This window comes from Heloderma suspectum, chromosome 6 (genome assembly GCF_057233095.1).
Source record: "Heloderma suspectum isolate Gila_16-S chromosome 6, 16-S_ref, whole genome shotgun sequence".
NCBI classification, from domain to species: domain Eukaryota; kingdom Metazoa; phylum Chordata; class Lepidosauria; order Squamata; family Helodermatidae; genus Heloderma; species Heloderma suspectum.
In genome coordinates, this window is record NC_139463.1 from 21,538,587 (window position 1) to 21,751,013 (window position 212,427).

The 212,427-nt window shown below is 45.0% G+C and overlaps 1 protein-coding gene and 3 long non-coding RNA genes across 34 annotated transcripts in view; 3 read left to right on the top strand and 1 right to left on the bottom strand.

Moving 5' to 3' along the window:
• Window positions 1-16,141: 16,141 nt before the first annotated feature.
• ST3GAL4 (ST3 beta-galactoside alpha-2,3-sialyltransferase 4) lies at window positions 16,142-197,737 on the bottom strand. Of its 31 annotated transcripts, XM_084803710.1 has the most exons (16): window positions 140,103-140,152; window positions 123,003-123,126; window positions 115,359-115,424; window positions 113,764-113,890; window positions 110,375-110,448; window positions 101,395-101,490; window positions 49,831-49,909; window positions 42,854-42,935; window positions 39,471-39,551; window positions 39,162-39,259; window positions 31,027-31,087; window positions 27,803-27,898; window positions 23,906-24,095; window positions 22,824-22,967; window positions 19,947-20,090; window positions 16,142-17,121 (listed from the first exon to the last, which is right to left on the bottom strand). In XM_084803710.1, exons 6-16 carry the CDS (start codon window positions 101,428-101,430, stop codon window positions 17,035-17,037), a joined length of 1,098 nt encoding a protein of 365 aa, XP_084659836.1. In that variant the 5' UTR covers window positions 101,431-101,490; window positions 110,375-110,448; window positions 113,764-113,890; window positions 115,359-115,424; window positions 123,003-123,126; window positions 140,103-140,152; the 3' UTR covers window positions 16,142-17,034. The 31 variants fall into 31 exon arrangements, with proteins under 31 accessions (XP_084659836.1, XP_084659843.1, XP_084659834.1 ...); XM_084803717.1 differs by lacking the exons at window positions 115,359-115,424; window positions 123,003-123,126; window positions 140,103-140,152 and adding exons at window positions 162,095-162,186; window positions 197,258-197,710 and having other exon boundaries at window positions 42,866-42,935; XM_084803708.1 differs by lacking the exons at window positions 115,359-115,424; window positions 123,003-123,126; window positions 140,103-140,152 and adding exons at window positions 162,095-162,186; window positions 197,258-197,710.
• On the top strand, window positions 76,875-95,075 carry LOC146340517 (uncharacterized). Its single transcript, XR_014783718.1, has 4 exons — window positions 76,875-77,164; window positions 79,854-79,981; window positions 84,958-85,084; window positions 93,942-95,075. It is a non-coding gene; the product is annotated as an uncharacterized LOC146340517 (long non-coding RNA).
• Window positions 135,783-155,806, top strand: LOC146340518 (uncharacterized). Its single transcript, XR_014783720.1, has 4 exons — window positions 135,783-135,913; window positions 150,196-150,306; window positions 153,958-154,060; window positions 154,913-155,806. It is a non-coding gene; the product is annotated as an uncharacterized LOC146340518 (long non-coding RNA).
• Window positions 197,738-209,468: 11,731 nt separating the features above from the next.
• Window positions 209,469-212,427, top strand: part of LOC146340519 (uncharacterized) — a 5,520-nt gene continuing 2,561 nt past the window's right edge. The window contains exons 1-2 of the long non-coding RNA XR_014783719.1: window positions 209,469-209,552; window positions 212,078-212,145. This is a non-coding gene — a long non-coding RNA (uncharacterized LOC146340519). The remainder of the gene's footprint in view (window positions 209,553-212,077; window positions 212,146-212,427) is intronic.

Consider the following 212,427-nt stretch of genomic DNA (forward strand, 5'->3'; position numbering starts at 1 on the left):
CCATTTTCATTTCATTTATTACATTTCTATACCTCCCAATAGCCAATGGTCTCTGGGTATTTTACAAAGATTAAACACCATTAAAAATACATTATGCAGAGTATTAAAAAACATTTACATACAAACATATAAACAGACAGCACAGAGACACATTCCATGCTGCAAACTCCTACTTGTGGTCTGAACTGGTACAGCCCCACCCCCACCCCCACCCCCAACACACACGTTATCAGTATCACCTTCGGGAGAACTAGGCCTATTATTATCTTCTTGCTTTGGTCATCATGGAGTCTGGTCCATACAGTGTAGATGAGAACACAAGATAAACTTCTACAGAAGAACCAGTCATCTGCTGAAATCATGCTGGGTAGTAAGGTGGGAAGTCGCATATTCTAGTGAGGTTTCTAACGTAGCTTGTGATGTATGCAGGACTCAGTGTGGTTTTGTTTTATTTCATCTCCTACTGTGCTCTTACTAAAAATGCAGAAGAATATTTCATTCATTCATTCATTCATTCATTATATTTCTATGCTGACCCATAGCTGAAGCTCTCTGGGCGGTTCACAAAAATTAAAAACCATTAAAATACATTAGATAAAATATAAAACCATTCACGTAATAACATAGAACAAATAACTCACACAGCAACAACTTATATCCAAAATGAAAACAATCGGCCAGAGACAATCAAGAGACTCATTATACACTGCCAAATGCCTGAGAGAAGAGGGCAGTTTTTACCTTGCGCTGAAAAGATGACAATGTTGCCTCCAGGTGAGCCTCGTCAGGGAGATTATTCCAAAAACAGGGGGCCACCGCTGAGAAGGCCCTCTCCCTTGTTGCCGCCTTCTGAGCCTCCCTTGGAGGAGGCTCCCGGAGGAGGGCCTTAGATGCATAGCATAGTGTGCGGGTTGGTTCATGCCAGGAGAGGCATTCCACCAGGTACTGTGGTCCCAAGCCAAGAACAGACTTGGGGGCAGGGTTTGCAGGCATGCCCTCATCCCCTCCTCACTTTAAGCCGGAGGTGTTGAACCTCTTTCAGCCCAAGGGCTGGATTCTGTTTCAAAGAAGCTCTTGGGGGCCACATTCAGTGCTGGCCCAAGACATTTTGGTGCCTGAGGTGAAAAACAAGATGGTGCCCCTTCCCATTCCATGTATGTGAGCTGACTGGACTGGCAGATGAGTCTGTCTTCCACACTACTGATGGGACAATGTTCTCCACTTGAACCTGAAGGCAGCAGGCTAACTTGGGGGGTGCAGGGTAGGCTGCCTGGTACACAGTTATCTCCTTGAACACCTTGCTGCTGCCTCCCAGCATCTGCCGCCTGAGGTGGCTGCTTCACACTGCCTAATGGTAGAGGTGGCCCTGGCTGCATTCAAGTGGTGGGTGGGGCAGAAGGCAAAAGGATCAGGGCCCAAACACCAAACACACCAGCCTATTGGAGCTGCAAACTCTTCCTGTCAGTAAGTAAGCCTCAGGAGAGGCATTTCAACTTTTGAGAATGGGGGGGGGAAAATGACACAAAAGCCAGGAAACCTCCAAACACTCTGTGGCCAGGGGAAAGGGGCGTAGCCATCTGGAGAGGCCCAGAGCACCAGATTGGGACCTTAGGATGGCAGTATCTGGCCCTCGGCCCTGAGGTTCTGCGCCCCTGCATTAAGCCCTCGCATATTCACTTGAACACCGGCATAGAGCTAATATCTCTGTTTGCAACGTGCCACCAGAACCGTACACAGTGTGGTGGCACCACTGGTGTAATATAATGGCTTGTTCCACATCTGGCTCCCAGGCTTCAAGTCTGCTGATGAGGGTCGGCTTTCCCCTGTTCAAGCTCATGCAGTGACATTTCCAACTTCCCGAAAACTGGAAAAGTGCAGGAAAGCAGCCGTCCTCTCCTCCACTGGCCTGCTCCAAATTGGTATTCTGGTCATCATTAAATATCAAATGTACATAGCCTTCTGTGTGTGAGAGAGAGAAGGAAGGAAGGAAGGAAGGAAGGAAGGAAGGAAGGAAGGAAGGCACCCAAAATTGCTATTGCCTTTATTTAAGAGGTGAGCATTTATTAGGGCTGTGCACTGCTTCAGTCCGAAGCCTGAATAACGAATCAAAGTGGGCTGCTTTGGAGGTGCCTCCACATGAGACAAGGCAGAGCAGAATGTCAACAAGGCACCCCGAAGCGAAGTGGCTTGCATACGAAGTGACTTATCTGACTCAGTGATTCGTTCTGAGCAGCCCAGACAGCCTGGCGCCAAAAGTATCAACTTGAGAAAATTCAGCGAGGGGTGGAGGAGGAGGAGGAGGAGGAGGAGGGAGGAGCTTTGCTAAATAGAAACTCTAGTTGCCAAATCAGGGCTGAATGAAACCAGCAATCTCCAATTAGTGACAGTGGTGGAGGAGGGGGCAAGACTGAATAACTGGAGAAAAATGGCAGCGTTTCAGAGACAGAGATCATTCTGGTGGTGATAACCCACCCCACTCACATCACATTTTGGATGTGAGAACCCACCCCTGTCTGGGTTCCCCAGATGCCCACACCCCCCAGCCCCTGCTCCTCTCACTCATCCCTCTGCCTCTGCCACGGTCGCCATGTTTTTTTTTAAAAAAACATAGTGATTGGAAGTCTATGTGCACTTAGACTTATACTCAAAAATTGCCGTAAATCTTGAGTATATGGGCAATTCACAGCACTTTTTGTGTATATCTTGAGTATATGGGCAATTCACAGCACTTTTTGTGCAAAAAGCGCTGTAAATCACCCAGGCAGGAGGAGGAAGCATGGCACACACCCCAGCTACTGGCTAGGACAGCCGACAGCTGACCAGCAAGGACAGCCAACCAGCAGCACAGCACACACACACACACCGCCCCCCACTGCTAGCTAGCCAGTAGCCAACTCCTTGCGAGCAGAAGACAGCTAGTGGTGGTAGAGGGGTGCCACGTCTCCTCCTCCTACCTGGTCAGCTGTCAAGGACAGCCTACCAGCAGCACGGCACATGCCCCAGCCACTAGCTAGCCATCTCCTTCTCACAAGCAGGAGATGGCTAGCAGTCCTTGACAGCTGAACAGGCAGGAGAAGGCGTGGGGCTGAGAGATATAGCTCTTTGCTTTGAGAGCTTTTGTGGGGGGGGGGGAATCCAATTTCAGCTGCACCTAGCACAAAAAATACTAGGCCAGACTATCTGAAATTTGGCAGGCGGGATTCCCTCCATGGGGCCAGAGAGGATCCCAGGTTTCATGTATTTATCACGAAAACTGGAAAAGTTATTGCCATTCCTGTTTTCCCATGAAAGTCAATTGGAAAACGCCCAAACCGAGTGATCTGGATATCTGAATCTCGCTTCAGATCTGGATCTGAGTCAAAGCGAAGGGGGGTCTGAATCAGTCTGAGTCAAAACAGTGCTGATTCGGAATGTCCAAAGTGGCATCCGAAGCAAAGCAGGGGGTCCATGCACAGCCCTAATATTTATTAACAATAGGCACTGACTTTGCAGATTCCTGACCCTCACCTGATCCAGCACAGGAACATAGAAAGAACATAGGAAGGAGCAATCCTGTGCAAGTTTAGACAGAAAGAAGTCCTGAGGGACCAATCCTATGCATGTTTAGACAAAAAGAATGTGTACAATTCCCAGGATACCCCAGCCAGCATGGCTGGCTGGGGAATCCTGGGAACTGTAGGACTTTTGTAGGACTTTTTTTTCTGTCTAAACATGTATAGGATTGCACCTTTCTACTGAGTGGAACCATCAGTCCGCCTAGTGCCATGTTGTCTGCATCAGCCTCCCCCAACCTGGAGCCCTCCAGCTGAACTATAACTCCCATCATTTTCATAAACATGGCCAATGACTGTGCTGGCAGAGGGACGATGAGGGTTGTAGTCCAAAACATCCAGAAGCAGGGACGGTCCAAGACATTTTGCTGCTTGAGGCAAAAGACAAGATGGTGCCCCCTCCCATTCCATGTACAGAAGCTGACTGGCCTGGCCGTTGAATCTTTCTATAATGCTGATTATAGCACAACGGCCACCTTCACCATACCTGAAGGCAGCAGGCTAGCTTAAGGGGCACGGGACTGGCCAGTCGGCACACAACTCCCTCGTCTAACACCTTGCTGCCGCCTCCCAGCATCTACCACCTGAAGCAACCACCTCGCTCTGCCTATTGGGAGGGCTGGCCCTGTCTGGCGGACTCCAGGTTGGGGAATGTTGGTCTGCACTGACTGGCAGCAGCTCTACAGGGTTTCAGTCTTTCCTAGCCTTACCTGGAGATGCCAGAGATGGAAACTGGGACCTTTGGCACCCAAGGTATGCAAAATCCGATGTGCTTTTTCAACTCTACAGCCCTTCCCCTGACAAGGGACACCACCCTGGTAGGTTTTTGTAAAAAAAAAGTGTGTGCGTGTGCTTTCTAGATTAAATTCTAAGAATTTTGAGGCAGTTAGACTATGTCTGAGCCATTTGCATTGTCAGAGGTGAAAGGGCCACCCTCCACAGACCAGGGCCAAGAGAGGTCGTTCTCAATACAGACAACTAACTGCTCATTAAGCAGTCCATCAATGGAAGAATTTCCCATTTCACAAAGCTTGTGAGCCAGGCATCAGCTGCACAGCTGCTTTCCTGTTTGTAACCAGGAACTGGGTAAGCTATTTAGATCGATGTGACTGGAAATACCTGGATAACAGACTCCATTCTTAACAATTTGCCTTGCCAGCTTGGCTTCTTATTTTGCAGACTGAACATGGAAACGAGGCGAGTCCTCCTTGGCAAAAACTGATAGCTGCTTACACTGTCTGTTTGCACCAGCCAGACATTATTAGTCTTGGATTCAACTATAGAGGGCATGAGAATTATCCGTATTATTATTTTTGTAAAAAGTAAGAGGAAGAAAAAGTGGTCTAGTCTTTGCTCTTTGGGAAAACACATGCTTTTGCTGCCACCTACTGGTCATGCGCTAGAATCACTACTCCTAACTCCCCACCTTGATCTCTGGAGCCCCCTAAGCAGAGAGCATGGTGGAAGATGCTCACTATTCTGCCTCACACATAATTCATGAAGCTTGATTAATATGCACATACTTGGCAGCTGATCACCCCTCGCAAGCAGTTAATGATTTGTTCAGAGACCCAGCTGCCTGCCAGTATATGTCTCTTTTTTTAGTTTACTTTCTATGGCAGGGGCTTCTTCAACCATCTGTTCATTAATATGTAACAAGCAACAGTGATAAGCAATTAAACTGGCTGCAAATTAACCAATTTGCTTGGGGAGCAGCCTTTTGAGCGCTTGTTTGTTTCATTAAACCTTAAATTCGTCAGGAATCTGGAGAAGCGCAATGTTGTGCGTCAAATTCAGAGCCCGGCTGCCATTGCTTTTTCAGGAGGCGGAGGAGGAGGAGACCACGCCAATACAGTAAGAAAAAATGCGAACCAAGTGTTCGCATGAGATCCATACAGTTGGGCACTGTGTTCTTCCCATCCTGAGCAACAGGGCATTTAGCATGTCTATTACAGGCCCAAATTGCCTTCGGATGAAAAGGTAATAGATACCGTTTGCTGGCTGAACATTCTAGCTGAACGAGTATTAATAAGGTTACAGCAGCAAGCACACAGGCCATGCAAATCCCACTGCGATGTCCATTCAGCCAGGAGATACAAGGGAGACGTGGGAGGTGTTGCCTTTCTTTCTAGCATTTACACCAAATGGCCGGAGGTTGCACGAGGCCAGTGACAGAGCCAGCGTGGTGTAGTGGTGAGAGTGTTGGACTGGGAGTCAGGAGATCTGGGTTCTAGTCCCCACTCAGCCATGGAAGCTCACTGGATGGCTTTGGGCCAGCCAGACTCTCAGCCCAACCTACCTCACAGGGTTGTTGTTGTGAGGATAAAATGGAGAGGAGGATAATGTAAGCTGCCTTGGGTTCCTTGCAAGAAGAAAAAAGGCGGGATATAAATGCAATAAATAAATAGGCTAGCCACCTACTTGTCCACAGGAGACACCTCCATCCAGGTCTTGCATGCCTGACCTTGGCTGCCAGTCCCAACTGTGGCAGGAAAGAAGCCACCCCAAAGGTGCACTCCTGCAAGCTTTCTGCCCATCTGCCACGCGGTTCTTGGCCTGGGGGGTGATGCATCTACCTCTGGCACCTGACTACAAAGTGGGACCCATCCAGGGCGACGGCAGCAGCATAGTTGTGTTCAGGATACTATCAAGCCATTTCCCCGCTTTTCTGAGTCTAGTAACCCCCCTCATTCTGTTTTTTCTCTCACCTGCAAGGACCCAACTCTGCCTATCCAGGGAGCAGACATTTCTGATTAGTCACCGTCATGTTGTTCCTTTAAGGAGCTTCAGGTGACATAAACAGAATTATCCCATTTTTGTCCCCGTCACAACACTGTAAAGTTTGGTTGGTTCTTTGAATGCCCATGTGAAACACCCTGGCATGGACGCATGGCCGTTCCGGGAAGTGCCTGCCAGGCTGAAATGCTCTCTCTAAATACAGCCACATTGCACAAGCACAAAAGGGGCTTTTCTAAGATGCAACATCTTATCCAGGTTTTAGTAGAGCAAACCCCCAATTGTTTCCCCCTCAAACTCTTGGCTACTGATGTGGGTTTTACCCTCTTCTGGAAGGCAAATGCACCCACCCTGAAAGTGGCAGTAATTCAGTTGCAACATCTGTGTCCCAGTCAGCTCACCATCCAAGTATGTTGTGTTGAACCTGAGAGCACATGCTTTGCATGCAAAAGTCCCAGGTTTGATCCCTGGTGTCTCTAGGCAGGGCTGGGAAAGACCCTCCATGAAGCCCTGGAGAACCGCTGCCAGTCAATCTTGACAATACTGGGCTAGATGCACCAATAGTCTGACTCGGTATAAGGCAACTTTGTGTGTTTCTATGTGATTATCTCCAGCAGGCCTGGAACGAAAAGCAAATTCTCCATTTTGATAGGTGGCTACAATAAAGGCCACTTCATGTACATCCATTCCATGAAGAACAGGAAGCAGAGAGTAGAAATAAATGGAAGGATATAAACAATGAAGTCCCACAAGGATCTGTATTAGGGTCACTGCTTTTATAACTGGTTCATAAATTGAGTTAGGGGTGAGCAACAAGGTGGGAAGTTTGGTGAAGACACCAACGTGTTTAGGATGGTTAAAACAAAACAGGATAGTGAAGAGAACCTTCTAACTGGGGGGATGAGCATCAAATGGCTCAATCTAAGCAAGTATAGTGATGCTCACTGGGGCAAAAAGATTCCTAACTTCATGTTTACACTGATGGAATCTTAGGAATCAGGTGACTGGCCTGGAAAGAAATGCTGTGGTTGCAGTGAGTAGCTTGATGAAAACATCAGCCAAATGCTGTGGTTGATGCAGATGCTGTGAAAAAGGCAAATTCCATGTTGGGGATTGTTAGGAAAAGTATCTGCCAATATCATAATGCCTTTATACAAATCTATGGTAGAACCACATTTTGAAATACTGTGTATAGTTCTACTAGTCACCACACCTCAAAAAGGTTGTTTTAGAACTGGAGAAGGGCAGAAAAGAGCAACAAAAGTGATCAAGGGGCTGAAGCAACTCCCCCGTGAGGAAAGGCTGTTTGGGGCTTCTTAGCTTACAAAAAGGGTAAGTTGGGGCATGACAGAAGTGTATAAGACTATTAAGGATGTGCAAATCAACAAAACATGAGCTCACCGAAGTTCCATCTCAATGCTTGTTCCGACCTGAGTCCCTATCAGATTGCTTTGTTTTTGGCATGAAAATCCATGCATATTTTTTCCAAATGTACACATCAGTTGTGTGCATCTTTGAAATGTACACATCATTCTCCCATTGATCAAAGTGCATTTTCCAAAAGTACTCATTTTTTATGTGTATTTTTCAAAGGTATGTATGCTTTCAAAAACATTGTTTTCGTCTGTGAATCACATTGCAAGCTCAAAAATGTACAGATTTCGACCGCAGGTTGTGTCCGAATCCATGTTTGGTCCGGAAGGTGCGAATTGGTTTGAAACTGATTGAAAACAAACTGAAACAAATGTCTCATACATCCCTAAAAATTAGGCATGGTGTGGAGAAAGTGGATAGGAAGAGCTTCTCCCTTTCTCATTATACTAGAACCTGGCTCATCGAATGAAGCTGAGATTCAGGACAGTCAAAAGGCAGTACTACTTCACACAGCACATCAGTAAGCTGTGTAATTCACTACCACAAGATGTAGTAATGGCCACTAGTCTTAAAAAATGGATTAGCTAAATACATGGAGGATAAGACTATCAATGGCTACTAGTCATGATAGCTATATATTACCTCCAGTATATATACCAGTTGCTGGGAAATATGAGCAGGAAGGTGGTATTGCATCCATGTCCTGTTGTGAACTTCCTACAGGCATTCGGATGGCTACTGTGTGAACAGAATACTGGACTAGAAAGGCCTTTGATCTGATCCAGCACGTTTTTATGTTCTTCGGGTGCGATCCTATGTGTGCTTAGACAGAAAAAAAAGTCATGCTGGCTGGGGAATGCTGAGTGTTGTAGGACTTTTTTCTGTGTAAACATGAACAGGATTGCACCTTTAGTGTGAACAAGAGTGTAGCCACAAGTGAGCCTGTGGTAAACTGTCCCCATAAAGGCTATGAAAGACCCCTCCCTATATGTTCAGCTTTGAACAACAACAAAAAATGTGCTGCCAGTATTCAACCAAATTGCTCACTAAGTACTAATACAATTACATATCCTTAAACATATTGCATTACTTGTACTGGCTCTTCCACAATGATTTCCTGACCTCTTAGTGCCACACACACACACACACACACATTTCTGAGTATGTGCCTGAGGGCTAATACTTCAAAAATGCATGTTTGCCAGGCCAACCTTAATGAGGGTCACCACACATTACATGGCAATAAATTCAAGTCTGCCATTGAATGTACACTCCATGGAGAGCTAAAGTCAATCCTGGTTCTGAAATGAGTGTACCAGAGAACGATGGACATTTCTCTGGCCAAACTGAGCTGTGATTAGGTATTAGAGAACTTTCCTCCTAGGATTTACATTTACTTGCCTCCTAAACATTTTTTGGTTGTTCAGAACCCAGTATAATCAACTGAACACAGAGTGATTGGCATGAAACTTGGCATGCATGGTCAGGATATAATTCTACATTCCAAGGTCAAAAATGGGCCCTAATCCCACCTCATTTTTAAGGGGAAAGAAAAGATGTAAGACATATTCATTGTAATCAGCCCAACAATCATTCCTGCTTCTAGAAAACACTATTTAGCCACTCTGTCATTTACTAGCTATATGGAGTTGTTGTTTTTCAGTTCACACACTAAGGGCACAATCCTATGCATGTTTAGACAGAGAAAAGGCCTACAACGGCTGGGGAATGCTGGGAGTTGTAGGCCTTTTCTTTGTCTAAACATGCATAGGATTGCACCCAAAGATGCAGCTATTAGATGCTTGCTAGCCCCATTATGGCAGTTGTTACTCCAATTTCGCATGTAGCCAGCCACAGGGTGGCATTTCTCAGGATTTATTTCCTTCATGTGTCATGTGTATGTGTGAGAAAGAAGGGTAAGTTCGCCATCATGGTGGGATGACAGGAATAAATCACACATCCATTTTTGGAAAAAAATTCTGCTGCGAGTCACAAGACAGGTAGACAGGTTGGTTTTATTAGAATTAAATCCAAATGGGAATTTTGCCACCAAATTCCACAGAACCCAGGCCCACAAAAGATGAACATGTTATGGACACAAAATGTTCCTTCTCAAACAATGATAAGCTTACAGAAACTCTGAATAACAAAAAGATTTTTTTGCATCCCCTCCAGAGAGTAATCTGAACATATTTTAGCACCTCTTCTGGAAAATGGGAGAGCCAGTGAGGCATTAGTGATCAGGGTGTCAGATTAGGGCTGGGGAGACCCAAGTTCAAATCTTTGCTCAGCCAAGAAGCTCACTGGGTAACCTTGGACCCAACGTACCTCAAAGGGTTGTTGTGATGATAAATGGTGGGGATGGGGAAAAACTTCCTGACTGTTAGAACAATACGAAAATGGAACCAATTACCTAGGGAGCTAGTGGGCTCTCCCACACTGGAGGCATTCGAGATGAAGCTGGATAGCCACTTGTCAGGGATGCTCTGACTTGGATTCCTGTATTGAGCAGGGGGTTGGACTCGATGGTCTTATAGGCCTCTTCCAACCCTACTATTCTATGATTCTATGTGTGAGCTCTTTGGAGGATGGGTGGGATAAAAAAATAATGAAAAATAATAATAGCCCCTTCTTTGTTTAGTTGGTATCTTTTTGTTTCACATGGCTTACAAGAAATTTTACACGTATTAGCTCCGCTCTCTGATTTAAGATTGTTTTTCTCCTGCTCATTATGTTTGTGTGTGTGATGTTTTGAAGGGTTTACATAGTTTTAAATTTTTAATCGCCTTGGGGGGTGGGCTTTGGGGGCCAAAGGACAACTCAGAAATACATTTATAAATAAAATAAATAAAAATACATACAACTGCCTTTAGATGTGAATAGTGCCTACGGTATTGCCTCTCACCTGTCTGGGCCCCATGCGAAGTGAAGACTTTTAGTGCCTCTGGGAAACAGGCACCTTTCTCCCCTGCAGTAGCAGTGGCTCTCCCTCTACCCCTCTAAGACCACAATCCTATGCACGCTTAAACATGCTGACTGGGGGACGTGGAGAGTTGTAGGACTTTGTTCTGTGTAAGCATACACAGGATGGTGCCCTAAGAGGTGTAGGGTCACCTGGGGCAGCTCCTGCCTCACCATTCGAAGGCCACCTCACTCTTTACGTGGCATTTTTGTTTGCTAATGGCTGCCCTGGTGTTTGCTGGTGTTTCTTTAGCACTCATGTGCTAGAGGGAGATCCGCTCATATGAGTTAAGATCCAGACAACCACAATCCGTGTAAACATGTTCACATCAGAACATTTCTTAGCACTTATTGATTCATCGTATTTCTATACAATTCTATTTATATAGTGCTTTGAGCAGGGATGGTGAGCATAGACAAACTGGAAAGCATCCACCATAGATCCACAAAGAGACAACGCATCTCAAGTTGCTGGAAAAGATTATTGGTAGTATTTTCCAGCATCTTGAGATGTGTTTTCTCTTCATGGATCTTAAGTCGGGATGGGCAGCCTGTTTCAGTCCAGGGGTTGTCCTTCCACGACCTGCTCATTGTGAAGGGGTGGGGTTGCCTGAAGCCCCTCCCCTTCCCTCCCATGATGTTATCTGCCCCTGCCCCACCCACTTTTTTCACTGTGCGGGAAGAGCTCCATGCCTCTCTCTGCATGGGGAAAAGGGATGTGGCAGCTGCTTGGGATGCAACTGGCACGCAAAGCAAAGGGACTTGGCAGCCTCTTCCAGGAGCGGTGCCTGCAAGCAGCTGCTGGGAATGCCCTGTTTTGTCTCTGATTTGTGGGATTCCTGGGGGGGGCACAAAGGGTGGCCAATCCTCCGCAGACCACTCGGGAACCTCTGGAGGCCAGATTAGGCATGCGGACTGGAGGTTCTCTGCCTCCGCTTTAGAGCTGGAAGTGACACACACACTTCTGCTCAGTGGTCATTTACAACAAACCTGTAAGGTAGGCCAGGACTGGTTATCTCTATATTGCAGAAGGCGGGAGAGGTGGCTGAGTGAAAGTCTCTTGCAGTAGGGCCACCTGATAAGGTGGTCAGCACAGATGCAAGATCTGACCCGCTTTTGACTTGGCAGATCAGCCTCTTAGCCACGACCAGGGCTTATCATTGTGGCTTCAGAAGAAACAAAACTGGCATGCTAAACAATACCACTGAGAAAGAACAGTTTTGGTTGTATTATGGGATAGACTGCTTTCTTTTAAGTAGGTCTGCTTTATTTATTAGCTAGCATAAAGCAGAGAGGTCTTTAATTAGGGAATGTAGCCTCATCATTGTCCTATAAAAGAGCTAACTGGAATGTTCTTTTGGGTTTTTTTTAATAGGGCAGCAATATCATAAAAGGAATTAGAATACTTGCCACATCTGCCTAGCTCCAATAAAGACCCACTTTTCAGCTTAATTGAATCACTCTCAGTTTACGATGAGAGGAAACGCAGCAGAGAAAAGCTGGTGCTCACATTTTAACACCACCTATAACCCCTTTAAAGGGGTGACGGTAGGTTTAAGTCCCGCACCTCCTCGGGCTTAAGGTTTTGTTTCCAGTGTTTAGCTCCTGAAATGCCATCTACAGTGGTTCCCTTGGCTTTCATCCGTTTCCTTTTTTTATGGGCTTAGCTTGAGCTTACTCAAAATGGAGAAAGTAGATCCCTTAAGAGAGAGTAAGAGTGGGTGTAGAAGGCTAGGTGCAAGTTACAAGGATGAGGGGAAAACTGATCAGCTAGGAACTGCCTTTCTAAAAGACCTTTCTGAAATGATGTCGACAATACAGTACGAACATAACAAGGACAGGAGATAATCTTGCTTCTGTGGGCCAGAAGTAGCAATGAAATGAAATTTTATACCAGTATCAAAAGATTCAACAGATCTGATGTATTTGAAGGCATTGTGCGTACACGGATTTGAAATACAGTGAATTTTAATATAGCAGCTCAAAGGTTTATAAATGCAAAATTAAGGTTGGACAACCAAAACAAAAGCCCCCTGGGTTCTAAGGACTTGACAATCAACTAGTCTGTGAGAGTTTGAAATCATCAGTGCATCGGCTATGTAATTACCTATTTGCAGAAGCCGTCACTCCGATTTGTGTATGGTCTTATATGCCTGCTTGAGAGGAAGGCTAGAAACGTTACAGTGTTTGGGACCCAATCCAATTCCACAAGTCTCCAGATTAATGGATTGGTCAGGCATGAGAGGACAAGAAACAGTGATTTGATCAAATATTTGTGAGACGGATCTAGTAAATCAAGGCGAAACAGATTCGTGAAATGTTTCTCATACTCTGCTTTGCTGATTCTTCAGTACGCTTATTTGGCAGCAGGTCTCATTGAACTTAGTGCGGCTTGCTTCTGATTAGACATGCACAGGATCACACTGTTGTAATTCCCCCCTCCCCCCCCCAAAGGCATGGAACTCCTTATAAACCTTTGTTTTTGCTTCTGAATAAAGCAAAATCAGGTTTTTGCAAGGTATTTTATTTTGCTGTTTGGCTGAAAAACTAGGGAACTCAGCAATCCATTTCGATGTGACTGAAATGGCTTTGAAATGACCTTTGTCATGAGACTTAAGCCCTATTTAGGCATCCATCCAGAACGTATGAAGGACTTTTTTCTATGTATACATAGAATTATGGATAGGACTTTTTAGGGATAGTCTTTTTTGGATAGGACTTTTTATGGATAGGGCTTTTTTCTATGTCTTCATAGAATTGTGCCCTAAGAGATATAGTATAACCTGGGGCTGTTCCTGCCTCGCCATTTGAGGGCCACTTCACTCTTTACATGGCATTTGTGTTTGCTAATGGCTGCCCTGGTGTTTGCTGGTATGGAGTGGCCTGGGGTGCCCACCCTGGTGCAGCTCCCAAATTCCCTGTGTGAGTCAGCTCCACCCCTCCATCTAGCGGCAATCACCTGAAGGTGCTTAGACTCGTCCTTCAGTTTATCACGCTGAACGCACAAACACTGGGGGGGGGGGGGCAGAGCTGGAACACACGGAGACACTGAGGCAGAGGTGGCACATTTGTCCCCAGTCCCCTACGCACTTACACATTCATGCTCAAAGCTTGTATAGAGCTTTTCACAAGGAACTGGCAAACTTCCCCAACGCTGATTCGCCAATCGTGCATGCCAGACAGATTTGACACGTATCTCAAATCACAGCCCTTGGGTTCCAGTACTAAAACCTAGACTGATAAACTTCCTCAGGGGCATGCAACAGACATGCTCCAAGGAGTCCGTGTTTCTTAGCATTTGGAGATGTGTGTGGTTCCCCTTTATGCGTTATGACTTCCAGTGCTGAAAAGCTTTGAGGTTGTAATATGGGAGGTGACAGTGTTGACTATTTTAATGGGCCCTCTATAAGAGGAGCGCTCATCGGCCAGTTGTAAGACATACAGCCTGAGGCCTATACAGTTGAGTTTTGCCTGAACAACAGAGAAGTCATTCTTTGTGCTGATCCCTGGGTTCCCTTCAAGTGGTGTTCTGGCCGTCTCTCTACTTTCTTTCTACTCATTCCCAACCAATCCCAACAGCACCGATTGTGCCAACATTGTAAAGATGTGTGCCTTCTTCCGCCATTTTCTCCCTGCTTCTCTATGGATGTGGCATGGGAAAATGCATCACCGTTTCCACCCTGTACGGGTCTGGGAACCAGCTGAAGGTGCACCATCCGCTCCCCACTCCAAAAGATGGCCCCACTTCACCACCACGCTGAACAAAATTGCCCTAACCCTCAAGACAAAGTTCACTGGAAATAACCACTGACCTTGTTTTGCAAAATATATATTTATGCTTTGTAAAGGGTAGCTTTAAATTAAATTTATTAAATTACTTAACACTGAACTGCAGTATCACTTCGTCAGGAAAGACGCTTCCAACATTCCCTGAGGGATTCAAACCGCTTTGGAATCATAACCTTTAGGTAGAATAGTTTCTCTCCCCCACCCCCACCCCACCCGCAAGGAACAGTCTGGATTTCTGTGACAAACCTGCTCCCAAGGTCATGTTCCCTGGGCATCCTCATGGGCCATGCCACAGGCAACCCAACCTAGGCAACCACCTTCTAGACAATGAAGGCGATGGCCCAGGCCATTGGAGGTTGTATTCCCAGCAGAGCCCTGAAAGTTGAGCACTTGCAATCATGGCTAAGGCACATTGGCTGTGCATACATGGTGTGGTGGCGGCATATGGGGAACTTATCCTGTCATCTATCTCCCTTTGTATTCTGCCCCTGATGGATGAAACGGAAGGCTCCAGATTCAGCAGCAGCCCATTTGGACCCCTTAATCAGAAATAAGTACACTTCGCTGATGGGATCGAAACACACTTTGATCGCAACAGTGAGATTAAAAGAACTGGGAGTGGGGAATTAAGATATTGATTCCTGCACAAAAACATATAATATTGATTCCTAGACACACACGCACGCACACACACACACACACACACACACACACTGGAGTGTAGTGGCAGCATTCTAGTTTCAGAGTGAAACTGAGCATGTTCAACATAACTTCGCCAGCACATAGGCTGTCAGTGGGACAGGGAAACCTCGATACATTTTTTTAAAAGCTATTTGGAATTTCACCAAGCCCATGAAAGGCACACCTCTTCAACAAGCCTGAATAAATTCTATTGGTAGTTTTCCCCAGAATCTGAAAGAAATATATATGACTACCTGCAGCTGCACTTGTGACAATTTGTAACAGATTGGTTTGAAATTTTGCACAGTTGTAGAACACACCCAGTAGATAATGAAAGCCAAATTTCAGGCTATTAGATATATGGGTGTCATTTTTATAAGCAGTAGAACTTTGAAGCTTGTAATGGCGGAACATTTCTTTTGTGACGCGCCTTAACTAAAAGGACACTCCCGTGTCCCGTTAAACTCTGTATCTCTATCTATCTATCTATCTATCTATCTATCTATCTATCTATCTATCCTGGTTTTGTGCAGGAATCAATATTTTAATTCCCCCTGCGCAACTCTTTTAATCTCAGTATTGGGATCTTCTGAGCACTGATCTTATGTCCCATATCTGACCGGGGGCACATTTCTGAAATGTCTGGACCACCTCCCTTCCCTTGCCTTTGTGAAGAGGCAGCTTACTTCAACATTCCCCCAACTTTCGGTCCCCTGAGAAAGGCCTTCATTCTGAATGACAAAACACCCATCTTCCTAATAATAGTGGAAAAGACAGGCAAAGGTGCTGTACAGTTTCAGTTCTGCTCTTATAGAGAGAAGGAACAGCGTTTGTCCCTTCTCTATATAAATGGACACACACTTGCTCACTATTCCATCTTCTCCTCCTTCTTTCAAGACTCTACTTTGGCCAGGAGAGTTCGTTTGTATTGTAGCGCTATTCCTGGTGGGAAGTAACTCCCACAAACTGGAAGAAAGAAGCCTACAGCTTATATTTAAGAACAGGCTTGGGATACTGGACCTGGGGCAGACACACACACGCACACACCCTTCACAGAAGGAGGATTTACTTTCAACCAAGTGTCCAGAAAGCCCAAATGTTCAGTTCAACTCCACTGTTTTTAGTATAAAAACTATTAACAAATACTGTAGGTTATTCTCCCCTTATGCCACAGTTTTCCCCACAATTACAACTGGATAAGTGATAAACATTATCATCAACTCCCTGCCTCCCTAACTGTTCTCCTGGGCATCCTAAACTCTTTCACTGGACAGGGGGATTTGAACCGGTATACTTTGTCTCATCTTCATTTGAACAGAAATAAAAGATGGCAAACAGCTAACAATCCTTCATTCAATTGCCTCCTGCTCTGTCTGGTGTCACCTGAGCCACTCATAACTTAAAACAGAAAAGTAAACAGCCACCACTGTCTCTCCCCGAGTGGAAAGGCAAAAGCGATTAATGTAGCATCATGCCATCGAGGGGGATTGCTTGAGCCTGTGGGAACGTTTGTGGGGCAGTCAGCACTGGCTTTGCCCCCCACCCTCGAAGTGTGCCTCTCAGCTGCCACTGGTGGTGATTTCAAGAGCCGCAGCTTCGAAAAGTCTCCGTTTGAAGCCAAGGAACTCCTGCAACTGTCCAAATGAAGAGGGCTTTGTAAAGGGCAGTATCCACCAAGGCCACCTGCTTCCAACGGCACCCGCCGTCGTCCAACCTCCTCCCAGGACCAGCTCCGTCCTTCGCTGTCGATACCTCGAAGAAGCACACGCTTCCACCCCGGCCTGCATGTCATTTGAGCAAAGTTGCAGGGTCTCAGCCCCAGTCAGTGTCGGGGGGAAGGGACAGCTATGCGGGAGACGTTACCAGCCGCAGCACGTGCCGGTTGGTCCAGCAGCCAGCTCAAAGGGTGTGTGGGAGTGGGGGGACTGCAGTCTATATTCCATCAGAAGTAAGTGAGGTTCTTGATGAGTCCCAGTTCAAGCATCTTTTTTATTGCTGATGCCTCTTGTGAGACATTGTGCCCCGAAGACTGTAAAAGAAGACAACAGGAAACCCATTAGGCCAAACAGCATACATAAACAAACAGACCCTGGAAAAGATGGAGCTGTCAAAGGGCCATAGTATCATAGAATGGGAAGAGAACTTGGAGGCCACCTAGTCTAACCTTCTAGTCTATGCAAGGCCTACATTGCAGGATGAAACTTCAGCATGTCAGATGGCTATCCAGCCCCTGCTTAATGACCTCCAATGAAGAAGAGCCTCCCCCCACCCCCCAAGCCAGTCTGTTCCACTGCCAAACAGCTCCTAATCTGCAGAAGGCAGCAGCTAGGGTGCTCACTGGGACACCCAGCTATGTTCACATAACGCCCTGTGATAAAATAACTAATTAAATGGTATAGAAGTATTACAAATAAAATAAATAAATATCCAGCTCAGCTGGATTTTCTTCTCTTTAACTTCTACTCATTGACTGCTGCAGAGAGACATCAGAAAGCCTCCCATGCGATTGGATAATGGTGTTGCATCTCTGCAGAAAGAACTGATTGAATAATCCAACCATACCATTGTTATTGACTGAATAATCCAATCTGCAGAGACAGCAGAATGATCAGAAAGAGACATGGCCAGAACAGTCTCATACAGAGATGCAGTGGACACACGTCTCTGTGCGTGTGTATTTTGGGCTTACTGTAGCTTTTAATTTAAAGAATGTGTCGCTTGTGGCACACTAGCATTTTTCTCGCAGCACACTGGTGTGCCTTGGCTCTCAGGTTGTAGGGCCGGGAAAGTCCTCTGCCTATGACATTGGAGAACTTCTGTATCGCCCCGGCCGTGAGCTTCAACCTCTTAATTTCGAGGTGCCAAGATAGTGATAAATCAGACCCAGGTTTACTGATAAAGGAGTACTTTATTGAGTAACTTACAGCACACAGGCATACCCAATGGTTGGATCAGACGGCTTCTCTAAACCCAGAGCCGTGGGGTACAATGGGTTTTATACCATACATGTTAGCAATCAGGCAGCATAACAGCAGCAAGCGCCCCTAGCATTCATTCCCAGCATAGACTAGAAGTGTTTGGCTCTCAGCACAGCCACCTGCAGCTTTAAGACAAACGTCACTTCGCTTCCCAGGCACATCCTGATTAGATACTGTATTCATTAGCATGGAATGTGCTAGGCCGTGCTACTGGCCCTTTGACTCATCTTCACATGCTCAGAGGCTTACTAGCAAGGGAATTGCACCCATGATGAACTTAAGCAAGGCATTATGGATCTCTAGGCCCCTCTAACACTACAGGTGGCTTGGTTATGCTCCTGGGGCCAATATAGCTACTAACAGCCAAAGCATACGGTACTGGGCTAGATGGACCAGGGGTCGGACTCTATCACCACATATGTTGATCATATGTTGGCTTAATAAGCTGAGATATAAATAAGCCTGTTGTCTGTGGACACAGCCCTCTCACTACTCCCTTTGTGCGAGCCAGCAAACAAACCAGGATGGCTTTGATTAACTATAGATTCCCAGCTCATCCAAACAAAGAAGCTATAATTAACAGCCTCGGAACAAGCCAGAATATTTAACCATGGTTTGAACTTTGTTATTATCTTGGCTTGTTTATTTATTTGCTTCATTTTTATTCCACTTTTCAGACCATCATTGTTTCCTGAAGTGGCTCACATCAATAAAAAAGAGAGAGAGACAGGCTGTCAGGATTCCCCTTATGACCTGGACCCACTGAGCAACTCCTTAAGTATCTCTTGCCTCCTCAAGAGTCCCACCTTCCTTCTTTTAAACTTTCCCTTCCCAATAATGCTGTAGACATGGGGTGATTGACACTCTAGACACAGGGTTTAACAAAAACAGTTTACTGGTAAATTAAAGCAAGCAAATCACAACTGAGGGCGCAATCCCATGGCCACAAGAAAGCAGCTAGATGGCCATAGGATTGGTCGTTTCCTGGAGAACCGCCTCCTCACCCCCTCCCCTGCCACCTCGTAGGCAGTGTGGATCATCCCTGGGCTCTGGGCTTGTAAGAGCTGTGTGGAGTGGGTCAAAAGGGGGAGTTTCTGAGGGTGGAGTGGGGAGTGCGGAAACGACACTTCCTATGTGTCGTCTGGCCTCCCAGCCGAAATTGGCCATCTAGCCAAGGATGCAGGGTGGCTGGAGCACAGAGGAGAAGATCCCCTCCGAGTTTGGAGGCGGCTGCATATCCGCATCGGATTGCTCCCTAAAGGAATTTACACAATATAGCTGAGTGATACAACATGGCATTAAGAGAAAATAAAAGTTGTAAAATGCAAGTTCCTTTACCCTAGTTGTACTTAGACTTTTCCAGGCTGCTTCTTCATGCTCCCTCTTCAGGCTCCGGTCTCCCCAACTCTGCTCTTACTGGCTCTCTTGATCTCTTTATAAACCTTCCTCCCTCAAAACCAAAACTACTGTTTCTACCCTGAAGAAATGAAACTTAAATGGGGAAATGAAACTGATGACTACTTCTCAGGGATTCTCCCTCCCAACAAAAAACCGAGGCCTCTAAGCCTGACCTTTGTTCCCTTTGCCGCTGTAGGCCTCAAACCTTCACAGAGGCCCTGTCATCAGGCTTACAAACTAAAATGACAAGGCTCCCAATGGAAAGCTTGTTCTGAAACTGTTAAGCATAGTTCCTCTGTTTGGATGAAATGGAAAACTATAGTTAACTGAAGACTCCCTGACTTCTTTGAAGGGGTATGTGCCCAAGCAAAAGGCTCATTCATAACTTGGCTTATTAAGCCAAGATATGATCTTCCAAACTGTCCCTCTATGAGCAGCTTCTCATATTCTTCTGACCAGAGAGGAGGTGGTTACTCACAGCCATCGACTTCACTGTGATTTGCTCGTAGTAGTGAATGGTCTGCTTCTTGTTGGCAGAATCAGGGTATCCAAAGCCTGCAATGTGTACCACATCACAAAAGTGCAATGCTAACGTGATGGCTACTAATCCCGTGGTTGGTTTCTAGAGGAAAACAGACCAGTGTGACAGATGAGGCTTTCCCTATATGGAACTCCTGCTTTATCCAGCCGTTAGAGAGAATAATAGCAATTGTAACAATAACAGTGACAGTAATAGTAATAATAGTAATAATAATAATACAAATTTATATTGCACTCTATACCAGAGTGCGTTCCAGTTAACCCCAAAACATACAACACAATAATATAAACAAAGTCAATAATTACACATTAAAAAAACCTGCTAATCAAAAGTTTAACTACTTACATCCAAACAATTAAAACAACCAACCAAGACCAATTGTTCCTCACTCTGTACACCTCACTCTGCCTATGGCTCTGACTCAAACAAATACGTTTTCAAGCCTCGTCTAAATTTGTCCAACTCTGGTTTCATACGGAGGTATAAAGGGAGAGAGTTCCACAACTGTGAGGCAAGACGAGAAAAACCTTTATCTTTTGCTAAGATATTTTTGCCAGTTTGGGGGCCTCTTGCATCATACTTTATTTATTTATTTATCTATTTATTTATTTATTTCATTTATACTCTGCCTTTTGTCCTCTTGCAATTACGGATGGCGGAGAAATCCACCACGGACTCTAATGAGGCCGGATTCTTTGGAATCCAGCCCCACGGAGTCCGTGGCGGAATGGACTACCCCCCCCCCGAAATCCCCCGGGCCAGAACCTACCTGGCGGCAGCTGGTCCAGGTCACCATCTTCATTCCGCAGCCATTCGCTGCCGGGCTGCGGAACAAAATGGCGTCTGGCGTAAGGGACGCCATTTGCGTCCCTGCTGTTGGCCGTGATTGGCTACGTAAATATTTACGTAGCCTATCACAGCCAACAGCAGGGATGCAAATGGCATCCCCTATGCCATTTGCGTCCCTGCTCTTTGCCGTGATAGGCTATGTAAATATTTACGTAGCCAATAACGGCCAATGGCAGGGACTCAAATGGTGTCCCCTATGCCAGATGCCATTTGCATCCGCAGACCGGCCGCACCTGGAAGTCCGGCAGCGGCCGGCAGCTTTGCAGACTCCCCACGGAGCGGAGCCAGCCAGGGAGGATTCCGGGGGGAGGACCAGATCGCCTCACCCTGCCTGCGGACCCCCCCACAGACACCAGGTAAGGGGATCCGTACATCCCTACTTGCAAGGAACCCAAGGCGGCTGACGTGATCACCCTCCTCTCCCATTTTATCCTCACAACAACCCTGCAAAGTAGGTTGGGCTGAGAGTCTGTGACTGGCCCAAAGTCACCCAGTGAGCTTCCATGGCCGAGTGGGGACTAGAACCCAGATCTCCCGGCTCCCAGTCCAACACTCTAACCACTACTTTCTTTTTGAAAGAACAAGGAATTTCTTATTTCAACCATGTCCTTTCTTAAGTTTTTAAGGCTGCCCCTGGCCAGTGTTTCTGAACTAGCTTTTGGGGGACAGAGGCCTGAGCATCTTGACCCAGTTTTCCTCTATTATTTTATTTTACTCACTGGTGAGGCTCAGACTTTACCACCCTTTTCATGTTAAAACATTCTCTCTATCTGGACTTTGCTGAGTCTTACACTGTGACAGGTCTCTTTTAATCTTCTTCTGGGTCCAGAAAAGCCAGTTCTCCAGATGTGTGCTTGGGATAGATAGCTATACATTCCTTTTAATTCCCTTTCCTTCCTTTTCTCTAAAGGTTTAGATTATACTGCTATGTAGCTGAAAGCTTCAAATATTGCATTTAACTAGTTTGGACTGGTAGAAGTTTAAGTGGAGCCAAGTAATAATTCAAACTGCTGCTAGTTGGGCCTGCTATAACTTTTGTATGTCACAGTTATTCCATTTGATGCTGATACCCTAATACAGTTCTCCTAATATTGTTTTCTAATAGGCCTTAACAAGAGTTAAACTGTAGTTTACTTTGCATAGTATAATCTTAACATATAACCTGCATGGTTCATGGGTATAAGTGTATTTTTCCTGTAATCAATGCATGTTTCAGATTTTACTCCTGCATGTAATGTTCTTTTGCATTTACTTTTCTCTATAAACTGTCCATATCTTAAGACTGCCTGTGTAACATGTTTTCATTTATTTAACAAGGTGCAAAGGTATTTTATTTATTTATGTATTTATTTAAAAACATTTCTTGTCCACCTTTCAGGGCAGAAGCCCTCCCAAGGCAGCTTACAGCAATAAAATACATAAAAATAGTTAAAATATTAGACATAAAGACAATAAAATAGCAATAAAAGCAACAATAAAATTCAACAATAAAACCAGCACCACCAGCTGCAGCAGTAGTAATATTGAGACAAGGCCACAGTAAAAGAATATATTTCCAAAGTCTTCTTAAAAGCCTCCAATGATGGAGCATGGTGGACCTCCAAGGTACTCACTATTTTCCTGCTTGGGTTTTAAAACATATTTTAAAACATATAAAAACTTTTAAATAGCCTTAAGTTAGCCCTGGTTACACTCTCTTGCCCATTAGGGCAAAGTCAGAACCTCATTTTCACCTGGAGATCCAAATCACAGATTGCCCATGTCACATGTACTTTGACCCAAGATATTCAGGTGACTGATTAGGGGAAAGGTTACAATTCCATGGCCCAGAGAAGACCAGGCCTAACCCCATTTTGAAAACTGAAAGAGATTGTTTTTTCTCCCTCCAGGAACAAGCCTCAGATCTCATATCCAAACAATTGCCCCTTCCTTGCTCTCGCTCATTCATACACTTGCCCCTCTTACCTGTTTTAACCTCCCCAGCTGCTTCACTGGAAGGTGAAGCAATTTAGCAGCGGTGATTTCCATAAAATATGGGTTCAGAATCCGCACTTGCTCCGGTTTTGCATCCCAAATTAAGGGAGGCTGTTTCCAGAAGCCTTTCCTAATCTGGAAAGAGGACAAAAACAGGGAGGTCACTCATGCACTCTTTACTCTCAAGAGGAGCATTGAAGTGTGAGGGCTGAGCGGCATTAAAATAGGGGAAAGTGAGTCAGAAAAAGCCAAATCAATTTCAGCAGGAGCTTGGTGGTGCTGCATTCTGGAACCTAATCTCCCATGCTTTAACTGCTGCTCTCTCTCTCTCTCTCTCTCTCTCTCTCTCTCTCATTTTCTCTCTGTCTCTCTCTTTGCATGGTCCCTGAGTAAGTGCAGAACATTCTTCTTTCCCACAAAACACTTCAACTGTCATTGTTATCATATTCACACACACAACCACCCTGCAAGGTAGGTCATTATTATCACTTAAATGAGGGCAAAACAAGAAACGTGAGTCAGAAAAAGCCAAATCAATCTCAGCAGGAGTTTTATGGCGCTGCATTCTAGAACCTAATCTCCCATGCTTTAACTAGGTCTCTCTCTCTCTCTCTCTCTCTCTTTGCATGACCCCCGAGTAAGTGCAGAACATTCTTCCTCCCCCCAAAACACTTCAACTGCTGTTGTTATCATATTGACCCACACAACCACCCTGCAAGGTAGGTCATTATTATTCTCATTTCAGAGGTGGGCAAATCAGCTGGAGAGAGTATTTATTTATTATTACATTTCTACACCGCCGAATAGCCAAAGCTCTCTGGGCACTTATATTGTGACCATGGCGCAAAGGGGACTCCAAGAGTTGTCTCCCAGATCCAAGCCCAGCACACTATCTGCAGGACCACACGAGCACTCACAACACACTGCCACGTTTCTGAGGTTAGAAGAAAGAGCTTGTAGGTTGGAGGACTTGGTTTTCTGATGCACCTGAGTCCCGGACCTCTTCTTTTCACAAACTAAGCACTGGGCATTACCAGGTGTGCTGTTCCTGACACCCCATCTCAATAACTTACTCTCTTCTTGTCATGGAGAATCGTCTCTACCCATTGGAAATCCATGGGTTTGAATGCCACCAATACCAGCAGCGTGTTTGGGTCATTTTCAGTTTTGGGGTTGAAGTGTGCTGACTCTGGGTAGAAGAGACGCATAGTGGTCTTAGAGCCCACATCTTTCTCGTAACCATGGACTGGTGCATTGTTCAACCTGGCAGGGAGGAAGAGAGCATATAGTAAAGCAGGAGGCATATGGACTAGATGCCTCATCATTTTATGGCAACAACACCTGGCATCAGAGTTTTCTCCAAGGATAGCTGCCACCTGCCCAAATGTTACACTAGAGTAGGGGAGGGCAACCTGGTGCCCTCCAGATGTTTTACACAACTCCCATAATCCCCTGCCATTGGCCATACTGACTGGGGTTAAGGGAAGCTGTAGTCCAAAACATCTGGATGTCACGAGGTTCCCTGGCCCTGCACTAGAGGATGGTTCCTGCTAGCCTTGTTATTTATTTTTTATTTTTTATTATTAAATTTATTCATCGCCCATCTGGCTGGTCACCCAGCCACTCTGGGCGATGTACAACACACCATAAAACAATTTAAAACAATAAAATTCTACCATAATTTTTTTTAAAAATACCCTAACCCACCCCAAACGCATCTGAACAACCATGTTTTTAATGCACGACGGAAGCTCATTAAAGAGGGGGCATGACGGAGTTCCCTAGGGAGGGAGTTCCACAGAGTGAAGGCCACCACAGAAAAGGCCCTCTCCCTCGTCTCCACCAGTCTAGCTGTCCTGGCTGATGGGACAGAGAGAAGGCCATCCGAGGCTGATCTTGTTAAGCGGCCTGTCTGGTGTTGCTGGAGGCGCTCCTTAAGATAGGCTGGGCCGGAACCATATAGGGTTTTAAAGGTCAAAACCAACACCTTGAATTTGGCCCGGAAAACAACTGGTAACCAGTGCAACTCCTTCAGCACTGGAGTGATGTGATCTTGTTAGTGAGTTATCTCCAGCCACTCTTTGGATGGAATCTTAGAACAACCTAGAGCCAAACTGAGCTCTACACGAGGCATTTACTGTGTTCTCGTGATTCCTTACTCACGGTTGTTTATGGGTTCTTTAGACAGCGTCGTGATCCTCCCATTTTGCTCCTGTTTTTTCAGAGCACTGAGTTTCCCGGGGGGCGGGGGGGAGAGAACAGGGAAAATGGGGTATTATTTCTGAAATGCTGTTTCTACTTGGGTATTTGTGCTGTTCCACTATAGCATAGCTCCACCTAGAGGTTATGTAGCGGAAGAGCAGAAAAGGAAAAGCTCTTTGTGTAGAGCTCGGATCTCAATTCTGTGGCAAAACCGAAAGTACATACAGTGATCAACAGCCTCGTGTAGAAAAGTTCTGTATCAGTTAGTTCTTCAAGCAAGAGGAAAACCATAAGCTCAGAGTTCCCGGGCCTTTCCCTAGGAACTGTTATTTGTTACATAAAACACCGGGATGCTATTAAAAACAGCACCCTGGCATCAAATTATCTCCACTCTATAGCATAATAGGAAGCTGCCTTATACTGAGCCAGACCATTGGTCCATCTAGCCAAGTACTGTTGACGCAGACGGGCAGCAGCTCTCCAGGGTTTCAGGCAGGGGTCTTTCCCAACTCTCCCTGGAGATGCCTGGGATTGCACTTGGGACCTTCTGCATGCAAAGCAGGCGCTCTTACCACTAAACTATGGTCCTTCCCTTGAGCTATGCTCCTTCCCTTTCTCATATATATATATATATATATATATATACACACATACATATATACATATACACATATACATATACATACACATAAAAAAGGTAAAGGTAAAGGTGTCCCCAACCAGTCGTGTCCGACTCTAGGGTGCGGTGCTCATCCCCGTTTCTAAGCCGAAGAGCCAGCGCTGTCCGAGGACGCTTCCGTGGTCATGTGGCCGGCATGACTGAACACCGAGGTGCACGGAGCGCTGTTACCTTTCCCGCCGAGGCGGTACCTATTTATCTACTTGCAATTTCTTGCTTTCGAACTGCTAGGTTGGCAGGAGCTGGGACTGAAGATGGGAGCTCACTCCGTCACGCGGCACTCGGGTCTCAAACTGCTGTCCTGCCGACCTTCCGGTCTGCAGTTCAGCGTCTTAACCACTAAGCCACCGCGGCCCCTTATACATACACATACACAAGTCAAAAATTGTGTGTGGCTTTGTGTGTTTGTGGCTGGCTGCAGGGCCGTCTGTAACGCAGGGAATAAGGGGAAGCTGTCCTGGGTGTAATCACACTGTAGGGGCCCACTGAGCCTGTCATTTGGGCCCTACAGTTGCTGCCCCTTTTACTTCACATTCTCACTTGCCAGAGTGTATGACAGAAGTCACTGGGTTACGTTATTACTTTGTTTATACTTTCCCTTACTAACAAGTACACCCTCTCAATCGTGGTGCAGGCCAGGTTTCTGATTTCAGCTACCAGTCAGCCTATTGGCCATCTTTCATTCTGTTGGTCTCTCTCCCATTCACTCTGACTTCCTTCACCTTGGATCGGCTGGCCGCCGTTCGTTCCCTCCCCTTTACTTATGGTTTCTTTTCTGACTGTGCAGAGCATTTAGTTTCTCTCCCCTCTTCCTGCAATATCCAGCGAGCGAGCAAGTTAGTGTTAAATGTCTTTACCCCTTTCAATGCCAGATGTATCCGTTAGTGGTGTGTGACTAACACTAATGTGAAATGTGGTCCGGTGTGTGCTCGCCTGTCTGAAGGGCTGGGATGACACAGTGGAGTGGAGACTTAGGGCTTTATTCATAAAAGAGTGAACTGGGGGGAACTGAGAAGGCAATTGCAAAATGAAGGGCAAAATAGCTGAGTTTTACGTGTAGCTGAATTGAAGATTTTGGGTCTGTGTGTTTGTGGCTGGCTGCAGGGTGGTCTGTAAGACAGGGCATAAGGGGGAGCTGCCCTGGGCCTAGTCACACTGCAGGGGCCACTGAGCCTGCCATTTGGGCCCTAGAGTTCCTGCCGCTTTTAGTTCACATTCTCACTTGCCGGAGTGTATAACAGCAGTCGCTGGGTTACGTTATTACTTTGTTTATACTTTCCCTTACTAACAAGTACACCCTCTCAATCGTGGTACAGTCCAGGTTTCTGATTTCAGCTACCAGTCATCCTATTGGCCATCTTTCATTCTATTGGCCTCTCTCCCATTCACTCTGACTTCCTGCACCTTGGATTGGCTGGCTGCCATTTGTTCCCTCCCTTTTACTCATGGTTTCTTTTCTGACTGTGGACAGTGTTTAGTTTCTCTCCCCTGTTCCTGCAATATCCAGCAGGGAAGCCTCTGTTGAACATTTTAATAGTGGTATGAGATTCAGTGTGGATTATATTGTAGTAGTGCTTACAGATTCCGTCTCTTGCATTTTTAGTAGTGTTTTTTATTCAATCTGCTCATTATAATTGTTGTGCTTTTTTAATCAAGTCTGGTAGATTCAACTTTTCACCTTTCTTATGGGGCCTTTCTGAGAAGCGTAAACCTACCTTAATGTGTTTCTAAGAAATAGTGCCTATGACAAAATTACATCCCAGGCAATGCTGGGTATATCAGCTAGTAAATAATAAAACACTTGCCCTGTATCCTAACATTATCCCATTGTGCATTTCCCTCTCCCCCATTCCATATCATTTACTGCCGCTGGTGGGGGCAAGAAGGGAAAAATGCACAGTGTGATGAAGACACAAGGTAAGCACATTGTATGGAGGTGAAAGATGTGATGCGAGGATTGCCGGCAGCCCCATATTTCTCATAACGTGTAGCTTGATGTGGCAAAACTGCCAAGTCCAAAGAAATTTGCTTTGTACAAGGGAATTGATTCCTCTGCAAGTTAAAACCGCAAACTTCTGCATCCCAGTACCTGATCACAATATCATATTTGTTAATAGTTCGACCCATTGAACTGTTTCTGAGCCGGTGTCCATTCCCTACTACTGCACATCTCCGGCATTTCAACCTGCAAAAGACAAAAGGAAGACTCAATCAGACACACACAAAAAACAATCTCAGAAGGGTGGAACAATCAGATGACCCGTTTAAAGTTTCCCATCTGGCAATGCTAGCCAGGGCCAGCCCTATTATTAGGCAGAGTGAGGCGGCTGCATCAGGCAGCAGAATTTGGGTGTCTTGAAAGTGCAGCAAAGTATAAGTTATTTAATTTGTGATTATTGTATTTTTACTGCCAGGGAAGGGGTGAGAAGTTCCTGTGGCACAAATGCTAAAATAACATACATAGGCAAAGGGCTGGATGTGCCTGATCTCTAAAGCTAAGCAGGGTCAGCCCTGGTTGGTACTTGGATGGGAGACTGCCTGGGAATCAGGCCTCCTGCACTGAGCAGGGGGTTGGACTTGATGGTCTTGTAGGACCCTTCCAACCCTATGATTCTATCAGATCTATGAGATCTATGGCTGTCTTTGGATACTACGCATCTTGATGTGGGTGGGTGGGGGCGTCTTTTGTTGCTCTGCCTCAGGTAACAAAGTGTGTAGGGCCAGACCCGATGCTAGCTACCCGGAGAGCTAGTCGTTTGCTCCAGATAAGCCCTGCCCGGGGTGGGGTTGGCTGGCTATACCTTTGGGAAGGGACCACAACTCAGTGGCAGAACACGTACTTTGCATGCAGAAGGTCTCAGGTTCCATCTTATTTATTTATTTATTTATTTATTTTATATCTCGCTTTATTTCCTCCTTAAGGAACCCAAGGTGGCGTACATAACCCTCCTCCTCCTCCATTTTATCCTCACAACAACAACCCTGTGAGGTGGGTTGAGCTGAGAGTCTGTGACGGGCCCAAAGTCACCCAGTGAGCTTCCATGGCCGAGTGGGGACTAGAACCTGGATCTCCTGGCTCCCAGTCCAGCACTCTCGCCACTACACCACACTGGCTCTCTTCAGCATCTTCAGCATCTCCTGTTAAAAGGGTCAGGCAGACAGGGATGTGAAAGACCTTCCTCTATCTCAGACTTTGGAAATCTGCATTCAGTGGGAGTAGACAATACCAGACTAGCTGGATCTGGCACCTGAATGGGAATTTAACCCTGATCTACCAGACCGCTAGTTCGCAGATTAAGCCTCAAGCCTGCACCCTCCCAACTGAAATGTTTAATCCAAGCCACGGCTGACTGACAGTTCAGTTCCTCCTGCCTGTGCCAAAACCAACACTTGCTTTATTTGTGTTGTAGATCTTTAAAATCTCCTCTTCCTCTTCAAGTGCCATAGCCAACTTCCAGAGAACTGACTTCATTTTCACACAAACAGACTTCTGGCTGCGTCTCAGTGCCGTGATGTCACGTCCCGAAGCAAGCCAGGTCTGGGGCTGTGTGTCAGACCCTTGATCAGGAGCAGCAGCCATGGATTTTACCAAATGCCAATGAATCAGGATGGCTCATGGCAGGAGTTCCTGCGCAGTTCCATCCAACCAAGACTCCTGCAGGAAATCTGTGCACTGCGGGAAGCTGTCCAATGAATGAGCAAAAATCACCATGGGACAGGCAGAAGTGGTCAAAGAACCAAAGCAGACCAGGGAACTAGGCCAGAACTGGAAGGGAATGGACACTGGCAGGCTGAAATTGAGGGGCACTCTCAGGGGGTATGAATGCAGGTTAAAAGCTCCTATCTCTTTAAAGCTTGAAACAGACATGTAGGGATGGACAAACAAGTCAGGATTCTCCAAACATCATCTGGCCGCTCATCTCCTGCCTGATTCCCGTTTGTGATCGCTGTGTGCTATGCTTGAACCAGAAACTTGCACAAATCGACCAGCGATCAAATGGGAGATTTGCTCAAATCTCCTCAAATTTACGCAAATTCCCTCCACAGACTAAAGCAGGGCTGATTCCGTCCACTGAGGAAATTTGCGCAAGTTAGGAAATTTGGCCAAATCAAACTGGGAATTGGGAACGAGCCAAACACAAGCATGTGTTTCTGTTGGGGGGGGGGGCAGGGGATTCTCCCTTTAGGACTTTGAAGATTTTGTACTTCTGAAAACCCTGGGATTTCCTCAAGGCTGCAAATATCTTCCTCTTGTGTGTGGGTGGTGCTGTTTTGATTACATAAGTGACAGCACTCAGTGCCTGAACATTGGAAATAGAAGGGATGATGAATGAAGCCATAGAGCCATATAGCTTAGCACTGTCTCCTCAGTGTTAATGACAGCCATCAAGAGTCACCTGTGGCCTGTTTAATTGGAGATACTGGGGATTAAACTTAGGACCTTCTGCGTTCAAACCAAGAGCAATACCACAAAGCTATTGCCCATATCCCATAAGAAGAGCCATTCTGGATCAGACCAAGAGTCCATCTAGTCCAGCATTCTGTTCAAACAGTGGCTAACCAGCTGTCCACAGGAATCCCACAAAAATGAGCACAACAGAACCTTCCCACCCATGTTCCCCAGCAACTGCAGTACATAGGCTCACTGCTTCTGGTTCTAGAGGTAGCACATAGCCATGAAGCCTAATAGCCACCGGTAGCCTTTTCCTCCAGGAATTTGTCTAACCCCTTTTTAAAGTCATCCAAATTGGTGGCCATCACTACATCCCATGGCAGTGAATTCCATAGTTTAACTCTGCGCAGTGTGAAAAAGTCCTTCCTTTTATCTGTCCTGACTCTCCCAGCAATCAGCTTCATGGGATGACCCTGGGTTCTAGTATTTTGAGAGAGGGAGAAAAATGTCTCCCTATCCACTTTCTCCACACCATGCATAATTTTGTACACCTCTATCGTATCTCCCTTCACCCTCCTTTTTTTTCCAAGGTAAACATAGAACACCTTTGCTGTGTCCAGGCACTCTGACTGCTAGTAGTCTGGTTCTCTGAATGCTTTTGTTGCTGAATTTAGCTTACATCTATCTTTTTTTATATATTCCTGTGGTTATCAAGTGTGTATCACCTGTGCATGAACTCACCCTGAGTAACCATGGTAGGAAAAATGATACTCCATGCTCTGTAGCTACCAGTTCCATAAGGGGGCGAGAATCAGGCTGAACCCATCACCTTGCGAAAGTCCCTATGCTGAAAGCGACACAGGTGACGTCTACAAATCTTACATCTTAAAGAGGAGAGGTGCGGATGAACCTGGTATTACCTTTGTAAACTCTCAGGCAGAGGGTAACTGGTGATTGCCAGAACTCGCAGGAGAATGTCCTCTGCAAAGGAACAAAGGCAGGCAGTTAAGGAAGCTGGTCTCCTGGGTTCAGACATTTTCAAACACTAAGAATGTTAAGAAGAGTCCTACTGGATCAGGCCAAAGGTCCATCTAGTCCAGAATCCAGCTTTCCGTTGTGGCCAGTCAGGTGCCTCAAGGAAGCCCACAACTCGGGCTTGAGCAACAGCAAGAGAAGGCCACTGTCTTCCGCAACAAGTGGCATCCCGCCTCTGAACATACTGCTTCATGGCACAGCAGAGCTGTGTAAGCAAAAACTATCAAGAACAGTTGACTGCGCTTCTTCAAATGGATATGAAGAGCACGTCCACAAAGCAGCTTCCTGGGCTGCCCATTTTAGCCATATGTATGGCCGTCAGACTGAGAACATGCCCAAACAGGCATCCAATGAGTTTCTTGAAAGAAAGATTTTAGCAGGCAGAGATCTATGCCATCCGATATCTTCTCTCCCATTTGTGAGAGGCCCTAGTGCCCACAGAAGGAAGGGACCACAAAAAATTATAAAATCCCCTCCAGATGTTTTGGACTACAACTCCTACCATTCCTGACCACTGGCCATGCTGGCTGGGGCTGGCAGAAGTCCAAAACATCTGGAGGGCACCATGTTAGGGAAGGCTACAGTAATAGCAGAGTCTACCGAACAATGAATAGAGAGAATGAACGTAGAATATAGCGCCAACATTGCCTTGATTGCACATGATTTAATGGCTTAGGAGTTACAATCTCTTGGGCTAGTGAGATGTGCCAGGCAATAAACAATGTGCAAATTTAGAACATGTAAATGTGATTCTGAACATTCTGTTTTGAATAGAAATTATAGACACACAAATATGTATGGCAGGGCCTTCTCTGCTGTGGCACCTCATTATGGAATGGGTTTTGCAGAGAGACTTGGCTGGCCTGTTTTACTGCTGGGTGTTCACAAATTTGATAGCCAGCCTAAAAGCAGCCTTCCTCATGCAAGAAGCTCTGTGAGTTACAAAACTGGTTGGGCAAACTGAGGCAGGTGGCTATAAAGACAGGAATGCCTTTTCAGTCGTGGCATTCCGGTTGTGGTATGCCCTACCCAGCAAGGCTCATCTGATGCTTACATTGTGGTCTTTTCAGTGCCAGGTGAAGACCTTTATATTCTGCCAGGCATTGTAAGTAAGTAAGTAAGTAAGTAAGTAAGTAAGTAAGTAAAAAAGAAAGAATTTATTATGGTCACAAGACCAGCAAAAGCCAGGCATTTTAGTCCTTCCGTTTTTGTTGTTTTTAAATCTGTTCCTGTATTTTTAAATCTTTACACTGTTGCTGCTTTTTACTTTGGTTTTATTCTGTAGTTTTAAACTTTTAAAAGTTGTATATTATATTTTATCATGTTGTATTTTATGTATTTATTAGGGATGTACGAAAGTCACTTACCTTTCCGCGGATTATGTTGATGGTGGGGGGGGGAGGCGTTCCGTCCCTCCCCCCGGAATCCTCGACAGGGGGGGAGGCGATCCGTTCCTCCCCCCTGGAATCCCCCACGGCCGGCTGTGCTCCGCAGCAGCTCCGCGGAGTAGCCGGCCAGGCCCAGGCCAGAGCCGTCCACAGCCGTATTTCCGGCTGCGGAGGGCTCTGGGTAAAAAACAAAACAAAAACCCGCGTATGCAAATGGCGGCGGCTATGGCCACTGCCATTTGCATTCCTTATTTTTGGCCGTCTTAATCTACGTAAACATTTACGTAGACTATGACGGCGAAAATAAAGGGGAACGCAAATAGCGTAGCGGGTACTATTTGCGTCCCTTTTTGATTCACCGTTTTAGCCTACGTAAATATTTATGTAGGCTAAAACAGCGAATCAAAAAGGGACACAAATAGCGCCCGTTACGCTATTTGCATTCCCCTTTATTTTCGACATCATAGTCTACGTAAATATTTACGTAAACTAAGACGGCCAAAAATAAGGAACGCAAATGGCGGCGGCCGTAGCCGCCGCCATTTGCGTACATGGTTTGTTTTTGTTTTGTTTTTTTACCCAGCCATGATAGACTACGTAAATCTTTATGTAGCCTATCACGTCTTGTGGAAAAAAAACAAAAACGACAAGACTGCAAATGGCGGCAGCGGCAGCCGTTCGGAAGACCAGCCGCCGCCAGAGCCGTCACCGCCCGGAACATCCACCCCAGGTAAGTCTTGTCCCGGGGGGGATCCGCGGGGGGGCAGGCCATTCTGCCACGGAATTCGGGGGGCCGAACGCGCTGGCATTTGGCCTCACCGAGATCTGTGGCAGAATTCTCTGACATCCCTAGTATTTATGTATTTTAATTGCTGTGAACTGCCCAGACAGCTTTACTGATTGGATGGTATAGAAATATAATAACTAAAGAGTTTTTAACTGCATGCAGACATACATCTTAGACATATAGCCTCAGTTTTAATGGCACTCTGTTTTTTAAAAATAATCTTAATATCATGTTTCTTCTTTTTATCTTTTGTTCATTTTATCTCTTGTTCACCACTCCAGAATCTGTTTGATATGGAGCAGTATACAAATGTTGTAAATAAATAATAACACTACGTATATATATCAGGACCTTTTATATGTGTCTTCTCTTGCCATTCAAACCTTATTTCTCTCCACCTTCACAAACCATTTGACAGACATCCTGGTCAAAGACCCGAACGCTGAACAATCTTGCCTGTCCCACCAAGTTTCAAGAAAGCTGTCCATTTTTCTTTTAATTTTCAAAGCACTGTATGTACAGTCTAGCATAAAATGGAATCAATATGTCAAAAATTGCTCTAGTGAGGAACTGGGAAGAGCCAATAAGCACATCAGGTTCTCCTACAAATGAAAAGAGCAGAGCTTGGCAGAGCTCTACCCTAAAAAGGCAATATACACACTGTGGAATGAACAAACAAGGACACGTTTCTGCTGAACTCTATATGGGGGAGAAGACTGAATTTCTGATGTAGTGAGTGTCATATTAAGTCCAAAAGTTAGTCAGTAACTGGGATCTAGCTTACACCAATAGGGGAAGAGGTGCTAAAAGTATTCCTGGATATTTGTTGTTTCATAGATTCGTAGAACTGGAAAGGACCTCAAACATCATCTACTACAAGGGCGCTCACAAAGGGGTCCTCAACATGGCACCCGTGAACACTCGCAAAGTTTTTTTTGAATCCCTTTTTTAAAGGGATATATACATGGATTTGTATATATCCATAGCAATCAATACATATGAAATACCTATATGAAAATACAACTTTCTAGCAATTATACATAGGCTTGCTCTTTCTCTCCACTCAATCCCTTTCCTTGTTATTTTTATTCCTTCCTGGTCACTAGCCTTCTTCTTTACCTCTCTCTTCATAACCTCTAGCCTTGCTCTTTCTCTCCTACTCACCCCCTTATCATGTTTTCTCTCAACTCCCAGCCTCTAGCCCTGCTTTCCCCCCCTTTACCTCGTTGTTTATCCCTCCTCCTAGCCTCGCTCTAGCCCTTTGCCGTGCTATTTCTCCCTCCCTCCCAGCCCCTAGCTTCACTATTTCTCTCCCCCCACCTCTTCTGACTAGCCAGCCCCCTCCCCCAGCACCCATTACGTGACTAGCCACATCATTCATGGCAGCCATTTTGTAGTGGTGCCCACAGCAGTTTCTCAAATTCCCAAATGTGCCCACGGGCCCAAAAAGGTTGGGGACCCCTGATGTAGGAAATCCCCCTCCCTATGCAGGAAATCCACTACATGGATAGGTGACCATCCAGTCTGTGTTTAAACGCCTCTAATAAAGAAAGAAGAATCCACCACCTCCTTAGGCAGTCTGTCCCACTGCAGAACAGCTCCTACTATCAGGAAGTTCTTCTTAATGTTTAGTCTAAATCCTTTTTTCCCTGTAATTTGAACCCATTGGTTCAGGGTCCTACCCTCTGGAGCAACAGAAAACAAATCTGCTCCATGATCAATGTGGCAGTCCTTCAGACATTAGAAGATGGCCACCATATTGCCGCTTAATAGTTTCTTCTCTAGGCTAAATATACCCAATTCCTTCAATCTTTCCTTAGAGGACTTTGTCTCCAGGCTCACCATCTTCGTTGACCCCATCTACACACATTCCAGTGTGTCAATATCCTTCTTAAACTGTGGTGCCTAAACCTGGACACAGTAGTCCAGGTGAGGTCATACCAAAGCAGAACAGAGCAATCCCATTACTTGTCACCATCTGGAAGCCATAGTTGTATTGATGCAATCTAGAATTGCAGTAGCCTTGTGAGCTGCCACATCACACTGCTAATTCAGTTTTAGCTTGCAGTCTACTAAAATCCCTACATCATTTTCACATGTACTATTGCCAAGAACTTTCACCCATCCTGTATTTGTACATCTGATACTTCCTGCCTAAATGCAGACTTGACACTTAACTTGTTTGGCATTAATTTTGTTAGCTTTGGCCCAATTCTCCATTCTGGAGATAATCTTGAATCCTATTTCAATAATCTAAGGTATTACTACCTCACCCACACCTAGTTTGGTGTCACTTGCAAACTGGATGAGAATGACATCTGCAATTTACTTTAATACCCTAGTACGCAATTCATCTGGCCCTGAAGACCTGAATTCGTTTAGAGTGGCTAGGTGCTCCCATACCACCTCTTTACCTATCTTGAATGGCGACTCCTTCCTTTCATCATTTGATCTAGTTTTGCCAGGTTGAGCATAGTTTCCCCATGGAAGAAGACTGAGGCAAAGTAGGAGTTGAGTGGTTCCACCTTCTCTCTGTCACCCACTAACATTTCTCCATCTTCTCTACACCACTTACTTGTTCTTGCTCTGAACATAGCAAAAAAATAATAATTATATGTTAACATCTTTCCCAAGCCTAAACTCATTCTGAGTTTCAGCTGTCCTGACACTCTCCCTAAAGCTGTGGCTATTAGTGTGTACTTGCCCCTTGGTGGTTTGCCCCTCCTTCCATTTCCTATGAATGTCTTTTTTCAATCTGAGCTCATCAAAACGCTCCTTATGCAGCTGCCCCAGTTTCTATAGATGCTCCCTATTTTCCTTGCTCACTGGAATGGTTTGCAATTGTTCCTTCAAGATCTTGCTTTTAAGAAATTCCCATCCAACTTAATCTCCCTTCTTCTTGAGTATTTCTACCCATGGGACCACACCCAGTATTTCTTTAAGCTTGAGTTTTCCTGAAGTCCAGGGTGCTTTCCCTTTTCTCAGTTGTCGTGAATCCCAAGATGACATGGTCACTTCCATCCAAAGTCCCCTCTGCTTTCACCTCATCAACCAGTTCTTGCCTGTTGGTGAGATCAGATCTAAGATAGCTAATACCCGTATTTCTTCTTCCATCTTCTGGAAGATGAAATTGTCAGTGAGGCAAGTCTGCTGCAGCTGCGCTACCTAATGTGAGAGTAGCAGCCACACACAAGAGGACCTTTTCCTTTGCCGCCGCTCAGCTGTGGAATGACCTGCTGGTTGAAATGCGCCTGCTGACCTCTTTGAAGGGTTTTAAGCAGGAATTAAAGACTACTATTCCAGCAGGTCTTCCCTTTTTAGAACTCTTGTTCTTCTTTGTTGACGTTTACCTACTGTTTTTATGCTGTGTTGTTTATATTATTGGATTTTTTGTTAAATTGTTTTTAATTTTGTATGCCGCCTAGAGTATTTGTATATAGGCAGGCTATAAACTGAACAAACAAATGAATGAATGAATGAATAAATAAATAAATAAAGTCAGGAATGTATTACAACTTTCATTCTTAGCAGTCTTAGATTTAACGAATTTAAAAAGGGGACCGAGAATATTCTACTCTGCTAATAATGTATTAAACTATTAAAAGTTCTGCCATAATGTAAGCAACAAAACACCCATAGTGTAAATTGTCTTTCATCCTTTCATGTTCTAGAGGGTTAGAAAATTAAGAGAAATGTCAGATCAATCCATAGAGGTATGCAGATAAGACTTCATTAGTTAATAAGCAGAACCCAACGTATTTTGCAATACAATGGGCCCTTCATTGAGCAAACTTTGAATACAATGACGGTTCTGTCTCAAACAAGGAAAAAAGCAAGGATACATGTACTGTTCCACCTTTGTATTGAAAGTCCTTAAATTGTATTTATATTGGCAGTATTTCCCTTGTTGAATTCCCCAGGAAAATAAGAAGCATTGATCAGGATCTGACTGACTGGTGTAGCCAATCACTCACAGTGGAGATGGGAGATAGAATTTGTGTTATTAAAATTGGTTAACTTCTAACCAAGAGCAATGATTATGAGAGATCCATTAGTATGAGGCTGAACACATGCCCAGCAGATATGTGTCAATTTATATTTCTGCCTACTGGAGCAAACATAATCAGGTCAACATTATGTCAAGGTTAATTGATACAAATAGCTGAAACAATTAATCAGTATGATGACATCCTTATGGAACAACTTGGCTATTTGCCTGCTTAAATCATAAGTAAAAAATCATTAATCATTGGCCTCTGACATTAAGAATCTTGAACATTTGATCTCTAGGAATGATCTGTTTGCCACCTAGAATGCCGGTGTATTTTGCGAATTTTGCTGTTAAACGAAATCCTTGTGGGGGGAGTTGATGCCGTCTCAAGTTTCAGTTATAATCTCATGAATGCTTCATGTAGTAAAATGGCACTGCCAAATGCTTTAAAAATAACAACTATATCCCCGTTTTATGATAGTTTTCTTTGATGAGTTAAGGTGCAATTCTATGCATGTTTAAACAAGCAAAAGGCCTACAACTCCCAACGTTGAGAGTTGTAGGCCTTCTGTCTGTCTAAACATGCATAGGATTGCACCTTTAACTACTGTAGTAGTGGTGGTGTGTTTACAGATGATTTTTAAAAGTCAATTGTTAAATTCAACTTAATTGGACATATGGCAACTGAGGAAAAAGTGGCATAAAGTGGGGGAAGCAATCATGTACGTTGATTAAATTTTTAAAAAGTATCCATCAAAACAGCTCCATAAACTGATGAAGGGCCAGATCAAATCAGTACAATAAAAAGGAACATATAAATGTGTACACCATTTCAGACTCCCATGAGGGCTAGATCTTTGAGCTCTTTAAAACACACATACACATCCCAAATACAACCAGAAAAAAGGAAGGTGTCACTGGCTACAACTATGTTGAGCTGTTTTGCTCTTTGTATAGAAATGCCCGTGAAGGGTTAATTACCCCTTTATTACTGTCCTATCCAGGGCTCCCGGCTGATTATTATGTGAACTTCCTTCTTGAGGACTGTGATAGGTTGGTTACAGCAAAAATGGCAAAAAAAATAGCGATTGCTTTTAAAGTGAAGGCAGCAAAAGCATCCTGAGTTTTAAATTGCATAATGCTAGTTTTAACTGTATTTAATGTTTTTATTTGTTTGGTAAATCTTTGGCAGATTTTTATGGACACTGGACAGTATTACTGTTTGTTTTATGTTTGATTATGTATACCTGTATGAATATTGTTACAAGTTGCAATGGCTGTTGGCTTGATGCATATAAAATTTGATTTGATTTGATTCATTGTGTTAGTTTTTTGCCTGTTCCCACTATTACCACTTCTTTATACTGTGATAGATGCTAAGAAATCCACAGTTTCCCTCCCTTGGCCCTTGGCCACCATGACTCTCTGAACAAATGTGGTTAGAGTAAGCAGTGTGGATAGGTAGTCTGCACTAAGTGATTTGGTGAATGTCTTCTCAAATAACTGAGCCCACCGTGAGAAAAGGAAACAGGGAAAGGTATAGGATGCAGTTCTAATGTGGAAGCTATGCAATTTTGGCCCTGTATGCTGTGGCCACCTGGAAACTATGTACAAGACTCTCAGAGCTCCTCGGAGGAGTGAAGTATAATCAAAAACAAACTGCACACCAGGCTCACATTTGTATGACAAATGAGATTTATTATGTTACAAAATAATCCAAAGGATAGTTAATAAACCAGAGTGAAAATTCTCCAACAAAGCCAAAACCAAGAAAAAGGAGAAGGAAAGGGTAGAAAATATGAACAAAGACAGAAGCTGTGTGCTAAAAGAGAAGAGACAGCTGGATTTGCTTACCGGTTCCCTTAGTACCATATGGCAGCTCATAGACTGAGGGTGTCTTTACCCAGAAGTAATCCTTGAGCTGTAAAAATAGTGGATGATCCCTTGTGTAACTGTAATGAAGGCAGAGAAGATAGTGTAAATCGGGCATTTTATATATTCAAAGATAGCAGCCAGCCCCTAGATCTATCCTTCTTTTCCCACCAGTATTACCAATCCCTTTTTGATCCCACCCCATTCCCACTGTCCCAAGCCCAGGAAAAGTGAGTAGAAGAAATTCACAGAGCCCTCACTCCCACAGCATAAGATAGCCCAGTTACTTACTTTGCTATGAGCTGTGCAGCTTTCCTTTCCACCTCTCCCAGAGGACAAGTCATCTTGTCATTTTGAAAATGGAAATCAAAACTGTAAGACAAATGGCAAAGTAGGGGGAAAGTGTTGTTGTTTTCGCTTCCTAACCCAAGCTGCTCCAGTCTTAGAGCTCCAGCGTACAATGAAAAAGTGGCTGCTTGTTTTTCAAGTGGAGCATAGTGCAATCCAAGCCCCTAAGGACTTGCAACACAGAGGTTTGGTCTGGGATGCCATTTGCTAGCCACAAGTGAAAAAAGCCCTCACAAACTACCCTTGGTGTGGATCAGCACTGCTGTGCAAAATGGGCAGTTGGTCTTAAGAACTGCCTTCTTAGATATAAGGCCCATCAAGTCCAGTGTTCCACTGGCAGGAGTGGCCAAACAAATGCCTCTGGAAGCTCACAAGTAGGGCATGAATGTTTGGCAGGAACTCAGAGGAAGGAGTGTCTTGAGCATTTCAGAAGGGGTGCTTGCTTCCTTTTAATGTTTTCAAGCAGGATCGGGGAGAGCAAAGGCCTGTTTTATTTTTTGGTACTTTGCATGCAGTCATACCACTGGTCAATCTAGCTTAGTATTGTTGACACTGATTGGCAGCGGCTCTCCTGGGTTTCAGACAGGAGTTTTTCCTACTCTACCTGGAGATGCTGGGGATTGAATCCGGGACCTTCTGCATGAAAAGCACTGGGTCTACCGTCTCCCCTAAAGGGGACAATCATATGGGTTGCACCCTTGTGAGATGGAAGCCTCCAAATTTGGAGGCTGTCATGTATCCGGTGCCCTGCCATGCTGAGGATGGCATTGTAGGAGGAGGAGCAGGGGAGATCTTCACCTCCCTGTCCTCTGACCGCTGCATTTTTCACTGGATGGGCTTTTTTCCCACTTAGTGACTGTGCTTCAGAGGGGGAGGGGAAAAGGAGGCTGGAGGAGTTTCAGGAAAACGTGTAACCTAGCCTCTCCGGTCTCCTCCCTTCCTTGCCCACCAGAACACCCCCTTTCTCCCCTCTTCAGGGTTGATTGTCCGACCTTGGAGACCAGCCGGCACGGTTCTTTCCACATCAGCTGCAAGAGGGAGAGAAGGGGGGTTGGATCTCTGACCCCTGCTTCCGAGGTTGGAGAGCTGTCTCCGACTCCTGAGAGGGGAATCCCCACTAACCTATGGCCCCCCAGACAATGTTGGGGAGGGCACAGGATTGCTCCCTAAATCACTTTTAGTTACATTTTCTTTATTTCTTTATTATTTATTGTTGTAGAATGTCCTGGAAATGGTCGTTGGAAGAGGTATCGCAAGAACTGCATGAATTAAATCCACCTAACTTTGGGTGACAAGGAGGTCTAATATTAGTGTGGGGTGGGTGGGGGACTGATCTCTCATGATGGAAAAACCATATGACCTACACAACGATAGGAGGGGCAAAAGCCTGTGAATCAGCCCCCAGTCATCCTTACAAACCCCTTCTGTGGTTCACTATTATTGATAGGTATATTGAATTTGGGAAATGCTGTCCCAAGACATGCAAAGCTCCATGTCTTGGGATACCTATCAATACCTGCTTCAAGTGAAAGGGCCAAAATACATATTATGTTATTCACACTTTTTAGACAGTTGGCCACAGTTGGCCACTTTTATTCTGAAGGAAAAGCAGCCACGCAGGACCCCGATCCAAAATGTGCTCCCAATCTGGATTGGGCCCCTGCACTACTTACGGTGCTATCGAAGGTGGTGGGAATCTGGTAGATGGCCCCGATTCCAGTTAGGAACATGCTCTGGATCAAGGCCTCACACGACTGCTTTTTCTTCCAAACAGAAATGGTCAGCTTGAGCAACTTTTTTTTTTTAAGTGTGAATAACATTAACATGTGGCCCAAAGCGCACAGTGGCTGCTGGTTGAGTCACCGAGGTGCATGTGTGTGTGTGTGTGGAAATGGACCGAGAAGGAGTTTGATAAAAAGTGTTCTCCCCAGTGATACATGTTTGAAAGCATTTTGCTAGCAATGGAGGGCCAACTCATGTGGCTGCCAGTTTTCTGGGCCAGCCTAAGCTGCCAATGGCTGATAAGCGGGTGGTTCGAGACCCAGGTTGCATGCAAATGAAAAACTTCCAAAAGAGAGCTGTTGGCTCTTCCAGCTGACACACGCAGCCCATTTGCCACAAACCACCTGCAATCTGGATTTCCCTTGGAACACAACTTCTGATTTCTGGTCTCAAATTGTGCCAAGGCTGCACCTCTGAGCAGGTGCAGAGTGCATATCTCGTACCACTGCGTAACTGCAGAGTGTCCCCACCCACTGAAGATTAGGAGAAAAGATTTGTAGATCAAGGAGTAATATTGACAGACAGTCTTCTTAAACCCTAAACTCTCTTTCGATTTATTTTATTCATAAAACATCTAGGCAGCCTTCAATATACATATTTTTAGAGTAGCTTACACAAGAAAAACATGGTTTTTTAAAAAAGCATAAAACAGTGGATATCAAAGAACTGGCAGGGGTAAGATCATCACCGTTGAACCACTAAAAGCCTAGGAAAACAAAGAGGTTTTTGCCTGGCACGGAATAGGCAGCAAAGCAGGCACCAGGCAAGTCTCTCTGTGGAGAGAATGGGGCACCCCTACTGAGAAGATCTTACCCCCAGTCATTGACTGGGTTCTGACAATCACGGGGGTAAAAGAAGCCATCATTGCTCCCCCCCCGCCCCTGTGCATGCTGCGTGCACAACTGTAATTTGCATAATTACCCACGATGCAGCGTGGGTTGCCATGTTGTCTGAACACGGGGCAGTGTGCGGTGGAGGTGGCTTCTTACCCACGCCACAACCCGTGGCTTGTAGTAAGGGTTGTGGCATGGGTAAGAAGCCACCCCCAACCACACACCACGCCGCGTTCGGACAACATGGCAACCTGCGTGGCATCGCAGGTAATTATGCGAATTGCAGCTGCACACACAGCACACGCGGGGGCGAGGGGAGAAGGCACAGTGGCTCCTTTTACCCCTGTGATTGTCCGAACATCCCCGCTGGCTGCCTCGCTTCTGATGGCAGAGGCGTCTCCATCACCTCCTGATTCTTATGCGGCATCCGAAGTTCCTAGGTCCCGAGCCATTCGAGGCATTAAAGGTTAAGCAGCAGCACTTAGAACTGTGCTTGGAAGGTGTTTCAGAAGCAAGGGAGAGACGTTCCCACCAATCAGTCCAGGCCAAGAGTCTTGGAGATGTGTTTTGAGCTAACGGAAGTTTCTAAACGGTGGCTATTAATCAAGCGCTGTCTGATTCTGATAATAAATCTCCCTGAGAAGGGGGTAGGGGCAAAAATCAACAACCCTCCTGTGCCCACTTAATTTTCTTTTAAAGAAATACACTCACAGCTGTATGTACCTTTCTTCCCGGGATACTGTATACCACACCATCACCAAAAATATAGCCAGTAGTCCAAGAATCTTCCATCCTGGAGAAAGAGAAGATAGCACGTTGTTAACACTGAGCAATTCAACTGAAACTGCAAAAGAAGACGTATGCTGTAATGCAAGGGAGTGGTTTAAGATGAGCCAGGAGGGTAAGGGGAGACATGATAGAGGTGTACAAACTTATGCATGGGGTGGGGAATGCGCATAGGGAGACATTTTTCTCCCTCTCGCAAAATACTAGAACCTGATATCATCCCATGAAGCTGATTGGTGGGAGATTCAGGACAGATAAATGGAAGGACTTCTTCATACAGCACATAGTTAAACTATGGAATTCGCTGCCACAGGATGTAGCGATGGCCACCAATTTGGATGGCTTTAAAAGGGGTTTGGACACATTCCTGGAGGAGAAGGCTATCAATGGCTACTAGTCCTGATGGCTATATGCTACCTCCATTATCAGAGGCTATATGCTAACTCCAGTATGTCTGTGTATACCAGCTGCTGGGGAACATGGGCAGGAGGGCGCTGTTGCACTTGTGTCCTGCTTTTGGGTTTCTGGTCGACAACTGGTTGGCTACTGTGTGAATGGAATGCTGGACTGGATGGACCCTTGGTCTGATCCAGCAGGGCTCTTCTTATGTTCTTATGTACTAGAGCTCAGCTCTGGGGCCTATTTTTAATGCCAAGGTTCATTCCTTAGAACATATGAAGTAATAACAAGAAGACTACTCTGAGTGACTGGGTACTGAATGGAGTTCCCCCAGCACCATGTAACCCAGCAAGCCTTACAAAATATGGGAATAGGTTGGGAGGTTGACATGGCTTTATTTTTTTAATGGCTTTTATAATGCGAAACAAATACATCAAATCTAAATCTACTTGCTGATAGGAATGGCTTTTAAGCAGGCGTGTGGCCCAGCATTAAAAAGACAGAAAAGAAATTAGCCACTAGAAAACAGATACATCATGGCCACATCTGCACATCACACTAAACCATGGTTTAGTGCAAAGTGCGCAAGCTGCAGTGAGCCTAGGCCTCCTGCTCTCCTCCTGCTGCACGGCTGGGAGGAGGAGTTTGGAAGCTTTTGCTTCCACTTTAGTTAACCACAGCTTGCTGTGTCATGTGCACCAGGAATGGTGGTTAACATTAGATACAGTTAATTTAAACAAGGCAGCTTCAGAAGCCACAGTTTGAAGTTGGCTTGTTTTAAATTAACCATAATTGATGTTAACTATGGTTTGTTGGTCCCCTTCATGGATCACTGCCTTGTTGTGGTGAAGGGGCTTGCGTAACTCGGTGAAGCCATAAGCTATGCTGTGCAGGGCCACCCAAGACGGACAGGTCATGGCAGAGAGTTCTGACAAAATGTGGTCCACTGGAGAAGGAAATGGCAACCCACTCCAGTATTCTTGCCAAGAAAACCCCATGGAACGTATCACAAGGCTAAAAGAGATGACGCTGGAAGATGAGCCCCTCAGGTCGGAAGGTGTCCAATATGCTACTGGGGAAGAGCAGAGGGTATTTCCAAGTAGTGCCAGAAAGAGTGAAGCGGCTGGGCCAAACCCGAAAGGACACTCAGCTGTGGATGTGTCTGGTGGTGAAAAGAAAATCCGATGCTGTAAAGAACAATATTGTTTAGGAACCTGGAATGTCAGATCAATGAATCAAGGTAAGCTGGAGGTGGTCAAACATGAGATGGCAAGATTGAACAAGGCAAAAGGAGAAGGGGACGGCAGAGGATGAGATGGCTAGATAGCATCACGGATGCAATGAATATGAACTTGAGCACGCTCCGGGAGAGAGCGCAGGACAGGAAGGCCTGGCGTGCTATGGTCCATGGGGTCACGAAGAGTCGGACACAACTGAACGACTGAACAACAACAATGGTTTGTTGGTCCAGAAAACACAACCAGTGGTTAACTAAAAGTAGAAGATTTCAAACTCATCCTTCCATGAGCACAGGAGAAGGGAGGGGAACAGAGGAGTGTAAAAGTCCAAGGCTTGATGCGGGTCATTCCTGTTCATGCAGTTTAGCATGATGTGCACAGGCAGCCGATGTCTTAGCAGTACACAAAGAACAGCAATGTTCAGGATTTCATTTGATGCTTCAGGGAATCTAAATGCATGAGCAGGTGCTGAGCTACTCCTCCAGCGGTACCTTCAGCACCAACACTGATATAAAAGGAGAGCATTCATAAAGTGGAGGGAAGTTTCTTGAATTAATTTGCAAGCTCATCTTGCTCTCCCTCCTTGAGTTCAGTACTGTCGACACTGACTGGCAGCAGCTCTCCAAGATTTCAGGTAAAAGGTTTTTCCTAGCTCTACCTGAAGATGTCAGGGATCGAACCTGGGACCTTCTGCATGCAAAGCAGGGGCTCTACCACTGAGCTTTAGTCCCTTCCCTATAGCTAGGGAAGAGTAGGGGCAGAGGCCAAATGATTTAGTATCTCTTTCTGATGATTTTTGTTGTTGTTCAGTCGTTCAGTCGTGTCCAACTCTTCGTGACCCCATGGACCATAGCACGCCAGGCCTTCCTGTCCTGCGCACTCTCCCGGAGCGTGCTCAAGTCCATATTCATTGCATCGGTGATGCTATCTAGCCATCTCATCCTCTGCCGTCCCCTTCTCCTTTTGAATTAATTCACTTTGCTGAGATTGCAGCCTATTTCCTCCATGGGAGACTGAATAAGATCCACTATGAGGACAGTTTATGAGTTTGCAATTGTGGAGATCTGGAAAATTTAGTTGATTACATTTTGTTTTTGTTTGCCTTAATTAAACAATGTTTACATGAAAATTCTGTCTAAGCAACTTTGTCTTTTTAAAATTATTATTAAAATACGAGCAAAAACGTGTTACAAAAGTTGTCGGAACGTTATACAAGTCAGACGTTTACTACTTGTATACATAATCATCTTTATTATGTAAGAAGAGCCATCCTGGATCAAAGGCCTGTTTAGTAAACAGTATCCTGTTTTCCCACTCTGGCCAACCAGATGGTGCTGGGAAGCCCACAAGCAGGACATGAGAGCAAAAGCCTTCTCTTGCTGTTGTGTCCACCATCCTGTCTCTGATCTTGGGGGCAGGATATAGCCATCATGACTAATAGGCAGTGATAAGCTTATCCTCCAAGAATGAGGATATAACATAAGAACATTAAGAAGAGCCCTGCTGGATCAGACCAAGGGTCCATCTAATCCAGCATTCTGTTCACACAGTGGCCAACCAGCTGCCCACAGGAAACCCACAAGCAGGACATGAATGCAACACCACCCTCCCACCCATGTTCCCCAGCAACTGGTATATACAGACATACTGGAGTTAGCATATAGCCTCTGATAATGGAGGTAGCATATAGCCATCAGGACTAGTAGCCATTGATAGCCTTCTCCTCCAGGAATGTGTCCAAACCCCTTTTAAAGCTATCCAAATTGGTGGCCATCATAACACCTTGTGGTAGCAAATTGCATACTTTTAACTATGTGCAGGAGTATTTCCTTTTTACCTGTCCTGAATCTCCCACCAATCATCTTCATGAGATGACCCCGGGTTTTACTATTATGAGAGAGGGAGAAAAATGTCTCCTTATCCACTTTCTCCACAACATACATAATTTTGTACACCTCTCTCATGTCTCTCCTTACCCTCCTTTTTTCCCCAAGGTAAACAATCTCAGCTGTTGTAACCTTCTCTTATAGGGGAGATGCCCCAGCCCCTTGATAATTTTAGTTGCGCTTTTCTGCCCTTTTTCCAGCTCTGCAATGTCCTTTTTTACATCCGGTAACCAGAACTGTACACAGTATTCTGAGTGTGGTCGCACCATAGATGTGTATAAGGGAAGTAGGATCTTGGTAATTTTATTTTCAATTCCTTTCCTAATTATACCTAAGATGGAGTTTGCCTTTTTCACAGCAGCCACGCGCAGAGTCTTTTCTCTTATTTGAAATGTGAGTAGAATGTATATTTTTGATTCTTTCATGTTTTGTTGTTCAATCGCCAGTAAAGCAACCATACATATTACTTGAAGTTAAGAAGAAGCAAAAGCAAAGATCTGAAAAAGGAAAATACACCCACAATGGTGAACATACCCAGGACGACAAGCCCCATTACCCATCTTGGGAAAGGTGTGCAAAATGTAAATCAAAGATGGTCACTCAAATTACTGTTTTTCTGTCAGTATTTCCACTAGGAGCAGCTTCCAACTAGAAACAAAAAGATAGCTGCCACTGATTACTCCAAAATCAGAATGGATCAAAATAGATATTTTTTTAAAAAAAATCAGATTCTTTTTTTAAAGTTTTAAATATTGTTAAGTTTCTCTTTCTTAAAAATAGTCTAGCTGAAATGAAATCTGAATACAAATACGTTAAGCAAAAACATTTAATTTCTTAAAACTGAATCAATGGCCCTCTAACACACTGAAGTTAATGCAAGATGGCTTTCTCGTCCCTTCTCATCTCCAGCAATCCTCTTCACGCGCGCGCGCGCGCACACACACAGAGCCCCTCTATGGGATATTCTGGAATAGCATGGGATGGTGAATGGAGAGCTGCTATGGGAAGGAAGAATTGCTCCAAATCGGGAAGAGTCTCCTCGCATGAGATCTACTCCATTCATGGAAGGTGGCTCTGTCCAATTTAGAGCAATCCCTCCTCCCTCAGCAGCTTCAAGCATGCCCTATCCAACACTGTTCAAGAGGGTCCCTTCTCTCCAGAGAGGTGTTCTGGGAAGCAGAGGGCTGAAAGGGGGAAAGTCCCTTTTGTGCACGTTGGCTTCTGTTCATCTTAGTATCCAAGCCACTGAGTTAAAGATTAATTTCCTACACAAACAAAGACCTATGGGAATCTTTTTTTTACATTAAGCACATGGATGTGACATTGTTATAGGTTTTATAGTGGGGGACAAGAACTGGCAAATTATCAGATTATCACCCTTAGCTCATGAGACACTGTCCTGTATATTGCTAGGGGGATCATCCATTGTACCAACCTGGGTGATTCTGTATACTTCTAGTTTTATGCTCTTTAACTTCTTGAACTCAGCAAACTGCTCAGTTATTATTATTATAGTGATTAACATGCAGGGCCTGGATGCACCCGATCTCGGAACCTAAGCAGGGTCAGCCCTGGTTAGTACTTGGATGGGAGACTGCCTGGGAATCAGCCTTCCTCTGTTGAGCAGGAGGTTGGACTCTTTTGTAAAGGGTGCTTGACATTTGCAATTTTTTAAAGTACTTTTATGATACTTGGAACTGCCTTGCAGAACACCTGATGTAAAATTACCTCCCTTCCTTCTTTCAAATCCCATTTTTCCTGGGTGGTCTTTGGCAAATCCCCTTAGTTCCCATGCCCTGTTGCATCTCAGCCTGTTACTAAGCCCAAGCACATGTAACGGAAGCAACCGCATATTCTTTCCTTGTTTACCCCTTCTTCTAGTACCCTCCCCTTCCTCTGTCACTTCCCCTGTGTCAAATTTTATATTGTAATCTCCTTAGGGCAGGGGCCCATCCTCTTGAACTCTGTAAACATTCATGTACACGATGGTGCTATATAAATAATGCTTCCCCCCCCCAAAAAGGTTGTATCCAATGATTATGCAAGTAGAAGGCAGCTTGCACAGCCCGTATTTCCCTCCTCCTCCACGCTCCTGTACGCGCTGAAATGCCTCTCCAGAAGGTCAAGGACCCTCCTGAACACTGTAAGCTGTGTGTGGAAGACCGCAGCGGAAAGGGAGAACTGCCTAAAATCACATACAGAGATGGTGCGCCAGTGGAGCTCCACTCCATACATGTCTCCTCTGCCCTAGTTTGGGCAGGCATTTACTTACTTACTTACTTACTTACTTATCGATCGATCGGCACATTTACATCGCATTACAATAAAAACATAGAGCATAATAAATATAAAATATAGACAGGAATATTACAAACGTATGTCTAGGTTACAGATATAGTTTTTTGCTTCAGTTGTCACAGCCAGGAAATCAGCAAAGTCTCCATTGTAGGCTCGGTTTTGACACTCTGTCACTATATGTTGGATAGTTTGTTTTTCAGCCCCACAATCACAATTTGATGATGTTGTTTTGCCCCATTTATAAAGGGCATCTGCACATCTACCATGACCCGTGCGAATTCGGTTCAAGGTTGTCCATATCGCATGAGGCTGGTCAAATCCAGGTGGTTTTTCCAAGATGCAGGGCAAGCTAAGGCATTGTGGAGGGCAATTTCCTAGCCAATGTTGTTTCCACATGTTGTGGATATTGAAATCATCTTCTAGAAGGGCTTTAGCAGTAGAAATGGCTGGATGTCTCGATCTTAACCAGTTTCACTCCAAGTAGGTTACGTTATTTAATACCGGTAGCTGGAGATTGTCAAGTAATAGTTTGGGCAATTCCCCTCTCACACTGCAGTTCTGTCCAACTCACCCCACAAGGGCCACTTGATCCTCTGCAGAGGATTTTCGGGTATTACGGGGAAGGGAACAATTAATTGCACGAGCTGCCTTCTGCTTGCCACAACCATTGAGTACAACCCAACAACGCTCATTTTAAAAGATCAAAGCCACTGCACAGTGAATTGGGGGCACCTTTTTAGTTGATCAAAATGGTTTTGAACGATTAGTCAAACTGACAAGTTGGCTAAACACTGCAGCCCCAATTAATATGCATCAGAAAATATATGAGAAACTTTTTTTTTTTAATCAGTTTTTTTTCCTTGGGAACTTAAAATCCATCACCCTTCCCAAAATGAAGCACCACCCACACACAGACTTACAATGCAACCCTATGCATAAACCCTATGCATAACTCATTGATAAGTGTGTTAGCCTTACTCTTTCATGTCTTCTCCTCCATGCAACACACAAGTGTACTGGTTTTCAAATAATTAGGATGTGTGCAGCACGGAAGGAGAAGTAGAGCAGTGCTTGGACTTACGAGATTTGTGGATCATTTTTATCAGCAGGTGAAGACTCGTCCGGTGGCTTTTGCTCTCATGGCGACTGCTATTGGTCACCTAGAAAAGAAAGAAGGTGGTATGTTAAGAATCTCATATTGCAGGAGGAAGCCCGAGGAGCTGCAACTATGACTGCATTTTCCCTTCCCACAGGTACCTCTCTTGAACAAGGGAAAAATTAGCAGCAGCAGCTATTACAAATTCCAAGAAAAATTTCTGATTGTATAAAATGCACTATCTTCAAAGGGCCATCTTTTAAAGGTTGAATCCAAACAGAAACAGTGTTACTAACAACAAGAAAAAAGCAAGCAAAATTAAAGTAATTGTTTCCTAGGATTTCATAGGTTCTTCGTATTTTTATCCTACACCAATATTTCAAATGGGATAGACTCTTCTTGTTTCTGCTTGTAACACCAAATTAAAAACAGCACATTTCAATATTTAAAAAACTGAGTAAAGCACTTTGATTTCAATGAGTCCTGAATGTGTTTAGCTTTTTCTGAATTGTGTCTTAGTTAAAAATAAAAATAAGTATGCATAATCATCAGCATTCATGTAAAATCTAATAGACGTTAATTCAGGTTCATTTCAATTCATGTCGACTGAACTCAGAATGTAACTTATCAAAAGGTATGTAATCAAATAAGACATCCAGGTTTAATAAACATAGTTAAGTCATATTTTAAAAGCATTATTCATTCTGGTTCTGTTTTATATTTATAAATTACTTACTTACATAAGCATATATTTTGGAAATCTTATAACGTTCATATATCTCCTATGTTTGTGTGTATCACTGGTAGGCAAGCAGATTACATAGCACAGTTTAGCTCTATCCTTTTCCAAACTATAAAACATAAATGTGTGATAAGGAGGAACATCTGCATAGTCATTCGTCCACCAGTATTTTTCATATTCGAAAGCCCAAAGATTTAAGACGACCATCCTAGCCCCTATAGCCACAGTAGGCACCAGGTACAGTTTGCAGCCACTAAACACATAAAAAAGCATCCATCACAAAGAAGCAGGTATGAAAGGCAATGATCAACATACTTGGAAAGAATCCAATTCCCTGAAATCTGTCACCTGGCTCAGAAGATGGAATCCAATCTCTGAAGGTGTCTCAGGATTAATTTTTGCCACCTCCTTCCCTTAATGGATGCACTGGGTCTGCTCAACTCTCCCAATCTAATGCCTCGGAGCAAAAATAAAACTTGCCTCTTTGCTTTCTCAGCAAGCATTTCAACACTCCAGTACCAAGAGGCTTAGAAAACATAAAAAGAAATTTCCCTGCCTACATTCAGTGTTTACTCTCAAACACACCTGTGGTAACGTGGTTTGACATCTTAAGCCCAAACCACACATTACACATAAATTCATGCAGTAGGAGACCAGAGTTTTGTTTAGATAAGGCAACAAAATGCTTTGGATTAGTGATAGGCAAAGCTCCCCCACAACTCAAGCCCAGATTGGTTTAGAATTAGACAGGCTACTTTAAAAAAAAACAGACCGAGTTGCCCAAATTTGGATCCATTCCACCCTAAACCCATCCTCAATGAAGGCACCCATCTTCATGGTCATCCACTGGTCCCTCCAAACTCGTTACCCCTTAACAAGTTGCTCGGAGAGCAAGGTGGGAGATGGAAAGAGGGACACCTCTCCCATGACATCCCCTTCCAGGCACCTGGCATTTAAAATCCCAGCCAGAGAAGAATTCAGCTGTCAGAATGTGAGCATTATGAACCTCAGAAAGCCATAGTTACAAGCCCAGAAATACAAGAGGTAGCAGGAAGCAGGCATAAGAACGTAAGAACAGCCATGTTGGATCAGACCAAGGTTCATATAGAACAGTGTGCTGTTCACACAGTGGCCAACCAGCTGCCAGTGGGAAACTGACAAGTAGGACATAATTGCAACAGCACCCTCCCACTCATGTTCCCCAGCATACTGCCTCTGATACTGGAGGTAGCATACAGCCATCAAGCACTTAACCCTTTCCCTGTCTACCATTTCCCCTTTTCAAATCAGCCCCTCCTCGGACTTTTAATGCAGCAAAACATTTATTTTAAACCCCACAGGGGGTAGAGGGGGAAAAATAGCAGCTCGGAAGAGGTGTGATTTGGAGAACGGAAACAGTACGCACGAAAGGGTGAATATTTATTTTTATTAATTAATTAATTAAATTTATTACATGCCCCATAAAGTAAGTTTCTCTAGGTGTTTTACAATTTAAAATGTAATAATAATAATAATAATAATAATAATAATAATAATAATACAAATAACACTGCAATAAAATCTACAATATAAAAATAAGTGCAGTCCTCTCCCCACCTCTCTGCTCTGCACAGCCCCTACCAAAAGCAGCTTTTCTTCATCCAAAACAGGCCACAGAGCTCCATGTAAATGTGTAGTTTGGGCCTCAGTGTTTATGCACATGCATTTTAAGTGCACGAGCACGGAGTCAAGAGCTATGAGGGTTCCTGTCCAGCTGTGATCTTCCCTAAAAAGCCTCCTTTCCTTATTTCGAGACCAGAGGCTTCCCTGCAGCAGCAAGTCAATTGCCTTTGCAAATTGAAAACCACAACGTTGTATTCCCTCCCCTCCTTCCAGGCTGTTAATGAGCGACATCACTGACAAACAAAATGGAACTGTATACATCCCATCAGATTCACAAGCAATTAAGATTTAATCCTTCCCCAAATGAACTCTAGATATCTGGTCTATGCTTTAAGTCCTAACATTTAAGACGACAGCTCAGCTCAGCAGATATTTTCATTTTTAAATGTATATTCTGGTCTATCACATAGACACAGGACAGGTGATCTCTCCCCCTCCCTCCCTCTCTCTCAGCATTTAACACATTTCCCAGATACAGTCATATAGAACAACAATATGTTAAAAATTAACAACAATTAAATAGTATTTGGCTTGGGGGCATACTTTCAAACCTGTGAAAAGTGACTTCCGCACTGGGAAGTTATGAAGGTTCAGATACTCGGAAAAAACAAAACCTTGGAGCTTTATCTCCCATAATGACTGGCCAGTGCATAAGCCCAGTTTGCCAAGCTTCATAGTTTGTGTTTAGGGAAATCATTATTTCACATTGTCTAGAATCTAGACTCCAGATCGAGTTACTCTCAAATAATCCCTATGCACTTACATGCAAGATAAAACACACAAACCTCACATCACCTCGCAGGGTCAGCCCTAGTTTATACTTGGATGGGAGGCCGCCTGGGAATCAGGCTTCCTGCTCTGAGCAGGGGGTTCGACTTGATGGTCTTGTACGCCCCTTCCACCCTTATGATTCTATGAGTCTATGAGATATTTGTACTACCATTAATTTCCTGTAAGTAAGAAAATTAATCCAGGATGCCTAAACAAAGAATGTCTCAGGAGCATTTCAGATGAGTAAAGTTTAAGAAAGGAGAAGACTGGAACTCGGAGAAGACACTGATCATATGAGACAGTTCAATGGGACAAAGTATGTCTCTAGGTATGTGTGATTTCCAGAGGGGTAGCAGTGTTAGTCTGCTGCAGTAAAAACAACAACAGTCTTGTGGCACCTTAAATAACTAATTTATTCTCAATTCTGAAGCTCTGGCAGCATGGAAGGGCATCTTACCATGACCCCTATATAAAGGGACTTTGCTCAAATATTGCCCTACCCAAGAAGCACAAAGTAATTCTATTCCAATAGTGGTAATTATCTTACCGACACTTGCATATGAAACAAGGACGCTATCCAATTTTCTTCAATCCGAGTTATTTTTCCTTCCTGATCTGATTGTATTGTTTGCACTTTTGTAAAACATAAGCGTTAACACAAACAATCTAGTACATTGCTCACAAATAACTTGCTAAGGAATGCCTAGCTCAATCGTATCTGACCATGATCACCAACACCCACCCACCCACCAGTGTAAATATAACAAGCAGGAAGTAAGATAGCCAATCATCACAGAGCGCAGATACACAAATACTACAAATACATTATACTGCAAGGATCATATAATATGATATAATATGATATATAATATGCTTTGCAATTTTTAATTCTTTAGTTTGTGCATAGGCTCAAAAGGCATTCAGGAAAGATAGACAGGCATTCTGGCCTACACCAACCAGTTAAAATTTTATCTGCCCACACAATAAAAATCATGAATATCTGTGGCTTGTGAGTTCGGAGTATTCTGTGTTACCTGTTACGAGTATTGTGAAGGTTTTATATCCTAGAGAACCCCACCCTTTTCTTTTACCAGTTTATAGATTTATTTATGCAATTCCACAATTAAAAAAGCATTTTAAACCTTCAAAACGATACTTTAAAAAGTCACACAATAAAAAGCTTAACATTTTCACAAAACAGTCAATTTACTTTAAAGCAGCAATGTTTCAAAAAGCCAAACATATTCCCATAAAACCTGTGCTGTCCCCATGCTTATGTGCCCTGTGTATAGACACTTTTCAGCCAGTTTAGCTCAAGCCTGTCTTTAAATCCAACAAACAGTGCTTTATTGAACAATTTCTTTTAATGGAACAAAAAGAAATAACAACTCACAGTCCACAGGAAATAAGGAGGTTGTCACAAATGAGGGTTAGGTACAGTGGGAAATTATTGGTGGATGCGGGATAAAAAGGGGTGAGGCCTGGTAAAAACAGCGTATTCTCTACCAGGTCTTCTCGGCCTCGTGCATCTTTGCTGGCTAGGCCAAAAGTAAAGAAAGACTCCCATCCAAAGGAAGGTCTCTACTAGTCCATCTCAGACTGCTAGGATCCAGCTGTAGCACGCCCAGCTAGCAGACCCTTGATCTCTCCACCCACCTTATAAACATATACATTTCATATACTTTAATACGATACAGAGCTAGGGGCGGAACAAAACCCAAACCATTTACAGTGGGTCTTGTTATCCCAATGTCTTATTTCCTTCATCATTCTTTCTCTTGGGACTGTGGGTGATCAAAGGTCTAGCTCTATTGGGATCCCACCAGAAATGGCAGTAACGCTCAGGGTTTTTTTTTTCTGAGCCTTATCAAACCATCATCAATGAACAAGAAATGCCCATCATCCAAGCCTACCTTGCTGCTGCACGCTGGGTAATCCACAGGGGATGGAGTATTGTCTTTCCTAAGATCAGTGGTACAATTAGAGCTGGATCTCAGAGCTGACATCCAGGAACCCCCAGCCTAGGGCAGCCCAAATAGGCTCAGTGTCAGCATGTCAGCTGGCAGGATATGTTGGGACCCCCACCAGGGCTGATGCTGGCTGATGCAGCTTCCTTTTATCCTTATTTTTTTAAAATATAGTCAGGGCATTGGCAGCCAGGCACACGGTTACAGGTACTCATTTTATTATTTTTACTTTAAATATATATTATTTGCACCCAATCTGGTGCACTCCAGATGTGCTGTGACTCCAACTCCCATCACCCCATCAGCTTGACCACTGGGAATTGTGGTCCAACACATCTGGAAGGCACCAGGTTGGCGAAGGTTGTTTAAGAGTACAATCCTCCAACCTTGGAGGCCAGCCGGCATGGTTCTTTCTGCACCGGCTACCAAGGCTCAGGGGAGAGGGGTGGATCTCCGACTCCCCCTTCCGAGGTCGGAGCACTGCCTCCGACCTCGGAAAGGGGGATCCAAACAACCCTATAGTCCCTGGGATGCTCGCCCAGGGACCAACGGATTGCTTTTTCCATACGTTGCAACCACCTTGGCAACAATTTGATTGAAAGGCAGTGTTTGTGACACACACACACACACAGAGAGAGAGAGAGAGAGAGAGAGAGAGGAAGGATATGCAATTATCGGTATTCCTCAATATTCCCCTGCAAGACTAATTGCTATATATCCTTAGAATATGGTCTCTGAACTTTACTTCTGCCTTTATTAGTCAATTTTACTTTCAAAACATCTCCTCGTTTTTGAAACAAACCATTAAACAACACCTTACCAGATGCATGATTTATAATAAAGACCTCCCCCTCTGTCAGGGTTTTTAACATCTGCCTTAAACTGGAGCCTGCCTTATGTGCACAACAGGAACCCCACCTTTCCTAGAAAAGGGGAATGAATTAGAGGTGCCACAAACAAACACAGTGCTCACCCCTGTCACTTGCAGAAATCAGCTACCATGAGTTCCAGTCTCTCTTATATGCCAGAGGCACCATCCTTCTGGCACAGAGGCATGAACCAAGAGAAAATCACAAAATCTCTACATCGCTAGCATAAACTCTCTGCCCTGGATGTGCCACTCACTCACCACCACAGAGTCTCAATTTTCAGCAGAAAGGCTGGAAATGAGACATTTTCAGGTGCTCCACTCCAGGTCAGCAACTGGTTGTTTTTGCCTGGAGGTAAGTCTGCTGTCCTCTGTAAGGGAGCTCTGGCCTCCCTGTATGACAGAAACCCCCAAAAGGACAGTTTGGCCGTGGCACCTCCAAAATTCTCCTGCCGAACCAAATTCTCCTGCCAAAGGCAGAGTGGCAGACTAAAGAACAGCATGCCTCAAGTTATTCTCAATAGCTCACTTAAATATCCATTACATATAACTTCTTCAGGCATGTTTAGAGGAAGATTATGGATTCCAAGTCTGACACAGATTTCTGCTTGAAACACATATGGCACTTAGTGTGTGTGTGTGTGTGTTCGGGGTGGAATTATTTAGAATTCCATTTGGCGTTCTTTGCTGCTGCTGGGATAGCTATTCAGAGGGACAGGAATTTGCCCCACAGCCTGGAACAAGGCAGGGCAATGCTGGCCCAAGACATTTTGCTTCCTTAAGCGAAGCAAAAATGGTTCCTCAATGGGCCAACACTTTAAAAAAAATCTTGCTGCACTATTCAGACTGTAATTCCTCCATCCACCCACCCCCACCCACTGCAGTACCACCTAAAAGAAGTTGCTTCACTCTCCAGTTGTACTGGAAACATGAGACATTTTCCCATTACAAAAAAAAGTGGGGGCATTCCTCTGAAATTACTATGTGGGTCTTATGATCTCACTTGCCGTTCCTTTAGCATTTAAGCAGGATGACCCTTTGCTCCCTTTCACATAAGAGAACGGAGCAGATGACTCATAGGGGCAAACACATCAGCAGTTGTTTCACCTGCACCTTGTCCTCTAATAAAAGGAGCTGTCACAACACCCTATGTGTTTAATTTCTCCATCTGCAATCTTTCTTTTGCTTTGCCGACTTCCTGATGAAAGGAGAAAAGCAAACAAATTATTCACCTCAGTGGCAAGAAGTGCACAGAAGAACCTCTTGAAGAATCCGGAAGATAGGTACTGGTGTCTGACTTAAACGCCAAGTTTCAGGGGCTGAGAAGCTTTCTTTTACCATTTTTATCCCGTTCTGTCCTTGCAGCCTCTCCGGGGGCTTGTGCTTCCTGAAAAGACCCATACGGGACTAAACCAGGACTTTCTCCCTTGGGGCTTTCCAGTACTGCTGCCTGCCAAGGACCTGAAGGCTGAGGAAGGAACTCCTCACTGTTGAGAAATTACGCAATCATAGTAGACAGTAGCTGGCTAAATGGACTGTAAGTCCAGTAGGGGAGTGCGGCAGAAAAGTTTGTTTGCGAAGATATAATTCATCTTGGCATAACCACAACAGGGTAACAATGTGTGAATCTTGATTGCATAAACCTGTGGCCCTTCAGATGTTATTGGATTCCAATCTCCATCAACTCCTCTATGGGAGGGCTACAGGTTCCTGGTGCAAACACATACTTAAATTCAGGTGTGTGCTCTTCAAGGTTCTCGAAGGTGTTGCCTGGGAGCAATCTGAATGTATCAAGCATTCTGACAGGACAGGTGAATGATTTGCCATAGCTGAGATCATGCTGTACCTCTGTAGCTGGCTTCCTCTGCTGAGCATAGTGGTGTCCAAAGTGAATGGCCCCAGAATGCTCATGGGAAGCTTTCTCACATTTCTATACCGCCCAATAGCTCTCTGGGCGGTTCACAAAAATTAAAACCACTACTACAACATAAAAACAATATAAAATGTAAAAGCATTAAAACTACAGTATACAAAGCACAACCACCATAAAACTAGCAGCAATACAGGACAGGAAGGCCTGGCGTGCTATGGTCCATGGGGTCACGAAGAGTCGGACACGACTGAACAACAACAACAACAACAAATTAAAAACAGCAGAGCTAAAAGACTAGAAGGCTAAAATGTTAAAATTCCGGAGGGGGGGGAGTCTTCACCTGGTGCCGGAAAGAGTATAACGTAGATGCCAGGTGAACCTCACTAGGGAGCTCATTCCACAACCAGGGTGCCACAGCAGAAAAGCCCTCTTCCTGGTAGCCACACATTGAGGCCCAGCATATCTATCCTATGTTAGGGCCAGTTAGTTGCTCTGACAGAGATAGAGAGAGAACAAGGTCTTATTCCATCCCTTTTAAAGGAATGCAGCCACTGTTCTAGGATCATGTTGCGGTTGCAGAAGCAAAAGTCACCTCTCATGCCCTTGCACCTTCAAATTTGAAAAAGACCCTTGTCTGAAACACTGGAGAGCCAGCGCCAGACAGTGTAGACTAGCGCTGCGCTGAATTTTTTGATCTACTTATTTTCAATTTGGTTGGGGAGTGGGGCAAAAAGAAACCACACCCTAAAATTGTGAGAAGGGGTGAGAATTTTGGAGAAATTTCTCAGGGTGCATGGCTTTAGTGTTTCCCTTCTGTAAGGGGTTCACATATGCTCTTTATTTTACCATTTTTAGGCCCTTTTTGGTTTGGTTTTGTAGCTGTTGAAAGTCCTTTTAACAACAACAACAGCAGCAGCAGCAGCAGCAACAACAACAACAGTAGCAGCATCTCCTTTCTCAGCTTTCAGGCACCCAGCAGGCAGTAGGGAAGCCCCAAGGGAGGAAGTCCTGGTTAAGTCCTTCAGGGCGGGCGGGGGGGGGGGGGTGTTCAGAAAGCTCAAGCACCACAGAAGCTGCAAGGACAGAACAGGATAAAAATGGTAAAATAAAGCATACACACCACTCAGCCACCTCTTTACTGTAAGGCAAGGAGCCCTGAACCCTGAGATATTTCTCCAGAATTCTGATATCTGTGAGAGAGGCAGAAAAATGACTGCCTCTTTCGAAGGGAAATGAAGAGGTTGCAAAAGGGCAAGTGGGGTTTCAGCACAGCACTAATGTAGACCCACCTCCCTCAACCTGGAACCTCCACTGCAATTCCCATAATTCGCAGTCCAACACATTTGGAGGGCACCATATTGGGGAAGGCTGGTGTAGACGTCAGTTAGATGGGCCAACAGACTGGCTCAGTGTAAGTCAACTTCCCTGCGTTCCTAACCAATAGGCTGTGGCGCTATGCTGGGAATTGGCGGGATATACAACTGTTCCTGCAACTTTGAGTGGCTCACTGCAAGGAATAGCAGAACACAAACCAAGAGACTCCAGGTTCTAATCCCAATCACTCCTGACACCAATCAGAATGTGATTTTTCTAACATGAAAGATGGGATGATCAATAGGCCTGGGTTCTGAACTTGGCTTCCCAGGAAGCATGCCATTTTCTTCATCCAAGATAGCTCCTTTAGAGTTCTGACTGAAACTCAGAGCGGATTCACTGCCCCACTGAAATAGGAGCCACCAGCCTCCACTGGTCCTCTCTTCTCAGCATGCACTTGGAATCACAGACAAACGGTGAAAGATGAGGCGATGCCCTCTAATTCTTAAGCAAATTGGTTGCAATGTTGTGGGGGGGGGCTCATTGATAAAAGCCTCACTGATGTTTCAGTGCATAAATATACTTGTCTTATAAACCTTAATGTTAAAATACCACCACTGTAAGATTTTATCATCTCTCCCACCATCTCCCTCTCCAAGCCTTAAACACAGTGTAAAAGAATTTTATGCACTAAAATATGTAATTATTCCCATATCTTTGAGACAGACTTCCTAAGCTCTGGAAAGTGATGAATATATAAACAGCAAGTGTCATCTGGATGCAATCAAAAAGCTCCTAAACTAAAAAAGCTGAAACTACCAGGAGTGATTCAAAAGTCTGTGGCATCCAGGAGATGAAAGTAGCAGTTAAATTTAAGAAGAGCTGCTCATGGATCTCTGTCTCAAATTATAAGGTCTCCTTTACATGCAATTCCTTAGTGATACCTCCTCTGTGACACCAGAGCAGCTGAGCCAATGACAGACGAAGGGCCAATGACACTATAATATCAAATAAAATCACCCAGTGGGCAAAGAGCTAAGGGGTTAGGAAGTTTGCAAGTGAAGAAAAGTGAGGAGGGGAATAATGTGACCTTTGGGAGAGGGTCTACTTGCTGCCAGATGACACTTGCAACCCATAGGTTACAAATATGCATAAATAAAAAGACTTTAAAAAATTTAAATAACTCACTTTTCCTTTTCATGGTCACCAAACCAACACTTTACCTGTGCCATTTTATTAGCACTTCTCCCCTGTTGAAGTTAAAGAGAGACTAAGGGGAATAACTATATCAGGGATTTATTTTATAATTCCTTTCTTCCTTAAAACTGGTTTTAGTAATTACTTTCTTTCTTAAAACTTTCATACTTATTTCTCCACTGACTTGCATCAGAAATCGAAATAGATGGAGTTGAGGAAAATCCTATCCCCCACAAAGGACCTTGGGGTAAAAGGGTCCTTGCGGGGGGAGGGTTCCCCCACATCAGCTGATTTGGGGGCTGCAGCCTTTCCCTTTCCCCCTCCAATGCATTTCGACGGAGACCCCATCTCCAATGAAATCATTTGTTGTTGTAGTTTATTCGGTCAGTCGCTTCCGACTCTTCGTGACTTCATGGACCAGCCCACGCCAGAGCTTCCTGTCGGCCGTCGCCACCCCGAGCTCCCCCAAGCTTGAGTCCGTCACCTCCAGAATATCATCCATCCATCTTGCCCTTGGTCAGCCCCTCTTCCTTTTGCCTCCCACTTTCCCTAGCATCAGCATCTTCTCCAGGGTATCCTGTCTTCTCATGATGTGGCCAAAGTACTTCAGTTTGCCTTTCCTCAAGTGAGCAGTCTGGCTTTATTTCCTGGAATATGGACTGGTTTGATCTTCTTGCAGTCCAAGGCACTCTCAGAATTTTCCTGCAGCACCACAGTTCAAAAGCATCATTCTTCCTTCGCTCAGCCTTCCTTATGGTCCAGCTCTCGCAGCCATAGGTTACTACGGGGAATACCATTGCTTGAACTATGCGGACCTTTGTTGTCAGTGTGATGTCTCTGCTCTTCACTATTTTATCAAGATTTGTCATTGCTGTCCTCCCAAGAAGTAAACGTCTTCTGATTTCCTGGCTGCAGTCAGCATCTGCAGTAATCTTTGCGCCTAGAAAGACAAAGTCTGTCACTGCCTCCACGTTTTCTCCCTCTATTTGCCAGTTCTCAATCAAGCTGGTTGCCATAATCTTGGTTTTTTTGAGGTTTAACTGCAACCCAGCTTTTGCACTTTCTTCTTTCACCTTCGTCATGAGGTTCCTCAGCTCCTCCTCGCTTTCAGCCATCAAAGTGGTATCATCTGCATATCGGAGATTGTTAATGTTTCATCCAGCGATTTTAACGCCTGCCTTGGCTTCATCAAGCCCAGCGTGTCAGGTTGAATAGGTAGGGTGAGATACAACCCTGCCGTACTCCTTTCCCAATCTTAAACCAGTCCGTTTTTCCATGGTCTGTTCTCACCATTGCTACTTGGTCATTATACAGATTCCTCAGGAGGCAGACAAGATGACTTGGTATCCCCATCCCACCAAGAACTTGCCACAATTTCTTATGATCCACACAGTCAAAGGCTTTAGAATAGTCAATAAAACAGAAATAGATGTTTTTCTGAAACTCCCTGGCTTTCTCCATTATCCAGCGAATATTGGCAATTTGGTCTCTAGTTCCTCTGCCTTTTCAAAAGCCAGCTTGTACATCTGGCAATTCTTGTTCCATGAATTGCTGGAGTCTACCTTGCAAGATCTTGAGCATTACCTTACTGGCATGTGAAATAAGTGCCACTGTTCGATAGTTTGAATATTCTTTGGTGCTTCCCTTTTTTGGTATGGAGATATAAGTTGATTTTTTCCAATCTGTTGGCCATTCTTGTGTTTTCCAAATTTGCTGGCATATGGCATGCATTACCTTGACAGCATCATCTTGCAAGATTTTAAACAGTTCAGCTGGGATACCGTCATCTCCTGCTGCCTTGTTATTAGCAATGCTTCTAAAGGCCCATTCAAACTCACTCTTCAGGATGTCTGGCTCTAGCTCACTGACCACACCGTCAAATCTATCCGCGATATTATGATCCTTCCTATACAGATCTTCCGTATATTCTTGCCACCTTTTCTTGATCTCTTCTGCTTCTGTTAGGTCCTTGCCATCTTTGTTTTTGATCATACCCATTTTTGCCTGGAATTTACCTCCGATGTTTCTAATTTTCTGGAAGAGGTCTCTTGTCCTTCCTATTCTATTATCTTCTTCCGCTTCCGCGCATTGCTTGTTTAAAAATAATTCCTTCTCTCTTCTGGCTAACCTCTGGAATTTTGCATTGAATTGGGCATATCTTATAGGCCCCTTCCAACCCTACTATTCTATGATTCTATGAATACCAAACAAAGATGGCATGGTCCAACAGACAGAGGGATGCACTGGGAAACCCTGCCCCCCCCCGCCCTTTATTGCACCATTTTCCACTTCCCTATGAAAGCTAGGAGGTTGAAGATGCTCCGTTAGCTTGTATAGGGCAGCAGGGGGCAGAGACTCTACAGGGGTTAAGCTGGCAAATTGTCTGCAGTTCAAATTTCAATCCAAGTGGAGACCAAAAAAATCCCTTGAAGACTTTTGAAGTGGGCTTTAATGAGCACCTGAAATTCTTCTCCAAGCTTGACTTGGAATGAGTACACCAGCATCTCCATTTGCAAAGCTTTCCTTTGAGATGGCAGTGTATAGCTCCACACCAGAGACCTCTTTAAGAATTAGGAGATTTCAGCAGAGTTTTGTAGCCATCAGGTCTGCACCAGGATTCAGAGACTCAGTTGAGCATTGCTTCTGCTTGGAGTACCTTGGCGTGCTCTCAGATCTTGCCTCTTAACCAGCTACCAGTATCTTGCTACCTGACCCCTTGGCATTTGCTTTCAGCTTTGCCAGACATACTCCATACAGGCTTCATTCAGAAGCACCCCATGGTCCTGCCATCCAGCTGGAATACTACTAGCAATTCTTATGTTGTTAAACCATCTCAAGCTGGGAACTTCTGTCTGCGGTGGAAGGAAGTGACTTCTGCACCATTCGCAACAAGTTGCCACGAATTGAAAAGAAACCTGCGTGGACATGGTGGTCATTTCGAACTGCCCCTGGGAGTTTGTTCCCCCCCCCTAAAAGCTTTTTATGACCTCTGTTTCCCATGCGCTCCAGCCTTTCCACACAAAAGCAGATGTGGGGTGAGAAGCTGGCTTGATTGCCGATTTCCTCAGCATCTGCTCAGTCTCTGATATCTTGCAAACTGGAAGAGTCCACATCACCATCTCTTGTCTGCTTTATGTTAAAGCGTAAGCCTTTGGGAACTGAAGTAATTATGGGCAAACCAACTATCGGAACTAGAAGGCGACTGAACTTAAGCGGGGTATGGAACAGGCTCAAAACCTTCCCAGATGTCATGTCAATTAACGTAGCTCAGAATATGATGCCTGATTTAAGTTGGGGAGGATATAACTGTGAAAGACTTCCAGATTGCTCAGTCCATTTCATTTACAGAATCTAACATAGTGGGGCTGTTCACACAACACACTAACTCACATTCAGTTAGCATGTTGTCTGAACCCAGGACATTTTCTGCAGAGTGGCTTGTTAGCCACCCTGAACAACCCAACAACAAACCATGGCTTCTCAAGGTGGCTTGTTCAAGAAATATAAGCCACTTTGCATGGTTAAGAAGCCACCCTGCAGAAAATGTCCTGGGTTTAAGACAACACATTAACACATGGTTAAAAAAAAGCCCACGGTTTAGCCACAACCCACACTCAACCACTGGGGCTAGGTTAAGACATAACACTAAGCCATGGTGGGTAAGCAGCCTGAACTGCCCATGATGGGCTCTTGTGTCATAGGAGGGGGGTGCTTTTCCCACCAATGATGGGTTAATTCCTCCGATTAAGTCACACTCAGAACCCACGCTCTGCGGTAAGGGTTATTTCACTTATGGTGGATTAATGTGTCAACTGTCATGCCAGCATGGGTTACAGAGATCACCTATGGAGCTGCTCAGCAAGAGCAGCCAAAAAAGCTGCCACCGCTCTGCTCCTCTCAAGCAATCTCTACTCCTGCCACAAAGGAAGCTGGGACACCTACAGTACCTGGCTGGGTGGGAGGACTACAGGAGGAGGAAGGGGTGAAATAAACTAGTCTGCGTAGCTTGGTTGCCTGATTGACTGATGGGAGCACAGTAAGTTGTTTGCATAACCACCTACCCAGCATAGCTTGCCACCCACCATAGGTTAGCGTGACCCTGAGTATAGGTTAGCATGTTGTGAGAACCCAGTCACCATTTCACTACCAACGCCATAAAAATATAGAACTATTATGCTTGTTGTTTCAAAGAATACTTAACATTAGGTCTGATTTTCACTTTATTTGTTTTTTTACATGAATGGCTACCAAATATGTGGTCTAGGGGCCTTTGGGGTTTCCACTGTAGAAGGAAGAGTGGGGGGCAAAAATCAAGAGGTCACTGATCGCTTGGGGTTATCAAGGAATAGAAAATGCCTTAAGAACAGTTTTGCCTTGAAGAAGAGCGTATGCTTGAAAGATGTTGGTGGTTGGGTTGCTCCTGGCATGTTCCTGTGGACAAATACGCTTTTCAGCACATTTTTCACCTCTTCTTCCTTTTTTTGTCCCCAGCATAGCCCATGGCATCCCACTACACAAATGTCCAAGGCACCTAAGAAGGCCTTAATAGAATAAAGGGTATAACCGACCCAAAGGCTGGCACCTCGCCCCTCAATAGCAACCTCTCCCTCCTTCTCTTTAAATGAGCAGTCCCGGTATCAAAGCACATAAAGTATGGAATTAGGAACTGGCTGGCAACAGAAGCAGGTGGATAAAGGGATGATAGCAAAAGGTGAAGGATGGATTTTTTAAATATTTCCTTTTTTTTGTCCTGTTAGGGGAATTTGGAAGGCAAGCAAGTTTGGAACTGGGTCTGCTAAAAAAAAAAAGTCTAAATAAAGAATAAAACATGGCACAGATGGGTTCAAGGTACAATCCTACTACCGCTGTTGGTAAATGGAAGATCACATTTTACTGTACCATGCTGTTGTCCTACCATAGCAGTTGGATACCGGTTACCATTTACTATTTGAGCCATTCATATTGCAACAGAGACTTCACAAACAATAAATAGATGGATATTCAGGGATCGGGGCAGAAGAAGACATGGACCAAGTTTGCGCCCATAGAGGAGTCTACTACACACAAACATAGAAGCTATGCATTTGCAACTCAGGCGGGTTATGAACACAAAGAGCATCTCTACACCAGCCTAAAACCCTGTGTTTAAAATGTGGCTTTCTGCTTCCGTTTCAAATGCAGGATCACAACAGACTCCCTTGACAGGTGCTTCCTTTCCCCCCTCCCCTTTCCCCCTCCTTCTCCCCCTTATCTGAGTCTTCCATATGTTTCATGGATCTCACTCCTCTGATTGTGGCTTTTGCTTTTTCACAGAGGAAACTCAAGCGGGGTAATTTAACAGCTCATTATCTCTGATCTTTTTAACAGTGGAATAAAGGTCACTGAGTGCAGGAGACACCCGGGAGGTTAACGACCTCATCTAAAGGGCCCACAAACTTCCGTGCGTGAGCCATTTCAAGAGCAGGAGAAAAGCACCGTGTGAAGAAGCCCTAACTCTCTCTTAAGCAAAGAAGTGTGTGTTAGTTTTGCTGCAGTTAGGGCCCTTCCTGCTCACAGTTTCCACTTGGCTGACTTGCATGTTCCACCTTACTTGAGTGTTCCGTCAGCTATGCCGCTGGTTTGCCAAAGTGGTGATATAACTTTCCATGAGTCTTAAAGGAAGTGTGCACCTTGATTGACATATCTCAATGAATCCTGTTGTATCATTTCAAATAATAACATTTATGTAGACAAAAGCCATTCCCACTGAGGATGTTACGCAAATTCATAAGGCCGCTTCTTTCCATCTCAAATCATTATGTTTGGATGCAGCTGGCAATCATTCATTGTATAAAGGGTGAAATCCACCTACAAAATGGCAAAATCTCACACTACTTGGAAATGTGTTAGAGTACAAGAAGGTAAAACAGGAAGAAAAGACTATGGGAGCAGGGAGGTGTCTGGCTTTCCCGGCAAACTTGCCAGAAAGTGAATAGATTGGATAGATAGGCAGGTCTTACATGTTCCTTCTTCTTCTTCTTTTGGTCTTGTGAATAAGGTTAATTTGGTGTATAATGCGGTAAACATTGTAATTTGAATAGGGATGTTAGAGAATTCCGCCACGGATCCCAGGGAGGCCGAATTCCAGTGAAATTGGCCCCCCGGAATCCACGGCAGAACGGAGCAACCCGTCCCACCACCCGCGAAAGCCCTGCGAAACGGAGCCTACCTGGCTGCGGTGGCGGTGGCAATGGCAGCAGCTCCAGCTGCTGCAGCCGCCATTTGCATCCCTACGCCGGCCCGTGATAGGCTACGTATATATTTACGTAGCCTATCACGGCTGAAGTGGGAACGCAAATGGCATAGGGGACACCATTTGCGTCCGCAGCAGCTCGGCAGCAGCTGGAAGCCCCGCTGCGGGTTGGCCCGTCCGGCAGCTCCGCAGACTGGCCGCGGAGTGGAGCCGGCCGGGCAGGATTCCGGGAGGGAGGAACGGATCGCCTCCCCCCCGTTGAGGATTCTGGGGGGAGGAACGGATCGCCTCCCCACACCTGCGGACCCCAGCAGAGCCAGGTAAGCGGGGTTTCGTATACCCCTAAATTTGAATGGTAGTTCCTAGGAACTTGTAAAATACATTCCAGGAAATCTCCTTGTATTATTGCCAAACCTTCTCAGTCATTGTTTTTAATTTCTTTCTATTTAGAACGTCTATATCACACCTTACAAAAAACCTTTAAAGCCAACTTTAAAAACAACAACAGCAGGAGCCTATAAATTAAAGCAACATTTAGCAACAACAGCATTTATCAACATCAGGAGGAACTAGAATGCAACCTAAAAACCATTATAAGGTTGGGAAAAAAGAGTGTTTTAACCCAGTGCCTAAGAGATGTCACATTTGCTGCTAGGAGAGCTGATAAGGGGAGTGAGTTCCATAGCCAAGGGGTCACCACCACAAAGGCTGTCTCTCTGATGGACACCCACTACACTATTAGGTGGGGACGCTTGTAGTCAGGTATTGAATACTGACCTTAATAACTAGGCAGATTCATGTGGGAGAAAGTAGATAGGGAGACATTTTTTCTCCCTCTCTCATCATACTAGAACCCAGGGTGATCCTATGAAGCAGATTGTTGGGAGATTCAGGACAAATAAAAGGAAATACTTCTTCACACAGTGCATAAGTAAACGATAGACTTCATTTCCACAAGATGTAGTGAAGGCCACCAATTTGGATGGCTTTAAACAGGGACTGGACACATTCCTGGACCAGAAGGCTATCAGTAGCTACTAGTCCTGACGGCTATATGCTACCTCCAGTATCAGAGGCAGTATGCCTGTGTACACCGGTTGCTGGTGGAACATGGGCAGAAGGGTGCTGTTATACTCATGTCCTGCTTGTGGGTTTCCCATGTGCTGCTAGTTGGCCACCATGAGAACAGAATACTGGACTAGATGGACCCTTGAGTTGATCCAGCATGGCTTTTCATATATTCTTATCAGTAGGGTGTCCTATGCATCGAAGGTCCTCAAATGGAAGCCCAGTTACTACACTAGAATCTCCCTCCTAGCCTGGCTGAAGGCTTAGACCAGGAGCTCAGGTTGGACCTCTTCCCTGGGCCAAGTTGTTTTCACAGAGGAAATCACCCTTTTCACATCCTTTATCCAAGCTTGCTCTTTGACTGCACTCGAAGCTGACCACATGGTGCTTTCCAGAAAGCTGAACAAATGGCTAGATCACATGAGGCACATGTAGATCACTTTGTTCGCACAAAGCATTCCTTTTAAATGTGAGTGATATGGACACCATCCTGTTCTGCTAAATAGATCAAGGCAGGGTACTGACTCCAACATTAGAAAAATGTCAGAGCTGATATTTCAAAAAGTGAAAAAACATTTTGCTTGTTCAAATGTTAATGCAGTCTGGTGAGGTGTTGATCACACAGGCACAGGAAATACAAGAACTGAAGAAGACTTGTTAAGTACCTCTTTTGAAAGTAGCCCTAGAGAGGGGACGAGAGAGACCTGAGCTGGTCTCAGCTGGTTGAGGAAAATACATCATAGGACAAAATGGTAGGGTTCCATCCCCATGGGAAAACTGGCCATATGCAGAGACTGAACCTCAGGAGGAAGAATGACTAAAAAAAACCCAATCACATTAAGTAACTCTAGATTTAGAGGATAGTAACCAACAGGGTTTTGGAAACATGGGCACAACTGACGTATCATGGATCAAAGTCCCCAAACCCAAACAATCATTTATGTACAAATTGTTCAAACGTGTATACTATACACAAAGAACATGCAAACTCTGCATATAGTAATCGCCTGTGCACTCTAACTGGAATTCAGTAAACACCAACATGTTGATCAGCTTAATGAGCAGCACCTGTGGACATGGATAAATGTGTTAGCAAGCATGATTTGGCATATTTATTTTTTCCATTGCATCAGACTTGATAGTTAAAATTCAAAAACACCAGGTGATAACAATCCAGTCCCTCTACCTGCCCTTAAAGTACTAATCCATGCATACTTGGATTCTTCTGCATCTCAAAAATCTTACAATTTTGTATCAGTGGAGCAGGACATCCTACATGAGCAATCACAACCCCAGAAGCCCCATTTATCGACCATTTGATAATGGTCCATAAAACCAGGTCCCCCCCTGGTTTTGAAGCAAGCACTTTCATTTCAATTATTTCTTCAGCACCAGGGCCTGCGGATTCTGTTGGTTATTGCTTACCCAGCACTGGCTCACACAAAGGCTGGGTTCACACAACATGCTAATCCACATTCAGTGGTTGAGTGTGGATTGTTGTTGAACTGTGCGTGTGGTAGTGTGCTGTCTGAACCCAGGACATTTTCCGCAGGGTGGCTTGTTAACCACAAGCTTGTGGGTTATTTTTATTGAACAAGCCACCTTGATAACCCATGGTTTGTTGTTGGGTTATTCAGGGTGGTTAACAAGCCACACTGCTTGGTTAACAAGCCACCCTGTGGAAAATGTCCTGGGATCGAGAAACACGCTAACCCACGGTTCAACAACAACCCACACTCAACCACTGAGTGTGGGTTAGCATGTTGTGTATACCCAGCCATTGTATACCACCCTAGCTTTTGACCTGTTCTTTTACCACTGCCAAATGAGAAGTGAGTCCTGAGTTTAGGCAGCAATGGGTTATCTCCTACTAAACAGGCTGTTCTTCAGGTTGATCATTTTGGTTTGTTCGCACCCACTCTGGTAGCAAGGTTTTGGACCGCCATCCCCTTGTTTTTAATTTTTATTAATCTCACAGCAAAACATACAATGATGCACTCCTATCTCCCCACAGATGTGAGTTTGCACAAACTCATGCTGCCAGTTGTGAAATTGATTTGGCATACGTGCACCAAAATTGGTTCATGTGAGTGTGGGATGAACCAAGGAGAACAGTGAAAAGCAACATGAGGAAAGGCAAGATACTTTTTATGTGTACTGTGGTGGCCTATGGCTCCAAGCAATAAAGTTAACTTCACTTGAGAGGCAAGAGATGTCAGAAGGGCAGACCAACTAGACCCAAACTCAATCACCAAGAGGACCAAATTATGACATTAATTGGGGAGTTTGGTTATGCATTAACAGGATCACTTTCCCCTTTTCAAAGTGTAGAGACCTGAAACAGGAACAACGGCAGGGTTTAATGCCACACTGCAAGTTGGTGGTTGGCTAAATCAGAGCTGATACACACGGCTCTTGAATGGTTTTCCAGTTGCTTATTTTACACCTGCGATGCATGGTGTATTCGAATGCCATGCCACAAGCACAAACTGTGATCTAGCAAGCCACTTAATGGTTGCTTGTGATGACATGCTGAATCATAGTCTTTACCTGTAATGGAATGCTCAGGTGACCCCCTGCCATGGGAGCACCAGTCGAACCAGATACAAAGGAAGCAGCTGGCCAGCCTCCCAAGGATAATGCCAGCCAGCTATCTCCCATGGCAGATCCATATGGTAAACAAGCCCTTATTTATCCACACTTGCTGGGAATCTTTTGGCAAGTAATTGTCTCTCCATCTGACTTCCTTTGCATCTGAACTTTCTTGGAGAAAAGGAGGAATACCAGAGTAACAAAGGATAATAATGGTAACATGGTAGCTTAAACTATGTGGCATAAGAACATAGAACATAAGAAAAGTCATGCTGGATCAGACCAAGGGTCCATCTAGTCCAGCATTCTGTTCACACAGTGGCCAACCAGGTACCAAGCATGACACAAGTGCAACAGCACCCTCCTGCCCATGTTCCCCAGCAACTGCTGTGCAGAGGAGTACTGCCTCTGATACTGGACATATCACATAGCTATCAGGACTAGTAGCCATTGATAGCCTTCTCCTCCAGGAATTTATCTAACCCCCTTTTAAAACCATCCAAATTGTTGGCCATCACTACATGTTGTGGTAGCAAATCCCATAGTTTAACTATGCGCTGTGTGAAGAAGTCCTTCCTTTTATCTGTCCTGAATCTTCCACCAATCAGCTTCCTGGGACGAACTCTGGTTCTAGTATTATGAGAGAGGGAGAAAAAATGTCTCCCTATCCACTTTCTTCACACCATGCCTAATTGTGTACACCTCTATCATGTCTCCCCTTACCCACCTATTTTGCAAGCTAAACAATCCCAGCTGTTATAATCTTCCCTCATAGGGGAGTTGCTCTAAGCTAACATATAGCTTATCCCTGCTTAAGCACTACATTAGACCAGTACAGACTAAGGCAATGATTGTCCCAAGGTTACCTAGTGAGTTTCACTGCAAGGCAGAGCTTTAAATAAGTCTCCATTAAGCTCCCTCACAGGAGAGGGGCTCCAACCCCTTGATCATTTTAGTTGCCCTTTTCTGCACATTTTCCAGTTCTGCATTAGTTTTGTTTCTTTCCTTTTTAAAACATTACTGTTATTAGGCAGTGAAGAGACTGGGGCTGTGCCGAAATGGAGAGGGTGTGCCTTTCACAAAATAGTTCACCAAAACACACACACACACACACACACACACACCCCATTTTGGTGTTTTTGTGATGGCTGCTAACAGGAGCAAGGTAAATTTGCCTCACTCAATCCCCATGTGCAATACAATGCACCATCTCTCTGAGCAAGAAAGGAGATAGATCACACTCCATATCTCACATTGTGGATTACTTCCCTTAAAGTTGATTCTGCACCCAGTGCTTAGTTAAACTATGGAATTTGGATTAAACCGAATTAAACTGGATTCTGCACCCGGTGCAATGTTGAACATTTGTTACCACAAGATGCACTGAAGACCATCTTGCTAAACAACCCAGGAACATCTCTATTCCTGGGTAGTTCTCTGTGACATCCAAACAAGGAACTCTAGGTTGTTGAGGAAGAAACAACCCTGAGTTTTAACCCATGGTCTGTTCTTGGATGTCTCCTGCATATACCCTTAATTTTTATACTGATGCCTTGTAGAGGTGGAGTGGAGGTGGGGTGGGGGGGTTCTTTGCCATATATTCTTACGTTCTGATATTTTTTCTTTGTTGCTTTTAGTTTTGTAATTGTGTCTAGACTGGCTTTTTAAAAAAATATATATTTATATTTTATGCTTTACCTGTTTACCTGAGCCACCTTGGAAGATCTTTGCCTGGAAAGGTGGCATATATATATTGGGGGGAAATAGCTTTTTAATCTGTTTAACTGCAACAATTTTTATTATTTTTGTTTTCTATTCCCTGCTTTGGGTATCCCTTTTGAAGATGGAGAAGCAGTATAAAAATGCTAAAAACTTTTTAAAACCTCTTATTTTGGAAAGTGTTTATTTCTTTGAAAAGTGTCTATTTAATTCTTCTAAAACTAGATATTATTCACACCATTCACATCCTCTTTTCTTCTCTTTTTTTAAACCAAACTAAATATTGGGTTTAATTTTAATAAGCAGAGTAAGATTTTTTTTTAAATATAGCAATATAGGGAGGAAATGGCAGGGACCTAGGTGAGAGATATCCTCCCTGACGAAAACTACTTAGCTCATGATCCAAAGAAAATCCAGATTAGATGCTGTATTATCACAAAGGGCTATGGAAGATGTATCCAGGATTTCATTACAATCACAAATGAACGTCCAAGTATAAAAATGTGGCAACTGAAGTAATCAACTCATACCCCTGTGCCAAATTTCAGAATTGACAGTTGTGTCAATTATGAAGGGGAGGCAAAGGGAATTCCACATTTTATGCATCAAGGATTGCTTTGTGTTTTCCAGCATGTCTTGCAGCAATCTTTGTAAGTGTGCACGACAGATTTGTATCTTTAGACATTACAGGTGCCTAGGAATCCAAATGGACTGGAACTCTTCGACACAAGTTGTTAAATGGCACTGGTATACTCACCACCCTTTACATGTTTGCTGCAGGAAACATTACCCATAGTAGTGATGCTATGTCTGTCCTGGCAAGTGTGGTGATATTTCCATCTGAATGTAAAGTTGCTGAAACTGTTGCAGCTGAGATACCAGTCTTATACCTGTACGAATTTAAGCATGCAGGTATGTGCAAGCATCACAGCTGACTTTGTATTTGAAAACTGGGAGTGTGCAAGAAAAAAATTAATTGTGCATTTTCCATTCACTTTTGTTGTAAAAGACAAAACCTAATTCATTCTGTTTTCCATTTCCGTGAACTTATTCATCTTGGTTTTTCCCCACTGATTTCAAAGGTGGTTTGACCCCACCTAGTCTTCTGCTGCCTGTAACTTTCACATTTTCCATCCAAATGGCATGACATCTTCAAGCTTCCTATATCTTCCCATCCCCCTCCTGGCCAGCAAACACACCTGCCAAATGTCAAATAGATTAAAATGGGGAAACCTGTTGTTCATAGACCACATTTCATATCTGTCAGTTTCATTGCATTCTCTCTTCCTTCCCAGCCTCCCTGCAACCTTAGTCTGACCTGTACAGGCTGTTTTAATGAAAAATAAAATCAAACAAAGGAAAGAAACAAATTTTCATCCAGAACTCATTTGTTTCATTTCCATTTTGTTTTCCATTAGTTTTATAAACAAATGTTCACCCCTATTGCCAACTTTGCCTCCAAATGAAAATCAACCCCTCCTTTTTCTACCCTCCCACCAGCTCCTATGCTCTATACTCCATTAAACATGGAACATCTGAAAATGGGAAACCTTTCTCGTTTCCTCTCTAACTGAAGACCTTTTTTTGAGCAATTCGAAAAGCCTTGTAGCTCTAGTCACCATGTAAAGAGCACTCCACCCTTCCCACTTAAATTGAAGCTCATTGCCTACAGGATCTCAGATTCCAGATGCATAAAGGCCAGCTGTCACTCTTAATCATGAAGATTTACTGCTCCAGGGTGGACCTCGCAAAAAGAAGGTGGGTAAGATACCAGGCAGCAAGCTTTTCTGGAAATGCAGAAAGCATTTTGGCCTCCAGTTGCCAGAGGCATTCCATATTGTCCTTTAAAGCCATCTTGGAATTAGTAGTGATTAGTTAATGTTTTGCTAAGAGCTTCTCTTCACAAGAGCAAGATGTGAAAGTCAATGCTTCTTTAAAAAAAAAAAAAAACCACCTGGCAGTTTGTTAATTCTGGAATACCAATAATAAGAAACTCTGATCAAAGTACTTTACATACTTCACACTTCAGTAATTCTTACAAAAATCTTATAAAGGTAGGTCAGTATTATTATGCTCCATGTTGCAGATGGAGGGTTGCGGCTAAAAGATAATGGCCTGGTTCACATGATCACCGCAGCTGGACGTGGCTTATTTGTCAGCCATGCCAACAATCCACCCTCACTCCGTTCAGGTGCCACGATAACCCATGGCAACTGACTGCCATGGCTTGAACATTAAAAATGGCTGCCAGCATGTGCTGCAACACACTGTGGCCTCTGTGGCTTGAGGATTCAAATAACCCATGGTGAGTTGCAGCACAGCTGGTGGCCATTTTGAAGATTCAAGCCACGACCATCAGTTGCCATGCGTCATCCTGACATCCGAACCCAGAGAAGGCGGATCGCTGACATGGTTAATAAACCACCCACAACCCTAGAACAGCCATAGGGTTCTGGGAGGCTTGTCAACCATGCCAAAAACCCATCTGCCTGCTTCCATCAAAAGGATGAAGAGAAATATTCCTGCTGGTTGCCTCCCAGCTAGGGAACTCCCTTCACCTGGAGATTCAGCAAAACTCAAACCTGAGCACCTTCCAGAAGCAACATAAGTATTCCTTGGCCTGACTTTTTGACAGCCCGTATTAAGCTACACCATGGGTGAGTGAGGTCAGGAGGCCTGGGAGCCATCCCCTACCCTTTGGGCTGCAGTCTGCCAGGAAATTCAAAAATGAATTTTAAACAAAAATACAAATAACATGATGTCTAAAGCACCAAAAAAAAAGGTCAAATAACCCTTTCAGGTCTCTGTAGCAGCTATGGAGCCCTAAAAGGAGCAGATGTAGCTTGCTCTGGATGACATTTCATTGTTGTTGTAAAACACACACACACACACAAAAGAACACTGTTTGGGGGTGTGGGGGGCTGCATGTTGCCTTCATGTTGTCCACTGTAAGCTACAGGTAAAGCTTTCAGCCTATGTAAAGTAATTAAAAATTAAAATATTCAGATAACATCCAGCCAAAACGTTACATACATTTAAGACTCCACTGACCAACCTGCACTGACTCACTGAAGCAGAGGAATCAACACTGCACCCCACTCCCCAAAAACACTGCATGCATGTTTACGTAGAGATTTCATATTCACTTCCATATGGAGATTTCATATTCACTTCCATGTAGGCATTATGAGAGCCAGTGTGGTGTAGAAGACTAGAAGGTTGAACTGGGAGTCGGGAGTTCCGGGTTCTAGTCCCCACTCGGCCATGCTCACTAGGTGACTTTGGGCCAGTCACAGACTCTCAGCCCAACCTACCTCACGGGGTTGTTGTTGTGAAGATAAAATGGAGAGGAGGAGGATAATGTACACCACCTTGGGTTCCTTAAGGAGGAGAAAAGGCGGGATATAAATGTAATAAATAAATGTAATCAATAAATAAAGTAACATGAAGTACATGAAGAACATGAAGCTTTTGGCAAGCCACTAGTACTCAGCCACCGTTCTCCAGTCCCTAAATCAGGTATGATTGTGGCTTGCCTTCCAATGCTTCAGAGACATCTGATCTGGCCACGGTCACACATGCCTTAACTACATCCCGTTTGGGCTACTGTAACACACCCTGTGTGGGGTTACCTTCGAAAACTGTTCAGAAACTTCAACTGGTCCAGGATGCTGCGGCCAGGCTGTTGAGCAGGAACCATGTCACTCCCCTGTTAGACCAGCTTCACTGGCTACCAGTCTGTTTCCAGGCAGAATGCTGGTTATGACCTATACATCCCTATAGGACTTAGGACCAGGCCACCTGAAAGACCGCCTTCTCTCATACGAGCCTTCCCAGGCCTTAAGATCTTTGGGAGAGGCCCTTCTTTCAGGACCGCCACCTTCATAGGTGTGTTTGGTTTCGCAATGCGGAAGGGGGCCTTCTCGGGGCTGCTCCTGGCTGAGAAACTTCCCTGCCAAGGGAGGGAGGCTCGCTCCCTCTCTGGTGTCCTTCCGCCTGCTGGCAAAGACCTTTTTATTCAAGCAGGCCTTTGGCAGGTGTAGCAACTGCAGTAATTTCGAGCATTTCCTTACAAGAAAGATAGGGATGGGAATTTGGAGATGACCCCATAAGAATGGGGTGAAGGGTGGAGCCGAACTGGCTGAAGCAGTTCCAATTGAGAACTATTTGTTGCTCTAACCCTATTTAATAAAGCCACCATGTTATCTTCCTAAGATATGGACCCAAACCTATTACATGGTCTCAGAAGTGGAGGTCACATGAGTGTAGCAGGCAGTGTAGCTTTCTTTTGCCTTGGGCCAGCAGAGTACTTTGGGCAACAAGGGCCCTACCCAAAGGCCTGTGGCCTGGCCTCAATTTGGCAGCAGAACCTCCAGCTTCTACAGCACAAAGGTAAGTATGGAGCTGTTACAACCTCCATCCAGCCTGCAAAAGTCTGGGAATGTTGCAGAAAACTGGAGAAAATTCAAGCAAAGATTTGAACTCTATCTGGCAGCCACAGGGGCTGAAGGGAAACCTGATAAAAGTAAAATCATCAATACTGCTGCATGTGGTGGGGGAGGAAGCATTAGAGATTTACAGTCACTTTCAGTTCGCAGAAGGAGAAAACATGAAGTTCAGTGCAGTACTGTTAAAATTTGAGGAGTATTGTATACCCCCCCCCCCAAAGTAAGACCTTTGAAAGGCATAATTGTTTACATGCATGCAAAAAATGCATGAAAGCATAGAGCAATAGGCTACGGAGCTAAAAACCCTTAGCAAGTCCTGTTCCTTTGCGAACCTAACAGACCCTCTGATCAGAGACAGGATTATTTGTGGCATTAGGGAAAATGCGAGAAAGGCTGTCGCACGAAGAAGATCGCACACTAGGAAAAACTCTCAAGATACGTAGGGCAGTAGAGAATGTGGGGGCCCAAGCAAAAGAACTGAGGCCAGCTGAAGAAACTGTCCATGCATTAAGTAAAGCAACACCAGGGACCACAGAAGCTAAATGATAAGAGTGCAGCAGCTACCTAACAAAGCTCATGGGAAACGGAGGGTCGACTCAAGCTTGCAGAAGCTGTGGCATACAGCATGGGCAAAAGCTTTTGCTGCATTTGGGGAGGTCTGTTATAACTGGCAAGCACAACCACTTTGCAAAATATTGCAGGTCGCAAGTACTGAAGGCACAAGTACATGATGCTGAACATGAGAAGCAGTTTTTTGTGGATGTGATAGAATCAGGCAGAGAGAATGGGAAGGACTGGAATCTGCCAGCGGATGCCCAAAGAAGATTATGAAAGACTCCAAGGCAGGCTGAAAATACATCCTACAGGTATTCAACTAACTGGGTATTCTGGAGTAAAGATATAAGTAAAGGGGACCTGTATTTCTAGCATCAGATACAAAGACACTATCCATAACTTGGCATTTATTATAGTTGCTAAACAGGTGACTCCAATTCTAGGTTTGGCGGCATGTGGGAAGCTGAACCTGGTTAAATGGGTCCTGGCCATACAAACTAATGGGGAATAAGAACATGGGTCACTGCTTTTGCATTATCAAGATATATTTGACGGACTTGGTTGTTTGCCAGGTGAACATGCCATCCAAATAAATAAATCCATTTCCCCAGTGATCCATCCATGCAGAAGAACCTTATGCACTTTGTGACAAACTCAGAGAGGAGCTGGTTGAATCCTGTTTTTATGCTGTTGTTGTGTGTTTTTAATTGTGTTTCAATGTATTTGATTTAATTGTGTTTCAATGCATTTGTTTTATTATTTTAATCAAGTTTTATTTGTGATTGTAAGCTGCCTTGAGTGCCATTTTTCTTGGTAGGAAGGTAGAGTACAAATACGGTCAATCAATCAATAAAGCAGGGGTGTACAACCTTTTCAGCCTCAAGGGTCGGGGACTACACACACACAACATATACAAACACACCCTAATGATCCTGATACAGATCACTCTTTGTTCAACACTAGCAGTGACAGGGAAAGCATGATCTGTATGAGGATCACTGGGAGAGGGACTGGAGAGTACAGGCCGTGGAGAAATTGGCTGGGGGGGTGTTGGGGGGGTCAGGGCACCATTGGGGGCTGTAGAAAATCGCTGGGGGGGGGATGCATGCAGCCCCTGGGCTGCAGGGTGTACTCCTGTTGTATATAATTCAGACTGTATTAAAAGTACTGTGTAAATAATGGGTTACTAATTAAGATATTTTCAGATACCCCTAAAGAAGGGGTGTGTGAAAATAATCATGCAAAGTATTAATTAATTTATTTATTATAAGATTTATATCACACCTTTTTTCCTCCTTTCAAGGAACTCAAGGCAGCTTACATGGTCCTCCTTTCCATTTTATCCCAGTGAGCTTTGTGGCTGAGCGAGGACTAGAGCTGGGATCTCATAAGCCCCAGTCCAAGACTCTAACCATTACACCATGCTGGTTGAAGAAAAGTTCCCAGATCATACAAACATTGGGGAAGGGGGTCGGGGAGAAAGAAATCAAGTTAATAGAAACATTATATGCCGTCTGTTTTGGCTGAAACCAGGCTCATCTGGTGGAATTCACAGAGCAATTCAGAACACATTCACCGTTAAGGAAACAATTATGCTGTTGTATGCATCTTGAGTAAATTGATTTAGTGTAAATCATTTTCTTTTACGGTTCTTTCTTCGTTCAGGATTCACAAAGCTCAGTCTCCCACATGCTGAGACAGTTTGATTCAAGGCTGAAGGTAGAGCAATGCACTATCAGCCTTTGGGGGCTACTGCCTCCCCCAATTCTGAGTCTGTGCAGAAATGTTACCGATGCCCGTAGATTTCTCTCATATTAAGTAAACTACAAAATTATATATACCAGTATATACCGTTGTGGCAAGAGGAAGAAAAGTTAGAGGGGAAACTGAGCTGAGAAGGAGCAGCCAATTTACACATAGTGCGGACTGATGAAACTGAGTAACGTGGCATTCTGTTTCTGGACCATAGCACTTCAGACAATAGATGGGGAATTGGGTTTTTGAATGCACTGCTGAGCAACACACACACCCCCGGCCCCCACATGTTGTAAACTAGCACATCCCGGATAGAAGTTTAGAGAAGTTTAGCACAGCCTCTCCTATATTTACTCATCTACCTCATAGAGCCTAGGTCTCATGGTGGCCCCACTATGCTCCCCGCCTCTCCTGATGTTTTTTCTTAAGCTATTATTATTTTGGGGAAGTGGGGGGGGGGATTTACTGGGAGGCTGGCATGCTGCAAAGCGAAGAGCTGACTTCCAGTGCCATCTTTATTTATGTTTGTCAGGAATGAATCTGAGTGTGTGGAGATGTCTAGCAGCTCAGATTCAGAATGGGAACAGCCAGAACAGGGGGAGGCTCCCTCCCTAGTGAGCTCAGATGTGGCAAGGCCTTCTTCCCAAGACCTTGGCTCACAGATGGCTCAGCCTGAACGGCCACCCCCACCCCCTTTCCTCTTCCATGAAAACCCAGGTTTTGGGGGAGGAGGAGAGTGAGGGGTGTGACTTGAGGGATGCTAGGGACCGTCACAGAGCGTAGCAGGAAAAGTTAGAAGTGGAGCTCAGACGCTTCACCAGGTTGGCTACATGTGAAAGCCTCCGTAGGAGGGAGCCACTGTTGGGGAGGGGCATCCCTCCGGAGCTAGTCTGGCAGAGAAGTTCTTGTTCAGACTGCTGGCAACTTCTCTAACTTCCACTTCGGCTCCTCTATTGTTATTTGTAATTGTATGGAGTAGCTGTTTTCATTGTAGTCTGAGAGTTCCCTAGAATTTGCATTTGTAAGTAAGATAAAAAGGTAAAGATGTCCCCAACCAGTCGTGTCCGACTCTAGGGTGTGGTGCTCATCTCCATTTCTAGGCCGAAGAGCCAGCGCTGTCCGAAGATGCTTCCGTGGTCATGTGGCTGGCATGACTGAACACCGAGGTGCACGGAACGCTGTTACCTTTCCCGCCGAAGCGGTACCTATTTATCTACTAGCAATTTCTTGCTTTCGAACTGCTAGGTTGGCAGAAGCTGGGACTGAAGACGGGAGCTCATTCCGTCACGCAGCACTCGGGTCTCGAACTGCTGTCCTGCTGACCTTCCAGTCTGCAATTCAGCATCTTAACCACTAAGCCACCACGGCCCCCTGTAAGTAAGATAGTCGTTAACTAATAAAGTAGTGAGCCTGAAGCCTAGTATCCTGGAGTGTGTGGATTGCAAGGGGGAGGACGAAGGAAGGAAAAGATTGAGCACCCATCACTGAGGTAGTGTTTTACAGAGAGAAGCATCACAATCACACACATCTGCAGTTTGAAGTGGTACTAACCTCCATTCTACAACCTCACTATGAGAGATGTGTAGATGGGCTTTGACCAGAAATATTGAATGTGCTTCACCACAGTAAATGCGATGAGAAGAACATCAAGCTGATGTTCAGAAATTCTGGGCAAATGCAAACATCGCTTATTCATTCAAGACAGAAACACAAGAAACCCATAAAGATATAACATCTACACCTACCAGTTGACATACATTTCTGGCCAGTTGTATCCTAAAGACTCAAGAGGGCTAATAAAATACAGGAATAAAAGAAAATCCCAGTGAAATCCTATGAATGTTCACTAAGACGGTCAGTTTCAAATGGTGCTGTGTCAAAGCCTGCCCCCTATTTTCAGGAACTTTTTCTCTCTCTGCAACAGAGGAATTTTTTTTCTGCCTCTGTTGCAGGGAGGGGGAGAATTTCAGAAAAAAAATTTCCTTGGGGAGGGGGACAGGGTATCCACATACCCTTTTTAAGCATGGGCAATTCTTGAGGGATCTTCTTTCTATTTTTTATTTTTTAAAAAAACACCCCCTCACTTGCAGGAACCCAGGATTCTTCTCCAGCCAGGAGTTCTTCCCGAATGGCTATTAGAGAGGGTGAAGTCACATGGAGAAGAGTCCTGGGCTGCTGCAAGTGCTGGGGATGTTTTTAAAAAATAAAAAATAGAAAGAAGGCCCCTCAAGAATTGCCTATGCTTAAAAAGGTATGTGGAAACCCTGTCCCCCTCCCCATGGAGAAAATTCTCAGAAATTTTCACCTCTCCCAGCCTCTTTCTCCAGAGTTTTCATTTTCTCTCCCACCGACCCCCCAAATGCCAAAAATGGAAGAACTGAAATTTCTGGCACAGCACTAGTCTCAAATCAGTAACACAGAGAAACATAGGAACTGTGGAAGCACCACGGTTGCCTTTAGCCATCTTTTAACTAGAGCTAACTGGACACAAAAAAAGATAACGCAAAGAAAGGAAACAAGCTGCATAGGCTTATGATTTAGTGAGGCATGAAGTGCCTGAAAAAAGTTAGCCAGATAAGATGACCTCTTCATCTTCAAGACTCATTCCGTCTTGATCTCTCCATAAACAAGCAAACCATCTTTGTCATACCTGGCAGCCAGTTCCTTCACTGAAGAATCGCCTAAAAGCCACCATCCTTCGTGGAAGTTATCTTCTGAATGCTTCTAGAATTGCAGCAATTCTTCCATCATGTGGAAGTCTTATTTATGTACCCAGAAAGGTGCATGACCAGAAGAGGTGCATCTGAGTGTCAGAGCTAGGGAGGAGTGTGGTTTTAATTTTTGAAGATCAAACTGTCTACTTGGATTGTTAGGACAATGTCCGCTTTTTCAAGCAATCTACAGAGGGTGTGGAGTAGGTAATGCTGCCTGGTGAACTGTGGTTTATGTGTGTGGCTAAAATGTACAGTTCTGTAGCCACACCCAGCCCTTGGGTCTTCTTGCTAGGATGAATGTCAGCGTTAGAGAATAGGCACAGAAATCTACCAGCCTGAACATGTGATGGAAGCAAGATCTGTTGCTGGCTCTGTTCCCACTGACTTTCTAGTGACATTCCTCTTGAAAGGAGGCACCCATAATGTTTTCTGCAGAAGTAATCCAAAAGTAGTCACTTGAGGCAATATAAAAAACCTCATTTTTAGGGGTAAAAACAGTAAAGCAGCATTCAATTTGTATGCATTCTCAAGAACCTTTTTTTAAACAATCTGAAGACTGCTTGTTTGCATTTGAACCAAATGGTCTTCCTCCAAGACCGTTCTCAGAATGGTTTCAAAAGTGTCAACTGGGGTGAGAGAGCCTTTTCAGTGGTGGTTCCCCATCTGTGAAACTCTCTTCCTAGAGAGGTCCACCTGGTCTCTGCTCTGGTAATTCTAAGATGCCAGCACAATATCGCTTTTTATTTGCCAAAAATTTTTTTTCAATGAACAGTGATTTTGATTTTATCTGCTGTGCTGCTTGCTGTTTTATCCAGTGCTTTATTCTTTTTTTCAACGCTGTCATTGCTTTAAAATTTTGCTTCAGCACACTAGATTTTTGTTTGATACTTGAAGCATATTTTATGCATATTTCTTTGGGAATGTTGAATTAAAATAGAAAAAGTGAGCTATAAATTTCTGAAAAAGAAGCTGGATGATGATGATGGTGATGGTGATGATGAAGAAGAAGACACAACTCAGCATTTCCTACAGCAAACTCAGAGACATATGCTAAATAATTATTGATTTTGCTTTATAATAGCTGCCTGATCACCACTTCCATATTTACTGCAGGAATATTTTTTATCCTGTTTTTCTATTAAATGATATCCACACCAGGTTTCAGAAATGGTTCAAAAACCTAAGACGAAGAAGTTACAATAGTTAAGGCTAACTAAAAGACCTCGCAAACAGACGTTAGCAGAACTAGAAGCATTATTATAAAGCTATCCAGAGTGAAATCCTACAGAAAGCTTGTATTTTACCCAAACAACTTTTATTTACTCAAAACGGCTTTTCACCTGACACTAAGCAGCTACGTTTGGTGAGGGAAACCCACAGCCAGGTTGCCACAATAGAGGAAATCTGGTTTCCTAGTAGTCACACACTAACTTATGAGGCTGGCAAAAAACAAGAGCAAGGGCTCAGCTGATGATGCTTTTGATGATAATTAACATTTTTATTGTGCTTTTTCGAGTGTTCAAAGCACTTCCGGTGCATAATCTTCTCAACATTACAACAGTTAAGTTAGTATTATTTGTAAGGATTGCCTTGGGAATTTTCCCAACAGATCTACCAGCACTACCGAAAAGAACCAGCTGCCACAGGAGTTTAACAGTGCAAAAACTTCAGAAAAACAGGGAGTAATGCAATGAATCATTTCTATTTGTAATCACACAAGCCAGCTTGGCTGGAGGTTTGTCACTGTTCGGATAAAAAACACATAATTGCAAAGACACTCAACAAAAGGAGCCGAACCCCAATCCAAATGCCTGTCTGTGTTTCCCAGATATGACAGGATCAGCCCTACCATTAGTCAGAGTGAGTAGCGTGAGCACCTATATATCACCTAAAAAGAGGGCACGGAATTGCATAAAATGTGCATGTGTTAATTTATAGATGTGAAGGCCTGGAAAAAAATGCGTAAGAAATAGACAAAAGTCTTTGGGTTACCCTGCCCCCATTTTCCCCTCCCCCAAGGACCAAAAAAAAAAAAAATGGAGGGGAGGAACAGGGTTGGTTTTTTAAACAAAAAAAAAGATGTCCCTATTTTTTCTCTGTTTTTTTTCAAGGCTGAAGAAACAGACTGCAAGCCAAAGAGGTCGGGTTTATGCCCCACATGCCAAGCCACATATTTGTCCCCACAAAGCACAAGATTCTAATTTTACAGAAAGAAAACTCGTGATGTTCTGAGCAAAACTAAGTAAAACTAACCCTGAAGTAAACAAATGGGCAAACCTACCACCCAAAACAAACAGACAGGCAAACATTTCCTCCCAAGCTGAAAAAGAGAAAATATGTAAAACTTCCTCACCCCAAAAAAATCCAGGCAGGCAAAGCTGCCCCCCCAAACAACCCAAGCAAACAGACAAAACTGCCCCCCCAAACCCAAGTGGGGGGGAATTGCCCCTGGAAAACACAGGAAGGCAAAACTGCCCCCCAAACCAACCAAACACACAAGCACAATTATGCCCCCCCAGCCTAAATTAAAAAAAGACACAACTACCTGTCCCCAAAAGCAAACGTATAGAAACACACACATGATTCTTCCCCAAAGAACAAGAACCAAAACCATACAGGCGATCTCCCAACACACGCACACACAAACACACACACAGGCAGAACACCCCCACGCCCCACCCCATCTTAGCTAGCTGAGCAGAGAGATGTAAAATCTGTGGAAATTTTGAGGCCGTGGAAATCCCCCATTTTTCCCATTCTTTTTCCGGAAAAATTGGAAATTTTGGAAAAATTTAAATTCAAGCAGTACTGATTTTTTTAGCACTCTTCACATATCTACAGTCACTTTGTTGCTTTAACACAGCCTTCCCAACCTGATGCCCTCTAGATATTTTGGACTTCAGCTCCCATCAGCTTCAAGCAGCATAGCCAATGGTCAGGGATGCTGGGCACTGTAGTCCAAAACATCTGGAGGGCACCAGGTTGGGGAGGGCTGCTTCAGGAACATAAAGCAGAGTTTCTGTTCCTAAAGTTATTTTATCTATGACTTTGTTTGCTCACAAAATTATCATATTTTAAAACTTTTAAAAGTAAACTCGGTAAATGTATAATTATTGTCTGAATAGATTAGAACTACACAAACTGCTACAGCATCAGGAACACAGGACTCTATGGAACAAAACCCAAGCTGTCAAGAATGCCCATTTACTGTCAAGAATGCACAATGGTGACTCTAGTCACGTGTTGGGAAACTGAGCATAAATGTCTATCAGTAAAATATACTTTAGATCAATTATTTCAATAAGGGATGAAAGAACTAACTATGCTGGGAATCTTACAGAGAGGATTAAAAAATATTTTCCCCATGGCTTCATAATTTCCAGTCATTTTACATTTCTAGTCTTTCTATAAAAGTATTCTTATTGCATAGTTTTTAGAAATCATTTTATGGGGAGTAAAGGCTGGGAAACAATATATAACTACGTTGTCTTAAATTCTGAAAGAAAATATTTCATAATCCAAAGCTGTTCGATTTTTCAGGAAAAAACAAGAATGATTCTTGGGGGGGGGGAACCCGGGAACATTTTTTTTTAAAAAATCCAGTTTGTTTTTTTTCCGGGCCTTCACATCTCTAGCTGAGCATGTCCCGCCCTCTTCCTTTCATCTCGAAAGAACACCCTGGGACTCATGTGGAGCCTAGAAATATGCTGCAGAAAAGACAGGAAGGCTAAAGACCAGAGATCTCCTTTTCAGCCATGAAAGGTAGGAAAGAAAGAAAGAAAGAAAGAAAGAAAGAAAGAAAGAAAGAAAGAAAACACAAAATCTTTTTAAATTGTAAAAAAGAAAATGTTTATTAAATGCTAGGAGAGACAGGGGGACTTGGCAGGTGCTGGTGTATGTGTGTGCGTGGGGGGGGGAGGCACTGTTGTGCTTGTGGCTGCCACATTGCTGACCCCAGCGTTATGGGGATGCATGGCTGCTGCTGACCCACGTCTGGCTTATACATCTCCCAGGTAACATCTGGTAGAAGAAATGCACGTTGCAGGACTATCACATTCAGCACTTCCAAGCTCAAATTATTTGCAGCAGGTGGGGAAACACTGAATGTAATGCACTGTGTCATGTATTTCTTTTATTAGACAGGTACGAAGAGACATGAGCCAACGACAGCCATGTGTCCTAGCCGTAAAGCCTAGTTCAGTCCTTTTAAAATCAAAACAAGGAACAACAACAGCAAAACCTCACAATGTATTATCATAGTCCTGGCAAGCTGAACATCTATTCTATCATGGTGCAAGGTAGGGGTGGACGAAAGTCACTTACCTGTCCTCGAAGGACGTTCGCGGTGGGGGGGAGGTGCTTCGCTGGTCCCCCCGCGAAGTTCAGGCCGGGGGGGGGAGGCTTCCCGCCTCGCCCCGGCCGAAATTCAGGCCGGGGGGGAGGCGTCCCGCCTCGCCCGGCCGAAATTCAGGCCGGGGAGGAGGCGCCTCGCCCAGCCGCGAACGCGAAAGTTAAAAAAAAAAAAAACGCCACCTGATAAGCTACGTGATGATTCACGTAGCCTATCACGGCTAGATCTGCAAAGTCAGCCGTGATAGGCTACGTCAATCGTCACGTAGCCTATCACGGGTGACTTTAAAAAAAAAAAAGCGCGTACGCTAATGGCGGCCCCCATAGGGAGCCGCCATTCGCGTTCCTTATTTAGTCGCTGTAGTCTACGTAAATGTTTACGTAGACTACGGCGAAAATAAGGGCAACGCAAATAGCATTGCCCTTATTTTCGCCGTAGTCTATGTAAATCTTTACGTAGACTACAGCGACCAAATAAGGAACGGGAATGGCGGCTCCCTATGGGGGCCGCCATTATCCGTACACACTTTTTTTTTTTTTTTTAATTCACCCGTGATAGGCTACGTGACGATTGACGTAGCCTATCACGGCTGACTTTGCAAATCTAGCCGTGATAGGCTACGTGAATCGTCACGTAGCCTATCAGGGGGCGTTTTTTTTTTCTTTCATTGTAATGGCGGCGGCGGCAGCCGGTCGAAAGACTGGCTGCCGCTCCCGCCTCGCTCGAACACCCGCTGAACCGCCGGCCGGACCAGCCACCGGGAGGGACATTCGGTGAAGGTAAGTCCCGTCCCGGGGGGGGCGGGGGCGGGGGGGCAGAGGATTTCTCCCCGAAACTTGTTCGGGGGGCCGAACACGTTTGCGCTCGGCCCCCCCAAAGTTTCGGGGAGAAATTCTCCGCCATCCCTAGTGCAAGGCACTTGAGAGAAAATGTAATGCTGTGCACAAACGACCTCTTGAAATTCTCCACCCTATCTGTGGGCAGAGAAATTGGAGGGACAATTTCACCAAATTTCTACAGTGGGAGGACAAATTCTCCGACAATTTCTCACACATAGGGCTCACCATGGATGGGTTGTTGCACAGTTCCTTTTTCCATAAGGGTTTTGTTTGTTTGTTTTTGGGGGGTTCTGAAACAACATCATCTGTGTGGTAGGCTGGTCCCCATTTTGCATACTCCATAATGAAGATGTGAGAGGGGCAGTGTTGTGTGTAGCTCCTTAAAGTTTTCTTCTCCCATGAAAGAGGCTTTCATTATTGTACCTCATTCTCAGGGTGTTTTATAATTTATTTTTATGTTGTTTTTGAGCTTACCTAATCATTGCTAGCCTCCCAGGCTGTCTGCACTTCCAGAGCTGAAAAGACCCTATGGGAGGAATTATTTCATGATTCCTTCCCCTGGGCTTTAATTGAAGTGTAGGAAGCTGAGAAGGCCACAGGCTACAAGAGGTATGATTGTACATGAAAAACAGGGCAGTCACACACGCTCCTTGGCCACCTCCTAAGTAAGGTAGGCACAAGAACCTCAAACCCAGCCCATGAGAATTTCTCCAAAATTTCTTCACCACTGAATTTCTTTTCGAAAGTAATTTCTCTTCTATCAAATTGAATGAGAATGGTCAAAAAATGTGGGAGAAATTTTCGGCACAGCACTAAGAAAAAGCACAAACATGATTAATGGATTAATGACCAGCAAGATAGTCTTAAGACCATGAACTTTCAGCAGGCAGCTACACACCACTATGGTATCTTTAGCCATCTGCATGCTCTTACTGGAGTGGGCTCCCAAAGGATAGGCACAGATTACATACACTGGATCCAGGATGCTTCCCTTTCCCCCACAACAAACCAGAGAGATGTGTAATGGAACTACTGAATAAGCAAGTGCACTTGTAGCAGGGGCAAAAAAAACTAACAAAAACATCTCACAGGTGGCTGTATTATTTATAAATAATATAATGGTCTGGGTTGTAATGGTTTGATGCTATTCGTTTTTTAGACTGTTTTCTTCGTTTTATGGAACTTTGGGGGTGTTTTTAGCACTTTAAGCTACTTTAGGGAAGATAGTTAATACATTTTATGAATAGGATAACATAATACATTCCAATATTTGAAAGGCCAGAAGTTGGTATTACACAGGGCTGGATCCAGATTAAGTTAGTTGAAATTAGGGCCCACTGAAATCAATGGGACAAATTAGTTATGACTTCAGTCCCAGTGATTTAAATTTGAACTGTGCAACTAATATCAGGATCAGGCTGGTGTTTGAACTTAGTACATAGAATTGTGTTCTGAATATGCACACACCATTCTGATATATCAGTCTTCAAGGTTGATAATGTGTTATAATCCAGAATGCTGAACAGGCAGGTTAAACCAAAAGCTTCCATTCGCTTGGCCAATAAAATCTGCATGGCTATCAACACAGACATCCAAAATGCAGCTAAGAGGAGAAGCCAAAGGAAGCTCATGACATCTTCCAGAGTCACTTTTTGACAACTTTGGGCCTCTGCATTTAGAAATGGGAACTGTTCAGCGTATGTGGGGGGGGGGGGGCGTGTCTGTGTTTAGGTGAATCTGTACAGCTCATAGGATTGTTTACTGCTGGGTTTTGTCTCCATTTTAAAGAATGCTTTGCAGAAACAGCAGATGGGAAGCTCTGCTGCTAGAAATCAGGAGAAAGGGAGCGTAAAAGCATCAGCCATAATCTTCAGCTGTCAAAAGACGGCTGAAAACAACAGGTTCCCACGCACACGGCTGAAACACAGCACATGGGGAAAGGAACCACAGAGATAAGCATTATATACACAGGTGTGGTAGGGCATCTGTTTTGTTTCTGTATTTCAGCTTCTCTGTGTCAGGGTGGACACTGAGCCCATAGAATCCCAGAGTAGTTCAGATTCTGAGGAAGAGGAGTCGCTTCTGGGAGAGGAGCACGCTCCTCTTTCCCAGGGCCAACAGCTGATGAAGATTCCTCCCACTGGCATTCCTAGCTTAGATAGCAGTCCTGGGAGTGACAGAGCACGGGAAGCAGACTTGATGGACGCGTGTCGCCAACGCAGAGAGCGGCGCCAAATGGAGGGCGCGGAAAGGAGGCGTAGTGCCCGGTTGGCGCGCAAACAACGGTTGCGCCCAGAGGATCCAAGGGAAAAGGGGAGGGACTCTCCCTAGCCCTTAAGTTCAGGGGTCTGCCAGTGATTCCCTTTCAAACGGGGACCAACTGTTCCAACTTAGGGCATAGGTACTCTGCTGCTCATATCTAGTTGCTAACGGTAGAGTTGTTAAGTTGTAAAAGAGGAATAAAGCTTTGAAAAGAATCCCTTTGTCTGTGTCTGGACTTGGCTACTGGATTAGATTGAGAGAGGCCTCCAAGGAGCCCTTGACACTCTGCCAGGGAATGGTTTAACACCAACCTGCCCTCAAAAACAGCATGAGTCTTTCCTACCAGTCCAACCTACATTTTTTGTTTAATTATATTCTTCAGTTCTGACAGATTGTTGTTGTTCAGTTGTTAAGTCGTATCCAACTCTTCGTGACCCAATGGACCACGGCACGCCAGGCCTTCCTCTCCTCCGCTCTCTCCCGGAGTGTGCTCAAGTTCATATTCATTGCATCGGTGATGCTATCTAGCCATCTCATCCTCTGCCTTCCCCTTCTCCTTTTGCCTTCAATCCTTCCCAGCATCAGGGTCTTTTCCAGTAAGTTTTCTTTGCATTTGGTGGCCAAAATATTTGAGCTTCAGCTTCAGTATCTGTCCTTCCAATGAGCACTCGGGGTTGATTTCCTTTAGGATTGACTGATTTGACCTCCTTGCAGTCCAGGGGACTCATAAGAGTCTTCTCCAGCACCACAGTTCAAACGCATCAATTCTTCGGCACTCCCTTCCTTATAGTCCAGCTCTCACAGCCATACATTACTACTGGGAAAACCATAACTTTGATTAGACGGACCTTTGTCAGCAAGGTGATGTCTTTGCTTCTTACTATGCTGTCTAGGTTTGCTATAGCTTTCCTCCCAAGGAGCAAGCGTCTTTTAATTTCATGGCTACAGTCACCATCTGCGGTGATCTTGGAGCCCAAGAAAATAAAATCTGTCACTGCTTCCATTTCTTCCCCTTCTATATGCCAGGAAGTGATGGGGCCAGATGCCATGATCTTCGTTTTTTTAATGTTGAGTTTCAAACCAGCTTTTCCACTATCCACTTTCACCCTCAACAAGAGGCTCTTTAGATCCTCTTCGCTTTCTGCCATTAGGGTGGTATCGTCTGCGTATCTGAGGTTGTTGATAATTCTCCCAGCAATCTTAATTCCAACCTGTGATTCATCCAACCTGGCGTTTCTCATGATGTACTCTGCATATAAGTTAAATATGCAGGGCGACAGTATGCAGCCTTGTCGTACTCCTTTCCCAATTTTGAACCAATCAGTTGTTCCATGTCTGGTTCTTACTGTTGCTTCTTGACCCTCGTACAGGTTTCTCAGGAGACAGGTAAGGTGGTCTGATACTCCCATCTCTTTAAGAATTTGCCACAGTTTGTTGTGATCCACACAATCAAAGGCTTTAGCATAGTCAATGAAGCAGAAATAGACATTTTTCTGGAATTCTCTTGCTTTCTCCATGATCCAGCAAATGTTGGTGATTTAACCTCTAGTTCCTTTGCCTCTTCAGAACCCAGCTTGTACTTCCGGTAGTTCTCGGTTCACATACTGCTGAAGCCTAGCTTGTAGGATTTTGAGCATAACCTTGCTGGCATGTGAAATGAGCGCAATTGTATGGTACTTTGAACAGTCTTTGGCATTGCCCTTTTTTGGAATTGGAATGTAAACTGACCTTTTCCAGTCTTGTGGCCACTGTTGAGTGTTCCAAATTTGTTGGCATATTGAGTGCAGCACTTTAACAGCATCATCTTTTAGGATTTTAAATAGCTCAGCTGGAATACTGTCATCTCCGCTAGCTTTGTTGTTACTAAGGCTTCCTAAGGCCCACTGGATATATCTTCCCCTTTCTCCTTTGCTTTTCGCTTCCCTTCTTTCCTCAGCTACTTGTAAAGCCTCATCAGACAGCCACTTGGCTTTCTTGCATTTCTTTCTCTTTGGGATCGATTTAGTTGCTGCCTCCTGAACGTTACGGACCTCCGTCCATAGTTCCTCAGTCACTCGATCAGGTCTAATCCCTTAAATCTATTCCTCACCTCCCCTGTATATTCATAAGGGATATGATTTAGGTCATACCTGAATGGTTTAGTGGTTTTCCCTACGTTCTTCAATTTAAGCCAAAATTTTGCAACAAGAAGCTCATGATCTGAGCCACAGTCAGCTCCAGATCTTGTTTTTACTGACTGTATAGAGCTTCTCCATCTTTGGCTGCAAAGGACATAATCAATCTGATTTCGATATTGACCATCTGGTGATGTCCATGTGTAGAGTCACCTCTTGTGCTGTTGGAAAAGAGTGTTTGCTATGATCAGCGTGTTCTCTTGGCAAAACTCTATTAGCCTTTGTCCTGCTTCATTTTGTACACCAAGGCCATGCTTGCCTGTTATCCCAGTTATTTCTTGACTTCCTACTTTAGCATTCCAATACCCTATGATGAAAAGGACATCTTTTTTTGGTGTTAGTTCTCGAAGGTGTTGTAGGTCTTCATAGAACTGATCAACCTCAGCTTCTTCGGCCTCAGTGGCTGGGGCATAGACTTGAATTACTGTGATGTTGAATGGTTTGCCTTGGATTCGTACTGAGATCATTCTGTCGTTTTTGAGATTGTACCCCAGTACTGCTTTTCCCACCCTTTTGTTGACTATGAGTGCTACTCCATTTCTTCTAAGGGATTCTTGCCCACAGTAGTAGATATAATGGTCACCTGAATTAAATTCACCCATGCTTGTCCATTTTAGTTCACTGATTCCCAAGATGTCGATGTTCAATCTTGCCATCTCATGTTGGACCACCTCCAGCTTACCTTGATTCATTGATCTTACATTCCAGGTTCCTAAACAATATTGTTCTTTATAGCATTGGATTTTCTTTTCACCACCAGACACATCCACAGCTGAGTGTCCTTTCGGCTTTGGCCCAGCCATTTCACGCTTTCTGGCGCTACTTGGAAATACCCTCTGCTCTTCCCCAGTAATATATTGGACACCTTCCGACCTGAGGGGCTCAACTTCCGGCGTCATATCTTTTAGCCTTGTGATACGTTCCATGGGGTTTTCTTGGGAAGAATACTGGAGTGGGTTGCCATTTTCTTCTCCAGTGAACCACATTTTGTCAGAACTCTCCGCCATGACCTGTCCGTCTTGGGTGGCCCTGCATGGCATAGCTTATGGCTTCACTGAGTTACGCAAGCCCCTTCGCCACAACAAGGCAGTGATCCATGAAGGGATTCTGACTGGCAACCAATTTAAGCATGACCATCTTTTTGAGTTCCCTAATCTCTTAATAGGTGATCTGAGAGCAAATACCACACAGCCCACAAGGATGAACTCAGGAGCAGTGCAGAGGAAACAGAGCCGATTACAATTTTAGGCTGAAATCGAGGACAGCAGGTGTCTTGACAGCAAGATGCATCAGGATCTCTGAAGGGACTGAGACATGCACAATCACCATCAGTACATTCCAACAGCAGAAACCAAAATGGTGCAATTCCTGGATTAAAAGCAAACATGATTGGAGACCGATCTGAAGAATTTGCAGGAGAGGAAAACTGGGGGAGGGAAATAAAAAGGGAATAAATGACATGGTAAAGTAGTGGACTGTGGAAAATCTTGTATCCCAAGGCTCAACATTTGCCCTTCCAGGCTCCAAAGAGCTCTAACAGTACAGAAGAGCAGCCTTGATATAAATCCAGGGCTGCTTATCTCTCTCCATTTTAATCCATTGACAGGGCCTCTGGTAAAATTGCCTCTTTGTCCTTACTTCTTTTGTTTTCCCTATCAACTTCAATCGCCCAGCCTTTGTATTCAAAGTTACCTGCACTTCATCTGGATGGATTCATGTATCCATTCCACATCCTTTTATGGGTGATAGGAGCATATGCTTTGCGTGCAAAAGGTTCCCCAAGTTTGATCCTTGGCATCTCTAAGGTAGAGATGATAAAAGACGGAAGCCCTGGAGAGCTGCTGCCTATCCCTGCAGCCATTACTGAGCTAGATGGACCAATGGTCTGGCTTGATATACAACAGCTTCCTACATTCCTATTTACTCGTTTGCGGGCTAGAGAATATTATAACTTCGGCCTGCTGTTGGAGGATTCCAGTATTTAATGCTCCTTCACATAAGGAATACTCCCAGAAGTAGAAAATTAGTATAGGACAGATAAAGGTTCTATCCTAGCCCTTTGCCAGCTGTGCTGGTTTTCTGTTTGCAGGGAATTTAAAACAACAACAGTGAGAAGCATTCAAAAATGTGATCCCCCCACCAGCAGTCTGATGTGGTGCAGTCCAGTCTATCTTCTCGTTCTGTTGCATGTGTAGACACAGGTCTCAGTCTTTCATTTCCCCCATTTCTAACTCTTCCTCTCTCTCTCTCTCTCTCTTTCTGCTCTGCTGCTACTGACTCCCTGCTCGCTGACCACGCTTTGGCCTTTGGCTACCTCACCTGGCCATGTATACATATACCAGTCAGTTGTGACACACCTTCAGCCTGAAGGGGAGGGGCACAGATTTTTTTTTTGGGGGGGGAAATGCCTTTTAAGGGTAAAATCCAACATAAGCCTCACTTAAAGTAGCCCCATTGAAATGAATGGGACAGAAGTTAGTCATGACTAACTTGTCACATTCATTTCAATGGGTCTACTCGAAGTTGGGCTTATGCTAGATTTTACCCCATGATACAAAGATGTTTCTGCCTGTTCACCTGCAAACATTTGTTACTCACCATAGACAATGGGCCAGGGGTTGCTTACAAGCCTAGCATTCAGCCCTGCTGTTCACTACTGATAAAATAGCTGGACAGCCACTTGTCAGGGACGCTTTTGACTTGGATTCCTGGCTGCACTGAGCAGGGGGTTAGACTCGATGGTCTTATAGTCCCCTTCCAACCCTACTATTCTATGATTCTGAATAAGATTTTAATAGGAAAATGGGTACCTCAGCTATAAAAACATTAAAGGAAAGTACGCATTTCTAGTTCTGAGTACGGCTGATACAAATTTTCATAGACAACAGGAATTTTCAATTCCCCCCCCCCCCATGTTCTTCAAACGGCCTGTCAACATTTCAGTCCCGTTCACTGACCCTCTTGGCAATTGCTTTTGTGTGTTTTTTTTTTAGATTCCTCCTCCTCTTCTTGGCTAGATGATCCAGCCAATCAGGGACCATATAGCTGGAGTGACACAACATCATGAAGCATCAACATCAACATTACAAAGCCAAATCAGTGTGAGAGGAGCTCTTCATCTTTGCTCTGAATGGGAGAATAGGATCTCTGTGTTTCACAGGAGAAACAATGAAATAATGGTCAACTATGGAAGTGGGAGGGCTGTTTTGTGGTACTGTATATCTCAAAGGGTGACTTTTGGCTCAGTTCTAGTTCTGGGTAACATTTTCTTAGTCCTGTGGACTCAAAAGGCAGGGCAACTTACTTGCTTTTACCTTCACATTCCAATAGCTTAGAAGTCTGTTTTACAAGCATTGACCCCAACAGGACCTTACCACAGAAGAATGGCAGAAGGAGAGGATTTTGCGAGTGCAGCTTTAGAAAGTAAAAGTTATTTAGCAGAACGATATGGATAAACCTTACACAACATAGGCTTTACCCAGCTAAAGGTGCGGCAAGATCTTTTATGAAGTATCTGGAAGGCAGGAATTGTGCCAAGTGGAGCTCAGCACCAACTGTGTACCTTGACACGCGGAAGAGTTCAGTACGTAGCACCAAAATTAGGAAGCTTAAACTCTGAAACTGAACACATTACTAAGAATTTAAGCCCCACTGATTTCAGGGGGATGTCCATAGCAATGTATCACAGAGAACTTTAAACCTTTGACCTTCAAAGCAATATACCACTTGGATCCCATCTGAACTTCCTAGGATGCGACTTAAGACCTATTAGCCGATGAAAAATCTCTACAACAGTCACCACAGTTTAAAGAAGAATGACTAGACAAAAGTTTCATTGCCATGCAGTAGCACAAGTTATATATAGAAAAGATGGCAGGTAGTTAGGCCCTTTGACTGGTATATAAAGATTTTGCCTGGTCTTTGAAGGAGTAATTTGCTTGATTAGGATTTGTTTACCTGGGCTTAGGAGATTTCCTGTGGAATCAGAAAAACAAATATTTGAATCCTCAAATTATAAAGGAGCAAGGTGAATGTTTACAATGACGTACCGGATACTTCCTGAATGCATACAGTATGTAGGCAGCTGATATTTGCTTTTAAATTACACTAATTTCCTTTAAAAGGTTACACTGCTGAGTTTTACTAACCAGTGAATGGATATGGTTTGGATGCAGTCACTGAGGAAAGCACCAGAGCCATATGGGAGGGGCCATATTTCAATGTGTGCTCGACCCTTGTCCTTCATGGCTTATTACATTGAATAAGGAGGGGAATATCCGGCTGGGTCCAGGAGGCTATAAATTGCTCCCTGCGAGAGGGAGTGGTGCCGGCCTCTTTAAAAGAGGCAGTAATCAGGCCACTCCTGAAAAAGCCTAACATGTACCCAGAGGATGTTGATAACCATAGGCTGGTGACCAACCTTCCCTTCCTGGGCAAGGTGCTTGAGCAGGTGGTTGCAGGACAACTCCAAGCACTCATGAATCATTATCTAGATCCATTTCAATCAGGCTTCAGGCTTGGTTTTGGAACAGAAACTGCCTTGGACACCCTGTGGGATAACCATTGCTGGGAGAGGGACAGGGGGAGCATGACCCAGTTGATTCTCCTGGACCTCTCAGTGGCTTTTGATACCATTGACCATGGTATCCTTCTGGATAGGTTGTCTGGGTTGGGAGTTGGAGGCACGGCACTGGTTCAATCCTGCTTGGATGGCCGATTCCAGAAAGTGATGCTGGGGAATTATGGCTCTGTGCCTTGGCAACTATGCCATGGGGTTCCACGAGGCTATATTTTATCCCCTATGCTGTTCAACACCTACATGAAACCGCTGGGGGAGGTTATCTGGAGGGTTGGTCTGAGGTGCCATCAATTTGCAGATGACATCCAGCTCTACTTCATTTTTCATCAAATCCAGGTGAGGCAGTGGCTGTTCTGAATCAGTGCATGGGCATGGTAGTGGACTGGGGGGGGGGGGGGCAATAAACTGAGACTCAATCCAGACAAAGCAGAAGTACTGTTAGTGGGTGATTCGTCTGCTCGGCTAGGTGATGTTCAACCTGTTCTGGACGGGGCTGCGTTCCTCCTAAAGGATCAGGTTCATAGTTTGTGGGTGCTCTTCACTGGCCAATCAGAATTCCTACGGCAACTTACAAAAGATTTTTTAAAAACCCAGAAATATTACATTTAAAAACTACAATGAAACAACACAGTGCAAGCTAAAACTCCAATCAACAAAAACTCACAGATGGAAAACTCAGCGATGTTCAAAACCCTGGGAAAATATAAGGGTCTTCACCTGGCACTGAAATGATAGCAGAGGGGCTGCCAGGAATTCCACAGGTGAGATGCCACCACCAAAAAGCCTTCCCCATCCCTCTGCCAGTTGCCACCCGCCTTACTTCCGCTTGTGGAGGTACTCAGAAAAGTGCCTTAAATGTAGATCTCAGTGCATGGGTGGATTGATACTGAATGTAAGTGGAAAACCTACCACATGTGCTGGTTCTCATTTTGCCCCTAAGAAATCAAATCTGATTGCTGCATTAAATCAAACAGACTCATGCTGCTATCCTCACCCACATGACTCCTGTTGCATGGAATTTTATCATGGGGAAACAGATCACATGCCACCAAAGGTGCATGGGAAGGAGGCATTTATTTATTTATTTATTCATTCATTCATTTAAAATATTTCTTGGTCACTTTTCTGGGCAGAAGCCCTCCCAAGGCAGCTTACAGCAATAAAATACATTAAAACAGTTAAAATAGTAAAAGTGACAAAAACATAAAAACAACAATAAAAGCCAACAATAAAACCATCAACAATATTAACAGCAGTAACAGCAACAACAGCAGTCATATCACCAGACAGCCAAGGTAAAACAATATGTTTTCAAGGCCTTCTTAACAGTCTGCAATGATGGAGCATGGAGGGCCTCCAAGGCCAGCTTGCTCCAAAGGTGTGAGGCTACTGCAGAGAAGGCCCTCTCCCATGTGATCACCCACCTGACTGCTCTCATGGGTGGGCAAATGAGATGGGCCTCTCTTTCTGATCTTAAGGTGTGGGCAGGCTGATATGGGTGAAACTGGTCCTTCAAGTAACTTGGTCCCAAACCATTTAAGGCTTTAAAGGTCAAAACCAGCACTTTGAATTGGGCTCGGAAACACACCAGTAACCAGTGCAGATGGTGCAGTATAGGCATTATGTGATCGAATCGCCTCACCCCACCAGTACTCGGGCAGCTGCATTCTGCACAAGCTGGAGTTTCTGAAACATCTTCAAAGGCAGCCCCACATATAGCGCATTACAGTTGTCCAGCCTGGACGTGACTAGTGTGTAGATAACTGAGGCAAGGTCCAACCTCTCCAGATAGGGCCGCAGTTGGCGTACCAGCATAAGCTGGTAAAAAGCAACTCCTGGACACCACAGCCACCTGGGCTTCCCCAGTTAGCTCAGAGTCCAGGAGGACTCCCAAACTGCACCCTTGGTCTTTCAGGGGGAGTAGAACCTCATCTAAGATAAGTTGTAAACCTCCATCCAAAGTAGTTGGTTTCCCAACCCACAGTACCTCTGTCTTGTCTGGATTAAGTTTCAGCTTGTTCACCCTCATCCATCCCAAAACAGCCTCCAGACACTGGTTCAAAAGTTCCACAGCCTCCCTGGGATGTGCAGATGGAAACAAGAGGTAGAGCTGAGTATCATCTACATACTGATGACATTTCAGCCCAAATCTCCTGAAGACTTCCCCAAGCAGTATCATGTAGATGTTAAAACACATGGGGGACAAGACAGAACCCTGCGGCACCCCACAGGCTAACGGCCACAAGGTGGAACCAAAATCCCCCAGCAGCACCTTCTGAGACCACTCCTCCAGAAAGGACTGGAACCACTTTAAAAGTGTACCTCCCAAGCCCAATCCAGACACACGATCCAGAAGAATACCATGGTCGATGGTATCGAAAGTCGCTGAGAGGTCCAGAAGAACCAACAGGGTCACACTCCACCCCCCGCTTGCTCATTAAACATGTCCAGATTTAAAACAAACAAACACATTTGATGTTTAACTGCAAAAGTCAGCAAACTCCGTTGTGGTCCCACAGATGTCTACTTTACAGAAATATCAGACCCCATTAAACCTGTGGGTGTTCAGTTCCATGAACTTAGCCATCAAAACACACACTCGGTTTTTAAAAGCTGGAATCGTGGCACAGGAGTGACTGACTTGTAGCAGCCACTGTCCACTTCACCCATGAACCTCTGCTCACAGTGACTGGGACGTCCGACTTGTGACTACAAGCAGAATTTTCCACACCGCTGGAAATACCCTGAATGAGGGCTCAGTGTTGGCTTGCAAAATGCAACTCTGCTCCGACAAGCCAGAATATTGAGAGCAGGTCCCGAAATGGACAGAAGAAATGCATGGTTGTGCACAACATTTCTGCAGCTTGGATTGTTACCTGGCAGATACAGCTTACACAAGATGATTGAAAAACTCATTCATTTATGCTGGTAAAGAACAGGAGAACATTCGAAGAGGGCTTTGAAAATACAGAGCTCTAATAAGATTTCACGACTAATGTTCTGCAGCAATTTCAAGTGGTATATATTACTACACGCAGGGCATCATTCCTTTTATTTGAACTGGCTGTCACATCAGCACATGCTTTCGGGGGAAGAGATTTGCATAATCAAGCGAATAAGCTTCATAAATAGCACTTTCCATAAGATTGAGTCATAGCCGGAATGGTATAAAATATATTCTGGAAAACTTTCACAGAACATGTTCTCCAAATAAAAAATAAAAACAAATAGCCCAGAGTGGTATCAATCAACTCATGACTACAGCCCGTTTTTTATAGATCACTCAATTTCTCTGATTTGCTGCATGCATTAAATAGTATGCTGTTTGTTTTCTTGGGTTTTTTAGTGCTCTGAAAGCACTTTTGTAAAGAGCCACACTTCTGAAGATAAAGAGAATGAGTCCGTTGTAGGCAGGTACTAATTCATCTCTTGTCTAAAGCACATCGAAAGATTGGTTTCAAAGCTGCTGTTGACCTAGCTTGAAATTGGCACAGATTTAACGGAGAAAGGAGCACTCCATTGGGTTTGTTCGCATGAGGTGTTCAAGCACAGTCAACATGAGGGAATTGTGTAATGGTTGGCAGATGAGCAAGCACATCAATTCTGGCTTTCTGCACCAAAGTGGACAATGTCACCACATCTCCTGCACTTGAGCATTTAATTACATGTGCAGGGTGACTGGATTAGCATTCTGGGCCAGTTTTTGGACACATTAACTACATCAAATGCCACGAGATGGTTTGCAATACTGGCACACCTCCTTTTCAGGTCTGTTCGTATACCTTCTCCGCTGCTGAAAATAGACAAGGCGCGCCCATATGCAAAGTCATGTGCATTCCATGCATATCACACAAGCATGGAATCTTGTGCAGAATTTGGTATCCTGAAAAGAAATGGAGGAAAGCACAGATGATATGGACAATGTCTCCTGAAGTGAGGGGCGGGGAGGCTTGTGATGCTTGGTGTTGGGTTCCAATGCTTTCCATTGTTTGCTAGCCTACTAATCTTCTTCCTCCAGGCCCGCTTCTCCTTCCAGTCTCCTCTGTTGTTATGTGCAGCCAGAGGTAATGGTCAAAATTTATTCCAGACTTTTAGAACGGGCAGAGACAGTGGTTATTATCGAAACACATTAAATAATGAACAGACATTTTCTCATCAATCAGTTGCTAATTCCTTCCTACCTAATGCCGTGGCCCTTTTGGAGTGTTGGGGGTTGCTGCTTGCAAGTTATAGAGGCACTCAAAGGGGACTTAGAAAAGTCAGACAGGAGAGAGATTGTCATTAGACTGAATTAAGGGACTGAGATGGGGAGTGAGGAGTGAGTGGAGATAATCAGAATCCTTGAAGGAAGAGAGTTAATCAAATTAGGAAGGAACTATGGGAGGCTCTCCCTTGCCCTATTTAGTTGTCAGTGCCATTCATTCACTGAAGAGGAGGTGGTCAGAGAAACGTGGACAGTCTGTTGCAAGCTGGATGCTGACACGTCCTACCTGGTGAAGGCCATCTTAGCACGTCTAAGGGGTGAAGGAGAGGAACAGCCATTCTGCAAATGTACCTTAAAGGGAATGTTGGAGACAGAGATCTAGAGAACCTATGTGAAGTGTTAATTACTAGTGCTGTGTCAAATCCTGCCCCCTATTTTTGGGAACTTTTTCTCTCCCTGCAAAACAGGCATTGTTTTTTCTGCCTCTTTTGCAGGGAGGGGGGGAATTTCAGAGAATTTTCTCCTTGGGGAGGAGGACAGGGTTTCCACATAGCTTTATTCTGCCTCTTTTGCAGGGAGGGGGGGAATTTCAGAGAATTTTCTCCTTGGGGAGGAGGACAGGGTTTCCACATAGCGTTTTTCTGCCTCTTTTGCAGGGAAGGGAGGAATTTCAGAGAATTTTCTCCTTGGGGAGGAGGACAGGGTTTCCACATAGCTTTTTAAGTTTGGGAGGCGGCTGAAGGATCTTCCATTTATTTGTTTATACTTGAAAACACCACCAGCATGAGACCCTTTTCCAGGCCGGCAGCCCTTCTTGAACTCCCATGAGACCACGTGACCTTGCCCTCTCCAATAGGCATTCAGGAAGAATTGCTGGCTTGCAGAAGCTTCTTTACAAAAAGCATCTCTGCGAAGAACAAATGGGATGTTTGGAACTTTATAAAAATGCTTATCTTGCTTGCTCTGTGTTGCTGCAAGGAAGAACAGAATTTTTCTAAAACTTTAAAATCCCTGATTGCTTGCACTTTGCAAAGTAGCTTCTGCAGCCCCAGAGCCTTTCCTGAATGCCTATTGGAGAGGGAGATTTCATGTGGTCTTCTGGGAGTTCAGAAAGAGCTCCCAGTCTGGAGATGAGTCCTGGCCCCTGCAAGTGCAGGGGGAGGTTGTTTTTTAAAGAAAAAAAATAGAAAGAAGACCCCTCAAGAATCACCTACACTTCAAAAGGTAAGCTGAAATCCTGTCCTCCTCCCTAAGGAGAAAGCTTTTCGAAATTCTCACCTCTCCCAGACTCTTTCACCAGAATTTTCGTTTCACCCCCACCCACCCCCAGGAAATGCCCCAAATGGAAGAACTGAAATTTTCAGTACAGCACTAGTAATTACTTGAGCAAAGGCTGGGCCAGTCAACGTTGAGGCCCCCAATCAACCTGACTTCTCAAAGTGGGCATCAATACACCAGCCAGCAGAATTATATCAGCTTTTCCCAGAAGTGCTAAGCTCACCTGGGACCTACATCTCAGGAGGTGGCGGAGGAGGAAGCACCTGAAGCCACAGAGGACACCAAACAGAACTAGAAGTGGGCAACCAGATCCGTATGCAAAATCGTTCTGAACCAACTTTCTTGAACACAACATTACCTCCTGAAAAAGTGTACAGCTTCTTACCTCAAGAGTACTGTGATTTTCTTCTGCCTCTTCCATGCTTTCAAATGTTTTCCTCGGATTCTAAATTATATCAGCAGAATGTCAAGGTGGCAGCTCCTGTTTGATTAATTAGGCTTTTTAATATTTTTAATTAAAAAAAATACCCCATCGACAAAAGACCTACCCACCACCACAATTTATGTTGCAAACCAAAATTCGACCTTGTTAGGCAAGTGTAATCCTTGTTAGGATTATGTCACCATCCTCTCCCCAGTGTCAAACCAGCCAAGATCGAGGCATCAAATATAACTTTAAAAAAAAATTAAGGAAATGGTGGGCACCTTCCTCTTGATTTTGGGCAAAATCCAACATATGTCCTACTTACAGTAAACCTATTGACATGAACAGAACTTAAGTTAGTCATGACTAACTCAAATTCCATTTATTTCAACAGGTCTACTCTAAGTAGGACTTATGTTGGATTTTGCCCTTTGATTTTGGATTTGCTTCCTTAAGTGTACAAATGTGGGCTGAACTAAATATTCACCATTCATGCTATTAGCAAGTATGTGGATTTGTGTGTATTTTTAAAGTAAATAGCAGGCACAGATGACCCTTCCCATTTATGCTCAAGGAAGCTTTCCTTCCAATGTGAATAGCAGGCATGGGAGAGACAATGCAGATTCTTTCCGCATGGGGCCAAGGGGCCCACTCCAAGCCCATTTTGGCTTCGGCTTCTTGGTCCTGCTAGTTACTTAAAAAACAAACAGTGCTCATGCAGTTGCTAATATTTAATTTGGCCCTAACTATCATAACATTCATGTTAATAACAAGTCACTTATTTATTTAAAATATTTCTTGGTATGATCATCAGTATAAAGGGTAAATATATGCTACAAACCTAAACCAATTTAGTTCTCACAGGGTCTTCTCTATATAGTTGTGTGACTCTAGCAGGATTCTCTGCACTCCTACAAAACTACAGATCATGAGAATGTCTTAGGGAAGACTAAGAAAGAGATGCACTGGTTTAAAAACTGCTTTTGGTATGTAGCATGGATGGCTCTAATTCTGCAGCATAATTCTCTGTTGGAGCCCACTGTGAAAGTTTGCAACTTCATCCTTTGCCAATCTTAAAAGTAATGCAGAATAGAAGGAGGAGTTTTAAAGAACACACTCTCTCTCTTTCTTTCACACACACACGATAAGTCAAATGTATGATTTGCTGGCAAGACATGTAAAGCAAGATGTTACCATTTCTCAGACAGGAAACAAAGAAAAGAGATGTTGGCAGGATTACTCAGTGCCAGAGGCACGAACCATTGGCATTCCTTATAAGCCTCAAGACCAACAGAACCTCAACACCTTCATTAATACTTCTTGGGCAGGGGAAGCAAACTGTTAGTCTGTGGACTGTATCTGTCCCCCACCCACCCAGAGCAATTTTACCTGGCCTGTGGAAGCGGTACCAAATTATAATCTCACTATTGTCAAAAATAAAAGCCTAGCAGCAAGGAAAAGAGAAATGTTTTCAAGCAGCAAGAAACCAAAATATTCCACACTTTTCAGGATACAGTGCTCCTGAGTACATGCTCCATAACTGTAAAGCCTTAACTGCTAAGATGGAACTAAGTTTTATTACAGAACCCAGCCATTCACAAAAAGGGTGCGTGTCAAGGCTTGTGTGGCAAAATGTACCTATGGACCATCATTCGGAGAATAAAGAGGTCCCCATGTTATCCACCCCCTCCCCGTCCTCCTGCTTTAGATTACTTGGACAGTATCCAATGGTAGTCCTACTTAGATTAGGCCCATTCACTTCAACGGGCCTACTCTGTGCAGGAGTACCATTGGATACTCCCCTTGTTTCCCCTGCCCCCCAAAAGTAATAACAGGTCTTACATTTGCCAGTGGTTTCTGACTTCCTTAGCCTTGCAGAAAATCACCATCACTGTCCTAACCTGACACCTCTGAAGCCCCTCAGTGAGCCATTTTCATGCAGGATAGGGTTCTGCCTTACCTGTAGCTGCTTAGCTGCTCTAATCTGTGTGCACGTGGATCAGTCAGGCTCTCCAGCTACACTTGCAGCCTCACAGCTTCGCTGGATAACCTCTCCCTGTGTTTATCAGCGTTGCCTTGTTTACAGCTGCACACTTTGCACAGGGAGTCATCGACATGGGAAAATTTCACAGCTGAGGGACTCATACACAACACGCACATACGCACAAATGCTGCTTTCAGATGTGGCTATGGCCAACATGTTTGCAACGGCCAAAAGATATGCTAATACTGATGGTATCTCGCCAGCGATCTGGGGATGGAGTAAACCAAGGGCTGAAAACTTGAACTGATTAACTGGTGTAGTTAAATACCGGAAGCTCTAAATCACAGATTGAAATGTTCCCTGTGATTAATCAGTGGGGTTGGCCATAAGCAAGCGACAAGACTTGCTTCAGGAAAATGTCATATAGCTGAAGGACCAGCTTTCCTGCAGACCAGGAAAGGGAACCAGCTCTCTTCCCTGTTGCACCAAATCTGATGAACTTTGAAGTGGTTTTTCCTTCAAATGATTCAAACAAACAACTCTTGGTTTAAAATGAGAATTAAGCCCCTTACTCTTTTCATTTCCAAACAATATGGAAATAGTAAAGCAATGGGCACACTTTAACTCTACTGCCATGTAAGCAGTAAAAGCTTTGTACAGTCTTACATGTTATGCTCACTTACAAATTAAGCAAGATGCTCAACAGCTTCAGGAGGATGGGGAGAATGATACATCCAGGCAGAAATTCTGCTGGTGCAGCTCTCTTAATCATTTGTTATTTTGAGGATACTCACAGACTGAAATATAAACTCATTAAAAAAAATCAAAGCAATAAAGTTAAATGGTTTTTTATCGTCAGTGTCCTAAAGCATCCATCGTGGAGAACATTGTAAGACCACTGAAATTAAGAGACTACATATTCAAAGTTTGGCAAGCAAGCTTGAATTACAAAAAGAATTTGAGAGGTTTTTGTTTCCCCTGCCTTAAAATTCATTTCACCTCTATTTGTCACCAGCAACAAAATTTGTACTACCTGGCTGGAAGTGCCATAAAAGGGATATGACATTACAAAACCACATCAAGCAACAACTGCCCATCACAAGTAACTGATAAAATAAATAAAAGAAGACTAAACTTGCATGCAGTCCTCGACTCCTAAAATACAAGATGTTGTTTCAGTCCTTCTACTTGGCTTTCTCTGACAAGACAAAAACCATCTACACTTATTTTTTCTTCCAGTTCTATATAAACCTTTGCCATTCAATCTGAAGGAATATTATTTAGGTTGGCAGACTCATTTATCACACCGTGTCAAATGAATTAAAATTAAAAATGGGAGTGCAGATACCTGTAAGAAGCTATTGATGAAAGCTGTGGCCACATTTTATGGGTGGATTTTAGAGCAGGTAACATTCCAGAGCATGCTAAGTGAACCAAGAACAAGTGTTGTTGCCAAATAACCAAGAAAAGCGCCCATGCAAAGCAATCAAATCATCTCCAAGATCCAAGCCGAGACCAATTTTCTTATTCACAATGTAAACAAACAAAACAAAAAACCTTCTAATATGTAAGGCCAATTACAGCCTCATTTACTGACAAGTATTCAAAGATGCATTTGGCCATCTCCTAATTCAGAGCCACACCCATGCCCATTTTCTCCTGCTTTAACGCCCTCAGGAAAAGAACTCCTTATATAACATAAGAATTGCCTTGCTTGCTTGCATGCTTGGACCCCAAATCCATCCAATCCAGCAGCACTATTCCTCTCACAGTAGCCAGGCAGATGTCCACGGAAAGTTCACAAATGAGGTATGATGTATTTATCTGCAGTAATTTCCAATAACTGTGGCTGGAAGGAAGCATAGGAAGTACTTTCCTTGGATCCAATAGAATCTCCTTGGGAGGATAAAAGAGGCACTCAGGGAACCCAGTATGGGAAAAGGAAGATCTTTCACAGCAAATCGAAGGTGATGGGAGCAGAGAGGCCCTACTTTGCCAAGAGGATTTCCTTTCGTGATTAAAGAAAAGTAGAATTCTCACTGACTGCATAAAGTTCAGGCAGTCTGGATATTTCAGTGAGTCAGTACAGCACCATAATTCTGATCTGATGATTCAAAGTTTGAGCTCCTGCTTGGGAAACTTAAGATTTCTTTGTGAGCGATGTTTTGGGGGAAGGACTTGGCTCAGGGACAGAGAACATACTTGGCATGCAGAAGGGTCAAACTCCAGCAACACCAGCTCACAGGATGTGAGGAAACAAGGTCAGGAAAGGCCTCTGCGTAGAGAGCTTCAGCCGATCAGAGCAGTACCGGATCCAGGTTGTTGAGGGCACTTGAGCACAACATCCTCAGTGGGCCCCCTCCTCAGTAAGTCTACTTTCTCACCATCATTGTCACCAGCTGCTGTTGCTCCTCATCCTCTTTTCCCATCATTGCTACCACTTACTCGCTTGAGCAAGTAAGCGGTGGCATCTACAACTCCTTCTTCTCACCACCATTGTTTGGGCCAGAGCAAGAAGCAAATGGACAAGCAAGTTAGAAGGGTGAGGAGGAGCAACTCCAGGGGGGTCTTGTCAGTGGGCCCCTGCTAGGGTGTGGGCCCTTGACCTTGGCTCTGGGTCAGAGTACACAGTACTGAGCTCGATGGTCCAGTGGTCTGATTCAGTATAAGGCAGCTATGTATGCAATCCCATCACCAGATATATATCCAACATATTGGAACCAAAACCATGTATTTTTATATCTGGGAATTCAAGAGCAAGAAAGCATGTAATCTACTAAAAATAGGCATGTGCAACTTGTGTCTGCAAGTATAATCAAACGTATGTATAACATGGGTGGGCAGAAAGTAGATCTGGATCTAGTGGTAGACCTCTCAGTGAGTTTGACAAGGATATCTAACTCCCAGCAATGGCAGCCACAAAATGACTCCCCTCCCCAACTTGCCCGAAATTATACTGCTGAGATGCAGAAAGCTTGGGGCAACCAGTAATGGATGTTTGTGTGGAAGGACTGTGAGCTCTGGTCGGTTCTTCAGTTCTTGTCCTCAAAACAAATCCCCGGCCTCAGAATTCTTTAATTCTAAGTGTACAGCTGTGTTCAGACATCACAGCAGCCCATTTTTAAAAAAAATCTGGGTTACTGTGAGTAAGCTAGCATGCTAGCACATGCAACTCAACTGCTCCCGCTTGGCTCCTCCTGACAGCAGGCGCAACTTTGAAAGCCAAGTCAGCGTGACTGCCGAACCGGGAATACTGGCTGGTTTCTCCATGACAAGCTAGAGTCATAACCTTTATGTATAAACTGGGCCTATGTCTTTTGCACCAGGATCCAGCTGGTGGATCTCAGCATTCCAGGAAGTAAAGAAGCAAACTCAATGTCTGCCCACCCCTGCTATGTATAGGGAAATGTGGAATAAACACCTGAATTCCATCCTCTTATTTGGGGCCTCGATCTCAGTAATATCAGAGGATAAATAAAGTTGTTGTTTTCATTATTATCGGATTCATTTCCGCAAGTGGATGCATTCAACATGCTTTGAGGCCTCACTGAGCTCCACTTTTATGAACCCTGGACACCTGTGCACAAGCCACAGTGGAAAGTAGTCTAGTAAGATGTAACGTCTCACCTAACTAATTTGGCTTGCAGATCAGCACTGTAACAATCGACAAACCATTTGCAACCAGAGAAAGTGAAATATCTGCAAGGCATGAGTGCCTCAGCCAAGGCTATACAGAAATAATTGTGCTCATATTTTTCACAGCACTGAAGTAAAGAGCCATTAGGAGAGGACAGGGAGAAAACAAGAACCACTTCCATGACAGAAGAAAGAGTAATGCTACCTACCATGGGTTCCAAATTAACTTCACCTGGGATAACTATCACTGCCTGGTTCAAGACTCATAATTACCAACCAATTTGCATTCTAAGTTTTTCCATAAATATAGATTGAAGCCAACTGGTTAACTAAAAGGTGTTACAAGATAACTAAGGGTGCAATCCTATGTATGTTTCGACAGAAAAAAGTCTTACAACTCCCAGCATTCCCCAGCCAGAATGGCTGGCTGGAGAATGCGGGAAGTTGTAGGACATGTTTTTTGTCGAAAAATGCACAGGATTGCACCCTAAATCTACATTAAGTGATTGCCAGCATGCTCATATATCCAACCGCAAATTGTGCCCATTACCATGTGATGAGGAAACCGAAAGGTATCATAAACCAACACAACACTAAAAATGTGAATACTTCAAGCATAGACATCAAGCATGGGCCTCCTGTGGCTGTCCAGGTATGTTGGCCTACAACTTCCATCATCCCTCACCACTGGCCATGCTAGCTAGGGCTGATGGGAGTTGTAGGCCAAACCACCTGGAGGGCTGAAAGTTGCCCACTCCTGATATACAGCACTACCACATACTTCCAAGGATATTTAATTCCATCATAAAAGCTTTGAAGTGGTAAATAATAATCTATGTGTTGGAAGCGCTTGCTAAGTGACCCTAGATATATGTCTGGTGCATATATAATACTAGTGACCTCTGAAATACGGCTAGGAGATTGGGAGTTTGATCCAGACTTACACACTTCCTCTACCTTGCCCATGTGAATTCCTCTACCTTTTCTCAGATTAATACAAGCTATGGTACAGCACTACCTGCACCAGCTCTAGCCACAGTTAACTCGAACCAGGATTTGCATATCAAGTCTGAATCCTGGTTTCAACAGCTGATTTAAAAACTAACCATGGTTAGCACTGGTGCAGATAATGCTGTGCCACAGTCAAGGCTAACACGAGAAATAGAATGCATGAATCTGTAACAAGCTCCCCACCTCCTAACCATGATTATGACTGCACTGGCCATCAGACGTCACAGCTTCATTACTCTCTATTATTATTAATGATATTAAAGTATTAATGCTATACCTTGAGGATAGTTTACAAGTTAAAGAGGAATGAACTTCTCATCTTTGTACATTCCATCATAAAACATTATACAACCAGCACCTTTTGCAATACTTCTCTTTGCTCATATCCGCTTGTCTTACCAACTGTTGAATTTATAGAAGCAAATATAACATGTAATTGTTGGCAATTCCCCTCCCCCACCCCCTCCCCACTCAGGAGTTCCAGCCAGCAATTACATATAATCAAGTACTATGAAGTAGCACAGGAAGTTTTTCCAATACGCCTGTCCAAGATCACCTGTGGACTCTGGGACTTAATGCACATAACCTTTATCGAACTCAGTGGGCCTTGAACATATCTAGTTTCCTTGGAACCCACTATTTAAGTGTTATCTGTCTTTTAAAAACATAGGGTGGTTCATAAATGTTGTAAATAAAGAAACAAACAGGATTAAAGGGGCTGGTTTTGACCTATGAAACTTTACATGGCTCAGGACTGCAATACCTGACACAGAGTGCCACTCTGAATCTACCCACACACTACGTTCATCATCTAAGGCCCTCGTCCAGGTGCCTCCTCCAAGGGAGGCTTGGAAGGCAGCAACAAAGGAGAGGGCCTTATTGGTGGTGGCCATCCAATTATGGATTAAGGCTGTCCTCTTCTCTCAGGCATTTGGCAGCATATGATGAGGCTGTAATCAGGACCTGGATTTTTCTTACTGTTGAATGTTTAAAATCATTTAGATATATGTGTGTCTCTGTGTGTGCTGTCTGTTATATGTTTGTATGTAAATGATTTTTATACTATGTATAATATATTTTAAAGGTTTTTAATCTTTGTAAACTGCCCAGACAGCTTCAGTTATTGGGCAGTATAGAAATGTAGTAAATGAAATGAAAGGGCTTTAAAAGCTCTGAAAACTGGTACAATGTAGCAAATAAGAGACCAAGCTGTTAAGAACATATGCAATGAACTTGCTAGGTAGTCTTAAAGCAAGCTACTCTCTCCACTATTCCTGCCTGAAGCGGCAATATGGGCATAACAAGGGACAAACCAGATGAGACAGCAAATGTCTGTGATCAGATTGCCCGTCACTGTAAATTTAAGCAAACTGCAGCTGCTGGACCATGAGGGAGGGAAGCCAGATCAGGATTCCCATGATGCTGGGAAGGTGTGTGTGTGTGTGTGGGGGGGATGTTAACCCTTTGGCCCCATGCCATTTTCCCAATGAAAATTACCCATCTCTTGCTGCTATTTGCCACTCTACAGAAAACTAACATGTACATAGGTTGTATGCTCTCCAGATGTTTTGATTACAACTCCTATCATCCCTGACAATTAGCTTGCTGGCTGTGGATGATCAGAGTTAAAATCCAAACCATCTGGAAGGCACCATATTGGTGAAGGCTTCTGTACAGGTCTGTTTTCCCTGTACCAGGTCAGGCACAAAACTACACCTTCATCTAGCAGAGGGAGAAGGGCTTTTTTTGCCATTGACTGTCTCCAAATTAAGAAAGGATACACCACTGATAAAGGCAACTGTCGCATGTTAGTTCCAAACACAGTGTCAGAAAAGAAAACCTAGAGTGTGGAAAAGCAGTGAAAACAGGACTCACTTTGGACATCTAAGATAATTTGCTTTGGGGATAGTGATGACAATCTGTCCTATTCAAAGAGAAGTTTAGCAAAATGAAAACTAAGACTGATAAAAGTGTCCTATAATGGTATCTACTTTGGAAGGATGTAAAAAAAACAAAAACCCTCTACGGCAATGATAATAATCTATTACCATCTAGTCCTCGATCTCCACATATATTTGCAATGGAGACATGCTTGATTACCCCCTTGGTGCAGCAGACCACGTGGGACAGGGGTGAGATCTGATCTGCTTGCACAACACACAAAGCCCCATTGCAAAGAAAGAGCAGTGTGGGAAAGAAACATCTCATCTCCCTTCAACCCTAGTTCCACTCCACTGTCCATTTCACACCTTTGCATGCTTCCTATCATTGTGGTATCTCATAATTCAACCCAAAAGCTTAGTTACTTACACTCCTCTTCTTTTTGTCCCCAGCCAAGACGATAGCACCTCTGCAGAATGAGAACCTACAATCCCATTGGTCTTCTGTAGAAGAAATAAACAAATTGCAAGCAGATTAGTTGGGCAGTAAACAATAAATAGATGGCCAGCTTACATTCAGGTTGAGGCTAAATTCACACAACCCTTTGACTGGGTCATGCTGTTGGATGGCTTCGTCAGGGTTGCGACTGGACACAAGGAAAAACTGTTCTTTATAGCAATGTTACTTCAAGTGCCCTGAACAGGCAAGAGTACAAGAAGCACAAGGGAACTGTGCTTCCTGCTTCTTCTTTCATACATGCAGCATGCAGTTTGCACATGGGCCCCCACACCCCTCCGCTGTGGCCCCGACTGACCCCTATCATGCCACTGAAATTGGTGGTGTTGACACACAAAAACAGCCATTTCCTGCTATGGCACAGTATAGTGGTCAAATTTAGCTCGTTCTCAACTGAAATTCAGCAGCAAAATGTTTTGTTTTTACTGCTCCCGCCCCTCAGAATCCCACAAGGTGCCAGCTACAGGGGTCTGGCCCGCAGGGGGTGGGTAATGGCCCCCGGATCCCTCAAAGATGCCCACCCCTGATTTAAACCATTTGTGAAGGTTGTGTTCTCCCCAGAGGCCAAATATGCATCTTCCCACAGCAAAGCTACATAGGCGGATTAGCCCTAGTTCATATGGGTTAACTCACAAATCAGAATACATGCCAAAGTAATACAACTGCTTTACCATATTGCAGTTGAGTACAATATAGTTTTGAGACAACCAATAACCTGGCACATTCAAGGACTTGAGTAAACTGGCCTTGCTGTGCAACAGAAAATTTGAGAAGCGGCAAAAAATAGGATGCTTGTGGAGTCTACATATGCCAAATTCCAACACAGATTCTGAGGTTCTGCTGTACCAGATATGTTCACAGGGTGGAAATCAAAATATCAGAGTCTAATATTGTTCTGGAAGTATATTTCTGTACTACAAGCTGGGCAACCCAGGTTTTCCTGCTCCTTTTTCTGTCTTTTTATTGAACTTGCGCTAAAACTTTTATTGAACTTCCACCAAACACACACCTAGGGTAAATTTTTTAAAAAATGAAATCTCCCCTTCCAAGAATCACCCCAATGTTTTAATGATATTTGCAATGATGTCATAGCTCAAGGGCACAAGTGTTATTTTTTAAATAAAAAAATACAACTTTTGGAACCTAGGAACTTGTATCATATTATGAATTACTTCTTTTTCCATAATTACAAACACATGAACAAAAACATCTGAAATCTGGAAATCCTACTAGAATTAAACTGGAATAGAATCAAAGGTAACTCGAAATCTTGGAACAATTATGGACTAGTAAAACAATCCCACACATATGTGGGTATAGATGTGTGTGCGCGTGCATGTGGGGAGAGAGAGAAAGAGAGAAGTTCTGTTTTTATTTATTTTTGTAAGCATATAGTCCTATGCATGTTTAGACAGAAGAAAGTCCTACAACTCCCAACATTCTCTCCCTGCTGGCTGGGGAATCCTGGGAGTTGTAGGTCTTTTCTCTCTCTAAACATGCATAGGATTGTGTCCTAAATCAGTAATCTTTATTTTTTATTGAACTTTTAATCAATATGTTGTTAATGAATTTCATTGTAAGAGTTTTGTATGTTTTAAAATCTTGTATGCCGCCTTGAGGGAGTTTTACCTTTAAAGGCAGCCTATTTTTTTAATAAGAAAATAATAATTTTATATCCTGCCTTTCTTCCCTCTTGAACCCAATGCAGCATACATGGGATTTCCCCACAGCCTCCCAACCAGACACTGACTAGACCAGGGGCAGGCAACATGATGACCATAGGTCCTGAACACCTTTGTTGGTGCCCACCAAAATGCCATACCCCTCCCACTTAAAAAAATAAAAACACATTTTCCTTCCAGGCAGCTGGGATTGCTGTGAAAAGGGTTTTGTTGGATTGAAAGCTGTGGGTTCAATGGCGTTCTTTAGTGTGTTGCAGCTTAGATGCCACTTCTGCCTTGTTCCCAGTCTTTGGGGCAGGTTTCTTGTTCTTTGCCACACCTCCCATGGCAGCCATTTTGTAGTGGTGCCCACTGCCCACAGTTTCTCAAATGTGCCCACTGCCCAAAAGGTTGCCTATCCCTGGACGAGACCCAGTCTTGCTTAGTTTCAGCAAAGCTGGTGCATCATATGCCTTCAGGTCATACCCTGGTGTCAAATATGTGCATATTACGTTTTGAAGTCTATTATTTGATGGCAATCTCTTCTTCACCATTTACTGTGGTCTCATTGTGCAATTAGCTGTCAGCACAGCATAAACGACTTCTTTGTCCAGCAAGCAGGGACATTTCTATCCTAATAATGATTTAGAACTCTATATGGCTGTGATCATATTGGCAATCACTTGACCTGGTCCTGAAGCAAGGAAGCTGGTGGCTTTATCAGAGAATCCCAATTTTTGTTATATTTTAGCCTGCATGGTTTTTCAGTGTGAGTGTGTGTGTGGGGGGGGGGGGGGTAGTCAAAAATAGCTACTGCTAGATGGATCACATTGCACTAGGATTTTAGCAGACCTACCTAGCTCATCACAGGGCCTCCAACTCCTGTTTCCCTTGTCTTATACTTCCCTTTTTCCAGTTTGTATTTTACACTCAAAATGCAAACTCAATTTGCAGGATTTACTCTGATGGCGGAAGCTGGCTGTAATGTTTTCTTGGAGCATTTCAGGAACATAAGGGAGCTGCCTTCCTCCTGGCCAGAAAATTTGTCCATCTAGCCCAGTATTCTGAGCGGTCTTTGACATCACCTGCTACCTGATCATACGATACGATGAATATCCTTTACAGCAGGCAAGCCAGCGGATGCTGGTGGCTCTGATTTCGGTAGGGCTGTGGATCCATTCTGGATTTCAATCCGAACCAGCCAGAACTCTAAAGGAGCTATCCAAGGTTCTGAACCTATTTGGGGGCAGGGTTCAGAACCCTGGATAGCTCCTTTAGAGTTCTGGCTGGTTCTGACTGAAACCTAGAACGGATTCGCAGCCCCACTGAAATCGGAGCCACCAGCCTCACTGGGGCAGGCTGAATTAAGAATTAATTAATTAATGCTTGCTGATATGTGCAGGGGTGCTTCCCCTGATGCGTCTCAGTCATTCCCCATCCATCGCTGCTACCACATCCTACTCCTAGCGGCATCATCAAACCTCTCTCCCCTCCTCCTTTCCATGCAGTTTTCCTGCCAACTCCCTAGCAAACATCCTTCAGCAGGCTACATTTAATAAAGCAGGTCCAGATGGCACAATCTGGCTGTCATAGGAAGGAAGCACATTCCATTTCAATAACTGATCAACACACTCTACTTACCACTCCTTGCAAACTATGCAAAGTAGTGATGCTGAGTTCCTGCAAGGCTCCTGATCTCTCCTGCCAGTTGGGCTAGTGGGAAGCTCTTGGCAAGGTGATTAGATTCTCTGTGCCTCGGGTTCCCCATCTGTAAAACAGAACAAATGACTGCAGTTTCTCAAATTCCCAAATGTGTCCACAGGTCCAAAAAGTTTGGGGATCCCTGCATTATACGTATTCTGTATAATACGGAATTGCTCTTTGGCACGTATCTTACGATTAGGTAATGACGAATGGCCGGGCTGGCTGGGGATAATGGGAGTTACAGTCCAACACACAGGGCTGGCCCAGGTTTTTTTGCTGCCTGAAGCAAAGGACAAGATGGCAACCCTCTCCGTTCCACATACTGAAGCTGACTGGATTGTCAGTTGACTCCTACGTCAACACTGGCTAGTTCAGGGGTGAAGGACATGTGGCACACACCTCTTTGTTCTCCAAGAGAGGGGAATGGATGCAAAGCTCAGGAGAAAGGCCGGGGGCTTGCTGCCCCCCAGCACCTGCTGCCTGAAGTGGTTGCCTCACTCAGCCTAATGGTAGGGCCGGCCCTGCCAACACATCTGAAGGGCACTGTGCTCAGGAAAGCTGATCTAGATCGATCTTACTCCCTGCTATATTTAAGGTATAAGCAGGGGCCTCTGCTGCAACAATTGTAAAGGCATCCATCCTATCTATGCAAGGCATGCACGCCACAGCTATACAACCATGACCTTTCCCCCCTCTGATAACGCCATTCCTGCAGCCTTCATATATTAATTCTGCTCTGCAAGATTGCATTGGTATCCTTCGTCTGACCACTGTGGGGCTGGGACCACTGCACTTCTTTGTTCAGCTCAAGCCAATGAAGTGCCGTTCAACCCAATTAGGTAGCACCAGCCACGTGCTAACAAAAGGAACGTTATCATTAATCGGAAGCACAAGTCATTTACTAGGGCAGACCCTACGCTGTGATTCTCTAGTAGAGGCCACCCATGCATATAACATTTATCTTAGTCTACAAGCACAGATACCTTAGTCTACAATCCTGGAAATAGGGCCTTGCTATACTTTCCTTGATACAGTCTGTTTTGTCTTACTGATAACAGGTTGGCCTTCACAGATTAAGCTGTTTTGCCCATTTTGTTTTTGCTGGGAAGCAGCAGCGTGGGAAGTACACTCAGCACTTTTGACCTTCCCGGGCCTTCCGGCAGTCTGCTTTCCAAAAATTAAATCCTGCACACAACCACCGCACTGCCAAGTGTGGCGGTTGCCTGCACTGCTGCTTGTGTAGGAGAAGCAAAACTGGGCGGTGCAAACTGGTTAACAAGAAGGACTCTGAGATGGAGGCCGCCCTGCCACGAGCACACCGGAAATGAGAAACTCATTTCAACGCCAGCTTTTAAAAAGGAAAACCTGAATGAACCCATGTTCCATTAAAAACTGGAATTTAAAGGAGCCAGCGTGGTGTAGTGGCTAGAGTGTTGGACTGGGAGCTGGGAGATCTGGGTTCTAGTCCCCACTCGGCCATGGAAGCTCACTGGGTGACTTTGGGCCTGTCACACACTCTCAGCCCAGCCTACCTCACAGAGTTGTTGTTGCGAGGATAAAATGGAGAGGAGGAGGATAATGTAAGCCACCTTGGGTTCCTTGCAAGAGGAAAAAAGGCGGGATATAAATGCAATAGATAATAATAATAATAATAATAATAATAATAATAATAATAATAATCTGAAGTAAAACCCACATTAAGAAAATGAGAAGTTATTGTTTTCCTGAACTGGTAAATGTATTCAGTTAGTTATATGGCTGATTTAGAGAAAAAATGAGAAATACTTATGTACTAGGCTGGACCACAGCTTCACACAAGAACACCAGTGAGGCTGACTGAAGCTGAATCAGTTAAGATCTACACAGCCTTTCAAATGGATGCAGCAAGTAATAAGCATAAAAGGTCAAAGACACTGGAGAGGTGGCCCCAGCAAGAGCTAAGTATCCAGTAATGCTAACCAAATATCTTTTTATTTGTTATATTTACATTCGACCTTTCCTCCATGTAAGTCAAGGCTGTGCATTCAGGGGTCCCAGGCGGTTTCCCTTTCTAGAGACTGATCGAACCTGTTTGCATACTTCAGGCTATGCCCTGGGACATGTAACAAATTGCCCCGGTCTACCCAGAATCGTACAGTTGGACTGGACGGTTTCACAGGCCCCTTCCAACTCCACTATGATTCTATGAAATGTACCTTGACATCATCCAGTCCAGCCCCCTGACTACTGCAGGATCTATAACGCAGGATGCAACTGCAACATCCCTGAAAAATGGCTATCCAGCCTCTGATTAAGCAACTCAAGGAAACAAGCACACACATGCACAAGAAGTGCCTTTCCAAAACAAATTACTCAATGCTTGCCTAGGCACAGGCCGATTAAAGTGGCTGCCCGCTACGCACTGTGTTTTCACAAGCCCTACCTAATCAAACGGCCTGTATAAACAATGAGTGTGACAAGAGGTAAGATTTATTCTACGCCATTGGTCTTCAAAAGGCAGGTCGTGACCCGGGACTGCATCGCAGGTTGTCCTTAGGCAGGTCACAGCAGCAGCACCAACACCATACAAATATATGCATTAAAAAGTTAAGAAGTGGGCCTCCAAATGCACGTTTGGACTAAAGATGGGTCCCAGGTCTGAAAAGATTGAAGCCTACTGTGCTGCGTGGATTATGTGCATTCAACATGGCAATCTTGCAAGTGCCATCCCCCTTGCAACCCAAAGGTTTAGACCAGATGTGCTGCTGGTTCCAAAATTAGACAGAACAGAAGTGGGATTTGGGGATCTGTCTCAGGCTTCGTGATATGCAGCATGGAAGCATTCTCACTGTGCCAGCAAAGCAACTTTGCTGGCCATTTCTTGTGTTTGTTCAGCTGCTCCAGGACGTGGTGGGGAGATATAATTAAAATGTATTCATATATACATGCACACACCACACATCCTGCTGACGAGAACAGCTGCCGCTGAGAAGGAGAAAATAGCAATGTGAAATGATTAATAAAGAATCCATCTCCCCTTTTTTTCTGAAAATGCAAATAGGGAGATGAAATGGCAGCATTTGTGTATGTGTGTGTGTGCATGCGTGCGTGCGTGCACACATGCACGCACACACGATGTCTGAACATGTGCATCTCTTTGGAAACCTCCCAGAGAGCTTCGGTTGGGTGGTGTAGAAATGGAATGAGATGCATCTGTCTTATGCTGGGTCAGGCAATTGGTCCATTTAGCCCAATATGAACTGGCAGCAGCCCTTCCTGGTCTCAGAGGCAGGAGCCTTTCCTAGAACTGCAACCTGAGATCTTTTACTGGGAGAGATGCTGGGAAACTGATCCTGAAAAACTGATTCTGTGGGCTCCTTCACATTGGGCTTTTATCCTGTGATTGAGATGGCTCCTTCATGGAAGTTTGCGGGCTCTTTACACACCACCACGATCATTCAAGGTTTCTTCTGCACTAAATGCCTTTTGTTCCGCTTTTAAATAGATCACCGATAATGAGCTATCGAATTACCCGGTTGTGTTCCGCTTCAGTTTCCTCTGTGAAGAGTTAAAGCGGTAAGAAGAGGAGCAAGATCAGTGAAAGATAATGGAAGACTCAGATACTGGGAGAAGGAGGGAGGAAGGGGAGGGGGAAAAGGAAGTGCATGAAAAAGGGAGTCGTCGTGATCCTGCATTTTAAACGGAAGCAAAAAGCCCTGTTTTAAATGCAGGATTTTAGGCTGGTGTAGAGATGCTCTGTATGCAAAGCACATGTTCTCCCATACATGCTCTACCACAGAACTACAGCCCTGCTTTCTTCCACAGTTATTTCCCAAGCTTCTCTATTTCAAAGCAAAGGTTTACAAGGGAATAGTTCTCAGAACTAATAATATTCAATATTGCTGGCTTCTACTTTTCAAAAGAAAAAGAAGAAGAAAAAAGAAAGGCAAGAAGGAAAAAAAAAGGACGGAGAGAAGGAAGGAAGATGCAACAAATTTGCACAGCTGAACATTTACGGAGGCTTGACCAGGACATTTTGTAACAGGAGGAAGATAAAACAAGGCACAACATTAATTATCCAAAGTAACACCCATGGTTGTCATTGTTTGTTTCCTGCCTTCCCCAGGCTGATACCAAGTAACGGTCAGCAACATTAAGGGTTGTCATACCTGCAGAAATAATTACTACAAGTTTTAAAAGAAAGTCTCTTGTCTCTCAATCCAGCCTCGGAAGAGAAAAGATGTCCAAAACAACAGAGTACCCTGCTGAGGTCACAGGGAAATTTATGTAATATAATAAAAAGCAGAAAATACATATACAGAAAAGAAAGTTTGCTAGACATCATCTACAGACTAGGGGACATGCTTCTGTAAAACAGTATTTTTTTTCACTGTACAACAAAATATCGAAACCCCTTAAGATCACCCTCACTCCTTCTGATAGCAAATAGAACTATTGAGCAGAGCTGGCTCCAGGTTTTCGAGGACCCTTGGGCAAGACACCCTCAATGCCCCCCTCCCTCAGCCACCATTGTCACCAGCTGCTCTTATTCCTCCTCTCTCTCATCATTGCTACCACCTGCTTGCTTGACAGGCAGAGAGCCAGTGAGCAAGTAGGCAGTGGCATCTACTGCTCCTCCTTCTCACCACCACCACTGTCTGGGCCAGAGTGAGAGGCAGGTGAACGAGCAGGTTGCAATGGTGAAGGGGAGGAGCACCTCCAATGAACTCTTGTCAGTGAGCCCCTGCTGGGGTGTGGGCCCTTGGCAAGTGCCCCATCATGCCTACAATGGGGCCCCTTAGAAGTGAGAGGGAGATATCGAGCTTTGCAGCTTAAAAACAAACAAACAAACAAACAGCAGTAGGGCACTGGAACTTGGTAGGCATACAAGGTTGTGCCAAAGGCTTCCCAGAAAATGTGCATTTTCAGGAGGGATTTGAAGGAAGGATATCTACATCACAGACTAGTCATCCCCATGCCATGCATTGTTACAAAGCTCCAAGATCCCCCACTGACGTATGCCGTGAGACTCTTCCTCTAGGATTCCCCATCTGTTGGTTGACCCCCTGCTCCAGGTACCTGTCACCTCTAAATCCATGGGAAGCTAAAGAAAACAGTAATAATGCCAGTACTTAGGAACTTGGGAACCTGCCTTGTAGCCAGTGATGTGGCTTTTCCAGGAAATTTTGAACTGGAAAATTTTCCCAATGCAAATTACCAATTAACGTAAAATTAATTACGTTAATTTACATAGGGTCATTTGCACAAGGAAAGGTCCAGTTTATATCAGAAAATGTTCCGAAGCAAATTAAGCTCACTTGCATGGGAAAATTTTCAGTTTGCATCAGAAATCTGAAAGGCCATTTGTGCACAGCTCTAATTGTTACCAAATAATTTGCAACGGAATTAGCTCAACCATCGGGACACCCAGGATCAGATTTTTTTTTTTCCTGCCCAGCTCTGTTTGCTGAAGAGTAGTACAAGGATTGGCCATCAGTCTGTTGCTGTCAAGATGGATAGATGTACGCACGTACATGCCTGAATATCATCTTTGATATAAAAAGAAAGAAAGCCCTCAGCTCAGAGACTCAGAACCTTGAACAGGTTACCTTGGGCTTTAATAATAACAGTAACAAGGATTCCAGATGAGTCAACACAAACCAGAAGGCGACACATCTCAAGTTCACAGAATTGCTTGAGATCTGGACTGAAACATCCCAACACACACACAGCAAACAAGAGTCCACTCAATCCTGTGAGCAAGAGAAAAGGAACAAGAAGATACCTAGAGACTAGGAAGGCAGATGGAAGGAAAGGGGGAGATTTAAGGTGGCTGCAAGAATTCGAGAGCTGCTGTAAAGTAGTGACATAAAAACTGAGCTACCAAGTTAGGAAACTACAAGCCCCCAGTTCAAACCTCACCTCTGCTATGAGTGGCCCTAGGCGAGCAACACACCCAGCCTCAGTTTCCCCACCCCGCCATGGGGTGGCGATACGGGAAATATTTTGTACAGTTCTGGTCAGTGCATCTCCAAAGGGATATTATACAGCAGCGGTGGGCCACATGCAGCCCCTGCTGCCACCCCAAAAATTGTTTTAAAAATTTGTTTTAGAAAAGGGTGTCTAGGTGACCACTTGATTTTTGGGGAGCCCTTTACCAACTAGCTAATTGTGTCCCTTTTGGTGCTCTGTAGCCAGTCCAGGCCGCTGAAGCTGCACATCCCTGCTTTAAATGCTAAGTTAATATATACACCCAAGGTCATTTAAGAATATCAATATAAACATACAGTTTTGTATTTGCTCAGCTCATCTCTGTTCAAAGAGTATTTAAATAATAATAAATAAATGTTCCATGAACCAGTCTACTTTCTGCCTGCCTCATTGGGTTCAAATTTGCTGCATTATACTTCTTGGTGACCAGCAGATCCTAAATTTTTCCTGTCCGATCCTTGTCTGCTCATGGTTCAACATTTTTCCACCTGTGCACTATAGCTAGGTGTGCAACTCAGGAGGTTATGGATTAATTTCTTAAAGAAGTGGCTTGTATCTCTGTCACTGAAATAATCCAACAGCATTCATTGATCATGGTTTATAACCATTTTGTTGTTGTTCAGTTGTTAAGTCGTGTCTGACTCTTCGTGACCCCATGGACCATAGCACGCCAGGCCTTCCTGTCCTCCGCTCTCTCCCGGAGTGTGCTCAAGTTCATATTCATTGCATCGGTGATGCTATCTAGCCATCTTATCCTCTGCCGTCCCCTTCTCCCTTTGCCTTCAATCTTTCCCAGCATCAGGGTCTTTTCTAGTGAGTTTTCTTCTCTCGCATTAGGTGGCCAAAATATATTTAAACATTTGTTAAATGTTTCTTAAACATTAAGGCATCAGTTGCCCTTTGGAATGTGTGCAATGCTGCCTCTGACCAATTTCATTTCCTAAAATACAGTAACATAGTTTTGCCCTGTTCTGTATGAAAATGGGGGGGGGGGAGTTTTCAGGCTTCCAAAGGGACAAAATAATGGTTTACTAAATGCCTTTCCAAAACCAATGCTTTACCAAAACAATTATGCTCTTTCCTGGCAGGTTCACTCATGCGATAGCCTTTTCCCAGGTGAAATGCTGTTTCCTCTCAAGGGCTTTCCAGCTCCTCACAGAACCATCCACTCCATGCTATGGAAAATGTCTTAAAGGTAGCATCAAGCAGAGGGCTCTCTGAGCATCAAAAGCTAGGAAGTGAGCAACCTATCTTTCTGGGATCTAGCATTTGTAAGGATCCTTTTGACGTCTACAAAAGGTGCTTCAGTTTCAGGAATGTTTGCTCTCTTTCAAACCACAGGTCATCATAGAAACACATGGCATAATATTTGTCACTGCTATGTACCTTGGGAAATAACTTCACTTACATCAGCCTCAGTGGCTGCTTACAGTCAGTCAGTGCAAACACCCAAATCTTCTGCAGATGCCATCCATTAGTACATTAAACAGTGTGCAACTTCCTTACATCAAATCACCTCCATAGCATGACACTGCAATTGATCGTACATAATTGCTTCTAATTCTCTGGGCCACTGCACAAGCAAATATGCCCTATATAAGTAACCCATTTGTCCTTTCTGGAGCAGCATACATAAAGAGTGAAATACATAAAGGGCACCTGTATAAAAATTAAAAAGTTCTAAAGCTCTCGCCAGAGCAAGTTGTCCTGCAATGCTGAGCTGTGTGCACAGAATCTGAGCCAGAATTTGCAGTGCTGTGGATCAGGGTTCCAGAGCAATGCATTTGAGTGTTTTTTAAGAACACGTGCTAGGTAATATGGAGTGTCTGCAAAAGCTCTAATACTCAGTGAGTGCAGCTTTCATGTTCTGTAGAACAGAACACCTGGTTAGCCACTGTGGGAACAGAATGCTGGATTAGATGGACCTTGGTCTGATCCAGAATGGCTCTTCTAATGTAGATATCACAGACTGCAATCCTATCTCCACCTACTTGGGAGTAAGTCCCAGTGAATGAGTACGTCCCAATGGGCTTATCAGTAGACACGGACCGAACTGCATTGACAACACCGCTTTCTAGCAACTTACAGTGCAGTCCTAACTCCCAGATTCATTGGCTGGAGCAGGTTAGGATGTTATTAAGAACAGCCCCACCAGTGGGAAGGTGTGATATTTGCCATGGAGGCCCCTGCTACACCTGCAGAGAGCTCTGAGGGTGCAATTTTACCAAAACGCTAGGCCCTGAAACAGAGCAATCCCAGGGTGGGGCAGAGGTGGCCTCCATTCACTGTGGTGGTCCCAGAATCAGGTGTCTGCTGGAGCTGGCATCACTAACCCACCTCTCCCCCCACTGTCTGTTTAGGTTCCTTACTTACAGAACCCTACAGATGCCATATGGAAGTCCATGGTGTCTAGGCAATATTGTGCTATCTTCAAGGACCTTACGTAGGGTCCTTGAAGATAACACAAGTCTTGTGTAACCTTCACAAACTAGAGCACAGGTTAGCATATAGAAGTTCAGCTTGACCTTTATTTTTAGTTATTATTTTATTTATTTGCAATATTTATATAGTGCTCCATATCTAGAACAGATTTCAGAGCGGTGAACACAAGAAATATAACAGTAAAGTACAAGAAATAAAACAGTAAATACAAGAAATAAAACAGTAAAGTATTGTGATAAATGAAAAGCATTGATCCTTAAGTAAAAGAAAGTTGCATAATGGAGGAAGTAGGACAAGAGACACAGAAACTAGCAACTAGCACAAAGGTACACAAAGTCAGCGAAGGATCAGGAAAGATTGTGACAACTTGTGGTTAAGTTGTCACAATCACAGAGTACACAGACATAGCCAGAGTGCAATTCTCTTGAAGTGGAGAGAGTTCACGGGAAGAAAGGGGCAATAAGTTACATAAAGAGAAAGTATGGGTATGGGTAAAGAGGTGGGAGTAAAAAGGTACAGTAACCAATAACACCGCATATCACGTTCAAGTATAAAACTATAAAAATAAAAAGAAGACACTGGGTGGGGTCATTCCTGAAATGGAGTCACGTCTACCAGCAGAGAGTTGTAACAACTGGTAAACTCTTGTAAGCTTATAAGTTGTGTCTCCATCTTCTTGTCTAACTATTTTTAACTACTACCACGGTACCACCTTTTTTCTATAATTGCCTTAAATATTTTAAGATTTCTAAAGTTCCTCTTACTACTTGTTCCAAGGCAGAGAAGCCAGTGGAGCACATGATCGCTCTTGCTTGCAGAGGTCCACTGTGACATCAGATAAGGTCATCCAATGACATAAATAGATCAAAGGCTGGCAATAGGTCGGTGCTTGAAGAGAAGAATGGAGGAACGACAAGAGGTCAGAGGTGCAGGCAAGCATAAATACTACCCCATCATAGTGATGGGCCAGTCGCTAGTACATTCTATTTAGCTCTACTTTTAATTAACTTTTCCCCCTTCTGTTTCAGGCACTTTCAAGATAATTGTTTATTTACTCTAGGTAAAAAGCTATTATACCGATTAGGAATCCCTTTAACGTTACACTACAATTACATACGTCATTTAGTAATTTTCTGCTTTTAGTACTAAACCAAATGTTTCTAGAAACCTGCCCTGCTATTAGTATGTTCTGGTATTTGAAACAAAAAGGGTGGGTGGCGGCGGCAGCATGAGGGTGGTATCAGTCTTTCATTTGTTCAGCGGACAATATTATGAACAGAGCTGGGACAAGAACTGATAAAACTCTCTAGTTTCTCTTCACATCGTATAAATCTTTCACCTGAATTCACTCTTTATTGTACAACTTCTGTACCGCAACCTGCCATGAGCCTTAAATGAATGGCATGGGTTTATAATTAAATAAATACCGTGTGTTGCACGCTCACACACACACATACAAAATGCATACAGCTACAGGGCTGTCACATTTGTCACAGTAATTAAGGGTAAAATTAACACCTGTAAAAAGAACGGCAAACTTTACGTCTACTTATGAGTTCAAGACAAGGCCTTAGCATTAAACCAGACAGAAAGCCAAAGGAGGAGTAGGGAGTGATTGGGCCATTTGGTGCTTAACACATCATCTGGTCCACAGAATAAGAGGAAGGAACATAAGGTCATTCCCTAAAGCAGAAGTGAACCCGGATGTGGCTAAGTTAATCCTCTAAAAATGCAAGGATCGATTAGATCAAAGTCACTGGCAACAAAGCAGCCCTTTAAAAAAATGAATTATAGGATTCTTAATGAGGCTAAAAGTCTCCCTGCAGTGAGAACATAATAGCATGCTGATGCAAACAAGAACCACTTCATGGCAGAAATGCGCGCAGTGGAAATCGTGAGGTTGCATGACTCCAGCTCTCCTTTGCGTGAGCAGACCTATGGGTGCAGTCGGGGTCAAAGGAAAAGCACTGCCTTTGAGGACTACCACAAGAATTACATAGGAAAAAGGAAAGGACGACGAAAGCTGAATGAGGAGCATGCATCCAGGGCAAAGCCCACAGCTCTCACTTACTTCCAGATTTCCTCCAAACCTCTCAAGGAGGAGGTATTATAGAAGACAGGGGAGCGGGGAGTGCAGTAAAATGTTGAGTGTGGAATGCTCCTGACCAGGATTCCAGACACTCCATTTCATCTCACACAAACCCTTGGTTTTATGTCATCCCCACTCCAAAAGTCAACTTTCTGTGCCAACTGAGCATGGTTATGAACTGGTCTTTGACTGTAATAAAGTTTTATTCTGAGCATGATTAATCCTCATTGATTTCCTCCCATCCTTGGGGGTTTTCCTAGAGATTGTGTACTTCAAGCCTGTTGTCACCCTCTTGTGTATGGATGGTGCTGCTTTGGCTACATAAAGGCTGGCACTCGGGGAACTGAGCTCGCTATAAGTATGTATAACACGCAGCAAGGTGGGCAACCGGTGGCCCTCCACACAGTTCTGCCTACTCCTTCCATCATCCTTCACCATTAGCTATGCTGGCTAGGCCTGATGGGAGTCGTAGGCCAAAAATCCAAAGAGCCACATGTTGCCCACCTCTGATATAGAGGCTGAGATGGGGGAGAAATTTGTCTGGTTCGCACTTGCCTAATTCACACTACCCAAACTAAAATGCACTTTTGCTTAGATATCCACACTTTTCTGAATGTGGCAATTTATTTATTTTATAGGCTCTCTTCCTACCAAGAAATGTGCTCAAGATGGCTAACGACGACAAAAGCCAATATTTAAAATAAAAACATAATTAAAACAACCACAAAACAATTGCATTAAAACACAATTAAAAACACACAGCACTCAAGCCAACACACCAGCTTACATGCCAAAGGGCCGCTTGAACAGAAATGAGTTTGCCTATCAGCAGAAGGACAACATAGAAGAAGCCAACTTGACCTCCCTCGGCAGGGAGTTCTAAATCCTGGAAAAAGCCACCGAGAAGGCAATGCAATTCTCCAATCAAAAAATATGTAAAAACATTTCCATGGGGAAAGCAGACACAAAAATGTGTATGTTAAGAGAAAAGAATGTACAAAACACATTATAAATGCATATAATAAACAAAATTTGACACAAAATGCCCATATTAGGAGAAATGCAAACAAAAATGCATACAAAATTTTGTGCAGACTTTTTTTTTAATTGCAAACAGATGCAAAAAGGGACAAAACAAACGATGAAAAAATGGCAAACGAAGCAAAACTAAAATTGACAGATTCCTCTATCCCTATATACAGATGCTCAGAAAGTAGAGAACATCATCCCTGATAGCAGAAAAAACAAGGCTATCAAACTATCGAACAGAAAAAGGAGAGGAGAGGAGAGGAGAGGAGAGGAGAGGAGAGGAGAGGAGAGGAGAGGAGAGGAGAGGAGAGGAGAGGAGAGGAGAGGAGAAGAGAAGAGAAGAGAAGAGAAGAGAAGAGAAGAGAAGAGAAGAGAAGAGAAGAGAAGAGAAGAGAAGCTCATTCAAACACGGAGGAGGAGATTCCCCAGAGCTGGGTGTTTTTAGACCAGGGGTAGGCAACTCAGTACCCTCCAGATGTTTTTGACCACAACTCCAATAAACACAACTATTGGCCATGCTGTCTGGGGCTTCTAGAAATTGCAGTTCAAAGCATCTGGAGGTCACCACATTCCCTACATCTTTCTTAAACCATGGTATTGATTTACCGGTGGGGGGTGGAACTTGAATCACCCGGAGGTGGAGCAGAACATTCCAGAAAGGAATCTTCGGCCAGATGGAGCCTTCTTTCCCTCACTAGCCATATATGGGTTTAATTCCCACTGAGTGATGGGTCCTCACTGATTCACAGTGGACTTATGGTGGGGCTGAGGGGGACTGTTCTTCTGCTTGTCCCATCATCCAAACCTGACTTGGGAAGAGCTGCTACTTCGTTCTCATGGTGTTTTCCCAGTGTGTGGTTTTCAGAGAAGTAACATATATGTTCTCTCCCCCTTTACTAATGCATGCTCGTGTTAGATTAGCAGCCCAGCCTACAGATCTTTGCATAATGCAGTACGTTGCATGCACATGGTGGGGTGGAAGGAACTTTGCACACTCTACCATAGAACAGACGGTAGGGGAGAGAGCAGAAGGGGAGAGAAAGTTTAGGAGGAGGGCTCAAGTGCCACGGTTTTGAGAAAGGCTGCTTTAACAGCTACTCTCAGTGTTTTAGAAAGAGAATTAAAGAAGGTGATCACTGTGTCACTTGGGTCATAAGTAGGGATGGCAAAGGAACCTGTCCAGGGGGTCAAGCTTTTGGCGGGTTGGCCCCCAGGACTCCGGCTTGCTTGTCCACAAGCTGGCCTGACTCAACCTGTGCACAGTGGCGGCTGGCGGTGGTGGCAGGAATCCCCGCCCACCCCTGCCGGCACCTCTGCCATTGCTGGTTGCTGTGCACAAGCCTTTCCTTCTCCCTCCTGGGCCCCAGGAGGCAGAAAGAAAGACTTGTGCACAGCGACCCACCGCAGCTGGGAGTCCACAAGTTCTGGAGGGGAGCCCACAGCTCAGGGGCTCAGGGGAAATCCTTCAAGTCCCAAGAGAGCCAGATTTCCCCACACCAGACATCCCTAGTCATATGTGAAGAAATGCTCCTCATTCAGCTTTCATCGTCCTTTCCTTTTTCCTACGTAATTCTTGTGGTATAGTCCTCAAAGGCATATAGAGCTTGAGAAGCTCCCAGCTGTACCCTGAGCAGGCCACATGCAGGGCTTCACAGAAGCTATGAAGAACACAGAATTTTGATATTTCAGCTCACAGTAAAATATTAAGCAGCTTGTCTTGGAAACACCGCTCATCTCACCACTGTGGACATAGATGCACAGCACTTCAGTGATCTGTGGCAATGAAATTAAATGACCTTCTTGGCCAAGATCTATGTGGAACTTGTTCTTGCACATCCCAAATGGAGCTGCCTTCTCCGGAATCACACCCAATGGTCCATCTTGCCCATGACTGAAATAGGACTGGAGCATTTTTTTCCTCCTTAGTCAAGCTCCGAAACCAGAACTTCCATCAACTGGATGGAAATTGCTCAGAGGAGTCACATGGAGAGTTATTTATTCATGAACATATTTTTATTCCACCTGTTCAATTGTTCAAAGCTTTTACAAACCAGTAACACAGATCAAACCAAACACAGGAGCATTGGCTGTGCACCCTTTTCACTGTTAGAATTGGGTTTTCTATGAGATTGGAGCAGTCTCATGATGAAATGCACATAGCCATTGCCATGCCCAAGTTTGACCCTGAAGCACTTCGGTTATTCCATCAGTGTGTTATTCCATCAGCCAGTGTGATGTAGCGGTTAGAGTGCTGGACTGGCATGACCTGGGTTCAAGTCCCCATTTAGCCAAGAAGCTCACAGGGTGACTTTGGCCCAGTCACAGACTCTCAGCCTACCTCATGTGGTTAATATGTGGATAAAATGAAGAGAAGGTGGATCGTGTACAGTGCCTTGGGCTCCTTGGAAGAAAAGGCAGGATATAAATGTAACAAACAAACAAATAGTAATGAGTGCCCCCCCCAAAGGAGTTCAACAACCCTGACCCCTCAATATCAGGGGGGGTGTCCACATATTTGTTTGTTTGTTTACTGCCCAATAGCCAAAGTTCTCTGGGCGGTTCACAAAAATTAAAACCAAAAAGCACACAGTAAAACAATATAAAATATAAAAACATTAAAACCACAATATAACAGTATTATTTATTTAGTACATATCTAACCTGCCCAATAACTAATGTTCATATAGGCAGCCAAGTGGTCCCAGAATGGCCAAATTCTTTGTACCAACTCGGAGATTTCCCTAGGCAGCTGGGGACTCCCCATACAAGTACCCCAGGTAGGCATGTGGTTTCCAAGGCCTTGCACAAATTCCTATAAGCCCAAAATAGCCACTTCCCACTTCTGTCAAGGCTAATAACTACTACGGACATGTCTGACTGACCCAAAACAAGAATGTCGAGGTTTCCCAGATGTTGCAAAACTGAAGGCCTAACACATTCTGGCCCACAGATTCTGGCAGTGGAAAAACATCATCACCTCAAACTTGTCCAGCCTCAACACTTGAAAGATCGACTGCTGTTTTTGGACTGCTGGCAAGGTATTCTTGCACATGTGGGCTCTTGCTGATTGCCAGGCTTTCTTACACTGTTGCTGATAGAACATAGACTTCATCAAGTCTTAGCATGGAAACCACTAAGGAAAGGAGGGCCCTAACAACCCACCATTCACTAGGGAGGAGTTCAACTTGACTCAGCAGTTTTTAAACACGAAGCAAAAGAATTAGGGAGCAACTGGAACTATCTGCCTTCAGCACTGGAATTCCCGTGTATCTCCCAGGACTATTTAAAAAATGTAAGAAGTATAGCCCAAGGACACTGAACAAGTACGCCTGGCCCTCCTTAGAGTGAGGAAAGACCCCTCCGCAAAACCCACCCTTTCTGTGAAGCCTGGGGTTTAACCCCCTAGTTCCCACACCCTACTAAAATTAAGCCTAAGCACACGCAACTGAAAAAAAGAGAAAACTTACTCCTGCCTCCACTTCCTTCCCCTTCATTGGTTGTTTCCCCTGCGTCAAATTTTAGATGGTATGCTCCTCAGGGCAGGGACCCCTTATACTCTGTAAAGCACCATGCAAACTGATGGCATTAAAAATACGATCAGCATCATCATGGGATGGGGCCAAGGGAAGAAGGAACAGCATTCTGACCACATACATACAGCATGTGCTAACATCAATGCATGCAGCACATCCAGCCCCACTCCATGCTACCAACATTATAGCACACAGCTTCTGTCCACTGGCACAGGTTGCTTAGTTGTCAGACCCTCCTTCCACACTTGTGCCCAACTCCTGCATCTGGTTGTCAGAGGCACACCTGTCTTGGCGGCCCTGTGTGGGCTGAAAAGCAGGGTAGATGTTCTTAAAAGTTAATAAGGGGGGAAAAGGTTCTTTTGGCTGTCATAAGTAAGCACTACCAATATATGTATCCTTAGGGTGTTGTGATGATACGATAGAGAGGAGGATCATGGATGTCACCCTGAGCTCCATGGAGGAAAAGGTAGGATATAAATGTAACAAATAAATAATATCGTCCCACCATCAATTCCCAACTTCCGTTTGTGCCAAGAAAAGCCTCCACAGCTTAAGGCTTTCTCATAACAGAAAAAAGCAAGGTGATATAGACAGTCAACGACAAAAGCACTAAAAAAAAATCCAATGTGGAATTTTAGTTCAATTGCACTAGTGCCGACGAGAACTGAGAATAGAAATATTGTTAAAACCTATTTGCGTGTTTGTTCATTTGAAATTTTCTGATACCATCTTTAATACAAAACATTTTTTAAAAAGAGTAATTTTCATTTTTTAAATGTTTTGTATTTAAAATGTTTTAAAACATTGGAATATCTGATTGCTTACTATGTAAACACACCAGAATATCTAGCTGAATGACTTCATGGAAAGAAAATGTAGTTACGAGCTTTCAACACCTTTTTTTTAAAGGGTTGGTCAGGCTTGAGCCTCTTAAGAAGTTGCAAAACAATGACATATCACCAGAAATAGTTACGAGCTTTCAACACTTTTTTTTAAAGGGTTGGTCAGGCTTGAGCCTCTTAAGAAGTTGCAAAACAATGACATATCATCAGAAATTATGGGAACCACTTCACAAAAACATCAGAGAGATGTAAAAATCCATCCTTTTTCTCACTATACTGGGTATGAAAGGGCAATTTGAGTGCATTACGACCAAGCCCACTGATGTCATCTCGAAAAAACACCTTTTAAAAATGGATGGCTTTTTCATCTGTGGTTTGACAAAGGTTGTCACGTTACAAATCATAACTACAGAATTACCCCAAACATTATATGATCTACCTCCACCAGTCACTGGTTGAAAGCCAGCTGTTAACTCGATAAGCCGTTTGCTTATAAGCAACTTTCTGAGAAATGCCAGACACTGACGAAGTGAGAAACTTCGAGAGCTGCCCTTAGAGGAACTAGACGATAGAAGCCACTTATCCTTAAAAAACAGGAGTACATGAGGGAAGTGTCAGAGGCAGATAAGAGGAGGAAGAGGAGGAGGGCTTTTAACATAACATGATGATCCTGTCTAAATCCTAAGCTGCCAAAAGACAAGTGAACTACACGCTCAAAACACAAGTCTGCCATCCGGTCCAATGTCTGCTATGATTGACCACTGTAGCCTAACAGTAATTAGGCTAGCAGGCATGAGAGAGGGCCCTTTTGGCAGTAGCCCCACAACTTTGGAATTCTCTCCCAAGTGGGGTACATATATGGCCCCTTCTTTACAGGCCTTCAGGTGGGCAGTGAAGACTTATTTATTGCAGGTCGCTCTTTCTAGACAAGTTCCATAGTTACAAGAGAAACTATATGTGCCTGTAAAAGAATATCCAGATTTTAACTTCGTTGGAAGAATCCTTGGGCCCAGAGGGTTAACAGCTAAACAACTTGAGGCTGAAACAGGATGTAAGATAATGGTCCGAGGCAAAGGGTCCATGAGTGACAAGAAAAAGGTTGAAATAATCTTGAGGCTGCAGTTACACTGGAAGTGTGTGTGTCTGGATAGAAAGAACTCCGGGATTCTCACAACTCCAACTGTTAACATTGTTGCTGGTTTTATTGTTGGCTTTTATTGTTTTTATCACTTTTAATATTTTAACAGTTTTTATGTATTTTATTGCTGTAAGCTGACTTGGGAGGGCTTCTGCCCTGAAAGGTGGCCAAGAAATATTTTAAATAAATACATAAGTAAATTCTTTGATCCTACTGATTTTACTGGCTTAAACTGGCATTTTATGGTGTTACAGCTCTTCTTGTTTTAAATGATGCCATGCCAGTTAGTGGTACTGTTTTTATAGCTTTGGTTTATTTCTATGATGGGATATTGTTTTTATGATGATTTTTGTAACTTAAAAAAAAAAAGTATAACTGTATTTTAACTCTTTGATGTAAACTGTCTCGGGAGGGCATCTGTCCTAAAAGGTGGCTGGTAAATATTTCAAATAAATAAACGAATAAACAAGCAAGCAAGGAAACTCTTTTGTTTAGATATTAAGGGTGCTATCCTATGCATGTTTAGACAGAAAAAAGTCCCACAACTCCCAGCATTCCCCAGCCAGCCATGCTAACTGGGGAGTGCTGGGAGTTGTAGGACTTTTTTCTGTCTAAACATGCATAGGATTGCACCCTTAAATTTATTTATGTATTTATTTATAATATTTATATATCACTCCACATCAAAAGATTTTGGAGTAGTGAACAGCAAGGACAAAAGAATAGAACACCATGTTAAAACCATTAAAACATTTTAAAAGAGACAAGTTCCGATAAGGCCGAATTTAATAAACTGCAGCTGGTCACTCAAGGAAGGCTTCCTGAAATAACAATGTCTTCAGGAGGTGCTGGAAGGAACACAACGTTGGCACTTGCCTGACGTCCAAAGGCAGGGAGTTCCACAGGAAGGGGGCCACCACACTGAAGACTCTTTTCCTCATGGACTCCAACCAGGCCAGGTATCCTGATTTATTTAAATAAATAAATCTGTTCTGTTTCCCCTGTTTGACTGCAGTAGGGATCAGCACCATCCAGTCTGCTGTGCACAAATGGTTGGACTAAGACTGAAACAATATTTTGCAAATGCACACATGCCCACTGTGCCCACTGAATGGGTACTGTACATATTTTCTAGCTCCATAAAGCAGTTTCTGGCATGCACAAAGTCTGTGCCAAATTCTGGAGCCCACCCTTCAAAAAGTACCTATTTGGCTGGTGTGATAATGGCTTGTTTGTTTGTTTGTTTGTTCTAATAAAAGATCTTCTCAAGCAGCTTTCTCCAACCTGGTACCTTCCAGATGTGTTGGGTTATAACTCCCATCCCCCCAGACAGTATAACCATTGGCAATACTGGCTGGGGACAATGAGAGCTGTAGTCCACACCCATCTGGAAGGTGCTGGGTTGGAAAAGGCTGTTTTCTGGTATACACTGAGCTCTGAAGCTCTCATATTGGGGGAGGGGGAATCCTCATCATTACATTATCGATAATATCATGCTCTCTATGCACATGGCATGTTGGATAATAGCAAAAGCAAAAAACAAGATAGTTCCCTGCTTCAAAGAACTTACTATCTGAATTTCAACTGTGGGTGGAGGAAGCAACCACAAGGGGGAAGGGTGAGATGGAAAAGCAAAGATATACATGGTTCAAACACTTATCCCAGTCCCTGCAATGTGATATTGCATATTATGCTGTCTTGGCATATTTATTGGTTTTATATTGTTAAGTTGATTGTGATTCTATATTTTTATCATTCTTGTAAAACATCTAGAGAATTTTATTTTATCAGCAATAGAAAGAAAGAAAGAAAGAAAGAAAGAAAGAAAGAAAGAAAGAAAGAAAGACAGACAGACAGACAGACAGACAGACAGACAGACCTTTTTAGGACACATTGCAGAAGTCTATGTTTATGTCTCCATATAAAAAAAGATGATTTCAATCAGATTCAGAACCATACATTCGGAATATAAGATTTTTTGAGGTGGGGGATTATTTAATGAGGCTCCATGTACTCAGGGAAGTAGCACCCAGGGCACCCTGGTGTTTTTTAAGAGGAGGTGTTTTCTCACATAAAAAGAAAAATTAAAAGAAATGAACCTATTTTCCTTCAGAAAATGCTTTGTGCTTGCGGCAGATAAAGAGAAGAAAGTATGCAGCCGGCAGTTGGTTTTCCAAGTGCATGGAAGGGGCCATTACCCCAGGCAAATGTTACCAATTGTACTATAGGACGTGCCTATATTGGAGGCAGTACAACAAGTTTAAGGAGTGTGTGTGTGTGTGTGTGTGTGTGGAATTGGGTTTAGTAACAGAACTCAGAAATAGGAGTGGGCTGTGCTAAATGTTTGTCCACAAGCTATTTGGGGGGAACATTATACTTCTGAGGCAGCAAAAACGCCCCCACCCAAACAATAAACAAACCTTTCCCCCTCTCGCATGATCCCAGCCAATCAGGGAACATGTAGTGGGTGTGAATGCACACTTAAATAAAAGTTAGGCCATGTTCACTCATTCTCTCAGTGCATACACTGAACCAACAGAGGCAGCAGCAGGACAGAGCCCACTGACCCCCACTCCCAACCTCTGCATGCTCAGAAGTCACGAGAAAGGGACGTTCACATGACCTCCGAGCTCTATGTGTGCATGATCCCCACTGAATACACAGATTTGGGGGCCAGACCAGCAGGCAAAATTCTGCTTCCCCTGCCATGCGTTCAGTGTAGGCATTGGAGAATCAACTGGAGAGGGCATTAGAGCAAGGGCAGTGCTTCCTGGACGAGTTGCATGGGCAATCCTAACCAATTAGGAGCATGTGTGGTCCCTCTAAGCCAGCAAAGGAAGACACACTTGAAACTGAAAAGAGTGAGGAAGCAGCCTTCCCCAAAACTCACATGTCTCTCTACACTGCTACTTCTCAGTACCCTTCCCCATTTTCCTACAGGGAAAGGCACAGAGCAGTAAAGTTTGCCAGTGACTGGGGAAGAAGGTTGCCCATGTGCTCTCTTTTACAGAGGACAGTCCTCTATTTGAAGGGCTGCCAGAGAACTGTCTTCTATTTTGAAGGCTTCCTCTATTTGAAGGACTGCCCAGTCCATGTCTGGTTTAAAGACAAAGAACGTTCAGAAGAAGAGTAAACATGTCTTGAAGCTGCCCAGCAACAGTGTATGGAGAGCACTGAGAAAGGCGCAGAGGTCACCTGGTCACAGTCGTCCGCAGGATGGAGAGGTGTACTGTATTTCCTTTTAAATTATCAACATTATTTCTAAATTTGCATCTCTACATATAAATTAGCATATGCGCATTTTATGTAAATGGATATCCTCTTTGGTCCTCTCTTTTGGTGATATATTTCCTTTTCTCTTTCTTCTTTCTTGAAGATATATAAGTGGTCACACTAATGGGGAGTGGGCTGCTTCAGCAATACAATCTCACAACATGTAGGTTTTCCTTCTCTCCCCTCCTCCCGGTAAACACTTCCCCTCCCCTTTTACAGTACCCCCAAATATATTCAATGGGGGACACTTTTTATATGCAACAAAATATGTTCATGAAAATGCCCTTTGCCCCTAAAAACACACCTTGTTTTGCTTGAGCTCCACTCAGGACTAACTGGCAAGTCCCAAACACAGACACAATACCATTGTTAAACTGTTTGAGAAGTGTCCAAAACTCACTTCAACTGTCCTTTGGAACGTGGCCATCTTTAAAGAAGGCACAACTTCTTTTCAAAGTAAAAAGAAGGGGAGAAACAGAGGGGAAAGGGAAGACTCCCTTCATACCTGCCCAACCGCCACAGAAACAGCAGGGGATCATTTATATAACACTGAAACCAATTACCTAGACGGGCTTTCAGCCAGAGTTAAACACATAGCTATTGCTGTTGGGTAAGATAAAATCTTTTTACTAATGTGCTTAAGTTCACAGAAAATGCACCTTCATCCATTACAGCCTGTGTAAACAACCCAAAGATAACTGTCATTCCGTATGTGCATTTGCAATAAGTGCTTTGCAAACATCACAGATGTTGGACAATTGATTTTTTTTTAAGCCGTTTACATACAGAAATAATCTGACAGTTCGCTTGTCAATGCAAGACAGTAATGTTCAAGAAGGTAACTGTTCATTGCATTGTGTCAATTGGCTTCCAACGTATATGAACAAATGGAGGGGTAAGCCCTTGTAGGCTCATGTAGGGCCTTTCCAGATGGAGGGGTCCTTATGCTACCAGTGGGAAGTCACTGCACAGCTATTCAGTCTTTTCTTTCTTCATGGGTTTTCAAGGGTAAAAGAAAAGACCAAAGAAGCAGTGGGAAAACACGGGAGGGTTGCGAGCTGAAGACGATGATGTATGGACCCCGCCGCCCCCGGAAAATTCCAAAAATGAGGCAGGGGAATGATGCCATAAAAGTCTTATCTGGAAGCACCCAAAGACATTATATCCTCATGCCAAAGCACTTAGAAGGAGGGTGACCCACAGCTGATCACGCATATATATTTGACTGAGAGATCGTCATGGAGACGGTGGGAGAGCAGTAATATCCAGCACCACTTAACATTTCTGCATGTATACTCAATAGTCTATTTCCACCAACAGATATTTCCACATCACCACTACTGTTTAATGTTTGCACGGCACCAACAACAGTTTCTGTGACAAAGCCTCCATTATCTCTGCGGATTGACAATGTGGGTTAATTGAAATCCAAGCGATCTATTTAAGCTACGCCGTGAATACCGATCAATACCACCATGGAGGAAATAGAACAGTTTATACTGGCCACTAATATCTGTAACACCGGGATCCAAACGTGTTTAGAGAAATGCACAGAGAGGTCTTGCAAATCAAACCAAGGCCTCACCACTATATCACAGGTAACAGAAATGACACAGGAAGGAATGAGGCGGGGCAGATTGGTGGGAAGGAAGTGGGCAGGCGGCAGCAGTAGAAATGAAAGACAGCTGCAGAACCACTGATGGGGGATGCCCCTCCTGACCCCCAACCTGGGGACAACAGGGCTTGGGGTTAGGGAAGAAGGATGGCCCAGGTAAGATCCTAAATGCTTCTGGTGAGATTCTGTAGCAGCTCTCCTACTGTGTGGGGTAGTAAGCTTTTAAGTATGAAAAAAGGAGAAGGGACTGCAAGTCAGGAGAACCACTGATGAAGCACGCAAGACTAGAAATAAGATGATGTACAGGTGTTTGATCACCCTTGCTAAACACTCAGGGCTCCAAAGTGTACAAATTTGGAGGCAGGGAGGATCATTTGTGCTGACACAAAGAAGCCTCTCTGACCTGGCAAGATTTTTGAATGGGCTGCACTTTTCACACGGGGAGGTGGAGACGTTCAAAGAAAGGATCTCTCACTGACACACAGAAATCTGAAGACAGAACAGACCCCTTTCGAGGATTTTTTTCTACCTCTCTCCACCGCAAATTACCATGTTAGCATCAGCCCTCCAAGGCAAATTTATCAAGCAAAATAGTCAGTACTCACCTCACTGCCTGTTGCAGGTGCTACATTCCCTCCCACTTGGTGAGAGACTTACCTGAACAGCAGAAGAGGTGAAATTCCCTCTGGCTGTAAATGACCCTTCCTTTCAAAATTCTCTCCAAGCCACTCCCTGACCTGTAGTAGACTTGGAAGACAGGAAGGTGGGGCACTGCTAGATTTTTCCATTCCACGCTGACTATTTCCCATGGCTTTATTCACCTCTAAGCTTTAAGTGCCTTTAACCAGCTAGACCTTGCTTGAACCAAATATCACACCATTGATATAACCTCCTTGGTCTTCACGTAGCTGATATAGCAAAGGTGGTTATGAACATGAATTGTCACGTCTCCAATGTAAATCATACCTTAGCCACAGACAGGGAAGTTGCCAGGACTGGGCCCAAATCTATTTTCCAGTTGTGCAGCTCTGTTGGCCATAGCCCTGAGTTGGTGCCAATGGAAAAAGAGTTTTTTCTAAGCTTAACTGCCAGGCAGGAGACAATTTTCGCAGGGGATTATACCTGGGGAGGGAAAGGTTAACTCTACCCTACCAGCATGCTGAAACACACACACACACACACACACACGCCACATCAAATCTTCCCCTGCTTGGCAATAAAGCTTAGAAAAATGGTTTGAGATGATCTTGCACGGGGTGCAAATTAATTGAAGTGTTTATTGTATTTGAGATTATTTGGATGAGAAATTCATGGACTGGCCTGGGAAATCTGCATATATAGATATAAATTAGCATTTATGCAGATTTTATGGAGATTTGTGTCCTATTCACATGGGACTGAAATCTTTTAAGTGCCTAGAAACAGCCCTGGCCACATACTCACTAGATGGCCGTAGGCAAGCCACTACCCTCTTCAGCCTCAGTGGCACTGCTGCCCCCCAAATACAAGCCAACCTTACAGGACTATTAGTATTGATGCCGAGAGAAGGCCTTGTTATTTTCCCAGGCATTTTAAGTATGTGTTTCACCCTCAATGCTCCTTTTTACAGCGTAAATCCCGTCTTGAAAAAAGTTTTGTTGTTGTTTGGAAGAGTGAGACTTAATTCTTTAAAATAAACAAACAGAAGAACACAGAGATAGTGTATGTGAAACTTTTTGAATACTGCAAATGCACTAAATAAAATGATTATTATTTTATTTTATTTCAATTAATTACTAGCCACGGGGCCCAGTCTTGCACAGGTTGGAATAGCCTGGGGTTTGTTACCACAAAGCCATCCAAGAAACATATGCAGCTATCAGAGTTGGACACGTTGCAGCCTCCCCATCTAAGTGAAGCCAAGCCCACTGGCACCCCTTGCGATGGGACACCGCTATAGCCCCCTGAGGGAGGGGTCTGTCCACTCCATTCCCCTGAGGGAGGGGCTGCCCCACAGCAGGGAGAGGGGGTGGGTGTAAAGCTCTGTCCCTCGGCCTACTAATCTCCCCTGGCTCCAAACTGTATGGGCTGCAAAGCTATGGGAAAACTGTCCCTAGTGGATGTAGGGGTCACTGCAAGCTTCAACCACATGGACACATTTAGGGGCGCAATCCTATTCAGATAGGTGGCCGCCTTCGAACTCAGAGGCAACCGCCTATCCAATAGAGGGCAGGAGAAGCACAGAGGGGATAGTTTCCCCCGCACTTCAGCCGCCCTGCATTTTCTGCTAGACAGCCAATTTTGGCTGTCTAACCGTGGGGGGGCCGAGCAGGGAAGGAGGCTGCTGTACCACACATAGGATGTGTCGTACAGACAATTCCGCCGTCCCCGCCCTGGAATGCCCCCCGGACACGCCCCCTTTTGGCTGCTCTGCGCTGCTCTTGCGAGTGCAGAGGACATGGCTGTTCCACGCTGCCTCAGAGGAAGCGCGGAAGTGGGGGGAGGTTGGTTCTCCGGGAACCGACCTCGGAGCCTGTGCTCCCAGAAAACATCTCCTATGGCCATCCAGCTGCTGTCTAGCGGCCATTGGATTGCTCCCTCCATTAATTAAAATTAATTACTGTGTTTTAAAAACAAAATAACCTCAAGGTGCACATCCCTAGTGTCTCTTTAGTATGCATTCCAAGTTTCAGGTGTCTAGGTTTTGTGGTCTTAGTGGTATGCCAGGGACAGACAGACAGACAAAAACACATGCTCTTTCATCAGTATGGATTCCAGAAGCCTAGGTAGCTTCAAATCTTAAGGCAGTGGGGAGGGGGAATAATTAGAACAGGAAAGAGGAGACATCTGGCTCAGCAGAGTGGCAGGGAGCACCATAAGTTAAGGGGAACCCCTTTTTCTTCAGAATGTAACAACAGTGGTACCGTCCCACACACAATGCTCCCCCTTCTGCAACATGCCATAAAAACAGACACTACCATTCCAGGGCTTCTCCTATCTTGAAAACTTTATCTAATAATACCAGGGCTGCACAGTGCCTAACAACCGCACTGTTCCTTACATTTTCTTCACACAAGTGCCTATAACTAGGTACTATACAATATTTAAAAAAACAACAACAACAAATCCTGAGACCTGTCCACAGGAGTTACAATCCAATGAAGCATGGCAGATGGAGGTAATATTTCTATACTGCCTTTTAACGACAGATTGCTCAACAACAATTAAAAATAAATTTCAGTGCAGCAACAAATACAAAATACACCAGCAAAAAAAACAAAAACAAAAACGAAGGTGGATATACTTTTCAATAAGATGAATTTACTCTTCATATAAAAATAGAGTAGAGGTTGCATAGTATCTATTCAGGGGTGAGATGTATGATGACAAAAATGTACACATGTGTGAATCAATAGATATATATGATATAGATATAGTGTATAGAGGGCGGGGGGTGTACGTGAAAAAAGAACAAAGAACAAATTCTTTATCTGGAACAAATTCTCACACATTTGTGCATGTTGTCATCACATATCTCACCCTTCCCAAATACTATTCAGCTTATCCTACTGTATTCATCCAAGTTCAGCTCTCCAGATAGGTGTGAATATATGCCGAGTTGAAGAATTCCTTTACACCGATCCAGTTTCCTCCTCTTTTTTTGTTTTTGTTTTACCTGAAGAAGCGTTCAGTATAACTCAAAAGCTTGCTGCCTCAACATGGGACAGGTCCAATAGACAACTACATTAGAAGCATTTGGTCTCCCCCAAAAAACTACACCTCAAACTACTGATACTCTCAGAATTTGAAAAGAGATCTACTTTTGGCAAATGTGTGAACTCCAGTACTCAGGACAGAAAGATAGAACTATACTAATCAGATAGATGTAATAAAGGAACACTTCATACAGTACACATTTGAGTACACATTAGATGTTTTAAGCGTAAGCTCCTACTGAGGGCACACTCTCGTGGCAAATGCAAGGTGACCCACTGCGTGGGAAATGTTAGAAACTTTGGAGGCTGGAAGATTCTCAGCCAATTGGCAAGCTAACCTACCTAAAAGTATGCAGAAGTGTTGCCCTGCAGTGAACATTCTGCAGGGAGAATACCAAAGGCGGCTTCTGTCCAACATCTTTGTCAGACAGATGTCATACAGTGTCTAAATAGAGTTGAATTTTGATTCCATTTCTGAGAAAAGCAAGTGCAAGGAGTGGTGGAGAAAGCCCAGTCTCACTTGCTTTTCTTCCCATTGCAGTCTCGAAATGTGAAAAGGGGAGCAGGGTGTGTGGGGGAGACTCATTTCTGACTGCTCACCCTGCAGAACAACAGTCAAAGACACAATGAGGGGTGATGAGGGAGCTTACCTGGTGAATACTAAATGCCTGCTGTACCTGTTACAAGAGGTGCTTTGTCTAGTTGCATTCCTGCCAGCCTGGTGCAACGCTGGCTTACGTCAGGCAGAGCCACCTGACTGCATTTCTAATCTTTCCCCTAAACCCGCGGGCTCAAAGGAGGAGATTCAGCAGTGCTCGAGGCAAAATGGAATCCAGCAACCTTCAGTGAGCAAGAATGGAGGAAGTCTGGGGGTGGGAGGAGGGGGGCCACAGGGAAAGAGGAAACCCATTTTTCAGTACACATTCACTGTGGGTCCCAATAGACGTTTGCTGGCAAGCCCTACAGATAAACCAGTCTTTCTGGGTAGAAATGTCCCAATAAGCATACATCTGAAAAGGCCAGAATTAGGATGTATTTGAAGCCTGCCTTGATAGAGAAAACCATGAATGCAGAAGACAATTCATTGTGTGTGTGTGTTTATGTACGGGGGGGGGGGAGAGATAGAGGAAAAGACTAAATAGTATTAATTATGCCAATCAACTCACAACATTAAGGGCTAGTTATTTAGCAAAAATTAAAGCTATAATTCTCCAGTGTCCAGATTCTGGCACACAAGACTAGATTCTCCACAGCATAAGAACATAATAGCAGCTCTTTTTGATCTGACCGAAGTCCATGTAGCAGGCTTATCACTGACAGAGACATAGGTACCAGTGGTGACTAGAGACTGCCCTCAGGCAACAGCTCAAAAATACTACTACTACTACTACTACTACTAACAATAATAATAATGTCCTTTGAAGTACTAATGGAACTCTAGCCAATTACTAAACTGAGACAGTATTCTCCATGCCAAAAGCCTTCTGCAAAGAGTTTTGCTGTTTGTATTCTTTTCACGCCTCATCAAAACCCAGTAAATTAACAGCGGAGTTGCCCCAGTGGCCTAACTTTTCTTTAAACCTTTTCTTTAACACCCCCGCCCCCTGAAGAAAAAAAATGACAGGGGGGCAGGGGGAGAAAGGAGGATATGTCTACTATATTTGTTTGTTTGTTTGTTTGTTTTAAGGTTCTACATTTTTGAAAGCTTTTAAATTGTTTTAAGTTTTAATTGTAAGTTGCCTTGGAGGCCCTGTTTGGGCTGAAAGGCGACTCATAAACGTATAAATACTTTTAAAAATAGTTTTAAAAATATATTTATACCAGTTCTATACTGGCTTAACTCTCATGCCCCCTGCCCAACCCCAACCCCCCAGGGAATTGAGTTTGGTGTAGGTGATAAGGGTTAAATCCAAAGTAAGTCCTACTTAGAGTAGGCCCACTGAAATGAATGGGACTTAGGTTAAATACTTTTAAAAATAGTTTTAAAATTATATTTATACCAGTTCTATACTGGCTTAACTCTCATGCCCCCTGCCCAACCCCAACCCCCCAGGGAATTGAGTCTGGTGTAGGTGATAAGGGTTAAAGCCAAAGTAAGTCCTACTTAGAGTAGGCCCACTGAAATGAATGGGACTTAGGTTAGTCATGACCTATGCTTGATTTTACCCTATGAATCCTGTTGCGACACCTTTATCCCTCCCCTGCCCCCGGTGACGCATCCCCCAACAAAGCACAGAGTTCTTGAGAGAGATGGCCTGCCTGTTAAAACCAGTACATTTGCAGTGTAGATATGCTCTAAGAAAGACAGAAAGAGAAAGAGACAAAGAGAACAGGAGAAGGAGGAAAAGGGACATGTACAGTACAAAATTAAAGCTGGGCCCCATGTTGCGAGTAGGGGTTAAAGGTGGATTTGAAGTCTGGAAAAGCTGAAGACACCTGCACTCCAACTCCTGCACCACAGAAGCCATATACGAAATGTTTCTGCAACATCTGTCCAAAAGAACAGATGTCATCTGCTGGAACTCTTAAGGGAGTTAATACTTACTTTGAGAGGTAGTCCAAGTTCACACAGATAATTTTCATAATCACATTTGATCGCATGGTACCAAAATGTGATATTTAAGTTTGCCAATAGATGCAAATCTTGCTGAGTGAGGGCATCGCTCAGGCTGAGTTTTAGTTCAGCTTTGGAGGTATAACAGGTGTTGAAACTAAAAGCTGGTTTCATTCAGAGGAACAGTAACTTGAGGAAAAGCAGAAGGGAAATGATGGAGGTGTTAATGCAAATCTCAGAAAGAACTGAAAGCTGTGCACTAAAAAGGCTTCCTTCAACATAGTTGCTAGAGTGACATTTTTTTAGAGTGAAGTTGATTATTATTATTATTAATTTTAATGTTGTTGTTGTTGTTGTTGTTGTCACAGTGGTTAACATTGGCAAGTAAAGCAAGTTTGTGCTCAAGAAGCTAAGCTTTCCAGAGCAATCATTTGTGAAACCATAAGTCTGGGATCTCAAGAGTGCTACAACAGCAGGTTTAGAAGTGGAAACACATGCTAGAGAAAATCCAATGAAGCAGTAAAAATATCTTTTGTAACCAAGTATCCCTTTATATTCCTGCCAACCTAGCAGTTCGAAAGCAAGAAATTGCAAGTAGATAAATATGTACCGCCTCGGCGGGAAAGGTAACAGCGTTCCGTGCACCTCGGTGTTCAGTCATGCCGGCCAAATGACCACGGAAGCGTCTTCGGACAGCGCTGAATCTTCGGCTTAGAAACGGGGATGAGCACCACACCCTAGAGTCGGACACGACTGGTTGGGGACACCTTTACCTTTTTTTTTTATCCCTTTATATACTTGGAGCCTCGTGTGGCGCAGAGTGGTAGGCGGCAGTATCGCAACCGAAACTCTCCCCACAACCTGAGTTCGATCCCAGCAGAAACTGGGTCTCGGGTAGCCGGCTCAAGTCGACTCAGCCTTCCATCTTTCCGAGGTCGGTAAAATGAGTACCCAGTTTGCTGGGGGAAAAGTAGTCACGACTGGGGAAGGCAATGGCAAACCACCCCGCTATAGTCTGCCACGAAAACGCCAGCGCAAGCGGCGTCCCTCTAGGGGTCAGTAATGACCACTTGCACAGGAGGAACCTTTCCTTTCCTTCCATCCCTTTATATGGAACCGTTAGAAAATTGCTCTTTGAGGCAAAGTTTTATTAATTTCTCATTGTTTAGATTTTGATAGGGTAGGGAAAGGATTTTCAAAATCTTAGTTGCTTAATCATATGGAATGTAGTTGATTTAGGGTGCAATCCTATGCATGCTTAGACAAAAAAAAAGTCCTACAACTCCCAGCCTGCCCCAGCCAGTATGGCTGGCTGGAGCACGTTGGGAGTTGTGGGATATTTTTCTGTCTAAACATGCATAGGATTGCACCCTAAATCAATTTATCAGTTCCTGGAACCACCTGGGTGGTCACTGAGGGAGACAGAATGCTGGATTTGGGCTGAAATCCTTTACACAGTTACCTGGGAGTAAGCCCTATTGACTTCACTGGGGCTTACTTCTGAATAGACCTATATAGGATTGCACTGTCTTTGCAGGTTTGGTCTGATCCAGCAGAGATCTTCTTAAAACTCATAATAGGCATCGTTTAACTAGAGATGCCAAGGACCGGGTTTTAGCATGCAAATCACATACTTTTTTATTTATAACATTTTTATACTGCTCAATAGCCTGTGTGATAATGATTCCTCTTTAAGAAACAAGATGAACAAAGGGATGCATACAAAACAGCCTGCAAGCAACTGACAAGGATAGCTCTTGTCATCATCCAAGGTAATAGTCCTGGTGAACTAAAACCAGTTCAAAGCCACAATTACTGCTTAGGGGATCCTCAGAAATGTCATTTTAGGGATGCGGGGAGGGGGGGAGAGTCCAGTCATATCTCTAACAGAAAAGGCAAAGGGTTGCAGGGAAAAACTGTGCTTTTCCACAAGGAAACTTGAAAGAGTCTGCAATTTGTCACCCTGTTTGGGGCACAGCTGTACCAGGAATTTAAATTGGTTTTAACCTGGTGCAACTATCATGGCTTTTCCCAAAATGTCCTGGGTTCTAATTCAGAAGCTGCTTTAAAAGAACAGTACAACTTAACAACTGGGTACCATACAGGTGCTCTCTCAAAGCTGTTTTAGGCCAGAGTTCTGGGAAGGCAGCAGGGTCCAGCTGCACAAGAAAAACGGTGCAAGACCATAAACTCCAATTTGCCTGTAGAAAACACAGAGCCAAGCCAATAAAATCTCTCCCAAGTGTCACCACAATTAATGACTGATTCATTATCATCTTAGCTGTCCTTGGCACAGGTTCAAGCTTTCAACTTTGGCTTTTACAGCAAGGGAAAGGAAAAAAAAAGTGCTTGCCCCAAAGCCAGGCCCTGTGCAGGCTTTCTGGCATTTCCCCTCAGTAAAAAATCTTGTGGATGGCAACTAACTGGATTAACCTCAAATCATTCCTGCTTCAAATAAAATGGCCGAGGTAAACAGGTTTAGGAGATCAGGGTGAAAGTCTGCTAGAATCATGTAACACATTAGCACACTACAGCTCCCTACAGCATGGAGTCATTTGTCTCCATGCAATTAAGGGCACAATCCTATGGGGATAGTCGGCTGTCTCTAAACTCGAATGCAACCAACTATGCAATGCAGGGCAGGCGGAGCAGAGCCTCTCCTATGCACTCCACTGCCCTGCATTTGTGTCTAGACAGCCGATTTCAGCTGTCTAGCCGGGGTGCCTCGGAACGGGTTGGGAGGCCAGACGGTGCATAAGAAGTGTCGTACTGGTGCTTCCACGGTCCCCTCCCCATCCCTAGTACCCCCCCCCCGTTTTTGGCCACTCCGTACTGCTCTTCCAAGTGCGAAGTTGGGGATGAACCGCACCACCTACAAGGGGGAGGGGGGTCAGATTTGTGGGAACTGACCTTGGAGCGTTGGCTCTGAGCTCAGTTCCCATAAACCAAAAAAATCCTATGGCCATCTAAACACTGTCTAGCAGCCATAGAATTGTGCCCTAAGATGATGTGGAGAGGGAGAGTGGAGTCTCCATGCACTCCAATTAAGACTGTGTGGAGAGTGAGAGTGGAGCCCTGCACTGTCCACACATAGAGGGCATATCTGTAGAGAGGAAGCTTCCAGAATGCACATAGGATTTCCTCTTGTCCTCAAGGTTCCAGCTCAAGGGAACGGCCTATGCACATCTGGCAGGCTACCCCTCCGCGGAAGTACCCCAACACATGGACAGCACGGGGGCAGCAGGAAAATGGTGGGGCCAGTTGCATAGAAACTAATGACTGAAGGGAGCTAAAGCCAAGTTCAGATTCAGAAAATGTCTGATTCAAATGCCACAGCAGCTATGAACTTCCTAGATGGGCTCAGGCAAGTCACTGGCTTTTACTTTTGGTTTTCATTTTTGAGGTTATTATAGTTTTGAACTTTTAAATGTTTTTAGATTATGTTTTATCGGATTGTATTTTACGGTTTTAATCGTTACAAACTGCCCAGAGAGCTTAGGGTATTGGGTGGCATAGAAATGTAATAAAAAAAAACAAAATAAAACCGAGCAACTGAAGAAATTACTTTTAGATCAAATCTTCTGTACCGGGTGTAAGGACTCAAGGCCACAGTGGATCCCCAAACTTAAAGAAAGTCAGGCAGGGATTGATCCTATACACGGCTATCTGGTCCAGACCAAAGGAGGGAACCAGAGACTACAAGAAGATCAAGCACAAAAGTCTCAAAGAAACAATAAACCAGGTGATACTCCCCAATACTGTTTCCTCTGTGTGTGTGTGTGTGTGTGTGTGTGTGTGTGTGTATTTGTAAGAGATTTATATCCATCCATCCATCCCCGCCAGTGCCTTTTCCAGGTACAATTATGCCCTATACTGAAACGCAACCTTGGCTCTTCAGAAGTTGGGACATTCACCATTTCATGCAAACTGGATTACATCCAGTCCAGACCAAAGGAGGGAACTACAGACTACAGGAAGACCAAACACAAAGGGCTCAAAGAAACAATAAACCTGGTGATGCTCCCCAAACCTTTATAAAAACCCTTCACTGGTCTGAGCACTAGGAAGGGCTACCTTTGCCCTGCACCCCATGCGATACGACATTTTTTGTACGTAGCCATTCTGAAAACCTCCAAATCACAGTGACATCTCCATTGTCACAAAATGTTATTCTCCTCAGGCCTGCATCCATACCGCCAAAGCTAAACTATCACGGCCTATCACTTCACAAAAGAAACAAACTGTACCTGGCAGCGTTAATGTCTTCCCATTACCATCCGCTCCTGGCTCTGAACAGATAACTGTTTGCTTTTGTATTTTGTATTTCCAGTGCTCATGTGTGTGTGTTTTTTAAAGGAACCACAGTCCTATCACCTCAGGCGGCCTGGCGTTCACTCCTCCATACATCTCCAGATGCCAAGGACACCAGGGGGCGAGGGCTTGCTTCCAAAAAAAACTCTTACTGACTGGCCTTGCCAGATTCACACAGGCCACTTTTAATTAAGATGACGTATCGTCTCTGGAGACAAATGGGGAAGGAATTTGCAGAGATTTGGAAGAGACAGGCAGACATCCACAGACATCGCAGTATTAGAACAGAGGCCAAATGAGGAGGGATGCTCTCCCTGAGTTGGGCAGGGGGAGACAGAGCAAACTATTGGTGAGGCAGGACTCAATCTGGAAAGACTGCTTATTAATACCACATTCACCCTGTTGTTCATCTCCAGTTGCTTCGGTTTATTTTGCTCCGCAGCATTTCCAGACTCTCCCTGTGGCAAAACTCTGGGTGCTGCGGTGAAGTACCTAACATACGATTGCCGTATCTCTTTTGAACACCAAGAAATCTCTTTAGTTAGCAAGATGAATTAAACTTTTTTATTCTTTTAACAGGGCTTCTTATCTCCAGCAATTTCCTAATCTTTTTTAGCCCTCTCCTTCCTCTCCCTCTTATTTCCTTCCTGACTGTTAGAGCAATACAACAATGGAACCAATTACCTAGGGAGCTAGTGGGCTCTCCCACACTGGAGGCATCCAAGATGAGGCTGGACAGCCATCTGTCAGCGATGCTCTGACTTGGATTCCTGCATTGAGCAGGGGGTTGGACTCGATGGTCTTGTAGGCCCCTTCCAACCCTACTATTCTATGATTCTATGATTCCTGTATCCCTCTCATAGACTACTGGGAACTATACTACTGCAAGAGTATCTATAAAAAGAGTCTACATCACACATTACAAAACTTGCTTTACATAAGACTGTTTTTTTTTTTTCAGTAATGGAGTGGGGGTGGGAGGGAGAAACACATATACTAGGGGTGGCCTGAGGGCCAAATTCAGAGAAGCTCTTGGGGGCTGCATTCCAGTGGTGGATGGGGCTGAAGGCAAAGGGATGGAGGCCAAAATACCTTCCCCCACCCCCCACCCCTAGCATCATACTGTAGTTTTTACTGCCAGTAACTAAGCCTTAGGAGTGGGAGTTCAACCTGAAGAATGGGGGGGGGGACTGCACAAAAGCCAGGAAACCACCAAATGATTGGTGACTGGGGAAAAGGGAGTGGGACCAGAGGCATGGTCAGCTGGGGAATCCCAGAGGGATGGATTGGGACCCCAGGAAGACCAGATTTTGCTCTTGAGTCCTCGGTTCCCCATCTCTGATGTATACCATCATGAACAATAACTGTTCATCTAATTGTGCAATTAGAATGCGTACACCAAGAGAGCCTAGGATGGTAGGTAAACAAGACAAGGCCTTTTCTTTTTTGGTAGCATCCCCCCAACTATGGAACTCCCTGCCAAGGGAGATCAGGTTGGTTCCATCTCTACTGAGCTTTAGACGGGCAGTAAAAACTGTACCAATTTACTTGGCTTTTGATGGATTCTAATATTGCTTTGGCTTGTTTTAAAGAACATTTGGGGGCTCTGCTTTTATCCTGTTGTGATTTTATTGCACTGTCATTTGAAACTACCATAAAACAACTGCTGTGGTTTTTATTGTTCCGTTGTTTTAATGTACAAGAGGCAAACCGTTGTGCTGTGCCAGGGATTGCCAAGGAGGTGGAAACCACCGCAGGAACGGCTGCGGATCAGATGAGAAAGGCTAGCTGGAGAAGTCAGCTCTCTGGCAGTCAACAGGAAAGTACTAGGCCCTCGCTGTAAGTCACAGAATGGAGAAGTCTGAAATATCAAAGTCAGGATAGTGGGGAGTCTGCTCCAGGTTCAAGAAGCAGAGGAATAGAAGAACATGCAAAGCTGCTTTATACAGACTCAGACCACTGAATTAACCCAGTACTGATGACAGTGATGGGCAGCAGCTTCCCAGGGTTTCAGGTAGGGGTCTTTCCTGCCCTACCAGGAGAAGCTGGGAATCGAACCTGGGACCTTGTGCATGCAAAGCACACGCTCCAGCACTCAGCTATGGCTGTCATACGTAAAATGTGTATATTAAGGAGCAGATGAGAAGGAGCTGCTAGGGAAAGCGGAAGGCAAAAGGAAGAGGGGCCGACCAAGGGCAAGATGGATGGATGATATTCTGGAGGTGACGGACTCGGCCTTGGGGGAGCTGGGGGTGGCGATGGCCGACAGGAAGCTCTGGCGTGGGCTGGTCCATGAAGTCACGAAGAGTCGGAAGCAACTGACCGAATAAACAACAAGGAGGAGCACAACAAGGGGTTGTTTCTATGGTGAGGGCCTGGGAACAAGCAGAGCCCCCTCAATTTTTCTTGCTATTGGTAAACTACTAGGAGTCAGAAACATTTACCAATCCAGTACAAATCACCCAGAGATCTATCCAGTTGTGGTGTAGTAAAAGCCAGTGCGGTGTAATGGTTACAGTGTTGGACTGGGTCTGCAGAGACCCAGTTCTAGTCTCCACTTGGCTGTGAAGCTCACTGGGTGACTCTGGGCGGTCACTGACTCTGTAATCCTCCTGCCCTCCATTTTATCCTGACAACAATCCTGTGCAGTAGTTTAGGCTGAGAGACATTGAAAGTCACCCAGTGAGCTTCACAGCCGAGTGGGGACTAGAATCTGGCTCTCCCAAGTCCCAGTCCAACACTCTCACCACTACACCATACTGGCTCCCCCAGGCATTAGAGAGATGTAAAACAAATTACGTCCAGCATGTGGACACAAATCATCACACCCATTGTGTGTGCGTGACGCCACTGATGAAGTAGCAAGAAATGGTATCAGTGATCTAATAACTCCCACCACTGTGCAGACGTTACTGGGTTATTTTAACACCAAAGTTCCCAGGAAGGAGAAAGCAAGTCATCTTTGGCGAATAAATTACTGGCGGACAATGAACACCTGTGACGGTACTGACAAGAAAGCAGAAGATGAGTTCCATGACCTTTAAGGAAACAGAGAAAAGAACATCTAATATTTTATATTTCACAACACTAAATTACATTATCTCTTAAGAACTCCAGGCATTTATTCCGAAGCTAAAATTACTTTGCACTTGCCTGGGCGGGGTGGGTGGGAGGGAGGAATCACCTTTACTGGATTTCACTTCAAAAAATAAGTCAAATGCAAAAAGACAGTCTGCTGAAGGATGACACCTGAATTTATTTCTCTCTGTTTCCCCTTTCCAAGAACAACAACAGCCTGCAGAAAGGATTAACAAGATAGTCCAAGTAGGGGCTATGCTCTGCAAGGTTCAAAGGGGCTGTTCATTGGCAGTCATGCTCAACTCTGGTTCCACAGATGTGGCTGAACTACAAGTCCCATCATCCCTGACCATTGGTCATTTGGGGACCCACAGTTGGAAGCCACTAGATACAAGAAAGAGGCAAGAAAGAGGCAAGACCCTTGACCCACTGGGATCTGGGCAGTTAAAATTGCCACCTTGTTCGTTTTGAATCACTACATTCTAGATATTTTTAAGTGACCCTGCTATCCTCCCTTGCTCACTATGTTTGGAATGCCTTTTCTAGAACTCCCATATGAAGCTCCCTCACCCTCTTCTGTCAAATCCCTCCACAAAACCTACCTTTTTTTTCAGCTTTTCTACACAAGGCTGTTAATCAATGTATCTACTTTCAGTTTCGTCACAGAATTGAGATCCAAGCTCTACACTAGGAGTTTTTTCCTTTCCTGATTTTCTGATATATAACCTCCAGGTGGCGCTGTGCTATAGCAAAATAGCACAATTACACAAGTAGGAAAATGACTTTTCTTTTGCTTTCAGAAATAATGCCCCATTTCCCCATTCTAAAAAAAACCAACGACAGGGAAGTGCTCTGAAAAACAGAAGCAAACTGGAGGATCACGTCGTCATCTAAAGAGCCAGCAAGCAACAGTGAGTAAGGAATCATGAGCGCACAATAAATGCCTTGCATAGAAAAGCTCTTTGCATAAAACTCTTTCTTTAGCAGACCCTTCCCCAATCTGGTGCCCTCCAGCTCTTTTGGACCACAACTCCCAGCATCCCCCACACAGCATGCTCTAGCCCCTCCAGATTTTCACACATCCCCAACCCCAAAAAATCTAAGGAAGTTCACCAGCATAAATCAGAGGTGGAATCAGCCACATACCTGCTTGTTTTAGGGGAATATCTTAGGGAAATGATTTATTGAAACAGGATTGATTGATTGATTGATTGATTTACAATACTTATATACCGCTCCACATCAGAAGATTTTGGAGCTGTGAACAACACAGTAAAAGAATAAAATAGCAGGTTAAAAGAGTTAAAACATTTTTTTAAAAGACAAACCCCAATAAAGTGGAATTTAACAAACCACAGCTGGTCATGCAAGGAAGCCCTCTTGAAATACCAACGTCTTCAGGAGGTGCCGGAAGGAACACAATGTTGGCACCTGCCTGACCTCCAAAGGCAGGGAGTTCCACAGGAAAGGGGCCACCACACTGAAAGCTCTTTTCCTGGTGGACTCCAGCCGGGCCATAGGAGCATGTGGAACCACCAGGAGCATGCCCTCTGATGACCTCAGTGACCGGGCAGATTGGTAAGGAAGGAGGCGCTCTCTCAGGTATCCTGGTCCCAAGTTGTTTAGGGCTTTGTACAGGAGTACTAATACCTAATACTAATACTAATTACTACGATTTTGTCTTCAAAGTGCGATGCAAAAAGGTCACAGCTGGTCCTTGATGGGGCCAGGGCCCCATTTACTGGGGAAGATGTTAACAACTGCTGGACCACCTGGAAGAGCTCCTCTGGACGGCTACTTGAGGACGCAATGGAGGCAGCAAAATAAGCCTTCTTTGCTGCCCGCACTGCCACACAGTAGGCACGATTATGCACTCTAGAGCGTGCTTGGTCGTCTTCACTTTGAGTCTTGTGCCATTTGTGCTCTAGCCAATGTCCAGCCTGTTTCATTGACCGCAGCTCCCCAGGATACCAGAATGCAGAGTGGGCTCCACAGTGCCGGAGAGGGCACTCAGGTGCAATCAAGTCGATGGTCTTCTGCATCTCACTGTTCCACAGTGAGGCTAGGGCCTCGGCTCTCTCCACTGGAAAATCCCCAAGAGCATTCAGAAATCCATTGGATTCCATCAGTCTCCTGGGGCGGACCATCCAAATAGGTCCCCCGGCCCCACGGGAGGAGAGTAATGCTTTAAGTTCAAATCTCACCAGGAAATGGTCTGACCATGTCAATGGGGTTACTTGGAGCCCCCCAATCTTCAGACTACCTGTCTCACAAGTTGGAGCAAAAACCAAATCAAGGGTGTGCCCTGCTTCATGTGTTGGGCCAATGACATCCTGAGACAGCCCCATGGTTGTCATGGAGGCCATGAAGTCCTGAGCTGAAACTCCGGAGACAGCCTCAGCATGGAAGTTGAAGTCACCCAGAACCAGCCTCCAACACCACACTTGCGACTGCTTCTGCCAGCTCAGTTAGGGAGGATGCTGGGCAGCAGGGTGGGCCATACACCAGCAGCATCCCCATTCTGTCTCTATGGCCCAACACCAGGTGCAATCCCTCAAGGCCCGCTCCAAGGTAGAGTGGTCTCCTGGTGATAGAGATGGAGGTTCTATGAACCATGGCAACTCCCCCCTGCCCCTGGCCCTCCAACCTATGTTAGTGCTGCACCAAGTACCCAGGTGGGCAGAGCTGAGTCAGGTTGACTCCACCCAGCTCACCCACCCAAGTCACAGTAATACACGCCAGATAGGCCCTCGCATCCATTATTAAATCATGAACGAGTGCGGTCTTATTGCAGACCAACCTGGCATTAAACAGCAGCACCGCAAGACAGGAAGGCACAGTGGAAGAGCTACCAGGTACATGAGAGCTAGAGGAGTGGGGTAGAAGGGGAACAGTGTATAAACACCTGTGACCTATTCTACTATGATGTCCCAACCCCCTCCTCCTGCCATATCTCCTTCTGCCCCAAGTGATGGGAATAGTGGTGCCCCCTCCATGGGTCCCTGTATCAAAGTTTCCCAGGCACATCCTGACCACCATAAAAATACCCACACACTCTCAACAGCCACTCACCATTCAAATATACAATCAACCATTCAACACATACACTCCACTCATCCAGCAATCACTCCCAACCAAACTAACACAATCACAGTTTGTAATTTGTGGTTGTAACCAGCCGCTGGTCACAGTTAAGACATCAGGCTTGTTAATCAACCAAAATAAAGCAGAGAACAAGTAAAGTGCTTATTTCTTAGCCATGTAACCTACATCCATTGGTCCATGCTCATTCCTTCTCACCTGGAAGGTGACAAAGCAGTTCTCCCCCACTCCAGCTCTCACCCAGGGGAAGCACCACTTCAGACTACCACAGGCTCCCACCCTGTGCAGAGGATGCACCCTCTGCACCTGTGCAGAGGGTGCAGAGGGTGGGCTCCCTTCCCTGGGCAGAGAAGCAGTTCTAGCATATGAAGCCTCTATCCCCTGTCTCTCACCCAGGGTGGACAACAATAACATATGAAAACTGCTGTTGTTAGAGGATCCCTGCTCTCACTCAGGGACACCTCACTCACATAAGACAGGTAATCAATAGATGACCAGGATGTAAGCAGACCAAACAGGAAGAGAAGATAGAAGGCACCCTCGCCCTCGTGGCAAACCAAAGGGGCAAACCAAAGGGCCGCACCCCCCTTGGGGGCACCCCAGCTAGGGCGGCCTGCCAGTGGCGGCCCGCCACCTCGTAGCAGGGCAGTTTTTAAGTCTCCTTGATCCCTGGAGTTTTAGCTGTTTAAATTGTTTTAAATTTTGTATGTTAAAAAATTTATACTATGTTTAGTATAATGTTGTTTCTGTGGTTTGTAATTGTTGTGAATCGTTGTGAACCGCCCACAGAACATCAGCTATTGGGCAGTATAGAAATGAAATTATTATTAATATTAATATTAATATTAATAATAGATGTTGCCCCAGAAAAAGCAGCAAAGGGGCATTACTTCCTCCCATTCATCTGGATGGTTTGCAAAGCTGGTTCAAATAAATTTGCTTATGCAAATCACAGATGACTGGTCTTCCCCTTAAGGAAAAGCACAGGCTCCTACCCAGCCCTTTCATAAACCCTGTGCATGTGCATGCATGGGTGCGTGTATTTTCACGCTGCATCCTTTCCAGCAACACAATTCAAGCAGTTATGTGAGTTGTTTATCCTGTTCCTTGTGCCACTCTGGACACCCAGCTCTCAATGTTTTCGTTGGGGGGGGGGGGCTGCTTCTCTGGTCCAGCTGGGAAGCTCTCCCCCGCCCCTCACCCTGCTTTCCCTTAATCTATCTCCACCCCCGGCTGCCCCAGAGAAACCATCTGTGTCCTTTGGACCTCCTTAGCTACACCTGGGGAGTTCTTGTTCGCTCTGATAAGGTCTGACAAGGGAGCCGGCTGCCGTCACACAGGCATATTAAGGCAGATGCGGTTGCTAGTGATTGGTTCGGTTAGACACAGAGGGGGGAAAACATCTTGGCTGGCTTTCAAAGTTACCTCTTTTGTTCTCTTCCCGGAAACGAACACTGCAGGGGGCAGCAAAAACGCAGGTTTTCCTTGGATCACTACACCTGGTCAGTTCTCCTGAGAGCAACTCGGTGGCTTCCTTTCACTCCTGTCTCAAGCAGCCTATGGGTAAGGCTGTTGCTAGCAAGCAATTCTGTGTGTGTCTCCAATGTAAAAACGGGGGGGGGGGGGTATTCCAATGGGGGAGGGGGAGTGGTTGGGGTGCTTAACCCTTCCCCTTCCCCACTGTTTTTCCTCTGCAGCCCTTCTTCACCACACCGAGGAGAAACCTGGCCTCAAGGTCAGGCTGGGAGAAATGAGCCAGTGAAGGGTGGGGGGGAGAGGCTGTAGAGCAATAGCAGTGGGCAGGGGCACAGTGAAGCTCCCCCCTCCCATTCACTGCTTCCCCCTTGCAAATGTCACTGCCACCCTTACACTGAAGACCCTGGACTGGACATTCCACGTATAGTGCAGAACATCTACTCTAGAAGTGCGGAACCTCAGGCCCGGGGGCCAAATCCAGCCCTCCAGGCCCCCTTCCCCTGGCTCCACCCCCCCTTTCCCCAACCACCTACCAACGCAGAACACCCTCTCCAAAGATGCCTGATGGGACCCTGCCTTGAACACCTTCCATAGACATTAAACAGCAGCTTTCCCCAACCTGGTACCCTCCCAATGTTTTGGAGTACACCTCCCAGCATCCCTGACCATTGGCCATGCTGGCTAGGGCTGATGGGAACTGTAGTCCAAAACACTGGGAGGGCACCAGGCTGGGGAAGGCTGCAGGAGAGAAATTCAGTTCAGACAAGCGCGTCGGCAAGGGCACTCCGCTGTTTTGTCTTCTACAGGTTTGTTTTCATGCCTTGTGTGTTGAGTGCTTTAATTTATCTACTCAGATCGGAAAAGCAGGGTACAAAAGGAGAAGAAGTAACTGCACCCTGCTCTCCCTTTGCCTATTCAACTGCTTTTTTTCTTCCACAGAATGAAACAAAAAGATCCAGAAGCGTGTTTCTCTGCCTCCTCCGTTCCCCTCCTCCTCAAGGCGACACAGCTCCAGTTGCAACACTGCTTAACCTCACAGATCTGGAGCAAGGGACAAAGGGAGTAAAAGGCCCCCTGCTGATTACACGCCTGGGAGAGCTCGCAATGAACTCAATTTCATGGTGTGCTTCCTCCGCGCCGCCACATTAATTCCATTGTCACACGCGCGCGGGCCGCTTGGGAGCGCAACACGTGTAACAGCAACAGGATCGACACGGCGCTAAGCAGCCATTGTGCAAAACGGAAGCAGCACGGCACCGCCATCAGTCTGGAAAGAATGGCCATGTCTCAGAGCCGGGAATTTCCTTGGCCTATACATTGGGGAAAGAACGCTCTCTTTCCGACCCTCAGCTATCGAGAAGCTTACAACTTGCAGGTCTGAGAGACATCTCCCCAGCTGCCACCTTTCCCTGCCAAACCCATGGAGGATGCTCAGCAGTTAAAAGGCGGAAGAGCCCTGTCAGTACAAGAAAAGAAAGAGTTGGCAACACTCGGTGCCACTGGAATGCTTGGCAATATGCTAAGCCAGTTACAAACGATGCTATTTGCTTCATTGCAGGAAACAGAACATTTTAGTGGCAAGACGACAAAGAAGAAAATAGAAGAAAGCACCTTATGGTGTCTCCATTTGTTTTCTCCTTATTGGGCTCTGTTCTATTATTAGTTTTATTTTGCTGCTTGTTTTTTTAGTCCTTTGCCAATTGTTCTCTTTTTATATTTTTTTTATTGTTGTTATTCATTTGCCATTAGCCACCTTAGGCGCTCTCAGGGGAAAGACGGAATTAAACAACGATATTTGCAATGAATACATTTGGAATAAATACATATTTGAGTAAAGACATACAATGAAGGCAGGTGCTGGAGGGGGATAAGGGAAGAGACCGGTGGAGAAGTGTTGTGAGTCAAGAAGAGCCTCCCCAACCTGGTGCCCTCCAGATGACTTGAACTGCAGTTCCCATCATTCCCAGCAACATGCTGGCTGGGAATGATGGGTGTTGCAGTCTAACACATCTGGAGGGCACCAGGTTGGGGAAGACAGTGCTGCAGCAGCCAGGGCTGTTGTCAAAGGAAGGCAGAGTCGGACACTTACTGAGGGCCCGCACCCCAGCAGGGGCCCACGGGCGAGTGCCCCTGGACTTGTTCCTCCTCCTCCTCACCACTGCGACCTGCTGGTTCACCTGCCTCTCTCACTCTGGCGCAGACAACAGTGGTGGTGAGAAGGAGGAGCGGGGGATGCCACGGCCTGCTTGCTCCCGGGCTCTCTGCCTCTCAGCAAGCAAGCGGTGGCAAAGAGGAGAAAGAGGAGGAGGAGCGAGAGCAGCTGGTGAGCATGGCAGGGAGAAGGTGGATGCTTGGAGGGAGAGGGGCCATTGAGGGCCCTCAAAAAATTGGTGCCGGCACCGGCAGCGACTCCATCTCTCCCATGACTTCTAAAACTTTGAACCCGGGATGGAGAACCGTTTCCCTACTGAGGATCACATCACCTTGCAAGCTGACGCGGTCCGCATTCCACTAGTGGGCACAGCCAGAGCCAAAACTGGACAGAGTTACAGGTGTGACTTTTACCTCTGTTCAGCAAGCAGCAGCAGCAAGGTATAACCTTTTAAAAGCTATAACCTGGCAGGATCCCCTAGCTTGCCACCTGACAACCCTAGTGAGAAGAGCCATTTCGCAGAGCACCAAACGGGATTTATTTCATTTAACCTTTCTCTTCCTAGTGATGCCTTCAAATCCATTTGCCCTGCAAGCTCACCAGCCACACAGTGCCTTCCTCGATTTATTTTGAGTCTACCTTCTACCCCAGAATCTAGTCAAAATCTAAATCTTTTAATACTCTGCTCGGGCTCAGTTCTGCAGGGACTCTGCAGCCTTACTGCCCACAAACACGCTTTGAGGACACGCTGGCCCAGCTCCTCACAGAAGGCGTCCTTGATTTCTCCAGACAGCTCAGTGGCAGAGCACATGCTTTGCATGCAGAAAGTCCCAGGTTTAATCCCCAGCATCTCCAGTTCAAACGGGAGCAGGTGAGGTGAAAAAAACCTCCACCGGAGACACTGGAGAGCCACAGCCAGAGCAGACAATACTGGGAAAGTTATGGAAAGGAAGGAGAATTCTTGGCTTATACGTGAGTCTATGGCAGGAGGTGAGTCTATGGCAGGAGCAGGCAGAAGGAATATCGGGATGCAATGGTAGATCTCAAGATGATCTGCAATATTTACTTATTCATTCATTCATTCATTACATTTCTATACTGCAAATAGCTGAAGCTCTCTGGACAGTTCACAACAATTAAAACCACAAAATGCATCATAAAATACAATATAAAATGTGAAAGTTTAAAACTACAGGATAAAAGTACAACCCAAAATAAAACCTAGCAGCGATGCAGAGATTTAAAATGCAATAATAGATTTAAGACAACAGAGCTAAAAGACTAAAACGCCAGGAAAAATAAAACAATCTTCACCTGGTGCCAGAAAGAGCACAATGTAGGCACCAAGCAAGCCTCTCCGAGGAGCTCATTCCATAACTGGGGTGCCACAGCAGAAAAGGCCCTCTTCTTGGTAACCACCCACCTCACTTCCTTTGGCAGGGGCTCCTGGAGAAGATTGGCCAGGGTTTCTGACTCCCCATTGTTTAACAATAGCAACAATAAAAAAAAGTTTCTCCCCCACTGCAGCCCCCAAACACACACACCCTAAATTAGGCTGCTGAAATGAAGAAAGCTTTTTGGGGGGCTGGGGGGGAGGCAGGAATGGTTTGTTTGTTCTTTTGCAAAAGGACTGTAAACTCAATTCTGATACAAAAAAATGAGACCTAAACTACTTGATTGAGTCAAAACAACAAAGAGACTTACAGCACCTTAAAGACTAACAAATTTATTCTGGCATAAGCTTCCATGCACTCTGTCTATCAGATGCATCGGATGAAGTGGATAGATATCGTGTAAGCTTATGCCAGGATACATTTGTTAGTCTTTAAAGCGCCACAAGACCATTAGTTGCTTTTGCTGCAACAGACTGACACGGCTAGCCTTCTGAAAACAGATTGAGTCAACAGTCTGACCTGTACTTCCTATGTTCCCAACATCTGCCTGACAACATGCAGAAACCACACAGGTGAAGCTCTTCCCAGAATGGAGGTGCAGCAATGAAGAAAGCTTCATCTGTTGATTTCTGACTCTCACAGCACTGTTAAAGCCACAGAGCCTGTATCAACATAAACATATTTTTTAAGTGCTACTCTTATTCAATCCCAGTTAGAACCAGCAATTTTGTCTCTGTGTGGCTCACATCTTCCCCTGGCTTCACTTCAGAGGGCTCCAGCACAAACTGTGCTATGTGCCTATGGTTTCCAGTACCCGAGTACCCTATCCATAATAAGACAAGTCTCAGAAACTAGGGGGTTAGTGTGCCTGGCTTGTTGTTGCTGCTGCTATTTTTGCCATCACAGGGAACAAGCAAGACCTGCAACAAAATGTTACGGTGTGAAGCGCTCCTACTCACCATTCCAGGCAGTCAGCCATGAACAGAGAGTGCAACCCAGAACACAACCACCCCCCTCCCCCCCGCCCCCCGTGGTTACACACTGCAGCGGGTGGTATCAGTTGTGGTGGGAAAGTTCTCAAACTTGTCTGCCATTATCAGTCTCACTGAGGAACAAGCCAGGATTTCCCAGAACAATCTGAAAACTCCTGCACTGGTTGCCAACAGTTGGGTCGTGACCCACGACTGAGTCACACCCTGACCTACCATGGTTCGCACAAACAGTCCCTGCCACAAGGTTGTTTATTAGAAGTGGTTTTCTTTTTCAGAGAAGGAAGGAAGGAAGGAAGGAAGGAAGGAAGGAAGGAAGGAAGGAAGGATGGATAATGTGTGTAGATTATCCAGGCTGGCCCTGCCATTAGACAGAGTGAAGCCCCTGACCAAGCAAGCGGATGGAGAGGCAGGCAGCCCAGGCTACACACTCCAGCAGACATGGCATGTGTGTCAGTCTACTTACGCACCATGTGTTGCATTGCAGCATTTGTGTGAGCAGGCACCAGGCAGAGTGATGAGAGAGTGGAAGCAAAGTGCTGGACGGTGGAATGGAAGATGCTGTCCTGTTTTCCATGTCGACGTAAAATTCATCTGCCAGTCTGGATGCCTTATGTGTGTGGAATGGGGTTGCGGGGAGGCACCATCTTGTCCTCCAGCTCAGGCAGCAAAATGTCTTGGGCTAGATGCACGTATATAGTAAAAGATTAAAAATGTGTCCCGTGTTGCAGGTTAAGGTTAAAGGCGGGCTCTGTGTCAAAAAAAGGTTGAATGAAGGCCAGTGTGACAGCCAGTATGGTGTAGGGCTTAGAGTGCCAGACTGGGACGCAGGATATAGGGGTTCTAGTCCCCACGCGGCCATGAGGTTCCCTGGGTGACTTTGGGCCAGTCCCAGACTCTCAGCCTAACCTTGTTGTGAGGAAAAAACGGAGAGGAGGACGACTATGTAAGCTGCCTTGGGTTCCTCGCAAGAGGAAAAAAGGCGGGAAATAAACGCAATGTAATAATAATATTTTTTTAAAAAAAATAAAGGCTACCATACTGGGGCAAATGCTTCAAAAGAAGGACGTAATGCAGAGGCAAGCACGGTCACCAGTTCCATGGTTGCTGCTTCTAGACCATACAGTGGCTTTGAAACTGGCACCCTGACTGTTGAATTATGCACCCGTCGCAAAGCGATAGCTCATAGGTCAATCCAACCTTCTCTCTGCACTTCTCACTATTCCATCCAATCCCACTGGCTGTCAACTACAATTTGGTCTGGAATGCAATGAAGAAGGGTGGGCATACCAAACATGGATCTCCTTAGCAAGTCAGCCCCATTCCTATAAACTGACTCCTGCTGACCCACTTTAAATCATTCTCCTTATTATTTGAACACATTTCCCCTTCATTTCATGCTCTTCCTAACCATCTAGTTCTCTTTGAAAAGGCAGAGAGTGGGGAAATGAATCTGACAAGCACTTGGAGCATCTGATCTTGTCATTTGCAACATGGTACTTCTAGAAATCTTAAACAGCTAATCCCAAAATTACAAAAAGAAAAGAAAAGAATTTAAAAAAAGAACAAAAAATAACGCTGCCTTTTAATGTAAGGCTGGCTCAGATCAAAACAAAGAAAGTACATCCAGGGAAGTTATGATTTTTGAGGGTGTGTGTATGTGGTTTCGTGTGTGTGTGTCCCCGCCGCCCAAATCCAAAAATAGCACTAAAACCAAAGCAAGCTGTTTGGGGTTTAAACAGCAGGTGTGCCAGATATATTCACCTGAAAAGCTCCATGACCAAGGAAGTCAATCAGTGGATGCAAAGCCTCACAGAACAGTCTCTTAGCAGGAAAGGAAAAAGAAAGAAAGAGACTATAACCTTAGCTTTAAATACCACGGAGATGGATAGAGAGAAAAACCTAGCGCTAAGTGCAAGATTTGTTTTGTCTAACCCCCTTATCTAGCCCCCTTTTAAAGCCATCCAAATTGGTGGCCATCACTACATCTTGTGGTAGCAAATTCCATAATTTGACTATGCGCTGTGAGGAGAACTCCTTCCTTTTATCTGTCCAGAATCTCCCACCAATCAGCTTCATGAGATGACCTCGGTTCTATTATTATGAGCGAGGGAGAAAAATGTCTCCCTATCCACATTCTCCACCCCATGCATAATTTTGTATACCTCTGTCAGGTCTCCCCTCACTCGCCTTCCTTCATAGGAACTACAACTCTCAGCATCCCAGACTGTTCCTGCCATGGTTGCTGGGGCCAATGAGAGTTGACAACCAAAACATGTAGGCACCAGGTTGAGGAAGGCTGGACTAATGAGTGGTAGTGGCTCTCTAGGGTCTCAGGGAGGGACCTCTCCCGGTCCTATCTGGAGACGCCAGGGATCAAACCGGGGACCTTCTACATGCAAAGTCAGTGCTCTACCACTGGGCTATCGCCCCTTCCTTCCACCAAGAACCTCAGAGTGGCATAGATGGTCCTCTCCCCACCCCCAATATCCCAAAGTCAAACCAGAGAGGTAATTTCCTGACCAACTGAAACCGACGAGAAATAAGAGATCAGGAAAGAACTGCAAATTTTACAGACAAATACGAGGACTATAACAATAAAATAATTTCTAAAACCTAGCTGAAATTGCACAACTAAAGGTGCAGGTAAAAGTCAATTGGTGAACAAAAGCTGAACCAACTTCATAGTAATATGCAAGAGTTATAAGGTCAGACAAAACATATCTCGCCCTTGTTACAAACTTTACAGTCTCAAATTACAAGGGCCAGCTGCTGAATTTAGTGCTGTTGCTTGCCAAATGCGTTTCGACCGGATCGTCGTCTTCAGTGGCTAATTTACCAAGCTTCAAGTGTCTACTTCAGCTTGGATTTAAAACAACAACCCTATATCCAAAACAGGACCACTCTGGACATACTGCATATAGTTAGAGCGGATGCTGTGAAATACTCTTCTGCTCAGACCAGCAGGCTCTGAATGAAAGCTTTAAATTCAAATGTTGAAGCAACGAGCATCTCTCCTGGAGCCAGGACGGCAGGAGGACTACGATGGAGATATTTTCTCTGAATGTGGATGGTGATCAGAGTGATGCTTGCTGCTCCAACATCTGAATTTAAAACTTTCATTCAGAGCCTACTCGTCTAAGCAGAGGAGTATTTCACAGCATCCGCTCTAAGCGTCACTCGGATTACCAAATATCTCCATTGTTGTCATCCTGTCTCTTCCCCATTTTTATCTTCACAACAAGCCTGTGAGGCAAGATGAAGCTACAAGAGAATGCTTAGCCAGGCCTTCCCCACTCTGGTGCCCTCCAGATGTGTGGGATGGGAACCCATCATAGCATGGCCAATGACCATGGGAGGGCCATCCAAGTCATCTAGTAGGCACCAGAGTGCAGAAGGCCACCTTTATCCAAGGACACCCAGTGAGTTACAGGGCTGAAGGAGGATTTGAACCTGGGTCTCCCCAGGCCTATTCTGCCACTCAAACCACTACACCACACCAGCCCATGGCTCAGAGCAGCACGCCACGGGCTCTGCTGCATCTAAAGATGACCCGCCCACCCACACGAACGCCCTGCTGCCTCACCTTGCATCATCGTAGGTAGGACTGTCCAGGCAAGCCAGTTATGTCCCTATGTCAGAAGGCACAATGTGCTCCCATGAAGTGACAGTGAAGCCCTAAAAAAAAAAAAGATAACCACAACACTAATTAGGTTTCAGATGCTGAGCCTGGGAAACCCCTGTGAAAGGACATCCTGACCTTTGAGTGTAAATTCAGCCCCAGAAATTCAATTCTGTTGCTTGGAACGTCCAGGGGCATTCTGAGTGACAACCACAAGGCAGTGGTTATTCAACTGACTCGGGATGCTTAACTAACCAAACGGTTACACTCATCCGGGGCTTCGACATCAGCCAAAAAGCCATTACTCATCACCGCACCATCCGCTCAGGAAGAAGCTTCTTTAAAGAGGCCCACAGTAGTCTCCAGCTCTGTGCTCGCAAAAGGGAAACCACCCTGGGGCCTTTTCCTAGCATCCATCACCATGATTTCCAAGTCCTGCCAAAGCACTCTGTCAGTGAGAGAGATCAGCAAGTAGCCACAGTAACAGGCTTTGCTTCTATTTCTCCCACCACGGTCCCCAGCCCATTTGGCCAAGTGGCAATTGAACCTCCATAGATAGGTGTTGTATCTAGGCTGGTACTTTTCCTCAACCCACCACCATCCAATTCTGCCTGCACTAGAAGATGACAAAATGCAAAGTATCCAGAAATGTGTCTACATATGTGCACACACACTGAACACAAAGGCCCCGACGGGATTCCACGGACGGTATTTAATGCTCTCCGCTGCCTCTCAAAAGAGTGGGATTAGCCTGCCGGCCAATAAGCCATATTATAATGATGATATAAGCCTGGGGGTTGAGATGTTACGGAAAATGGTAGCTCTGATATCATTGCTAGTTTATAGTTTTCCCTGATGTCTTAACACACACACAGGTGTATTCTCCATCTTTTTGATCTTGTTGCAACGGAGGTTAGATTAGGACATTCTCTGCATCGATGCAGACCAGAGATGGATGATCATAGGCTAGTGGACTTCCCCTTCAGATCCCAGCATGTGTATGGCTGGGTGAAGAGATTCCAGTAAACGATGGAAGCAACACAGACTAGGGATGGGTGAACGAGGGATGTTTCTGGCTCCCCGAATATCATCTCACCACTTGTCTCATGTCTGATTCCCATTCACTGCTCACTCTGAATGAAAGGGAAAATTTCACAAATCAAGCAGCGACGGAGTAGGAGATTTACACAAATGTCCCCAAAAGTTCTCCATAGGCTAAAGCAGGGCTGAATCAGTCTACAGAGGACACTTGCGTAAATCAGGAAATTTGCGCAAATCAACTTGGGAATTAGGAACGAGACGAGCACATGTTCGACAACTTGCAAACAGTTTCGGCGGCCCTGCGCTTCCACTCATGCTCACATGCAGCACTTCAAACGGGGCATGTTTACATGATTTGCGAGCAAGAACGAAATTTTCATTCATCCCTAACATAGACAGACAGCTTCTTACTTTCCCATCAGCTACACCACGCTGGCCCTTTGAACTGGACTGAAGTGGTTAAAATGCCTACTTCCTCCTCTCCTTGCCCTTCCACTCTTGCCCCAACGAATATGGAGGTTTTGTATAGCCACCCATTCATTCTACCTGCCATCAAAGTCCTGCTGATTTTCTCTATGAAATTGTATAAAAGGGATGCATGAGTCCATGGGAAAATGTGAGGGTGCACCAGGCGTTACATCAAGACAGCTGCAGCCATTCCATGTGGTGGTTGGGGGGTATACGTATGGAGAAAATGTGCTTATGTGATCAGCTCTTCTGCATTTTCTCCGAACTGAAATTTTAGAGGAAAGTGAGGTTAACACTGTGTAAGCATCGCTGGACAGAAACTACCAGCATTCCTGACTGTTGGCCATGCTGGGAGGGGCTTCTAGGAGTTGAAGTCCAAAACATCTGGAGATCTACCTTCTGCCAACCTCTGGTGTACAGGACAGGCAATAAACCCTCGCCTGGACACACAAGGCAGTTGAGTTCAAAACTGAAGAACTGCCAAGAGCAGTTATGGCCTGAATAATCTAGTCTCTGCAATGACAGGGCAACTCTTGAGACCAGAACTCTCTTTATCCATCCTGAAGTTTTGTTGTGGCAGATGGATGATGAAGACCCATTTCTGCCCAACACCCTGGACAGCCACTACCAGGAGTAGGTGATACCAGGCAAACAGCCTGACCTGGTAGAAGGCAACTTCCCACATTTCCTGTGTTCCTGTCCTTAACACAAAGAAGCATTTCCTATAAACTAGTTGCTAACTAGGTGGCAATGTTGTTTTGAACGTGTCTGGTTGTATCGGGATGGGGAATGTGTGGTCCTCCAGATGTTGCTGGACTGCAACTCCCATCAGCCAATGGTGAGGGATGATGGGAGTCAGTCCAATAACATCTGGAAAGCCACATTTCCCATCCCTGGGTTATATGTAAGGAAAAAAAGGAATACTTACACACCAAAATCAAGACAGGCTAGCATACTAGTTTATCTCACCCACCCACCCTGTCCCAAGAGATCTGATCAATTCTCATAACAAAGCCAGAGGACTTTGAATGGCTGAAGCATTTGTAGAATAAGGGTTGTGATGTTGCCTCCAAAGGGAGAAGCCAACTTGGCCGGGGTTGGAGAATACTCTTTGCAAGAGGAACATTCAAGCAAGAGGAACATCCAAGCAACAGTTACAGATGTTAATAATTACGGCATAAGAGCCTCACCCATGCAGAGAAGAGAATTCCAATATGATGAGCTCAGGTTAAAATGACAAGTTTTAGAGAGAGGAAAGCAAAGCAATCCCCTCCTTTTTTTTTTTTTTTTTTTTACAAATTTTAGAAGAGGGGAAAGTCCTTCTGGATAAAATGACAGTTTCAGAGTAAAACTCAAGATACATTATCATGTTGCAAACTTAACATGACTCCAGTAAAAGGAGTCGGGTGGAAGGTAGGGGACTCCTGCAATATGTGCAGAGCCAAAAGCAATACAGTTTCCTTTTGTTTTGGAGCTAAATTTGTAGTATTTTGCATCTCCAGCCAAATAATGACCAAACTGAGTTGGCAAGATATATCCCACGATTATGTGAAGCACTAGCCCATAATTACCTAACTGTGTTTGTATATCCCCCCCAGTGCAGATTGAGTAGAGGAACGGAGAGGGCATTTATTATATGTATTTATTTATTTAGTACGTTTATTTCCCCATGGAATTCAGGCCACTATACAAAGTTCTCACCCCATCCCATCTCCCCACCCCCATTTTTTACTGTGTGGTAGGCTAGTGTCTGTCCCAAAGCCACCCAGTCAGTTTCATGCATGGCTGAGCAAGGATTTGAATGTGGTCCCAGGTCTTGAGAGCCTTGTGTGGCGCAGAGTGGTAGGTGGCAGTATTGCAACCGAAACTCTCCCCACGACCTGAACTCAATCCCAGCGGAAGCGGCTCAGGTCGACTCAGCCTTCCGTCCTTCCGAGGTCGGTAAAATTGAGTACCCAGCTTGCTGGGGTAAAGGTAGTCACGACTGGGGAAGGCAATGGCAAGCCACCCCGCTATAGTCTGCCATGAAAACGCCAGCGTAAGCGGCGTCCCTCTAGGGGTCATTAATCACCTGGTGCTTGCACAGGAGGAACCCTTCCGTTTCCTCCCAGGTCTTGGTCAAACACCCTAACCACGGCACTATGCTGGTATTAGGGAACACTGATGGTGCTAGGTTGGAGCACCATCATCAAACAGCAGCTCCGAGTCTCTCCCTCAAAGCTTTCCTTTCGGGGCAGAGACTACAGTTAGGTCAGCGTTCTGCACTGACCACCTCTGAGGAGTTGAAGGCATTCGAATCCACCTGCGGGCTTTATTTACCACACCCACCCCAAGTCCTGTGATACACATCTCAAAATGCAGGATAAAAATCAGCTGCTGCAAGAAAGGAAGGAAGGAAGGAAGGAAGGAAGGAAGAATTGTCCCATGTGCCCTGGAAATTCCAGAATGCTTATCCTTTCCATATTTACTAGAACTACCCTGAATGCATCTTTTGTTCCCCACAAAAGGAGTTTGGATCCTACATGCATGACTTGGCTGGAAAGAGAAACTTCTTATCTTGCACAGAGACTTCATTGACAAAAGTTAAAGTGCTGTTCCGCTGAGAGTTGGCTGCACTGCACCCGACATTTAAACTTTCCAGCATCGTGGCAGGTGAGCCATTAAGATGATTCTCCAAGACAATCACATCAATTGATTCCTGCCCCCGTGTCCAGCCTCAAAAGTCCCAACTGCTACCGGAGCCACGCAGCTCAGAAAAGTAACATAAAAGCCAGTGCGGTATAGTGGTTAGAGTGCTGGACTAGGACTCAGGAGATCTGGGTTCTAGTCTCCACCCAGCTATGAAGCTCACTGGGAGACTCTGGGCCAGTCACAGACTCGCAGCCTAACCTACCTCACAAGGTTGTTGTGAAGAGAAAATGGAAAAGGGGGATCATGTAAGCCACCTTGTATTCTTTGGAGGAAAAAAGGCGGGATATAAATGTAATAATAAATAAATGGGGGGGCAGAAAAGCTGCCTTCTGGCTGACACAAAGTTAACTCTGGTAAGTGGATGCCATTGCAAAAAAAAAAAAAAAAAGAGTGGTAACCACCAATGTGCCATGGAGGGCATTTCTGGATGACATCTTTTGCTAAATGTCAATCCAGAAGCACTTTCTCAAACTCACTTCATGTAGATTAGCTAGCCAACACTGTCCTTAATCCAGCCATTTGTCAAGACGATTCAAGAATGAGAAAAGGGTGGATTTGTTTGCACTTCCAATGATTAAAAGTGGAGATGACATAATTTGTATGAGGGGTAATATCTATTCCATATGAACTAACATGGAGCATAACAGACTGATCTTCTGTTCATAGTGCAAGTCATCTTGACTGGGACTGCAAGAAAACATACACACACACACACACACACACTCCTATTCCAAAAGGTGCTGTACCATCGCTTTGGATGAGTTTTGCCAACTATCAAACACATGGCAAAGTGTATCACAGCAAAGAGTGAGCAGATCCGCTGAACAAAGGGTAATAGCTCAGTGAGAGTGCAACATGGATCGCATCTACAAGAATATTCCAGGATTCAATCCCTAGCATGTCCAGTTAAAAAAAGTGATTGGGCAACTTGTGGCCTTCCAGATGTTTTGGCCTACAGCTCCCATGATCCCTCACCCTTGGCTATGCTGGCTAGGGCTGATGGGAGTTGTTGGCCAAAACATCTGGAGCATCACAACTTGTCCATCCCTGAGTTAAAAGGATTAGGTAGCAGCTGACAGGAAAGACCTCTGCCTGAGACTCTGGAGATCCAGGACCAATCAGAGGAGAGGCTTTACTGATCTAGGGTACAGTAGAGTCCTATGTTCTATGTCTAAAGGCTGCTACAGGCCTTGCCTTGCCTTGCTAGTGCCACTAGTCTCACTGGATTGTAAATAAAGGCCTGCCCAAAGGCAACCCTGAGGCATCTGCTGGGAAGATTTATCCTGAAGGAAACACCAAGGCTGGCCCTACCATTAGACAGGGTGAGGAACTGCCTCAAGTGGCAGATAGTCGGGGGCGGCAGCAGTGGTGCGCCCGCCCCGCCCCCATTCTTCTTCAGCCCTTCCCAGGGCAGAACTGCATATGCCAGACCTGGACTCCTTAAACTAGCTTGCTGCCTCAGGTGTGACGGAGAATACTATCCTGTTAACTGCCATCCAGTTGGCTTCTGAATAAGGAATAGGGCGGATGGCGCCATCTTATCCTTCAGCTCAGGCAGCAAAACATCTCGGTCCAGCCCTGGTAAAGACAAAGGCGGGAAGCCTGGAATTCTGTGGCGAGTCAGGAAGAAGACACAAGCCTACCAGTCACCAGTATGCTGCATGATCTACAAGAGGCATGTGTATCTTCCCCAACTGTGTTGCAAACTCTGCACTCTGCTCAAGGCTTGGGTGAGGCTGTGCTCCTATTTAGAGCTTTGGGGAATGAAGGCCCATTGTTGGGAAAAACCTCGCTGAGGATCCCTCACAGGCACTGATTTAGACTCCTATCTCTGCTACTGGTGGAGATTGCTACCAGTGGAGCCAACAAAGGGTTGAGGGGCTCCTCTGGCAGTGGGAAATCCTCTTTGAGGTCCAAGGAGACCAGAAGTAAGAAAGTTGGAATGGCTCCCAGATAGTACCTGATCTCCCTCAGCTAAACCACAAGTCATTCTGAACAGGATGAGGAAAGAACTGCCAAAATATGTGCAATTGCATCCCCCCCCCTCCAAGAAAAAGAAATAAAACACACACAAAACACAGATTCCCTCAGTTTGAAGTCTAGACACAACCACCTCATTGAATCTCTCCAGAGAGGATGGCCTCATTGCATCAGTATCAAAACCAACTCTATTAGCAGCAACCAAACTGTTCAGCCTCACTGGCTGCAAATACTGTGGTAGAGAGAATCTAACATGCCAATGTGATCACTGTTTGCTGTTACCTACCCTCCCCGCCATTTCAGTCCAGTCCCCCCCCCGCCCCACACACAAACATAATTATTTAGTTTCTTGTAATCAGTCACAGCTCAGCTTTACTGCCAGAAGCAGACACTAACAACAGTAGAGAGCCAGTGTGGTGTAGTGGTGTTCGACTGGGACTGGATGATTTTGGGCCACTCGCTGACTCTCAGCCTAACCTACCTCACAGGATTCTTGGGAGGATAAAATGGAGAGGGGGACCATGTAAGCCGCCTTGGGTTCCTTGCAAGAGGAAAAAGGGTGGGATATAAATGTAATAATTAAATTAAATGCTTGTTTGTAACTGGGGCTTAGAATCTTGTGGCGTAAAACATGCACACACCCTCGCAGGAATAGGTTCTTGAAACAGCAGGGTTTCAAACCCTACCAGGCTCAACATTTCTGCAAAAGAGGTGGGGGAACAAACATTTGAAATGGAGCGGATTTTCTGGTCCTACCTATTTAGCAGGTTCTGTCAGGGCAGCCCTCCTGAACAAAGGTGATTCCAACTATGTGGAACCTGAGCTTCAAGCCTGTACCACTGCCTTGACCTAGAGTGAATGAATGCCGCCAACAAATGCCTCAGTTTTTGCCAAGATTGTCCTGTTCCTCCTGATGAACCAGCTTGCTGGGCGGTTAAAATAAACAGGGCAAACGCTTCACACTTTTGGTACTGATGATCCCATGGCAGACTGCCATACACTCCTAGCTGGATACCTAACGTTCTCTTTTTCCTGCACAAGGGAGGCAAGTGACTGGACTCCGACTCCTCCTCCCTCATTTCCCTCCAAAGGCAAGAATGCCTGCAGCTGGATGCTGATCAAGGGGAGCAGCGGGTCTAGCTTGATAGGGACAAGGGCAGAACAACATGAAAATACTCCTACGATGAGATAGCGCTCGAAGGGCTGGGCAAACCGTATCTCAGAACTCTTTGAGTAGCTGCGCAGAAGTGAAAGCATTTGTGATGAGCAAGGAAGTGGGCCTCCTCCCCGATAACAGCAAGAAGAGAAACTTGCCCAGAAGATCTCTTCATACACAGCCATGTCGCTGCATGCAGAAATTGCCACATTTTATATCCCTTATCCAGCCTTGCCTTCTGGCCACATCCAAAGCTCACCCACACGATGATTCTGTTAAGGCAACTCGGTGGTGGCCCCCCAATTATGGAATGATCTCCCCAATGAGGCCCACCTGGTGCCAACATTACCATCTTCTCAGCGCCAGGTTAAGACCTTTCTCTTCTCCCAGGCATCTGGCAGCGTATGATAAGTTTAATTGATCCTGGACTGTCTTATGGTTATGGTTGTTTCCTTGACATTGTGTGTTTGAAGTTGTTTGAGATATATGTTCTCTTGTGTATATTGTCTGTTTGTGCTTTTTACGTAAATGAGAGCCAGCGTGGTGTAGTGGCGAGCGCGTTAGATTGGGAGCCAGGAAATCCAGGTTCTAGTCCCCACTTGGCCATGGAAGCTCACTGGGTGACTTTGGGCCAGTCACAGACTCTCAGCCCAACCTACCTCACAGGGTTGTTGTTTTGATACAATGGAGAGGAGGAAGAAGAGGATAATGTGAGCTGCCTTGGGTTCCTTGCAAGAGGAAAAAAGGCAGGATACAAATGTAATAAATAAATAAATAAATGGTTTTTTAATCTCTGTATAGTGTATTTTAAACATTTTTAATCTTTGTAAACTGCCCAGAAAGCTTTGGCTATTGGGCGATATAGAAATGTAAATAATAATAACTACTACTACTACTACCACTTCCAGTACCAGAGGCAGTATGCCTATGCACACCAGCTGCTGGGGAACATGGGCGGAGGGTGCTGTCGCACTCCTGTCTTGCTTGTGGTTTCCTGGTCGACAGCTGGTTGGCCACAGTGTGAACAGAATGCTGGACTAGATGGACCCTTGGTTGGCTGGATGCGCCCGATCTCATCTGATCTCAGAAGCTAAGCAGGATACCCTGGTTTGTACCTGGATGGGAGACTGCCTGGGAATCAGGCTTCCTGCATTGAGCAGGGGGTTGGACTCGATGGTCCTGTAGGCCCCTTCCAACCCTATGATTCCATGACGTTGTGCAAAGGGCTGGATGTGCCCGATCTCGTCTGATCTCGGAAGCTAAGCAGGGTCAGCCCTGGTTAGTACCTGGATGGGAGACCGCCTGGGAATCAGGCTTCCTGGACTGAGCAGGGGGTTGGACTCGATGGTCTTGTAGGCCCCTTCCAGCCCTATGGTTCTATAAGATGCTGATCTCTAAGACGGCTCTTCTTATGTTCTTAACTGATCGTAGAGGTGGGTCATATAAGCCAGTGCCGGCTCCAGGTTTTGGAAGGCCCTTGGGATGACACATCCTCAATGGGCCCCTTCTCTCATCAAGTCTACCCTCTCTCTGCCATTGTCACCAGCTGCTGCTGCTCCTTGTCCTCTCTCTCATCATTGCTACCATTTGCTTGCTTGACAGGCAAATAGCCAGTGAGCAAGTAGGCAGTGGCATCTGCTCCTCTGCCTTCTCACTGCTTGGCCCGAACAAGCAGGATGCAATAGTGAGGAGGAGGAACAGGTCCAGGGGGCTCTTGTCAGTGGGTCCATGCTGGGCTGTGGGCCCTCAGCAAATGCCGAACCACACCTACTCATAATGCCTGTCCCAATAAGAGCCTCCCCCTATAGTGCCATAGGGAAGTGGTAGAACACATGGTCAGCGTGCCTGACTTCCCCATTTCTATCCCCAGCACCTGCCAATTCTATTGTGTTAAAAAGATTTTTATTCCACCTTTCAGGAAAAGTTATCCTCCCAAGGTGGTTTACAACAGTCAATAAAACCATAAAAGAAGACTCCAACATTAAAATATTAATATAGCTGCACATAAATAAACCAGATATAGCAGATAAAAATATCTGCAGTACATAAAACATTCAAACACTGGCAGCAGAGAAAACAGCTACGGCACCAAAAACCATTCAAAAGCGAACAGGAATAAAAAGATCTTTAGGGCCCCTCCTAAAGGCCAACAAGAGAAGGCTGAACATATTTCTTTAGAGAGGTTATTCCAGAGATGCAGGGTCACCGCAGAAAAGTACCCGCTGACGGACAAGCCAGCAAGGCCTCAATGTCAGTCTTAAGGCTTGGGCAGGAAGATATTTATTTATCATTTATTTATTTAAAACATTTGTATCCCGTCCTATGTCATTAAGATCTCAGGGTGCCGTACAGATCATATCAATTTAAACAGTATAAAACAAGAAATAATTTAAACAGCTAAAAACATATTAAACCATTAAACAAGCTAATACCAATTACAATCTAAAACAATAAAACAGTTAAAATAGTGTGCTACTTTAGGGATTGCATTTAGCCCTCAAAGGCTTCAGTAAGAAGTCACATTTTACTTGGCGCCAAAAGGAAACCAATGTACGCGCCAATCGGGCCTCCAAGGGGAGGGTAAGGATGGATGAAAGTCCCTTACCTGGTCCCACAGCTTGCTTTGCGGTGGGGGGGAGGCGCTCCGTTTCTCCCCCCAAAGTTCTTGGTGGGGGGGAGGCGCCCCGCCCCTCCCAGCCGAAATTCAGGCCGGGGGGGAGGCGCCCCATCCCTCGCCGCCGAAATTCAGGCCGGGGGGGAATGCCCCGTCTCCCCGGCCGCGAAATAAAAAAGTAAATTGAAAAAAAAAAACGTGATAGGCTACGTAACAATTTACGTAGCCTATCACGGCTAGATTTTCAAAGTCAGCCATGATAGGCTACGTAAATCTTTACGTAGCCTATCATGGCTGACTTTGAAAAAAAAAAAAGCGCGTACGCAAATGGCGGCACCCATGGGCGCCGCCATTTGCGTTCCTTATTTGGGCACGGGTAGTCTACGTAAATCGTGATAGGCTACGTAAATCGTTACATAGCCTATCACTTTTTTTGGGGGGGTTACTTTACTTTGTAATGGCGGTGGCGGCAGCCAGTCGGAAGACCGGCCGCCGCCACCGCCGCCACCGAAACGCCGCTGGGACCCGCCGCCGAGAGGGACATTCGACAGAGGTAAGTCCCATCCCGGGGGGGGGGCGGAGAATTTCCCCACCAATTTCGGGGGGCCGAATGCGTTGGCATTCGGCCTCCTGGAAATTCGTGGACAAATTCTCCGCCATCCCTAGGGGAGGGCATTCCACAATGGGGTGCCACTGTAGAGAAGGCCCTCTCCCATGTCCCACCATAGTGTATGTCTCACAGAGGCGGGCCCCTCCAACAGATCTCAGTCCTTGGGCAGATATATATAGGGAGAGGCCCTCCCTCAAATATCAATATGAGTGTCGTTAGTCCTTCACACAGCCTGGCCCCAAAGCATTTGGGACTTTTAAAGGTTAATACCATCACAAATTGGGATCAGAAACAAAGCCAAAGTAACTGGAGCAGAACAGGGGTGATGTAGGAGCTAGGCATTCTGATAACGAGTTAAGCTGAGAAAAACCCTCTGACTTGAGAGCTTGGAGAGACTCTGTCAGTCAAAGCAGACAGCACTGAGTTAGATGGACCACTGGTCTCAACATGGGCTTGGGGAATGCCCTCCCCTTGGGGACCCCATTGGTGCAGACACTCGTTTCATTTCAGTGCCAAGTTAAAGCATGGCTTTTTACTAAAGCCTTTGAGGGCTACTTGGATTCCCCAAGTCTGCACACTGTTTGAACTGTTTTATTCTTTTAGATTTTAAATTGGTATTAGCTAGCTGAATGATGTAATATGTTTTTAGCTGTTTAAATTATTTATTGTTTTATACTGTTTAAATTGATTTGATCTGTGTGCCACACTGAGGTCTTAACGATATAGGGCAGGATGCAAATGTTTTAAATAAATAAATCCATAAATAATAGAGCCTCAGGCCCAGGGGCTAAATCCAGCCTTCCTAGGGTTCTCCAAATAACTACGCCCCCTTCCCTAGTCCCACCCTTCTTCCCCTGACCACTCATCATTTGGCAGTTACCACACTTTTGTGCAGTTTTCCCCCATTCTAAAAGGTTGCAATGGTTCTTCTGAGCCTTAGTTACTGGGAGAAAGAGCTTTAAGCTAAAATATGCTGGTATCTTTGGCATTTTGGCCCTGCCCCTTTCATATTTACCCTGCCCACCACTGGAACGTGGACCCGGAGAGGTTCTCCCAAATGGGATTCGGCCCTCGGGCTAAAGAGCTGTATGCCCTGGCCATGGCCTGCTAAGGTTTGGAGGTGCCAAGATAATGATAAGTCAGATCCAGGTTTGCTTACAAGAAGACTTTGAGTACTTACAGCACACAGGCGTACCCAATGGTTGGATCAGACAGCTTCTCTGAACCCAGAGCCATGGGGTACAATGGGTTTTATACCATACATGTCAGCAGTGAGGCAGCATGACAGCGGCAAGTGTTAATTAGCGTTCATTCCCAGCCTAGGCTAAACAGTTGCTTGGTCACAAGGAAAAGAATCAGAACTTTCCCAGCAGAGACACCTGTAAACAGAGCCTAAACAGAGCCTCACCTCTCAGGCACATCCTAGGCCCTGATAAGATAAATGGTAGCTCATTAGCATGGAATGTACCGAAGCAGCAATACTGACCTTTGTCTCATCTTACCAATCAAGAGGCCTACTAGCAGGAAAACTGCAGCTGATGGACTGAAGTCAGACAGCATTATGGATCTCTAAGCCCCTCTAAAACTACAAGACTGGGGCCAATACAAGAGTTTCGACACTTGTTTCCTAAACTGAGTATAACCAAAAACCAGGAAGCAGGCATCCAAACTGAACGAAATGCAAAAGGGGAATGTGCTCTCAAAGGCACCAAAGGGGAATGTCTTTATTTGGACCCAACACATTTCAGACACAAAAGCTCCTTCTCATCGGGGCCAATCTTATAAAATACAAATGCTGAAAGCAGCCTAAGCCAGCGTGCACAGGTGGTGACTATCCTTCCTACACCATCAAGGCCTGAGTGAAAGGCAGCTGGATACATTTGTAGCTCGTTATTGTTATCGGGGGAAACAAAGGGAGATGCAGGCTTCAAGCTGGTGCTTAAGAGCAGTCATTTATTATATGAAGATACACAGTGTACATCTTTGAGTGAGTTGTTATAACCGATGCGGGAGAACGGGACACCTGAGACGGTTTGTGCTGTGCCCAGGGAAGACCACAGACCAAAACATGTCGGGCACTCTTCCTCTAATGAATTGCTTCTGTCAAGCACCAGCTTGAGCCTGCTGCTTGCTTTGTTTTTCCTGCCTCTGTTCCTCTCTATCTCCTGCAAAATGAGGATGATAATGCAGATGTAGCTGAGTGGCTTGCCCAAGGCTATCCTATCCTTGCAAGTTCACGGCACAAGCAATAGCTGACGGTTAGGGGCTGTTCACACAACGCACTAACCCACACTCAGTGGTTGAGCGTGGGCTATTGTTGAACTGTGGGTTGTCTATTGAACAGTTAGTTAGCCTGTCTGAATCCAGGACATTTTCCGCAGGGTGGCTTGTTAACCACTCTGAACAACCCAACAACAAACCATGGGTTCTCAAGGTGGCTTGTTCGAAAAAAATAAGCCACACTGCATGGTTAACAAGCCACCCTGCGGAAAATGTCCTGGGTTCAGACAACATGCTACTCCCTGGTTCAGCGAACAACCCATGGTTCAATAACAACCCACACTCAACCACTGAGTGCGGGTTAGTGTGTTGTGAGAACACAGTCCTGGTACATACATCTGCCTTATAGACACCAGACTACATCCCCACAATAATCATATCAAGGGGAAAAAACAACAACCCCTGGATTGCTAGTTTGCTAACTGGCCTCCTCCAGTTCATACTTCAGCCAGCTGAAAAGCAAATGTATTTGCTACCGCAGATGCCAGGATTGCAAGAAAAAGTAAGCCTGTTCAACTTTCCCAGAATGGGTGTGTGAGGGCATATGATGTTTAAAAACTGCAATTACCACAGCAAAAAAAAAGGTGACGCTCATCTGATCTATACCAAGATGGGTGCCAGATCATGAAAAAGTTTTCAGATGCCAGGACTGGGAGAGATGAAGGTAGAAATCAATGTGTTCTCCATTTCAAAACCATCTCCAGGATGGAAACAAGTTAAAGAAGCAAAAAGAAAAAGTGATTGATGGCTGGGTCATTTAAAAGCTATCTTAGACAAGGTCACTTTGAATGAAGAGTACATGGTGGGAAGGAGTATAAGACAAGAAACACAGCTTCTATTTCCAAGCTTTGCCTCCTGGGAATTTGGGCAACTCAATAATTTGCGCTTCAATAGCACTTTCTATCTAAGTATCTCAAATGCATTACAAGCAATAATGTATTAAGCCTCACAACCCCAGATGGCAGATATATCTTATAGGATGGGAAACTGCAGAACAATCTAATCCTGTACCATTTACACCAGGGGTGGACAACTTGTGGCCCTCCAGATGTTTTGACCTACAATTCCCATCAGTCCTTGCCAGCATAGCCAACAGTGAGGGATACTTTATTTATTTAGAGTATTTTTATCCTGTGGCTCAGCCAAAAAGGCTCCCGGAACAGCTTACAAACAATCAATAAAAGAAGACATTCCTGCCTGCAAGCTTACAATCTAAAAGACACGACACACAAGGAAAAAGGAAGAGGGGGGAAAATACATCTTTCAGCAGAGCTGGTGGAATAGCCCCGCTTCCTCCTCTCAGCTCAGCCTGCTGGAATGGCTGGTGGCGGTGGCAGCTGTGGGTGGAGGAGCTTTCATGTGGGAGGTCTTCAGCAGTGCTGGTGGGATGACGGGAGATGTAGGACAAAACATCTGGAGGGTCACACGTTGCTCCACCCTTGATTTACACAGACACAAGACTAATGAAAGATAGTTTTGAAAAGGCTTCCAAGATCCCAACGGCCCCCAATTTTTCCAGCTTCCTACTTTCAGAAATCCCTTTCCACACTGGCCAAGTTCAAATTAAATTAACTTGGCTCAAGAAACTATGGTTTATAGGACTGAGAAGAAGCATTCTCAGGCTTCTACAGGCTACCTCCTGTAGCCTGTAGAAATTCTACAGGCTACTTCCACCACTTCCCTTCTCTCACATACCTTGTGGTTTAAATTTTTGTGACCCCCTCAGAGAGCTTCAGCTATTGAGCAGTATAGAAATGAAATGAATAAACAAATACTGTAATGAAAAAACAAATAGCTTGTTTGTTAAACCAATTGCCCATTAAATCCACCCTAGAAACTGTGGTTTAAACTCCAACTACAAACTAGGATCAAACCCATGGTTTAATATTGTCCTGCTATAGTTGGATCAGACCCAGCCCTTGAGCTAACTATGGGGCAAATCTGTTTAGCAAAGTCAGGAGGCAGGCAAAAAGTCAAAGCCCAATTTTACCAGTCCAGCAAAAGGGCAGTTCAGTGCAAAGCAGGCAGGCCAAAGGTCAGGCCCATAGTATTACCAGTCCAGCAAAAGGGCATTCCAAAAGCAGGATCTTATTGGGGTCCAGTGGTCAGTAGCATAAGAGATCAGTCTAAGAAGCAGCAAGGTCAAAGAAGCAAGATTTCAAGACAGCTGAAACAATAATGTTGTTCCAGCAGCTAGCAGGTCTCAACTGAATGCCGATATAGCCAGGTCTCCTGGCCCACACCCAGCTGTAAGCTGTTAGTCTAACCTACAGCATCTCCCTACTTCTAAGGAGACCCATTCTCATGAGCAGACTTATTCTCAAGGAGTCTGGTTGTTTTGGGCCTTGAGGCACACGCTTCGCCTCCAAGTAGCGGCCTGTGGCTATACCTTCTGTCATATGTTCTCTCTCAGACTGGTCAGTTCCTCAGCCACCTCCTCTGACACCATGAGTAAGGCACATTCTCCAGGTTCCCTGTCCATGGGTTCTTCAGGGTCCAGCACTGTTGAAGGGCCCAGTGTAGCTTCCCTACAGGTGCTGGAGGGGCCTGGGGTAGCACTAGCATCAGAAGTTCCAGGTGGTGTTCAGGCTCTGCAATGTCAGGCTCTCCATTTGAAGAGTCATCCTGGCCTGGGTCTGGGTCAGGCATGACAACTAACCTGGTTTGTAGTCAGCAATTCAGAGATCAAAACAATTTCCTAGTTCAGATGTAACAGGAAACTATGATTTAGCAAGCCTCAAAGGTTCTTCATTACGGCATATGAAAGAGGAGGTAGTGTTTGGGCACAACATATGTTCTCTGTCCTGGAACGAGATTTTTTACATCTGAAGCTGGGTATTGAGTTGTCTGCTGAAGAACCCGCTGATCTGTGCGTTGCAGAGGATTTGGGCACATGTTTTAGGGCACATGATCCATTCACACTGCTTGAGAATATGCCTTAGAAGGACCTCGCACTAAACTGCTCATTGAAGGGAAAGTTCAGAACTAGCTGCACAATGCAAGGGGAACCTGATCACTGTCCTTCCCTATGAGAACCACCAGTCCACAAAACTGCTGTCTGAACTGTCTTCCCCTTCCTTAGCTGCCTTTTTTTTTTAGGAGCCAGAAGAGTTTTCAGATTTTACCACTGGCTTGAAAAATTAATCAAGATCAGAAAGGCAAGTAAACATCCAGGTACCCATGGGAAATAAGCCAGAAAGCACTGCTTATGTACCAATAATAAAAAGCATTAATTGCCATGTGCTCCATTCCTGCTAACTTTTACTGGTACTTCCGGAAACCCAAGGTTTGTAGTTGAATAGTTGCTCTGATTCTCTTTGTTCTGCACAGCGGAAAACAAAGGGTTTTTTTTCTTTTCTTCCCAAAGATAAGACAGAGGCATCATGGAGACAATGAACAGCTTTTGATAGGACTTTTTTCCCTGATGGGGCACAGGAAGGACCAAAGTTCAGTGGTACAGCACCCGCTATGCATGCAAAAGCCCCAGGTTCAATCCCTGCAATCTCCAGGTAGGGCTGAGGAAGACTCCTGCCCGAAACCCTTGAAAACTGCTACCAGTCTGTGTCAACAACACCGAGCTCAATGGACCAATGGTCGGCCACTGTATAAAACAGCTTCCTGTGTTCCCAGCATCCATTTTTCCAATTACTGGGTAACCTGACCAAACTGGCACTCCAAACTTACTGCCAGCTCTAACGTAAAAAGTCTGTGTTTTGCATTACCCATAAAAGATCCCGTGAGGCCTGAGTGACATTGGAGACAGAACGATATTTTGAAATGTATTATTTCCTTGCTGAATTTTGTTCTACTTCATGTTAAGACTTCTTTGCGTTCGTGGGAGGTGCTGCAAACCCTCCAGCAAGGCTGAGCAAATTATCACTCAGTTAACAGAACTCTTGCTTAAACCTTTTTGATTTTTACAGGGTGACTGCCTCATGGCTGGAACACCTTTGTCTCCTTACTTACATGTAACGAAAAGCCACCATGGGGAATTTCCCCGTGGGGCTTGTCATCGCTGAGGCAGCTACTATTTTGAATATTCAAGCTCACCACAGCTTGTTAAGTGTGAACCTGAGTTGTTAGGTTGCTTGACAAGCCACCCAGAACCCAAGGGCTGTTTTAGGGTTGTGGGTGGCTTGTCAAGCACCCCAACAACCCACCCTCGCCAGGTCCGCAATGCAGCAACAAGCTACCCTACACAGTTACTGTAGTACAGTAACTGTACTGTAGTACAGTAACTGTGTAGGGTAGCCAGATGTCCTACTTTACAGAGGAGAATTCAGAAGTAGCTGCACACTGCAAAAAAACCCTTGCGTCAGATCACTGTCCTCCCCCATGAGAACCTCCTGCCCACAAAACTACTATCTGAACTGTCTTCTCCTTCCTTAGCTGCCATTTTTAAGGAGCCAAAAGAGTTTTTAAGGAGCCAGAAAACTGCTTGAGGGTTTCCCGTGTGCAGCTGGTTGGCCACTACTTTCAGAATGCTAGACTAGATGGGCCCTTGGTCTGATCCAGCATGGCTATTAAGTTCGTCTGACAGACCTCTATTTGAAGGGAAGTCTTGTCCAAGTCTGGTTTAAAGTCAAAGAACCAGAAGGAGGGACAGCAACAGGCCTTGAGGTTGCCTGTCAAGCATTAGCACTTGGACAGCAGTTTGAGCAGGCACACAGGTCACCCGGTCAATCTTCTTCATTAGGGTGAGGTGCATTGTACAGACAGCTGCTCATACACAACACAAACCTCAGCTGCATCTATTTCTTTTACACTCGCATATGCAAATGTTATACGAAGCAATGTCCTCTTTTGAGGTGATGCATTTCTGCTTTTCTGGCAATAAAGTGGCCACCGTATGCAATAACGTGGCATTTTATTTTCTTGAAGAAATTCTCATGCTGTTAGAAGAGCATGGCAATTTCCAGCTGCATGAGCTGAGTGTTCGAGCTACCGGCCACAAGTAAGAGCTGTGGTATTACTGCAAACTCACAAGACAATCACATATGAGTTTGGAAATTTTCAGATTCAAAAATAAAATATAACAGCTGAGGCTTATTTGTTTTGGCTTTGTGGTTCCAGAACCATTCAGACGGAAGCCCGTTAATCTCTCTCAAGCCAAATAAGGACTACCATTTACTCCCCGCACCAGTGACAAAAGATTTTCAGAAGTCCAGCCTACAGGCCAGTGAAAAGTATGCCAGAAAATGAGGTTGCCCAGTACCCAAACGTTGCACTATATGGGGGTGGGGAGCCATCCAACTGACCGCGTCCCATAGGAATGACTATTTCCCATAGGAGTTTAACAGAAGAAGAATTATACTTCTTTGCAAATGCCTGGTTGTTCTGTGTGTGACACTATGGTTTAGTGCTATGTGCATGAGCCTGAAAGAGCTCAAGTGAAGTGTGGGACTCACACACTTCCCAGTGGTGCAGCTACGGTTGGATACTGGGGCAAAAGTCCAGGGCCCTGCAGTGCAAGGTGGGGCTAAATGACCATCCAGAGATTGACCTTTTATTCCTGTCATCATGATGGTGCTATGAAGGAAGTGAGTTTAAAACTGCACATGCTCAAGAGTGTTTTTTACAATCAGATTTAGCAAACAGTTTTGTTGTTGTCCTAACATATTCAGAACATTGAAGCAGTTGTGAAGCATGGAATGGTGGGGGAGGTGGGAGAGAAGACCATTTAAACTAATACACGTAGCCATCTAAAGTGTGTGTGTGTGTGGGGGGGGAATACAAGACCATTAAGTTCATGGTCTAAAATTACCTAGCTTCAGCAGCGTGTGGTTTTACTTTCCACAAAAGCTGGCTTGATGTTACATACAAACCACAGTTTATAGATGCCTTATTTAGAAACTGACCAGAGTTTGTTTGAAACCCTGATCTCCGGTTCACACATAATGAAAGGCCAGCTTTCGCAGAAAGTGAAACGGAACTTTGTTGATGTCCTCCTCCTAGCCATGCAGGAGGAGAGCAAAGAGGGGTGTGTGCTAGCCTGATATTTTCTCAGGCTCATTATAGCTTGTCCATGTAGCACTAACTGCTGGTTAGGGATGCTGGAGGAATTCAAGACAGACTGAGATGAACTCAGATTTCTAAGAATCTGACCTGCAGAATCTTCTGCGGACAAACCTACTCAGGCCACACAGAGACTGTGGACTTTCCGATCTTTTATTTTTACTTTCCCGAAATTTACGCATATTCATAGGAAAATATGCAAGTTTCTTCTGGGACTGGTAAATATACATGGGGAAAAGTTGAATGGAACGGGGGACAATAAGCTAAATGTTACATACTAAATTATGTAAATTGTTGCGAACCCTCTTACAGAATGATTTGCATATTTTTCCGCATAGCAAAAAAAAAATTGAATCTGTCTGTGAATGGACGACGGAACAAAAGGCACCTGACAATCCACGAAACACAGATGGAGCGGACTTTACACAGTCCATACATCCCTCCTCCTGGTTTAGCATTACACTAACCTGCTCACTATCATCAGTGCAATGTTATCTCTTCATTGAGCAAACCTTGAGGAACACTGCAGAAAGCACGATATCTCATTTAAAGCCAACTGTTGAAGAAAGACTTCCCTAGGAAATCAAATCTGCCAAGAGTAAGGGTGGAGAAGAGGAACCAGAAGTAGGTCATTCAATTGTATTCATTATCAGAACGTCGTTACTGAAATTTGCACATGAATGTTATCAATGCATAAACATGGCAATTAGCAATATTTTTTTTCTCTCCTCAGAGGATGGGAGTGGATGCTTGGAATTATTTTTAAGCGGGAACTGCTTAAAGAGCATGCAGACGCAAATCAATTCCTGGAAACGCCACAGGTCAGGAAACTTTCTAAAACATCCTTACAACTAATCAGTGCCCAGACTAAAAGTTGAAAGAGCCACTCAGTGGCCTCTTTCCTCAATGAATGTTTGTTTAGTTTAAAAGGAGACAAATCATTTTTTCAGCCTCAGTTCCTGAACCAAGTCAGCCATTTTGAATAATGTTTTCCGCCAAATCTCCAGGGCTAACAGGGAGAGAAAACAGAGAATGTGTTATAACAACAAAACAAAACACATTTTCTATTACAAAGAGAATAAATTTGGGGAAAGAGAGGGCTATGACATTGGGAAAAGACAGACAAGTTAAAAAATCTATGTGGTTGTCAACAAAACAGGAGATGGTCTATCCAACATTATATCCCCACTGGAATTCATACCCTGTGTCCCTAATTCCAAGTTAGCAGAACATAGAATCATAGACTCATGGAATCATAGGGTTGGAAGTGGCCTACAAGACCATCAATGAGTCCAACTCGCTGCTCAATGCAGGAAGCCTGATTCCCAGGCAATCTTCCATCCAAGTACTAACCAGGGCTGACCCTGTTCAGCTTCTGAGATCAGACGAGATCAGGCGCATCCAGCCCTTTGCTCACCATATTGACTAGTAGCTTATTGATAATGGAAGTCACCAGGCCAGTGGAGGCTGGTGGCTCTGATGTCAGTGGGATGGTGAATCTGCTCTGGGTTTCAGTCAGAACCAGTCTGACTAGTTCAGACTGAAAGCCAGAGTGGGTTCTCCACCCCACTGACATCAGAATCACCAGCCTCCAGTGCACCAGGCTTATGTTGAGGGCAAGTTTCTCTTTTCATGTCAAATCTGTTCTGGGGCTCAGCCCTGTGGAGAACCTTGGCTCAGATTAAACCCTGCTTATGGGATACAGCAGTGGTGTCAAACCTTTTTCAGCCCAATTCTTGGTGGCATTCCAGTGCCAAAGGCAAACAAGGGAAGGGCCAACATACCAAACATATCAGCATATTTTAGCTTAAAGCACTTATGGCCAGTAATGAAGCCTTAGGTGAAGCATCTACAAAATTATGCATGATGTGGAGAATGTGGATAGGGAGACATTTTTCTCCCTCTCTCAAAATGCTAGAGAGATTTAAACCATGAAGCTGATTGTTGGGAGATTCGGGACAGATAAAAGGAAGGACTTCTTCACACAGCACATAGTTAAACTATGGAATTTGCTACCACAGGATGTAGTGATGGCCACCAATTTGGATGGCTTTAAAGGAGGGTTGGACAAATTTATGGAGGAAAGGGCTATCAGTGGCTACTAGTCTTCATGACTATGTACTACCTCCAGTACCAGATGCAGTGAGCCTATGTACACCACTTGCTGGGGAACATGGGCGGGAGGGTGCTCTTGCGCTCATGCCCTTCTTGTGGGTGCCTGGTTGACAGCTGATTGGCCACTGTTTGAACAGAATGCTGGACTAGATGGACCCCTGGTCTGATCCAGCACAGCTCTTCTTAGGTTCTTATTTCAACCTCTTAGAATGGAGATGGGGGTCAGGAGAAAGGGCCCTCCGGGGACCCCAAGGGGAATGGATTTGACCAACGGACTGGAGGCTGAATACCCCTGGGATACCGTGACAATGGACCATTACTCCATGGGTTGTAGATGGCCCACAAATGAAGCACAACAGAAGTCAAGATTGAAACTAGGCCTCTTGTGTTGGACAAGAAAACAGTATGCTTGGCCCTTTGAAAACAAAGGATTAGTTCACATGAATGACGTGAGCTTTGCTTGATTGCTCAGCATGATGACCTGCAGCTGAATGCGTGATCTACACGGAAAAGCATAGCATTTGTGGCAGGGTAAGAGTAACGTTCTGTCCATGGTGTTCAGTCTACGAGGTCTCTTCACACATGCAAATCACCACCCGATGCTGGATCTAGTGATGATGAACATGCATGTGTGAGCCCCCTCCCTCACCTGTACCCCCAGAGTGGTCTTGGGTGTAGATAACCAACGGTCCGCATTTCCGTTTCCCACCCTCACAACGGCAAGTGTGTCATCACCCTCTGCTGAACTTCGGAAAGCTCCAAGCTAGAAATAAAAGCGATGGCTAGCCATTTTGTTGGCAGGAGGCCAAGGCACTCAGACTACTTCAGCTGGCCAGCACTCAAACAAGACTCTGCTTCCCTTCCCAGTTCTCTAGATCTGGAGCTATATAACAAGGGATTTCTCCTGACCTCTCGCAGAGACACTGCTACAAGGTTAGGGACTAAGGCTGCAATCTTATTCACACTTACCTGGCAGCAAGGGAAACTTATCACAATGGGACTTATAGGAAAGTAGATATACCTAGGATTGCACTGAAGGAGAGGGGCGCTGGGTCCCGACAACCACTTATTTTGACTTGGCCACCAAGGCCAACCAAAATGTGTGGACTCCTGGAGAAAACCCAGTATCAAATCTGCTACGTGCACACAACACCTACCATAACTAACATCCATCCACCAGGCCTCTTCTTCACCTTCTCATTGCCACTACTGGGTACAATGTAATGTTATCACTGCATCCCCCAAAGACTCAGCCATGGAAAAGCATAAGCTTCTTTCAAAAAAAGTGCAGTTACATTTCTTGGATTCTTGGGTGTGCTGCTGTTGTGAGTGTGTGTGTTTTATTGGATAGGATAAGGAGGCGAGTTATGCTTTCAATGTTTAGATAAGGAAAGAGATTACATAACAAAGTGATTTTAATTTAACAGTGCTTTTGACAACTGTATTTCAGTAGTGTTCTTTCTTGTTTTGAATTTACGGCATGGTAACCTGCTTGAAACCTTGAAGGGAAAGAATATAGATTATATTTTGTGGTCAATGGGGGAAAGGGGTGATTTATTTAGGTGTGGGGGGGAAGTGTCTGTGCGTGGGGTAGACTTGATGATCAATTTTACTTTTTTCCACCTGTTGAGGTTTTTTTGGTTTGGGTGTTTGTTTTTTAATGTTAGTGCCATTTCCTTATCGGATCAGTTGCTTATCATAACATGAGTAATTACTTCTGAAATGGAAGTACACACCACACATGGCAGGAAGAAAGTTGCTCTAAGTTGTCGACAGGAAGAACTTGTCAAACTGAGAACATGTGAACATTCACAGCAGAGTTCTCAGTAAACAATGCTCTTGTGGAGCCCCTGGCCCTTCAGATGTTTTGGACTTCCACGTCTATCAGCCCCTGACAGCCCTGAATGGCCAACCGTCAGGAACCCTGGGGGATGAAGTCCAAGACACCTAGAGGGCAACAGTTTGGGGAAGGCTAGTCGGATTTTACAGCCCCTTAATTAGCACCGGCTTTGAAAAAAGTGGTGATTTATCTAGGATAGGGTTGACTGTGGAATTTGGTTTTAAGAACATAGGAAGCTCCCTTATCCTGAGTCAGATCACTGGTCCATCTAGCCCGGTATTGTCGACACTAACTGGCAGTGGCTCTCTAGGGTTTCAGGCAGGAGTTTTCCCAGCCCTACCTGGAGATGCCAGGGATTGAACCTGGGACCTTCCATGTGAAAGCCAGCTGCTCTACCACTGAGCTACGGTCCTTCCCAGTCTTGTGAATTCTGATACAAACTGACCTGATTCGTACCACCCAGACTAATGTGCCAATTGGAACTTAGTTATCCACTGGCTTCCCCATTTCCTGAATGTTCCGACACAGTTTTCGGCTCAGTTCATAGAATCGTAGGGTTGGAAGGGGCCTACAAGACCATTGTGTCCAACCCCTGCTCAGTGCAAGAAGCCTGATTCCCTGGTGGTCTCCCATGCAAGTACTAACCAGGGCTGACCATGCTTAGCTTCTGAGATCAGGTGCATCCAGTCCTTTGCTATCAGTATCCAAATGCATTTAAAAATGTGTACTTCGAAAACACATTTTAGAAGTGCATATTTAAACACACATTTCCAGCACGGTCCTGCAGGACATTCCATCTCAGAGCCCTCCATCTGTCCTAAACCCTGCCAGCAAGAGCCAGGCAGAACGGGAGGAGCAACGGAGGCTTTTACTGCCTCTTCGTCTTCCTTTGTTGTATTTTGAGCTGCTTCTTTTTTAAAACAAAACTTTGGGGGGCTAATGGAAAGAGGCCCAAATTCTGTTGATTCATGTATTAACAAACTCTAACAATTCACATAAATAAGTTTTGTATCTTACTAAATTTAGATTTTCTCACTAGGCATTAGTCAGTTGGTCAGTTTTATTGCACGTTAACCACAGGTTCTTACAACTCTACCGTAAAAGAGACAGCTATAAAAAAACAACAGATTGAACAAGCCAATCAACTCAATTCATCATGAATTGAGCAACAGTTTTTAGGACTTTTGCTCTAACATTTTTAGCAGTCCCAGCCAATAAAGCTATTTGGTTGGTTACATAAAGATCCGTATCTACCAGCGGTTTTACACAGTTGCTCAGTCAACGTTTTATCTGACAGTCCTCCCAACAAACGTGCAAGAAATCTTTTCCTGAGACCACCGTACAATTCACAGGAGACTATGTAATGAATAATACCCTCTATTTGTGGGGCCTCACATATACAAGTCATTGAAAGATGAGAACATTTGCATGCCTCCCATCCAAACATAAGGAAGGCATGGTCTGGAAGAGTAGTTCTGTAAATGTACTAGCATTAAAAGCCAAATGGTATCATGAAAGGATCAGATCATGCAGGCAGCAGGAGAAGGATATAAATCACAATTACTTGCATGCCCTGGTTGTAACCTTCTCAAAATATCTGGCTGGCCGCAGCAGAAGGGGCCATAGCTCAGTGGTAGAGCTCCTGCTTTGCATGCTGAAGCTCCCAGGTTCAATTCCCCATATCCACAGATAGGGCTAGGAAAAGATCCTTCCTGAAAACCTGGACAGCTGCTTCTAGTCAATGTCAACAGTGAACAGTTGCTGCTAGTCCATGTCAACAGCTAGTCAGTGTCCACAGACACTGCTAGTCAGTGTCAACAGCCAGTATCAAGGCTCTGACTCCAAATAAGGCAGCTTCCTATGTTCCGGTTCTGAGGGCCCTGAATGAAGGATAGAGCTAATGGCTACCAGTCATGATGGCTACATATTAGCTCCAATATGAGAGGCAGTGGCCATCTCTACATTAGCAAAACCCCCAGATCCTTACCGGGGCTTTCTGCTTTCAGTTTCTTTGTGGGATCACGAGGGGCTTCTTTACATGGCAGACACGTGGTCTGAATCGAGGGAGCACCTCCCTCCCTGGCATGTGTGCAAAGGGGGGGGGGTCTTGCTTTCATCGCTTAACTTATGCTGTACTGTTTCCTCACAGCCCCCAGGAAAGCTATAACTTACTTCTGAGTAGACGTACGTTTGTGCTGTAAGTCTGCAACCTTAGGCGCTTACTTGGGAGTAAGCCCCACTGAACTCCACGGGACTTACTTCTGAGTAGGAATGCTGGACAAATTTGAGATGGACTAAAATTAGCTCGGCTTTCTAAGAATCCAACCTGCAGAATCCACTGCAGAGTCTGTGGACTTTCGGATTTTTTTAAAAAAAACTTCCCAAAATTTACACATATTTATTCATCAGAAAATATGCAAGTTTCTGCTGAGGAAAAGTGGAATGGAATGGGAGACAATACGCTAAATGTTACGTACTATGGTATATTACGTAAATTGTTACGAAATCTCTTATGTAATTATTTGCGTCTTTTTCCACATGACAAAAAAGAAAAGGAACTGCATCCATCTTTGAGTGGACAGAACAAAAGGCACCTGACAATCCGCGAAACACAGACGGAGCGGATTTTACACAGTCCATACATCCCTACTTCTGAGTAGTCATAAGATCGTGCTGTAAGCCTGCAACCCTTGGCACACTTACTTGGGAATAAGCCCCATTGAACTTAATGTGGATTCACTGATTCTAAGCTTGATGGGGTGGGGGATCAGATCTGCCTCCCTTTATTGCTGGGAGGCATTTTACCCTCTTCTCCCTCCGATCGAGAAATGTGCCCAGCATTTACATGGCAGACACATGGTTTGAATCGAGGAAAATCCTTCCTCGGCAAATTCATAACGCTACACTGGCATTTCACAGGGCTGATATCCCATATATATATATATATATATATATATATATATATATATATATATATATATTCCAGCTTATCTCTCATCTTTTTGTAAGCAGGATAAATGGGAAAAGGTGCAAGAGATGTCCTGGAGGTTGACAGCGTCGTGTAAAGGACCTGCAAGCTTCCGCGAGTGGCCAATCACAAGCATGCAATAAACTGCTCATGTAGAGACACCCAGTATGTCTCTCAATACCAGTTGCCAGGTAACACAAGTAGGAGGGGGGTTCTATCATGCTCATGTCTTGCCTGTCGGCTTCCCATAGGCATCTGAGTTTCATTCCACAGCTTCTTCCAGGTGTTTTTCCAGTTCAAATTTGAAACACAGAAACGGGCAAGTGGTGGTGATAGAGCACCTGATGCCACATTAGAATCACTGGGGCAAACTCATACAAAGCACGTTAGGCAATTACCCAGGAAAAGGTTTCTAAGGTGAGAGGAGGCAGCCAATTTGTGATAGGCTTATTGCCTATTGTCAAGGTGGATACTGAGCCCATAGAGCCCCAGAGTAGTTCTGATTCTGAGGAGGACCAACCACCTGTGGGAGAGGAGCTCGCTCATCTCTCACAGGTGGTTGGTCCTCCTCAGAATCAGAACTACTCTGGGGCTCTATGGGCTCAGTGTCCACCCTGACACCTATGATTCTGATTGCAATGAAGTCTCCAGAAGAAAATGGTTACCCTTATCTTAATTTTTAAGTGAGCCAAGGACTCTCAGTACTGAAACAAGCAACCAAAATTGCTTGTTTAATTTCATCTGCCCATCTCGATAGCTTGAGCCCTGAACTTGCTTACAATGAAGCAAGCATAGCCATTTTCCTCCAAAGGTTTCACCAAGAGCCATCACCACTGTAGACCAATTTGTGACTGCAATGCATTCAGGTTTTGATAAGCTTATCACCTCCCAGCTTGGTTCCCATTACCACATAATTGCCTAACACAGAAGGATCAATGGCCTAGGGATGGCGGAGAATTTCTTCCCGAATCTTCGGGAGGCCGAGCGCCGAGGCATTCGGCCCCCCGAAAGTGTTGGGGAAATTCTCCGCCGGCCCCCCCCCCCCGGGATGGGACTTACCTTCAGCGAATGTCCCTCTCGGCGGCGGGTCCCGGCGGCGGTTTGGCGGCGCTTCATGGGGGGCGGGGGCGGCGGCTGGTCTCCCGACCGGCCGCCGCCGCCGCCATTACAAAATAAAAAAGTAAGTAAAAAACACACACACACCCGTGATAGGCTATGTGACAATTTACGTAGCCTATCACGGCTAGATTTCCAAAGTCAGTCGTGATAGGCTACGTAAATCGTCACGTAGCCTATCACGGCTGACTTTGGGGGGGGGAAGCGCGTACGCAAATGGTGGCGGCCCATGGGCGCCGCCATTTGCGTTCCTTATTTTGGCACGTCTAGTCTATGTAAAGATTTACGTAGACTACGGCGAAAATAAGGGCAACGCTATTTGCGTTGCCCTTATTTTTGCCGTAGTCTACGTAAATCTTTACGTAGACTAGATGTGCCAAAATAAGGAATGCAAATGGCGGCGCCCATGGGCCGCCACCATTTGCGTACGCGCTTTTTTTTTTCCCAAAGTCACCCGTGATAGGCTACGTGACGATTAACGTAGCCTATCACGGCTGACTTTGGAAATCTAGCCATGATAGGCTACGTTAATCATTACGTAGCCTATCACGGGGGGGGGGGTGTTTTTTACTTTTTCTTTCGCAGACGGGGAGACGGGGCACTTCTCCCCGGCCTGAATTTCGGCCGGGCGAGGTGGGGCGCCTCCCCCCCGGCCTGAATTTTGGCCGGGCGAGGCGGGATGCCTCCCCCCCCTTGCCTGAACTTTGGGGGGAGAAGCGAAGCGCCTCCCCCCCACCGCGAATCACCCCTGCGAAAAGGTAAGTGACTTTCGTACATCCCTACAATGGCCCATGAGATGCAATGATAACCTGAATGTGTGATATCATAGATGATAACAGGAGCTAGCAAGGGCATAATCTTTGCCTAGGATGCCCAGAATATAGATAAAGGGGAAACTAACAACTTGGGTGAGTGAAACTCAAAGGCACGTTCTCCCCCAAATTAGCAAACCGAAGGAGCAAAAAACCCTGAGTTCCACATGGGCCGGCCCTACCATTAGGCATAGTGAAACGACTACCTCAGCTGGAAGATGCTGGGTGGGGTAACAATGGCAGACTCACACACAGCCATTTCTCCTGAGCTCCCTGGCCTTTCCCCCTTTTGGAGGACACAGCAGTCTGTCCTAAGCTGCCTTCAAGTGAGGTGCCAATGTTGAAGTAAGAGTCAATTGCCAAACCAGTCAGCTTCTATACATTGAATGGAGGGGGTGCCACTTTGGGAAATGCATCACCAAAAAAAAGGACCAAAAGAAGATGCAAGTGTGCATAAAATTTGCATATGCTAATTTATGTGCATAAATGCAAATTTAGAAATAAGTATTATAATTTAAAGAGAAATACCGTATATCTCACCATTGTGTGGAAGACTGTGACCAGGTAACGTGTGTCTGCCTGTTCAGTCTGCTACCCAGGTGGTAACTGTTGATGGGCAACAGTTCTTATGGTTCTTTATCTTTATACTGCAATGGGACAGGACAGCCCTTCAACCAGAGGCTACTTTCAGACCTTCAGAAAGAGGACTGTCCTTTCTAAAAGGCCACCCTAGGTGAAGATCATCTTAGACAGTGGACAAAATTCTTCTCCTCCAGAAAACGCAGATTAAGTAAAGCTATTTATATGCCTTCAGATACTGGGGTTCCAACATGCCTCCCAAAGGTATGAATTCCAGAAGTCCAGCCTTAGCAAAGAAGTACATCCTAACAGACCCAACAGGATCTTTCTGCATTTGGGGGTGGAGCAGGGTGGTTAGAAGGAACGTTCATTTGGGGTTAAGCGACTGAATAACAGAACTAGTTCAACATGCTATCTACTGCTAGCAGCTTGATGTAGGCTCACAAGCAGGACAGGGTAGCAATAACATGGATTGATTTCCACCTGTGCTTTTAAGAATACCCAGAGAAGCAGAAATCTCCCTTGGGAAGGGTCATCACTCAGTGGCAGAGCTCGTGGTTTACATGAGGAAGGTCTCAGGTTCAATCCCCAGAGTCTGGGCAGGTCTGCCGCCTGAAACCTCACACAGCTGCTGCCAACCAACACTGGCCCTTGCCCCTGACAACCAGTTGCAGGATGGAGCCCGTGCTCAAAGATACATGATGGCGCCTGGGAAAGTCGACCCAAAACAGTTCTTAAGAACACTCCTCTTGCGTAGGAGGCGAGCACTGCGAAAGACGCAAAGATAAATCGCTTCGTGTAATGAGCTGCCCACATTGCAGAGTTGTTAATGGACCATAAATCCTGCCCTTCCCACCAGCTAAACAAAGCCTCAAAGAAACCAGCTCCCCTGCTCCTTCCACCTCTTACATTCATTTTCTTTAATGACCATAACCACCCCAAAGCCACCAGCTTAGCCATTTCCCTAGTCAACCCCATACAAACCACAAGTTCGCCCATTTGCCCCCCAGAAAGGCATCTGCCAAATTAAAACCTACACATAGCGTGGAATGAGCAGCAGAACGCTAGACTGTTCCACCTTGGAACACAGGATAGGTAACAGGAGTGCCGTATTTTTTTAAACGCCACTGCTGTTGGGGGGCAGGGGATTGCACACCACAAGCAACCAACATAGGAAGCCGCCTTATACTGTAGGAAGCCGCCTTATACTGAGTCAGTCCCTTGGTCCATCTAGCCCAGTATTGTCAACACTGGCCGCAGCCCTGCAGGATTTCAGGCAGGAATTTTTCTGCCCTACCTGGAGATGCCGGCATTAAATGTGGGACCCTCTGCATGCAAAGCAGAAGATCTACCACACCACTATGGACCCTAGTTCAGAATTTTGCCAGCCCGGTCTATTATCTCTGCAAAGTGTATGTTGTTGTTGTTTATTCAGTCAGTCGCTTCTGACTCTTCGTGACTTCATGGACCAGCCCATGCCAGAGCTTCCTGTCGGCCATCACCACCCCCAGCTGCCCCAAGCTCGAGTCCGTCACCTCCAGAATATCATCCATCCATCTTGCACTTGGTCGGCCCCTCTTCCTTTTGCCTTTCACTTTCCCTAGCATGAGCATCTTCTCCAAGGTGTCCTGTATTCTCATTATGTGGCGAAAGTACTTCAGTTTTGCCTTTAATATCATTCCCTCAAGTGAGCAGTCTGGCTTTATTTCCTGGAGTATGGACTGATTTAATCTTCTTGCAGTCCAAGGCACTCTCAGAATTTTCCTCCAGCACCACAGTTGAAAAGCATCTATCTTCTGCAAAGTGTATACACTGGCTTTAATTCTCTGGGGCAATTGGTCCATTGGTTGGGATGAAGCATTCTGAGTAATGTGTAGGACAGCAGAGGCCAGTGTCAGGATTGAGGGGGCTGTCAGCAAAGTGGCATCTGATGCCCCCCTTCTACACTGGTGCCTCCCCTTTAGGTTTTTTGGTGAGCGCCACCTTCACCATGAAGCCTACTGGAAGCCTTCACCATGAAGCATTCACCAGGCCTACTGGAACCTTCCCTAACCTGCCAGTGACTCAACCTGGGACATTCTACATTCTCCTACTGAGTCACGGCCCCTCTGAGTCTAGGGTGGCCACTTAAGCATTGCCAACCGAGAGGAACTGCATCATCAAAAAAAAAGAGAGGACACAAGATGCCACATATTTGCATATGCTAATTTATAGAGAGAGGTGCAAATTTAGATGTACTGTATTACTATTTAAATTATAACAATTGCATCTCACCACACCAGGGAAAACTGTGACTGGGTGAGTTGCTCAGTCTGCTCTCCAGGTGGTAACTACAGATGGGTAACTTCAGGGCCCCTCCCTCCTTGTTGTTGTTGTTCAGTCGTTCAGTCGTGTCCGACTCTTCGTGACCCCATGGACCATAGCACGCCAGGCCTTCCTGTCCTGCGCTCTCTCCCGGAGCGTGCTCAAGTTCATATTCATTGCATCCGTGATGCTATCTAGCCATCTCATCCTCTGCCGTCCCCTTCTCCTTTTGCCTTCAGTCTTTCCCAGCATCAGGGTCTTTTCCAGAGAGTTTTCTCTTCGCATTAGGTGGCCAAAATATTGGAGCTTCAGCTTCATTATCTGTCCTTCCAATGAGCACTCAGGGTTGATTTCCTTTAGGATGGACTGATTTGACCTCCTTGCAGTCCAGGGGACTCGTAAGAGTCTTCTCCAGCACCACAGTTCGAAAGCATCAATTCTTCGGCGCTCAGCCTTCCTTATAGTCCAGCTCTCACAGCCATACATTACTTTATCTTTAAAGCAGATTTGGATTGGACCGCCTTTCAAATAAAGGGCACCTTCAAAACAGAGGACTGTCCTCGGACAGCTCTTCAAATAGAGGACTGTCCTCTGTAAAATAGGACACATGGCCACCCTAACTGGAGCCCTAACATTCTTATTCATTCACACACTTCACATGCAGTTCTCTCTCTCTCTGTCTCATCACCACCAGACAGAAGAGAAGTTGGAAGAAATTAGAAGAAAAGTTGTAATGTTGCAGGTCAGTCTGAAGTTCCAGCCCCAACCAGGATGCTTACCAAGGCAACCTCCCCTCCCTTAGGGAGCAATCCTATGGCCACTAGACACTGTCTAGAGGGCCATAGGATATGCTCTGTTCCGGGAACCGACCTTGGAGCCTGTGCTCCAAGGTCATTTCCCAGAAATCCAACTTCCCCCCTTGTCCGCGCTGCCTCGGAGGCAGCATGGAGAAGCCCCATCCTCTGCGCTCAGAAAACGAGCGCGGAGAGACTGAAAAGGGGCGGGGCTGGGGTCATTCCGGGGCAGGGAGAGTGGAGCTGCACATACGACACATCCAGGATTCTCCCGGTCCCCCCATGCCTCTCCTGCCTTGCTTTGGATAGGCAGTCGCCTCCAAGGTCGGAGGCGGCCACCTATCTACTTAGGATTGTGCCCTAAGTCTCCAACATACTCATTAAACTTAACTTTAATTTGCCTGTTCACAAAATGGTTTTTAACTATCTGTTGCCATCTGGACTAAGTTTTTTTTTTTAAGTTTCTCAACCAAAGGTGTAAGAAGAAACAAAGAACAACCCATCTGTTCCTCTTCTGATTTTCCTAAACCAGTGGTTCTAATGCATGAGGCTGCCTACCCCATATGATTAATCCCGTATGTGCACATGTGATTTTTTTTAAAATGGCAGTGGAGAGAGAAGGGCTTTAAATAAAACTTTCTGAAGAGCCACCTCCTCCAACATGCAAAGCCTGTAAAATAGCAGCCAACAGCAGCTTCCCTCCTGTGGCAAGTGAGATAGTGAGGAAGATTTGCACTGGGACTGCAATGCAAGGAGAAAGGGGTAAACCTTCACTTCCTGCTTGCAACAGTCCCGTACCTGATTCACACACGTGCAGTTACAATTAAATAATAATCATCAGACACATTCAATGTGATTGTGCATTTAATAGAACACTTAGTTTGGCCCTCATTCTAGAAGTGAAGGCTGTGGTTAGTTACAGATGAGGAAAGTGCACTCATTAGATGCTCAGAGGCACCCTTCACAGTTTCATAGCTCAGTGCAGAAAGTGAAAACAGGTTCCAAGATGAAGCCTCCAATCAGATTAAGTCCTGCATATATCTCCAATGCACTTTTGCTGTACCCATACACACCCCAACCACAATTCTAATCTCTTTCAAGCTAACGTCATCCCTTCGTCCTCCTTAATGCAGACAAGAATCTCTGGGGAAAGCAAACACCAGTCCTGGGAAATGGGCTACAGGTGGGATGGAGGCAAATGTAGCTGCCTTGAGTTTGAATTAGTGGAGAACTGGTAGAAATCAGTACATCCAAACATGAGCAAAATACCCATGTTGGTGTGATCCATTACATTTCAACCCCCAAATGGCAAGAATATATGGACTATCGTGTTAATGACTCCTCCCCTCCCATGAACTCCCCCCTCCATATTCTGCCTTTGCAGTCATCATTTCCATTCCTTGCTAAAGTATAACTGAAAATGTTAATACTGTCTGTGTGCAGAGAGAGAAAGAGAGGGATGCACACACTTTCCAGGGTCATACAGACTCAGCCCAGAGATGAAATGACGACTCACCACATGGTAGATATGCAGAAAAAGTACCAAGTTGGGACAAAACATGTTCCCACCATTCACAAGGATGCGCATTTTCCCAGTATGGTAAACAACTGCCACAGCTCTGGCTTCATGGCATGAAAGTGAGCATGTACAAGCTATAAGTACACCCACTCAAAGCAAACTGGAGAGTTCAAGAGTCAAGTATGACTGGGAGGGTTAACTGGAAGAAGAACTGAGAAGATGGAGAGACTGAAGGTGTTTTCCAGCCAGGATCAGATAACAAGAAATGCCTGAAGCAGGGGGAACATGGCATCATACAGTAGTAGGGTTGGAAGGGGCCTATAAGACCATCGAGTCCAACCCCCTGCTCAATGCAAGACTCAGGGAGTTTTCTTATATGAAGCCGTATCATTGCTCCATCTAGCTCAGTATTGTTGACACTGACTGGCAGCAGCTCTCCAGGATTTCAGGCAGTGGACTTTCCTAGTCCTGCCTTGAAATGCGGGAACTAAACCTGAGACCCTTTTGCATGCAAAAGACCCTTCCCCATCAAAAGCCTCAAGGAACCCAACAGAAGGGAAAGGCTTTTTGCCCTATGCTCCAGTAAGAAGGGAGCGGTATATACCTTGTCCTCCAGCTAATTATTAGAACTGGTCTATTAATCCCTTTAAACTACCAGAAGGCGACCTGCTTTAAAAACTTGAAAAGAGGGGTCTAGGACGTCTAGCATTATGTCTTTTAAAAAAATCTATTTATTTATTTGCAGGCAGCTTTAGCGAGACCTGGGGAGACACCACCTCCTCAAGCTATTTGAAGAGGCCAGGCAGGCTCCAGCAATTTTAACAGGTACCACAGCTACCTATTGACTGTCAGTGACCCCTGGCCAAAACTCCACCATTTGTTTACATCATATACATCCATAACGCAGCCCATCCTTGCAAATTCAAAAGCCAAAAAGCAGCCCTCTCTACAGTTGCCACACGCATTTTAGACAGCCCAAGATACTTCAGCCCTTGCTTTATAATGCTTGAAGGTCTTTTTTTATCTTCAGGAGAAGGGCCATAGCTCAGCAGCAGAGCACATCTCAGGTTCTGTCCTTGGCAACGTCAGACTGGGCTGGGAAAGAGACCCATTTTCAACCTTGGAGAGCCATTGCCATTCAGTACAAAGCAAGAGGACCCAGCTAGATTTGTCTGGAGGGGCTGTGGCTCAGTGGTAGAGCAGCTGTTTTGCATGCAGACGGTCCCAAGTTCAATCCTTGGCATCTCCAGGAAGGGTTGTAAATAGCCCTGCCTGGAACCCTAGAGAGCCGCCGCCAGTCAGCGTCCATGATACTGAGCTAGATGGACCATGGTCTCAATATACGGCAACTTTCTGCGTTCCTAAGTCCAATGGAATGACTTGATATAAGGCAGCTCCTGGAATTCCCCATCCCATCCCAACCAACAAAACGAGTTATGCTGCACACGTGGATATTATGAAGGAGATGCCACCGCCTCATTCTCTGTGGTGCAAAGCTATGCCAAGCTTGGAAGTTTTTGTTTTGTTTTTTTCCTTCTGCTGAGCCGGTTTGCCTCAAGAGATAGAGAGAAAGAAAACAGCAGCAGCAACAACTAACCAGTTGCCCCATACAACGGCAAGAGTTCCCCTCTCCAGATCTCTCTCTAATTAAGGTTCTAAAACGTACAGTCAGACCCAAAGAAGAAAGCCAAGGAGAGGTGGGTAGAGCTACAAGTCGAAACACATTTGACACACCACAGGCTGCTGGTACAGATGTGTTCTGGGAGAGGAGAATGGAGGGAGCCGGAGAGAAGGCAGAGCAGAGCAGGGCAGACCTCCCCGCGTCTTTTTACAGCCTCTCAGTCCACTTTTGTGTCTTATTCTTAAAACACACCCAGGGGTAAGCAAACGATAAAGATAAAATAAAATAGAAACAGAGCCAGCGCCAAGCCCTCTGCTAAAGAGTAGGTCAGTCACACACACAGTTCTGCAGCTGCTTGCCAGCTAAGAGGGAGAGAAAGGCAGGCAACTTAATACCGGGTTTGCTCTCTCGCTCGCTCGCTCGCTCTCCCCCCCAACTCCCCACACTGCAGAAACTGGCCAGCCCTAGAGAAGGGATTCAGACGGCCCTGTGGCAATCTGTCCCAAGACACGTATCAGGAGACTCCACGCGGAGCTGAGAGGGGCCGGGGGGCGTGCGGGGTGGGGGAGAAGAGGGAGGGGCGGAGGGGCACCAAATCACTCACCATCAGCCAGCCATCTGGGTGTCAGGAAGGGCTTCCATCCGCTAGACCCGCCGATCTCTCCCAGCCGCGTCTAGAGCGCCAAGGGAGGTTCACAGGCTCCAAACAGGGCTGGTGGAGAGGAGGGGATTCGAGGGGTGGGTGGTGGGGAGGCGATGGCGGGGGGGGGGGGGTGCTGATCTGGTGGCGGAAAGTGGCGGAGAAAGAGGCGAGGCTCCTCGCGCTCTCTTTCTTCCTCCGGTGTTCCCGCAGCGAGGGGAAGGCTACAAGCGCAGCCAGCCGCTCTTGCCAAGCCGGGCGCCTGCTGCAGCGCGAGCCCGCATTCCCCAGGGGAGGCTGCCGAACTGGGTGGCGCTGCCTGAAGTTCGCACGGGCTGGCGGAGGAGAGCGGCAGACGCGCGGGAGGACGGGCGCGCGGGAGCGGATCGTCCGCCCCTGCCTCGGCCACGCGCGCGCACGGGCGAGCGGGTCAGCTGGCGCGCCGGGGATCGAGGGGCGGGGGGAGAAAGGGGGGATCGAGGGAGGGGCGTGGGCCGAGGGGGCGGGGGGAGCGCCGGCTCTCGCCTCCTCCCGCTCCTGCTCTGCTCTGCCCTGCCTTCCCTTTCGGTTCTGCTTCTTCGGGCCCGGGGTGCACCCGCTGTGGCCGTCTCGCCACGCGCGTTCACACAACCGCTCCGCATCAAGGGATGAATGGACAATAGGCAGGGAGAGAGGAGAACAAGGACACGGGAGCGGGGGGGGGGGGTTGAGATGAAGGGACAAACGGAGACATACTCCGCTCCCAAGAATAGCCTCATTCATGTTTTGGGGGGGGGGAAAAAAATTATTCTGGAATTTCAGCAAAAGAAAAACATGTAGTTCCATAAATTTGAATATATCAATTTCAATGCATGTGTAGATAATATGAAAATACGGCTTTATATAGCCTCATTCATAAGCTCGCCTCTTTCCCTAAGATCGTTGCATATTAATGGCCAAGGGTTTCATCCATCTCTTTTCAAATTGATTTCTTCTCCCCGCGCGCGCCCGTCCCACTTTGATTGCTCTAGTCTAGACGAGGCTAAGAGGCATGGCCGAAATCAGGGCTGGGCCATTGAGGTTTTACAGTGCAATCCAATGCACGCTTACTCAGAAGGACCCCCCACACACACACACTGAGTGGAGCTTACTTCCAGGTAAATGGGCATCAGCCATCAGGGTGGTAGCCTTGGAATGAGAACTCGTCGTTCCCCCCCCCTTGACCTCCCTAATCCGAATGGGATTTCGTATCTTCGTTTTCTGTGTTTTAAAACAAGTTGCTATGTTTCCTAGTGAGTTAGAAACAGTCCTAGGATCCTAGTGAGATCCACAACACAGTTGCAGTGTACGCCTGGAAGAGGAGCCTTGCTATTCATGCCTTGGAAAGGAGAGGATGAATTTCAGGAGTGGGGCAGCCATAAAACACACACACCCCTGCACTGCTACTGTGCAGTGCTAGATAATGCTTGAAAAGGCTGGCAGTCCCAAACCTGAGTATTGTATTAGATATATGGGCAGTGGGGAAGGAGGAAGAATGGAGACTGACCCAACCATGTATAATGCAGGAAGGCTTTAAAAAAGTATCATGGAAGCCACCACCATCACCACCCCCAATCCAGGATATTTACTATAACTAACTGGCTTGAGCATGCCAATTCCTCTTCTACCCTTGTTCTTTGTTTGTTTGCTTGGGGGGCAGGGGTTGTTTCAACAGACATCCTAACTTTCCCTGTCGCTGCTGCTGTCAACCATAGAATTAGCTGATCAGACCCACTTACACAGGCCGGTGGACTTCTCTGCTTCCAGATGAAGGTTTTTATCACACCCTTGCCTTGCCTCATTCACAGAATTTTACAGGGCTCCAGAGGATGCTGGCTTCCACTTAACCTCCCCCCCCCCCGTGTTTTCTCCAACAATTCTTCCAACCCTTTTCTTGCCATAGAAAATCTGTTAAGGAGGGAAAGGCAGAATAGCTGCACAAGGCCTTCTGAGTAGTAGCATAAGGAAGCTTCCATCCTGAAGCACTCCTTAGCCCCTTTCTTCTCCCCCTCTGCATAGGCTCAGTTGCCATCAGTATGCTATGGACTCACCAATTCTTGGTGGGGTGGGGCTTATTGCACTTATGTCTGTGTGTGTTTTAATTTACAAACTCCAATACTTCTGTGTATCTAGGGAGTCCTCCCTAGTATGCAGAAACCAAGGTCTTATTTGTGGGTGGCCCCACTTTGCTTCCAAACTCATATGCACTCAACTGCCTGTGTTTGCTATTAGAGGGAATGATTAGGTGATGCTCTCTGGGAATGGGATGAATACAAATTTGCTTTCTACAATGCTCAGCTCGCTGTCTAACCCCAGTGGTATTATTATTGCCTCTTTCCCACTGCCCCAATAATGTTTCCACTCTCTCCTCCTCCATTCCCCACAATCTGGACTTTTTCTTTCTTTTTGTATTTAGACTGTATTTGTTGTGTTGTTTATTCGGTCAGTTGCTTCCGACTCTTTGTGACTTCATGGACCAGCCCACACCAGAGCTTCCTGTCAGCCGTCGCCACCCCCAGCTCCCCCAAGGTCGAGTCCGTCACCTCCAGACCTCCAGAACCTCCAGAATATCATCCATATTTAGACTGTATAGGGTTTCGGAAAACTGAATATATTCCACAAGGTACATTTTCACTGGTGGTGCTAAGAGCCAGTTCAGAGCATTCCACTTGCCACAGGGTAAAGGGCTGGCATGCATCTCTGTGACAAGTTCCCCTATTATTTAGAATGGTCCAGGCAAGTAGCGGAATGAGACAGTAGAGTAGGACTGTACCGCTCTATACTGCACGTATGTGTATGTGTAGGATGTGTGCACCATTTTAGAATGTTTTTCTATGTGAAAAGTCCCCTGCAAGTAGAAAACTAGCAGAGAGAGAGAGAGAGAGATGTTCTAGAGAGAGAGAGCCCATTCCCTGTTGTGCTAATTTTTAATTACAGGGATTTTGTTGTCTAGAGGAACATCGCAAAAAAAAAAAAGTAATTTGCCACTTTCACTCTAAAGTGGTGGAGTGTGCTGTGCCTTCTCAAGTCACAACCACCTTTCACTCCCATGTCATTCTGCTGCATGTATAAACTGGGCATTTAGTACAGGTCACCCCACAGATTGCTGTTGTCACATCATGATTTGCCCTGCCCAAGATCCACTTCAGTGTGGAGAAACTCAAGACTAGATGGTCCCTAGTCACAATGGGCTGGATACAGATTTACATTGGATCAACTGCACTGGCAGAAGTGGACTTCGCTGCCCCCTCCTTCCCATGTCAACCCCTTCTCTCCCCTGAAAATGCTACACAGAGAGTTAGGAGGCCCCTGCTGAATGGGGGGAGCTGTGGTGGGTGCGTGGGGGGGGTCCCCTGAAAATTAGGCAGCCGGACCTTCCACGAGCAGAACTCTTCCTGTTGAGCAACGCAGATCCTGGATCCAACCCAAAATGTCTTGTTGTAAAGCAGCCTTTCCCAACCTGATACCATCCAGATGTTTTGGGACTACAACTCCCATCACCCCAGTCAACGTGGCTAGGGGATGGGAGTTGTAGTCCAGCACATCTGAGGGCACTTGGTTGGGGAAGGCTCTTCTAAAGGAGATGGGGGGGGCGAAATGTGCCACAGGGATGCCAATCCCCACTTCTGAAGTTAGTGTAATGTGACAAACGGCTCTAAGAATGCTGTTTGAATATGGGGGGAATATAGACACTCGTTTACCAACGGGTGGCTTGCCATCAGTGAACACAAGTGGGACACATTGCAATGTGGAGCCCTTTCCCATAATATTCCATTCCATTCCCCCTCCCACACAGTTTTCTGTTCCTGCCCACCAACAGTCACTAAGGCCAGTGAGCATGATCACGCTTCACTGGGCGGTTGCGGGTGGGGGTGGGGGGAGAGATTCCCACTGCTAGTGCTTTTCCCCTGTTAAAGATCTGTTGTACTTCTGCAAAATTAAAGCTTCCCCCAGGTGCCTCCTGATATCTCCCTCTTGTGCGTGGGTGGTGGTATTTCGGTTACATAAGCAATAGTGCTCACACCTGAAGGTGGCAAATATAGGGAACAATGTAACTACTAGGTAAGCTTTCTGCAGTAGAGGCCGGTAGCTCTTTTGTCAGTGGGGCGATGAATCTGCTCCGGGTTTCAAAAAGAATGGTAAAGGAGCTATCCAAGGTGCTTGGATAGGTCCTCTAGCGTTCTGACCGAAATCCAGAACAGATTCACTGCCCCACTGACATCGGAGCCACCAGCCTCCACTGTCTGGCTACATCGACACCCACAGCAGAATGCAGTGATAGAAATGGTAGAATGGATTGTACCACTTCAGACTACAGGTGGGGAACTGTATTTAAATGCTCTGCTGTGTTTCAGACAAACAACAACAATACCCAGACCCCACAAGTGTAAAACTAGCAAAGCAGGGAGCAGGATGTACTACACCCTTTCTCTGTGTTATGCTATACCAGCCTTCCCCAGATGTGCTGAACTACAACTCGCAGAATGCTGGCTGGGTGTTGTTAACTAGGAGTTATAGGACTTTTCTACATGAGGCTGTTAATCCACTGGAGCTGCTTTTGGTTTCATCACGGAATTGAGATCTGTGCACTATATGAACAGCAATTCCTTTTCTGGTTTTCAGCTATGTAGCCTCTAGGTGGCACTATGGTGAAGTAGAACAGCACAATTACAGATGTGGAAAAAAGTGTTTTCTTTCGCTTTCAGAAATGATTCCTCATTTTCCCTGCTCTAAAAAAAAAAAAAAAGGCATGAAAAGTGCTCTTTCAAAACAGAAGTGAAACTGGAGGGTCACAACATCATCTCAGGAACCCATAAACAACCGTGAGTAGGAAATGACCAGTGCAGAAGAAATGCCTTGTGCAGAAAAGCTCAAAGTCTAACACTTTGGAGGGCAACAGGTTGTGTTGAAGTTTTGTTGGTTTGTTTTTACTTCTTTTACATTCAGAGAAAAGGGTACCTCCCACCTACAGCCTGAAGTGGTATAGTCCATAGTGCTACCTCAGGATCCACGGCCTAATTCTGCAGGATGTGTAGACACAGGCTTCTGCATGGTCCTGACAAGTGGTAAGGAAAACCTTGCCACACATCTGCTCCTCATCAGGAATCTCTGGGAGCAGGAGAGCAGTAAAAAAAAAAAAACCCTCACCACTTGGCAGGACACTTTGGACAAAAAGCTTCTTTATGCCAAATGCTTACATATACAGCACCGTGAGAAAAGTTATAATTTGATAAATGGGCATTTGTATTCAGTCTGCAACAGTTATGAAAATTATTTATTCATGCAAAGCATTTTTATCCCACTCTTCAGTCAAAGGGCTCCCAGCTTACATGAATCAAGAACTGGATAATCCGTGTCCTAAGACTTCCCATCTAAAAAAGACTCCGGTACACAGCTCCGGTGCACAGTTCTGGCCACCTAAAAAAATAATAGTGTAGAGTTGGAAAAAAGGCAGAAAATGATCAAAAGGCTGGAGAAACTTCCCTGTGAGGAAAGGTTACAACATCTGGGATTGTTTAGCTTAGAAAAAAGGTGAGTGAGGGGAGACATGATAGAGGTGTACAAAATTATGCATGGTGTGGAGAAAGCAGATAGGGAGACATTTTTCTCCCTCTCATCATACTAGAACCCAGGGTCATCTCATGAAGCTGATTGGTGGGAGCTTCAGGACCGATAAAGGGAAGTACTTCTTCACACAGTGAAAAGTTAAACTATGGAACTCATTTCCACAAGATGTAGTGATGGCCACCAGTTTGGATGGCTTTTGGATGTCTCCTCCAGGACAAATTCCTGGAGGAGAAGGCTATCAATGGCTACTCAGCCTGATGGCTATATGCTGCCTCCAGTATCAAAGGCAGTATGCCTATGTATACCAGTTGCTGGGGAACATGGGCAGGAGGGTGCTGTTGCACTCATGTACTACTTATGGGTTTCCTACAGGCAGCTGGTTAGCCACTGTGTGAACAGGATGCTGGACTAGATGGACTCTTGGTCTGATCGAGCATGGCTCTTCTTATGTTCTTATAACATAAGGCACAAGGAAAGGGTTTGGGAGAGAGAAGGGAGGAAAACCTGATGGTGTTGCTTGATTCGGTTGCCCAGATGGATGGTTCAGGACCCAATAGTATTCTGTTTTGCTCTGCATATCTGGGCTGGCCAGTTCCTCTTTTTGTTCTCTTCTGGAGTTTCTCTTCTCCTTCTGAGGTTGAGCTTAATCTGTTTCTTTTCTCACACCTTTAGGGCAAGATGTTTCCTCAGATGCCCTTCTGGGAGCGGAATGCCAGCTGGGAAATGGAAGTGCATCCATTTGCAACCAAATGCACATTCTAGTCAATAAAGTTGCACATCAGAACTATAGATGCCAGAAATGAAATCAACAACAGCAAAAATGCAATCCTATGTATGTTTACACGTTCATTATTCATTCATTACATTTGTATCCTGCCCTTTTGCCAAGTTGCTCAAAGCAGTGTTCATGGTTCCTCCCTTTTATCCTCACAATGACCTGTGAGGCAGGCCGAGAGATAGTGACTGACCCAAAGTCAGCCGATGAACATCATTTCTGAGCCACGATGTGTGAACCACCTCTAAGAGCCTATGGGTCTCAGCCTAATTTAATGTGACCCTCAGTGTCATGGGGCACTGTGAAGGTTTGAGAGCTACAGAGGCAAGGAAAAGAAAAAAGTCAGGCCTAGAGGCCTGGGGCTTTCTGTTGGAAGGGGGTAACCCTGAGAAGAGTAGTTTCATTTCCTCAGTTATGTTTCATTTTTCAGAGTTAAGTTTCATTTCTTCAGGTTTGAAACAGTACTTTCAGTTTTGGGGGAGGAGGAGATAAAAAGTGAGAGAGAGCCAGTGAGAGGGAGGGAGGGGGAGAAACCAGAGCAGGAAGAAGCAGCCTGGAGAAGTCAGCTATTTGCATTTTCGCAACCGTTATTTTCTCTTAGCGCTTTTGTAAGGAGGTCAGATCAGTCAATCCTAAAGGAAATCACCCCTGAGTGTGCATTGGAAGGACAGATACTGAAGCCGAAGCTCAAATATTTTGGCCACCTAATGCGAAGAGAAAACTCTCTGGAAAAGACCCTGATGCTGGGAAAGATTGAAGGCAAAAGGAGAAGGGGACGGCAAAGGATGAGATGGCTAGATAGCATCACTGATGCAATGAATATGGACTTGAGCAAGCTCTGGGAGAGAGCGCAGGACAGGAAGGCCTGGCGTGCTATGGTCCATGGGGTCACGAAGAGTCGGACACGACTGAAAGACTGAACAACTACAAATCACTCAGCTCTTTTCTGTAAATACTTTTAGTTGTAATTTGCTTGTTTTAATTTACCAGTAAACTATTGTGGTTAAAACCCCAGGTGACTGGAGTGTCAGTCACCCCATGTCTACAGCCTAAATCTCACGTTATTGGGAAGGGGAAGTTTAAAAGAAGATGAGACTCTTAAGGAGGCGGGAGATCCCTAAGGAGTTGCTCAGCAGGCCCAGGTCATAAGGGGAACCCTGACGGGCACTCTGGAAGCTGAAGGCCGACTCTCGTTCTCTGGACTGCCCCTCTGGGAATCATTTCCTCTTCTACTTCATGCAGGTGCATTTGTGTGTTCAAGAGATAGAGAAGGAATGCAGTGGCAGAGAAAGAAAGAACTACGCAATTCTGGAAGAAAATAAAACAAGGATCCATGAAATCATAAAGGGATCCTCATGATTTCATATGATTTTTAAAGGGGAGACCCCCAAAACCACCACCATATCACAGAGCACATCTGCCTCCACGGACTGAAACAGAAAAATCACGGATCAGCCACTCGTAGGTGCAGCCACGGCACGAAAACAGGGATCCTTGGCAGGGATCCTCTTGATTTCATATGATTTTTACAGAGCAAAAAATGCTACTTAACGTCCACATTGAAACTGCTGAGGGAGGTTATTAGGAGGCTTAGAGTGCAGCACATAGCTCCATCTCTCTTTCTCCTTATCCTGGTAGGGAAGTGGATGAGCTTAATCAGTGCCTGGCCAGGGTAATGGAAATAATGAGGGCAAATAAACTGAAGCTCGAGCCAAACAAAACAGAGGTACTGCTGGTGGATGGTTTGACTCTCCAGGTGTGTGGTGTGCTAACTGTCTTGGAAGGATTTGCAGTCCCCAAATACTGGGATTACGTCCATAGCTTGGCGGTGCTTCTAGACACAAATATGTCACTAGAGGTACAAGTGCCTGGACACAGACATGATCTGTGATTTGATGGTGATTTCGGAAGCATCCCCATAAACATCCAGGGGAATCATGAGTATCCATGCCTCAGATCCATGTTTTGCAGCATGACAGTACCACAAATCCGTGTATCTGTGATTTTCATAATGAAGTCCATGGACACAGAAATGATCTGTGATTTTCTGGTTAATTTGGTGGCACCTTCTGTTAAAAAAAAAAAATCCATTGGATCCATGCCCCAAATCCATGTTTTTATGCCATAATGGTTCTGTGAAGCATGGGAGTGTGATTATTATGGATTCGTGTTTTTACTTCATGCTTGCTCCATGAAGTACAGGATCAATAATTTTAAGACTTTGCTCTGTGGCCATGAATGTGATCTGTGATGTAATGATGCATTTGTGGGGACACTATATAAAAATCCAGAGGACACATAAGGAACCGCATCTTGAATATTTTTTTTTTTCCTTCCCATCCTGGATCTGAGAAATACAGGGTCCATGCCACTGACATGGATTTGCTTTTTATTCAGCGATGATTTTGGATGCACTACATATAAAATCCAGATGATACATCAGGATCCATGCCTCGCATAAATGGTTCACACCATTTGAGGTGAAGCAGCAGATCTGGGATTCTTAGTGTGCATACTTGGACGAAGATGAGTTCTGTGCTTTGGGGGGGTGGGGGGGACATAATGTAAAAATTATTGAATTGTGTTTTTTATTGAATACGGATATCCATGGTTTTATAACATGGTGGTGCTATGAAGCCCCAAATCTATGTTATTTGTCGCTCATTCCCTGGACATGGATGTGTTCTGCAATATGAAGGTGTTTGAGGGGTCTTTCCCTGTAAAAATGATGAGGATCCCCGACTCGGATCCATGTTTTTGTGCCGTGGCTGTGCCCACAAGCGGCAGATCCCTGATTTTTCTGGTTCAGTCCATGGAGGCAGATGTGCTCTCTGATTTGATTATGGTTTGTGATATTTTCCCTGTAAAAATAATGAGGATCCCTGAGGATCCCTGCCTCGGATCCATGTTTTTGCGCCATGGCTGAACTCTGGAATGGCAGATACCTGATTTTTCTGGGTCAGTCCATGGAAGCAGATGTGCTCTGTGATTTGATTGTGGTTTGTGGGACTTACTCATTAAAAAACAAGTGAAATCAAGAGTATCCCTGTCCCAGATCCATGTTTTTGCGCTATGGCTGTGACGATGAGTGGTGGATCTGTAATTTACATGGTCTAGTCTGTGGGGCAGATGCGGTCTTTGATTTAATTCTGGTTTGGGGATTTTTCCTGTCAAAATCATGAGGATCCCTGTGGATTCCTGTCTCTAATACACGTTTTTGCGCCATGGCAGCACCAACAAGTGGAAACCCTATTTTCATGGTTCAGTCGGTGGAATAAGATGTGCTCTGTGATATGATGGGCTTTGGGGGTATCTTTTCTGTTAAAATTATGAGGATCCATGAGGATCCTTGCCTTGGATCCCTGTTTTTGCACCATGGCTGCACCCACGAGCAGCAGATCCATCATTTTTCTGATTCAGTCCACAAAGGCAACTGTGGTCTGTGATATAATGGTGTTTGGGGGGTATCTTTCTTGTAAAAATCATGAGGATCCCTGCCTCAGATCCCTGTTTTTGTGCCGTGGTTTTGCCCACGAGTGGCCGATCCGTGTCTTTTCTGGTTCAGTCTGTGGAGGCAGATGTGCTCTATGATTTGGTGATGAGGATCCCTGGGGATTGATTGATTGATTACATTTATATCCCACTTTTTTCCCTCTTTTGAGGAACCCAAGGTGGCGTACATAACCCTCCTACTCATCCCTGATTTTGTGCCGTGGCTGCACCCAGACGGGGCGGATGCATGATTTTTCTGGTTCAGTCTGTGTGGGCAGTTGTGCTCTGTGAGATTATGGTAGTTTGGGGGATTTGCTCTGTAAAAACCATAGGAAATCATGAGGATCCCTTTTTGATTTCATGGGTCTCCGTTTTATCCAGTCCCCGCAATTCTGTAATGCTACAAACCACCCCCGTTTGGCTCTGGGTCCACTCTGGTTAGGCTCTCCCTACCATTGGCTCTGGCTCTGTCCCTGGGCTGTGGCCCCCAACTGGTTTTTCCACTGGGTCAACAGCCCTTCATAGGAAAAGGGTTCCCCACCCGCTCTAGAATATGCTAGAATATTAGGTGGTAATTTGCTGCAGGGCAAATGGAAAAAAGGGTGAAAGGGGGCAAGAAATGTAGAGCAGCTGTGAAGGATTGCTGGAACTAATTCCAACCTTCCTGCAAGGTAGGACCACTCCGGAACTAATTCCAACTCTCCTGCAAGGTAGGACTGGCCAAACCCAGCCTTCATGTCCTGCCAAACTACACAGAAGCAAGCCTCCTAGGCCAAGAGGCACTGAAATTCGCACTGAGGTTATGCAGAGAAAATCACACCAACTAAAGGTTGGATAAAGGTTTATTAAGGTAAAAAAGGAGGTAGAGGGCAAGGGAAGAATGGGAATAGCAGGTGGCACAAGAGAGTGCAAAGCCAAATTACTTAAGCATACACAGACAGCCTTATAAACACGCATCCAAGCAAAATAATAAAGCTACCTGGCTTCCCAGGATGGGCCTCCCAGGATAGCATCTAGCCATCAGCAGGCCCAGAAGCACCAGGATGTAGGAAGACCCCATGCCCTCTACCTCAGCCCTCTTTTAAAGCCCAGCCCTGGCAACACCAGGCAGATTTCCCTTAGCCAGTCACCGGCTCAGCCCCTGGGTGGGCCACCCTTGCCTCCAAGAGGCTGGAACTCCCCACCAAACCCATCTGTTGTCACTCCCCAATTAACAGGGACTGCGCCTGGCCTTGAGCAAAGGTCTGAAGAGCCTCTGGATAACACACTATCCCAAGTGGTTGCATTAGATGTGACAACACAGCCTAATCTTATGATGGAAAACAGGCCAGCATTCTTGACAGCAGCGAACACTCCACAGGATCTAAACCAAGAGTGCTATACCTTAGGCCCAGGGGCCAAATCCAGCACCACAGTGTTCCCCAGAAGGCCACGCCCCTTCCACTGGCCCCACCCCCTTTCTTTCAACCATCAACCGTTTGCTGGTTTCCCAGCTTTTGTGCAGTTTTTTCCCCCTAAAATGCCTGTGCCGAGGCTTAGTTATTGGGAGTAAGAACTCTAAGCTAAAACATGCTGGCATTTGGGGTGTATTTTGCTCCGCCCCTTTTGCCTTTGACCCGGCCCACCACTAGAATCCCCACCCCCCGAGCTTCTCCAAAATGGAAGTCAGCCCTTGGGCTAAAAGAGGTTCTGCCCCCCTGGATCTAAAGAAACAGGAAGTGGCGGTAGCACTATCTATTGATCAGGTAGATGGTGGGGCAGAGGAGGAACGTATTTATGTTGTCAGGTACATCTTGTTTCCGGATGCTTTATCTCTTATATAAGCCATTTATCTCTAGTATTTTTGCATATATGCCTGTGGAGTTCACTTATTCTTGACAAAGTGAAGCAACACGTTGGATTAATCCACGGACACTCTTGAGTAGCAAGCAACTAACATCATCTGTAATCTTGATCTGATTATTTCTAGCAGCGAGGAGGAAACCAATCCAGTGGCCATTATTTGGCTGTCAATGTGGCGAAACAACCAGAAACTGCCTGAACCTTCTTCTACTTCAAGTTGCTTTTTGTTTTAATGACATCCAAAAATAACAAGGCTTTCCAATAAGATTAATAATTGCCCGCAGAATTCAGCTGAAACGTCAACATTCGTTTATTATAAAATGTTGAAAAAGATCATTGTGCTTGCTAAACTCGCGTGACCTTTAGCAACAAAAGACAGCTCACATTTCGCTTTGTTCAGCTCAGGTACCAAAGAAAGAAAAGAAAACCCCGAACCGGATTTTAAATGGCAAAATAAATTGCCCAGCATTGCCAATGGATGGTACACACACGTTTAAATGGCTGGGTCCCTGGAATAAGCACAGAAGCACCCCCCTGCCCTGATGGTTTCGTAGGAGAAACTAAGTAAGCATTCATGGAACATTCACAAGTGATTGCCTTCACAAGCAATGGCTTTTTAAAAGTTTTGCTGCACATGGGGCCAATGCCAGGCATGAATGGGCATTCGGCATGGCATCACCCCTGCCACCATCACAGCCCCCACATGGTGTGTCTGCTTTCTGCTCCCACTGCCCCAATTACTCACATTGCCCCTTCCTAGAGCACTTGCTTTGCATGCAGAAGCTCCCAGTTTCAATTCCCAGCATCTCCAGATAAGGCTTGGAAGGAATCCTGCCTGAAATCCTGAGAGCAGCTGCCAGTCAGTGTTGACAATAGCGCTGTGCCGAAAACTTCTCCCACTTTTTTTTTTTACCATTCTCATTCAATTTGATAGAAAAGAAATTGTTTTCAAAAATAAATTCAAAGGAGGAGAAATGTCAGAGAAATTCTCATGAGTTGGGTTTGGGGTTCTTGTGCTTACCTGACTTATGAAGTGGCTGAGGAGTGTGCATGAGTGTCCTGTCTGTCATTGTACAGTCACCTCTGTGGCAGCCTGTAGCCTCCTCAGCTTCCCGCTGTTCAGTTAAAGCCATCATGAGGAAGATGTCATGAGGAGATTCCTGCCATGGGGCGATTCCTCCCATGGGGCTTTTTCAGTTCAGGAAGTGCAGGTGGCCTGGGAGGCTGCAGAGCAACGGAAAGATGTGTAACAGAGAGGGAAAACACACACAGCACCCTCCGCCACCTCGCAGTGATTAGGTAAGCTCACAAAAGCAATTCAAAATTCTGCCTCAAAAAAGTGTAAGCCTCAACACAGGTGATGTTGTTGCCACCTACAGAAGCAGCACACACAATAAACCAAAAACCCTGAGGGGGGGGGGGGGAGAACCTGTGCTACAAGCCCTGCCAATAGCGAGCCCTCTGTGTGAGAAACCGCTGGAGAATTTCTCCTCCCTTAGGAGAAATTCAGTTAAATTGTCCCCCCAATTTCTCTGTCCACAAATAGGCTGGAGAATTTTGAGAGGCCATTCAGGCACAGCTGTAGTTGACAATACTGGGCCAGATGGACCAATGTTCTGACTCAGTATATGGCAGCCTCCTACGTTCTGGGCATGTTTTATTGGGCGGCAGCAGGCAGCAGCACCTGTTATGGGAGCTGAGCCAGTGCTTGGCTTCATTCCACAGCAGGTGGCCGCCATGTTAGATTCCCCAGCATACAATGCCAGATGTCAGGAGTGAGGGGAATGACTAGCAGCAGTGGCAGCAGCAAGCACACCTGGCCCTGGCCAGGAGCCCCAAAGGTGGCAGGGACTGGGATGGTCCCTTCTGGGCCCTCGACAGGTATCCAACCACACTGACCCCCTGGTGCTGGCCCTATCTTGGGCGGGTTTACCCTAAAAGGCAGCTTACATATCTTATAAATGAATGAATGAATGCCCTTTTATTTTGCCATTCACATTTAGAAAGAGAAGTTGAGTTTTAAAAAGTAACATTTTCTATTGCCTGGGTTTCAAACCTGTATGGTTTCTTATGATGCTGGACATAATTTTTAGATGTTTGAAGCTGACAGGGGGCTAAACTACACAATATGTTAAATGCCTGTTGTGCAGATGATGCTTTCTTTTTTTACCTTCAACTAAGCATGCAGGCCACCGATTTGGATTGGGACCAGCACAGGCAGGTAGGGGACATTTAAGCCTTTCCATCCAGCCACTTTTCCCCTCTAAATTCCACACACACACACACAAACACACTGTGGAGGCTAAAAAGAAGAGGGGAAACGCCATTCGTGCCAATGGAGGTCCCCCCCCCCGCCTTTTTTAAGCCCTGAAAGGGGGCGGGACTTTGCAAGGGAGCAGCTGGATGGGAAGGTTTAAACCTCCCCTACCTGCCTGTGCTGGTCTGGATCTGGATCAGGGCTAGCACACTTACTTGAAGGTAAAAAAGAAAGTTAGGATCATCTGCAGGCTTCGTCTTTAACATAGTGTGTAGTTTAGCCCAGAATTTAAAAGCCAGTTAACCTAAATAGGTTAACAAGGGCAAAATGTATACACTTTGCAGAAAATAACAAACAAGTTGTGTGAATGTGGCAAACTGAGCTATTCATTTATAGGCATTACCACCAAAAGTTCTATGCCATGGCTGAGGTTATGGGCAATATGGATTGAGACTTCAATTATTTACTTATTTTAATGCTGTTTATTTAGGTGGGGTTGGTGAAAGAGGTTAGGTTCTTAACTTTTTAGTTTTTCTTTGGTTAGCAATATTTACATGCAACGTTTCATTTGCATTGAATGTAGAAGACATGTATACTGAACTTAAATTGTTGTAGATATCTTTATTCATGTGAAATCATTACACTTGTATCCTCTTACAGAAAATAAATTTTAAAAATCAAGTTGTAAAAACAAAGGAATATTTATTTTGGCATGTTTTGTAGCACTTCCCTACAAAAAACTAATACTTTCACTTTGCCTTGTATACCTTGGCATTTCTTTAATATATGCACATGTCAACATGATTTTTGCTAGTCTTTTTTTCTTTTGCAGAATGAAATTCATCCCATATACAGAGGATCCTGGACAAATGCAATACATTTCTATGGACTCACATAAATGTCAGTATTGGGCTAATTCACATCATGGTGGGATATAGAAGGGGTTAGCAGTGCAATCCTACACATGTCTACTCAGAAGTAAGTCCCATTGAGTTCAATAGGGCTTGCTCCCAAGTAAATGGGTACAGGATAGTTGCTTAAGGCTTGCCGCCCTACCCCCACCTGGGGTAAGCCCCTTTGAACTCAATGGGACTTACTTCTGAGTAGATGTGAAGGATTGTGCAGTAAATTGCATAGTTGCTACTGTGAGAGAGATGCTGGCTATTCTTCCTCAACCCCCCT

Excerpts from the sequence above, each read along its gene's own strand:
- ST3GAL4 (XM_084803707.1), bottom strand. The coding sequence starts at position 46,909 with ATGGTTGCTTTACTGGCGATTGAACAACAAAACATGAAAGAATCAAAA. Across the intron at positions 42,936-46,782 it reads AAAGGCAAACTCCATCTTAG|GATGGAAGATTCTTGGACTA; the intron begins GTATAATTAGGA and ends CTCTTTCTCCAG. Across the intron at positions 39,260-39,470 it reads GCTGCACAGCTCATAGCAAA|TTACACAAGGGATCATCCAC; the intron begins GTAAGTAACTGG and ends CCTTCATTACAG.